Source organism: Pecten maximus, chromosome 10 (assembly GCF_902652985.1).
Source record: "Pecten maximus chromosome 10, xPecMax1.1, whole genome shotgun sequence".
NCBI classification, from domain to species: Eukaryota; Metazoa; Mollusca; class Bivalvia; order Pectinida; family Pectinidae; genus Pecten; species Pecten maximus.
This window is the reverse complement of record NC_047024.1, coordinates 32,459,151-32,747,508: the sequence shown is the minus strand read 5'-3', so window position 1 is coordinate 32,747,508 and position 288,358 is coordinate 32,459,151. Positions and strand designations below refer to the sequence as shown.

Sequence of the window (288,358 nt, the reverse complement as noted above, 5' to 3'; positions counted from 1 at the left end):
CGATCAAAAAAAGTTCATATTTCGTCTCAGTGCATCATACTCTTTCGTTTGGGATGAATACAGTTTTCAGATTGAGAAATTTATTTTCGATATTTTCTTTACCCCTTGGCGAGTTGATGACCTTGACATATTCTCTGATAAGATGGCATGGAGAAAAGTTAGCTCTGTCCCTGATCTACATAATACACTGAACGGGAACGAAATAGAACGATCTGTTACGAAGTTATGACCGTTAAAAAACGTCCAAAATATTTCTATTTATAGATCTGTGACCTTGACCGTTGAACGTATGAACATAAAATTGCACCATGATCGACAACTTGATATTGTCTATCATGTACTAAAATATGAACGTTCTATCTGCATTCGTTTTTGAGAGATTTTGTTCACAAAAAAAGTGTTAAGAATAATAATAATAATAATAATAACTAGATTTGATCAAGATCAAAACACGGGATTTCCAACAAGAAAATGATCGCTGACATGTTCTCATTCTGACGAACGCTTTTGTACGTTTTACCTACGATTTCTCTTCGTTTTCTATTCGATTTCTCTTCACTTCCCTTCTTTAACCGATCAGTTGACCTTCTAACGTTGGAAACATCTTTAAAATAACCTTTTTCTTTCACATACGATAAAAATAAACCGGTTTAAAAGAATTTGAATTTTTAGATTTTGTATCATTTGACCTCCGTGAATCGTGTATCTCGTACCTTGTATCGTGTTAACTGTACCTGTATCTCGTACCTTGTATCGTGTTTACTGTACCTGTATCTCGTACCTTGTATCATGTTAACTGTACCTGTATCTCGTACCTTGTATCGTGTGTACTGTACCTGTATCACGCACCTTGTATCGTGTTAACTGTACCCTGTATCTCACACCTTGTATCGTGTTTGCTGTACCTGTATCTCGTACCTTGTATCGTGTTACCTGTACTTGTATATCATACCTTGTATCGTGTTTACTAAACCGTGAATCGTGTATCTCGAACCTTGTATCGTGTTAACTGTACCCTGTATCTCGTACCTTCTATCGTGTTTACTATACCGTGAATCGTGTATCTCGTACCTTGCATCGGGTTTACTAAACCGTGAATCGTGTATCTCGTACCTTGTATCGTGTTTACTGTACTGTGAATCGTTTATCTCGTACCTCAGTGTATCGTGTTTACTGTACTGTGAATCCCGTTCCATGTATCGTGTATCCCGTACTGTATCGTGTATCCTGTAACATTTATCGTCTATCCCGTCCAACAAGAAAATGATCGCTGACATGTTCTCGTTCTGACTAACGCTTTTGTACGTTTTACCTACGTTTCTCTTCGTTTTCTATTCGTTTTCTCTTCGCTTCCCTTCTTTAACCGATCAGTTGACCTTCAAACGTTGCAAACATCTTTAAAATAACGTTTTCTTTCACATACTATGAAAATATTTTGAAAATTTGAAATTTTCGATTTTTGATAATTTGACCTTTGTGGGGCCAGCGAAAGTCCCCCAAAAAACACAAAACCCCCCCCCCACCCCCCCCCCCCCCCCCCCCCCCCCCCCCCACCCAAAAAAAACCCCCACCCCCCCCCCCCCCCCCCCCCCCCCCCCCCCCCCCCAAAAAAAAACCCCCCCCCCCCCCAAAAAAACCCCCCCCCCCCCCCCCCCAAAAACCCCCCCCCCCCCCCCCCCCCCCCCCCAAAAACCCCCCCCCCCCCCCCCCCCCCCCCCGCCCCCCCCCCCCCCCCCCCCCCCCCCCCCCCCCCCCCCCCCCCCCCCCCCCCCCCCCCCCCCCCCCCCCCCCCCCCCCCCCCCCCCCCCCCCCCCCCCCCCCCTTCCCCCCCCTCCCCCCCCCCCCCCCCCCCCCCCCCCCCCCCCCCTTTATTTTTCCCAAAAAAAAACCAACCGATCAAAAAAGTTTTCCAAATTTTTTTTTTTTTTTTTTCCCCCCTTCCCCCCGGTGCCCCCCTCCCCCCCCTAAAAAAAAATCCCCCCCTTTCCCCCCCCCCCCCCCTTTTTTTTTTTTTTTTTTTTGAAAATTTTTAAAACGTTTCCTCGATTGCAGAATTTGGGGTTTCGGGAAATTTAAATTTTCTTTAAAACCCCCTTTTGGCCGAGGGGCAAAGGCCCCTTTTTTTAAAAATTTTTTCTTCTTTTTTTTTAAAATTTTTTTAAGAAGAATTTTTGGGGAATTTTTTGGAAAAAAAAAAAGTTAGGCCTCCTGTTTTCCCGATTTTTGCAAAAAAAAAAAACCCAAAAAAAGAACGGGAACCGAAAAAAAGAAGATTTTTTCTATTTTTTTAAAAAGTTATGGGGGCGGGTTTTTTTAAAAAACTTCCAAAATTTCCTATTTTTGATAAAAAATTTTTTGGGGACCCTTTTTAAAAACCGGTTTTTTGGAAAAGGGGTTTTTTAAAACATAAAAATTGCCCCAGAAATCGGGGCAAAAAATTTTTGGTTTTTGTTCCTAAAATTTTTTTAAATTTTTTACCTTAAGAAAATATGAACGTTCTATCTGCATTCGTATTTGAGAGATTTTGTTCACAAAAAAAGTGTTAAGAATAATAAAAATAACTAGATTTGATCAAGATCAAAACACGGGATTTCCAACAAGAAAATGATCGCTGACATGTTCTCATTCTGACGAACGCTTTTGTACGTTTTACCTACGATTTCTCTTCGTTTTCTCTTCGTTTTCTATTCGATTTCTCTTCGCTTCCCTTCTTTAACCGATCAGTTGACCTTCTAACGTTGGAAACATCTTTAAAATAACCCTTTTCTTTCACATACGATGTAAATAAACCGGTTTAAAAGAATTTGAATTTTTAGATTTTGTATCATTTGACCTCCGTGAATCGTGTATCTCGTACCTTGTATCGTGTTAACTGTACCTGTATCTCGTACCTTGTATCATGTTAACTGTACCTGTATCTCGTACCTTGTATCGTGTTAACTGTACCTGTATCTCGTACCCTGTATCGTGTTAACTGTACCTGTATCTCGTACCTTGTATCGTGTTACCTGTACTTGTATATCATACCTTGTATCGTGTTTACTAAACCGTGAATCGTGTATCTCGTACCTTCTATCGTGTTAACTGTACCCTGTATCTCGTACCTTGTATCGTGTTTACTAAACCGTGAATCGTGTATATCGTACCTTGTATCGTGTTAACTGTACCCTGTATCTCGTACCTTGTATCGTGTTTACTCTACCGTGAATCGTGTATCTCGTACCTTCTATCGTGTTAACTGTACCCTGTTTCTCGTACCTTGCATCGGGTTTACTAAACCGTGAATCGTGTATCTCGTACCTTGTATCGTGTTTACTGTACTATGAATCTTTTATCTCGTATCTTGTATCGTGTTTACTGTACTGTGAATCCCGTTCCATGTATCGTGTATCCCGTACTGTATCATGTATCCTGTAACATTTATCGTCTATCCCGTCCAACAAGAAAATGATCGCTGACATGTTCTCGTTCTGACGAACGCTTTTGTACGTTTTACCTACGATTTCTCTTCGTTTTCTCTTCGTTTCCCTTCTTTAACCGATCAGTTGACCTTCTAACGTTGCAAACATCTTTAAAATAACGTTTTCTTTCACATACGATGAAAATATTTTGAAAATTTGAAATTTGAAATTTTTGATCATTTGAACTTATTGTCTTAACCGTCCAACAAATGATCGCTGATATGTTCTCGTTCTGACGAACGCCTTTGTACGTTTTACCTACGATTTCTCTTCGTTTTCTATTCGTTTTCTCTTCGCTTCCCTTCTTTAACCGATCAGTTGACCTTCTAACGTTGCAAACATCTTTAAAATAACGTTTTCTTTCACATACGATGAAAATTTTTTGAAAATTTGAAATTTTCGATTTTTGATCATTTGACCTTTGTGACCTTGAGCCAAGGTCAACATCAATGAAAAGCAATTAAGTTTATAGCCCTTTGACCAAGCTATCACTGTACCAAAAATCAAATCTGTATGTGTAAAGATATATGAGTAAAAGGAAATTTAGTGCATTTTTGGGACAAATTTGAATTTTGGCGGGAAAACCTACATTTTTCTAAGTGCCATTTCTACGTCATTTTTTATCGCACGACCATAAAACTTGCACCGTTTGTCATGATCAATCATGCACTTTCCGATTCATATAAAAACATTAGTAATTTTGAATTTAAAATTTTTGACCTTGATTTGACCTCATTCTTAGACCTTGACCTTGAGATATTTTTTGATAACATATATAAGAAAAAGGTTAGTGCCGACCATGATCTACAAGATGCACTGATTGTTCAGGGAATAAAACGAACAGAAAAAGAGCCTGACTCAAAAGATCTTTTTTGAATTTTAGTTTTTTTGATAATTTGACCTTGAATGAAGGTCAAGGTCAATGAAAAATAGTAATTTTTGTAGCTACTCTTACATGCTATTGTTGTGCCAAATATCAAATCTGTATGTGTATAAATGAAGGTGCTGAAAAAATTTTAGTAATTTTTTGCCGATTTTTGAATTTTGGCGGGAAAAACTTCGAAATTTTCAAAGTGCCATATCGCCGTCATTTTTCATCCGACGATAAAAAAAAGTTCATAATTCGTCTCAGTGCATCATACTCTTTCGTTTGGGATGAAAACCGTTTTCAAATTGAGAATTTTTTTTCGATATTTTCTTTACCCCTTGACGAGGTCATGACCTTGACATATTCTCTGATAAGATGGCATGGAGAAAAGTTAGCTCTGTCCCTGATCTAAATAACACACTGAACGGGAACGAAATAGAACGATCCGTTACGAAGTTATGATCGTTCAAAAAATTGCACCAAGAACGACAACTTGATATTGTCTATCATGTACTAAGATATGAACGTTCTATCTGCATTCGTTTTTGAGAGATTTTGGTCACAAAAAAAGTGTTAAGAATAATAATAATAATAATAATAAGAAAAAACATAACAATAACAATAGTGATTTCCATCCGAAATGGAAATCCCTAATAATAATAATAATAATAATAATAACTAGATTTGATCAAGATCAAAACACGGGATTTCCAACAAGAAAATGATCGCTGAGATGTTCTCATTCTGACGAACGCTTTTGTACGTTTTACCTACGATTTCTCTTCGCGGGAAAACCAACATTTTTCAAAGTGCCATTTCTACGCGAGTTTTTATCGTACGACCATGAAACTTGCACAGTTCGTCTTCATTTATCATGTTCTTTGCAATGCATTCAAAAAATAAACTCATTTTGAATTTTAAAATTTTGACCTTCATTTGACCTCGTTCTAGGAACTTGACCTTGACATATTTTCTGATAACATGTTATAGAGAAAAGTTAGCCCCGACACTAAACTACAAGATGCAGTGATTGTTCTGGGAAAAAAACCAACGGACAAAAAACATGATTCAAATAAATTATTTTAGATATAATTTTTTTCAGGTTATTTGACCTTGAACGAAGGTCAAGGTCAATGAAAAATAGTAATTTTTGTAACCACTCTTACGCTCTATAGTTGTGCCAAATATCATGTCTGTATGTGTATAAATGAAGGCGCTGAAAAAAATTAAGGCGTTTTTGCTCGGTTTTTGAATTTTGGCGGGGGAAAATTTTTAAATTTTCAAAATGCCATATCTCCGTCATTTTTTATCCGATTATCAAAACATTTCCACATTCCGACTCAGTGCATCAAACTGTTTCGTTTTGAATGGAAAAGGTTCTTCGATTGAGAATTTTTTTTTCGATATTTTCTTTACCCCTTGGCGAGGTCATGACCTTGACATATTCTCTGATAAGATGGCATGGAGAAAAGTTAGCTCTGTCCCTGATCTACATAGCACACTGAACGGGAACGAAATAGAACGATTCGTTACGAAGTTATGATCGTTCAAAAAACGTCCAAAATTTTTCTATTTATAGATCTGTGACCTTGACCGTTGAACGTATGAACATAAAATTGCACCAAGAACGACAACTTGATATTGTCTATCATGTACTAAGATATGAACGTTCTATCTGCATTCGTTTTTGAGAGATTTTGGTCACAAAAAAAGTGTTAAGAATAATAATAATAATAATAATAATAATAAGAAAAAACATAACAATAACAATAGTGATTTCCATCCGAAATGGAAATCCCTAATAATAATAAGAAAAAACATAACAATAACAATATGGATTTCCATCCGAAATGGAAATCCCTAACTTAATTTGATCAAGATCAAAACACGGGATTTCCAACAAGAAAATGATCGCTGACATGTTCTCATTCTGACGAACGCTTTTGTACGTTTTACCTACGATTTCTCTTCGTTTTCTCTTCGCTTCCCTTCTTTAAACAATATTAAAATAACGTTGTCTTTCACATACGATGAAAATACACCGTTTTAAAAGAATTTGAATTTTTCGATTTTGTATCATTTGACCTCCGTGAATCGTACATCTCGTACCTTGTATCGTGTTTACTGTACTGTGAACCGTGTATCCCGTACCTTGTATCGTGTTTACTGTACTGTGAACCGTGTATCCCGTACCTTGTATCGTGTTTACTGTACTGTGAACCGTGTATCCCGTACCTCGTATCGTGTTTACTGTACTGTGAATCCCGTTCCATGTATCGTGTATCCCGTACTGTATCATGTATCCTATAACATTTATTGTCTTAACCGTCCAACAAATGATCACTGATATGTTCTCGTTCTGACGAACGCCTTTGTACGTTTTACCTACGATTTCTCTTCGTTTTCTATTCGTTTTCTCTTCGCTTCCCTTCTTTAACCGATCAGTTGACCTTCTAACGTTGCAAACATCTTTAAAATAACGTTTTCTTTCACATACGATGAAAATATTTTGAAAATTTGAAATTTTCGATTTTTGATCATTTGACCTTTGTGACCTTGAGCCAAGGTCAACATCAATGAAAAGCAATTAAGTTTATAGCCCTTTGACCAAGCTATCACTGTACCAAAAATCAAATCTGTATGTGTAAAGATATATGAGTAAAAGGAAATTTAGTGCATTTTGGGACAAATTTGAATTTTGGCGGGAAAACCAACATTTTTCTAAGTGCCATTTCTACGTCATTTTTTATCGCACGACCATAAAACTTGCACCGTTTGTCATGATTAATCATGCACTTTCCGATTCATATAAAAAAATTAGTAATTTTGAATTTAAATTTTTGACCTTGATTTGACCTCATGCTTAGACCTTGACCTTGAGATATTTTTTGATAACATATATAAGAAAAAAGTTAGTGCCGACCATGATCTACAAGATGCACTGATTGTTCAGGGAATAAAACGAACAGAAAAAGAGCCTGACTCAAAAGATCTTTTTTGAATTTTAGTTTTTTTGATAATTTGACCTTGAATGAAGGTCAAGGTCAATGAAAAATAGTAATTTTTGTAGCTACTCTTACATGCTATTGTTGTGCCAAATATCAAATCTGTATGTGTATAAATGAAGGAGCTGAAAAATGTTTAGTCATTTTTTGCCGATTTTTGAATTTTGGCGGGAAAAACTTCGAAATTTTCAAAGTGCCATATCTCCGTCATTTTTCATCCGACGATCAAAAAAAGTTCATAATTCGTCTCAGTGCATCATACTCTTTCGTTTGGGATGAAAACCGTTTTCAAATTGAGAATTTTTTTTTCGATATTTTCTTTACCCCTTGACGAGGTCATGACCTTGACATATTCTCTGATAAGATGGCATGGAGAAAAGTTAGCTCTGTCCCTGATCTACATAACACACTGAACGGGAACGAAATAGAACGATCCGTTACGAAGTTATGATCGTTCAAAAAACGTCCAAAAATTTTCTATTTATAGATCTGTGACCTTGACCGTTGAACGTATGACCATAAAATTGCACCAAGAACGACAACTTGATATTGTCTATCATGTACTAAGATATGAACGTTCTATCTGCATTCGTTTTTGAGAGATTTTGGTCACAAAAAAAGTGTTAAGAATAATAATAATAATAATAATAATAATAATAAGAAAAAACATAACAATAACAATAGTGATTTCCATCCGAAATGGAAATCCCTAATAATAATAAGAAAAAACATAACAATAACAATAGTGATTTCCATCCGAAATGGAAATCCCTAATAATAATAATAACTAGATTTGATCAAGATCAAAACACGGGATTTCCAACAAGAAAATGATCGCTGACATGTTCTCATTCTGACGAACGCTTTTGTACGTTTTACCTACGATTTCTCTTCGTTTTCTCTTCGTTTTCTATTCGATTTCTCTTCGCTTCCCTTCTTTAACCGATCAGTTGACCTTCTAACGTTGGAAACATCTTTAAAATAACCCTTTTCTTTCACATACGATGAAAATAAACCGGTTTAAAAGAATTTGAATTTTTAGATTTTGTATCATTTGACCTCCGTGAATCGTGTATCTCGTACCTTGTATCGTGTTAACTGTACCTGTATCTCGTACCTTGTATCATGTTAACTGTACCTGTATCTCGTACCTTGTATCGTGTTAACTGTACCTGTATCTCGTACCCTGTATCGTGTTAACTGTACCTGTATCTCGTACCTTGTATCGTGTTACCTGTACTTGTATATCATACCTTGTATCGTGTTTACTAAACCGTGAATCGTGTATATCGTACCTTGTATCGTGTTAACTGTACCCTGTATCTCGTACCTTGTATCGTGTTTACTCTACCGTGAATCGTGTATCTCGTACCTTCTATCGTGTTAACTGTACCCTGTTTCTCGTACCTTGCATCGGGTTTACTAAACCGTGAATCGTGTATCTCGTAGTGTTTACTGTACTATGAATCTTTTATCTCGTATCTTGTATCGTGTTTACTGTACTGTGAATCCCGTTCCATGTATCGTATATCCCGTACTGTATCATGTATCCTGTAACATTTATCGTCTATCCCGTCCAACAAGAAAATGATCGCTGACATGTTCTCGTTCTGACGAACGCTTTTGTACGTTTTACCTACGATTTCTCTTCGTTTTCTCTTCGTTTCCCTTCTTTAACCGACCAGTTGACCTTCTAACGTTGCAAACATCTTTAAAATAACGTTTTCTTTCACATACGATGAAAATATTTTGAAAATTTGAAATTTGAAATTTTTGATCATTTGACCTTTGTGACCTTGTGCGAAGGTCAACATCAATGAAAAGCAATTAAGTTTGTAGCCCTTCGTCCAAGCTATCACTGTACAAAAAATCAAATATGTATGTGTAACGATAAAGGAGTAAAAGGAAATTTAGTGCATTTTTGGGACAAATTTGAATTTTGGCGGGAAAACCAACATTTTTCAAAGTGCCATTTCCACGCGAGTTTTTATCGTACGACCATGAAACTTGCACAGTTCGTCTTCATTTATCATGTTCTTTGCAATGCATTCAAAAAATAAACTCATTTTGAATTTTAAAATTTTGACCTTCATTTGACCTCGTTCTAGGAACTTGACCTTGACATATTTTCTGATAACATGTTATAGAGAAAAGTTAGCCCCGACACTAAACTACAAGATGCAGTGATTGTTCTGGGAAAAAAACCAACGGACAAAAAACATGATTCAAATAAATTATTTTAGATATAATTTTTTTCAGGTTATTTGACCTTGAACGAAGGTCAAGGTCAATGAAAAATAGTAATTTTTGTAACCACTCTTACGCTCTATAGTTGTGCCAAATATCATGTCTGTATGTGTATAAATGAAGGCGCTGAAAAAAATTAAGGCGTTTTTGCTCGGTTTTTGAATTTTGGCGGGAAAATTTTTAAATTTTCAAAATGCCATATCTCCGTCATTTTTTATCCGATTATCAAAACATTTCCACATTCCGACTCAGTGCATCAAACTGTTTCGTTTTGAATGGAAAAGGTTCTTCGATTGAGAATTTTTTTTTCGATATTTTCTTTACCCCTTGGCGAGGTCATGACCTTGACATATTCTCTGATAAGATGGCATGGAGAAAAGTTAGATCTGTCCCTGATCTACATAACACACTGAACGGGAACGAAATAGAACGATCCGTTACGAAGTTATGATCGTTCAAAAAACGTCCAAAAATGTTCTATTTATAGATCTGTGACCTTGACCGTTGAACGTATGAACATAAAATTGCACCAAGAATCGACAACTTGATATTGTCTATCATGTACTAAGATATGAACGTTCTATCTGCATTCGTTTTTGAGAGATTTTGGTCACAAAAAAAGTGTTAAGAATAATAATAATAATAATAATAACTAGATTTGATCAAGATCAAAACACGGGATTTCCAACAAGAAAATGATCGCTGACATGTTCTCATTCTGACGAACGCTTTTGTACGTTTTACCTACGATTTCTCTTCGTTTTCTCTTCGTTTTTTATTCGATTTCTCTTCGCTTCCCTTCTTTAACCGATCAGTTGACCTTCTAACGTTGGAAACATCTTTAAAATAACCTTTTGCTTTCACATACGATAAAAAATAACCCGGTTTAAAAGAATTTGAATGTTTAGATTTTGTATCATTTGACCTCCGTGAATCGTGTATCTCGTACCTTGTATCGTGTTAATTGTACCTGTATCTCGTACCTTGTATCGTGTTTACTGTACCTGTATCTCGTACCTTGTATCATGTTAACTGTACCTGTATCTCGTACCTTGTATCGTGTTTACTGTACCTGTATCTCGCACCTTGTATCGTGTTAACTGTACCCTGTATCTCACACCTTGTATCGTGTTTGCTGTACCTGTATCTCGTACCTTGTATCGTGTTACCTGTACTTGTATACCATACCTTGTATCGTGTTTACTATACCGTGAATCGTGTATCTCGTACCTTGTATCGTGTTAACTGTATCCTGTATCTCGTACCTTGCATCGGGTTTACTAAACCGTGAATCGTGTATCTCGTACCTTGTATCGTGTTTACTGTACTGTGAATTGTGTATTTCGTAACTTGTATCGTGTTTACAGTACTGTGAATTGTGTATCTCGTACCGTGTATTGTGTAAACCGTACTGTGTATCATGTACACCGTACTATGTATCTCCTACCAAGTACCGTGTATCTCGTACCGTGTATTGTGTATACCGTACTTTGTATTGTGTATATCGTACTGTGTACCTCGTACCAAGTATCGTGTATGTCGTACCGTGTTTCGTGTGTACTGTACCATATATTGTGTATCCCACACCATGTATCGTATGTCGTGTACCCAGTAAAAATACCGTGAATCCTGTACGGTGTATCGTGCATACCTTACCGTGTATCGTGTATACCATACTGTTATCTTCGGATATTTTGTGTTTTTTTGTTCTTTTTTTTTTGTTTTTTTTTTCATTTTTGATAATTTGACCTTTAAATGTTGCATACATCTTCAGAAGAGCATTTTCTTCTATAGATGATCAAAATACACAGTTTTTAAAAGAATGTGACATTTTCGATTTTTGGTCATTTGACCTTTGTGACCTTAAGTTTGTACCCCTTCGTCCAAGCTATCACTGTACCAAAAATCAAATCTGTATGTGTAACGATATAGGAGTAAAACGAAATTTAGTGCATTTTTAGGACAAATTTGAATTTTGGCGGGAAAACCAACATTTTTCTAAGTGCCATTTCTACGTCATTTTTTATCGTACGACCATAAAACGTGCACCGTTTGTCATGATTAATCATGCGCTTTCCGATTCATATAAAAAAATCATTAATTTTGAATTTTAAATTTTTGACCTTGATTTGACCTCATGCTTAGACCTTGACCTTGAGATATTTTTTGATAACATGTATAAGAAAAAACTTTGTGCCGACCATGATCTACACTGATTGTTCAGGGAATAAAACGAACAGGAAAAGAGCCTGACTCAAAAGATTTTTTTTTTAATTTTAGTTTTTTTGATAATTTGACCTTGAATGAAGGTCAAGGTCAATGAAAAATAGTAATTTTTGTAGCTACTCTTACATGCTATTGTTGTGCCAAATATCAAATCTGTATGTGTATAAATGAAGGAGCTGAAAAATTTTAGTCATTTTTTGCCGATTTTTGAATTTTGGCGGGAAAAACTTCGAAATTTTCAAAGTGCCATATCTCCGTCATTTTTTATCCGATTATTAAAAGATTTGCACACTACGTCTCAGTGGTTTATGCTCTTTCAGGCGAGATGGAAAAAAATTTTAGTTTCAGAATTTTTTTTCCCAAATTTTGTTTACCCCATAGCGAGGTCGTGACATTGACATATTCTCTGATAACATGGCATGGGTAAAAGTTAGCCCCGACCATGATCTACATAACACACTGAACGGGAACAAAAATTAAACGATCCGTTACGAAGTTATGATCGTTCAAAAAACGTCCAAATTTTTTCTATTTATAGATCTGTGACCTTGACCGTTGAACGTATGAACATAAAATTGTACCAAGATCGACAACTTGATATTGTCTATCATGTACTAAGATATGAACGTTCTATCTGCATTCGTTTTTGAGAGTTTCGGTCACAAAAAAAGTGTTAAGAATAATAATAATAATAATAATAATAATAAGAAAAAACATAACAATAACAATAGTGATTTCCATCCGAAATGGAAATCCCTAATAACTAGATTTGATCAAGATCAAAACACGGGATTTCCAACAAGAAAATGATCGCAGACATGTTCTCGTTCTGACGAACGCTTTTGTACGTTTTACCTACGATTTCTCTTCGTTTTCTCTTCGCTTTCCTTCTTTAACCAATCTTTAAAATAACGTTTTCTTTCACATACGATGGAAATAAACCGTTTTAAAAGAATTTGAATTTTTCGATTTTGTATCATTTGACCTCCGTGAATCGTGTATCTCGTACCTTGTATCGTGTTTACTGTACCTGTATCTCGTACCTTGTATCGTGTTTACTAAACCGTGAATCGTGAATCGTGTATCTCGTACCTTGTATCGTGTTAACTGTACCCTGTATCTCGTACCTTGCATCGGGTTTACTAAACCGTGAATCGTGTATCTCGTACCTTGTATCGTGTTTGCTGTACTGTGAATCGTTTATCTCGTACCTTGTATCGTGTTTACTGTACTGTGAATCCCGTTCCATGTACCGTGTATCCCGTACTGTATCATGTATCCTGTAACATTTATCGTCTATCCCGTCCAAGAAGAAAATGATCGCTGACATGTTTTAGTTCTGACGAACGATTTTGTACGTTTTACCTCCGATTTCTCTTCGTTTTCTCTTCGTTTTCTATTCGTTTTCTCTTCGCTTCCCTTCTTTAACCGATCAGTTGACCTCCTAACGTTGCAAGCATCTTTAAAATAACGTTTTCTTTCACATACGATGAAAATATTTTGAAAATTTGAAATTTTCGATTTTAGATCATTTGATCTTTGTGACCTTGAGCGAAGGTCAACATCAATTAAAAGCAATAAAGTTTGTAGCCCTTTGTCCAAGCTATCACTGTACCAAAAAATCAAATCTGTATGTGTAAAGATATTTTTTTTAAAGATTTTTTTTCAAAGAGCCATTTCTACGTCATTTTTTATCGCACGACCATAAAACTTGCACCGTTTGTCATGATTAATCATGCGCTTTCCGATTCATATAAAAAAAATTAGTAATTTTGAATTTTAAATTTTTGACCTTGATTTGACCTCATGCTTAGACCTTGACCTTGAGATATTTTTTGATAACATGTATAAGAAAAAAGTTAGTGCCGACCATGATCTACAAGATGCACTGATTGTTCAGGGAATAAAACGAACATAAAAAGAGCCTGGCTCAAAAGATTTTTTTTTAATTTTAGTTTTTTTGATAATTTGACCTTGAATGAAGGTCAAGGTCAATGAAAAATAGTAATTTTTGTAGCTACTCTTACATGCTATTGTTGTGCCAAATATCAAATCTGTATGTGTATAAATGAAGGAGCTGAAAAAATTTTAGTCATTTTTTGCCGATTTTTGAATTTTGGCGGGAAAAACTTCGAAATTTTCAAAGTGCCATATCTCCGTCATTTTTCATCCGACGATCAAAAAAAGTTCATATTTCGTCTCAGTGCATCATACTCTTTCGTTTGGGATGAAAACAGTTTTCAGATTGAGAATTTTTTTTTCGATATTTTCTTACCCCTTGGCGAGGTCATGACCTTGACATATTCTCTGATAAGATGGCATGGAGAAAAGTTAGCTCTGTCCCTGATCTACATAACACACTGAACGGGAACGAAATAGAACGATCCGTTACGAAGTTATGATCGTTCAAAAAACGTCCAAAATTTTTCTATTTATAGATCTGTGACCTTGACCGTTGAACGTATGAACATAAAATTGCACCAAGATCGACAACTTGATATTGTCTATCATGTACTAAGATATGAACGTTCTATCTGCATTCGTTTTTGAGAGATTTTGGTCACAAAAAAAGTGTTAAGAATAATAATAATAATAATAATAATAATAAGAAAAAACATAACAATAACAATAGTGATTTCCATCCGAAATGGAAATCCCTAATAACTAGATTTGATCAAGATCAAAACACGGGATTTCCAACAAGAAAATGATCGCAGACATGTTCTCGTTCTGACGAACGCTTTTGTACGTTTTACCTACGATTTCTCTTCGTTTTCTCTTCGCTTTCCTTCTTTAACCAATCTTTAAAATAACGTTTTCTTTCACATACGATGGAAATAAACCGTTTTAAAAGAATTTGAATTTTTCGATTTTGTATCATTTGACCTCCGTGAATCGTGTATCTCGTACCTTGTATCGTGTTTACTGTACCTGTATCTCGTACCTTGTATCGTGTTTACTAAACCGTGAATCGTGAATCGTGTATCTCGTACCTTGTATCGTGTTAACTGTACCCTGTATCTCGTACCTTGCATCGGGTTTACTAAACCGTGAATCGTGTATCTCGTACCTTGTATCGTGTTTGCTGTACTGTGAATCGTTTATCTCGTACCTTGTATCGTGTTTACTGTACTGTGAATCCCGTTCCATGTACCGTGTATCCCGTACTGTATCATGTATCCTGTAACATTTATCGTCTATCCCGTCCAAGAAGAAAATGATCGCTGACATGTTTTAGTTCTGACGAACGATTTTGTACGTTTTACCTACGATTTCTCTTCGTTTTCTCTTCGTTTTCTATTCGTTTTCTCTTCGCTTCCCTTCTTTAACCGATCAGTTGACCTCCTAACGTTGCAAGCATCTTTAAAATAACGTTTTCTTTCACATACGATGAAAATATTTTGAAAATTTGAAATTTTCGATTTTAGATCATTTGATCTTTGTGACCTTGAGCGAAGGTCAACATCAATTAAAAGCAATAAAGTTTGTAGCCCTTTGTCCAAGCTATCACTGTACCAAAAAATCAAATCTGTATGTGTAAAGATATTTTTTTTAAAGATTTTTTTTCAAAGAGCCATTTCTACGTCATTTTTTATCGCACGACCATAAAACTTGCACCGTTTGTCATGATTAATCATGCGCTTTCCGATTCATATAAAAAAATTAGTAATTTTGAATTTTAAATTTTTGACCTTGATTTGACCTCATGCTTAGACCTTGACCTTGAGATATTTTTTGATAACATGTATAAGAAAAAAGTTAGTGCCGACCATGATCTACAAGATGCACTGATTGTTCAGGGAATAAAACGAACATAAAAAGAGCCTGGCTCAAAAGATTTTTTTTTAATTTTAGTTTTTTTGATAATTTGACCTTGAATGAAGGTCAAGGTCAATGAAAAATAGTAATTTTTGTAGCTACTCTTACATGCTATTGTTGTGCCAAATATCAAATCTGTATGTGTATAAATGAAGGAGCTGAAAAATGTTTAGTCATTTTTTGCCGATTTTTGAATTTTGGCGGGAAAAACTTCGAAATTTTCAAAGTGCCATATCTCCGTCATTTTTCATCCGACGATAAAAAAAAGTTCATAATTCGTCTCAGTGCATCATACTCTTTCGTTTGGGATGAAAACCGTTTTCAAATTGAGAATTTTTTTTTCGATATTTTCTTTACCCCTTGACGAGGTCATGACCTTGACATATTCTCTGATAAGATGGCATGGAGAAAAGTTAGCTCTGTCCCTGATCTAAATAACACACTGAACGGGAACGAAATAGAACGATCCGTTACGAAGTTATGATCGTTCAAAAAACGTCCAAAAATTTTCTATTTATAGATCTGTGACCTTGACCGTTGAACGTATGACCATAAAATTGCACCAAGAATCGACAACTTGATATTGTCTATCATGTACTAAGATATGAACGTTCTATCTGCATTCGTTTTTGAGAGATTTTGGTCACAAAAAAAGTGTTAAGAATAATAATAATAATAATAATAAAAAGAAAAAACATAACAATAACAATAGTGATTTCCATCCGAAATGGAAATCCCTAATAATAATAAGAAAAAGAAAAAACATAACAATAACAATAGTGATTTCCATCCGAAATGGAAATCCCTAATAATAATAATAACTAGATTTGATCAAGATCAAAACACGGGATTTCCAACAAGAAAATGATCGCTGATATGTTCTCATTCTGACGAACGCTTTTGTACGTTTTACCTACGATTTCTCTTCGTTTTCTCTTCGTTTTCTATTCGATTTCTCTTCGCTTCCATTCTTTAACCGATCAGTTGACCTTCTAACGTTGGAAACATCTTTAAAATAGCCTTTTTCTTTCACATACGATGAAAATAAACCGGTTTAAAAGAATTTGAATTTTTAGATTTTGTATCATTTGACCTCCGTGAATCGTGTATCTCGTACCTTGTATCGTGTTAACTGTACCTGTATCTCGTACCTTGTATCATGTTAACTGTACCTGTATCTCGTACCTTGTATCGTGTTTACTGTACCTGTATCTCGTACCTTGTATCGTGTTAACTGTACCCTGTATCTCGTACCTTGTATCGTGTTACCTGTACTTGTATAGCATAGCTTGTATCGTGTTTACTAAACCGTGAATCGTGTATCTCGAACCTTGTATCGTGTTAACTGTACCCTGTATCTCGTACCTTCTATCGTGTTTACTATACCGTGAATCGTGTATCTCGTACCTTGTATCGTGTTAACTGTACCCTGTATCTCGTACCTTGCATCGGGTTTACTAAACCGTGAATCGTGTATCTCGTACCTTGTATCGTGTTTACTGTACTGTGAATCGATTATCTCGTACCTTGTATCGTATTTACTGTACTGTGAATCCCGTTCCATGTATCGTGTATCCCGTACTGTATCGTGTATCCTGTAACATTTATCGTCTATCCCGTCCAACAAGAAAATGATCGCTGACATGTTCTCGTTCTGACGAACGCTTTTGTACGTTTTACCTACGATTCTCTTCGTTTTCTATTCGTTTTCTCTTCGCTTCCCTTCTTTAACCGATCAGTTGACCTTCAAACGTTGCAAACATCTTTAAAATAACGTTTTCTTTCACATACGAGGAAAATATTTTGAAAATTTGAAATTTTCGATTTTTGATCATTTGACCTTTGTGACCTTGAGCGAAGGTCAACATCAATGAAAAGCAATTAAGTTTGTAGCCCTTTGTCCAAGCTATCACTGTACCAAAAATCAAATCTGTATGTGTAAAGATATAGGAGTAAAAGGAAATTTAGTGCATTTTGGGGACAAATTTGAATTTTGGCGGGAAAACCAACATTTTTCAAAGTGCCATTTCTACGTCATTTTTTATCGCACGACCATAAAACTTGCACCGTTTGTCATGATTAATCATGCGCTTTCCGATTCATATAAAAAAATTAGTTATTTTGAATTTTAAATTTTTGACCTTGATTTGACCTCATGCTTAGACCTTGACCTTGAGATATTTTTTGATAACATGTATAAGAAAAAAGTTAGTGCCGACCATGATCTACAAGATGCACTGATTGTTCAAGGAATACAACGAACAGAAAAAGAGCCTGACTCAAAAGAATTTTTTTAAATTTTAGTTTTTTTGATAATTTGACCTTGAATGAAGGTCAAGGTCAATGAAAAATAGTATTTTTTGTAGCTACTCTTACATGCTATTGTTGTGCCAAATATCAAATCTGTATGTGTATAAATGAAGGAGCTGAAAAATTTTAGTCATTTTTTGCCGATTTTTGAATTTTGGCGGGAAAAACTTCGAAATTTTCAAAGTGCCATATCTCCGTCATTTTTCATCCGACGATCAAAAAAAGTTCATATTTCGTCTCAGTGCATCATACTCTTTCGTTTGGGATGAAAACAGTTTTCAGATTGAGAATTTTTTTTTCGATATTTTCTTTACCCCTTGGCGAGGTCATGACCTTGACATATTCTCTGATAAGATGGCATGGAGAAAAGTTAGCTCTGTCCCTGATCTACATAACACACTGAACGGGAACGAAATAGAACGATCCGTTACGAAGTTATGATCGTTCAAAAAACGTCCAAAAATGTTCTATTTATAGATCTGTGACCTTGACCGTTAAACGTATGAACATAAAATTGCACCAAGAACGACAACTTGATATTGTCTATCATGTACTAAGATATGAACGTTCTATCTGCATTCGTTTTTGAGAGATTTTGGTCACAAAAAAAGTGTTAAGAATAATAATAATAACTAGATTTGATCAAGATCAAAACACGGGATTTCCAACAATTAAGAAAATGATCGCTGACATGTTCTCATTCTGACGAACGCTTTTGTACGTTTTACCTACGATTTCTCTTCGTTTTCTCTTCGTTTTTTATTCGATTTCTCTTCGCTTCCCTTCTTTAACCGATCAGTTGACCTTCTAACGTTGGAAACATCTTTAAAATAACCTTTTGCTTTCACATACGATAAAAAATAACCCGGTTTAAAAGAATTTGAATGTTTAGATTTTGTATCATTTGACCTCCGTGAATCGTGTATCTCGTACCTTGTATCGTGTTAATTGTACCTGTATCTCGTACCTTGTATCGTGTTTACTGTACCTGTATCTCGTACCTTGTATCATGTTAACTGTACCTGTATCTCGTACCTTGTATCGTGTTTACTGTACCTGTATCTCGCACCTTGTATCGTGTTAACTGTACCCTGTATCTCACACCTTGTATCGTGTTTGCTGTACCTGTATCTCGTACCTTGTATCGTGTTACCTGTACTTGTATACCATACCTTGTATCGTGTTTACTATACCGTGAATCGTGTATCTCGTACCTTGTATCGTGTTAACTGTATCCTGTATCTCGTACCTTGCATCGGGTTTACTAAACCGTGAATCGTGTATCTCGTACCTTGTATCGTGTTTACTGTACTGTGAATTGTGTATTTCGTAACTTGTATCGTGTTTACAGTACTGTGAATTGTGTATCTCGTACCGTGTATTGTGTAAACCGTACTGTGTATCATGTACACCGTACTATGTATCTCCTACCAAGTACCGTGTATCTCGTACCGTGTATTGTGTATACCGTACTTTGTATTGTGTATATCGTACTGTGTACCTCGTACCAAGTATCGTGTATGTCGTACCGTGTTTCGTGTGTACTGTACCATATATTGTGTATCCCACACCATGTATCGTATGTCGTGTACCCAGTAAAAATACCGTGAATCCTGTACGGTGTATCGTGCATACCTTACCGTGTATCGTGTATACCATACTGTTATCTTCGGATATTTTGTGTTTTTTTTGTTCTTTTTTTTTTGTTTTTTTTTTTCATTTTTGATAATTTGACCTTTAAATGTTGCATACATCTTCAGAAGAGCATTTTCTTCTATAGATGATCAAAATACACAGTTTTTAAAAGAATGTGACATTTTCGATTTTTGGTCATTTGACCTTTGTGACCTTAAGTTTGTACCCCTTCGTCCAAGCTATCACTGTACCAAAAATCAAATCTGTATGTGTAACGATATAGGAGTAAAACGAAATTTAGTGCATTTTTAGGACAAATTTGAATTTTGGCGGGAAAACCAACATTTTTCTAAGTGCCATTTCTACGTCATTTTTTATCGTACGACCATAAAACGTGCACCGTTTGTCATGATTAATCATGCGCTTTCCGATTCATATAAAAAAATCATTAATTTTGAATTTTAAATTTTTGACCTTGATTTGACCTCATGCTTAGACCTTGACCTTGAGATATTTTTTGATAACATGTATAAGAAAAAACTTTGTGCCGACCATGATCTACACTGATTGTTCAGGGAATAAAACGAACAGGAAAAGAGCCTGACTCAAAAGATTTTTTTTTTAATTTTAGTTTTTTTGATAATTTGACCTTGAATGAAGGTCAAGGTCAATGAAAAATAGTAATTTTTGTAGCTACTCTTACATGCTATTGTTGTGCCAAATATCAAATCTGTATGTGTATAAATGAAGGAGCTGAAAAAATTTTAGTCATTTTTTGCCGATTTTTGAATTTTGGCGGGAAAAACTTCGAAATTTTATGCTTAGACCTTGACCTTGAGATATTTTTTGATAACATGTATACGAAAAAAGTTAGTGCCGACCATGATCTACAAGATGCACTGATTGTTCAAGGAATAAAACGAACAGAAAAAGAGCCTGACTCAAAAGATTTTTTTTAGATTTTAGTTTTTTTTGATAATTTGACCTTGAATGAAGGTCAAGGTCAATGAAAAATAGTATTTTTTGTAGCTACTTTTACATGCTATTGTTGTGCCAAATATCAAATCTGTATGTGTATAAATGAAGGAGCTGAAAAAAATTTAGTCATTTTTTGCCGATTTTTGAATTTTGGCGGGAAAAACTTCGAAATTTTCAAAGTGCCATATCTCCGTCATTTTTCATCCGACGATCAAAAAAAGTTCATATTTCGTCTCAGTGCATCATACTCTTTCGTTTGGGATGAAAACAGTTCTTTTTTTTCGATATTTTCTTTACCCCTTGGCGAGGTCATGACCTTGACATATTCTCTGATAAGATGGCATGGAGAAAAGTTAGATCTGTCCCTGATCTACATAACACACTGAACGGGAACGAAATAGAACGATCCGTTACGAAGTTAGGATCGTTCAAAAAACGTCCAAAAATGTTCTATTTATAGATCTGTGACCTTGACCGTTGAACGTATGAACATAAAATTGCACCAAGAACGACAACTTGATATTGTCTATCATGTACTAAGATATGAACGTTCTATCTGCATTCGTTTTTGAGAGATTTTGGTCACAAAAAAAGTGTTAAGAATAATAATAATAATAATAATAACTAGAAATTGTTTCGGAACAATTTGACGGGCTTTTCACTATTTAGCATAAATGACCTAAAGGCTTGGTATTTCCAAACATAAAAAACTATTTTAGAACACTTGATAGGTCATTCACATTCTAGTTTTGATTAATCTGGCATCTGAGATATTACATTTCAACAAAGGAGTGGACAAGAGGAGGTAACTCGTACAGCCTTGTACGAGTTATCTCCCCTCGTCCAACTAACGTTATATCTAAGATGCCGTTATATATCTGATGCCAAATTAATTCAAAATGGCGTTCCGCGTTAATGGTAAACGTTACCGAAACACCAAAAAACATGAAAATCATCAGAATAACATTTTGAATCATACTTAAATTTCTTTTTTTGGAAAAAGATTAAAAAATAAAGATTTTCTAAAAATAGACTATTTGACCCCATAACTAACGCTTTTATTTGACCTCTGACCCTAAAACTTGTATGAGTAAAAGCTAGAGCCAGCCTTTAACTACAAATAACATAATTACCTGACCCCTGCAAAATGAATACTTTTTTAATTATGGGCATTTTAAGCTTTTTAATACATGACGTCATGGCGGCCATCTTGGATTTCAAATCAACTTAAAAAATAACATAACTTGGCCAGGACAATCCAAGGATTATTTCAGCTAAGATTGAGCTGAATACCACAGGTGGAACTTGAGAAGAAGTTTAAAATGTAAAACTATTTTTAATATAGAATATATAGTGGAAATTCAAAATGGCGTATACCGGAAACCGTATGTGTCACAGAAAAACTGAAAGGGTCAAATTTATCAGAATGACATTCTACATCATACTAAGAACTTTTTTTGGAAAAAGATTGAAAAATGAAGATTTTCTAAAAATGGACTAATTTAACCCCATAGCGAACTCTTTTATTTGACCTCTGACCTTAAAACTTTTGGTGAGTAAAAGTTAGCGCTAGTCATAATCTACAAATAACATTATTACATGACCTTTGTAAAATGAATACTTTTAGAGTTATGGCCATTTTAAACTTTTCAATACATGACGTCATGGCGGCCATCTTGAATTTCAAACCAACTTAAAAAATAACATAACTTGGCCAGGACAATCCAAGGATTATTTCAGCTAAGATTGAGCTGAATACCACAGGTGGAACTTGAGAAGAAGTTTGAAATGTACACACTTTTCTATTGAAATATATAGGGGGAAATTCAAAATGGCGTACAACAGAAACCGTATGTGTCACAGAAAAACTGAAAACGTCAAATTCATTAGAATGACAATCTGTATCATATTTCGAAAGAATTTTTGAAAAAGAAGGAAAAATGAAGATTTTCTAAAAATAGACTAACTTGACCCTCAGGCGAGCTTTTTCATTTGACCTCTGACCTCAAAACAATGCATTATTAAAAGTTGGCCCCTGATTAGTCCTACAATAATATATCTTTGAAATTATTTTAACTGTTACCGTTTTGGAGCTATGGCCACTTAAGCAAAATGAGATATGACGTCATGGCGGCCATCTTGGTTTCTTGACCTACTTGAAGATGTTGCTGTCACCCCTTCAACTCATGCCATATACAATAGGCATAACTGACTTGGCATACCTTTTACCATTTTCCCACAATTTGTGTGACAAAATAAAATGCAGAAGAAGAATAATAATAATAATAATAATAATAATAAACAGAACAGAAACAATAGGTCTTTTCACCACTTTTGGTGAAAAGCCCTAATAAGAAGAAGAAAAAACATAACAATAACAATAGTGATTTCCATCCGAAATGGAAATCCCTAATAATAATAATAAGAAGAAGAAAAAACATAACAATAACAATAGTGATTTCCATCCGAAATGGAAATCCCTAATAATAAGAAAAAACATAACAATAACAATAGTGATTTCCATCCGAAATGGAAATCCCTAATAATAAAAAAAAAACATAACAATAACAATATGGATTTCCATCCGAAATGGAAATCCCTAAATATTACTGGAATGAAAAGATCTTAAATTTTTACCACTGGAACATGGAAGTTAAAGAAATGGTAAAAACAGCTCATATTCATTAATGTGTCTACATTTAAATGTCTAAATCTCAAATTGTGAAGTACATAAAATCGAATTATAATTTTTTTTTAATTATAATACAATTAATATATAATTTGATCATTGCTGGATATATAGATGAAACATATCAATTCTAATTCGTCCAAGTAGCTACACCTGTAATAATTTTTAAAGAATTTAAAAGTTATCCGGATCAATATCAATATCAGTAGGACGATTTAAACAGGCTATTACATGGTGTCTTCAATCGACAAATATATTGCATTCGTTTGATTAATATGTAGACATTTCGTGAGAGATACCAAACTATTCGCCTCTTTCATAATGGATATATTATATCGTTTAATTGTTTATAGTCCGACACAAATAGGTGGCGAAGTGTTAAGTAAATCGTTGAACTTTCTGTTCTGTACAACTTCCCTTCTCCACTAATTGACTTGCATGCTATTTGCTAATGGATTCAATTAGAGATATGACATGTTATTGCTCTAAGTTCTAATTATATAAACACTCACAAGCTTCCCGAAGTGTAAATGGCAGAGATCAACAATTTGCACTTTGCAATGTATTCACTTATAAAATCTAGAGGTCATCTGATATAATTCTAGAAAAATAATTCGACTACATTTATTTAATTTGTAACAAAAAAGGTCTGAATAGATCCCCAATGACACAATAAAGTACAGCTGTTGCAGGTTGTCTTGTATGTATAACTTATCATTATTACTTGTTGTTAGCTCGTCTCTTGGAAGAAGATTGAGAGCTTATGTTGTCACTCCGGCGTTGGCGTTGGTTTTTCAAATGTTAAGTTTTGGTGCAAATGTTGGAAGGCATAGTAATTTATTTTAATATGATCCCTGTGGGGGTTAAACTATCCCCTGCCGGAGTTAAACTAAAAGATTTTTTTGGGAAATTTTAGACTTAGAAAATGTTTGCGTTAAGTTTTTAGTGCAAGTGTTGAAAAATATAAATACAACACTTTATAATTGTACTAGGGTGCTGATATTTGGCAATAGAGTCCCTATGGAGTAAAACTTAAAAACAATTGAGTTTTTATTTTTAAATCTGTGCTTTTTTTTTGTTTATTGTTTTTTTTTTTGTTTTTTTTTTTAATCTTTGGACTTTGTGTAAAGTTTATGTTGTGAGGGTTGAAAAGCATAATACATGGTATTAGGTTCCCTGTGGGGGTTAAAATATCCCTTGCCAGAGTTAAACTGAAAGATTTTTTTGGGGGGAAACAGATTTTTTAAATTTTTGTGCAAATGTTGAAGGCGATTAACACATCACTTTATGATTGTACTAGAGTGCTGATATTTGGTAAAGAGTCCCTATAGAGTTTCACTATCCCTTCTTGGAGTGATGCTCACTTAGACAATTTATACCGGTCCATATTTTTCAAGGGAGACAACTCTCATAAGGATAATATTTCACCAAAAATTTGAAGAAATATGTCCAAAAGCATTCAATCTACAACAGCATAGCTTGTCTCCCGAATGTTTGTCAATAAATGATTGGTATGGTATAAATCGGTATGGTTTTGAAAATTGCATGAATTCACAAAACACAATCTGATCAAGTAAACAATATATATATATATATATCAATAAAATATATCTTAATTATTTATTGACAAACATTTGCGAGACGAGCTTTGCTGTTCTCCAACAGCTCTTGTTGACTGATATTTTTACACCAGGCGAATTGAGGTATGACGTTGTTAACAAAAGTTCAGAATTCAACTTTATAGAAAGATAAGTTAAGATGTCCTTAGACAGAAGAAATACATGTAGCACTTTATTTCTTAAAGTGAACGATAGGAATGATTCGTTACCGACACTGGTGATTTTCTTGAAGGACTCGCACAACTAAATAATTTACTAGTCTATATCGTATTACTAGTGACCATCCCTTCATTCGCTCTTTGAAGTTCAAATGATGTGAAATTTATATCAAACTAAAGTTTGAAGGTTTTTTTTCAATCGGATAAATGTTGTTATTATAAAGGTTTAATGTCATATAAGAGCTCACGGGCACTCGAAAGACAGTAACCCTACCATATACAGTGCACTGGGGAACCCCCACCTGGGGAATCCCCGCCTTTTCCTATGTACGTCGCAGTTCTATTTTCATTAGGAGTGTATATTTTTGATTTTCCATTTCTCACGACCCAACTCTTGATTCTCGTATATATAAAGTACCCATTTCATATGTTATTTTCTCAGGAAATTAACTACAAACCTATGAAACGCATTTCCCCCAGCGACTTGGTTTATGTGAAACACCAGCTGATTGGCTAATTTACTTGTATGAGTCCTAAAAGACTAGGTCAAGTTAGATTTCCACTTTTGCCGGGCGTTAAGCGATCTTTTTTCGGCTTAGCCTTTTAATTTTTCTTTTGACCTCGGAGATGACGCGACAGGTGGCGTTACTGGTAAAGATGAAGTATGTTATTGTTCAATGTAGCGGTAAATGCAAAATGCAGATATGTAGTTAAAAACGAAACAAAGATTAGATTGAATGCAAGCTGAATAAGTAAATCATCTTTTTAAATGACACATTAATAAAATCATATTCCTGATTCAAATGTTCAAACTGATATTATTTTGTTATTTGTGCCAAAACGCTTTAGTTCGTTAATTTTTTCACCATCAGTTTTACATTATAAACAGCGGCATTAAATCTATGCCGTTTATCTTTTCTAAATATATTTCTTGGTTTAAATTGCTGTTTCCATGATATTACTCCAACAAATAGTATCTGATTATCACAAAACTGAGTAACAGAGTTATCGTTCCTTGATAATTGTTATTTGCCGTTAATAACTCTCACAAACATTTTTCGAAAGTCATAAAGCATAGAGGCAGTATTTAATGTGTTAAGGGCTCAGACCAATTTATGTTATGGTTTAATGGTTGCATATGAGAAAAGAAGTTTTGCAATGGTGTAATACGTCGAATTCGCTAGTTTTATTGATAGTATACTCATTATTTTACACATTTAACTAAGTATCTACTCACTATTTACACATTTAACTCAGTATCTACTCTGTATTTACACATCTAACTTAGTATCTACTCACTATCACTATTTACACATTTAACTCAGTATCTACTCACTATCACTTTTACACATTTAACTCAGTATCTACTCACAATTTACACATTTAACTCAGTATCTACTCACTATCACTATTTACACATTTAACTCAGTATCTACTCACAATTTACACATTTAACTCAGTATCTACTCACTATCACTATTTACACATTTAACTCAGTATCTACTCACTATTTACACATTTAACTAAGTATCTACTCACTATTTACACATTTAACTCAGTATCTACTCACTATTTACACATTTAACTCAGTATATACACACTATTTACACATTTAACTAAGTATCTACTCATTATTTTACACATTTAACTCAGTATCTACTCACTATTTACACATTTAACTCAGTATCTACTCACTATTTACATATTTAACTTAGTATTTACTCATTATTTTACACATTCAATTCAGTAACTACTCACCATTTACACATTTAACTCAGTATTTACACATTTAACTTGGTATCTTCTCACTATTTACACAATTTTACTCAGTATTTACTCATTAATTACACATTTAACTTAGTTCATACTCATTATTTTCACATTCAGCTCAGTTTATACTCATTATTTACACATTTAACTCAGTATCTACTCATTATTTACACATTTAACTTAGTATCTACTCTGTATTTACACATCTAACTTAGTATCTACTCACTATTTACACATTAAACTCAGTATATAATCACCATTTACACATTTAACTTAGTATCTCCTCACAATTTTATATTTAACTCAGTATTTACTCACTATTTACACATTAAACTCAGTATATACTCACTATTTACACATTTAACTCAATATCCACTCACTATTTACACATTTAACTTAGTATCTACTCACTATTTACACATTTAACTCAGGATTTACTCACTATTTACACATTAAACTCCGTATCTACTCACTATTTACACATTTAACTCAATATCCACTCACTATTTACACATTTAACTTAGTATCTACTCACTATTTACACATTTAACTCAGGATTTACTCACTATTTACACATTAAACTCAGTATATGCTCATTATTTTACACATTTAACTCAGTATATACTCATTGTTTACACATTTAACCCAATATCTACACATTAACTTGGTATCTTCTCACTATTGCAACATATTTAACTCAGTATCTACTCACTATTTACACATTTAACTCAGTATCTACTCACTATTTACATATTTAACTCAGTATCTACTCACTATTTACACTTTAAACTCAGTATATACTCACTATTTACACATTTAACTTAGTATCTACTCACTATTTACACATTTAACTCAGTATCTACTCACTATTTACACATTTAACCTAGTATTTACTCATTATTTTACACATTAAACTCCGTATCTACTCACTATTTATACATTAAACTCAGTATATACTCACTATTTACATATTTAACTCAGTATATACTCACTATTTACATATTTAACTCAGTATATACTCACTATTTACACTTTAAACTCAGTATATACTCCCTATTTACACATTTAACTCAGTATCTACTCACTATTTACACATTTAACTTAGTATCTACTCACTATTTACACATTTAACTCAGTATCTACTCACTATTTACACATTTAACTTAGTATTTACTCATTATTTTACACATTAAACTCCGTATCTACTCACTATTTACACATTAAACTCAGTATATACTCATTGTTTACACATTTAACTCAGTATATACTCACTATTTACATATTTAACTCAGTATTTACTCACTATTTACACATTAAACTCAGTATGTACTCATTGTTTACACATTTAACCCAGTATCTACACATTTAACTCAGTATATACTCATTATTTATACATTAAACTCAGTATCTACTAACTATTCACACATTTTACTTAGTATCTACTCACTATTTTTACATTTAACTCAGTATTTACTCATTATTTAAGCATTTAACTCAGTATCTTCTCATTATTTTAACATTTAACTTAGTATCTGCTCACTATTTTTACATTTAACTCAATATTAACTCATTATTTAAACATTTAACTCAGTATTTACACACTATTTACACATTAAACTCAGTTTATACTCACTATTTATACATTTTACTCAGTATCTAAACTCACCTATTATACATTTAACTCAGTATCTACTCATTATTTACACATTTAACTTAGTATCTACTCACTTTTTTTACACTTAACTCATCATTTACTCATTATTTAAACATTTAACTCAGTATCTACTGATTATTTAAACATTTAACTCAGTATCTACTCTTTATTTTAACATTGAACTTAGTATCTTCTCACTATTTACACATTTAACTTAGTATCCACTCACTATTTACACATTTATACTCACTTTCTTCACATTTAACTCAGTATCTACTCACTATTTTTACACTTAACTCAGCATTTACTCATTATTTAAACATTTAACTCAGCATTTACTCATTATTTAAACATTTAACTCAGTATCTACTCATTATTTTAACATTTAACTTAGTATCTACTCACTATTTACACATTTATACTCATTTTCTTCACATTTAACTCAGTATCTACTCACTATTTTTACACTTAACTCAGCATTTACTCATTATTTTAACATTTAACTTAGTATCTACTCACTATTTACATATTTAACTCAGTATCTACTCACTACACATATTTTACTCAGTATCTACTGATTATTTACACATTTAACTCAGTATGTACTCACTATTTACACATTTAACTCAGTATCTACTCACTATTTACAAATTTAACTCAGTATCTACTCACTATTTTACACATTTAATTCAATAGCTAATCGCAATATTGATGCATATTTTCATTGTTTTTCACTTTTGTTTCTAGATTATAGATTTGTTTTACATTTTGCCGATTATATTATAAAAATATCTTCTTCTTTTTTAAATTGTTTACTTTTTTGATGCTTTTTTCTTCACATTTTTATTCATATTTTTTTAAAATTTCATATGTAAGTTAACTTTTTTCTACTTTATTTTGACATTTTATTTTTGTCACATATATTCATTTTACTAATTGTTTTTTTTTTTTTTTTTTGCAGTTCTTTTAGCATTTTCATTACAAGTAATACGTATCTATGTAATACTGTATCTTAAATGCCACTATCTTTGCCCCGTTCTCATTGTAAATTAGAAAAAGTTATATTGCTAGGTCAACATGCTGCTGTGCTTGGTTCCGTTTTTCTTTCTTTCAAGTGCAACAGGCAACACTGATTACTAAAACTTAACAGATTAGGGATCACCACGTATGATAAAACTCTAGTCTTTTGAAGATATTATATGTTTGTCTAGACACATTGCAGTTCAATGCATGAACTCATCTTCAATAAAAAAACAAAACAAAAGTGTCATTAATTGTATGTGATATTGTTTAAAATGCTGCTGATAAAGACCTCCTCCATCTTAACGGAACTGTTTCCGTAACAAGGTCTTCTTTGATGAACAGTATATCTAGATCAACAAGTTGTAGGACTACATGAGCTCATTATCGCTAGTAACCTGAATTTCCACTTGGATGGTGATCGAGAGATAAGCTGGTCCTATGGACTGAGACCACAATTAAGTACTTCCGGGTTCAGGCCCCACGAATGAAGTCCCCTCAAAAATGTATGTATTTCAGGAAAACCAATGAAATGCCTCTTTGAACTTGATTTCTGTTGATGAATTTAATGTGGATTTATAGCAGAGAAGTCAATCTAGGTTTTGTGATGTAAAATAATAATATTGATTATTTATTATGTGCTCCAGGACCCTGTGTGATGAGTCCTGATTTGACCTCTACCCCTGACCCGGATGTATATAATCCACGTTGGTGACACATTTTGACAGCTATCTCCAGAAAATGCCGAACATGCTGGGTTGAAACTTTTATATTTTGCTTCTCAGATGTTGGTCTTGGCCAGGTGAGATGGAAAGTTGCATATGAGATGTTGGGGATTTATTATGAATTTTAATGTTACAATGAAACATATAGCGAAGCTAATTGTGGTCTCGGTTCACTATGGGGTATTTCTCCCTCCCGGAATGCCTCATTCAAGATGGCTGCCTTAATGGGAACTGTTTCCGTAACAAGGTCTTCTTTGATGAACAGTCTTTATATCTAGATCAACAAGTTGAAGGACGACAGGAGCTCATTATCGCTATTAACCTGAATTTCCACTTGGATGGTGATCGAGAGATAAGCTGGCACTATGGGGTATTTCTCCCTCCCAGAATGCCTCATTCAAGATGGCTGCCTTAAAACCCAATAGATATCAACATTTCTCTCCCCTGTATCTTAGTTTCAAAAACAGAGGTGACATACCTTTCTTTTAATTGAAATTTGTTGAGATTTAATCTTTTCAGGTTGAAAATTGACGAAATTTTACACATGATGAAGATTGAAGAAAAGTATGTTGAATAGCTAGCAGGGTTAGATTTCATGACGTTATTGGCTTTCGGTATGCTAGTACAGTATGTAAATGGCTAGCCGGGTTGGATTTCATGACGTTATTGACTTTCGGTATGCTAGTATACAGTAAAACACGTTTAGTACGAACACGCTTATAGCGATTTTATGGATATTGCGAACTGATTCTGATTCCCCAGCTATTCTCCCTCTTACTTCTATGTAATTTTGAAATTATATTGCGAATTTCACATAGCGAAATATTGTCTATAACGAACCAATTTAGCGGTCCCGTCGGCTGTAGTATGTAAAAAAAAAAAAAAAAAAAAACTACCCGTTTTATCAGTATCATAACACCTATGATGGCATCACAAAACTACCATGTTATCAGTATCATAACACCGTTCACAAAACTACCCTGTTATCAGTGTCATAACACCCATCACAAAACTATCCTTTTATGATAAAACATTTTCTACCACAATACCCTGTGTTATTCAACTCTCAGACCATCAGTTAATCATTACAGCCGTTGATTAACAATCTGTTTATACCACACGTGGTATAAACTCTGTACGCACTTTGATTGGCTAACACGGTGAACTTTGACCCAAGCTGCAATTGTTATTGACGTCATCAATAATCTAATGACGTCACATCACCGGGTCCCGGACGTCACCGGTACACTTTATTTGCTTACGCGAAATTATACTTGGCCACGTTTCCCTTTGATTCAAGCCGATATTATTGTGGTAGAAACAGGTCACACGACTCGAAATTGTTGGATATGGAATTTATTTCACACTCGTAAGTTATTTTTTAAAAGTTGCAAAAAACACTCGCTAAAGCTCGTGTCTTTTGTAACTTTTAAAAAATAACTTACTCGTGTGAAATAAATTCCATATCCAACAACCACTCGTTGTGTAACCTCTATTTATCCCATAACTGCGCTTGTTTCACAACTGATATGGCACGTGATGAAATTCGTAGCAGTGTTATTGTTTTTGTTTACACACCGCAGTGTGTAACCACTACCTAAGCCTCCGATTGGTCATTTGTGACCTACAACAAATCTGATTGGCTAACCTCTGGCCTTTGACCAAGGACTATTTTTATTACTCTCCTTTTTTGTCGTCTGTCTTCAAAAGATTAGCATGGACGCGTTATGTGGATTTGTCGGTGCTCAACATTAGCATAGCTGGGTGAAAGGGGTGTCCTCATGGAAATGTCGATTAATCTGGGGTTTTAGTCGTACGAAATATTATTGGAAGATGGTAAAATAGACGACGCACGGAAGCAAGATATTGCATCGCTTATAGGCCTAACGTTAGCGAACCAAACTGACCCCCCCCCCCCCCCCCCCCCCCCCCTTCCAGATTGCAGTGCACCCCGATACCCCGATAGCCATGAATGAATTATCAAAACAATAAACAAATTTAATACAAAATGGTTAATTTAATTTGCTGTCTCTAATCGTAGTCATTTGAATGGAATGGTCGTAGCATCTATGCTAACAGTTAACGTTAACTGTTAGGCAGCTTCCCTTTTAGTTGGGCAGCATTCGGCACGGTATTGTACCAGCAGAAAAAAAAATCAACGAATAAACACTTTCTTATCATTCCACTTACCTTTATTACGAATATATTTATCCCAAACACAAAAATGTAAAAAATCATCTTGGAACATTTGTCTCATGTCAGTAAACTGACGAGATTTCGTGTAAACACACTGACATTGACAAACGCAAATTACACTAAAACACGGAACGACGGAATGACGGAACGAACAGAAAAGGGGACACATATAACTCTCCTAAACAAAATGTTGTATCATAAGAAAGAAGTATTTCAGCTCTCTTCCATGACATAGTTTCAGTCAATATGTCCAGCCCGGCCTTCATTTCATAAACAACAATTAAATCAGGGAAAGTCTGGATATGCCAAATGAACTCATTGTCTTCAAAAGCCATTCCATGCAGGTTCATTATTGAGTCCTTAGACAATCTGTTTTCCCCCGTCACTGCTGCCTTTATATTCTGTACTTGACGTACATTCCTGAGTATATATGCAGCTTGACATCCAGCATCATCAGCAACCATTTGTTTGTAAATTTTGTGAGAAGCCTGTTCCGAAACATTTTCAATTCCTGATGAAATTTTTTGCTTCGTCCGGAAAAACAGTTTTGATTGTTTTAAACTGTTTCCGTGTGTAGTCCTTATAGGTACAATGTAACTTCTCATCGCCGATATAATGAATAACGGCGATATTTTCAGTGTTTTCAAAAGGGAAATAAACTTCTTTTCGAAATTCTTTGATAGACTTGTGGTCCTCTCCTATGAAAGGCCGTTCATGTAAAAAACGAGATACATTTAACGCGTTAAGCTTTAACGCGTAAAACACATTTAACGCGTTAAACATAACATTTAACGCGTTAAAACTAGTTTTAACGCGTTAAGCTTTAACGCGTTAAGTCTTAACGCGTAAAGCTTTAACGCGTTAAAGCTTAACGCGTTAAATGTAAACATTTAACGCGTTAAATGTAGTTCTCATTTAACGCGTTAAAGACAGTTTTATCACGTTCATAATCATTTTTACGCGTTAAATCTTAACGCGTTAAACTTTATCAGATTAACCAATCAGTTGCACCCTTGCATCAGCATTCGGATGAAAGTTCTTCAGGGAAACAGTTTAATGACAGAATATTACAGTACGCGTTGACAGAATATCAACACGTCAAAAAGAATGTTGATATCTCTGAAAACCGATTTAAACAGAGACCGTATCAAAATAATCAATTTGTGCAATGGATCAACAATTTCTTTTTCCTCTTTCACTGTGCTTCATTCTTTTGGTCACTTGTGTATTCATGAAGGTCTGTAAGATACATTGTTGTACATTACTGTAACTGGTACATTCTGATGACGTCACATTGTTTACTGACGTTCCGAGTTGTGTATGCACTCACCGACACGAAGGTGGCATTTTGTTCTGGGATATGGTAGTTTTGTCATCTTTGAACATTGATGAGATAATACAGAACATCTCACAATATACCATGTTATAAATGCAGTTTACAGAAAACGAGATGTAGAGACTGTATTTATCACTCCAACATCCATCAGCCTACTACAAGTATTTGTCGATAGTTCGTCTATCTGGTCGGCTGCCATGGCAACATTGATGACAGTAAATATTCCTACAACTGGCAAATATAAACACACGATTAGAATTTAAATATAAAAGTAAACAGTAGTAAATTATTTAAAAGATAACAACAATAATTACGATAGCAATAGCTGACGGTAGAGTCAATTCTCTCCAGAAAACTGGCTCTGGCAGCCATACTGTTAGTCCTTTAAAATACATAGTAGATACAGGGAATTCGATTGGTCTGTTATTTTAGTCATTTTAACGCGTTAAAACAAAAGCTACGACTTTTAACGCGTTAAACGAATGAAGCTGTTTATCACGTTAAATGCTAGCTAAGTAACAAATTTAACGCGTTAAAATTCCATGAAAACATTTAACGCGTTAAGCTTTAACGCGTTAAAGCTTAACGCGTTAAAACTAGTTTTAACGCGTTAAATGTTATGTTTAACGCGTTAAATGTGTTTAACGCGTTAAAGCTTAACGCGTTAAATGTATCTCGTTTTTGACATGAACGGCCTTTCATACTCTCCTTTCGCATAAAAGTAGATTCGGGGTAACAGTTTTGAACTCGCGTTATTCCATCGATGTCCATCAGCTTTCCAAACTTCCTTTTATAATTTTCACCACCTTTGGGACGAAAGGGGATTGACGATGTTTTGGTACCATTTTGAAATAGTGCTAATACTTCATTTGGCAATAATGTTGTTTGCTTTTCCTTTATATCTCCTGTATTATCAACCATTACTTGCGCCATCGTTGATAAAGTATGCAAACAATTGCTTTTTATTATGACGTCACAATCAAACTTCAACTGTTCCGTAACTTTGACTACGATGTTAGTTCCGTATTTTATTACTTCAGAGTTAGTTCCGTATTTTATTACTTCAGAGAACTAGTTAGTTCCGTATTTTATTACTTCAGAGTACTAGTTAGTTCCGTATTTTAGTATGTTCCGTCGTTCCGTCGTTCCGTGTTTTAGTAGTAACCTTGACAAACGAACACTCCAGCTCGGTTTCCGAAATATTTGTTGAAATGCACGATGTCTTGAATGAATAAATCTCAGAATGAACATTAAACATCACAATAACTAGTAACCAGTACCTACGAAATCCAGGAAAGGACCGATAATTGAATCTGACAATGATTAGTCTAATATTCAGCGGTGATGTGCGACTTCGCGATGGCGGTGTCGTCTTCGAATATTTTGAGCCGAGTTATTTAAACAAGTTACCTATTAGTAAATTATACAGACACAATGACTTTCAAACTAATATTTCGTTTGTAAAATAATACCATTTACAAATAAAGTACAGAAGATATGAGTCGTGCATCTAAAATAGATGATAAGCTTTCGTTCATAACGACCTATATTTTGTCCCGTAGTGATTTGGTTCACGGAATTAAGTTGCTACGTTGGGAGAATTTGAACATGACTGGCTTACATTTGTAATTAAAGAAGTAATGGGATAAACAAGTTCCCCTACTCGTGATGATTGTTTATCATTTTTATCCAACTCTCGTTAGTTAATTTTCAAATTTTGAAAAGACACTCGCTAAAACTCGTGTCTTTTCAAAATTAGAAAATTAACTAACGAGAGTTGGATAAAAATGATAAACAATCCCCACTCGTTGTGGGGAACCTCTATATCATTTGAAATGTTCACTCTGTGACAAATACGTCAACAACAAAAAATCACCGACAAATTTTAAATTAGTGTTGAATTTTATAAACTCATTTATGTCCGATTTGACCAATAATACTAGACTAATGGAATGAACAAAATGAAAAAAAAAAGAGAATAAAGTGGTACCGTGAGTTAAATGATTTCATCCCACTGGACCTACAGCTTATTCTACATGGCAGTCATGAATTATCCAAAGCAGACAACGAAAAAATATTTCTGCACACTCAGCAATATATTCACGATACAAATAGATTTTGATTTTACATTTGTACTTTCTCTACCACCTACCTCTCTCTATCACTACATTCGTGCAAGTCTCCCCATTTTTTTTTTTTTTTTTTCAACATATCTCTCTTCAGTACTTAATATATTTGATATATTTACATATATATATGTAAATTGTTTAACTCCTTTAACTCTATCAAAGTCTGCGTTTTTTATCTTTCTCGACTCATATGGCACTTGGGAAACGGAAATATCAGAAGGAAAGGAAAGACCAAAGCGAAAGAAAACCGTGGCAGGGGACATGATGAACATTGATAAGCCGAAAGTTACGAGTAGTGGATTGTGTACTTGTGCCATCTGGGTCGAGAAAAATCATTCACGCAGTCTTAAAAAAGATGTTTTAATTACTAGTGGAAATGTCTAAATTATTTCATAAAAGAATTAAAATGAAGGAGATTGTCACATTCTTTTCACATACTTGCACCTTCTTACATCCCATCCTTACCCTTCCCTTATCCACACTTACACACTAAATAATTATTTTATTGTTAATGTCATCTTGTATATTTTGTATGTGTTATATAATATTGTATGGAAAGGGCTTGATATAAGTTGGAAAACTTGTGCCCAATCCTATTGTATATATTTGATACAATAAAATATGTTTAAACTAAACAAAATTGTGATATAATGTACATTAAAAATTGTACATATGCCAAGTTTCCTGAATAGGTCGTGGAGTTTCGGACGCTCCGATATAGCATTAGGCCCGTGGTCGGTTGTCTTTAGGCTACAATAACTACGCAGTTTAAAACCAACCAATTCAAATATGGAATTACTTTTGTTCAGTATCAGTGGACAAATTAGCCGGAAGCCTTCACAAAGATTTTAGCATGGTTGATTAATATTTGAAATGAAACGCGTTAACAGCATATGCGATCTGCGAGAATATTTAAATTTATTTCACAATAATTTCTTTTTACATAAATTCCACTCACAGCATTTGAAATCATATAAATCTTCAGATCTATATACATTTAAGAAAATGCATTCTTAAATGTATTTTGAGCGACAAATTTCAAAACGATAAAAGATGTCTTTTTTTATTTGTACATATATACTTATTCACAGCTGAAAGATGATAATGACGATAGGCGTTTGATTTTTCTGGTGAAGTTCTGTGTACAACATATTTCTTTACGCCATGTATGTATTCTATATGTAGCATACAGAAACCTGTTAAAGTTGATTAATGTATTGTATTGACAATGTCTTTTTTGTACTTAGCATAACTTAGCCTAGACAGAATTTTCCATACGAAAGCCTTATATACAATACACAAAGCTCAACACAAATGATAAAGAATTTTGAAAATAAAATTCATATGTGACATGTAATTAATATTTCAGTATAGAATTATCACATACGAAAGCTCATGTATGGTGATAATTCATTAGATATAAAGCCAAGTTCGTTTTTTTGTAAACATGCTCCAAACTTTATTATTGATAGCGAAAAAAATATATATGTAAGTGCACAATTTAATATACATACATTAAATATATGTATATTAAATTGTACACTTACATATATATAATTTAATTATGTCATCTACCTGTCCCTGACAGTGTCTCATTCTCTCTCTTTCTCTCTTCCCTAACCCTCCCATTTTCTTTTCGTTTTCTGATCTGTTTAAACTACTATAATAGAATGATTTTATGCTGTTTATCATTATGTCAATGTTAACTTTGCATATGTATAATTGTATTACGGAGAGGACATTGAAAAATTATGACAACTCGCATCAAATTCTTTTGTGTATTGTTTGCAATAAAATTGATTTAACTTCAACTTGATATTTCGGTAGTGTATAAATATCGCGTTACGCGGAGGAATCTCACGAACCAAATAGGGTATATTGGTAGTATGCGCTTTAACTTTTTCTGTATCTAATTTTAAATATGTTTTTCACCCTGTAGGCTTACGGAACCCCCTACTCAAACATTTTAAAACCCACTATGCTACATTAAATGACGTATTCACAATGCGTGTTAAACTCCGTTCAGGACATACGATAATGACCATCAGTTTTACTTATAATATGCCAGTATCTCTATACCTACTTACGTGTATTGTGGATCTGTCCAGCTCTTAATACCACGTGGTATATCATGAACTCTACAGGACCTCCAGCTAATTGTCAACAGGATCACAGTTCCCATTAGGGTATGTAATTAAAGTCAATTAATTGCATAAATGTTATCTAATCACAAACACGTCCGAAATATACGCAGTTCAAAGTCTGGGTTTATTTCACTAGAAATGGTTATACACATTTAAATATCAAACAATTATATGAAAAAGGCCTTAGGGCCATGTATGGAGATTTTGCAAAATGAAGAAATCATAATCTGTCCATCGATTGTAAAATGGATATTTTTGATAAAGCAATCAAATCGATTATATTATATGGCTGTGAGGTTTGGGGGGGTTTGTGACACCAAACTCTTAGAACGTCTACATATGAAATTCTGAAAACATATCCTCAAATTAAAACATCCAAACCAAACTTTATGATATATGGAGAATCGGGAAGGTTTCCATTAATTATAAATATAAAATTTAGTATAATTGGATTTTGGGCCAAAATGATAGATTAAACTTATAATTAATTGAGTAACAACCTTTTCCAAATATCAAGAAAGTATGATACACAATTGTCAAACTATATGAAAAATGTTTTTGACGAATGTAATTTATTTCATGTTTTTTGAAAACCATGAATTTACTAGTATACGTTGCTTAAAAGTACTGTTTTTCATACCCTAAAAACATGTTCATTTGTAATTAGAAAAATGATGTTTTCAATTCTCCAAAAGGGACCAAATACTGAATTTATAAGCATGACTTAGTTCTAGAAAAATATGTACTTGACCTCCCTCCAAAGCTAGCTAATTCCTATTGTAAATTTCCAACTTGTAACATTTAATTACCAATCGAATACGGTAGATGGAATAACATCCTAAGAGAAAATAAGATCTGTAGTCTGTGTAACCTGAATGAAATAGGAGACATGTTCCATTATTTATCTATTTGTAGCGATCAACAAATATCATTACATCATAACATAAAAATATATATCTAGATACTATAATGAAAGACCCAGTACATTTAAGTTTAATACCCTTTTTGATTTTGTAGTAGATGATGAATCACTTGTGAAATTAATTGAGCAAATAAGTGTACGACTCAACAATATTTAATATTTAAGCACTGATGTCATTTTTTTTAGTTTTAATCGGAGTATGAAACAAATTTTGTTTGCAAACTGTATGAATCCGCTACGCGGATTCTTACAGAAGTTTGCAGCAAAATTTGTTTCATACCCCGATGAAATAAAAAAAAAAATGACATCAGCGCTTATAACTAATTTTTGAAAATGATTTTCTAATTTAAAACATGTTTTATGTACAATTTTACTGGTTTTAAATGGGATTATTTTTCTCAAATCAAAACGCAACGTCAATTGTCGTATTGTGACGTCACATTTTTCGCGTCATTCTGGGAATTTCTTTCATAGAAGAATGAAAAGAATTTTTCGACCAATCACATTTGAGTATTTACCATGAAAACAAAGAAAAATTAATTATATGTGTATGAGAATAAAATTTTGTCATTGTCTATGTCATTGTCTTTGGATATACCTAAAGCATGACATTATACATATGATTGCATATTATACATTGTATTGTAACATTGTATTGTTTATACGCGTTATCAATTTCATGTATTATGGAGTTTTGAGGTCACGACCTCTATCATAATACATTGTAGTATCAAATATACATAAAACAAAGACTAAAAATGTAGATTTATTTATTCATTTTGTTAACTGATTAAAATTTTAAATATTATCAGTTTTATAAGTAATCAGTAAGTGATACTGTAAATGTAATTTTTTCCGATGTTATTGACATTGAGCGAACTATAAGTGACCATGATGCCGTTTTCGCAATTATAAATATTCCTGTTAAAATCAAACATTATTTTAAAAGAAAAGTGTGGCTGTATGATAAAACTGATATTAATAAGTTAAAAGGAATGATAAACAGTATTCCCTGGATTGACACTTTTACCAATCTTTCAAATGTTAATGAAATGTGTAATTTCTTTACTGAAAAATTCCATGATGCTATTGATAAATGTATACCATCCAAAGAAATACTAGTACGCGACAGTGATAAACCGTGGATGAATGGAATGGTTAGACGTAATATAAGGAAAAGAGACAGACTTAAAAAAATAATGTTTAATAATAATTCAGAGTCCAATAAGAATAAATACAAACATATGAGGAATAAAGTAAATAATATGATAAAGAGGGCTAAAGAAATATTTTATGAAAACATTAACACAGTTATAGACAATAGTAATAACAACCCAAAAGTGTATTGGAAACTTCTGGGAAACCTTATCAGAGGTAAAAAAAACACAGATATATCTCCCCTACTTGATAGTACTACAAATGAAATTATATATGACAACAATAGGAAATGTGAACTGTTGAATAATTATTTTAGCTCTGTGTGTACCCAGTCAGAAAATGTCATAGATAAAGAATTACCCTTTTTTGAAAAGAGGACAGATTCTATTTTATCAGAAATACATATAGTTTCCAGTGAAGTTGAAGACATTATAAAAATTTTAGATGTTAAAAAAGCGTCAGGTCCTGACGGTATTAGCCACAGAATGCTACAATTACTTTCAAGTGAAATTTCTATACCACTTTCTTTTATATTCAATTATTCTTTGTCATCTTGTATATTTCCTGAGAGCTGGAAAATTGCTCATGTCATGCCTATATTTAAGGCCAATGATGCAAGCATTGTCTCCAATTACAGACCTATCTCGCTGCTAAGTTGTATAGGTAAACTTTTTGAGCGTGTAGTATATAAGCATATCTACAATTTTTTAATCGAAAACGACCTTATTTATAAGTATCAGTCTGGATTCCTACCAAATCACTCCACAACACATCAACTTATTGAAATATATCATTCAGTCATTTCTTCCTTAGAAAATTATGAACATTCTATCTTAATTTTTTGTGATTTTTCTAAGGCATTTGACCGCGTGTGGCACAAAGGCCTCTTACATAAACTCGACAATTATGGTATCTCTGGACCTCTTCTTCGTTGGGTGGCTAGTTATCTTTCAAAAAGAAAACAAGCTGTATTTATCAATGATTCACTTTCCTCTCTTAAGCCTATAAATGCTGGTGTCCCCCAAGGGTCAGTTCTTGGTCCACTTTTCTTTCTACTATACATAAATGATATTTCCTGTAATCTTTCATCTCTATCTAGGCTTTTCGCTGACGATACTTCTCTATCCTACGCGTCATATGACCTCAACCTTATTGAGACGGAGGCTAAACGGGACTTATTAAAACTTGAAATTTGGTCCAATGAATGGCTTATGTCCTTTAATCCTAATAAAACCGAGGCCCTCGTAATATCAACTAGACAACTTCCTTTTGTTCCGTCCTTTACATTCGACAATACCCCGATTAAAATAACAAACCACCATAAACACCTAGGAGTCATTCTTTCTGATGATTGTAAGTGGAACGTACATGTAGAATCTATAGTAAATAAAGTAACTAAATATATAGCCACCCTCCGTAAATTAAAACTTATCTTAAACAGGAACACATTAGAAAAAATGTACCTTACATATATACGACCATTACTTGAATATGCATGTGAAGTATGGGACAACTGCGGTACAACAAACTCATTGTTATTAGAAAAGATAAATCTAGAGGCCGCAAGAATAGTCACAGGGCTGCCCATATTCACAAAAAAAGAGTTCTTATATCTGGAAACCGGTTGGTTACCCCTTTCGAGGAGAAGAGATGCTCGGAAACTTTCCTTATTCTATTCTATAGTAAATAATCTGGCACCTACTTTTCTTATCGACCTACTACCAATGTATATTGGCAACATAGCTCCTTATAATTTACGAAATGCAGATTTATTTAGGGAACAACACTTTCGTCTACAACTATCAAATAACTCCTTCTTTCCTTCTACTTCAAAACTTTGGAATGATTTACATAACACTATCAGAAACTCGCCTACCTTAAGTTCCTTCAAATCTAATCTAAATAAATCTATGACAGTAAACAATATATATGACAAGCATTTTATCAGTTATGGTCCTCGAAAACTAAATATTCTACACAACAGAATAAGAAATCGAGCAAGTGCACTAAGCTATGATCTTTTTAGAGCCAATCTCGTTGATTCACCTGCTTGTCAATGTGGACATCCCTGTGAAGATTCCTATCATTTTTTCTTTAACTGTCCCCTGTATAACAACTTAAGAGGAACTCTTATTGCTGATTTAGCCTGGTACGGTCCTGTTAATGTAAATATACTTTGCAATGGTGACACGAATATCTCCTCAACTGACAATATAAAAATCGCCAAAGTTGTGCAAAACTTCTTGAGTAGGTCGGGAAGATTCGACTAATCATCACTTCCTACCCCCCCCCCCCCCCCCCCCCTTCTTTTCATACTATTTTCCTATAATAAAAAAACTTAATCCAAAACGCTCCATTTATCCATATAATATATAAATGTTTTTTCTTCTTATCGATTAAGTATATTTGAATTCATTCCAAACATTTATATGTCGTGATCTTTCCCGATGCAGTCATTTAACTTTATATGTACCTATCTCCTCCTCCTTCTCTCTCTCTCTCTCTCTCTCTCTCTCTCTCTCTCTCTCTCTCTCTCTCTCTCATTATATTTTCGTTTCTTTATCGAATTTCGGAATATTTGTATATGCCATCATGTGACTATGTTATTGTTTATTATTTTGTTATTATTATGGGAGAAGTCGTTTATAAGTTGGAAAAACTTGCTGACTAATCCCTTTGTCATTATTATATGCCAATAAAATATGTTTAAACTAATCAGTTTTATGAAAATATAAGACCTGAGAGTTACCGATATGTAGAAAAAAGTTCAACACTTATAATGATGTGTTTGAGGGAATATTTATATAACCATCACTTAAAGCATCCTGTCAATCATTTAAACAAATGAATGTAAAATGTACGAGCTGGAAATGAGATTTTTGAGTAAAATCATTTTCAAATTTTTGATATATAACCATATGATTTACCAATGTCCGATATTGCAATCGAATCGACAAGTCAATTCGCATATACTTATTTAGCACCTGCTTACGTCTGTGCTAGTATATGGGCCCACTCGTTTCGATTCCGAACTGGTCTATTACGAATTCTCCATTTTATTTTTTGTTTCAACTTTGAGAATCTCTTAACTTGTTGGTACTCCATAGATGATACCTGAGGAGCATTTTCACTTTCCACGATATTCATGCCTTTGTAATTCTTGCATTTGAATTTTAAAACGCACATTCTGCGATTTTTTGTTTTCTTTTTGTTTTAGCGTTTAATGGGATATTTTGGTGGAGAGCTTTTCTGTAGCTGGTGATATGCTTTGTGTCTGATACCCTATCAATTGTTTAATATCATGTATCAGGGGTGACTACATGATCTCCTATTTTGTTCTTATATTGGTTTGCCTTTTGTCTTGTTCCTGTTTATGTCACGTTTACTTACACTCCGTTTTGTCTATTGTGTATATTTGTACATGTTTATAGAGCCATGAATGTCATTCTGTTATCGCTTGTTACCCTGAAGATCTATAGTGAACTTCTGTCAAGAATGCTTCAACAGGAGTAGCTTTGGTGTAATTTATGGTGAGACTTGATAATGATATTAAAAGAAATGTATCAAGGTAAAGGGGATGGTTAACTTCTATCTATCTATATTTACATCGAGTCCATCACTAAAGTGATGATTATTCGATGGCATGGACAGGCTACAAATAGAGTTAAGAAATTAGCAACGTTAAAAAATTTGAAAAAAAAAAAAAAAAAAAAAAAATCAAATGTATATATACTTTAAAATATTAATCTGTTGGAAAAACTGTTGGTAGCTACATGGATTGGGAATTAGTGGAGGTCCTGAGCAGCTTCCGCTTGAAGGTGTCTAAGGATTCAGCAGTAACAGTGTCTGGCGGTAGAGAGTTCCAGATGGGTATAGTGTTTGGAAAGAAACTGTATTTGTAGTAGTCTGTAGATGGTGAGAATTGCTGATATTGAAAGGGGTGCATGGAAGAGCGTGTAGATTTGGCTAGGGGTTTCATGTATGGTGTTGCATCTATTGCCACTAGTTGGTTATGTATTTTATAGAGCATAGATAGTCTGATATTGTTTCTGCGTTTTTCCAGTGTGTCCAGATAAAGATGTTCTAACATCGAAGACACACTGGATGTATTGTGGTGTCGGTCTGTGATGTATCGAGCAGATCTTCTTTGGACTCGTTCTAAAATGTTTATATTCTTGTTGGTATGTGGTGACCATACTGACGCACAATATTCAAGGTTAGATCGTACAAAGGCCTTATATGCAGTACATTTTGTTTTTTCATTATTTATTTTTAAATTGCGGCGGAGAAACCCTAGCATTCTGTTAGACTTTGATGTTATGTTGTCAATATGTCTGTCCCATGTCATGTTTTGGGTTAATGATACCCCCAGATATTTAGCATGTTTTACATTTTCCAGGGTGTGGCCTTTCAGCATGTATGAAGATATAATTGGAGACCGGGATCTAGTGATAGATAGTGAAACACACTTATCCGGATGAAATTCCATACCCCATGTTTTTTCCCAGATTGATAATTTATGAAGGTCTCTCTGTAGAGCACTGGAGTCTTCAGAGTTGTGAATTTCACGATACAGTATACAGTCATCTGCAAATAACCTGGTTTTAGACGAAACAGATGCTGGCAGGTCATTTATAAAAATTAAAAAGAGTAGGGGACCCAGGACTGATCCTTGGGGTACTCCACTTATAACTGGCAATTGTTCCGATACCTCACCATCCAAGACAACCTGCTGAGATCTGTTACTGAGGAACTATTGATATAAACAGAAATGTATAAGGGTGTAAGGGATGGTGAGACTTGATAACAAACATGGCGTATGTAACAAGTGTTGATATTAACCGAAGTATTTCTGGCGTACGAGAATGTGAGGCCTGATAATAAACATGCTTTTGCAATATGTGTTGATATATGTCAACGTTGATTAACAAAGCCGGCTGAGCATTAAAAATCGGTATTTGATGGCAATCCAAACAAATAATTTATCTTTATCAATAGGTGTTGAAGTTTTATATGAATTTTGTGTTTAAATGATCCAGAATTTATGAAGGAGTTGTTATACAAGAGGCCCATGGGCCTTAAAGGTCACCGGAGATTTGAAATATTTCAGTAAATTTAATTGACCCTTTTTGGCCCCGCCCATCAGCCTATAGGGGTATGTCAGGGCCAACATGTGTATACCATTAGGCTGTCATCCCATGCTGTAAATATTAACAAAGTTAGAATGAATTCTAATAGAAATCAAACAAATCATGGTCAAAAAGGTAATTTCCCTATATAAACATTAGTAAAGTTTACCCACTCCCCAGGGGTAAAATTGTGACACGGGGTCATGAAATTCATAATTCTAGTATAGCACCTTAAGACCCTTCCATCTACATTGTATGAAGAGCATTTTATTCTACCTTATTTGAGTCTTGAGAAGAAGATTTTTGAAATTTCAGTCAATTTGAGCCTTTTTAGCCCCGCCCCTGAGGCCCCTGGGGGTAGGGACTATACAATTCACAATGTTGGTTGGCCTTTAGCCATAGAAGCTTCCTGCCAAATTTAATTGATTTTGGTTTCGGGGTTTTGGAGAAGAAGTCGAGAATATAAATTGTTCAGGGACGCACGACTCACGACGGACGACGACGGACAAAAGGCGATTAAAATAGGTCACTTGAGACCTTGTCTCAGGTGATCTAAAAAGCATAGTGAATTACATCTCACAGCATCTAGCAACCCTGTAGATAAAAGGCTGTAGTGTTTTGTATCTATCAATATTACCGCAAATATTATCGTATTTATATGTACAATATCAAATTTCAGTATTCCTTAGGTCTGTATTTATTTGTTGAACATGTTAATAGATAACATGCTCGTCAAACGATATGTAATGCCATTTCCATGATTTGATCCCTATAGACATTTGACAAAGTACACTCGATTTGCTCGATTTGTCGAGACGCGAAAGCCGTACACCTCTTTGGCACAAACTTGGATATGCAAGTTATATTTGTTTAAACTTTATAACGAAATACTGGCTAAGAGACAAGGCTTTAAACACTCAGGTTTAATACCTGCTCTGCTTTCTATTGTTGGAAATACCTGCTTTATAATTCTTCAACGCCTTTGGCAATATAGATATACTTCGAAAGGATTGTTCATAGCAAGTTGTGTCATTGATAACACGTGTAGATCTCCACGCATGCGCAATCTAATTGCAATCTGAACTCTTGACTACGGACAGTATATAAACCCTCGTCTCGGTTCCTGGGTTAGATGTCCTATACAAGTACGCGAATATGGGCCTCAATACGTATTTGCTGCTTCTCCTTGGGACAGTTTCTCTCCTGGATGCCGCATGTCCGCTTGTTCCACCAATTACAAACTTTGACCCAGACAGGGTAAGTTATGTGTGTACAGACTAGACTGGTATTGTGTGCAGTGTAAGTGTCACAATTATATTAAGGCCTGACAAGTTGTGGCAGAGGTGCATGACCATTCATATGAACGCATCGTGTTTGAGTTTCTGAATTATATATCAAAATGATACTTCAATATTGTCTTCAGAAACCCACATTATCCCACCATCTTTTTGACTCTCTATCTGTATTACAGAGTCTTAACAACAGAAATCTGGGCAACATCCCATTTTACTTATCTTACTTAATGTTGCTGGGTACCCGGTTAAACTCAGCAGATCACACTGCATGTAAAACTTCATCTTCCCGATTTAAAACTATTTGCAGCTATTTCTTTATATTATAATGGCAAAATGAATAGAGTCAATATATTATAGACAGCAGATTACGCTCGATTATAGCAAATATCGATGGACTGCACCAGACGAGGTCATCCTCATTTGGATGTTAGCCGTTAAAACCAATTTGCTCTAAAACCTCCTAGAAATAGTTTATATTACATCATCGTCTAAAACTCCTTTTCGAAACTGTTATTCGTAGTTTATATAAGGGAATAATGGTTAATTTTAAAAACGAATAAATTTCTACAAATTTGCACGGAATATATCAATATCTTTGTTTGGACATTAAGTTTCTCAAAATAATCAATTCGCTGTAGATGTTAACAGTTTACTTTGTGGTGGGATATAACAGGGAATAATTTCAAGTCATACAAAGACTCCAAGATGAAATATAATCATGCTGTTATACTCACAAATATCTATAGCACACGGTAGGAGGATTTGTGTGACCAGATTTTACTTATGTACGTAAAAACATTTATTTTGTTTTGACCTTGACATGCAGATGGCGACTGTGGATAATATCACAAAGAGAGACATTGTAATCAGTAAATTGCTCATATTATGTATATGTATGATCCACATGAGCTTTCTTCGTTCTCATAAATCTTGCATTTTAAGTATGTTCTACCGAAATTTACTGATATTTTAACAAATAAAATGTCCAATTCAAGACCCATGGATAGCCACGATACATATTAACGATTGGTCAAGTTACTTCTGTTTAATTGCAACAGAATATTGATTTCATTCTGGTTAATGATCACTCGATTTACTATTTACATGATGAACCTTAAAGCGATGCTTTAACAATCACAAAGCTTGCAGTAAGATGTTAACGGTAGTAAGTTATGTATTACTCGCCTATAAATAAAGACCATGACTTACTATGTTTATGATGCGTACCTACAGTTTGGAGGCCTCTGGTACCAGGTGGAATGGTTAAACACAGGACCAGCGTCGGCCTTTCAGGCACAAACTAGATCATGTATGACGGTCGACTACACTCATACCGGAAACGGAAGCTTCACGGCAGTTGTAAATTGGAACACCGAGTACGTATATGTATATATGAGTGAGCAGAGAAAATGTTTATTGTACAATTGTTCTGAAAGTACAAAGTATGGGAGTATTGGAGGAGCTTATTAGTATGGGTGTGGCTCCGTGTATAAGTAGGCATACGTTACGGTGTATGGGAGGAGCTTATTGATATTGGGTGTGGCTCCGTTTAAGTAGGCACATGTTACGATGTATGGGAGGAGCTTATTGGTATAGAGGTGTGGCTCTGTTTATAAGTAGGTACATGTTACGTTGTATGGAAGGAGCTTTTTTGTATGGGGTTTGGCTCTGTTTATAAAGAAGAAACATGTTACGGTGTATGGGGGGGGGGGGGGGGGGGGGGGGGGGGGGGGAGCTTTTTTTGTATGGGGTGTGGTTCCGTTTATAAGGAGGCATATGTTACGGTGTATATGGGAGGATCTGATTGATATTGGGTTATGGTCCACGATAAGTTGTTTTGTCGAGTAATATTTTTATATGGATTTCTATATCGCTTTTTTGAAAATAATAATCTTGCAAAATATTTTTTATGATATGTAATTTATGATAATACTCGAAAAGGTAAAATTGGTGTCAATTTCGTTTGTAAATTAGCGACATTTCACTACAAGCCATATCCGTTCGCCCAAATTATGTCATAAACGTAACATTCGTGGATATAGAACAGGTCAATTTATTCCCAGAATATTTTTTTCTATTGTGGTAGAAAGAGGCCGCACCAACTCGTGGTTGTTGTATATGGTATTTCTTTCACTCAAGTCTGTTATTTTTCTAAAATCACTTTTGAAGAAAATAACAAACTCGGCAGAATTCAATACAAAATGTATATTTTATCATTTCGGGCCCAATAATAGGCTGTTATGCCATATTGAAACGAAGGGAAGTAAGTATGATTGACCAGAATGTACATCTCAAGACTCTTCCATACTAACGTAAACCTGTATTTGACAATGCAGATTATTTATGACGATATCATCCAAATTAATTGATCACTACATATGAAATAAAGCATACCCTTAATGTATTGAGATAATGTAGATAGAACAACCTCTGTTATTGACATATTTTAATATATTATTGCAGGATTGGACCATTACTTATCCCATTTTCATCAAACCAATACCTTACACCTGCTGATCCGAATTTCCCAAACTACTTCTTCACAGGAGTTAACGGTAAGTTTCTTTATAAGCGATTTTCAAAAAAAAAGTTGCAAATATGGAGACATCTTTCAAAAATGTTGTCAACGACGACGTTCGTTACTTATGTATGTTCGTAGGTTAGATTGTGTGAAGAGGCTAATCAATACAATAAGTAATGTAAATGTAAACTTATCTATTTTACAACAATCTTGACACAAGCCATACCACAAATATTGTGAAGATTCCCGTGTGCCTCGGTGTTCGCCATAGTTAAGAATACGTTGCTCTAAGATATCAAGACACACATGCGTCGAAACCCTTCTTAAAAACTCAATTATGAAGGTTCACCTTCATTTGGAAAATCATATACCCAATGGAAAAATATCATTATCAAGAGATTCGCAAAATAACATAGTTTCTAAAGCTATGGTATATCTAATAACATGTATAGATTAAAGACATATGTCAAGAAATATGTTTAAATAGTATGTAAAGAACGGCACCATTGATATCGTTACAGGGTTGATGAGTAGGGAACCAAACGTGTTCATCTTGGACACAGACTATACTAGACACGCAATCCTTTACACGTGTACAGATTTAGTATTTGGAATACAAGGTAAGTATCCTACAACAAGGATTTTATCATTCAATTGGTGTAATAGCTGAAACTCTCCAACTAATTCTTTCCTCCTCCTTTCGTATACCATATGATTTTGTATGTTCAACACATTCCATAACAGTTCAATATATATATAGATATAGCTACCGTGCTTGCACAACCACCTCTATTGGTCCTGAGGACATTCGGAATTTCTCGGGTTTGATTTATTGATTTTGCATAACCAATCGGAACCCTCGTCATTTTTTTCGGAAACTAGAACGTAGTGTTGCGTATTTCTACGACAGTACTCGATCAGTTCAGAGTGTAACCGATGAAGCCAGAGTAACTTCAAGTACGAACTATGATTTTATATGGTTGAAGTCATCTGTTTAAGATAAATCTATAAAACAACGACTGCTTTATCATGGAGTATTCCGAACTATTTTCTGTGCTAGGGGCGGTAACTGGTACATACTCGCGTTGAATCACGATATACACCGCCATGCCTTGCTGTAGCGACATACATATTTATTGATGTACTCAACATATTTTGCAGCAACACTGGAGTTATCACAATTAAGTCAATATTGACTGCGTGAGTAGAGTTACCAATGGAAGGCCGTTCATGTCAAAAACGAGATGATTTTAACGCGTTAGTATTTAACGCTTTAAAACTAGTTTTAACGCGTTGAATGTTAATTTAGCATTGAACGCGTTAAATGTTGACTTAGCATTATAACGCGTTAAATGCGAGTTTATCACGTTCATAATTAGCCTTAATTACTTTATCAGATTAACTATATTGCTCCCCAGCATTCGCGTCAAAATTCTCTATGAAATAGGGAATATGGAGGCTTCGAAGAGCGAGGTTCGGACAATCACTTCCCTTGTGTGTCAGTGGACAAGCATAATGTATTCGACAATGGTCGTTGACTCAACGTAGGACTACAATGTGTAAATCGCGATTTCGGCGTTTGACTTGTTTTGCTCTGCATATTCCAAAGAGTTTAATGACAGAATACTACAGCAGAATCTACACAATTACAGAATATCAACACGTCAAAGGGAACGTTGATATTTCGGAAATCGATTTATACAGAGACCGTACCAATATTCAATTTCAACAATGAACCACAGACGTTTACTTGTTTCAATGTACCTCATTTTGTTGCTGAATTGTGTATTCATATATTAACATTCAGTATGTTTGAAAAAAATAGCAAAAATTGTATTCATTTTCCATAACATTAGCGTCCTCACAGTGAGTAGTAATGTCTGGGACCGCGTTACCACTGGTAGTACAGTACTCTCCGCCATGGCAGTGAGTAGTAATGTCTGGGACCGCGTTACCACTGGTAGTACAGTACTCTCCGCCATGACAGTGAGTTGTAATGTCTGGGACCGCGTTACCACTGGTAGTACAGTACTCTCCGCCATGACAGTGAGTAGTAATGTCTGGGACCGCGTTACCACTGGTAGTACAGTACTCTCCGCCATGACAGTGAGTAGTAATGTCTGGGACCGCGTTACCACTGGTAGTACAGTACTCTCCGCCATGACAGTGAGTAGTAATGTCTGGGACCGCGTTACCACTGGTAGTACAGTACTCTCCGCCATGGCAGTGAGTAGTAATGTCTGGGACCGCGTTACCACTGGTAGTACAGTACTCTCCGCCATGGCAGTGAGTAGTAATGTCTGGGACCGCGTTACCACTGGTAGTACAGTACTCTCCGCCATGACAGTGAGTAGTAATGTCTGGGACCGCGTTACCACTGGTAGTACAGTACTCTCCGCCATGGCAGTGAGTAGTAATGTCTTGGACCGCGTTACCACTGGTAGTACAGTACTCTCCGCCATGGCAGTGAGTTGTAATGTTTGGGACCGCGTTACCACTGGTAGTACAGTACTCTCCGCCATGACAGTGAGTAGTAATGTCTGGGACCGCGTTACCACTGGTAGTACAGTACTCTCCGCCATGACAGTGAGTTGTAATGTCTGGGACCGCGTTACCACTGGTAGTACAGTACTCTCCGCCATGACAGTGAGTAGTAATGTCTGGGACCGCGTTACCACTGGTAGTACAGTACTCTCCGCCATGACAGTGAGTTGTAATGTCTGGGACCGCGTTACCACTGGTAGTACAGTACTCTCCGCCATGACAGTGAGTAGTAATGTCTGGGACCGCGTTACCACTGGTAGTACAGTACTCTCCGCCATGACAGTGAGTAGTAATGTCTGGGACCGCGTTACCACTGGTAGTACAGTACTCTCCGCCATGACAGTGAGTAGAAATGTCTGGGACCGCGTTACCACTGGTAGTACAGTACTCTCCGCCATGACAGTGAGTAGTAATGTCTGGGACCGCGTTACCACTGGTAGTACAGTACTCTCCGCCATGACAGTGAGTAGTAATGTCTGGGACCGCGTTACCACTGGTAGTACAGTACTCTCCGCCATGACAGTGAGTAGTAATGTCTGGGACCGCGTTACCACTGGTAGTACAGTACTCTCCGCCATGACAGTGAGTAGAAATGTCTGGGACCGCGTTACCACTGGTAGTACAGTACTCTCCGCCATGACAGTGAGTAGTAATGTCTGGGACCGCGTTACCACTGGTAGTACAGTACTCTCCGCCATGGCAGTGAGTTGTAATGTTTGGGACCGCGTTACCACTGGTAGTACAGTACTCTCCGCCATGACAGTGAGTTGTAATGTCTGGGACCGCGTTACCACTGGTAGTACAGTACTCTCCGCCATGACAGTGAGTAGTAATGTCTGGGACCGCGTTACCACTGGTAGTACAGTACTCTCCGCCATGACAGTGAGTTGTAATGTCTGGGACCGCGTTTTCACTGGTAGTACAGTACTCTCCGCCATGACAGTGAGTAGTAATGTCTGGGACCGCGTTACCACTGGTAGTACAGTACTCTCCGCCATGACAGTGAGTTGTAATGTCTGGGACCGCGTTACCACTGGTAGTACAGTACTCTCCGCCATGACAGTGAGTAGTAATGTCTGGGACCGCGTTACCACTGGTAGTACAGTACTCTCCGCCATGACAGTGAGTTGTAATGTCTGGGACCGCGTTACCACTGGTAGTACAGTACTCTCCGCCATGACAGTGAGTAGTAATGTCTGGGACCGCGTTACCACTGGTAGTACAGTACTCTCCGCCATGACAGTGAGTTGTAATGTCTGGGACCGCGTTACCACTGGTAGTACAGTACTCTCCGCCATGACAGTGAGTAGTAATGTCTGGGACCGCGTTACCACTGGAAGTACAGTACTCTCCGCCATGACAGTGAGTTGTAATGTCTGGGACCGCGTTACCACTGGTAGTACAGTACTCTCCGCCATGACAGTGAGTAGTAATGTCTGGGACCGCGTTACCACTGGTAGTACAGTACTCTCCGCCATGACAGTGAGTAGTAATGTCTGGGACCGCGTTACCACTGGTAGTACAGTACTCTCCGCCATGACAGTGAGTAGTAATGTCTGGGACCGCGTTACCACTGGTAGTACAGTACTCTCCGCCATGACAGTGAGTAGTAATGTCTGGGACCGCGTTACCACTGGTAGTACAGTACTCTCCGCCATGACAGTGAGTAGAAATGTCTGGGACCGCGTTACCACTGGTAGTACAGTACTCTCCGCCATGACAGTGAGTAGTAATGTCTGGGACCGCGTTACCACTGGTAGTACAGTACTCTCCGCCATGACAGTGAGTAGTAATGTCTGGGACCGCGTTACCACTGGTAGTACAGTACTCTCCGCCATGGCAGTGAGTAGTAATGTCTGGGACCGCGTTACCACTGGTAGTACAGTACTCTCCGCCATGACAGTGAGTAGTAATGTCTGGGACCGCGTTACCACTGGTAGTACAGTACTCTCCGCCATGGCAGTGAGTAGTAATGTCTGGGACCGCGTTACCACTGGTAGTACAGTACTCTCCGCCATGGCAGTGAGTAGTAATGTCTGGGACCGCGTTACCACTGGTAGTACAGTACTCTCCGCCATGACAGTGAGTAGTAATGTCTGGGACCGCGTTACCACTGGTAGTACAGTACTCTCCGCCATGCCAGTGAGTAGAAATGTCTGGGACCGCGTTACCACTGGTAGTACAGTACTCTCCGCCATGACAGTGAGTAGTAATGTCTGGGACCGCGTTACCACTGGTAGTACAGTACTCTCCGCCATGACAGTGAGTAGTAATGTCTGGGACCGCGTTACCACTGGTAGTACAGTACTCTCCGCCATGACAGTGAGTAGTAATGTCTGGGACCGCGTAGTCCGCCGTCAGATTAGTTCTTCTGCTCTTATCCTTTTAAATAAAGACGATCTATGTAAACTTTGCATAAATCCAATGATGTTACGGACTCCTAAGTGTTCGAAACGTAAAAACCACTCTAAATTTCTCACAGAATAAGTGTTGTAGATGGAACTACATCTTATATGTGTGACAGTATCTAGGTTGTAAATGCAAACTATTTCAATGATGTCATCGACACACTCGTTAACAACCTTCTTCAATGGAATCCGATGACCAGTATATGTTAAAACGCCAGAGAGAGACGCATTGGATAGGAAGATGACTTTGTGTTCAGCTTAGCTCAGCGTGTTATAGATGAGCCAGTCCATACCTGAAAGGCCAAGTCACTATTTGTCAAACTAGATGCAACTTCGGATAATTATGACTTTTCAGTGTTAGACCTGGAATATCTTCGTACAATATCCAGTGGTCAATACCAAACATCACTGGCAGCTGGCTACATCAGTGAGCTCCTCGATCGGAAACGATGGTAACTACGAGATTTAGATATACTCTCTCTCCAGGTCCATCCATCCATCCATCCATCCATCCATCGAACATGCATGCTAACAGTATTGACCTGTTATATATGTAGTGTTATATCATAGTATATATATATATAGTGTATATTATTCACGGATAATTTTCCTTTTCCAGGGAACAAAATCTTATGATGTCATCGTCACTATTTTCTTTTTTTAATTTTAAATCAGAATATGGGTGGATAATACACAGAAGGAAAATTGGTTTCACCGACCGCAGAAGAACCAAAATCTTGGGAGAATTGAGTTCCAAACTTGGGATAACGTTCGTTGACCCGGGACAGTTCAACTTTGTTGGCCAGAAATGCAGTGGACTTGGTAATTTTAGCACTCCCACACCTTAATTCGGTGAAAACCAACTCATGCACATTATGAGATGCATTATGAAAATAAATGAAATGCATAACAATCTCGGCCTTTGTATGTTTTATCTATATTTTGTTTGGCTATGATTTAGAGGTTTTACTTCTAAATCAGTGACTGTAGCACATTCGGCCTAAGAATAACTTATTTTTACAATGTATTCCTTCTTTCAAACTCCAAATTATGTTGAATCTCATAGTTATCCTATTCCTATGAAAAAAAAGATATTTCCTTCATTTTCATTGGCCAATTTCCTGTTTTCCTAACAAGGATCTATCATTGAGTAGACCTGTTCGTACTAAAAATAGCTCAGCTGGGAAATCCCTATGCTTTGCGGACCTGTTCGTGCCATTTATAGCACGGACAGGTCGGCAATATTTGCCTCCAGTTATGCAATGTGTCATTTTCGATAACAGCCAATCAGAATGCTGTAAGGAAACGATTGTTTGGCATCACTTTGTTCACAATATAGCAGACGAGATACCCCAACAACGTTTTGCTACAATAAACGAAGAGGAATTACAAGATATTTTGAAGAAAAAAGACGTGTGAACACCCGGAAAAATACTTCAGGTGCAGCAAAACTTATCCTGCCTTTTTCAAGTGCAAAAGGTCAGTCTGAATGCCGACTTTGAAAACTTTAGTCAGCATGATTTGAACAAGAGCCTTCGGATCTTTTATTCATTTGTTTTATCTGGCCATATTGCCTTATGTGTTCGGTGTAAACGAGGCTATACGTACCTGGTCAAAAGTTTGTTCACTTCAGCCTGCGGCACCGATTAACAAACTCTTGACCAGGTCTGTGTAGTCTCGTGTACACCTCCACAGACGTCATAATTGAGTTACATACCAGTTGTCACTAACATCTTGAAACATGGCTGAGAAAAGTGCGGACAACTGAATGGACGGACTGACAACCGAACGGAATGGGATCGATTCAACTGAAACTTTGATAGGAATGTTACGGAAAACTACAAACTGTTCCAGAACATATGTCTAGATTATACCGGTAGTACAGCATATGCTTACAACTATTAAAAGCTATGTAATGAGTATTTTCAATATTTTAACTCATTTTATACGTTTTTACGGAAGCCGAATAGGACCAATTAAAAAAATTAACTCAGTTGAAAAACAAATAAAAAAAATCTCCAACTAAGTTTTTTTTTTTTTCATTGGTCCTATTCGGTTTACGTACGTTTTGCAATGATGGCCGACTTTTTAAGTTCGTGTCTTCAGACCACGTGATTCCCCAACGTGAGTAAGGAATATTTTAATTTTAGTTGGCTTGTTCAATTTCTTAGCCGGAAGTGTGGTATATTTTATTTTCTTGACCACAAACTTTGAGATCGCTTCCTAGCCAAATTATTCTATATTACAAGATCCGAAGGAATCGTTTCCATCTTCAATGAGTTTCAACACATGATCCAGAGGAATCGTTTCCGTCTGCAAGATGTTATGCAGTTTCATCACAAGATCTAGAGGAATACAAGTAGAATTTTAACAATGTATTGTAAAGACAAATAGTTTCATCACAAGATCTATAGGAATACAAGTATATGGTACAAAGTTAGAATTTCAACAATGTATTGTAAAGACGAATAGTTTCATCACAAGATCTAGAGGAATACAAGTATATGGTACAAAGTTAGAATTTCAACAATGTATTGTAAAGACGAGAGTCTGCACGTTCGGCATGTGTTTTATTCTCACTAGAGAAAGGCACGATTCTCGAAGTCTGATAGCACTTTTTTGTTAAATTGAATTAAAATTCTTTCCACAGTACAGAGATAAATCTACATGCAAGTCCCGAGTCCCGTAAAACCGGTTTAAACTTAGAAACAATAGATATTAAAGGTTCGTTTATACTCATCGCTCGAAGGTGGTTCGTGATTACTCATCAATTAAGAAAACTGACGAATTTACAGCGAAAACAATATTTTCCAATGGAAAAGTTCGATGTAAGGTCGACTCCACACCATCGGTTTCTGTAAATGTATGTATTATAGTGAAAGGTTTTGTTGAGGCATAGAAAAATGGAAAAATAACATCTACATGTATTCCTGAAATACACACACCTACCGTTCCCAGTGAATTGCTCCGATTTGAAAATTTGGTCAGAATGTTACGAAAAACTATAGACTGTTCCAGCACAAATGTGGTATGGATATGTCTAGATTATAGAATAGCATATGCTTCAAACTTTAAAAAGACTCTGTAACGAGTATTTTCAATGTCTTACCTCATTTCATGCTTTCCGCACTGGTGGTCGCCATTTTGAGTTCGTGATACTAACCATCTTTAGACCACGTGATCCTTTTCTTACATGGTACCCTGTAAAAGCCCGTCTGTGAAACTGAGGCAAGGAGATGGATGGATATCAAATGATGCTTTACACATGCACAAAGTTCTGGTATTGCATGATTTCACGCACTAGTGACGGTAAGAGATAAGATATATGTGTTGATAGCATTTTTTATTTAAGCATTGAACGGCTTTCAGTTGGCATTCATAGTCAATATTGATTGACTATGAATGCCAACTGAAAGCCGTTCAATGCTTATATTTACCATCTGCGATTTTTTTATTTGTCGTGCGATTTTTTTTTTTTTTTTTCAAATTCAAATTTCAGTTGGCAGTTCATAAGCTGGTGAACTATAGTGGCAGTGCCATACAATGGTAAATATTTTAAGATGGAAGTTATAGTAAGAAATCAAACAAGAACATAAGACTTCATCAGTTCAAATTGTCAATTCATATTCTAAAAGATTTTAATGCTTTAAGGACTGGCAGCAAACGAAAGAATATTCCTGTTGCATCTCATTTTAAGGGGCGACTAGTTATAAGGTCTTGAGCTTGGTCGAGGAGGTTTTCCTTCGTCTTCTGTTTAGGGGACACAGTATAGGAGCCAAAATCAGATTTCCTGCTGCATGAAGATCATAAAAGACGATTAAATGTTCTTTTTTGTCTTCATTTTAAGGGACATTGACTTGGGATCGTAAGCTCATCGTTTCCTTCCTAGTTACTCTGTCTTTCTGGGTTTTTTTTCTATAGGTGTCTCCTTGAAACCCGTCCTCATATGACCTCGACTGTCGCGATGGCGTTTTATGGCGATTCTTCACATGCATATGACATATCAGTATTGATCGATACACACTCTACAAAAGAGATCAAGCAATATTGGGCTACTGAGTGGGGATATACAGCTAAATTCAGCTCATATTCCAGTAATTGTAGGGGGATTGCAATTCTTTTTAAAAATACATTTGAATTTGAAATTACTAATGAAATCATAGATCAGAATGGTAACTTGGTGATACTTGAAATTAAACTTTTCAATCGTAAAATAACATTACTTGCACTATATGGTCCAAACGAGGACAGTCCTGTCTTTTTTGAAAACTTAGAGAGAAAGCTAGAAACTTTAGACAATACCCCTATTATAACCTGTGGAGATTGGAATGTGGCCCTGCATTATGAAATTGATACTATTAATTATCAGTAGAAAAACAATCCTCGAAGTCAAGCAAAAGTTCATGAAATTATGTCTTCCTTGGATATTTTAGATATATGGAGGGAAAGAAATCCGGATATTAAAAGATATACTTGGAGAGGCCCTGATAAAAAGCAGGCTAGGCTAGACTACTTTCTAGTATCCGCAGATTGAATCCCGTTTATTATAAACACCGACATAGGAATAAGCTATAGCTCGGATCACTCTCCAGTATCTATATCGCTTAGATTCCTTGATCACAAACGAGGTTGAGGGACATGGAAATTTAATAACTCTCTATTGTATGATAAGGTATATATTACACAAGTTAAGGAATGCATCACTGACACTCTAAATAAGTATAGAAATAATGATAATACCATAACAGAAGGATATTTAATAGATAATCAGTTACTTTGGGAAACAGTGAAGTTAATGATAAGGGGCCTTACCATAAAGTATTGTTCCCATAAGAAAAGAAACCTGGAGAGCAAAGAACAAGAATTAGAGTTAGAATCAAAAGACTTGTATTCCGGTGCGAGCGGAAATACAAATTAAGGAGCGATAACTAGAGTAGAGGGAGAACTTAAGAAAATTAGGGAGGAGAAAATTAAGGGTTAAATAATTAGAGCGAAAGCTAGATGGAAAGTAGAAGGAGAGAAAACTTCTAGATATTTTTGTAACTTAGAAAAGAGACACTTCACAGAAAAGCTTATTCCAAAACTAATAATATAAGGAATTACGGAAATTTTAGAAATAGATGAAATCATAGAAGAACAGGCCATTTGTTTTACCAAAATATACTAAAGTATAGAGACTGAAGTAGAAGATACACATATTCAAAGATTTTTTGATGAAGAAAATCCATATAACTATCAATTAACTACAGAGGAATCTGACAAAATGGAAGGTATACTCTCCAGATCGGAATGCTTAAATGCTTTGAAGAATATGAAAAACTGTAAATCTCCTGGGCTTGATGGATTCACAGAAGAATTTTACAAATTGTTTTGGAATGACCTTCACCAACCACTTATTTGTTACTTTAATGAATCGTTTAGAAAGGGTCAATTATCAATCTCTCAACGCCAAGGTATCATTCATTGTATACCAAAAAAAGGTAAATCAAAATTGTTCTTAAAAAATTGGCGACCCATATCTCTTTTAAATGTTGACTGTAAAATTGCCTCCGCTTGTATTGCCAATAGAATAAAACCATACCTAAGTCAACTTATCAGTGATTCACAAAAAGGATTTGTCAGGGGTAGGTACATAGGAGAGTGCACCAGATTTATTTCAGACATTATTGAGAAAACAAAAGAAAGCAACATTCCAGGGCTCCTTATGTTGTTAGACCTTGAAAAAGCCTTTGACTCTCTGGAATGGAAATTTATTCAAAATGCGTTAGAATTTCAGTGTTTCGGGTCTATGTTAAGACAATGGATAAAAACTTTTTATAATAATTGTACAAGTTACATTACCAATAATGGTCATATTTCCAAATTTATTGATATTGAAAGTGGAGGAAGGCAGGGGGGCCCTTTGTCTCCGTATATTTTTATTCTATCGGTCGAACTATTAAAGTGTACCCTGAACGAAAAACGAAAGGGCTTAATATAAGTTTGATAACTTGTGCCCAATTCCCATGTATATATTAAGATACAATAAAATATGTTTAAATCAAACGAAAAACGATAATCAAATATGTTGTTCTTTGTAACCACCAAAGAATAATGTCGCAAACCGCATCAAAATCGGTTGGCCGAGTGCCGAGATATCGCAAATCGAAGTACGCGATTTGCACCTGTCGGTCGACTGCTAATCAGCGTATCGGTCAGTCACTCTTCAGTCTATGACGTCATAGGTTGAACGGAGTTACTGTTATGGTGGCCAGTAGCATAGAGGGGGTCTTCCTCGAACACCAACTCTGGTTAGGGTTGGGTGTTGACATAGGGGTTAAGGTGTGTTGATAGGGAGTTATAGTCTGTTACAGAAATGTTCTCAGTGTAAGAACACAGGTAAATCCGAACACAGGTAAATCAACTCACCTGATTCAAGATTGCATTCATTCAAGACACACAAAGTGTGTAACAAGAGCCAATATGACAAACCAATGTATAAGAGTGCATATACTAACATGGCTATGAACAATGTTATCTCACTATACATATAATAACTACAATACAACATATGAAATAGTATACTTATCTATTATCTACTTGAAATACAAAGTTTTTCTACAATTATCAGGAAATGACTCACTCTAGATAATAATAACTTGTTACATATTTCAAACATACGTTCCATTTTAGTTAAACTTGGATTTATATAGTAATAATTTGGAATGTATTTGTGTCTAAACTCTGTCACTAAAATGTTATCGCATTGAAATAAATAGTGGTATTCATCACCAATAGTGTATGACATAATAAGCAATCACGATTATTACGTGGTATACCAATCCAATTACCAGTTTCAACAGGTAACTTTAAATTTGACATTCTAAATTTGCTGATGATAATGCGTTCTTGGGAATTAAGCTTAATTAGATAAGACTCAATGCTAAACTGTTTTTTAAAGATAGAGTAAAATTATCCACGAGACGATGATTGGATAGTTACATGAAAAAATCAGATGTCTCACTTCCGTTTCGAACACATTATTTAGTGTTATCATATAAATTATTGATAACTTTGAAAATTTTACCCGTGAGGGAAGAGGTCTGCATTTTTCTCCATAATCCGATACGCCACACCGTATCAAACGCTTTTTTAAAATCAATAAATGAACAGTATAGTTTTTTTTTATTTTAAGAGAAATAGAGATAAGAACATGTAGTATGAAAATAGTTTCAGTGGTTGTGTATCCTTTTCTAAAACAAGATTGTGCTCGAGATATACGACTATATTTGTCTAACCATACTTAGTTTTATTTTATTTATTTTTTTTTAGTTTAGATGTATTTATTTATATATATTTTAATCTAATATTGTCATTATATTTATATATTGTAATCTGATATTGTTACTATTAACAATAAAATATATAGTTAGGGATAGTGCTTTGAAAATTAGATTTTTTATTTATATATTATATAATATTGTCATTTCATTTTTATTACAAGTAAAATCATCTATATGATAGTGCTTTGTATTAGAAAACTATATCTGATTTATTTACCTGAGTTGACCCTATTTTTTTTACCTGAGTTGGTATTCCATATTGAAACAGACTATAACTAAACTTCAAAGAACTTCCTACAATAACACCTCCCTTTGTCTTCACCAGAGTTGGTGTTCGGGGAATGAGCCGCATAGAGGACAGTGTGAACATTAGCAGCACAAACATGTGTGAATACGATCTGGACATGAGATTTGAGGTTGTCGAATTTGGCGAATATTGCCGACAAGAAGTCGGAATCCAACAATATTGGGTTAAAAAAAAAATATATAGTGAAATTGACTCTGAAAATGGCCGCTTGGTTAACACAGACTGGTGTAATAATCGGTCAATCACCGATAAATGTATATTAGTTATGTGTTTACCATTTCTTACTCATTACCAGAGAAAGGAACACAGCATCAACATCTTTAAATAAAACAATGTGCCATGTACAAATCAAAATGAGATGAAAATGAAAGGCCTATTGTCAGTATGTAACAAACAAGTTCTAAACGGTTGTCCATTTTTCTTAAAAAATATCTCTTTTATTATGAAGCTTTAACAAACCGTATGTGTATAAATGATTGTATTATTTTGCTGTAATATATGTATCTATCATAAAGTGTTGACTTGGACAATGAAAGATTTATACAACATGTATATCATATGTGTCCTCTCTATCATATTAATAAGTTGTTACTGGTAATTAAGGAAACATATACATCATGTGTATTGCAATATAAGTTTCTGCAGCATTTCACTGCTATTTGTAACTATAAAAGTGTAACCTCTATATATATTATATCTGTCCATCCTGTCATGTCAAAGAATTTCGTTATAAATGTACCTCATGTAACACATTGTCATGTGTCTGAGTGTAAATTAAATCTGAGAATTACGAATTCTCAAGTTTGAATGGGTTAGTATACCGCTAAACAATTACCAGGTGTGAAATTACGGTCCACAAGCTCGTCACACCTGTCACTGCACCACAGGTGTCTATGATTTCTGGTGGTCTAATCGGCACACGCCGATAATTGCTTGTGAGTTCACGCGTTTGGTTTCTGTGCACTTCAAAAAAGTTCCGAAGACAAGCTTTTACAGGTTGTACATAAATTGAGCTTGAATTTTAGTAAGAATTGCGTTTATACTATAGGGAATACATTTTCAAGTTGTTGAAATCAAACACATTATTTTTGGAATTCAGAGAGTTTCGTTTTCCTTACAAACGAAAAAAATCGTATCTCTTAGGTTTGTCTATAGAATAATTAACCTAAGTTACCTCATTCATATACATACCCATGATGTTGAAAATTTACTCTATGAATCTTGTCTGGGAATTCCTGATCTTTTATGGACACGTTTTATCAGAGACCTATATACTAGTATATAGGTCTCTGGTTTTATCAATTGCGGACAAAAACCCAAAAATCACAAATAACGGTATCATTGCTGTTTTGGCTAATACAAAATTTTAAATGATTAGCATTTATTTCACATCTTGTATGAATTGCATTTTAAACTTGTATTACTAGAAGTATTATAACCGAAATCAATACTGGTACATTTGTATGTAACAAACCGGTCATGCCCTCATAATAAAGGCTATATGATGTAAGTCGTTATAAATGGCCCGTTATTCAAATGTCATACATTTTGATGCGGTTTTCGGCATTCGTGTTTTTTGACTAAATCGAATAATATATTGAACTAAATAATTTCGTTCAGGGTACACAGGCCCTTATTCAGGAGTGGAATAATATCCCTCAAAGGATCATAAACATCTTTATGGGGTCGATGTTATGGAGAGTAAGAGCAGTGACTGATGCCAGGGATGTGCCCACACGCTACTGATGTGACCAGGAAACGGTGTAGGGTATTTTTCGGCATAGCCGTATAATATTCTTTTGGCCCCGGATATGACGCGACAGGTGGCGTTACTGGTCAAGACGAAGTCTGTGATTTGTCAATGTAGCGGTAAATGCAAAATGAGATATGGAGTTAAAAACGAAACAACGTTAAGATTGAATGCAAGCTGAATAAGTGCATGTATCTTTTCAAATGACACATTAATAAAAGCATATTCCTGATTCAAATGCAGTCTTATTATGAAATGATTCAAACCGATATAATTTTGTTATCTGTGCTGATAGGCATTAGTTCGTTGATTTATTTCACCAGCAGTATTACATTATAACCACCAGCATTAAAACTATGCCGTTTATCTTTTTCGGCATAGCTGTCTAATTTTGTTTTGGCCCCGGATATGACGCGACAGGTGGCGTTTCTGTCAAGATGAAGTACGTGATTGGTCAATGTAGCGGTCAATGCAAAATGCAGATATACAGTTTAAAACGAAACAAAGTTAAATGGACCTCACGGTAAACCAATATTTATTTTGTATTTCTATCATATTATTGGGTATATCTTTTAAAAAATAACCTTCTGAACAATAGCCATTCGAATTTGATGATGTATGTACATAAAAACATCAATTATTAAAAGGTTATCAGTCTGAATATGCAAATTTTGTGACATATATACGATAAACGCATGCGCACAACAAACTAAAACACATGGAAACAAAAATGGCTTCCATTGTGAATCGACTGCGGTTGGAAACGATAACAGCTTCCGCAATGAAGAGAATAATAGGGAAATGGGTCAAATACAATCCTAGAATTAAACTTGGGAAGCAGTACAATAGATTGTAACAGTTCAAACATGAAAACAACAGTAATACGGACGCCGCTCGTATTCTGCTTGATTGTTTGATAGTAGGTCATGACAATCTCGGTATTATTTACACAAACTCTGTAATATTAACACAAACTCTGTAATAGTTCCACAAGCTCGGTAATATTTGCACAGTCTGTACCTGTCACTATACTATATGAACAGTGTTTACACTTATTAACACATAAATATGTGTGCCGTAATATATACAGAACGTGTTATTTAACATTTAAACCACTGTATAATATCGTTATCCAACTAACCCAGAAGGAATATAGATATCGCCTTGTAAACTATCGTCTGTTTGTGTTGCCACGATTTCAAAACAGTCACGTAATGATCTAAAAATAATTTCCGCGCTAAATTTAGAGGGGGATTCCCAACTAAATCGAGTGGTCAAGCTGGACATAGGGATTGACTGTGAACATTGGGACAGCACAGAAACATAACTGGAAAGGAACAAAACGCGTACATTCAGTGAAAATTGCAACGTTTATCGTGATGTCCCTTTTAAATTGAATGCAAGCTGAATAAGTGGATGCATCTATTCAAATGACACATTTGCAGTCCTATTATCACCAAAAATGATTCAAACTGACATAATTTTGTTATCCGTGCTGAAACTGCGTATTTATTAATTAAAATGTAGTTCATTAACTTATTTCACCGGTAGTTTTACATTATAACCACCAGCATTAAAACTATGCCGTTTATCTTTTTTAAAGATATTTCTTGTTTAAAGATATTTCTTGTTTAAAGATATTTCTTGTTTAACGGTATTTGCTCAAACACCGTCTGTGATAGAACAGCAATTAAAAATCATGAAAATGTATTCAGTAATGATGAAAAGCGTGCAAATTTCTTTTCTTCCGCTAGTGTATATATATCATATTTGGTTCAGTCTTGACCAATTTGCTTGATTCACTTATAAACCTTAAAAAAGTCCTGATATTGTATCATGAAAGTTAATAGTTTAAGACAATCCATTAAAACTGTATCATAATCAGAGATAGCACGATTCAATGAGAAGTCAGTTGTGACGGGTCCTTGATAGGCATTTTAAGCGAAATGATGAATTCCATTTACCTCCCTTCTACTGCAAAAATCCCATAATGAAAACAACATACTAAGAAGATTGACAATGCATAGTACACATATTGTATTCTAAGTTAAATTTAAAAAAAAAAAAAGGTAAAATATCTGAAGGATCAAAGACTGCTTTTTTCACAAAATATGCATCAAATAGCATTCATGGTACTAATTTTCGCAAAACAAATTATATTAAAGCGCCCTAAAAATGACCGCAAGCTGCGTACCAAATATGGAGGCGGGTAACATGTACGATGGAATTTCTGCGGGATGAAATTAATTATTTAATTTAAAATTTTGAAACGAGAGAAAACTGCTGGAGTGTCGTAACAGTGGGGAATATCTAACTTTTGGAATTGTGTAGAATAATCATTCAGGCGAGGGGTTTCGGCCCCCAGAAGCTGTCCAAGAAATTTTGAAAATCCTGCATTAAGAGAAAGTTATCTATGGTATAATTTATATCTTGAGTATGTTTTTTTTATTATTACAAAATGTATTATTCTTATTATTATTATTCTTTTTTTTTAATCTGATTTTTTTCTTTCTCATGATAAACTGTTTCGGATGTACATAACAAAGGAAACAAGGCGGGGGTCTGGGGCCGCTCAGATCCCCAGAAGCTCTTGACAGAGTAGTGTAATATCATCAAATTCTGGGAGTTTCTCGACCATATTTTGCACGTTTTTCTTTTTAGTTTTTTGTTTTATTTTCAGGATATTAATTTTCATGTTTATCTGTTCTAGAGTCAAGAAAATAAGACGGGGTCTGGAGGTCATGCTTAATTTTGTTCTGAATGATATTTTCAGGATTAACTATTTAATGTGTACTAAAAAGCAGGTCAGAGATCTGGGGAATACCACAGAAGCTCTTGATAAAATGGTGTGTTATCATCATATTTTGGAAGTTTAAGGATAACATTTTCCTACTTTAAGTTTCGCGATTTTCTTAATGAAATTACAGGATTAACTGTTAGAGGGCGTGTGGCATTACAGAAAGTAAAGCGGGGATCTCGGAGCAGACCAAGACCATGCAATTGGTTTTAAAATGGAGCTAATAAAACGATAATATCTCTTGTAATTATCTTTAAAAGTGTTTATGTCCACAAAAACTTCCAAAAAGTGCAGAGTTTTCAGATTACATAGAACACGTCAGATCGTTTTCTCTCTCAATGGGTTGTCGTGCATTTCTTTGTTTGTAGATTACAAATGCTAAGGTAGCAGGGTATTGTTTTGATCGTGAGTTGTCTAGGTGTCTCACTGAGGGTATACAATGTACATGTGACAATGGAAACGACTGAAAACTGTAAGGGAGGCTGAGAAAAGAAAGATGTTTGACAGAAGAAATGAGTGATATATTACCCCCATATGAAAAACAGAAACAATTCTTCATGTTTTTGTTATTTTACATAAACATAAAGAATTGGTATCATTCCTAGGAGATACACTTCTACACACTGCCTGTTGAAATCGACAAAATAAAGCCATTGTCTTTAAAATGAAGCCTATTCCATACTCCCTCTATATTTACATGTACATATATGGTAAAAGAATCAAAACTGTATAATTCTGATATGGGGCGTAACCGTACATTGTATTTCCACTCAATATATGATTTGCAGTGATATCTGGTGATGGAATTCTTTGTTTTAATTCTTATGGATCCCCCAGATTCGCCTATGTATACAGCAGCCGAATTTTTAAAAATGTTTTTTTCAACCGATCATCAAAACTATTTGTTGGAGATGAAGTTCCAATGAAACATCCAGTGAAGTAAAGTATGTAGTTAGTGGGAATCAGCTGTAGTAAATGATATCACTGTGACTTAAAAGGGATATAGGCAAGATGATATCACTATAACGAATTAGAGATGTCATCAATATGATATCATTAAAATGAATTAGGGGTATCGTCAATATAACATTATAATGAATTAGAGATATCGTCATTATGATATCATTATAATGAATTAGAGATATCATCAATATGATATCATTATAATGAATTAGAGATATCATCAATATTATATCATTATAATGAATTAGAGATATCATCAATATGATATCATTATAATGAATTAGAGATGTCATCAATATTATAGCATTATAATGAATTAGGGATATCATCAATATTATAGCATTATAATGAATTAGGGATGTCATCAATATGATATCATTATAATGAATTAGGGATGTCATCAATATTATATCATTATAATGAATTAGGGATGTCATCAATATGATATCATTATAATGAATTAGAGATGTCATCAATATTATATCATTATAATGAATTAGTGATATCGTCATTATGATATCATTATTATGAATTAGGGATATCATCAATATGATAGCATTATAATGAATTAGGGATATCATCAATATTATATCACAATAAATCACTATAATTGAGTTTGGGATTACAGTATACCCTCTTTAATACATTGGTCGTATGCTCAAAATTACTGTAATTAATTACGAATATTCTAAAATCAATACAAAGAGTTTGTCATACCCGGAAATCATTATCATGAATGGTGATACCTCTTAATCATTATAATGAATTGGTGAAACCCTTTAATTCATTATAAAGAGTTGGTCATACCCCTTAATCACCATAATGAATTGGTGATACCCCTTAATCATCATTATCATGAATTTGATATCGATTTACTTTAAAAGGTTGAGTTGGTAGAATACTCAATCAATTTTCACTGCATGCTAAATTGAAAACGTCGCATATTTTCGAAACAAAATAGGAACCATAATTTGAAGAAGAGGAAAAACATTGCACTTATTTGATGTTTACCTTCAATAAAAAACCAACATCATATTGATTAAAGTATTGGATGTTTTAGCAAATAGTGCTATGGTCCTAAACCAGAATGACTTGTCAGAACAGTAGTACAGGTCTGGTGTTCATTATTTCTACTTTCCGCGAATAGATCTGTCTTCCTGTAAATTCGTCAATGTAGGATGATATACACTTATTCTAATTAATATAACGTTTTTCATTAATTGCGCAACAAAATGGCTACCTACGTTTGATTTTCCCTTCCATATTTTGACTTAAAACATTTCAATACGTACTTTTGCGATAATTTTGTGAGAATAATTATCTTGTAGTATGAAATCATAAAAAAACAACTTCCACACAAACGGGAACCTGTTGGAGCGAGTAAATCTGATAGATAACAAAATTGGAGCACCTATATTGACCGGGCATATTTACTAAACCAAAAATATGTCTGGTCTGGTAACAATCGTCAAGCATGTCAATAAAGAGTACCACAGAACGGAACAATACACGCCCGTCGAAGGTTATATACATATATACTTGTGTTACTACAGTGTATTGAAATTAGATTGCCATCACCTTATCAGTTGTTATATGTGGCTGGCTTTAATCTTCACCTTGACTTTCAATGTTTAATTTTCTAACAGTTTGAGGTAATCAGGACTTACTAAAGTAGTCGGGGGCCGCGGTGGCCGAGTGGTTAAGGTGTCCCGACACTTTATCACTAGCCCTCCACCTCTGGGTTGCGGGTTCGAAACCTAGGTGGGACAGTTATCAGGTACTGAACGTAGGCCGGTGGTTTTTCTCCGGGTACTCCGGCTTTCCTCCACCTCCAAACCTGGCACGTCCTTAAATGACCCTGGCTGTTAATAGGACGTTAAACAAAAACAAACAAACCAAACTAAAGTAGTCTCCAACTCAAAAAACACAACTTGATATCATTATAAACCCTGTCAATTCCAAAGATTTTTTTTGGTAAAAGTAGGATCTCGGACATAAATCAAATACCAATTTAAACAAATGACAAAAACTTTGCAAGAAATAGTCGAATCGAAATTAAATCCTACCAAGTTATAAATGAAAGAGATCGGTCAATAAATGTAGGAGATCTCTGGACAATTAAACAAAATTCTACACCCGACGGACGGACAAAGACATATATACCATAATACTCCCTTCAAATTTTGGGCGTGTAAAAACTAAAATATTTAATACGCCAAACAAGTAACTCATAAACAACATGACGAAACTAAGTAGGCGATAGAGCTTTCTGTTCGACTTTATAATTTATAATGATGAATGAAGAAGGTGAAATCCACAATATTTTGTCAGATATATTAGATGTTTCTTCTTTTTCTTAAAACGAAAAATAAAACACAAATAAATATTAACTTATTAGAGGGGCTTGAGTAAACATACATTTAAAGGCAGCATGGTTTATGCAGTTGTGAATCATGAGAAAAATGACTGTGTAACTATCTGGTTATAGAGATACACAGCCGACATTACACAAGTCTTCAATCTGCCTGCCGGACGGTGCCGATCTACTCTGAGAGTTTGACAAACTGATACTTAAATATTACATAAAGGGTTCTTTAGTAATATGTCAGAGTTGATACGGCCAAGTACCTCTGTAGCATAATCTTGTGGGACAATATACATATAAATTTGAAGAATAGCTTTAGATGATTTAAATATATTTAATTATATCACTGTACATACAAGAACATTGGGCACAAGTTATCCAATTTATACTAAACCTTTTCCCTTTATAATTTTCATTACAACGTATATTTTTACACGATGTCATCTGTCATATTACATAGTTTCTTAGATACCGTAGGCTATTGTCGAGGGTATTCTAGCGTATATATCCAAAAGTGATTACTTTGGAAAGTCAAAACTTAAACTAAAAATATATCGAAGACCAGTTTATTCAAAGGTGGTTTGCTGATCATGAAAAAAAAGCAGAGGAGGGCAAATGTGTTATTAAAATCTAACTTAAATTTCAAAAGATATCGCCCCTCAAACTTGCCACTGTATTTGACTTAGTGATCAAAAATACATTATATTCTATATACCAGAGACGTGTATATCACATATGTATAGTATATGAGTTTAATTATCTATTTCTATAACGAGGATTTTATACAGCCCGCGTATGTAACTTTATAGTTGTTTTCCTCGTTAATGAAAAAGTATACATATGAATGAAGATTAAAAAATACCTTAGTTACATATTATATGCTAAGATATTGCTTCATCTACTAAAAAAGAACGTTTTAACATGTCAGTTATACGTGTGTTAGAAAGGGTATGCTTTTATATAGAGTTTTGTTTTTGTTTTTAATGTATTACTATACAGTAAAGATTCAACGTCAATGTTTTCTAGTACACTTTAAAACACTTTTAATTGAATAAAATTAAAAAGTCAACTATTGATTTAAAAAAAACAGTCTGTTTGAATCCGTAAATGGTTGAAGTATTTAAATGCTGATTTTTACGTAGATAAATACACAAGGGAGTGGCTTGAACACGTCTCTAGTTTTATTGTGGCAACACCGTTAAACTTGGCACACCCACGCAGTTACCGGCCTTGTTACTGTCGTCAGATGGCGCTGCAAGTCTTCCGTCTTAAATTTAGCACACGCCCAAATTCAACCTCCGACGCTGTGTGTGTGTATTGCAGTTTGACATTTTGCCGCCTGGTGTTCACTGTAAGTATGCTGTTTGTAAACAAAACCTCTGTTCAGAGTGTTGAAGAGTAAGCTGCCCCTTACGATCATGAATTGCATGCGCATTAAATGGACATTTGATCCGGAGTTTACTATGCTGTAAGGCAAATTTTGAAGTTGATGCCATAGGCCTAATTCATTCATTCGCTGTAAACTGTGCGTGTCGCTATGTCATGGTCAGCTGTTATCGTCTGAGGTGACAGTGAAATGAATTATGTAAACGTTTATAATTTATCCACGTTTATCATAATTTTAAAACATTACCATGATATGCAATGGTAATGTACACATAAATAGTTTTATATTTACTTCAGTACAGGACAAACTCTAACATGAATAGGGTTTCAAAAGGACTTGAGAATCATTTGATTTAGGAATCGTATCCATGTCTTCATTGGAGGAGAGAGCAAAACGATTTAACCTTTTACCATTCTCAATTTACTTGTCACACATACTAGCTCTATGCGTTTCTAAATAATACTTTAAATAAATTAATTTTTAATCTGACATGTTTAAGACATTAAATGAAAATGACAGCTTGGTTGCTAATAAGATTGACCAAATAGATTACTGATATAGTGAATTTTATCGTATACATGATTTCATTTGAATTGCGTGTTGAAATGTAATGAATTTAGGATACAACAGTGTTTCCAATTATAGGTCAGATTTAGTTCAAATTTATAAATATCTGCTGGCGTTAAAGATGTCTAAAGTAATGCAATTAAGATATGATTAAATTAGATAATTAGATAATTTAGTTTGGAGTTAAATTTACTCCATTTAGATGTATATATAGCTAGCATTATCAGTTTACTGCACGGGGTTTGATTCATTAATTTGAATTTTTTTCCATGCCTTCCTACATTTGAAATAATTGATTCTATGGTTAAAATATTTGCATTGATTTAGTGTGTATACTTCAGAAGAGGGTAGAGGCCAATATGAGACCTAGAAATAGTATTTAGTGTACACACCCAACAATGGAGAAGTGATCTGACTGAGGAATAGCTAATCTGACCACATACTGGGGCCTTACAATCACCAGGTCATGTAAAACCACTAGAAAAACGGGTATATTGTGTCAATTAAAGCTTCAATTCATTGTTCAAGAATTTACGAACTCAACTGTCGAGTTATAATAACTCTCATTCAGTCGCAGATATGATAGTAATGGTGTAAGTTTTATCTTTGTTTGACAAAGTTTCAAGCTACACAATATTATGTATTCTGAATTTCTGACATTTATGTTTGACTAATGATCGCATGGATTGAATTTCAGACTCAAGGATATATCATGTGTCAGTTATGTTTGGGATTCCACCCATTATAGTCTCAATAATAATGATAAAAAAATTTTTTTAAGTATCATAAAATCTATCATTACACTATATACAAACCTTAGTAACATGATATTGATAGAAGATAGGGGATCTAGAACCAACACCGACAGTAATGTTCTTGATAGATATGTGTTCAATAGAGATCCTTATTGAGGTGAAAACGATATAAAGGCATCTCAACATCCAAGAACAGTTATAAATCATCTTAATTGTGGTCTAGTTAGATGTCCTCATTATGTAAGAACTGCTATGTGAGCCTTACTGAATGTATGGCAATAAGTAAATAATGCTTTGTTGGTTATTTATGTACAGCTAGCTAACGAGGTTTCACATGTCTACTATACAGAATTTTTAACAACTTTACTCACAAAAATAAGTGTCCGCTGTCCGCATTAGGAAGGTGTCCGCTATACATGTACATGATATTTATATAGTGATTTTCATCTGGGATTCCTGGAACTGTCCCTTATGGACAGGTGTCCGCTATATAAGGGTGTCTGCTATTACAGGTTTCGACTGTATATAGTCCTTACAAAAGGCATGCCTCTGTCAATAATAGAAGTATGATGCTTATAGCTACATTATTCAGTTGGTTCCATTTGTAATCAGATTAGTGTTGTTATAAGGGATCATGGTTTGTGGGTTGGGAGCATATAATCAGCAAACTTGTAGGTCAGTCTGGACATCAGTAGCCTATTGGGGAGTAATAAATACTGGCAACATGTTTCAGATTACCAGTTCTACTTGGACCCGATCTGAAATTAATGTTTCAAAAATAAATAAATACACAGAGCAACACACTCCAGGCTGTACACAACCAAAAATAATATTTTGTGATAAGATAGTGTGGAGAATCAGATGATGCTGGGATTAGAAGTTTATCAGTGACCAGGGGACCCCTGGAGGGTGTAAATGTACTCGGCTATGGGTTGGTATAGATACTTACATGAGTATATATATATATATATATATTAAGGAATTACAGCTGTATACCAGCCTTGAATTTATATATCAGGTCAGTTTTGTACACCTAAATGTAAGATATAAATGCTATTTAACACCAACACCATGCACATGTATATATATATATCTCCCTTATCCAATAAGCTGAGTTAAACTTGTGAGATCTATAAAAATAACCAATCTTAGTGTGCTGAGGGCATGCATGCAGATACAGCCTCCCTCCTCCACACACACACACACACATCCCTATTAATTCTAGGATGCCCCTAAATTCCAGAATCCTATACTATAGCCAGATCAAAACTGTTGGATCATTATATTTTATCATATTTCATGCAAATTTTTTAATGATAACTTTTTAAATTTGTGTATAATACAGTTTTAGAATTAACTTGACATTGTGTATCATACAATTTTAGAATTAATTTGTGTAAATAATTCAGTTTTAGAATTTTGCATATATTGTATTCATTTGATGCATAATTATGACCATGCACTAGCAGATCCAGGGGGGGGGGGGGGGGGGGGAGTGTCCTTTTTCGGAGGAGGAATTTTTTTTTGTAGCCTTAGAAATGGAAAAAACTGGCTCGCGCCTATGGCGCTTGTATTATCACTAAATTACTGGCCCCCTCTTTTCGAAAATCCTGAATCCGCATCTGATCCTGGATGATTGCAAATTTGCTATATTCATTTTCTGGCGGGGGACTTTGTCCCCTTTAAACCCCCTACCAGTGCGCTGCCCTGGACCTGCTGGGGGCCTTGGCGGCCCTCAGACCCCTCGCTCGCCAAAAAAAAGATTTGGCTTGCATCTACGGCGCTTGCATTATCACTAAATAACTGCCCCTGCCCCCACCCCCCACCTTTCGAAAATCCAGGATCCACGCCTGATGACTGTATTAATATTGGGATCAGACCTGTACAGGCCAAAGAAAAAAATAATATTTGTTCCTCCCAATGCAGAGGAACATCACTATTGCTTAATTGTGTAAATAAGCTATGGTTTTTAATGACATCCTCATAGCTATAGTGTAGCTAATATGGAGGTAATGATTGATCTTTGGTTTTCAAAAGCAAAAGATCTTTATCATCGTATTTGGCTTGTGTTAATAATGCAGTTATCATAATTAAGGGCTATGAAGTTCATTATTTGAATGATCGGGGCTCCAGTAAACCCTATAATTGCAGGTATATTTTTGACTCCCAAAACTCAGTTTTGATTCTTGGGATTGAAGGAACATGTACATGTCTATTTGACAAAAAAGTTTTGACCCTTCAGATTTCTGATAAATAGTTGTTGGGCTTCTGAAATTGCTGAAATTAAGGGTAACTTAATGATGCCCTTGTGACGTTGATCCAGTTTGAAGGCAACAGATCTAGAGACAAAAATGTGTATCTTATGTCAATAATTTAGCCTGTAAAGAAATTATTTATTTTTGTATTAATGAATTAAGGATTCTCTTCATGAATTCTGTATATTTAAAGATAATAGCAGTACTGATCATTTTCTCTGATGTAGATCTTACTGTGGATTAATGTTGAACACATAGAGTGAAGTTATATGTTTCAAAAGTGTGAGTATTACATAGAGACATATAATATTGGCCTGGAGTTCATTATATAAGATAAGTGTTGATTTTCTCAACATGTTTTATGTTGGTTGAACATTAAAGTCAAGACTACATACCATTTTTTAACCATGTGCAAATTGACTTGAGCAAACAACTGTACATGTAGACTATATATATGTAATATCAATACCAAAATGCAATGCAACTTTGTCAGCCTTGAAGTCTAACATAATGAAAACCATGAATACAGGTCAAAGACAAAGTTTTTTTGATGGGAAATATTAAGTACTTTAGAAAATTTGTATTGAGTTATACTATTATGGCTCACAGCTGATAACATAGGGAGTTTCTCTTTCATCCTGAGCCTGGGTGTTATACATGTAGAAACATCACCGAAGCATCAGCTAGCTAAGCATTTTGGTACATTTAGCTAGCTATCTCAACCACAGCAATATTTTTACATTATGAGTAAAAATTAATACAAATATTAAATTATGTTCCTACACTGGTTCTCCAATTCCTATGTGACGCGTACACAATTATATATACAATTAGTTATTGAAGTTATGTTTTATTTGATAGGGAAACATGAATTTATACTTCATTTGTTACTAATTGTAATGTTGGTAAATACCTAATTTTATAGGGTATACGTATATATACGTATAACATGAATTATAACTCATTTGATGCATGATGGTGACATGAAGTTATAGTATTTCATTTGATTAAGTAACATGAAGTTTTACTCATTTGATATATATGGTAACATGAAGTTGTACTTCATTTGATATGATGATGTTACTTCTTATTTAATACTTACAGGGTTAGGAAATAACATAAGACAAAATCTGATTTTGAGAATTAAAACAATCTCTTAACTACTTTGGTGATATCAAGGTGAGAACTGGGAACTCACACTGGTAATGCTACTAATGCATGTTTTGTTTCCGGTAATCCTGAACCAATCATTGCAGCCATTCCTGTTTGGCAAGGAAACTCGCTGATAGAGTCGGAATAACAGAAAAGAAATCCAGGGAAAATCAATATTTTCCTTATATCATGTTCGTTTATGGCGGCTATTGTTGGCTGCTATTGGTTTAATTTCATTTGTTTGCTACATTATCTGGTCTGTTAGAATTGATGTATAACAGCTATATACCCAATAAGGTTACTGATACCTGTCTAAATATAACTCTCACAAGGATCTGTTTAAGTCATTACTCTCGGGGTCTACCAAGGTAAAGGAAAGGCTTGCTAGTTGTTGGGGTATAGTGTTCATGTATATATATCTAATGATTCTGATAAATAAAAGCCTTGTAGAGGCTAACTGAAAACTGGTTTGGTTCATAAGGGTCAAAACAGGTACATCATAGACTAGGCATGTCCCTTCAAACCTTTATATATATAGTCTAAACTCAATAGGGTGTACACTGAGTACAGTGGTATATAGTAAATATAAACCATCTACTATTAATAATCTAATGTTCTACTGTTAACTCTGTTATATCATATTTATTGGTGTTTTTGTTTGGTGATTTGTTTAATTCGATTTTAATAAGCAGTTCATGAGCATCCAAGGAGTAATACTCTCCAGAATTTCAGTGACAAATTTAAGTCACAATATGTTTAAACACATCATGAGACAAATATCATACTACCAATACACATATCACTATAGACAAATTAGTCACAATACACTACATATCACGAGACAAATTAGTCACAATACAATACATATCACTATAGACAAATTAGTCACAATACCATACACATCACTAAAGACAAATTAGTCACAATACAATACATATCACGAGACAAATTAGTCACAATACACTACATATCACGAGACAAATTAGTCACAATACAATACATATCACTATAGACAAATTAGTCACAATACAATACATATCACTATAGACAAATTAGTCACAATACACTACATATCACGAGACAAATTAGTCACAATACAATACATATCACTATAGACAAATTAGTCACAATACACTACATATCACGAGACAAATTAGTCACAATACAATACATATCACTATAGACAAATTAGTCACAATACACTACATATCACTATAGACAAATTAGTCACAATACAATACATATCACTATAGACAAATTAGTCACAATACAATACATATCACTATAGACAAATTAGTCACAATACACTACATATCACTATAGACAAATTAGTCACAATACAATACATATCACTATAGACAAATTAGTCACAATACAATACATATCACTATAGACAAATTAGTCACAATGCAATACACATCACTAAAGACAAATTAGTCACAATACACTACATATCACTATAGACAAATTAGTCACAATACAATACATATCACGAGACAAATTAGTCACAATACAATACATATCACTATAGACAAATTAGTCACAATACAATACATATCACTATAGACAATTTAGTCACAATACAATACATATCACTATAGACAATTTAGTCACAATACAATACATATCACGAGACAAATTAGTCACAATACAATACATATCACTATAGACAAATTAGTCACAATACAATACATATCACGAGACAAATTAGTCACATTACACTACATATCACGAGACAAATTAGTCACATTACAATACATATCACGAGACAAATTAGTCACAATACAATACATATCACTAGACAAATTAGTCACAATACAATACATATCACGAGACAAATTAGTCACAATACAATACATATCACTATAGACAAATTAGTCACAATACAATACATATCACTAGACAAATTAGTCACAATACAATACATATCACGAGACAAATTAGTCACAATACAATACATATCACGAGACAAATTAGTCACAATACAATACATATCACGAGACAAATTAGTCACAATACAATACATATCACGAGACAAATTAGTCACATTACATTATACATATCACTAGACAAATTAAGTCATGTTAAACATATATCCCGAGACAAAGGTTATTATACATTTTCATATCTTAAAGATAAATTAATCTCTTAATATAATTTTAAGTTTGAACATAGTGTTTGCTACTGAATGGTTTACAGGCTTCATGACCCTTACACTCCGAAATTGGTGATCACGAGTAAACATGTATTGATGTGGAGAACATCAGTTCCTGCATCACAATTAGGTTTTGTGGAAAATGTTTAAATTAGTTGATGTCAAAGAGACAAAGAAACATTATATAAGTATACATATAAAATGATACAGGATGAGTCAGGTCTGTGTAAAATATCAAGCCATACCGTGAACATCACTGTTTGTGAATCTATTCTCGTCAAGTATCTATTGGTTATGTGTAACTGTTCTCACCCAGCTGGATTGCTTGTACAAATGCACACGGTACATGCTCAATACAAACAGCAGAACCTCTACTGTTTATTTTGATATGTACTGACAAATTTTTTATCCAACTAGGTTTCCTGTTTGTCAAACTGTTCGAACATGTGCCCAGGTTTTCTGTTGTGTTTTTTTTTCTTCACATGAATCAAGGGAGATAATCAATATGTTTACTTAATTCTTAGATATCGTGAAACCAATGACAATTATGTAATGCATCAATACTGTTCTCTTTGATGCGATTGATGCATCAATACATTTGTGAGTTGTCTCTAAAAGCTATGGTACTGTATTTCAAAGAGAGATATGGCACCACATGCACTATGTACAGATATTTTTGGGGTACTTTCTTATGAGAAGTACCACTTTGAGCATTATCTCACAGAATTTTGTCTAATATTCAATGTTTCTGTTAATATCTGGATATGATACACATCAATATTGATTTATCAGTGTATCTGAAGAGATCACAGGAATATTTTTTTCTGTACAGATATTTTCTGAGAAATCTCAGATGTGAAGCTTTGATATTTTTGAACTCCGTATTCCAACTGAAGCAAGACCTAGCTGTGTCTGATGAGAAACTTTAATTTGGTGTTGATGAGTCCAACTCACAGAAGTAAAACCTGTATTTGTCAATAAAGCTGACTGTGGTGTGTGGGCTCTAGACTGTTGATTTCAGGCAGTAGGGAAAAGTGTGCAGGTGACCCAGATTTTCACAGAGGCATTGTATGCATGTCTCCACTGTAGTACATGTACAGTACCAAATGGCTCACATATGCTACAGCTTCAGCAGAATTGATAGACAGTCCCTCTTCCTTTATAATTTTTTTTAAATTTTTGCATTTTAATGTAAGATGAAATGTATTAATTATAACAGAGCTTATAAAACAACTGCATTGATGCTATATAGTGATTCAGTTTTTTGATTTCCAAATTGTGCTCACTTTGTGGGAAATATTTCCCGCTGTAGAAATCCATACTGGAACTATTTTATTGTTTTTCTTGGCAGTTGTTACATTGACACTGACATAAAATCTATAGAGGAAAATGTTAGTTGTCAGACCTGTATAAAAATAAACAAGGAAAATTGATAGATTAATTGGAACCCTAGCATGCTTGGTGCAGAAGTTCGTGGTTTTTGACTGTGATTTTAAAAATAGAAATGTTGTAGACACAATCTGACATTCTTTGAGAAGCTGACAGAAATGGTCCACTGTTCATGGCCATGGGCTACCAGTGTGTTGATGAGATACATACATCTCAATATCATGGATTTTGAAATCCCTTGTTGGTCCTTTATTGAATTCAGTTTAAATATATTTACCTTCGCTGTCTATGAACATGTCTTAATAGCTTATATTAAGGTGTGTCTATAATCTCTGTCATATTTCTTAATATGAATCATCAGCACATACTGTATTTGACCTAATAAGGGCGCAGGTAATTGACAGTGGGGGCGCCCTTATAAAGATTGGTTATTCTGAAGTTTTATGAAACAGACTATACCTTATAGCAGAATACCCAAGGCTGTGGAAACGGTAAAATATGCAGTCATAAAAATATTCCAGATGAAGATATCTATTCATTATCATATAATAAGCTTAAACATCACTTAAATATTCCTGTAAACTTGTAAACCAACCAGCTCATCTTTAAATCAGAGAACGTGTGTACATTTTCCACCATTTATGTTCAAATGGAACTCTTTTGTGTTCTATTTATAGACACAGGTGATTTCCCAGATCATATCAAACACCGTTTTCTTTGACCTAATAATTGATTTACAATGTTTTTTACTAGCTTTCTGTTCTGAACAAAAGTTATTTATCAACAAGAATGAAGTCTTTTACTTTATCTTCAAATAAAGATCATGTAAGTTATTATTTGTATGTGTGTTTAGTTTCGGGTGCTCTTTAATTTGCACTGACATGTCTTCTGTAGGAATAGACAAAATGTGGTGAAAACTTGTGTTCCAGTTACTTAATTTTCTGAAGAAACTTGAACACATAAAGTAGCAAAACATTTCACATGAATTATTACTTTTGAACACCATTTTGACACTCAGTCAAAGATTAATTTCCTTGAAAAAAGGTAGGGGCGCCCTTATTAGGGCAGGCGCCCAAATACTGTATATGATGGTTTAAACAATCAATTCTATATATACAATAACAGTGCATGCCAAACTTTCTGACCTTACATACATGGGATACATGTTCCTATTGCTTTATAATTACCAAACACATACCGGGAGGACCAAAAGAGAATGTGTCTGATCAGAAAAAAAAAACATCAATAAAAATGAAATCCGTTGCTTCAAATTTTCTTCTTCCCTTCCATATTTTCTTCTTCCCGTCCATATTTTCTTCTTCCCGTCCATATTTTCCTCTTCCCGTCCATATTTTCTTCTTCCCTTCCACTAGCAAAATCTGATAATTAGTGACAGTCGGGTCCGGTGAATAAGTAATCTTTCACATACGTCATATACACTGATCATGATATAATGATAATGAAAGAAATTGCTAAAAGCATATCTGGATGAAACTATATCTTATTGAGCTATTTTTTTCAAGGGATATATAAATTACAATAACATATTAATACCATGTCTGATCATGATCAGCTGTATAGGCAAGTCTGTATGTTGTAATTATCAAATATTTTGTCTATAATTATGAAGTATATCTCATTTATAGTTATGAATCAAAAACTGATAATTGAAGCATGGCATTTTACTAGATTTTCCGTTTTAGTGCTCACTGCTCAGATGAGGGGGCCATGAAGCTCAGTCAGTTAAGAGTGTCAGTCACCTGAATGACACAGGTGATCGGTTCAGCGCTCATCACTTACTTTACAAGTTTGTGTTTCTCGGTTTGTGTTTCTTGCGAAGCTGAGAAACGGGCCTGTGTCTGTGCTGTTGTGTGTGGTTGTGTACTTGGCAAGACACTTTACCGTAATTGCTCTGGATGGCATGCAACAGACTTCCCATATGTTGTTCAGTGAGGTAGCTACCAACTACTACCTGGAGACATCACCTCAAAATGACCATGACTGTTCATAGGGTGATAAACCCAACAAAAAAACAACATACAAACAAACAAATAAACAGCTAAATGGCATGTAAATGATGGGAGATTGACATATCAGACTGATTACTAAAAACCAAACCTCTATTGTAAGGTTCAGAGGCACATAATGTGGAGGAACAATGAAATTTTAACAATACAGTGCAGCCCAGCAGGTTTAGGTATGTTACATATAGCATTAAACTTCCAATTGATTTCAATACAACTCTATAGTGATGTACATTACAACCAAAAAATGTTCACCTTGCCAGTTAACATGATCACCTTGTTATGAATTGTTCTACAGTTCGGTTCATATGTATACAGATTACAGCCTGCTGTGCATGCTGTACAGGCAAGAAACATGGACATTTTTTATAGTTAATTTCCAAAGTTATAATGTCTTATGAATGTATCTAGTTCTAGAAGATTTATAGATTAAATAAACCAGGAATGACAAAATCACCTATATATAGCTATGCTAGCTAAAGTTCAATAAGCTTGACAACCAAGTTCGATTGTGTAATTTTTAGTCCTTCAAGTCCTAAGGACGTATAAGTGGTTTTATGATATTTTACCAGGATCCCGGAAGTGTTCATTGTTTTGACTATGTTATATTGTATGGTCTCTTGTGTCAATGATAAAGCTGGTTGGGGCATTACTCTATGTATGAATCATACTGTTGATACCATTCTGAGTTACATTTATATAACAGTCTGACAAGGTATGTATAGTTTCCATTCTGAGTTACATTTGTCTACTGAGTACTAACTCAGTCTGACAAGGTATGTATAGTTTCCATTCTGAGTTACATTAGTCTACAGTACTATAACAGTTTGACAAGGTATGTATAGTTTCCATTCTGAGTTACATTAGTCTACAGTACTAACTCAGTCTGACAAGGTATGTATAGTTTCCATTCTGAGTTACATTTGTCTACAGTACTAACTCAGTCTGACAAGGTATGTATAGTTTCCATTCTGAGTTACATTAGTCTACAGTACTATAACAGTTTGACAAGGTATGTATAGTTTCCATTCTGAGTTACATTAGTCTACAGTACTAACTCAGTCTGACAAGGTATGTATAGTTTCCATTCTGAGTTACATTAGTCTACAGTACTAACTCAGTCTGACAAGGTATGTATAGTTTCCATTCTGAGTTACATTAGTCTACAGTACTATAACAGTCTGACAAGGTATGTATAGTTTCCATTCTGAGTTACATTAGTCTACAGTACTAACTCAGTCTGACAAGGTATGTATAGTTTCCATTCTGAGTTACATTAGTCTACAGTACTATAACTGTTTGACAAGGTATGTATAATTTCCATTCTGTGTTACATTAGTCTACAGTACTATAACAGTTTGACAAGGTATGTATAATTTCCATTCTGTGTTACATTAGTCTACAGTACTAACTCAGTCTGACAAGGTATGTATAGTTTCCATTCTGAGTTACATTTATATAACAGTCTGACAAGGTATGTATAGTTTCCATTCTGAGTTACATTTGTCTACAGTACTAACTCAGTCTCAGCCATGGCCAATAATCACAATATTAGTGTTCTGGTTAGTTAATTAGTGTATAAAAGGTTTTATATACCTAGGTACAGTATATAGTATAGTACCACCGAGAATTTATCTGGCTTGATGAGGTTAATGCTGAAGTTGAAGTCCAATCTGCAGGCAGTCTAGTTTCAGCTGAGTGGATAACTTGGTTTTGGCCCAGTCTTTGCTTGTATAGATGCTGTTGTCCAGGAAGTACTACCAGCAGGTCTCTGGCCGACTTGTTGGAGGCATACTCCTATTAAATACAGACGTTTCGAATCATTCTATAGACTCTCTGGACCCAATTGAACAGTGATACTAGTGCTGTGGTGCTTTGTCATTAAAAATATGTTCTTCTTTTCATACAAAGATTCAAAGTGAAAAAGGGAAGTATTATTGAATTTTTCAGTGATGTTTTTTTCTTTTCTTAATTTAATAAAATTATTTATGTGTAAAAGTTCACAGCCTGATGAAGCTAAGAATGCTATGCTGTTGCATAGAGTACTACCCTGGAGACCTAACCCAGAGCTGTCAGAGGCAGGGAGATAACAAACCTTCTGTAATATAGGCTAACACTCTGTAATGTCATTCTCATCATGAGGTGCTTCGAAAGGGCACCAGGCCTATAGATTGATACACAATTGTAAAATGGTGTTCTGAGGACGGGTGACTGTCATTGTTATTGAACAATAGAGAACTCTGGATTAATGAAGGCTGTACTGGTGTGGATCAGATTCTATACAGCTGGTTATACATCAAGATGACCAGGATTCAATTATAACTAAGTACATTATTTCATTGTTTCTTGTTTTGCTATCAATTGCTGCAGATCTATGGCCAGTGTCAAATGATAGCATGTTAAATGAGCTAGGAAATATTATTATACCTCGGACTTGTATCACAGCTTCTGATTAGTGAAAACCATGTCACGTGATTAAAAACATTCGTTATGTCACCCTCTCGTGAGCCCTCCAAAATCGTTATGTCACCCTCTCGTGAGCCCCAACTCGGAACTCTCTTCCGTAACGTCTTCAAAAGTAGTCGAATCAGAGAAGTTCCGAGTATTCTGCTTGACAACAACAATGGCTGCCGGCGGACGCTATCGTCTGCCAACAGAGGAGGAATTGGCGAAATTATTGCAAGAAAAGGATTCTAAAAACACCAAAAGGGTCATCAATGTGGTCGTGGATTCCTTTAGACATTTCCTATCTGCAACAGGTAGGCCTAGACCAAAGGATTGTGAAAACTTCGACGTCCATACATTGAAAGTTCAACTGGGAGAATTTTATGCCGGGTCCAGAAAGACGATGGGGTACCTCTTAAAAACTTTTCTTAAAAACTGTTGATAGTAATAAATAAACTTATTGATACCAAAATTAATTCACTTATGTTTTTTTCGGTATAATAAAACAATTACTGCCCTTGTTCCGAGTTGACATGAATATTTGCCCACCCTTGAGGTGTCATGTCACCCTCGGGCTACGCCCTCGGGTGACATGACACCTCTCGGGTGGTCAAATATTCATGTCAACCCGGAACAAGGGCAATAATTGTATAATGTCATTTTCTAGAGCTGTGAAATCATATTATTGATGTCCTTATGTTCTCTGTTGTATTTTGCCTAATTAGGTTGGTGTGCCCTTTTTCATTTCGTCATAGTATACCGATATTAAATCTCATCATCTCTATGATTGTTATGACATTTCCAGCATTGGCTCATGAAAAATGAGATTGCATGATCATGAGTTAGACTAGACCTATAATATATACCATTATATCTAAATCAACCTGTCCTTCAGTCTAATAGTGGGGGTCCTATACACCATTATATCTAAATCAACCTGTCCTTCAGACTGATAGTGGGGGTCCTATATACCATTATATCTAAATCAACCTGTCCTTCAGACTGATAGTGGGGGTCCTATATACCATTATATCTAAATCAACCTGTCCTTCAGTCTGATAGTGGGGGTCCTATATATGATCTAAATCAACCTGTCCTTCAGACTGATAGTGGGGGTCCTATATGATCTAAATCAACCTGTCCTTCAGACTGATAGTGGGGGTCCTATATGATCTAAATCAACCTGTCCTTCAGACTGATAGTGGGGGTCCTATACAATCTAAATCAACCTGTCCTTCAGTCTGATAGTGGGGGTCCTATATATGATCTAAATCAACCTGTCCTTCAGTCTGATAGTGGGGGTCCTATATGATCTAAATCAACCTGTCCTTCATTCTGATAGTGGGGGTCCTATATGATCTAAATCAACCTGTCCTTCAGTCTGATAGTGGGGGTCCTATATGATCTAAATCAACCTGTCCTTCAGACTGATAGTGGGGGTCCTATATGATCTAAATCAACCTGTCCTTCAGTCTGATAGTGGGGGTCCTATATGATCTAAATCAACCTGTCCTTCAGTCTGATAGTGGGGGTCCTATATGATCTAAATCAACCTGTCCTTCAGTCTGATAGTGGGGGTCCTATATATGATCTAAATCAACCTGTCCTTCAGTCTGATAGTGGGGGTCCTATATGATCTAAATCAACCTGTCCTTCAGTCTGATAGTGGGGGTCCTATATGATCTATATCAACCTGTCCTTCAGTCTGATAGTGGGGGTCCTATATGATCTAAATCAACCTGTCCTTCAGTCTGATAGTGGGGGTCCTATATGATCTATATCAACCTGTCCTTCAGACTGATAGTGGAGGTCCTATATGATCTAAATCAACCTGTCCTTCAGACTGATAGTGGAGGTCCTATATGATCTAAATCAACCTGTCCTTCAGACTGATAGTGGAGGTCCTATATGATCTAAATCAACCTGTCCTTCAGACTGATAGTGGAGGTCCTATATGATCTAAATCAACCTGTCCTTCAGTCTGATAGTGGGGGTCCTATATATGATCTAAATCAACCTGTCCTTCAGTCTGATAGTGGGGGTCCTATATGATCTAAATCAACCTGTCCTTCAGTCTGATAGTGGGGGTCCTATATATGATCTAAATCAACCTGTCCTTCAGTCTGATAGTGGGGGTCCTATATATGATCTAAATCAACCTGTCCTTCAGTCTGATAGTGGGGGTCCTATATATGATCTATATCAACCTGTCCTTCAGTCTGATAGTGGGGGTCCTATATATGATCTATATCAACCTGTCCTTCAGTCTGATAGTGGATCCCGCGTAGGTCCTAGACAGGTGCAATGAATTTATATAAAGCTAATAGATCTAGATATCTATATATGGAAATTCTTATGATACACTTGATTATCACCTGGTTTAATTAAGTGTTAATGTTAATTAATTCTACACTCTTTCCATTTATATCTGTTCTTCAAATATTTTTTCTCAACTTATTTTGAGTTTATTGGTCTATATATATAGATATGAATTTATTTGTGTAAGCTAGTTGATAACACAGAAAAATGATTGGAAAATTTCATTGATGTAAACCAAGTTTAAGATTCACATATTGATATCGCTTCAAAATAACAGATATTACTAAAAAGTAAAAGCTATAAATAACATTTGAATATTGACATCAGGCCAAATTTGGCTTAATTAGTTATAAACTAAAAAATCATTGTCACACCATGAAGTATTAAGTAAAATCACCAGCAGTACATGTTTATAAGAAGTTAACACATATACCTGGAGCCTGTGGTACTAATATACAAAGTTAACACATATAGGAGCCTGTGGTACTAATATACAAAGTTAACACATATAGGAGCCTGTGGTACTAATATACAAAGTTAACACATATAGGAGTCTGTGGTACTAATATACAAAGTTAACACATATAGGAGTCTGTGGTACTAATATACAAAGTTAACACATATACCTGGAGCCTGTGGTACTAATATACAAAGTTAACACATATAGGAGCCTGTGGTACTAATATACGAAGTTAACACATATAGGAGTCTGTGGTACTAATATACGAAGTTAACACATATAGGAGTCTGTGGTACTAATATACGAAGTTGGTAGTTAATATAGGAGTCTGTGGTACTAATATACGAAGTTAACACATATAGGAGCCTGTAGTACTAATATACAAAGTTAACACATATAGGAGTCTGTGGTACTAATATACGAAGTTAACACATATAGGAGTCTGTGGTACTAATATACGAAGTTGGTAGTTAATATAGGAGTCTGTGGTACTAATATACGAAGTTGGTAGTTAATATAGGAGTCTGTGGTACTAATATACAAAGTTAACACATATAGGAGTCTGTGGTACTAATATACGAAGTTGGTAGTTAATATAGGAGCCTGTGGTACTAATATACGAATTTAACACATATAGGAGCCTGTAGTACTAATATACAAAGTTAACACATATAGGAGCCTGTGGTACTAATATACAAAGTTAACACATATAGGAGTCTGTGGTACTAATATACAAAGTTAACACATATAGGAGCCTGTAGTACTAATATACAAAGTTAACACATATAGGAGCCTGTGGTACTAATATACAAAGTTAACACATATAGGAGTCTGTGGTACTAATATACAAAGTTAACACATATAGGAGCCTGTGGTACTAATATACAAAGTTAACACATATAGGAGTCTGTGGTACTAATATACAAAGTTAACACATATAGGAGTCTGTGGTACTAATATACAAAGTTAACACATATAGGAGTCTGTGGTACTAATATACAAAGTTAACACATATAGGAGCCTGTGGTACTAATATACAAAGTTAACACATATAGGAGCCTGTGGTACTAATATACGAAGTTAACACATATAGGAGTCTGCGGTACAAATGATATTATCAAAGTAGCAGCTAAAATATCTTGTAAATGGTTGTTGAATCATTTTTAGCTCACCTGCCCGAAGGGCAAGTGAGCTTATGCCGTGGCGCGGCGTCCGTCGTCCGTCCGGCCGTCTGGCCGTCCGGCCGTCCGTCCGGCGTCAACTTTTCCATTCAAGCAACTTCTTCTCAATAACCAAAAGGCCCAGAGACCTAATATTGGGCCTGTAGCATGCTGGGGTGAAGGGCTACCAAGTTTGTTCAAATGAATAACGTTGACCTTCATTCAAGGTCACAGGGGTCAAAAAGGCTAAAATCTTTAAACGACTTCTTCTCAATAACCAAGAGTCCCAGGGAGTTGATATTAGGTCTGTAGCATGCTGGGGTGAAGGGCTACCAAGTTTGTTCAAATGAATGACCTTGACTTTCATTCAAGGTCACAGGGGTCAAATATGCTAAAATAAAATTAAACGACTTCTTCTAAATAGCCAAAAGACCCAGGGACTTGATATTGGGTCTGTAGCATGCTGGGGTGAAGGGCTACCAAGTTTGTTCAAATGAATGACCTTGACCTTCATTCAAGGTCACAGGAGTCAAAAAGGCTAAAATCTTTAAACGACTTCTTCTCAATAACCAACAGATCCAGAGACCTAATATTTGGCCTGCAGCATGCTAGAGTGAAGGGCTCCCAAGTTTGTTCAAATGAATGACCTTGACCTTCATTCAAGGTCACAGGAGTCAAAAAGGCTAAAATCTTTAAACGACTTCTTCTCAATAACCAAGAGGCCCAGGGAGTTGATATTTGGTCTGTAGTATGCTGGGGTGAAGGGCTACCAAGTTTGTTCAAATGAATGACCTTGATCTTCATTCAAGGTCACAGGAGTCAAAAAGGCTAAAATCTTTAAATGACTTCTTCTCAATAACCAACAGATCCAGAGACCTAATATTTGGCCTGCAGCATGCTAGGGTGAAGGGCTCCCAAGTTTGTTCAAATGAATGACCTTGACCTTCATTCAAGGTCACAGGAGTCAAAAAGGCTAAAATCTTTAAATGACTTCTTCTCAATAACCAAGAGGCCCAGGGAGTTGATATTGGGTCTGTAGCATGCTGGGGTAAAGGGCTACCAAGTTTGTTCAAATGAATGACCTTGACCTTCATTCAAGGTCACAGGAGTCAAAAAGGCTAAAATCTTTAAACAACTTCTTCTCAATAACCAAGAGTCCCAGAGACCTAATATTTGGCCTGTAGCATGCTGGGGTGAAGGGCTCCCAAGTTTGTTCAAATGAATGACCTTGATCTTCATTCAAGGTCACAGGAGTCAAAAAGGCTGAAATCTTTAAACGACTTCTTCTCAATAACCAAGAGGCCCAGGGAGTTGATATTGGGTCTGTAGCATGCTGGGGTAAAGGGCTACCAAGTTTGTTCAAATGAATGACCTTGATCTTTATTCAAGGTCACAGGAGTCAAAAAGGCTAAAATCTTTAAACGACTTCTTCTCAATAACCAACAGTTCCAGGGAGTTGATATTGGGTCTGTAGCATGCTGGGGTGAAGGGCTACCTAGTTTGTTCAAATGAATGACCTTGACCTTCATTCAATGTCACAGGAGTCAAAAAGGCTAAAATCTTTAAACGACTTCTTCTCAATAACCAAGAGTCCCAGGGAGTTGATATTAGGTCTGTAGCATGCTTGGGTAAAGGGCTACCAAGTTTGTTGAAATGAATGACCCTGACTCGCATTCAAGGTCACGTCGATCAAGTATGCTCAAATCTTTAAATGACTTTTAGTGAAAAGCCAAAGTGCAGAGAGACATTATTATATTGGTCCTGTAGCATGCTTTCAAATAACTGAAGGATCCATATATGAAAAGATCACTGCATTGCAGGTGAGCGATTTGGGCCCATTGGGCCCTTGTTTGTTTGTTCTTTCACTAGTAATTATAATCATATAACTGTATATGGAATGGGAGTACAGACTTTAAATGGATATGAATACAAATTGAGGCTGCAAATATCTTGTTTTGTTATATTAATTTTGTAATGTGTAACACAAACTGTTTAAAATCTAGGAAACACAGAAATATAATATCTATGGTTATCATCAATATCATTATAACCATTTACAATGTGTTCTATGTTATATTTATACCTCCAGAGAATATATCGTTCTCTATGACATGGTTTACTTCTAATAAGTTTTCCTGCGTCAGGTTTCATAATTAAATTGATTGATTTCAATTCAACAAACCCAAGGGTCCCATCACAGAGTTGATAACAATGATATCAAATTATAATAAAATATCACAGATAAATACATACATATTAAAAACAATGCTAAGAAAATAGGAATATGTGGCATAATAATATAAAAACATTTGCTTTTAGGGCGAGTAAAGTATTCATTTAACTATAATCAAATTCACATCATTTCTGTTATAAGTTCTTACTGCACACTAAATAGTGCATTTTTGGACATTTTTAAGCCTTCTAGGTGGATAAATAAATTGTAAAATCATAGAACATTTTCTCTCAAAGCTAAAACATGTCTTTTTTTCTAAAAATGGACATGCATGCCATCAGCCCACGAATAGATGTATATACATTTTTTCTAAAAAATGTACAGTCAATCACCGTATATATATAATGTTAAAATGGAAGCAGATTTCCAGATATTGTTGTCTGCTTTCCAACTTAGAAGACAGATTAAAATGTCAAAGGTCGATCACCAGGTGTGTGGTTTTATATGCTTATTATCCAATACTTTAACATACAAGTTTATAATCTTCCTCAGTTTGATAAATCATCAGATCGAGACTTAAAGACATATATGTGACAGTGAGCCAGATATTGATTCAGTCCCCTGCTTGGAACAAAGTTGGGAAAACTAGTTTTGCTTTGTTTCCTTCATCATATTATCTTTTCTGGGCTACCGTACATTGAGTACTAGTAATGGAAATTCATAATTTTTATAAAACATTGTTTTGATAATTATTTTTGAAAATCAAGCGTATATTTGTTAAGGAAATACTATGAAATGAATCATTTTGCTTGTTCTGTTGTGTGTTAAATTTTATGAGTTGATATTGGACTTGAGTCAATAAAAAAGGATGATTGATTTATTAGAATTTATTTTATGTGATCTTATTATATACTAATTACTTTACAAATTTTAACATTATAAACACTTAATTATGAAAGAGCTTTCTAAAATTGTATAGAAGGAAAATTTGTTTGTCAGAAGATTAAATTGTTTGAAGGATTTAATTTTATATAGAGCATATAGGGATAAAATTATATGTTGAAGGAAAAATTAAAAAAAATTAATATAGTCCCCTTTAATGGCCATATATAATGTATAGCAGTAATCAAAATGAGAGAAATGTATAAAAATGATGTTTATAAATTTTCTTCTTTATAACAAAATCTTCCTGTGTAATATTATAACATTTACATAATCCTTATGTAACAGTTATTGTTAACATTCAATTAGCTTTAGTGTTGATCATGATATGTTACATATATAACAAAGTAAAAAGTTCTATCGAGCTCAGTAGGTAATCACATTCAAAGGGTAAGAACAATAACAAGATCATTTTAATTTTTTTGCTAAGTGCCATCATTTATACTGTTTTGATGGATAATCAGGTTAACAGAGATCAAGAATTATATAAATTAAATTCCTGAGATTTTGAATATATAACAGAGGTGCATGCATATGAATTCTGCTTCAATTATATATACATTTTGCTTTACTGATCTACAGAATGATAGCCAAGAAACATTGCAGGACATTATGCTTTATAAGTTTATGAGGATGTGTTTGTGTTGAGCCATGAGGATGTGAACTGGGTGGAAATTAGTGCATCAAGCATTTTAAGATGTACTTGTACATATAAGGATCACTTGAACAAACTTATAAGTGGTGACCTAGGTCTCTTATGTTTGGTTCCTTATAGATAAATTCAATACATGGCCGAACCCTCAATCCCAATCACTAACTTTGACTTACAATGTGTGATGCATATCTAGCGTAAAGTAACAATTGTGTATAAGGTGCATATGATATACACCTGCCATGCCCAGAACTTTTTTTGTTGTTGTGAATAGCTGACATACGATGCGCATATTCCAAGCATTGATATTCCCGACTCGCCCAACTTACGCCAACCCGTGCATGCAAGGGGCACTCTCAACAAATGCCAAGCATAAGGGTTATACTTTGTGTACGGTTACAGCCCTTTGTGGATGGCAAAGCCTGTGCCAGATAATACTATGTGATGACTACAGATTGCCTCCAGGACTTTACTATGTTGTAATATGAACATCTACACATTGCCACACAGTTCTTGATAATGTTATCTAACAGTTGTACATGTCCACCTGGCATAAATGACAGAGAAATGAAATTTGATTAATTTAGGTATGAATTAAAGATGTGTCACTGGAAACATATTGCAAGTGTTTGACATAATTCATGTTTTATTCAAGATGGAATAAATTTGTATACATATATACATATTATGGTGTTCAGGTGTAATTGCTGTTAACATTGTAATCCTATGTCGGTGTGGACACAAGCTTAAGCCTGTGGTATGTATCATTGATGAAAATTCATTTACAGTAAATGTTTTTTCACATGAGCACTGATCTTAAACTAATATATACATGTACACAAAAAATCTTAAGAAACACCAACAGCCCGTTGTAGGATCAATTCAACTGAGGTTTTCCTTCATTTACACACAGGCCACATATATCTAGAGGTTTACCTAGTGATCTATGGCATGGTCTCTGTAAGCATTTTGCATATAGGCCACAGATCTAGAGGTTTACCTAGTGATCTATGGCATGGTCTCTGTAAGCATTTTGCATATAGGCCACAGATCTAGAGGTTTACCTAGTGATCTATGACATGGTCTCTGTAAGCATTTACACACAGGCCACAGATCTAGAAGTTTACCCAGTGATCTATGACATGGTCTCTGTAAGCATTTTGCATATAGGCCACAGATCTAGAGGTTTACCTAGTGATCTATGGCATGGTCTCTGTAAGCATTTTGCATATAGGCCACAGATCTAGAGGTTTACCTAGTGATCTATGGCATGGTCTCTGTAAGCATTTACACACAGGCCACATATCTAGAGGTTTACCTAGTGATCTATGGCATGGTCTCTGTAAGCATTTACACACAGGCCACAGATCTAGAAGTTTACCCAGTGATCTATGACATGGGCTCTGTAAGCATTTACATATAGGCCACAGATCTAGAGGTTTACCTAGTGATCTATGGCATGGTCTCTGTAAGCATTTAGATATAGGCCACATATCTAAAGGTTTACCCAGTGATCTATGGCATGGTCTAGATCTCTGTACATGTAAGCATTTACACACATGCACAGGCCACATATCTAAAGGTTTACCCAGTGATCTATGGCACAGGGTGTCAGTAGATTTTAGAGTAGCTGGCACAATAGAAATAGTAGGTGGCACCATGTGTGCCAAAGGCACGCAGCCAACAGCGAGGCTGAAGGCGTCGCGGGGGGAGAGTATGAGAGGGGGCATGGCCCCCTATGATAAGGGGGGTATGGGGGGGTCTCCCCCAGGAAAATTTTAATCAAAGAGGCCAGATATGGGTTTTCCCACTATATAACAGTAGTTTTTGGAAATAATTTAGCAATAAAAAAATGCACTTTTTACTTTTTTGCATGTACATTTTTTATATATATATTTATTGTAAAACTTCTGAGTGTACGAACTGGTGTTTTTGTTTTATTTAGAAGTTTTTGTGAAGAATTAATGATATCTGTACAGTCATGTCTTGTGTCATTTTTAATAGAAAGGTCACAGTTCCAAAACATGTAACTGAAACTGAACATCTTAAAAAACGCAAATTAAAGAAAAATGATATATAAAACACGAAATACATTATTAAAGGCTGTGATTTTACTTCTTTATTGTGTGCGTAATAATTTTAATTCATTACGCCGATTCTGTGTCAGTAAGTTATGTAGTGTGACCCAACTACATGACAATCACGTCAGACGTTGGTAATCATCTCTCTTCAGAGGATCGCACTCCATAGTTAATCATACGGTTATATTGTACCGTTGTGCGACGACGAACAGTTCAAATGCATCTAAATAACATACCCTTTTGTTTTTTCCTTGAAGAGACTTCAAAAAAGTCGTTTATTCGTTTCATGATGAACCGGAAGCATGTGCTTGTAACTCATGGTCAGTCAGACGTTTTTATCGCTGCGCGAAAAAAGCATCACACACAATACCTAGATTAACATTGATCGGTGTCGTGAAGAAGCTTGTTGTTTTCTTCCTACGGTGTTTTGACAGCATGGACTAGTGAACGATGAGTAATCATTGAACATTATATAAATAAGGTTGTGTTTTATTTGTTTCCCAAACTCCCCAAAGTCAGAATACGTTTCACAACATTTTAATATGTAAGTAGACATCTGAAAGTAGCCGGCGCCGGGAGCAAAGTAGCCGGTGAAAGGCGCCGGTCGCCGGCTTATTTTGAACACCGTGATGGCATGGTCTCTGTAAGCATTTACATATAGGCCACATATCTAGAGGTTTACCCAGTGATCTATATGGCATGGTCTCTGTAAGCATTTACACACAGGCCACAGATCTAAAGGTTTACCTAGTGATCTATGGCATGGTCTCTGTAAGCATTTACACACAGGCCACAGATCTAGAGGTTTACCTAGTGATCTATGGCATGGTCTCTGTAAGCATTTACACACAGGCCACATATCTAGAGGTTTACCTAGTGATCTATGGCATGGTCTCTGTAAGCATTTACATATAGGCCCCAGATCTAGAGGTTTACCCAGTGATCTATGGCATGGTCTCTGTAAGCATTTACACATAGGCCACAGATCTAGAGGTTTACCTAGTGATCTATGGCATGGTCTCTAAGCATTTATATATAGGCCACAGATCTAGAGGTTTACCTAGTGATCTATGGCATGGTCTCTGTAAGCATTTACATATAGGCCACAGATCTAGAGGTTTACCCAGTGATCTATGGCATGGTCTCTGTAAGCATTTACACACAGGCCACAGATCTAGAGGTTTACCTAGTGATTTATGGCATGGTCTCTAAGCATTTAGATATAGGCCACAGATCTAGAGGTTTACCTAGTGATCTATGGCATGGTCTCTGTAAGCATTTACATATAGGCCACATATCTAGAGGTTTACCTAGTGATCTATGGCATGGTCTCTGTAAGCATTTACACACAGGCCACAGATCTAGAGGTTTACCCAGTGATCTATGGCATGGTCTCTGTAAGCATTTACACACAGGCCACAGATCTAGAGGTTTACCTAGTGATCTATGGCATGGTCTCTGTAAGCATTTACACACAGGCCACAGATCTAGAGGTTTACCCAGTGATCTATATATGGCATGGTTAAATTGATTTCATATCCATCTCAACTTCAGACTTAAATTTCTTTAGTTTTCTAGACAACTTTACATTTGAATTTCATTGGATTTCATTTGATTTTAGACATTTTAACATTGGTGAGTTTAAACAGCTGTTTTTAAATTACACAGAATTCCGTCATATCACCTTTTGTTTAAATGCTGTATAAGTTTTATTTGTCCCACAAAAACTTTTGTGTAGAAATACTTTTCCAGGTTACTTAAATTGTTTTAATTAAAAAAAAAAAAAAATGTTATGTGAATTATATTTATCAATGTCAAGTTATTTTAAACAGCGCACTTGCATCATTGCCTACTGAGTTGAGCTGGTGCATGTTTTGAGATTTTCCAACACCTACATTGGTTAATGTTTATATTACTAGTGATGAAAATGGGCATCCGCAGAAGGTCCTGTGCCTGTGGGAAAAATGAATTTGGAAAGAATACAGAATTTTACATGAAATAATAATAATGATAAGGAAACTGACTGTAAAAGGGATTTTTAAAGGCTATATTGAAGATATACTTAGATTTAGAAGTGAAGCAATGAATTAAACTGGTTAGACTGGTGATGTAATTAATTAGCCTACCCATGTCAAATTGCACTGATAATGAAAGTGTTAGCAGGATGCTATTTCCCTTCAATAAATAATACATTGAGTCATATCATAATACACAAGTCAGCTTACACCATTTAATACAGGGTAGATTAGTTAATGGTACATCATGATCATATCAGGATTGTTTAAGCATGGTTGGGAATGTGTCATTTGAGATAGATGATTTTGTGTAAAAACTAAGTGTCATTTTCATTGCAATTATATTGATCATGATATTGACAATTTTAATGTTGTGTGCTTCAGGCTGGTTTTAAATCATTTATCCTATATATATATATATAGACTGTTTTATGTATCTTGGTGTAAAATTTCTGTGATAAGGATTGTCAGGTGTTTAGAACAGATATTGAATTATATGTATAGTGTACCTAAAGTGTTTACAATGATAAAAAAAACTTAAGTAAGGAGGATCCAATTGAGTCAGACGAGAGGTTTTTGTTCCAGTTTAATTGCTTAGCAGAGATACATACTGTACATATGGATATCGATGACTTCAGGCACTGTTGCTTTTGTCTTAAAATGCCAGCGTTGCTGATCACTACCTGTATAAAATACCTTGTTGTGAAGGTTACCTGTGTGCTGTATATATAAATGTAGGTAAAGTTTAATATGATTACTCACTATTGATTACACTGTCTGTACAGTTACCTTGTTATGTAGGATTTGTTATGGAATTAATTTGCCTTCACAGTTCAATGGTGCTTGTAGCTGCATTGATAATTGAGTTATTTTCCCTTTTAAAATAATGTACTGTTGGTAGACAAAGTTTGTAGTGCAGGATGGATATGTGCTTACAATTCCACAGAGCTGTGAGCCATAGAACTCCATGTGCTAATGCTGAAATTGATTTTTAGCTCAATACTGTAGCACTATAACACTAGTGGTTTGGTTCAAAATTGACAGCATTTCAAGAGATGCCTTAATTTATAACCATTTGTAGAACTAATTAACACAATTAAACAGATGATAATTAAAACTGTTGTTGTCTTATATTTTTGCAGATTGAGCTCGCCACTAGATAGATAGTTGACCTGGTTTTCTGTTGGATTTACTGTGTCTAGAATCTCCTTGAATCCTCAACATGAGTTGCTGTGCCGGAATAGCCAGGGCGCTGCTCATCATCTTCAACATTGTCTTCTGGGTAAACACACTGATCAATTCTCTGGCACAGATATGTGCTTAAGGATGTATGCTACTGTAAATCTCTTTTCCAAAAGAGTTTGACATCAAACCTATAAATGCCATTCATCAATGGTAATTCTATCAGCTTAGATTATTAATTGATGACATTGTTAAGAAGACCATTAAACTGCAGGCATGGAATGATTATGTTAAAAACTATACTGATCGAAAGCTATAATTTTGATAACTCTACCATATAAGATAGCCTACTTTAAGTGATTTAGGCAATTAAAACTGTGCATACAAGATATTACATTTTCTATGATGGATGCTCCAGTTCATCATGAGCTAAATAATAATTATAAATGTATATTATTATACCATCTGTACACCACCTAAGATGTTAACTATATGTTTTATCTAGTCAATTTTAAGACCTCTTAAATTATCTAGTCAGCTAAAAGTCATATTTATCTCGTCAACTGCAAGGCATCTTTATCTGGTCAACTATAAGTCATCTTTATCTGGTCAACTATAAGTCATCTTTATATAGTCAACAATAATACATTTTTATCTAGTCAACTATAAGACATCTTTATCTATATCATCAGCTATAAGACATCTTTATCTAGTCAACTATGAGACATCTTTATCTAGTCAGTTATAAGACATCTTTATCTAGTCAACTATAAGACATCTTTATCTAGTCAACTATGAGACATCTTTATCTAGTCAACTATAAGACATCTTTATCTAGTCAACTATAAGACATCTTTATCTAGTCAACTATAAGACATCTTTATCTAGTCAACTATGAGACATCTTTATCTAGTCAACTATAAGACATCTTTATCTAGTCAACTATAAGACATCTTTATCTAGCCAGCTATAAGACATCTTTATCTAGTCAGCTATAAGACATCTTTATCTAGTCAACTATAAGACATCTTTATCTAGTCAACTATAAGACATCTTTATCTAGCCAGCTATAAGACATCTTTATCTAGTCAGCTTTATAAGACATCTTTATCTAGTCAACTATAAGACATCTTTATCTAGTCAGCTATAAGACATCTTTATCTAGTCAGTTATAAGACATCTTTATCTAGTCAACTATGAGACATCTTTATCAAGTCAGCTATTTTAATCTAGTCAGCTATTAGACATCTTTATAGTCAGGCCTAAGACGTCTTTATCCCTATCGTGTCCCACTACAGGGTAGGGAGTGAATGCCTTAGTACCTCGTAACCCACCACTTTACTAATGATTCCAGGCTGAAACAGTTGTTGGGAACACACCACAGCTATATATCCTCCATCTTTACACCCAAAAACCTATTTTTGAAATATTGGTGTGTTGGGGCTTAATAATTCATCTGTGTGATGGTGTTCACAGTGCAAAGGATTCCACAGATTTTCAGTATTGACGCAAGGTCTTGAAAGGTTCTGGTAAATTGTTTTTAGAAACTGACTTGAATGATAAGAGAGACCTGCAGGCTTCAAGAAATGTTATTACTTCATTTCAGAGTAATACAAAATTATATAAAACCAATTTAAGATCAGGGGAAAATCCTTTAACAAAGCCATTTTTATATGCACTGAAGTTTTATAATACATATAGCTTTGTATAATTTGTATTGTAATCAAATGGATATACTTTGTATCTGCCCAGTGTATGTTTGTCCACAGTGATGAGTTGGCTGTTTTGTCAGTGATAAGTTGTCCGACCAGTTTAAGGACAAGCTCTGTCCATATATCATGTCTATACATGGACACAGAAAACATCAATAACTACTTGTGTTTCTCAATACAATGGTCTGGTTCTGTCTGCAGGTATATATATACTGTAGCTATATATAGGTTGTCTTCAAGCCTTTTAAAAAAATGCCATGGACTATTTTTTTTAATAAATGGCTTTGAATTCCTTTTCTGTCTCAGATATATATATCTCATTAAATTAAAACACTTTAATATATTTAAATTTTTGTCTGCGGGAGACTAATTTATAGAAAGGTTTTCCTTTTCTTGAAGCTGTTGATTTAGGAAGAAAATTAATTGCTATGTTAATGTGCAGCTTTATTAATTATAAATGCAGCATGACTGAATTTCAGCCAGAATTTCGTGTTAAGGATTTGTGTTTTGTTTACCATTTAAAATGTTCTGTTTTGATATAACAATAAACATCATAAAAAAACCGAAGAGAAAATGTATGTGTTAGATTTAGTGTCAATGTTTCCTGGTGGGCTAAGTTGCACCTGGCATATACAGGAATGTGGTGTATTAGTTCCTGCTTGGTATATATACATTTACAGTAGCCGATCGCTAGATGATCAGGTATCTCACACCTCCTAGTTCAAGTAAGGCCTTTGGTAGAATGCCATTTGTACCTGACACCCTTCATTACTTTTTCCAGAGAAGGTGCAAAGGGCATTCAGAGGAGCTGTATGTCTACAGGGTTGGTTAGGGAAGTTAAGGCGGTCTCTTAAATGTCTCTCAATCTGTCAATGACAAATGCCAGAAACATTGGTACAAAGGTCATCCTGAGCCACAGGAAATCCAGGGGCAATATTGATACATTTATTCTGTTGGTTAAAGGTTATTTTGGAAACAGAAAACACAAATACAGCAATAGTAGTCCCAACATCACATGTTTTCTCTCTCCACTGTTGCTGACAGGTCCGTGTTGTTATTAGAGGCAGGGAATGTATGTAAACATAGATGTTACTGTATATATATATATACTCGCGATCGTATTGTATAAACAAATACCATCATCTCCGGATCCATTGCTTCTGTTTCCCCATATATTGTTGTCGTTTCTCGACTGTTTATTTTCCTATACTTTTCATTTCTGTGCTTATTTCCCTATACTTTTTTTGTTGTTTCTCTATTGTTTCCTTAGACTTTTGTCATTTGTAGCTGATTTCTCCTATCTCTGCTATCACCATTCATATTTCTTATAACATTCTACAGTACAAATTATCAAAAAAAAAATTAGGTATTTAAATTAATTCTAGCTGATGACAAAGTCACTCTTAGGGCATGATGATGATGAGTTCACCTAGGAGAGGCTGTGTGCCATGTATCAACAAGTAGGTCTGACCTTTATTTTGATCTTTGACCCATGAGAGACTGTAATTTGCTAGCTGTATGGCCAGCAATATGAAAGTTTGTTTTTGTTATTGTAAATAATCACTTGACTGAATTCTGTTAACTCGGGATCCCTCTAGTTTGAAACTTAGGAATCTAGAATTGCATGCATGGACATACCTTAACAGACAAATATTTGATAGAGCTCAATTTTATTATTAATTTTAATTTTCTAGAGACGGATTGCTATTTGTCTTTTTCTGTTTATAGTTTTTTCTGAAGGACCTGTCTGGTTTGAAGTTGGAGTGTATGGCCAACTATAAAAAGTAGTATAGTTACATATCAATGAACCTATGATATAAATGGGGGGGGGGGGTTATAGACCAAACGTCCCAGTAGGTGGCGAATTGTAGTAATCCAGACTGATCTGCTTAGGTTTCACCTAAAATCCAGGTAATAAGTGCATAACAATGGTGAGCCCAATACGGAGATTCATTCAATGGTCCGATTTATTGGAGAGCGCTGTTGACATGTTTCGGCTATACCCTATACCCGAAACATGTCAACAACGCTCTCCAATAAATTGCACCATTGATTGAATCTCTGTGTGGGGATCACTGTTTTTATGCACTTATGATATAAATTGTACATATAATTATTTGTACTTTCTACTAGTAATTAGTACAATTTATATTGTTACACCATTGCAGGGAAATTGGTCGGGGACTTTGTACAGTACTATTAATATGTACTTTAAGAATGACACGTACACTCAAGGAAAGTAACTCATGCTCTATCCACTTCCTCTCTATTTCACAAACATCTTACACTTAATTTCTTGCAGATGATAAATACTTCTCTGCTACCATTGGTTGTCTATACCTATATAGATACCGAATTATTTTACTGCAAGCTTAAACCCATGTTAGGAGTAAATACTGTATTTGACTTAATAAGCGCGCCTGCCTAATAAGGGCGCCCCTACCTTTTTTCAAGGAAATAAATCTTTGACTGAGTGTCAAAATGGTGTTCAAAAGTAGTAATTCATGTGAAAAGTATCTTCAGCAAATTAAGCAACTGGAACACAAGTTTTCGCCAGATTTTGTCTATTCCTACAGATGACAGACAGACATGTCAGTGCAAAGAACACCCAAAACTAAACATACATACAAATTATAACTTACCATCTTTATTTGAAGATAAAGTAAAAGACTTCATTCTTGTTGATAAATAACTTTTGTTCAGAACAGAAAGCTAGTTAAAGACATTGTAAATCAATTATTAGGTCAAAGAAAACGATGTCTGATGTGATCTGGGAAATCACCTGTATCTATAAATAGAACACAAAAGAGTTCCATTTGAACATAAATGGTGGAACACACGTTCTCTGGTTTAAAGATCAGCTGGCATGGTTTACAAGTTTACAGGAATATTTAAGTGATGTTTAAGCTTAAAATATGATAATGAATAGATATCTTCATCTGGAATATTTTTATGACTGAATATTTTACCGTTTCCACAGCCTTGGGTATTCTGCTATAAGATATAGTCTGTTTCATAAAACTTCAGAATAACTACATGTAATCTTAATAAGGGCGCCCCCACTGTCAATTTCCCCGCGCCCTGCGCCATTATTAGGTCAAATACAGTATGTCACCAGATGTCTCCCAATCTGGAAGTCAACCCACATCTTATAGTTACCAAAAAATAGGCATACATATATAGATTCTGTCAAAACAAGATCTCTTTAATAACTGATGGGGCTGGTTGAACTTGTACCCACATATTTTATTAATCACTTGATATTTTCAGTAGTGGCATGTAACGATAATTTTTGCTTTGAATTGTACACATGTACATAGATATTAGTTATAATAATAGTTTTATATACCACTTTATCACAGCAGCATAGCCGTCTAAAAGTGGTTCACAAAAATAGTAAATTGAAGTAGATGGAGTATTGCTGCAGGTTTCCCACTAAAAATAAAGACAAAAATGAAATGCCACATCCAATGTGAGAATTTGGCAAGTAAAATGTATTCAATGTGTGGTTTTGATGGAATTCTGAAAAATGTAACATAAATGATATATTGTATTAATCTGTTAATGAGAAAGTTAATTAAGTGGTACATGTATAACAAAACTCTGAGTTATGTCTAACAAGTTTTAATTACAACCATAATAGTACGGTTGATCCTTACTAATTTACATATTAGGTAGATATAGGCATTTCACTAAATTAGAAAATTACCAACAGAATCTGCAAGCACCAGCCCGTTGTATTTGTTGGGTTACCTCCTGGACCTATCAGCAGGCCCGTTATATTTGTAGGATTATCTGGACCGACCAGCAGGCCCGTTATATTTGTAGGATTACCTGGACCTACCAGCAGACTCGTTATATTTGTAGGATTACCTGGACCTACCAGCAGACTCGTTATATTTGTAGGATTACCTGGACCTACCAGCAGGCTCGTTATATTTGTTGGGTTATCTGGACCGACCAGCAGGCCCGTTATATTTGTAGGATTACCTGGACCTACCAGCAAACTCGTTATATTTGTAGGATTACCTGGACCTACCAGCAGACTCGTTATATTTGTAGGATTACCTGGACCGACCAGTAGGCCCGTTTATCATTATCCCCTCGCACGTTGAGTCTTTAATCAATTACTTAATTAGATGACTGTGTATTCAAATTTTCTATAAAATGAATAAATTTTCAGTGGCTGTCAAATTATTTTTGTTTAAGTTTAATTGAAAATAGAATTTAAATTTAATTGAAAATAAAATTTGCCCAACATATCTAGGATTTTTTATGAATTAAATGTGTTACAACTGACATCCTTATTATGCAAGTATTACACAAAATTTGTTTGATCTAAATTACAAGAAAATATCAAACTTTTGGATCAATATTGAAAAAGTACAATAGATTTTTGGTTCAGTTGATGTTTATATATATTAATCAATCATTTTGATTGTCATCCCATCACTTAAAGTGCTTCAGTTTCTGACTTCAATCATATACACACTGTATCACATGCATGATCATATGATCATTACAACATCAAAATATATACATGTACATACTTTTATAGTTTGCTGTTATATACAGGCCCCTGAGACCTTTAAGTTGCTGTACTAGAGATGTACATGTGAGAGTTATGCAGTCAACAACAGTTGTTGTAGAGGAATCGTGTAAATATCTATTTCTGTACAGGATGACTGGTAATTATATATAATGGGTTTCAACCAGTATATGTATATCTACTTTCTAAATTTATCGGTGATAAATACATGTTTCATAACAAGCCCTCCACTTGAGGGTCTGCGGGAATATCAACATATATTACATACCCTGGGGCCAGAAAAGGGTACAGACAGAATGTATCTGTGATAATGTCAACTTTATCATATCTAAATTATCTCAAATTACAACTCTCTTAATTTGGCCTAGGTTTAAGGTGATCTTTTCTCATCAAATCATTGTATCAAATGATCAGTGTATCCAGCGATCAGTGTATCAAATGATCATTGTATTAAATGATCATTGTATTAAATGATCATTGTATTAATGATCAGTGTATCAAATGATCAGTGTATCAAACGATCAGTGTATCAAACTATCAGTGTATCAAACGATCATTGTATCAAACGATCAGTGTATCAAACGATCAGTGAATCAAATGATCAGTGTATCAAATGATCAGTGTATCAAATGATCATTGTATCAAGCGATCAGTGTATCAAATGATCAGTGTATTAAATGATAAGTGTATCAAATGATCATGCAGTGTATCAAATGATCAGTGTATCAAACGATCAGTGTATCAAATGATCAGTGTATCAAACGATCAGTGTATCAAATGATCAGTGTATTAAATGATCAGTGTATCAAACGATCAGTGTATCAAATGATCAGTGTATCAAACGATCAGTGTATCAAACTATCAGTGTATCAATGCAAACGGTCAGTGTATTAAGTTTGGGATATATTCTGTATAACATCAGTTAGTGTTTGAAGGTTTGGGGTGTATTCTGTATAATATCAATAGATGTTTGAAGGTTTGGGATGTTTTCTATATAATATCAGTAAGTGTTTGAAGGTTTGGGATGTTTTCTATATAATATCAGTAAGTGTTTGAAGGTTTGGGGTGTATTCTGTATAACATCAGTAAGTGTTTGAAGGTTTGGGGTGTATATTCTGTAACATCAGTAAGTGTTTGAAGGTTTGGTATGTATATTCTGTAACATCAATAAGTGTTTGAAGGTTTGGGGTGTATTCTGTATAACATCAGTAAGTGTTTGAAGGTTTGGGGTGTATTCTGTATAACATCAGTAAGTGTTTGAAGGTTTGGGGTGTATTCTGTATAACATCAGTAAGTGTTTGAAGGTTTGGGGTGTATTCTGTATAACATCAGTAAGTGTTTGAAGGTTTGGTATGTATATTCTGTAACATCAGTAAGTGTTTGAAGGTTTGGTATGTATATTCTGTAACATCAGTAAGTGTTTGGGGTGTATTCTGTATAACATCAGTAAGTGTTTGGGGTGTATTCTGTATAACATCAGTAAGTGTTTGAAGGTTTGGGGTGTATTCTGACTATAACATCAGTAAGTGTTTGGGGTGTATTCTGTGTAACATAAGTAAGTGTTTGAAGGTTTGGTATGTATATTCTGTAACATCAGTAAGTGTTTGAAGGTTTGGTATGTATATTCTGTAACATCAGTAAGTGTTTGAAGGTTTGGTATGTATATTCTGTAACATCAGTAAGTGTTTGAAGGTTTGGGGTGTATTCTGTATAACATCAGTAAGTGTTTGAAGGTTTGGGTGTATTCTGTATAACATCAATAAGTGTTTGAAGGTTTGGGGTGTATTCTGACTATAACATCAGTAAGTGTTTGGGGTGTATTCTGTGTAACATCAGTAAGTGTTTGAAGGTTTGGTAAGTATATTCTGTAACATCAGTAAGTGTTTGAAGGTTTGGGGTGTATTCTGTATAACATCAGTAAGTGTTTGAAGGTTTGGTATGTATATTCTGTATACCATCAGTAAGTGTTTGAAACTGTACCCCTTTAGTCATGGTCAATTGGTATCTGTACTGGAGCAGGATGCCATGCCACTCGGCTATAAATGGGTTGTAGTGTTATAACACATTGTAAACTGTATGACTCTCAAACCTCTCAGTGTGTCTTGGTTTATATATAGCTGATAGATATTTCTGTATAAAAAGGTAATATGAAACAGGAAATTAAGTTATGATTTGACATGTTGAATGTTGAATATATCCAATGAAATGTAGAAATCATTGCACTCTCTCACATCCAAACTATGATGTTGCAACATAGCTCTGATTGAAACTTCAAACAAATATATGGCAGTGAGTGTTAACTGGCCACTTCCATGTTAAGTTGAATGTAAGTTCCAATTTAACATTGATTGACATGCTCTTTCAGGGACAACATCCGAGGCAGAGAAGAACAATTTCATGATTGCACTATATATGGTCATTTGGGCTCTGACTCATGACCAGTAAATATAAACATGTAATATATGATTGTATATAGATGTATAGCACAAAGAATAGAATATAATCTATTCAAAATCCATTGTGATATGCTATAGTTTCAAATTTAAATCCAAAATACATGTAGTAATAGTTTACCTACATTGATTTTGTAAATGGAGGGAAAAAAATCATATTTTTTGGTATAGATGAAATCTAATTTGAATATTATTGAAAATTAGTTAGAACCACTGTTAATTGAAACATAATCAACAAAACACCCATAGATTGGAAAGTTGTTTCCTTTTGAGCGTTGTGTTTTAAATTTGGAGCCTGGAATTATAGGGTTGTGGGAGCTAGGTTGATGGACCAGCACACCTTAGACCACATGTGTGTGATTTATTATAGCCTGGTGTCTATTTCTGAAGTAGTCACTTTCAGATGAATTGAACAAACTGCAGAAATAAACATCTCGATCATCAATCCACTGGAGACTGTTATTGTTTTGATATATATTGTGACCTAAAGTCAGAATGTAACCAATTTTTGAACTTTAATAATTCATATATAGCAGCTGTTTATGTTAGAATAATTGTCCTGGGAATACCAAATATATGCTGTAGTTTTCTGTGGCTGCCAGCTATAGTTAGACATGGTTGATTGTCAGGGTTTTCAGTAGTAGAAGTACAAGGACATGGTTGATTGTCAGGGTTTTCAGTAGTAGCAGTAAGAGGACATGGTTGATTGTCAGGGTTTTCAGTAGTAGAAGTACGAGGACATGGTTGATTGAAGCTCTGGGAACCTGCTGCTCCACTGATAGGACTAAAGTCACTGGGTTTACAGTGCTGATACGTGTATCACCCGATGACAACATGTAATATTCATGTGTTTGTGAGCTTCTGTAGATCTGTAGACTACACATTGACACTAATACACCAGGCATTATGTTATATGGCACATTCAACTATAGATATAGTAACCTTTAATCTGTACCGGTATTTGTCAACATTCATCAGCTGAATAAATAGATTCTGTATTTATGTTAACAGTCAGCTATATTTAATTGTTTTCTGTATTCTTCATCAAATTCCCAATGAAATCTGCACGCAGCATTATAGGAATTGGGAAGACTGGTTTACTCGTTGTCAGTATAATATGACCGGGTGGAGTGTCCTGCTGGGTTGTCTTCCACATTATGCTTCAATAAGGTAACACTATAAAGTCAATATCATCAGTTGAATGCTATTGCAGACTCCCGAAACACACATATGCTATACACACATGCATCTTCCACTTATTTACGTGACAGCATCCTTAAATGGCCGTAGCTGATAGGACATAAAACAATACTAAACCGAACCAAATCAATGAAATGCAGACATCTTGATATTTTTGAGAGCCTCAGATGAAGTCAAGATTATGCTCATTCACATAAACTTCAACTGTATATGGATAAATCATTTGTCTACTTAGTATATATAAAGTCGTTTGAGCTGCATTGGGTAAAATTTCAATCAGGTTCCAAGCCTTCCAAGATAAGGGTATTGAATTTTTAAGGAGAATATACACGTATATGCAGTCAATATATTTCTCAGGGTACCAGCTCAGGTATTCATTAAAAGTTAGTTAATTATTGATCTTGCAGATCATTGCAACAATGTTATTGTGTTTTCGATGTTCATTGATATCACTGTATAATCAGCATGCTTTGTAGGTCAGACAACAGACTCAGGTACACTGATCTAAAACATGGTGTTGGTGTGTTGTACACTGAGTATCGTTATATCAGATAGGACTGTGATGACAACACGCCTGTGTAATGGTGCCACGTAAACCCTGTTTTAAGTGTAAAATAATTGCTGCAGTGTCTTCAGCTCTCCCAGGAAAAGTGTTAGTCTCCACGCCTAGACTGCAGGTCGAGATCTGTGGTATGCAAAACACATATTTTGGCAACCACTTCATTAAGTGATTTGCATATATTTTTTATACAATGGTTATGTACATATGAGATATCTATAAATCATTATACAATGCGGTGACTATATAATTAAAATTATTTTGTTTACAACAGAAAGGTTTTTAGCAGTATGGCGAGATCCAAACTCTCAATCCCTTTTAAATATCCAATCAGTGATACAGCAGTCAGGAGTATTTCCCCATTAGTAATGGAGAATGTGAAGATACGGAGCTGTACAATGTAATGAGTTGAGCTGCTAGCTTGTAGTGTCCTCTATATGTAGGTCCCATACATATAGATCTGTTCAGATAGATACACAGGAGACATTTGAGTTACAAATATATATTGAGGCCTTTGTATTCCACTTCTTACAGTCCCTGAATATCAATGTTTGATTTAAATACATGTATCAAGGTTCATGTCTACTCACAGGTTAAATATTTTAAGTATATACCATGTGATAGCTGGTTCACATGAAAATTAAAATTGAGGTCAAAGTCATTTCCTAAAGGTCAAGGTTAAATATAGCTAGTGAAGGTCCCAGGAAATGGTCCCAGGAAATGTACATTTACTGGGTTTTGATTAATGCTATTGCATGATAACATTACATTGTGTTTTCCATAAGGTTATATGTATGTTTAAAGCCGTTGCAGTTTGACAGGTCTTGCGATATGAACTGATTTAGTATTCATATATACACAGCATTCATATTGGCATTGCCTGCCAGAACTGCCATACACTATATAATATATACAATAAAATTGTAACTGGTAGGCCTCCCCTTCTCCTCCCGATAGATCCCCTTAGGGTGTAAAAAACTACAAAATTTAGGTGAAGCAATAAAATGTATAAACATTGGTGAAGTAATGGCAGTAGTATTTGAGTGGGAATCAAAATCAATAAGAGACTAAGTGATTGTGTGTGTGTAATGGTTGTGAGTGCCAGACAGATGATCATGAAAAAGGGTTTTTGTAAAGGTCAGGGGGGCTTTGCATCGTTTCTTATACAATTCTTCCATCAGCTGTATTGAATAATACATTTATGTTGTCAAAATGCAAAGAAAACCAAACAATTGAGGGAAATTATAATTTTACACAAAGCATCCAATTTGGCTAAGAAAAGATGAGTTCCCAGCTGTGGAAGACATTTTTAGAGTTTGATCTTAAAATTCCTTTAAACAAAGTTCCAAGGTATCAATTTATACATGTATTCTTATAAAAAAAATCTTAGAAGAATAAGTAAAATATAAGCGAGCAGGAAGTTATGTCACTTTATTTTAGACTTCAGAGGAGTTAATACATACTATCTCTTGATCATTTAATGACTCTGATGTTCAAATTATGAGATCTAAAACTTCAATACATAAATACCTGCTTGTTGGACACAGATCAATATTCATTATATATATTACAGTATTGGAAGTACGTACATATATCAGAATCTGATCTGTCCCTGGGTACATATCTGTTCCTATGTACATATGTCAGAGTCTGTCCCCACAGCTGCAGTCTGTCCACAGTCTGTCCCCACAGTCTGTCCCCAGAATCTGTACCCAGAGTGATCTGTCCCTGGGTATGGATATATATATATATATAGACCATGGGTCAATGTAACCATGAAAGATCCCCATTCCACATGTACACCTCATAGATATTCATGTACATATACAATGACTGACAATTATGAAATGAGCAAAATCATATTGATCAGGATTGCATCCAGGTAATTATAAACTCCAAATAAATGTACCAAACTGCCATAGCAGTGTCCCTACATCATACTGGGTAGTTATGAACTCTGAACCTCCCAAAGTGACATGATTAAGTGTCCTTATCGACTGGGTAATTATTAGCTCCATTAATCCTTACATCATACTGGGTAATTATAAGCTCCAATCCTTATTACATCATACTGGGTAATTATAAGCTCCAGTAATCCTTACATCATACTGGGTAATTATAAGCTCCAATCCTTACATCATACTGGGTAATTATAAGCTCCAATCCTTACACCATACTGGGTAATTATAAGCTCCAGTCCTTACACCATACTGGGTAATTATAAGCTCCAGTCCTTACACCATACTGGGTAATTATAAGCTCCAGTCCTTACATCATACTGGGTAATTATAAGCTCCAGTCCTTACACCATACTGGGTAATTATAAGCTCCAATCCTTACACCATACTGGGTAATTATAAGCTCCAGTCCTTACACGTACATGCACCATACTGGGTAATTATAAGCTCCAGTCCTTACACCATACTGGGTAATTATAAGCTCCAGTCCTTACATCATACTGGGTAATTATAAGCTCCAATCCTTATTACATCATACTGGGTAATTATAAGCTCCAATCCTTACATCATACTGGGTAATTATAAGCTCCAATCCTTATTACACCATACTGGGTAATTATAAGCTCCAATCCTTCCCCTGCGAAACGATTATGAATAATTCATGAACATTCATGAATTATTCATGAACTTAGTTCATGAATATTCTTGATTTGTTCATGAACATTTTCATGAAATTCATGAACTTAAAACTTCATGAATATTTTTTTGAAATTATGTTCATGAACATTCATGAATTATATCAAAAAGTTTTGGATTCATGAAATCATCATAGTTCATGAATGTTCATGAACATTTCCATACATGATAATTCATGAATCCTTCATGAACTTAAAAATATGATGAATACTCATGAATGAAATACTCATGAATATTCATGAACTTAAAACTATGATGAATGTTCATGAATGAAATATTTCATGAACATTCATTAATCCTGAAATCAAGATTTTCATTCATAAAATCATCATGTTTCATGAATATTCATGAACTATTCTATTCATGATAATTCATGATTAATTCATGAGTTATGAACTTATTTAGAAAATGAATTTGCATGCATTTTACCACTTAATTTCATCAAAGTTTGTCATGAACTGTATCACTATGCATGTTTGACAATATCCTTGTAGTCCTTCCATTAAAAATTGCATTCAAATGGATCCATCACTTGTTTCAAAATTCATAACTGCTTGAAATGAGTATATTTACACAATCATTTGGATGGAAAATCCTTTTAATATTCTTCAGATAAGAGTGATTTATTTTCATTATTGCATTAATTCTCATTGCACATATGATGTGTGTTTGAACAATTTAGTTAAATGGGCAATGCAATTTAAGAAATGCCAAAGCTATTTGAATATTATGTGCACTATGTAAATTTAGGTCACATGCATGGTGATTGATTTTATGTTAATTCTTACCTATAAACAGGTTGACATATTTCCAGAGTTGAATATTTCATTTCCTGGTAGTGTTGTATTGATCATGAAACAGGTATGAAAGATAAGTACTTGCCTTCATTTGTAAAATAACATGTTATTCATCTCTGTGAGAAAAGCCTCATGGCTGCCATGTATTGGAACTCTCCTGCTAGAAGTTTTTGGGCGGGAAAAATTTGGCGGGAAAATTTGGCCGGAAATTTGAAGTTTTCTTATTGTTTCCTTATTCTTCTTTAAGCCAACATCAAAATTGTAATATAGACATGGAATTAAATTTAAAACTTTTTAGATATTAAGTTTGTTATTCAATTTAAAATGTAAGGTATTTTTTTATTCAAGAAAATGTTCAATTTTAAGGTCAAATTCTCATTCATTAAAGTTCTTCAAAATTCATTACTATTTTATTCATTTTGATGAATTTTAATGAATATCATCAATGCATGAAAATTCATGAATAGTTCATAATCACATAATATTCTCATTCATTAAAGTTCTTCAAAATTCATTATCAACTGTTCTTACTATTTCATTCATTTTGATGAATTTTAATGAATATCATCTATGCATGAAAGTTCATGAATAGTTCATAATCACATATGATGAACTATCATGAATCTTAATGAATTTGTAAAATTATTCATAAAAGTTCATGAAGAGTTCATGAGAGGTATCTGATGAATATTCATGAACAGTATTCTTGAAAGTTCATGAATGATTCATGAACATTCATGAACTCATGAATATCATCTCGCAGGGGTTATTTACACCATACTGGGTAATTATAAGCTCCAATCATTATACATCATACTGCCCAATTATATGCTTCAATCCTTACATCATACTGGGTAATTATAAGCTCCAGTCAATACTGTAAATCACTTATATTTCGCGTGGGATTTATTTTCGCGTTAATTCGCGAGGAGAGTCAAACGCGAATTCCAATCCCTCGCGAATATTTGTATAAGAATGACAAGAATACTAATTTAAGTGGCGTCCATTTTGAATCTATCGTAATCTTTAGTTGGTGAGCAAACATCACCGTTAAAGTAATGATAGAATGATAGATTATATACTTATATCAGAGTGTGTTTTTATATCACAAAACACCAAAATTTCACACACAAAAAACCCCACTGAACACTGATATTGTGGTTGAACTCGGACTTAATTAACTTCTAGACGACATTTTACATATAGTTAATTTAAGTACAATATGTACTAGGATCACGGATGGTCACCCGGAATACGTCGTACGTTATTACCCACGCTGTTGTAAGTTATGTAAGGTTACATGTATACATAGCACTTCACATCGCTTGATTCTCGAAAAGATATTTACCATAACAAAGTTGAAATCAAACAAATTATTTATTTAATTCAAACATTCAGAGCAAATAATCGCTTAGAGTATAAATCATTAGCAATAGACTGTCCCGAGAACTGTTCATCGGTATCACTATATACACACGTACGTTAATTATACAATGTATGTTAACTCACAACCTATTGTAGTCCCGTCATCTTCCAGGCATTCTTAATGACACCGCCTTTGTAAGCCATTTAGAATGTATACAGGTACGGTAAATACAATTCAGTATGTCCAGACACCGATATCACATGATTGAATCACATGACTTTTCTTGTACCATCACATGACGCTCATAGACAAAATGGCTACCAACACGGAAAAATCGCTGATCTGTTAACATCATTTGCGAATTTAAAGTCAATATGAGATCAGTGATTTACAGTATACATCATACTGGGTAATTATAACCTCAAATCCTTACATCATACTGGGTAATTATAAGCTCCAATCCTTACATCATACTGGGTAATTATAAGCTCCAGTCCTTACACCATACTGGGTAATTATAAGCTCCAATCCTTACACCATACTGGGTAATTATAAGCTCCAATCCTAACACCATACTGGGTAATTATAAGCTCCAGTCCTTACATCATACTGGGTAATTATAAGCTCCAGTCCTTACATCATACTGGGTAATTATAAGCTCCAGTCCTTACATCATACTGGGTAATTATAAGCTCCAATCCTTACATCATACTGGGTAATTATAAGCTCCAGTCCTTACACCATACTGGGTAATTATAAGCTCCAATCCTTACATCATACTGGGTAATCATATAAGCTCCAATCCTTACAATCATACTGGGTAATTACAAGCTCCAATCCTTACATCATACTGGGTAATTATAAGCTCAAATCCTTACACCATACTGGGTAATTATAAGCTCCATTAATCCTTACATCATACTGGGTAATTATAAGCTCCAGTCCTTACATCATACTGGGTAATTATAAACTCAAATCCAGTAACGTCATACTGGGTAATTATAAGCTCCAATCCTTACATCATACTGGGTAATTATAAGCTCAAATCCTTACACCATACTGGGTAATTATAAGCTCCATTAATCCTTACACCATACTGGGTAATTATAAGCTCCAGTCCTTACATCATACTTGGTAATTATAAGCTCCAATCCTTACAATCATACTGGGTAATTATAAGCTCAAATCCTTACACCATACTGGGTAATTATATGCTTCAATCCTTACAATCATACTGGGTAATTACAAGCTCCAATCCTTACATCATACTGGGTAATTATAACCTCAAATCCTTACATCATACTGGGTAATTATAAGCTCCAATCCTTACATCATACTGGGTAATTATAAGCTCCAGTCCTTACATCAAACTGGGTAATTATAAGCTCCAGTCCTTACATCATACTGGGTAATTATAAGCTCCAGTCAATATACATCATACTGGGTAATTATAAGCTCCAATCCTTACATCATGCTGGGTAATTATAAGCTCCAATCCTTACATCATACTGGGTAATTATAAGCTCCAATCCTTACATCTTACTGGGTAATTATAAGCTCCAGTCCTTACACCATACTGGGTAATTATAAGCTCCAATCCTTACATCGTACTGGGTAATTATAAGCTCCATTAATCCTTACATCATACTGGGTAATTATAAGCTCCAGTCCTTACATCATACTGAGTAATTATAAGCTCCATTAATCCTTACATCATACTGGGTAATTATAAGCTCCATTAATCCTTACATCATACTGGGTAATTATAAGCTCCAGTCCTTACATCATACTGGGTAATTATAAGCTCCAATCCTTACATCATACTGGGTAATTATAAGCTCCAATCCTTACATCATACTGGGTAATTATAAGCTCCATTAATCCTTACATCATACTGGGTAATTATAAGCTCCATTAATCCTTACATCATACTGGGTAATTATAAGCTCCAGTCCTTACATCATACTGGGTAATTATAAGCTCCAATCCTTACATCTTACTGGGTAATTATAAGCTCAAATCCTTACGCCATACTGGGTAATTATAAGCTCCATTAATCCTTACACCATACTGGGTAATTATAAGCTCCATGCAGTCCTTACATCATACTGGGTAATTATAAGCTCCAGTCCTTTCATCATACTGGGTAATTATAAGCTCCAATCCTTACATCTTACTGGGTAATTATAAGCTCCATTCCTTACATCATACTGGGTAATTATAAGCTCCAATCCTTACACCATACTGGGTAATTATAAGCTCCAATCCTTACATCTTACTGGGTAATTATAAGCTCCATTCCTTACATCATACTAGTACTGGGTAATTATAAGCTCCAATCCTTACATCATACTGGGTAATTTACCAACTAATTATATTATTAGCTCCAATCATTACATCACGTATTATATATACTGTTTAGGACATAAGAATAGAAACTACTGCGATCTTCATAGTCATATTGAGTGTATAGAGCTCTGACATTATATAATTAATATGCATATATGTATATATATACATGAATTCTAGAAGTTCATGATCATCTACTTAAAAGACACCTATATCTATAGCTGTATATATATATGACAAGATCATGTGTTGGAGATGAGTGTATGTTAGTTTCATATGCCTAACAAAATAAATTCAAATCAAATATCCACTGTCTTCATTGAATAAAAATTATACTATCTTGTCTGTTACAGTTGTCTGGTGGGGCGATCCTTGGTGTCGGAATCTGGTTTCTTGTGGACAAAAACATCAGCAGTTACTTCACAGTGGTTGATATTGACACCAGCGACTCGTACTTCAAGTATGCGGCGTATATCCTCATCGCGTTTGGAGCCTTTGTATTCCTTGTGGGATTCTGTGGATGTTGTGGTGCTATCCGTGGCAGCAAGTGTCTCCTTGGCTTTGTAAGTATATCATGTTTGAGACAGTTCAGTTGATAAAAGTTCACAACATTCAACCAAGGTCTGTATAAACATGGACAACATTCTACACTGAGTGGTCAGTCACGTTTACAGGTCTGTATAAACATAGACAACATTCTACACTGAGTGGTCAGTCACGTTTACAGGTCTGTATAAACATGGACAACATTCTACACTGAGTGGTCAGTCACGTTTACAGGTCTGTATAAACATAGACAACATTCTACACTGAGTGGTCAGTCACGTTTACAGGTCTGTATAAACATAGACAACATTCTACACTGAGTGGTCAGTCACGTTTACAGGTCTGTATAAACATGGACAACATTCTACACTGAGTGGTCAGTCACGTTTACAGGTCTGTATAAACATGGACAACATTCTACACTGAGTGGTCAGTCACGTTTACAGGTCTGTATAAACATGGACAACATTCTACACTGAGTGGTCAGTCACGTTTACAGGTCTGTATAAACATGGACAACATTCTACACTGAGTGGTCAGTCACGTTTACAGGTCTGTATAAACATGGACAACATTCTACACTGAGTGGTCAGTCACGTTTACAGGTCTGTATAAACATGGACAACATTCTACACTGAGTGGTCAGTCACGTTTACAGGTCTGTATAAACATAGACAACATTCTACACTGAGTGGTCAGTCACGTTTACAGGTCTGTATAAACATAGACAACATTCTACACTGAGTGGTCAGTCACGTTTACAGGTCTGTATAAACATGGACAACATTCTACACTGAGTGGTCAGTCACGTTTACAGGTCTGTATAAACATAGACAACATTCTACACTGAGTGGTCAGTCACGTTTACAGGTCTGTATAAACATGGACAACATTCTACACTGAGTGGTCAGTCACGTTTACAGGTCTGTATAAACATGGACAACATTCTACACTGAGTGGTCAGTCACGTTTACAGGTCTGTATAAACATGGACAACATTCTACACTGAGTGGTCAGTCACGTTTACAGGTCTGTATAAACATGGACAACATTCTACACTGAGTGGTCAGTCACGTTTACAGGTCTGTATAAACATGACATCATTCTACACTGAGTGGTCAGTCACGTTTACAGGTCTGTATAAACATGGACAACATTCTACACTGAGTGGTCAGTCACGTTTACAGGTCTGTATAAACATGGACAACATTCTACACTGAGTGGTCAGTCACGTTTACAGGTCTGTATAAACATGGACAACATTCTACACTGAGTGGTCAGTCACGTTTACAGGTCTGTATAAACATGGACAACATTCTACACTGAGTGGTCAGTCACGTTTACAGGTCTGTATAAACATGGACAACATTCTACACTGAGTGGTCAGTCACGTTTACAGGTCTGTATAAACATGGACAACATTCTACACTGAGTGGTCAGTCACGTTTACAGGTCTGTATAAACATGGACAACATTCTACACTGAGTGGTCAGTCACGTTTACAGGTCTGTATAAACATGGACAACATTCTACACTGAGTGGTCAGTCACGTTTACAGGTCTGTATAAACATGGACAACATTCTACACTGAGTGGTCAGTCACGTTTACAGGTCTGTATAAACATGGACAACATTCTACACTGAGTGGTCAGTCACGTTTACAGGTCTGTATAAACATGGACAACATTTCTACACTGAGTGGTCAGTCACGTTTACAGGTCTGTATAAACATGGACAACATTCTACACTGAGTGGTCAGTCACGTTTACAGGTCTGTATAAACATGGACAACATTCTACACTGAGTGGTCAGTCACGTTTACAGGTCTGTATAAACATAGACAACATTCTACACTGATCAGTGGTCAGTCACGTTTTCAGCCAAAATGGTGTTGAAGCACAAGTGTGTCAGTAGTCAAATACAATACTGTTTCTTAATTTCATATTTCTCTGTAAATTCTGTTTCCTAACAGCCATTGTGACATTGATGGTCAACAGTCATGATGTGTCATTGACTGAACTATAACTTCACAATTGAGATTAGTAATAGTTGTGTTTGTTTTATCAACGGAATGTCTCTAAGTTTTAAACATTGCTGATGTAAAGTGTCAGAACATTTAGTGAAGTGATCCATAAATCGCTTAAACAGGAACAGCTGAAGGAAATTGATTTTCTTATAATAGGAAATTTAAAAGAAAAAATCTTGAGGAAAATGGAAGGATTGCATTTGAAAGGGTTGTATTGATCACATTCCATGTTCTAAGTGTGGCTTCTGTTTTGATAGGGTATCCCAACATTTCATGAAGAGATACTATTCTCAATTCCCAAGCAACAAGATATTATTTTTTTCAGAAAAATGAGTTCATTTATCTTCAAATGTAACTTCACAACAGATAATTACATAAAGTATAAAATGGAGTTTCGTATCTATATATCTCTGCATAGAGAGGCTGTAACATTGTCAGTCTAATAGAACACCTTATCATTATCTGTAAAATTGAATTCAGTTTTTATTAGATTAACACACTGGTAATGTCTGTGGTTGTTTTAGTTAAAGGTTAGCTCACAACACAGATCTGCTGCTAGATAAACATTAAAAGGTAGAAAAATGGAAGTGTTTTAGTAGTTTTGTAATACAAGTTAATACAGCAGTATACCGAGTACTATTTGATAAAGGGAGATAATCTTGTTTAATGTCATTGTGTACTGTTGTTGTTTCAGTATGTCTTCTTCCTCATCATCATCATCGGTGGGGAGGTTGCAGCTGCTGCTCTCATGATCCTCTACAGAATTGAGGTAATATAGTATACAGTACCGACAACCTGAACATATGTAATGATTTATATATTATTGGGTGAACACATACCAATCCATGCATACATGATTGTCTATGGACGATGATGGTGTAGGAGATAGTGATAGGAATCCGTTTCACTTTCAGAATTGATAATCGAAATCTTGAAATCAATCGATTATTGAGTATAATCAGTTTTCTAAATTAAGCACAGAATTGATATTGCCCTTTTGTAGAAAATTATCTGTACATCTCCAGTATATTTATTATGCTTCTTATAATATTAATTATAGCCTTTGTTATCAACATTTTTAATACTGAACACAAACAAAGCATTTGATAGTTGTTAACACATGTATATTCAAATCTCCTTAATCACTTGTAAACGACCAATAAAAAGATTGGTTAAATATAAGATCAACTGCTTCTTGGTGTGGTAAAATTACAAAAATATGTGAAGCTGAAGATTTGTAAACAGTTCCGGAAATTTCTGATTAATTGTTTCCACAAAGTCTTTGTGATCAATTTTTTTCTCTCCCTGATTACCAGATATTTTCTATTTTGCCCACCACTAGTTATAGAAGGAGAGGCTTAGTACAGGGCATCCTGCATCTCAATTGCACCTAAAAAGAACATTGTGCTGGATATGTTTACAGGTAGTTAGTATGCACTATCAGGTAAATTCCCTCCGATACTTAGTATGCACTATCAGGTAAATTCCCTCCGATACTTAGTATGCACTATCAGGTAAATTACCTCCAATACTTAGTATGCACTATCAGGTAAATTACCTCCGATAGTTAACATACCAATGTGGACCATGACAGTACGGAAGCTGTTGAGGGTATAACATACCAATGTGGACCATGACAGTACGGAAGCTGTTGAGGGTATAACATACCAATGTGGACCATGACAGTACGGAAGCTGTTGAGGGTATAACATACCAATGTGGACCATGACAGTGCGGAAGCTGTTGAGGGTATTCTCTCTTAACATACACAGTGCTATACACCCATTTGAACATATGTCAGTTATTCTACAAGCATTACAACACATTTTGTATGTTGCAGGTCGAGAAAAAAATTGACACAATCTTGGAGAAATCACTGAAAGAGAAGTACTCCAACAGTTCCACCTTGCGTGATGCCTGGGGCTTCATCCAGATCAAGGTAAAGTATATATTCTCATTGTACACATTACTGTGTCTGGCTCATTGTTGGCCGAGTGGTTAAGGTGTCCCGACACTTTATCACTAGCCCTCCACCTCTGGGTTGCGAGTTCGAAACCTATGTGGGGCAGTTGCCAGGTACTGACTGCAGGCCGGTGGTTTTTCTCCAGGTACTCCGGCTTTCCTCCACCTCCAAAACCTGGCACGACCTTAAATGACCCTGGCTGTTAACAGGACGTTAAACAAAAACAAACCAAACCAAACTGACTAAAACATTGGGTAGAGTGTCCATGCAGTACTATATGCTGTTCTAACCAAGAGGAGCCTATTTGTTAGGATGAATTCTAATTCACAGTCACTTCCCTTTTAACTGCCAGTATATTAAGGATCAGTATGAAAATGAGCAAAGCCTGGATGGGGCTCATTCAATGAAGATTTTTATGCCCCCGCCATGAAATGGGGGAGGGGGGCATATATTGTTACCCATGAATGTCATGTCATGTCCCGTCTCTCGTCCTGATGCAATATAACTAGCTAATCTCAGGAACTGCTGATGCCATCCTCACCAAACTGAGGTGAATTTCGGGGTGTAAAGTGGCAGCTGGGTCATTTTTGTCTATATTTTCTAGTTTGTTCTGAATGTTATGTGTTTTGGGAAATGGTCTATTATAACAGAAAAGTGAGATGGTGAATGGAATTCTTGTTGGGTATATCAATACCTTTTCTAGTAACAATAAAACAGATGTATTTTTCTGTTAAATACATGTAGAGACTTGTAAGACAGGAATAGGTACATGTCGATATACAAACGAATTATCTTAATGTAAGTACTTTTTCTCCCCCTGACCGGTCTCCTGTTCCATATAATTAAGTGGCTTTTCACACCATATTATTTATTTTCTAAATTCTTTTCATTTACCTTAAAGACAGAAAAGTATTAGTTCACATCCAAAATGAAACAAAAACAAGAAGATGATGTTACATTTACTGAGAAGGACCATTGATGAGGTTTAATTAAATGGTAATTAATGGTCAGAGAAATAATGATACATCGTCATTTCAGTTTGACTGCTGTGGTTACAGTGGACCTGATGATTACATGGACAATGCCTACCTGGTGAAAAATAGCCTGGTAAGTTGATACTGATGGAGGTGTTATATTTTGCCCGGGTTGGAATGTTTTTCATTGGCTACACCATGCAGTGTGAAGTCCATTATGACATCATGATATGGACAATGACGCCACTTCAGGTATTGAAAATGGTGTGACAAAATGGCTGCCTCTCTTGATGTTGTCCACCACATTTTGACTTAAACCTGTCAATTGTGAGTTTTCTGAGTTAAGTTGATACCAATTAGTACCATAATTTTTTTAAAGATTTATTGAATGTCATAACCAAGATGTATTTTTTGCTTGCCATGCCAAGATGAAAATTTCTAAGACTCATAAAATCTCATGTATGAAAATTCTAAGATCCTGTTTATATGTTTAATTTTGTGTAGGTTAATTTTGACAATTTTCTTCCTTTATATTAATGAATTTCTGGAAAAAATCACTTAATTTTGCTACAGTAATCATTTTTTTCATAAAACTAAATTTAATATGCTGAAGTGTTGCACCATCATCTGACATGAAAGTCACCCTTACCTCTTTTTTCCACTTATCAATTTTGCTTTTTTCATGATTGTTCCAATTTTTAGCTCACCTGGACCGAAGGTCCGGTGAGCTTATGTCATGGCGCAGCGTCCGTCGTCCGTCGTCCGTCCGTCCGTCGTCCGTCACATTTGCTTCAAATCGCTACTAGTCAAAAAGTTCTAATTGGATTTTGACCAAATTTGGCCAGAAACATCCTTGGCAGAAGGGGAACAGATTTTGCATAAATTGTGACTCTGACCCCCAAGGGGCCAAAGGGGCGGGGCCCAATAGGGGAAATAGAGGTAATTCCTTTAAATCGCTACTTGTCATAAAGTTATGAATGGATTTGAACCCAATTTGGTCAGAAACATCCTTGGGGGAAGGGGAACAGATTTTGCATAAATGGTGACTCTGACCCCAAAGGGGCCAAAGGGGCGGGGCCCAATAGGGGAAATAGTGGTAATTCCTTTAAATCGCTACTTGTCATCAAGTTATGAATGGATTTGAACCCAATTTGGTCAGAAACATCCTTGGGAGAAGGGGAACAGATTTTGCATAAATGGTAGCTCTGACCCCGGAGGGGCCAAAGGGGCGGGGCCCAATAGGGGAAATAGAGGTAATTCCTTTAAATCGCTACTAGTTATTAAGTTATGAATGGATTTGAACCCAATTTGGTCAGAAACATCCTTGGGGGAAGGGGAGCAGATTTTACATAAATGGTGACTCTGACCCCAAAGGGGCGGGGCCCAATAGGGGAAATAGAGGTAATTCCTTTAAATCGCTACTAGTCATAAAGTGATGAATGCATGTTCTAAAAACAATTCTTGAGGTCTTTCAGACCTTAGAGAGTCTGGACTTCATTAATCTTTAAAGCAGTTCGGATTCCCACACTATAACCATATATAGCATTGTTTGAGATTTACAAATAAAACAAATTGAATATGAACAATATTTTGACATTTGGTCTAATCCAACCAGGTGAGCGATACAGGCCCCATGGGCCTCTTGTTATGATAGATAGAATAAATGGCTATTTTGCAAACATTTTCTCGTTATTTCTAACATCTGATCCCATTTTCTGCTGACTCTTTAGAACATCCCTCGATCGTGCTGCGTACTGACTAACAAGGCCACCGCCATGGAAGAAGTGAAATCAGCCAGTCCAAAGAATGCTTCCGAGTGTAACAGCAAGACTGTTGACTTCTACTATAATAAGGTATGGGGAGAGGTGGGCGTTACCTGACTTCTACTATGATAAGGTATGGGGAGAGGTGGGCGATACCTGACTTCTACTATGATAAGGTATGGGCAGATGACTTCTACTATGATAAGGTATGGGGAGATGACTTCTACTATGATAAGGTATAGGGAGAGGTGGGCGTTACCTGACTTCTACTATGATAAGGTATGGGGAGAGGTGGGCGTTACCTGACTTCTACTATGATAAGGTATGGGGAGAGGTGGGCGATACCCGACTTCTACTATGATAAGGTATGGGGAGAGGTGGGCGTTACCTGACTTCTACTATGATAAGGTATGGGGAGAGGTGGGCGATACCTGACTTCTACTATGATAAGGTATGGGGAGAGGTGGGCGTTACCTGACTTCTACTATGATAAGGTATGGGGAGAGGTGGGCGTTACCTGACTTCTACTATGATAAGGTATGGGGAGAGGTGGGCGATACCTGACTTCTACTATGATAAGGTATGGGGAGAGGTGGGCGATACCTGACTTCTACTATGATAAGGTATGGGGAGAGGTGGGCGATACCTGACTTCTACTATGATAAGGTATGGGGAGAGGTGGGCGATACCTGACTTCTACTATGATAAGGTATGGGGAGAGGTGGGCGATACCTGACTTCTACTATGATAAGGTATGGGGAGAGGTAGGCGATACCTGACTTCTACTATGATAAGGTATGGGGAGATGACTTCTACTATGATAAGGTATGGGGAGATGACTTCTACTATGATAAGGTATGGGGAGAGGTGGGCGTTACCTGACTTCTACTATGATAAGGTATGGGGAGAGGTGGGCGTTACCTGACTTCTACTATGATAAGGTATGGGGAGAGGTGGGCGATACCTGACTTCTACTATGATAAGGTATGGGGAGATGACTTCTACTATGATAAGGTATGGGGAGATGACTTCTACTATGATAAGGTATGGGGAGAGGTGGGCGTTACCTGACTTCTACTATGATAAGGTATGGGGAGAGGTGGGCGTTACCTGACTTCTACTATGATAAGGTATGGGGAGAGGTGGGCGATACCTGACTTCTACTATGATAAGGTATGGGGAGAGGTGGGCGTTACCTGACTTCTACTATGATAAGGTATGGGGAGAGGTGGGCGTTACCTGACTTCTACTATGATAAGGTATGGGGAGAGGTGGGCGTTACCTGACTTCTACTATGATAAGGTATGGGGAGAGGTGGGCGTTACCTGACTTCTACTATGATAAGGTATGGGGAGAGGTGGGCGTTACCTGACTTCTACTATGATAAGGTATGGGGAGAGGTGGGCGTTACCTGACTTCTACTATGATAAGGTATGGGGAGAGGTGGGCGTTACCTGACTTCTACTATGATAAGGTATGGGGAGAGGTGGGCGATACCTGACTTCTACTATGATAAGGTATGGGGAGAGGTGGGCGATACCTGACTTCTACTATGATAAGGTATGGGGAGAGGTGGGCGTTACCTGACTTCTACTATGATAAGGTATGGGGAGAGGTGGGCGATACCTGACTTCTACTATGATAAGGTATGGGGAGAGGTGGGCGTTACCTGACTTCTACTATGATAAGGTATGGGGAGAGGTGGGCGATACCTGACTTCTACTATGATAAGGTATGGGGAGAGGTGGGCGATACCTGACTTCTACTATGATGAGGTATGGGGAGAGGTGGGCGATACCTGACTTCTACTATGATAAGGTATGGGGAGATGACTTCTACTATGATAAGGTATGGGGAGATGACTTCTACTATGATAAGGTATGGGGAGAGGTGGGCGTTACCTGACTTCTACTATGATAAGGTATGGGGAGAGGTGGGCGTTACCTGACTTCTACTATGATAAGGTATGGGGAGAGGTGGGCGATACCTGACTTCTACTATGATAAGGTATGGGGAGAGGTGGGCGATACCTGACTTCTACTATGATAAGGTATGGGGAGATGACTTCTACTATGATAAGGTATGGGGAGATGACTTCTACTATGATAAGGTATGGGGAGAGGTGGGCGTTACCTGACTTCTACTATGATAAGGTATGGGGAGAGGTGGGCGATACCTGACTTCTACTATGATAAGGTATGGGGAGAGGTGGGCGTTACCTGACTTCTACTATGATAAGGTATGGGGAGAGGTGGGCGTTACCTGACTTCTACTATGATAAGGTATGGGGAGAGGTGGGCGATACCTGACTTCTACTATGATAAGGTATGGGGAGAGGTGGGCGATACCTGACTTCTACTATGATAAGGTATGGGGAGAGGTGGGCGTTACCTGACTTCTACTATGATAAGGTATGGGGAGAGGTGGGCGATACCTGACTTCTACTATGATAAGGTATGGGGAGAGGTGGGCGTTACCTGACTTCTACTATGATAAGGTATGGGGAGAGGTGGGCGATACCTGACTTCTACTATGATGAGGTATGGGGAGAGGTGGGCGATACCTGACTTCTACTATGATGAGGTATGGGGAGAGGTGGGCGATACCTGACTTCTACTATGATAAGGTATGGGGAGATGACTTCTACTATGATAAGGTATGGGGAGATGACTTCTACTATGATAAGGTATGGGGAGAGGTGGGCGTTACCTGACTTCTACTATGATAAGGTATGGGGAGAGGTGGGCGTTACCTGACTTCTACTATGATAAGGTATGGGGAGAGGTGGGCGATACCTGACTTCTACTATGATAAGGTATGGGGAGAGGTGGGCGATACCTGACTTCTACTATGATAAGGTATGGGGAGATGACTTCTACTATGATAAGGTATGGGGAGATGACTTCTACTATGATAAGGTATGGGGAGAGGTGGGCGTTACCTGACTTCTACTATGATAAGGTATGGGGAGAGGTGGGCGATACCTGACTTCTACTATGATAAGGTATGGGGAGAGGTGGGCGATACCTGACTTCTACTATGATAAGGTATGGGGAGAGGTGGGCGATACCTGACTTCTACTATGATAAGGTATGGGGAGAGGTGGGCGATACCTGACTTCTACTATGATAAGGTATGGGGAGAGGTGGGCGTTACCTGACTTCTACTATGATAAGGTATGGGGAGAGGTGGGCGTTACCTGACTTCTACTATGATAAGGTATGGGGAGAGGTGGGCGATACCTGACTTCTACTATGATAAGGTATGGGGAGAGGTGGGCGTTACCTGACTTCTACTATGATAAGGTATGGGGAGAGGTGGGCGTTACCTGACTTCTACTATGATAAGGTATGGGGAGAGGTGGGCGTTACCTGACTTCTACTATGATAAGGTATGGGGAGAGGTGGGCGTTACCTGACTTCTACTATGATAAGGTATGGGGAGAGGTGGGCGTTACCTGACTTCTACTATGATAAGGTATGGGGAGAGGTGGGCGATACCTGACTTCTACTATGATAAGGTATGGGGAGAGGTGGGCGATACCTGACTTCTACTATGATAAGGTATGGGGAGAGGTGGGCGTTACCTGACTTCTACTATGATAAGGTATGGGGAGAGGTGGGCGATACCTGACTTCTACTATGATAAGGTATGGGGAGAGGTGGGCGTTACCTGACTTCTACTATGATAAGGTATGGGGAGAGGTGGGCGATACCTGACTTCTACTATGATAAGGTATGGGGAGAGGTGGGCGATACCTGACTTCTACTATGATGAGGTATGGGGAGAGGTGGGCGATACCTGACTTCTACTATGATAAGGTATGGGGAGATGACTTCTACTATGATAAGGTATGGGGAGATGACTTCTACTATGATAAGGTATGGGGAGAGGTGGGCGTTACCTGACTTCTACTATGATAAGGTATGGGGAGAGGTGGGCGTTACCTGACTTCTACTATGATAAGGTATGGGGAGAGGTGGGCGATACCTGACTTCTACTATGATAAGGTATGGGGAGAGGTGGGCGATACCTGACTTCTACTATGATAAGGTATGGGGAGATGACTTCTACTATGATAAGGTATGGGGAGATGACTTCTACTATGATAAGGTATGGGGAGAGGTGGGCGTTACCTGACTTCTACTATGATAAGGTATGGGGAGAGGTGGGCGATACCTGACTTCTACTATGATAAGGTATGGGGAGAGGTGGGCGTTACCTGACTTCTACTATGATAAGGTATGGGGAGAGGTGGGCGATACCTGACTTCTACTATGATAAGGTATGGGGAGAGGTGGGCGATACCTGACTTCTACTATGATAAGGTATGGGGAGAGGTGGGCGTTACCTGACTTCTACTATGATAAGGTATGGGGAGAGGTGGGCGATACCTGACTTCTACTATGATAAGGTATGGGGAGAGGTGGGCGTTACCTGACTTCTACTATGATAAGGTATGGGGAGAGGTGGGCGATACCTGACTTCTACTATGATAAGGTATGGGGAGAGGTGGGCGATACCTGACTTCTACTATGATGAGGTATGGGGAGAGGTGGGCGATACCTGACTTCTACTATGATAAGGTATGGGGAGATGACTTCTACTATGATAAGGTATGGCGAGATGACTTCTATTATGATAAGGTATGGGGAGAGGTGGGCGTTACCTGACTTCTACTATGATAAGGTATGGGGAGAGGTGGGCGTTACCTGACTTCTACTATGATAAGGTATGGGGAGAGGTGGGCGATACCTGACTTCTACTATGATAAGGTATGGGGAGAGGTGGGCGATACCTGACTTCTACTATGATAAGGTATGGGGAGATGACTTCTACTATGATAAGGTATGGGGAGATGACTTCTACTATGATAAGGTATGGGGAGAGGTGGGCGTTACCTGACTTCTACTATGATAAGGTATGGGGAGATGACTTCTACTATGATAAGGTATGGGGAGAGGTGGGCGATACCTGACTTCTACTATGATAAGGTATGGGGAGAGGTGGGCGATACCTGACTTCTACTATGATAAGGTATGGGGAGAGGTGGGCGATACCTGACTTCTACTATGATAAGGTATGGGGAGAGGTGGGCGTTACCTGACTTCTACTATGATAAGGTATGGGGAGAGGTGGGCGTTACCTGACTTCTACTATGATAAGGTATGGGGAGAGGTGGGCGATACCTGACTTCTACTATGATAAGGTATGGGGAGAGGTGGGCGTTACCCATCTGGAGGAGGAACACTTGTATTATCAGGAAAAAAGCTCCACTTTCTGTTTGACCACTTATAGGCCCATTTCATATTCTGTGTTAGTTTGTTTTAATATGATTGGGGGTTTGCTTTCAGTGCTTTATTGTCCACAATGATATATACATGTATGTGTGTATTGTCCATTATGATATATACATGTATGTGTGTATTGTCCACAACGATATATACATGTATGTGTGTATTGTCCACAATGATATATACATGTATGTGTGTATTGTCCATTATGATATATACATGTATGTGTGTATTGTCCACAACGATATATATACATGTATGTGTGTATTGTCCACAATGATATATACATGTATGTGTGTATTGTCCACAACGATATATATACATGTATGTGTGTATTGTCCACAATGATATATATACATGTATGTGTGTATTGTCCACAATGATATATACATGTATGTGTGTATTGTCCACAATGATATATACATGTATGTGTGTATTGTCCACAACGATATATATACATGTATGTGTGTATTGTCCACAATGATATATACATGTATGTGTGTATTGTCCACAATGATATATACATGTATGTGTGTATTGTCCACAATGATATATACAGTACGCGTCAGGTGGTATGGTCCCCAATCACCGCCACAGTGGCGAGGTCTAATCCCTTCCACTCACTCGGTCGGTTGCATGTCGGTTGAAACACCGGTTGACACCGGCTCAAAACCCGAGTGGTCACCTGTTTACTGACACCGCGCGACACGGTGTGGAAGAGTGTTGGGGATTAGTGGAACAAAGGTCCTGATTCATGATTGACAGGTACACTGCCTGATACCGTGATGTGTTTGTTGGAACATACGTTGTCGTACAGTACAGGTACTCTGTAGCTGGACTTACATTTTGTACTTACAGTATCCAGAAACGTGATATATCTGATATACACGTCTCTGCAGTATCCCAGCCCGGTGTTGAGAAAACGTAGATATTTTTTTTATGTAATGAAATCACGATCTATACTAGCGATACTACAGATGTATTGTTTTGTAAATGTACGGTACATATACACTCCAAATTATGTACGTTTTTAGTTTTTAAATCCTAGCTAGATGGGTACCACAAATGTTTACCGGGAAATCGAGAAAACAAAACACTGTAACATTTAACGATATTTTGCCGCCTTGGTGTTTGTGTTATTTATAGCAATATTGTGATTGGAGCGCGAGCGAGTAAATCCCGCTCGGCTTTCGATTGACTTTGAAGTAAGTCTTGAATGATTAATATAATAATAACTTAACTAAAAAAAAAAAAAAAAAAGCATCTGACACTTCTGTCTGTTTATGTCCCCATTGAACACTATACACCTGGCCTATCGTAACACTACCATCACAAAGAATCCTGGATCTCGTAACAACTAAACTAGTATCATGAAATCTGATACGTATATATCCTGATATACACAAGTCTCTGATGAAATGCAACTAAACAGTTTGAACATCCTTTCGTAATATTCCGAGGTGGCATATTGAACAGAAAATATGTTATCGGTACTAGTGTATCGAGTGTGCTGACTTCACGTACATGTACTCTTATAATATGTATAAGAGCCACGATATAATTATTACAATTTGACAGTTTGAGTATGAGTAGAGTTTCAAAGTAATTTTTTTCCGAATGTTAAATAAACAAAGAGTTGTCATGGTATCATTATGAAAACTTGATGAAGCCATATATGCTCATGACCGCATTTTTACTACCGGACGCTAATTATATAATTAGTATATTAACCCATGAATTCAGACACGACCGCGGCTCTATCACACACCTCGGTTACTTCAATGTACAGGCAGATACAATGTACATATATTGTATATTTACATAGATTCATATTAATTTCTGGTAAACTAAAAAAAAATATTTGGACGCATTACCAGAAACGCGTATTAGGGATAAATAAAATCGCTATTTACCCGTACAACTGGTGCATGGCTACTTTTATTCGTGACCAGTCAAGCATATCCCTTATCGAGAAGGCCTTGTCCCCTATCACACACGCGAGCACAGGTAAATCGGTCTTTGCTCATGAGGGTATCACTTCGGGGCAAATAGAGAGCTACTTATCTCTGTTATATATGTTTCTGGTATTACAAATTGTAGCACCTTTTCATTAAAATTTTTGAATTGTTCACAAGTTAAGGGAAATGTGTGCAATTAAAAAAAATTAAGAACACAAACGATACATTTTTGTTAGCGCGGCATGCATCAATAACTAGTTAAATATCATCAGCGATCAAATGTTTTAAAACATAATTATGGTTACACAATTCAAATCAATACCATTTGCTCATCCTTGAATCGATATACAAATTCTTTATTACATTTACATGTACATGTGTATAAAGGATTAGAGTTTGTACTGCAAGACGAGGTTCGGGCGTGTTGTGTGGCGTGATGCGATGGAGACGGGTACGAAAACTCTATGAGTTAGTGCTTGTTTTGAAAACACAAGAAATATTTTGTCTAAATTGATAATCATCCCACGTACTGATGCCTTACCAGGTATACTTGTGATAATTGACGTCCGTGAGAGTAATAGCAGCTAGGACACGAGTTCGTTGCCAATTAATAAAAATTACGTATGACTTCATGATCATTCAGCCAATCTACGGCTATACTGTATTTTACGTTTTCTCAAAATCCGAAGGAGCATGTAAATGAATTGTTACATGGTAAAACAATCAGTACAGGTAAAGGTGAAAGGTCGCAAAACTCTGACCACGACCACGTCTCCAGCTGTGAGTCTTCACACCTTTTCCTACGATCTTAATCCCCTACACTCGCCAGGCCCCGGCCGGTGGTGGCCGGTGGAAACACCCGAGTTGAAACACGGGGCATACTTAATCCCCTACACTCGAGTGACACTCGCAACCCTGAGGGTGAAAGAGAACCATAACACCTGACGCGTACTGTACATGTATGTGTGTATTGTCCACAACGATATATATACATGTATGTGTGTATTGTCCACAATGATATATACATGTATGTGTGTATTGTCCACAATGATATATACATGTATGTGTGTATTGTCCACAACGATATATATACATGTATGTGTGTATTGTCCACAATGATATATACATGTATGTGTGATTGTCCACAATTATATATACATGTATGTGTGTATTGTCCACAATGATATATACATGTATGTGTGTATTGTCCACAATGATATATTTACCATTGTATGGCATTGCCACTATATAACCCTACCAATTCAGTTGCGAGTTCACCAGCTTATGAACTGCCAACTGAAAATTAAAAAAAAAAATCGCACAACAATATTGACTATGAATGCCAACTGAAAGCCGTTCAATGCTTAAATATACATGTATGTGTGAATATGCTGCGTTGTACACTCTTTATATGCAACTTTGATCCGAGTTAAACAAATCTTAACTCGGTACTCTGTTGAAATACAGCTCTAAAAGTTCTCCAAATGTGTTTTAAAGACCACGCTTTTTAAGTCATCTGACCCGCCGTTGTCAGCTGTCCGCCGTGCGCCGTCCGCCGTCCGTAAACTTTTTACATTTCAAACTTCTTCTCATGATAAAGTTCCACCAGTGGGATTGAGCTTAAACTTGCCAGAAATGATCCTGAGATGGTCCTGACCAAGTGTTGTTTTTTCCGGGTCGATCCGAAATCCAAGATGGACGCCATAGCCGCCATCTTGAAAGCACATTTTAAACTTCTTCTCAAGTTCTACCAGTGGGATTGAGCTGAAACTTTCCAGAAATGATCCTGAGATGGTCCTGATCAAGTGTTGTTATTTCTTGGGTTGATTAAAAATCCAAGATGACCACCATAGCCGCCATCTTGAAAAACATATTTTAAACTTCTTCTCAAGTTCCACCAGTGCTGTTGAGCTGAAACTTGCCTGAAATGATCTGAGATGATCCCGACCAAGTGTTGTTATTTTTTGGGCTGATCTGAAAATCCAAGATGGCCACCATAGGCAGCCATCTTGAAAAAAACACATTTTAAACTTCTTCTCCAATTCCTCTGGTGCAATTGAGCTGGAAATTGGTGAGGATGTTAGGGAAGGAGAGCCAACAAAGTGTTATTATTTTTCGACCTCGTAAAAACTTTGACATGGCAGCCACGGCAGCCATTTTGTAACATGATTGCACAATCATAGTTTTCCCTGAACAACACCAGGCTATTTCAAACTTCTTCTCAAGTTTCAACAGTGGGATTCAGCACTAACTTACCTGAAAAGACCCTGAGATGATTCTGACCAAGTGTTGTTATTTTTTGGATGTGTCTGAAATCCAAGATGGTCGCCATGGCCGCCATCTTGAAAAACACATTTTTAACTTCTCCAGTTCCACTGGTGCCATTGAGCTGGAAATTGATGAGGATGTTAAGGATTCATTTGTCAACATTTCACTTTAAAGTTTTGCATTTAGATCCCTTGCTGAAAAAATATTGGAAGTCCCACTTCAATCAAACTGGTATATATCGGTAGTTAGATGATATAGCGGACATCTCATGATTAGCACACCCTTCATTTATCATCATTCATTATGAAATTACATATAATTCTTGCATGTGTAAAAGTTCAAGGAGTAGTAGTGTGCAGCCAGCCGGGATCGAACCCGCGACCCTCGGCTTACTGGTCCGCCGCTCTACCGACTGAGCTAAAGGGAAATTCCTCCTAGCCCGAAGCTAGAAGGCGACCATACAACTATGTACAGTATTTACAATTCAAACCCGGCCTGCTACACATGTTTATGAATGTTATTAATATAAACTTATAAAATGATATTTGTATACCAATTAAATATTACTTTGTTTTTACAGGGCTGTAAGAAGACTCTCCTCGACATGGCTCTCCAGTACACTAACATCCTGATCGGTGTGGGCATCGGTGTTGCCTGTCTAGAGGTATAGCAGTCAATTCAACTTTGTTGTTTTGATGTAGTGTCATGACTTACTGTTAGAAATTAGCTTGCTCTCATTGAAATATTTCTCCTCTGGCCAATTCCGCTGTTTAGCTCACCTGTCTGAAAGACCAAGATGAGCTTAAGCCATCCCCTGACGTCCGACCATCGGTCAACAATGGACTTCTTCTTCATAACCACTGATTGGAATTAAACAGGATTGGGGCCAAAAGGGGGTCAATTTTAGCTAAATTGATATAAACAACTTCTTCTCTGAAATGGATATCATTCATATTTGACTGGTAGCATCCCTAGGGGGTTAGGATTCAAAAAGCTCTAAATAGTCAAGCTGAACCCAAGGGGGCTGAGGGGCAGGGCCAAAAAGGAGCAATTTTGCTATATTTAATGAGTTGCATACCAGGTTAAAATAACTGATACCAATCACTTTTATTGTATGTTATACTACTATGTGCCACAGGACCACCAAAATTATAGAGCTCAGAAATCTATAACTACAGAGCAGGTTGGATGTATTAGGTAATGTTACTACAGACCAGGGCTAGCTGTTTAACACAATTAACAGATGAAGATGGAGTTTATAGAATTTTTTTCTTTTTCGCTGAATTTTAACTATAATTTTCTTTTTTTTCCCCAGATCTTTGGGATTGTGTTTGCCATCTGCGTGTGTCGACGTGTAGACAAGGACGATTCCTATCACTAAGGATGATATAGACAAGATGATGCCCACCAGTGGTTACCATGACAACACAGTCACTGTCGCCTTGACATTTTGCACTCTTGGTCATTTCAAACCTCATTTAAATTTGGTCATTTCTCATATAGAAAAAATAAGGATTTCATAAAAAATAGCTTTTCCATATTTTGCCATTAACTATTTTAATTACATCATCAGAACATGGAATAGCTGGATTATTTGTGTCTAGAATGTTTTCACATTTTTCATTACATTAATGATCCTGGTTATTTTCCATCACCCATATTTGGTATTTGGCAATTTAAAAAAAAAAAGAGCTGAAGGGAACTTTCACATGTTTCCTGTAAAGAATCATGAGTTTGTAACAAATTTCATATGTCGTGTTGTTTCTGTGGATTTAAAAAAATCAGTTCTGATGTTTTGTCTGCTGAAAATACATCTCTGTCAAAGTGACGAAAGGTTGTGCGATTGAATTAAGTGACTGTTTTGTCTGAAATGTGATCTTCAGAATTTAAAGGATTTACGGAATTGTTGGCTTTCAGCTGAATAACTATTCCTATATTGTTGTTTTTTTTTCCAAGAAAATTATTGATATTGTCAAATTTATTACATATATATTTAACATTGGTGGTAGTTGATTATACTTTCCACCCTGGTATGGGCCACTGCCAGGCCTAATTGAAGAAAATCAATCAAGTGTACAGTATCCAGGGCTCTTCTGATGATGCAATATTTGCCAGCTATCAGTTGAATATTAATTCCAGTCTATTAAGTGATGGCAAGATCATTAAGAAAACCAAAGAAAGGTCTAAAATGTTGAAATGGATAGCACCCTGAGAAATTTGAATCTCAAGTATATGTAAAGTATTTTTTAAACAACATGTTTCAAATAGATCTGAGTGTCTTGGGAAGTGTAACCAACTTTGTTAGTGACATTTGTCTCGTTGAAGGAGACCAAATTTTTGTCTTTATATAGTTACAAATAATATTACAATGTTCTATATATTTCTAGTGGTTTGTATTGTTGTCCAAGGTCATCAAGTTCCTTTGTGCGTGTATGTGCCTATTGTGGTTTTGAATGTGTGACTAGAAGTTATAACATGTATATATGAGTTTTAAATATTAAATACGTTTGTATTGGTCCTGCTGTATATGAAATAGTAACTCATATTATTCTAAAAATCTTAAAGGAAAACTGGTTGACCTAAGATCTAAAAAATGTACTTTTATTTTTACATAAATGTACAGATTTTTTCATTCATACGATCATGTCACAGTAACTAAGAGAGCGAGTGTGGGAAATAAACCAATCGTTCGTATTTATATATAAAACTCCCAACTTCCTAAGCCATACCTCTGGTAAAAAAATGTAAAAGAACAATTCGAAAACATCATCTCTTTTCTCTATTTTAAATGTGTATTGTTTGTGTAAACCTGTACCAGTATTTTACCTGTGATTAGCCAGCTTTAAAAGGTGCCACCTCCATGTAAACAATTTTACATAAAGGTTAATGGGTGAATATATCTTATTTGATATGGAATCTATTACACAAGTTCAATAATTTGGTATGTCATAAGCCTTTAGGCGAGTTATATAAAAAAAAAATTATTGAGTTCAATATATTCCATATTACACCGCCACAAGTTTAAGATTCAGTTTATCACATAACTTGTATTTATAAAAATATAAATAAAATCTTTCAAATTTATTTCTATATGAGACAAACACATTTTGACAAGTAAGAGTTTCTCTGTAGAGACAATCATGCGATGTCACTAATACATTGTGTCTTCATAAGTAATGGTCATGTCAGAATAGTGTTATTACACGCGTCTTACAATATTTATGACATGTGATAAAATTAACATACACACTTTCTAATGTTTTGGAATTCCCATGAGGTAGACTGCACTTTTAATAGAAAAAGCGCATTGATTAAACTATTCTATTTTTATCAAGAATCTCTCTGTAAAATAGGGATAATAGGCGTGAATTCATGCACAGCTGAAACTAAATCTTTAGGAGCATGTCTTTTAGTAATGGCCTACTACAGTTGCTTGTTTTTGGAACATCCTTGGGCCAATTCCTGGTTCATTTTACCTGATGACCGATCCGGAAGGACTGTCGAGGCTAATCACAGGTCTATACTAAAATACATGTCAGGTTGATGGAGTACACATTCATCTCATTACATTGCCATATTGCTATAAACTTCATTTGAAATCTTTCCAACACATTTCTGCCATATATGGGTGTATTGTAATGTACATAGCAAGCTTCATATTGGAACATAAAGCTGTGATTTACAGCGTCAAATGTAGAATATTTTATGTAATAATAGATATGAATTTTTTTATTATTACAAAATGTATTTTATAATTTTTGGTCTCGTAGCACAGTTGTTTTTTGTTAAAATTGATATTTTTGTATGGTAACGTTATGTCTTTGTCTCGTTGATATCATTGTTCTATGATAACAGTGTTGACTTTAAAGTTTGCCCCGTTTAACCCCCGTTATATTTACTCTAAAAGGTGTGTACAATATTTATATATTACTGTTAGAAAATCTGATGCATAATATAATGAAACAAGTAGTTTTGCTCATAACATTATTAAGTATTATTAAATGTTATTTATGATTGTTTATAGATCTTAATATATAGTATATCTAACCTGAACCACAACAGTAACTGTAGTACTGATTTGTTCATACGGTATCTCTGTCATGTCACCAGCAAATATTTACTGACAGTTATAATTACTCCCCAGAGACATAAAAAAAGTCGCAAAGTTGCAAGTGTCTGCAGGGGATAATAATGTAAACTTTGCAAAAATATAAATAAATAAAAATTACCATCATAAAAAAAAAACTCAAGTTTTGAGACATTTAACAAGTCAGATAGCGGATTTTTTTAGATCCTTTTTTAGATATTTAACACCTCAAAAAAATACTGTGAAGTTTAAAGAAATTTAATTTTAAACCTGAATGAATAACAATTTCAATTGATAACCACTCAAGTGATAACTGGGTTTCTGGAGATATTTCTATGAACTTTGAAAAACGTGTTTTATTTTAAATCGGATCAAGCCTGTAAAGTACTGTGGCATTGAGACCAGTGACACTACAACTACCAGGGATACGTGGATGTTCTTTAAATCTTTTTTATTTTGTTGTAGCAGCATCTTTGACTGATGGAGATAGCTTCATTGACAGATGGAGATAGTGTATTTTAGAAATGCATGACTTTCAGGTTAAGCCTGCTAATTAAGCAGTAAATTAAGTGACACAGTTTTATATAAATACTGCTCGTTAAAATGTTTACAAGGTTTAATTTTTTAACAAAACAAAATGAAAACAAATGAGTTTACTTAAATTTGATAGAAATGAAAATGATTCTATTGAAGTTGTATATGTTGAGCTGATTATATAGGGCGGACATGCAAATTTGAAAATGTATGGAAGTCTGTAGCTACCTCAAATGCTGAATTCTTGTCCAAACTTCTCCAAAATTGTAATCACCTTGTTGGTAGACGCTGGTTTCAAGAAATTTTGGGAATTTTTCTATTTCTAAATGTATTTCAACATATTATGCAAAAATATAAATGGTGTTCTGGCTTACTGAAGTATATATGTTGATAATTTGAAATTAAAGTTCATATAACAGATGTTTAAATGTAATAACAAGCAGCAAATTAAAGAAATGTACTCCGGATAATATCCCTGTTAAAAACTGAAATTATATTATTTTGTGGAAGAATAAAAATGTGGTTAGTTACTAATACATAAAAAATTTGTATTATCTTGCCATTCCTTACAGAAATTAACTTATTCAAGTTCACACTAAACCTTTTCTACGATGTGGACGGTTGTGTAGATACTTATTATAGAGCCTGTACATTATGCTAGATACAAGCGTATAGTGTAAAACCGCTTTGTGTGTAACAGTGGTTGTCATTGTCTGTGGTGTAACCTGATCCCATTGTTTAGGACCTTTCTGTCTTGGTTGTCAGGGTACTTTGTACACTTCACTAGCACTGTCCAAACCTACAGGCATCAGACATTTTATTTTGGTATGCACAGTTGTCAAACTAGACAGGTTTTACAATGTTGACAAGTTGTGAAATAGTATAAAGGTAAAAGTTCAGCAAATACAGGCTTCCAGAATATAAAGGGTTAATTTAGATGGGTTTAACTACACCATATCTATTTGCTTAAGTTAGCATTTAGCAATTTTATGAATATACATTACACATCAACACAATCAATAGTAAATTGATATCGGGCATGGAATTTCTATAAATAGAATAATAAAACAGAATCACATTAACATATATGTCTGTTCGTCTACTACATTGTATGTCTAATTTGAATTATATCGATACTTTTTTTGTATATAGTGTAAGTGACACCAAACTAGGTTACCAGCTGAATTAGGGAATAATTCTGATTTATTACTGTCATAACTATGACATAACACCAATACCAAGAAGCACTTCTGACTAAGTAATAAATATCCAAATAGTGCTAAAATTAAACGAGATATAAATTACATGTATATCTACAGTAGGGCAACAGAGGAAAGTATTTAATTACAGACTATCAAATAATTGTCAGGTGTGGCCTTCTAAGGATCACTTTCAAATTGATATTAATGAATTATTTCCCACCGTTGTTTTGATTTTTTGTTTTGTTTTGATTATGGTGTATAGTGTAAACCTATAAAAGGTCATGCATGAATGAACACCACTGAACGGGCTGAATTGTTTTTCTAATTAAAACCAAAGTCATAGATAGTTAATGTTTTCAAAACCAAATATTATGTTATAAAACTTTAAACTGTCTAGTGTTAGTACCACAGTAGTATTTTACTAGTACAGGGCCGGTTTTGCTTTGACCGGTTGCACTTGTTAGACCAGAGTTGTTCGTTTATGAAATAAAGACAGACCTGGTGATCCAAAGGAGGTAATTTGACCAAAGTCTATGTACCATTTAATATTTTGGATACATGTTTAATTCACCTAGGATGAAACAACACATGTGCAACTAGTATTTTTTTCTAATGTAATAAAATGCTTCAGTACACGGTTCTTTCTTTCATTAAATATGTTAAAGATCATACAGTTCAATACAATGTACTCTTTTTTTTTTTTTTTTTTTTTTACATAATTATACTTCTTAATTGTTTATTCTCGGTTGTATTCAAGGGATAAGTATTTCATGCATAATCCAATAATTTGCACCATTGTGTTGTAGATCATCAGTTGGGTGGCGACTCCTTGTCTCAGTTATTGTGTAATAGGCAATTCACCGAACCATACGGCTCAAAAAAATTAAATATTCCTACATTTATTTTTATGTTATTGTGTGTTTTTGTTATTTTTTTTTTTGCTATATATTAACAAATACTTGTCTCAGTCTGCATTAAGATAGAAAAAACACAAACTGCACTTGAAACATAATAGTTAAAAAGGAAGGAATAAAAACGGTGCCTTTGACCCACTGATCTAGTCGACAGTTTCATAGTATTTTATATGTGACATTGTATAGCTTTAGTTATCAAACTCTGCTGTGTCCTGTTTTAATAGCTGAATGACTTCAAATTTGAGCGAAAATTGTATTTTATTCAAATTCAATGTTAAACAGGATAACTGTCAGATATAAAATTGAGAAAAATGAATTCTACAAAATTTTTAATGAAAGCAAATGCATTAATGAATGGGAGGAATGTCATCATAGTTTGGTTTCTGTATAAAATTTGGTTTTATTGAAATAAGACCAACATAAAATATCTTTAATTATTCTTTGGTCAAGTAAAATCAAGAAATCAAGAAAATCAAGAATTTTAAAATCTAAGCTGTTGAAGAGGGATGCAGACGAGTAGAGAATCAGCATTTCTCTTAAAGTGTGGTGAAAGATTTTAAGCATCATTATATAAATATCCCCTTATATTTTGTCTGCATGATAGTTATAAGATGAAAATTAATTGCAATTGCATGTAAAATAGTAGCTTTTAGACGGATGTATGTGTTATTCTCAATTTGTTGAAAGCTGTATTTGTCATCATCAGATAGTATAAAAACATTTGCTGCTGCTGGTGGCATTTAACTTCAATCCATATTCACAATTTTAAAAAAAACAAATATGAAAAATAAATGAAAACAAGATCTGATGAAACTTTGGAATAGAAAGTGAATTAAAAAAAAAACCCTCTTACACAGTTAGTCCTATGGAATATATAATCTGACTACATGGGTTTAATATATATACGTACATGTATGTATGTGTGATCAAAACACTATTCCTTGTCCGTACATTTGGTTGTATTCTGCACCAGTGGTCGAGCATGTCTCCTATCGACTGTTTGGGTTTGCAACCTGTATACTAACTGTAGGTGTTCATATACATCATTCCAGGTATTTTTACATGTATTCTTTTGAGAATTCAGGAATAAAACCTTTTTTTTTAGAATATTAATCTGTTGTTACTGGTTTTATGTCTTTTCCTCTCTACTGGATTGTGGAGATACAGTACGTACCAGTTATGTAAAATATTTGGTCTTTGACAACGAAAGTATCTTGCAGCCAGAAAAAAAATTATTAATAAAATACATGAAAACACCCATCAAAGTTTTACTTGACTGGTTTCTTGGAACTTAGTAAGGCATTATATTCATGATATGCAAGCAGGGATGTCCTAAAGTCAATTTTGATTTGACAATTTTTGAAAAAGTTATTGCCCTTTATTTGAGTACTCTTATAATCTTCTTGATTTGTGATGCGATTAGTTCAACATTCTCAAGTTTATTTTGTTTGTGGATGGTACAACCTCCGTCAAACTCAATTTTACGTTAAGGGTATGGCATCCTCAAGTTAAATTTTGTGACGTGATGGGTGTTACATCCTCGTGTTTAATTTTGTGATGTGGAGGGTCTGACGCCCACAAGTTTAATTTTGTGATGTGGAAGGAATGACATCCGCAAGTAAAATTTCATGATTTTCGGATGTGAAGGATGCGACATCCTCATATTCAATTTTGTAATGTGGAGGGCATATGACATCTGCATGTTTAATTTTGTAAAGTGGTGGACATGACCCTCAAAATTTTGTGATTTGGAGGGTTTGACATATTCTAAAGTGAAGTTGAAGCATATTATAACATAAATTCATTTGCTTTGTAATTAAGCAACATCAACTCATCAGTTCAACAGTATTAATTATTTATTGTATGGTCTACTATTACAAGCTGCCATTGAAATGTCCAGATTCTCTTTCTTCTAGATATAATTTAACATCTACTATCAATAGGAGATTCAAAGTAGGGGACAGTCATCTGATAAAAATGGATTATCTATACAGCACTACATAATTTGGTGATCCAATTACTCAACAAATTGGAAGCAATTTTTCAATATTGTCCGAGGTCCTCTTCCAAGCAAACCAGGAACATTTCCTGGTGAAAAGAGATTTTTATGCTTTTTGGAGATTAGACATCCTTACTGCATCATCGACGACATTGCTGTAAAATTGTTGGTTTGAATACCACTTTAATCATAGCACATTGTAGTTTAATTTGTCAGTTTTTTTATTACCTGACAGACTAATGTACACCTGTCTTAGACCACATATATACTTATAGTATGATAACCTCATGTTATGATCCACCACTCCTCAAATAAGAAAGCTATCCTACAAACATTACAACACTAGAGAGTCATAGCTGTCAAGCCTACCTGGACATCAGTCTCTGGAAGGCAAAACTTTCCAATCAACAAGGTTTGTTCCAAGATCATTCTTTCTTTACTGACCATGTATTATCGGCCACCACTTGAATTCACAACACTGGAAGATCAACATTCGCTGTCGCAACAACCTTTACAATGTACAACTTCCAATGGTAGAGGCCTGATTTCAAAGGTGAAGAATATTTTCATCGAATCAATGTTTTTCATAAAGCAATATTACCATGTCAGTATGAAAATTTAAGCTTAGCCTTGTAGATTCAAAGGCCTGAACTTTGTTTTCCAGAATCTGGTGTCATTTGCCACCATTGTAAGGAGATAATACTGCTCAGCAGTCGGTGAAATCTAAATGTTCTGAAGTCGTCTGTGGTCCACCTTCTCCAACTGTACAAGTCTGCATTGGGTTAAGGTGATAGGAAGTTTATAGACAACAAGGTGATAGGAAGTTTATAGACAACAAGGTGATAATAAGTTTATAGACAACAAGTTTATAGACAACGATGTGATGGGAAGTTTATAGACAACAATGTGATAGGAAGTTTATAGACAACAAGGTGATAAGAAGTTTATAGACAACAATGTGATAGGAAGTTTATAGACAACGATGTGATGGGAAGTTTATAGACAACGATGTGATAGGAAGTTTATAGACAACGATGTGATGGGAAGTTTATAGACAACGATGTGATAGGAAGTTTATAGACAACGATGTGATAGGAAGTTTATAGACAACGATGTGATAGGAAGTTTATAGACAACAAGGTGATTGGAAGTTTATAGACAACAAGGTGATTGGAAGTTTATAGACAACGATGTGATTGGAAGTTTATAGACAACAATGTGATAGGAAGTTTATAGACAACGATGTGATAGGAAGTTTATAGACCATTGATGTGATTTGAAGTTTATAGAAAACATTGTGATAGGAAGTTTATAGACAACGATGTGATAGGAAGTTTATAGAAAACATTGTGATAGGAAGTTTATAGACAACGATGTGATAAGAAGTTTATAGACAACAATGTGATAGGAAGTTTATAGACAACAAGGTGATAAGAAGTTTATAGACAACAATGTGATAGGAAGTTTATAGACAACGATGTGATAGGAAGTTTATAGACCATTGATGTGATTGGAAGTTTATAGAAAACATTGTGATAGGAAGTTTATAGACAACGATGTGATGGGAAGTTTATAGACAACGATGTGATAGGAAGTTTATAGACAACGGTGTGATTGGAAGTTTATAGACAACGGTGTGATGGGAAGTTTATAGACAACAAGGTGATAAGAAGTTTATAGAAAACATTGTGATAGGAAGTTTATAGACAACGATGTGATGGGAAGTTTATAGACAACAAGGTGATTGGAAGTTTATAGACAACGATGTGATGGGAAGTTTATAGACAACAAGGTGATAGGAAGTTTATAGAAAACAATGAATGTATTATAAGAGAAAATTTAACCTATCAATAACAACATTTTCTTTCAAACTTATTACTGACATACTGCATGTGACAGCCTATTACAATATCACAGTATCTATATACAAAGTACTGGTAAAACACCATGTATGGCATAAAATGGGACTGGAGGGTACCTGGACTAGACAGTGATCAATGTAATTTTTTTTACTGACAGATCAGTTCAAGAGAGAAAATTTGCTGTGGTTTCAATAACAATTAAACCTTTGTAAGTCGGGGGAGGGGGGATAGACCAGGAATATTTGGTTTTATAGAAGAGGTTTACAAAGGATACGGTTTGAGTTGTTCGGAGAAACTTTTCATGTCCTCGGCAATGCCCTCTCCGCCAGACTGCTGGGTGACCACAGACAACTCCACCAGACTGGACGTAGAAAATGGCTCCAAATTCTCTGTGTTACTAGGCACGTTCATCTGAGGCACACCACATATCACAATGTATTAGGGAATGGCTCTTTGATATCTTAATTCTTTTTTCTTTTACTTTACAGTAAATTATGGTAAAGATGTACAGTAAATGTTAACCCTTCAATCATTTACCAGTTGGTATGTATCAAGTCCTACTCTTGTATTTGTACGTTTACAATATACATAGTCGAAACCCAAGTCAGTTGAACGATTCATTTAACTGTTCAAAATGACACAAGTATAATCCGTATCAACTTTGCTAGCCGAGGGTGTTCAATACGATACTCTTCTTTTCGTGCCCTTGGCTAATAAAGTTGACGCTGTATAACATGAAAAGTTCATTTGTACTTCCTTTTGTAGTTTGGACATGTCAAATTATTTAGTGGGTACAAACTTTTGTTGTTAGCCATGCAACATTAACATAACGATAATACAACAAAAGTATCTGTTGTATTTATATTCATGGTTCTATAGAAACAACAAAAGTTTACACACAACAAACAATTCATGTTATAACATAATACCATGTAGTTTACAAACTGAACATTTTGCTATCTTTGGTTCCTTGAAATCAGTCACAATATAACTTGTGATGATCAATATTTGCAGTTTGAAGTTGACCTACCTTATAAATCTTTGACACCGTTACCTTCATCCTTCCTTTATGGAAATAAAACCCTTTTATAACAAATTCATGATCCATCCTGTGAGGGGAAAAAGGACAAACCAATTTAATGTTCTTGGTTTTTTTTGTTAACATTATTGTGAAGTTGGATGTAATTGAGCCATTTCCAGGAATCAATGATACAGGGGTAGGTTGTTATTATACACTGCTAATTTGTGTATAATGTACCAGCAATGATACATCAGTATTGTGATAAACATTTACCAATAATAGCACACACTATTGTCCTGATCAAAATATCAGTATAAGTAGGTGTATATAGGGGAAAAAAATAGTATCTAACATGTGGTGATTTTGTGAGTTTATTCTCAAGTTAATGTGAGATCTCAATTCTGCAATTTGTTAAGATCTTTCAGCAAATTCCCATATAAGACCTCAACATGTACCGTTAATTACCTTTTGAAGTTTTGAGTTAATTACAATGTCTCCAAATTAATGGTTATTTATGGCATCACATGACAACAGACTGCAATACTATTGAAATGAAAACAATACATGAATGCAAGAAATATTTAGCAATTACAACTTAAGAACAAATAATAAATGGCATTTCCTTTCAATGTATAGATGTTACTAGTGGTATTTCTTACCTAAATCCCAGCTCATTAAGAAACTGTACAATGTTGTCCGAGGTACTACAATCAATGACATGTCTCACCATGGTCGATCGGTTCTTGTCACCCATCTCAGCCATACCTGCATACCTCACCTGCCTTAATTAAAATAAGTAAGTACCATTCAAACTGTTATGGCTTTGATGGCAAATTTGTGATTCATATTGTATTTGTCTAAAATTGAATATCTTGAAAAAAATCTTATTAATGCAAACAGTGCAAAACTAAACCAACTTCCTCTTTGAGAATTTGTTATCAACATCGTATATGAAATTGTACTTTTTAACGGCATGAAAAGCTGATGAAAGACACTGGCATCATGTCAAATATTTGTAGTTACACATTCTTAATTGAAAATTGAAATAGAATTTGTTTGTACTCTTAAGTCACTTTCTTGATTACTTTGCTATTAAAATTACAAAGTTGTCTTTAAATTTCTAAGTCATGCAATAACTTACCATGAGTCTTGTTCGACTAGTGAATGTCTGACTCTCAAATTAAGGGGCTGAGTGATTGTTGTGTTTTCTATCAAAATAACAAAAATACATTAAAAAATATAACTTTATTTTTCAATTTGTTTATTCAATACATAAACAAATCTATGATAGGCTACTCTGTGATCAGATACGACAAGTTTTTTTAAGTATTTTAAAGGACGCAAACAATAATAAATATCTGGAAGGAGATTAAGCATGAGCGGACCACTTAAGATTACAGACAATGTGTTATTTATCATTATATACTGCAGCTGTCAATCCTTTTTATTCTGGAGGAAGTTCCCTGTTTTCATTGTATTTCAAAATGATCCTTAAAATACGTTTATTAATATTACCCATAATGATAAGAAAGAGCACTTCAGCTAAAACTTGATTAAAGTACAAAATAAAAAGAAACGTGTGTGAAATTTATCAAAATATCAATGTTCTTAGCACAAAATGTGAAGTAGCATTGAAAACCTACTTATTGAGAAAAACATTTCATGATCTGTGAATGTTTCAAAAGGACTGTCCGAGTTATCACATAGACCCCTAAGTCGATGGAGAAGAACATCGTGTGCATTCTCCATGATGCTTCCCTGTAAGAGGAATTCGTTGGTTGGTGCAAACTTGGACACTTTGGATATCATCTGGTCCATGACGATATACTGTAGAATTCAACTGTTCGAGTCGTGGTTGAAGTCTTTGTTCAGTTTCGTTTTCACACGAAAATCATTGTTGAAAATTGAAAACCTTACTGAATTTACCGATAAAATCAATATGATGTGTCAGAGGTTACATCCAGTCATGACAAAATAATGAGTGAAAGCTTTCCTGGTCAAATTGCAAGAACAAAAGCTATACCGGTCTGCAAATCATGGGCGCGGCCATATTTGATTTGTTCCGGATGTAAGGGGTGATAACTCTAGTAATAAATTAAAAGTGAAAGTACTTTTACTGTATTTCAAGGTACATTGTATTGTCAGTTTAAAGTTTTATATTTTCCCGTTCCATTACACTAAAAGTTATTTCAACTAGCTAAATGAAAGGCTTAACATGTCTAATAATGAAGCATTAATCAGCCTGCATCCAATACTTTGCTATTAAACGCTTTAACGGTTCTGTGCATGTGAAAAGGTCAACATTTTCTGATGACTAACCTTTTAAATGTTATGCCTCATTTTAAAAGAGAGAATACAGAGATACAAAAACTGAAAAGAAAATCATATGTTGGTGTGCTTGTTTATTTGTTATTTTTTTCGTGAAAATATTTTAAAATGCTCAAGTTACACTAAAATGTAAAAATAAAATGCAACTTTGTATTGAACATGATTATGTTTTACAGCAAACAAAAATAATTTCGAACTTTGAGAACTTTAAATGAAATATAAGCTCGTGGTGAAAGCAAACGCTCTAATAACAGCTGTAAAATGTCCCCGATTGATGACGTACCGAAACTAAAATCGGTTCAGCACTTTCACGTTTGGATTTTGCTTTATTGTTTACTTGAGTGGTCCCATTGCATGTCATTATTAATATTTTATATTACATTTACCTACGAATCTTTGACCATTTCGCCATATTTTGACATGAATATTTATTGCAATTTTTGAGTTAGTTACCGAATAATGTAAAAATACACCTCAGTTAACTTTATTGTGCCTTATAAAAGAAAACAGTTTAATGTCGAGTCATTTGTCAACTCAAATTCGGTTAATAATTTAATGTACAAAGTTATTATTGTGATATAAGAGGAAGCTTTCTCTTTTCGAAAATGGTTTACTGTTGTGATAAACGCGGTAAGCAGTCTATACATGTATCTTTATTTGTAGGTAACTCGATCAAACCTGCAAGTCAAGTGTGAAGTGTGGAGAGTAAGAGTTATCTTTCTTTGTAAAAGCTGCATTATAAATCGGCCATGGCACCTCAACTTTTCTTTGTAAGATCAGAGACATATAGTATATAGGTATAGCTAGGAGTGAGGCGACTTGTTCGACCATTATGAGTATAACATCGTGACCGGGTAGGGTGTCCTGCTGGGTGTCTTCGACAGAATCTTCATTGAGAAAGCGCTATAGGCCTTTAAGTCGACATTAGTTCCTTCCTATCATAAGCAGACAAATGAATATAAAACGCAGAATCCAAAGACACACATTCAAAACACGAATCATGCATCTCGCACATAAGGGAGGTCGTTGTTAGGGTATTTAATAAAACAAAACCAAATCTTGAAGTGTATATCGTATAATATTTAAGATGTATAATAAAGTATATTGTGTATATGATTAAGTACCATATTTGTGTTTAGGGGGAAATATAAAAGTTAGATTTTCGGAGATCCGACAATGTGGGATGGGAAAGTTTATTTGTGTTTAGAGGGATGTATACAAGTGTATACAAAATGTGTATGTTTGGAGGGGTTATATAAAAGTTAGATTTTCGGATATATCTGACAATGAAACGTGGGAACGTTTATTTGTGTTTGGAGGGGTATATAGAAGTGAGATTTTCTGAGAGCTGACAATGCGGGATGGTAATGTAATAAGATGATAAATACATTGATTAGAACATTTAACAGATGTAGACTACAGACAGAAACAAATGGAATAGTTTTATGGTATACGATTGATTGTCTATTTCCTTGAGTAACATGACGTCAGACGTGTTTGATGAGAGGCGAGATGCCTGATAGCTCTGATGCCAATACCCTAGTTATCATTTGACCTTGATTTGAACGGTGTTTGTCGTCGATGAACATAAAGACGTTTGACCTTCCGGAATACCCTGCCTTATTCCCTTGTACTTCTCAAGGTTCACTATGCAATTATGTATTTTTGTTCTTATTTTCCCTCACTTAATCAAGTTTGAGTTAGGATTACGGTTTCGTTAAATATTCTCTGTTGTTTTTGTACCGTTTTAATATTTATATATGCTGGTTGTTGTTGAACGGGACTTTCTTGGTGATAAATTGATGTTGATTAATGAAATATATGCTCCAGGCTTGTGCAACACAATTCATTTCATATTTTAATCACAATCTTGGTATCCAATTACAAACATATATACCGGGGTACATACAGATTAGCTGGTTACTTTGGTCCAATCCAGATTGTTTGTCACTCCAGACTTTCGTAGCTGTATCTGATCATTGTGAATGGCCACTCGTGGATTCCGTAGTTTAACGTATTTCCCTGCTGTAATTATATGATCTCTGTGTGTTTCCGTAGTCTTATGTATGTTGTGTATTGGGATTTGTCACACGACGTGGGCGCCAATAGTCGGTTATACACGGCACGCCTTAACAGAACATTACATAATAGTTTTAATAGATTCCAATCGGAATGCAAATATATCGATCAAACCATTTTTTTAAATACGTTTTATCACTTTGTCTTGGTCGCTAACATTGTGGTTACTAGCACAGGGACTTGGCACAATTTTCCACCATACCGTCTGTATACATGTATATATGGTAATGGTTGTGGATTGCTGATTTGTGCCATGTCCCTGTTGTTACACAGATATCCGATGTATCATAAAAGTCTCGTTAACCTATTAATCCAGATAACCAAAGCAGTATGCTGGTAGATTTTGACTATCTTGTATTGTCTCATAGGCGCCCAAACTCTATACAGTTCGGCAACAAGACAAACTCGACGCGACAACGCAACATACCGATTGCGGGACAACACGAGTTTGGTCGCTTGTCCGTGTGGATTTTGTCAAATTGTCGCATTGCAATATGGTCAAATTCAGTCACCATTCCATACATATTAGTCATTTACTAAATATGTTTATAATTTTGCCCCGTCTTGGATCTCTCCGTGCATTATCTGTAATCAATAATCTACTCCCACCCGTCACGAACCTCTCCGTGTATATAATGTGATATAGTTGATAAATAGTCTACAATCTTATATATCTACATCGTCTACATGAATGTTTAGATATGGAAGTACGCGGTCTCAAGGCCAAAGACTGGTAATTGTTTTTTTACAAATTGTATTATGTAATATAGGTTTGACATAAGAATGTCAATCTCTCAGGCTCCATGCACACCATTCACCACGTAGTTATATTTTATAAGACTGTTTATACCGGTAACTTTACGTATGTATTGTATTATGAAACACTTGCAGGAAATATGTAAATTTTGATTTACTTCGGATTTATCTCTACAAATAAAGTAGCTTCAAATAACAAGCAAATCTACACCGGATCGAAGTGAATAAGGTAGGATTTCCAGCAATGTTTATTTTCCACAGGGGTCGACATAAAACTGTTTCCCCCCTTAGAGACCACTCACCGATACATCAAAGGTGGTTCCCGTGGCTAGATATATTTAACCCAAACTAGTCGATGATGCTCTTGCCTCATTAACGTATCACGTATTCAAAATATATTATCTTGCTTAACAAATGTATCCATGTATTATATCACATGTCATGTACAATTTTGTATGTATGTCGTTCTCTACACTTCATATGTTTATGAGAATAAAGTCTTGTCATTGTCATTGTAACTAAATTACTTAACACAAAACAGATTTTTATTTTTTATTTTAACGAAACAGGAAAGTTAAAACAATAAACTAAATACCAAAAACTACTTTGTGAAAAAAGTAAATCTTTTCTGAACACATGGCATCTTGATTGTCTTCGATATTCAGTCCAATCAAAATAATTTAGCGAATAGAGAGCTTCAACACTTACCCTAATCCTGCTCAAAAATCAAAACTTTACCATTTGTGATAAGTAGTGTTGATATTTGGCCTTTAGCTTGTGTTACCCCAGTGACTTGTTGAACGCTAATGAACATAACAGACCACCCTGTTACACTCCAAACCTTACGGTACACACGTGTCTTTCCTAATATAATACAATCGGAAGCACGCATACGGATAATGCCGACATGTGTAGGCCACGTCATTCAATGGCCATCACTTTTGATTATACATGTAATTAAATCCGATATATTACATGACAGATAATGACTTAACAATACAACAATATATACCCCATAAACCACAATCTCATTGTTCTTTTGACAGTACTTTTTACATTTTCTTCAAGTGAATAGCTTCTTTGTCAACGACTTGAAATGGTATATTAATGCACTATATCCTAGTTATAAAAGCAGACTTTAAACGCCTAATACAGCATCATTTTGACACTGAGATGGATGTATAGATGGGAGTTGTGAATTTGTCTTTAGGAGAAACATTTATAGCATGACATCTAGAAACAAAAGACTTCCTCAGAACAATCGGTTACATGATATTTTAAAAGCAGATGACAATAACTTTTGCAATGGGTGGGAAGTGTTTCAAGAATTATCAGAAACGAAAGCCGCAAGCTGAAGATTAAAACGTTGGTGTTGATGATGGTATGTGGTGGATATCCAATTAATATCCATAGAGGATCTATTTTATGGCCGGTCTTCCCATGTATGAAGAGTTTCATTAAAAACACGGTCATTTTGCCCAATTGCGCAAAACACAAACTCATTTTTCATCACAAACTGCCGTGTCCATGGTCCTCACGCATTTGTTAACATCTTCTCAAAGGGAAAGTTCTTAACCTTCAAGTTGAAATTCACACCAGAGAAAGAGAAATGTTGACTTCCTAGCTACATTCAAGTTCAAAGAAAATGGTCAATGAATTTTTCGAAGATATCACATACTATCAAAGCAAGAGTATTCGTGTATTCAAAGGTTACTGGAATGTAAAATTAGAGGTTACTATAATGTGAAATCAGAGATTACACGAATGTGAAATCAGATGTTACAGGAATGTGAAATCAGATATTACAGGAATGTGAAATCAGAGATTACAGGAATGTGAAATCAGAGATTACAGGAATGTGAAATCAGAGGTTACTATAATGTGAAATCAGAGGTTACTATAATGTGAAATCAGATGTTACTGGAATGTAAAATTAGAGGTTACTATAATGTGAAATCACAGATTACAGGAATGGTGAAGTAAGAGTTTACTGGAATGGTGAAGTAAGAGATTACTGGGATGGCGAAGTAAGAGGTTACAGGGATGGTGAAGTCAGAGGTTACTGGGATGGTGAAGTCAGAGGTTACTGGGATGGTGAAGTAAGAAATTACTTGGATGGTGAAGTAAGAAATTACTGGAATGGTGAAGTAAGAGATTACTGGAATGGTGAAGTAAGAGTTTACTGGAATGGTGAAGTCAGAGATTACTGGGATGGTGAAGTAAGATATTACTGGGATGGTGAAGTAAGAGATTACTGGAATGGTGAAGTAAGAGATTACTGGAATGGTGAAGTAAGAGATTACTGGAATGGTGAAGTCAGAGATTACTGGAATGGTGAAGTAAGAGATTACTGGGATGGTGAAGTAAGAGATTAATGGGATGGTGAAGTAAGAGATTACTGGGATGGTGAAGTCAGAGATTACTGGGATGGTGAAGTCAGAGATTACTGGGATGGTGAAGTAAGATATTACTGGGATGGTGAAGTAAGAGATTACTGGAATGGTGAAGTAAGAGATTACTGGAATGGTGAAGTCAGAGATTACTGGAATGGTGAAGTAAGAGATTACTGGGATGGTGAAGTAAGAGATTAATGGGATGGTGAAGTAAGAGATTACTGGGATGGTGAAGTCAGAGATTACTGGGATGGTGAAGGCAGTGGTTACTGGAATGGTGAAGTCATAGGTTACCTGAATGTGAAGTAAGATATTACTGGGATGGTGAAGTAAGAGATTACTGGGATGGTGAAGTAAGAGTTTACTGGAATGGCGAAGTAAGAGATTACTGGGATGGTGAAGTAAGAGTTTACTGGGATGGTGAAGTAAGAGTTTACTGGAATGGTGAAGTCAGAGATTACTGGGATGATGAAGTAAGAGATTACTGGGATGGTGAAGTAAGAGTTTGCTGGAATGGTGAAGTAAGAGTTTACTGGAATGGTGAAGTCAGAGATTACTGGGATGATGAAGTAAGAGTTTACTGGAATGGTGAAGTCAGAGATTACTGGGATGATGAAGTAAGAGATTACTGGGATGATGAAGTAAGAGATTACTGGAATGGTGAAGTAAGAGTTTACTGGAATGGTGAAGTCAGAGATTACTGGGATGGTGAAGTAAGAGTTTACTGGAATGGTGAAGTCAGAGATTACTGGGATGGTGAAGTGAGATTTTACTGGAATGGTGAAGTAAGAGTTTACTGGAATGGTGAAGTAAGAGTTTACTGGAATGGTGAAGTAAGAGATTACTGGATGATGAAGTAAGAGATTACTGGGATGGTGAAGTAAGAGATTACTGGGATGGTGAAGTCAGAGATTACTGGGATGGTGAAGGCAGTGGTTACTGGAATGGTGAAGTCATAGGTTACCTGAATGTGAAGTAAGATATTACTGGGATGGTGAAGTAAGAGATTTCTGGTATTGTGAAGTTAGAGTTTACTGGGATGGTAAAGTCAGAGATTACTGGGATGGTGAAGTAAGAGTTTACTGGAATGGTGAAGTCAGAGATTACAGGAATGGTGAAGTATGAGTTTACTGGGATGGTAAAGTCAGAGTTTACTGGGATGGTGAAGTAAGGGATTTCTGGTATTGTGAAGTCATAGGTTACTGGGATGGTGAAGTTAGAGTTTACTGGGATGGTAAAGTAAGATATTACTGGGATGGTGAAGTCAGAGATTACTGGAATGGTAAAGTAAGATATTACTGGGATGGTGAAGTAAGAGATTACTGGGATGGTGAAGTCAGAGATTACTGGAATGGTGAAGTCAGAGATTACTGGGATGGTGAAGTAAGAGTTTACTGGAATGGTGAAGTAAGAGTTTACTGGAATGGTGAAGTAAGAGATTACTGGGATGGTGAAGGCAGTGGTTACTGGGATGGTGAAGTAAGAGTTTACTGGAATGGTGAAGTCATAGGTTACCTGAATGTGAAGTAAGATATTACTGGGATGGTGAAGTAAGAGTTTACTGGAATGGTGAAGTAAGAGATTACTGGAATGGTGAAGTAAGAGATTACTGGAATGGTGAAGTAAGAGATTACTGGAATGGTGAAGTAAGAGATTACTGGAATGGTGAAGTAAGAGATTACTGGGATGGTGAAGTCAGAGATTACTGGGATGGTGAAGTAAGAGATTACTGGGATGGTGAAGTCAGAGATTACTGGGATGGTGAAGGCAGTGGTTACTGGAATGGTGAAGTCATAGGTTACCTGAATGTGAAGTAAGATATTACTGGGATGGTGAAGTAAGATATTTCTGGTATTGTGAAGTTAGAGTTCACTGGGATGGTAAAGTAAGAGTTTACTGGGAGTGTGAAGTAAGAGTTTACTGGAATGGTGAAGTCAGAGATTACTGGGATGGTGAAGTAAGAGATTACTGGGATGGTGAAGTCATAGGTTACCTGAATGTGAAGTAAGATATTACTGGGATGGTGAAGTAAGAGTTTACTGGAATGGTGAAGTCATAGGTTACCTGAATGTGAAGTAAGATATTACTGGGATGGTGAAGTAAGAGTTTACTGGAATGGTGAAGTAAGAGATTACTGGAATGGTGAAGTAAGAGATTACTGGGATGGTGAAGTAAGAGATTACTGGGATGGTGAAGTCAGAGATTACTGGGATGGTGAAGTAAGAGATTACTGGGATGGTGAAGTCAGAGATTACTGGGATGGTGAAGGCAGTGGTTACTGGAATGGTGAAGTCATAGGTTACCTGAATGTGAAGTAAGATATTACTGGGATGGTGAAGTAAGAGATTTCTGGTATTGTGAAGTTAGAGTTCACTGGGATGGTAAAGTAAGAGATTACTGGAATGGTGAAGTAAGAGATTACTGGAATGGTGAAGTAAGAGATTACTGGTATTGTGAAGTCATAGGTTACTGGGATGGTGAAGTACGAGTTTACTGAGATTGTAAAGTCAGAGTTTACTGGGATGGTGAATAAGATATTACTTGGATGGTGAAGACAAAGGTTACTGGGATGGTGAAGTAAGAGATTACTGGAATGGTGAAGTAAGAGATTACTGGGATGGTGAAGTAAGAGATTACTGGGATGGTGAAGTAAGAGATTACTGGGATGGTGAAGTGAGAGATTACTGGAATGGCGAAGTCCAGTGGTTACTAGATTGTTAAAGCCCGATACTTCAGTAATGGACGGACAGATATTACATGTAGTGGAATAAGGTAATAATCTTCATTACTTCAACGGTGACGCTACCGTGTGCCTTTAATGGTGTGAACACATTACACTGACTACATTAGATATTGAAAATATTTTATTTTTCGTAATAAAACTGATAATACAAGATTAACAATCGGTACACACTCATCCTGTTTATAAATTCTTTCTGAATATCTTCTCCTTTGACCTTTTCAGGTTAATTAGAACCTTAGAAACTATGATTCTTTAATCCGTATAATTCGTTTTCCGACACTAAATACATGTTAATGTCTTGTACTGATTTGGACATTCGTTATTCTGTATATTCTGGTTTTTTTTTCGGATTAACAAATACATGTAACAACTATAATCTAAACTTAGAAACAAAATGGAAGTATTGGAGGACACATCTGAAATATTCATCTCTAGGAATCAGACCTTGGTGGGATAGCCCGCACAAGTTAGGATTCCATCAGATGTTTTTTTAATTGCACAAAGTTATCTTGTCTAAATTGACCACTCGAATAGGAATTTTGATGCTCGCTTGTCCAAACTGACCACTGGTACAGGGATTTTGATGTTTGCATGTCTGAATTGACCACTGGTACAGGGATTTTGATGTTTGCATGTCTAAATTTACCTCTAGAGTAGGAATTTTGACACTCACTTGCCCAAATTGACCACTGATATAAAAATGCTGTAAATTGTTTTAAAAGGCATTAGAAAGATTTGTTAAAAGTCACAGAACAGCCAGAAATGTTTTAACTTTTGCGGATTATCCCTTTATAGTGTAAGAAGATGTCACATTCATGTACATAGTGATCGATAGCTAAACCTGGCAAAACCGAATACCGTTTACAGAGGTCTCCAGTTAAGTTAGGTTCGGTTTACACAGGTTACACTTTATCGAACATACTGGGTAAGAGTGTGAGAAAATATAACTTTCTAACAAGGAGGAAATTTCTTATTAGTGATTGGGTTTAATAGCATTTTAAACTCCACATTGTCATCATGACGTTTATAAACAAAAGCAAATATATACATAAGTACATGTATATATAATGATATAATATTTTCCAATATCAACAAAAAAAAACAAATGTTACTTATTTGAAACCAAAATACTGTCATCGGCTATATTGTCGCTTCAATTTCATTTTTACTCGATACATATTTACAAATCTTTTCAAACTAAAGGGATCGCCCTGTATGAGATTCCATTTCTGCTTGTTATGTTATGGGTATTCGAAAGAAATTTGAAAAAGGACACATACATAGACTAAGTTTATTGGATTTGAGCGATTTTCGGAGAGGTCAATGATGATTTATCGTAACCTAACATTATAACTACCCATCATCTATGTACATATATGACCGTCTTATTTGAATATACAGGTATAATGTATTATCTAAATACCATGGGCATAATTCTTTATCCAGTAAACTGGAACCAAAGGGGAAAATTCGGCATTCTGACAGTTATGCGAGGGACACCGGATATTGGTACTATGTACAGCGGGATACCAGTATCAAGACCAATGATCGAATGTATGCTTTTTCCCCCCCCTTTTTTTTGCTAATGCATTTCTATGTACAGTACTAGTATACAGGGTGTCCAATAACTCTTCATCAAAGTGCGATGAATTACCGTAAACTTATATATTTTAGCGGTGATCTTATTTGAGTGTTTTTTTTTTTTTGTATTGAAAGCCTTCCGCTGAATTATAATTGCAGTAATTGTTGTGTTTTTTTTTTTTAGATTTTATTCAATGGCAACTGATGCAATACCTCAATCCAACATTGTGCTGATATTTTTCAATTCGGTCATGCGCTAAAATTTGACTACGCCAATATTCATGTATTGTTTCTTAATTGCTATCTCCGATTTTTGAAATGTACAATACACAGTACGTGTGTTTGTACGGGCCTCGCAGCAGCCAATGTCATCACCGTGTACATAATTCAAAAGAGCCGTTGTCAAGGAGACAAAAGAAGACAACAAAGCATAGAAGACAGGAAAGAAATGACGTATGTATTGATCTATGATTTGATTAGATGATGTGAACTCCCTTTTCTTGCCAATTGCTTCAAGCCATTAATTTGTGTGAAAGGTTTGACTAATAGCCAACAGTAGACCCATCAGTTTATATAGAGTAGATAAACAAATGAGATATTTGAATAACGCCAACGGCTCTCCTTGGAAATTAAGATTAACACGTTAACATACACCTCACAGAAATGATACAATTTCGTGTTTCCATCCAATCCAAACCTGATTTTATCATAGCACATTACCATATATTAAATTCAGATTTCGAAGGAACGAGGATAAAAGAATTGCTACTTGTGACAATTAATTATCACTTTCTTCTTCAAAAATCAATTCGGGGAAAGAGACTGACAATGTATGAGAAAAAAATCCGACATTATAGTCAAATAATTCTTGGGCGTGCTAGGTCGTTACCGAGTTCCTTGGTTTTCTACTTTGATCTATGTATACGTTTAATTACTATGGATTTACCTCACTCCGAGGACGCGTTAAACTCGCACGTGTAATTCCTTATACAGGTCAGTCACAGGGTACACTTGTTCTCCACTCACAGTTTGGTAGTATTTTATATACACATTTATTTCACCGAGAAAAAAACATTATTGTATGAAAAGATACACATTATCAAATGACAAGCAATTACAGATGTTCCCCCTGAAACATAAAACGGTTTTATATTATTTAAATGATCCGAAAAATAAACTACCTGCCACCCACTGCACCTCTTTATGCCCTGTGCTATATTACACACGTGCATCATTGTGATTGGCAGAGCCAATGGTGACGTCATGTTAAGAACAACGACTTATAAAATCTTCTCCTACCTTGAGGTGTGACAGAGAAATCTCCGACCCGAAGGTTGGTATATATCTATATATGGTATATATACATTTGTACTTGGTCGCTATCCTGAGGTTCTACCGTAGGTAAGACAAATATATCACTTCGAAGGTTTAATATTTTTACGCCACGTCATCAAGGTAGGGGATGAATCATATAGTTTTATTTACGCATGGTCCAGTTGCTCAAACATTAAATAATTATTGTAATATATTTACATTTACGGCGTGTATTATCTAATTGACCTTATCAACGGTAAACTTGAGTCTGGCGCATAGGAATATATTTGTGAAAGTCAGGCCGGAACCAATCCGGAACTACTCGTTAGTGTATTAAAAAAACGAGGAGTTCCGCATGGTCGGGGCCCTGCTTCTGTACACGCACGCTTTATTGTATTTTCCCCCATTTTGAGAATATATTTTTGATAAGCAATGGTGCAAATCAGAACAAGATGTGAGGTGAAGTTGTTATGTTAAAAATAGCTCTTGGAAATGGAATACACAGGTGAAGTTTACTTCCTGTTGTTGAAAACTTTTCCCGCCAAATTGGAATCCAGGCTGTTCCCTCAATGCGTTTAGCGTCAAGTGAATGGCGATTACTGATTTTTTTAATGTAGCTGAAATAATGATAAAATAACTCGTCCAAATATAAATAAAAGATATAAATTTCTTGTTTTTTTTCTGTCTTTCTTTTTTTCCCACAATATTGAAATGGCTTGATTGAATTGTCGACGTGACGCCATTATATTATTGCTGTGACGTCATTGCATTGTTGCTAGCAAGTGTTACCCTGGGGATCGACAGAGAAATCACACCCTAGGCAGTGACAGAAAACTATTGAGCATTCAAAACGGTAGACAAATCTTTGAATGAGGGGAGTTACCGCTTTCAACAGCTTCAAGATTAGAACGTCGCTGATGAAAGCATTTAAGCAAAAACCATTCACGTTTTTTTGGTATACACGGTTTCTCGAAGTTTAATATTCAGATATACATAGCAATTATGGATATCCATATCGAATTAAAATGAAGATAACGTTGAAACATTTTTTATGCGTGTAATAGAGTCCCTTGGTCAATGCAAAAAAAGTAAATAAAACTTATGTTTACCCGAACATTGCCATTCTATAAAACATCTCTAGAAAAAAAAATCCGGATAAGTGAACCACAAATCATCACTTAAATGCCCCCAGATTAACACCAAATCCATACAGACACATGTGCTTAAACATGTAGCTCGAACTGTCCTATTTTAGAATTGATTGTCGACTTTGGATCGACTACTAAATGAACAGCGCCCAACTTGATCATTCTCGCAGAACATTTTCCCCGTTTATATCGTTTATATCCATCGCTCACGTCAATGCCGCGAGATCGCTCCCGCAGCGACATCGAGGGGTGATTTAAATCCCCTCCGCTTGACCGCCGCTCGTCGCCCCCGCAGAGTTTGATTACCAAATCACCCCTCCCAGTACTGTACTTATGATTCACTTCCGGATTAATGAAAAACCTTTAGATTTGCTACTACTTTTATCCGATTGCTGCCGTTCTAAACCCAAATCTAAGACATATACATGTACATGTAATGATATTATTCATATAAAAACAAGCTTCAACATTGTGAAAAAATACTGAGGACTTGATATGTTTAAAACTATACAGCTGAGTCGGTGTCTCTAAATTATGGCATATATAGGCCAGTACAGGAAGTCGTTATAACAGAAACAGGAAATACCAGTAATGTTGCCGTTATTTACATTTTGAAAATATCAAAAACAAGTTTTGACCAATCGTAAAAAATACTGCATTTACTTTGATACAGTTTGACATAGATTATGCGGCCTGATTAAATCGGTTTGACCGCATAATTGGATACAAACAATACTGCATTAACTTCGATACTGTATGACGTAAATTTTGTAGACTGTTTGAACTAGTCTGACCGCATAATTGGAATTTTGCAAACCGGCCTAATACGTATTATATTGTTATATACAGTATAAACACCTATATTGTTGTGAATGTATTATACATGTAACTATTGGATGTCTCTTCAACAGTTGATCTCACTCGAAATTAAGTGTTTATATTTGAGAACCGAAATACAAATGAAAAAAATGTATAAGATAGTTTGGATAAAAACGAGATATTCCTTAGATACACCTGCCTGTTAACCAGTGTAAGGAACGACAATTCTGGATTATTTATTAGATATTGTCGCTGGCGTTTTGAGCCGACCTTATTAATTAAACCTTGCTAACGCTCATAATGTATAGATGACCCAACAGATACTAGTCACTATGTAAGCTTCAATGAACTGGATGTGAATGGATGTGAATAGATGTGAATAGATGTGTATAGATGTGTAGAACTCTTGCTCGAGCTTTACTTGTCACTCTTTCTTTCAACTCACAGAATCACACTATTATTTATGGAACGTATCTGATATGTAGTTAGCTATTCTTAATCGAATTTCATTATGTGTACAAAATTATCATAAAAATAACAAAAATACATCTGTATTTTGAAAATAGAGATCGTTTACGTCCATAACCGTGTCTGATATATCAATATGGTTTTGATTGTGAGAAACACCACTAAACACAAATAACCGGGGATGATCCCATTGCTCCCTGACGTGTGGTGAGAATTTCTCGAAGTACTTTCCAGAGCAGGGTCTGTAGTTTTCCGTAATGTAGCTTCCATGGGAGTTGTCGCCCTTGTCGTTGTAGAGGTCGTGGTAGTAAAAACAGGTATTGCTTCCAGTGGATGACGTATAACACACCGGAACGACGTCACGTGAGTCAGTAAAGAGGATACCGATTGGTTAATTATGTCGTAGTATATATTAGCAGCACCCATTGAACACCTCAAGAAAGTTGCTGTGAAGATGCATTGTACGTACTCGTTTGTTACGCTGGAAAACAACCAAAACATATCATTATTTACATTATTTGTAAAAAAAAAACCACGATTTGTTGTGAGCATTTTTTGTGATCTTTGAGGCCGTGTCACAGTTATCCTATACCTAACCCTATTTACCCTTTACCTGACTACAGATACCCTATACCTAACCACACTTACCCTATACCTAACAATAGTTACCCTACACCTAACCACAGTTACCCTATACCTAACCACAGTTACCCTATACCTATACACAGTAACCCTATACCTATATCCATAGTTACCCCATCCCTAACAACAGTAACCCTTTACATAGCCACAGTTACCCGATACCAACCACATTTCCCTTTACCTAACCACAGTTACCCTTTACCTAACAACAGTTACTGTATACCTAACAACAGTTACTGTATACCTAACCACAGTTACCCTATACCTAACAACAGTTACCCCATACCTTACCACAGTTACCCCATACCTAACAACAGTTATCCCATACCTAACAACAGTTACCCTATACCTAACAACAGTTACTCCATACCTAACAACAGTTACCCTATACCTTACCACAGTAACCCTATACCTAACAACAGTTACCCGATACCTAACAATAGTTACTGTATACCTAATCACAGTTACCCTATACCTAACCACAGTTACCCTATACCTAACCACAGTTACCCTATACCTAACAACAGTTACCCGATACCTAACAATAGTTACTGTATACCTAACCACAGTTACCCTATACCTTACCACAGTAACCCTATACCTAACAACAGTTACCCGATACCTAACAATAGTTACTGTATACCTAACCACAGTTACCCCATACCTTACCACAGTAACCCTATACCTAACAACAGTTACCCGATACCTAACAATAGTTACTGTATACCTAACCACAGTTACTGTATACCTCACCACAGTTACTGTATACCTAACCACAGTTACCCTATACCTAACCATAGTTACCCTTTACCTAACCACAGTAACCCCATACCTAACCACAGTTACCCTATACCTAACCACAGTTATCCCATACCTAACAACAGTTATCCCATACCTAACCACAGTTACCCTATACCTTACCACAGTTACCACATACCTAACCACAGTTACCCTATACCTAACCACAGTAACCCTATACCTAACCATAGTTACCCTTTACCTAACCACAGTAACCCCATACCTAACCACAGTTACCCTATACCTTACAACAGTTACCACATACCTAACAACAGTTACCACATACCTTACCACAGTTACCCTATACCTAACCACAGTTACCCGATACCTAACCACATTTGCCTATACCTAACCAGTTACCCTATAACTAACAACAGTTACTCCATACCTAACAACAGTTACCCTATACCTTACCACAGTAACCCTATACTTAACCACAGTTACCCCATACCTAACCATAGTTACCCTATACCTAACCACATTTACCCTATACCTAACCACAGTTACCCCATACCTAACCACAGTTACCCTTTACCTAACCACATTTACCCCATACCTAACCATAGTTACCCTATACCTAACCACAGTTACCCTATAACTTACCACAGTAACCCTATACCTAACCATAGTTACTGTATACCTAACAAAAGTTACCCCATACCTAACCACAGTTACCCTATACCTAACCACACTTACCCTATACCTAACCACAGTTACCCTATACCTAACAAAAGTCACCCCATACCTAACCACAGTTACCCTACACCTAACCACAGTTACCCCATACCTAACCACAGTTACCCCATACCTAACCACAGTAACCCTATACCTAACCACAGTTACCCTATACCTAACCACACTTACCCTATACCTAACCACAGTTACCCTATACCTAACAAAAGTCACCCCATACCTAACCACAGTTACCCTACACCTAACCACAGTTACCCCATACCTAACCACAGTTACCCCATACCTAACCACAGTAACCCTATACCTTACCACATTTACCCTATACCTAACCACAGTAACCCCATACCTAACAAAAGTTACCCTATACCTAACCACAGTTACTGTATACCTAACAAAAGTTACCCTATACCTAACCACAGTTACTGTATACCTAACAAAAGTTACCCTACACCTAACCACAGTTACTGTATACCTAACCACAGTTACCCTATACCTATAACCACAGTTACCATATACCTAACAAAAGTTACCCTATACCTAACCACAGTTACCCTATACCTAACCACAGTAACCCCATACCTAACAAAAGTTACCCTATACCTAACCACAGTTACTGTATACCTAACAAAAGTTACCCTATACCTAACCACAGTTACTGTATACCTAACAAAAGTTACCCTACACCTAACCACAGTTACTGTATACCTAACCACAGTTACCCTATACCTATAACCACAGTTACCATATACCTAACAAAAGTTACCCTATACCTAACCACAGTTACCCTATACCTAACCACAGTTACCCTACACCTAACAAAAGTTACCCTATACCTAACCACAGTTACTGTATACCTAACAAAAGTTACCCTATACCTAACCACAGTTACTGTATACCTAACAAAAGTTACCCTATACCTATAACCACAGTTACCCTATACCTAACCACAGTTACCCCATACCTAACCACAGTTACTGTATACCTAACCACAGTTATCCCATACCTAACCACAGTTATACCATACCTAACCACAGTTACCCTATACCTAACCACAGTTACTGTATACCTAACCACAGTTATCCTATACCTAACCACAGTTACCCTATACCTAACCACAGTTATCCCATACCTAACCACAGTTACTGTATACCTAACCACAGTTACCCTATACCTAACAACAGTTACCCCATACCTAACCACAGTTACCCCATACCTAACCACAGTTACCCCATACCTAACAACAGTTACCCCATACCTAACCACAGTTACCCCATACCTAACAACAGTTACCCTATACCTTACCACAGTTACCCTTTACCTAACCACAGTTACCCTATACCTTACCACAGTTACCCTTTACCTAACCACAGTTACCCCATACCTAACCACAGTAACCCCATACCTAACCACAGTTACCCTATACCTAACCACAGTTATCCTATACCTAACCACAGTTACCCTATACCTAACCACAGTTACCCTATACCTAACCACAGTTATCCCATACCTAACCACAGTTACTGTATACCTAACCACAGTTACCCTTTACCTAACCACAGTTACCCCATACCTAACCACAGTTACCCCATACCTAACCACAGTTACCCTATACCTAACCACAGTTATCCCATACCTAACCACAGTTACCCCATACCTAACCACAGTTACCCTATACCTAACCACAGTAACCCCATACCTAACCACAGTTACTGTATACCTAACCACAGTTACCCTATACCTAACCACAGTTACCCTTTACCTAACCACAGTTACCCTATACCTAACCACAGTTACTGTATACCTAACCACAGTTACCCCATACCTAACCACAGTTACTGTATACCTAACAAAAGTTACCCTATACCTAACCACAGTTACTGTATACCTAACAAAAGTTACCCTATACCTAACCACAGTTACTGTATGCCTAACAAAAGTTACCCTATACCTAACCACAGTTACTGTATACCTAACAAAAGTTACCCTATACCTAACCACAGTTACTGTATACCTAACAAAAGTTACCCTATACCTAACCACAGTTACTGTATACATAACAAAAGTTACCCTATACCTAACCACAGTTACTGTATACCTAACCAAAGTTACCCTATACCTAACCACAGTTACCCTTTACCTAACCACAGTTACCCTACACCTAACAATAGTTACCCTATAAATAACCACAGTTACCCTTTTCCTAACCACAGTTACCCTATACCTATAACCACAGTTACCATATACCTAACCACAGTTACCCTTTTCCTAACCACAGTTACCCTATACCTATAACCACAGTTACCATATACCTAACAACAGTTACCCTATACCTAACCACAGTTATACCATACCTTACCACAGTTACCTTATATCTAACGACAATCACCTTATTCCTAACCACAGTTACTGTATACCTAACCAGAGTTACTGTATACCTAACCACAGTTACTGTATACCTAACCACAGTTACTTTATACCTAACCACAGTTACTGTATACCTAACCACAGTTACTGTATACCTAACCACACTTACCTTAAACCTAACCACACTCACCTTATACCTAACCATAGTTACTGTATACCTAACCATAGTTACTTTATACCTAACCACAGTTACTTTATACCTAGCCGCAGTTACTGTATACCTAACCAGAGTTACTGTATACCTAACCACAGTTACTGTATACCTCACCACAGTTACTGTATACCTAACCACAGTTACTGTATACCTAACCACAGTTACTGTATACCTAACCACAGTTACTGTATACCTAACCACAGTTACTGTATACCTAACCACAGTTACTGTATACCTAACAACAGTTATATTATACCTAACCACAGTTACTGTATACCTAACCACAGTTACTGTATACCTAACCACAGTTACTGTATACCTAACATTGACACAGAAACTCCTGTGGAATACACATGCATTCTCTCTGGTACATTGTAAGTGATGCTGTCGTGGTACAGTGTTTAATTTCTGGCTAGGCTTTTATTCTTTTATTCGAGATCCAGTCTGGAATAGTTTGACATGAGTGTTTCTATGTTTGGTTCCCTATGGTAGTATCTATAATGAAAACACGGCTTATTCCACTAGAGTATTATTTTATTTTACAGGATTTTGTTTCTGATCTGTGACTGTTGGGGAACAATTGTCAAACAAATTTTGATCGTAGATAAAACAGCAAATATACTTTTTTCTTATTCTTGATTCCTTATTAAGCATACTATCGCACTTCCCCGCCATAGTCAGAGCATATACAGTCACGGTAAGGATATGTAGGTCACGGTAAGGAGATGTAGGTCATGGTAAGGAGATATAGGTCACGGTAAGGAGATGTAGGTCACGGTAAGGAGATGTAGGTCATGGTAAAGAGAGGCAGGCCACGGTAAGGTGATGTAGGTCATCGTCAGGAGATGAAGATCACCGTTAGGATAAATAGGCTAAAGTCAAGATGTGAAGGTGATGGTAAGGGGATGTTGGTACGGAAATATGTGTCACGTTAAAGGAATGTAGGTCGCGGTAAGGATATGTAGGTCATGGTAAGGAGATGTACGACGCGGTAAGGAGATGTAGGTCACGGTAAGGAAATGTAAGTTACGGTAAGGAAATGTAGGCCGCATGAAGAAGATCTACTCCGCGGTAAGGAGATATAGGTCGAGAAAGGTGATGTAGGTTGCGGTAAGGTTTGGTTTGGTTTATTTTGTTTAACGTCCTATTAACAGCTAAGGTCATTTAAGGATGGCCTCCCGTGCGTGCGACATGCATGCGTGTGGCGAGTGCGCATGTGTGTTTTGGGAGGCTGCGGTATGTTCGTGTTAAGTCTCCTTGTGATAGGCCGAAACTTTTGCCGATTTATAGTGCTACCTCACTGAAGCATACTGTCAAAGACACCCAGCAGCACATCCCACACGGTCACACAGAACCCAAAGCCTTTCTCACAGCGGCGAACGCTCAACTAAAGGCCAAAAGTGAGGCATTGTCAAGAGAGACATTAGGAAGAAGAAAGTTGTTAAGAAAGAAGAGAAAAGATTAGATCCCAAATTTAGTCGCCTCTTACGATCATGCAATGGGGACAGCAGGTGCAATTCTTACGCCCTACCTGCAGGGCAGTTGCGGTAAGGAGGTGCAGGTCGAGGTAAGGAGGTGTAGGTCACGGTAAGGATATGTAGGTCACGGTAAGGAGATGTAGGTCACGGTAAGGATATGTAGGTCATGGTAAGGAGATGTAGGTCACGGTAAGGAGATGTAGGTGGAGGTAAGGAGATGAAGGTCGAGGAAAGGAGATGTAGGTCACGATGAGATGATGTCGGTCACGGTGAGATGATGTCGGTCACGGTAAGGAGATGTAGGTCGCGGTAAGGATATGTAGGTCATGGTAAGGAGATGTAGGTCATGGTAAGGAGATGTAGGTCACGGTAAGGAGATATAGGTCATGGTAAGGAGATGTAGGTCACGGTAAGGAGATGTAGGTCGCGGTAAGGATATGTAGGTCATGGTAAGGAGATGTAGGTCAAGGAAAGGAGATGTAGGTCACGGTAAGGAGATATAGGTCATGGTAAGGAGATGTAGGTCATGGTAAGGAGATGTAGGTCAAGGAAAGGAGATGTAGGTCACGGTAAGGAGATATAGGTCATGGTAAGGAGATGTAGGTCGAGGAAAGGAGATGTAGGTCACGGTAAGGCGATGTAGGTGATGGTAAGGAGATGTAAGTCGCAGTAAGGAGATGTAGGTCACGGTAAGGCGATGTAGGTGATGGTAAGGAGATGTAAGTCGCAGTAAGGAGATGTAGGTCACGGTGAGATGATGTCGGTCATGATAAGGAGATGTAGGTCACGGTGAGATGATGTAGGTCACGGTAAGGAGATGTAGGTCACGGTGAGATGATGTCGGTCACGGTAAGGAGATTAAGGTCACGGCAAGGAAATGTAAGTCGAGGTAAGGAGATGTGGGTCCGGCTAAGTAGATATAGGTCGAGTTAAGAATATGTGCGAACAAATGTTTATACTCTCATAAAGTTTCTGGACGACTACATTCTACAGACAAATTCTAGTCTGTTCTCTTTTCTGTTCATCCTAATCTGTACTCGGTGGGATTTCCTAACACACCTAGAGGTTAGATAATAATATATATACCTACTGACATTACTTACACGTTATATCACAATACTTGTATAATAACAGTTATTGATGTTGATCTTGGATGATTTTTATACCTTTTTCTGTACATTACATATAATTGGAGGGGAGATGGATAGGAACATCAGCCGGAATGCGATGTTTTAACACGCAACACTAGGCAGAGAAGTTAGCCACGCATAAACAATACCTAAAGGGGCCGGGCAGATAGCCATGTGTTATATCTGTTTGTTTTATATTTATTTAGTTACCAAATAAGTCAATTATCCGGCGCCGAGAAAAAGTTTATTTGTAAATTTTATAACTTTGTATGGTTAAGGGGGTTTAAATTCGAGAGAATTTCACGTTTAATAAAACTTTAAATCGCTCTGGAGAGGAAGTTGGCGAAATATTGGCCTTTTATGAATGGTCTGGTATTGGACTCGGAAATATAGAAATCAAATTATCTGCGAGTAAAACTCGTCATATTATGGATTCGATTTCAGTATTCTGTAACAGGACTGACTTCGCTATGGGATAGTATGTGTTTCGTTATCGTACATAAGTATTTAGTAAAGCTATAGGCTTAATCAATAAAAAAAAAAAATACTCATACGTTTGTATCGGCATTTAATTAGGACATGCCCCTAATGGAATGAAATTTCATAACACAAGCTGCATTTTGAAAATCCAAATATTAATATCTTTTTTAACATATTTGAGAGAAGCAATATTGTGTATATATGGGCCTTTAGAGGCTCTTTAAGAGAGAAATAAGTGAAATCATTCGGTTATATGAAGAGCAGATTTGAGATGAGGAAAATACATGACACCAGGCGGGACACACATACTTGCACATATATCCGTGATACTGTATGTCAGTGGGTTTCCTCAGCTCCAGTTTGGTCTGTCTCTCCTTCTGACACCATTCAAAGTTCGTCTCCAGACGGCGGTAACAGGACCGATGGGCTACGTACTCTAAAACAGATTGGGTTAATCAAATTCAGATCGTCTTTTCTGCTCTTCTTAACCTTACTCAGAGTGAGTTGTAATCATAGCACCAGTTGGGGCGACTGATTTCGATCATCTCGCTATGTCACGCTGGTGAGGACGCTAAAGTGATTAATCAGCGCGACAATGAACGCGACAACGGACGCGACAACACACCGCGACAACGGACGCGACAACACACCGCGACAACGGACGCGACAACACACCGCGACAACGAACGCGACAGCACAACGCAACAAACGTTTTTTCGCCCGCGCGATAGACCAATCGCGTCGCATTGTTCCTAATTGTAATGCGTTGTCGCATTGTCCCATTGTCGTTTTCGCGCCCACGCGACGCGGGATGACCGAATGCAGCCTCCACAAACCTCTGTGTATTGTCAGAGCCCCTACATTATTATACAACGACTTGACATGTCTATAAGGACTCACCGTTCCAGAGAAATCTAAAGCATCATACATATTTATACAGATTACAAATTACATCCGACGCCGTGTGAAATTCTTCATTAAAATGCAATTCTAGCTACATGTGATTGGTGCATGTAAGACTTATATCAAATGACAATATATTCCTCGTTGCAAATCTGATTTAAAATTGTATTAGATTAAATCGATCATTTTGTATTACAAAGATAGACGGAAATTTTTATCAGAGTAAAATATGAAAACAGAACAGTACAAGGAACACAAGTTTAATTTGATAATATATACATTCAACCAATATCTATATTTTACACGACACAAATGATTTGCATTGAATCGATTACAGAGAGAACTGCAAGAGCTCAAGAGCCGAGTTTAAAAACCATAGCCATCACTGAAATATAATCAGGGTAATAAAATCCAGTCTAATATTCATGATTTTTATTGAAAAGATAACTGTTTCAAGCTTGAATTTAACTTTTAGAATATACATGAAAACAACAACATTGCTAAAAACCAAGATAAACTGTAGCTATAAAAGACAAACCAAGGGGAGTAACTGTACCGTATGGCTAGCATCTGATATATACATGTTAAAATGTTCTCTCAGGTAATTGGTAATATTTACGAAATGAAAATAATATCTAGCTGGCTCTCCACAAACATTGCCGATTCATTTACAAATAGTTTCATAATACATGAGATAGTATTAATTATTGGTACTTATCTCGTTGTAAACCCAAGTTTTTGTTTAGATAACTTCCATCTGTTAGTTCGATATGTACACCCGAGTATGCCATTCGCCAAATTTTATCTTTCAATGCTCGTGAAAGCGCTAGCCTTGTCCAAGTGGAACTTTACAGTATATTATCTCCTTAACTTGTCAATGTTACGCATTGAAATTCTTCTTCTTCCTTTCGTTAGCTAAGTCAAAGGCTAGGGATTGTTCTGTTCTCAGACACGTGACCATCGACAGATCCCTATTTATAGGATTATTGTTGGCCTACTTTATTGTCATATGTAACAAAGGACTAAAGGACATCAGCTCCAAAAGAAATGGTCAAATAAAACCAAGAAGACAGAAAGAGCCAGACTTTTGTCTGAACTAAATTGACGTGGTGAAGAGAGAAGTGTCAGATTTTTGTCTGAACTATACTGACGTGGTGGAGAGGGAAGTGTCAGATTTTTGTCTGAACTATACTGACGTGGTGAAGAGGGAAGTGTCAGATTTTTGTCTGAACTATACTGAAGTGGTGAAGAGGGAAGTGTCAGACTTTTGTCTGAACTATACTGACGTGGTGGAGAGGGAAGTGTCTGAATTTTGTCTGAACTATACTGACGTGGTGAAGAGGGAAGCACATGACCAAACGTTTTACAACATTTAGTGCGATTTATTTGTGCGTTTATCTTATGGCAAGGGAAGTTTCACTAATTATCCCGCCTGACTCTCTATATCTCCAACCGACAAAGTATTGATATAACATAATTTACTTGTCGTATTGGGTGCAAGTAGCTTAAAGTCATTACACCTAGCATGTGTACGTAATATCATTTTCGTACTTTTTTTTGTGTTGAAAGCATTGCACGAAATCACTATTGTGCTACTGACAATCTCAGCATCCTTTACATTGTTTTCAATAGCAAATTAGGTTGAGTTGATTCAATATTGGTTATAATTTGATAATTGGATAAATAAAAACTAAGGTCGCACTGCGATGCAAAAACTCTTCACATCTATATACTGATTGAAGTTAATTTGACACTATTTTCAAATTAAAACCGGTTCATTTATTAGATTGCTTTACCAGTACCGGAGCTGTGAGTTGTAAGTTGACCTGGTCTGTGTATCCATATGATCCAAGTCCGTTCATTTTTCATTTTAACATTTTCAATTTGAAAGTCGTTGTGTCCCGACATTTTTCATTAAACGAATATGTAGCATATTACCCTAAATTGCAGTAGAGTATGCTGCAGAAATCGACAACTTATTGACAGGTAAATGACATATAACCAATTTGTTTCCAAACGTTTGGACCCGAGTCTGCAATACAGCACACTGCAGACATAATACAAACGAATTGAACTTCTTAATCCGTCGTAAATGTTGGGAGGATTGATCGATATATGGTAAATATTGCAGTGTTTGTCTGGTTATAAAGGCTAATATTCACGTATCGTTTCTCAAAGGACTCGGGCATTCATGCAGAGCGTCATTTATACCAGACTAATATAGATGAACCGGCCGCTTGGACAGCTGTTTCTGTCCGACGGAGTTCTCGATTGTTAAGTTGTTCTCTACTGTAGCAGTTTTTGAGACGCTTATCATAGCATTTTTAACGTCAAGATGCCTTTGGTTGATAATAGTAAGCGTCATATTTTCATCAAAGAATTGGAAAGTTACGTTTCATATTAAAAAGTTATTGTGGTAAAAATTTTTGATTGAAGTTGAACTGGGTATTGGGTGCTAAGTCTACGGTAACGGATGGTACCTAGTATCTGATACAGAGGTACAGGTGTACATAATCAACTCGGTTTTTTCGCAAGGTGGCGCATACAGCCTTTGTTTTCACGACATATTAGAAGAAGAAGAAGAAGAAGAAGAAGAAGAAGAAGAAGAAGAAGAAGAGAAGAAGAAGAAGAAGAAGAAGAAGAAGAAGAAGAAGAAGAAGAAGAAGAAGAAGAATGCTGCAGTGAAGAATGCAGTGTTGGAAATGTCGTTAGAAAGAAATGTGAAAGAATGAGATGACCATGACAATGGAATGAAGAGGAAAGAGGCAATAAGAAATCGGAAGGTGGGAAGTGAAGGCAGAATAGAAGATGGCAAATGGATTAGTTCAAGTCAAACCTGGTGGAAACGGAAGGGGAGAGTTAACGATGGGGGAGAGTCGACTCTATTCTAGGATTTGACGTTTAAGAATGGATGTGGTTTTGAGTACTTCTGAAGGCGCGGATGGTATTGCCACTTACCTTTTGAATATTTACAGAGCGGTTTGAAGGCACTTTCCAGTTCGTAGAGTTGAAATACTGTATTGTTGTTGCAATGATGAAGATATGGTTCTGAACAGCTCATGTAGTTCTGGAACAGACTAAGTAACACGCCAAACTAGATTGATAGTACTCGCAACATATAGAGATCGTTAAAATAAATGTAATGAAACTATTTCCACATCAATTGTAATACCAGATTACTGTAACTCTGATAAAATCTGCCAAATCAAATTACCCATGTAAAAATGTACCTAGATAGCAGATTAAGGACTAATGATAAACATGTAAAGCCGCCAAAATATATTGTTTGACGGAAAGGTCTGGTACAGATGAGAACACAGAGGAAAACTATTGCCAATATATACATGCACGCAATGTAGCTGGGGAACTGGCTATGTTTACAGAATGACTCGTGGATTGTGACTTTGTGGAACCAAAGAACATTGCAGACGACCACGAGAAGTTACTCAACAGTGAGGAATACTTGAGACATAACGTAATGCGTACCCACATATCTCCGTCAGCGTGGTTTCGTTGTAATCGGGAAGGAAGCCCCCTAGTGGCTGGAGTAGGCCCTCGTAGTGACGTAGGTGAAGAAGGGACCAGGAACAGGCCACAGCATGCGCCTCCGAACACTGGGACATAACGTGCTTCCACAAGGTTACTGCCAACGAGACGTAAATGTCAAAAAACAGCCAATGGTTACTGTCAGTAATGTCAATATAGGAAATAAATTTCGTTACTTTCATTGATAAAAGTAATTATATTGTACCAATGCCTTGTGGGCTTGTGAGAAGTTGTGGAGTAAGCAGTATATGGGAGTGTTTTACGATTAGTATCAGTGTTGGGATAGAAAGTGACATTTCAATAGCTTGCGACTTGTTGTCATGTAATGGTTCTCGTCAAATTAGTCATTGTTACACTGCAATGTGTATAGCGAGGTATTTAGTTCTCCTGGTAGTCGTCAAAGTCAGTCGTATGTTTACATCGGTCCCACGATATGTGACAGTCTATGTATAAACGTCTATATGACCTAAAACGAATTTTATGTTATGCAATATTGAATAAAGTATATACAATGTGAATTACATTATTATAAACATGGGACACATGCTTAGTTCTCTGTAATACACGGACTGATGTGTAAAACAGAGGTACGAATGACTCTTGAGAGAGACTAAATTTTCGTACAGTATGTAGCGTTATATCTTAAAATCTATTTTATCGTATAGTTACCCAAAGTGTAGGTTTATTGATATCTCTCCCAAGAGGTCATATTAACATTTATTTCTCTCTGACAAATTAAAATTCTGAAAAAAGACTACATTTGTAGTTTAAGTTGAATCAGGTTTACTGTGTTTGGTATGATAAACTCAGGGTACATTTTTCAATGTTTATTAACAAAATTTACAAAAAAAGTTCGATGTTATTGAAGTTCATAGTCGTAACATTATGATAACGATTTCAAAATAACAAAACTGTACAAAATAAGTTATAATTACAGAAAGAACCCTGTTCAGGACTGGTTCAACTCATTCAATAAACGGCAAGATCCGGGCGAGACTTGTCCGAGGTCTAACAACTGCCAAGCAGACACGGATAAATATTCAAATGATATCATCCTGGTTATTGGTTGTATACAATGGCGGTGGTAAGCTAGTATCACGAGAAATGATTTATGCAAATAACATTTATTCCTTCATTGGTGCGAAACTGCATAAAGGAAATCCGATTACGGGAACACCAAATTTAATAACCTGCTCCTAGAATGACCTCTCGGTCTGAAGGAGGCGAAGAGGAGGGTAATTACGATAATTTCGTGATGAAGTGAGATAAATAATATTTTGGCTGAAAGAAAGGGTACTTTATTTTCGGACGGTGAGCGTTTCCGAATCCATTTTGTCTAGAGTTCAGTTGTATTAGTCTGGACTAAAACATGTCAGACTGGTACATGTCAGACATATACAAATGTATATATCTTGGCAACTTTTCGTAACATTTTTTATGTTTAATAAAGACTGATACTTTTAATAACATGAAGAATGTAAAGAACAAAAAGACGTTATTAAATTTTGGTATTTTGTTTTTATATATTCATATTTTTGGAGACATGTTGGTCTAGTGTTAGACGCAGGGCTAGGTGACCGAAGATTCGCTAGTTTGAGTCCCGGCACGGACGTTGTACATTTGTTGTATCCTTGAACAATAAACTTTAATCTATTGTGTTCCTGTCGACTCAGCTGTAAATGAGTACGTTGTATGACAGTGTCGTATACGTTTACACTAATATGTCCGCTCCGGCCGTATGCTGTCCAGGGAGTTTACGAAGACATTGCCTAGTTGCTTAAGACCCTATAACTACGGATACTGATTTGCGAACTGTTTTAAGACGGTTATATTGTTTCGATATAGCGATATGTAAAACTACAAATCATTGGTTATTATCAGATGACTAGCTTCTTTAGTCAGCTAAATCATACAATTCCATTCCTTAAAATCACTTCAAAAACAAACATGTGAATATCAATTTTAGATATGAATTGAGTAATAAATAGAGTATATACATGTATATTGAATAACAAATACAAAGCATGACATATAGATACTTTTGAACCCCGAGATATGCATGTATGCATCGTAATGATAAAGCACGAAAATCAGACTTAAATTCAAATGACATCTTCTATCAGATTTTGAATGGGTTTTATTTACCTGTACATGCAGAACATAGGCTATAAATGTCATTTTTATATACAAATTTGTCCCAGCCTTCAGATATGCTGAAAATTCACAAAATCATACGTTCCAATAATTGCGTGTGTATCCTATTGTCATGTCAATGTTTGACTTGTACAGGTGATTCCTGTTTAATACTTCCTATACGAGGGAACACCTTGCAGCCAAGAGGCCGACTCAACATTTCAAAATGTTTCTTGCCAAAAAGAAGTTTTCACTCCCAAGAGAAACGACAAAACAATTTGATGAAAGATGGTTAGTTATGTTGGCATGCTTTGTTTATTTGTTTATTTATTCATTTGTTTATCTATTTACTTATCTATATTTTACATAACTATTAAAATACCATGCAAATCAATATGTTACTGTAAGGTTTTCGGCGAAACTTTATACATAACTCACCTCAACTTTAAAGGTATAATACAAAGTAAGAATATTAATCAACCAAATAAAAGTCTCAATCACTATCGCCAAGACTCGGAATCAAATCTACCCCGTATACGGTATACAAAACAGTGTATCAAACCATCATAAAATCACAAGTGTATTGATGGGAAAATGTCTTTCGACGTACCATAAAGAAATATAGTAACATAAACTATTATGTAAAAGCTAATCAAAGACTACAACTGAAATATATTGTACCCGGTCAGATATTGTGAAAAGAACACACGTTAACACAAAACAGGTCAAATCATCCTCAGAAAAGCTTTTCTATTATATTAGAAACAAGTCACAAACTCGTGGTTGTTGTATATGGTATTTCTTTCAATCTCGTAAGTTATTTTTACAAAACTACACAAAACACTCGTTGAAGCTTTTGTTTTTGTAACTTTTGAAAAATTACGAAATCGAGTGAAAGAAATACCACATACAACAAACCCGCGTCGTATGACCTCTATATATCCATTATACTGTCATGCGTACATGTATATGTAATTATGTATCTACAGAAAATGTTATCTGGTTGCTCAAATTCCTAATGGTGAAACGTCAGTTTTACAACAATATCCGTACAGTAGGAGGCGGTACCGACGCCATGTTCCATACGGGTAATTGTGGAGTTGGGAGTTGATGTAACCTTTAAAATGTCCCAGACACAATTGATCAAATTCAATTTCTAAATTAAGAAGTCTAAAATAACCTTTCCAATAGCTTTAATTGTTTCCTACCATTCGAGTACAAAGTAATTACACATTCGAGCTCTTGATGCGCATCAGTTAATCTAGGATTGTCACGTTCAAGGCATCTGACACCACTCGAGTTTATGACCAGTTTGGTTTAAACTGTATTTTATTTGTTCATGGAACATAAAACAGTACAAAAAGAGAGAATGATGGAGAATTCGAAAAGAAGTACTTACGTACTTATATTAATCCGTCTTCACTTTTTGTGACAGGCATGACAAACAGAAAAGATGTCCTGGTGAGCCACAGGCATACATCTTATATGTATATGGGAAGGAGAAGGGTTGGAAGGTTAGGAGAGGGTGTTGGGATTAGGAAGGTTAGACACGGGTGGGAGTGGTTTAATAAATTGGAAGAATACAGTACATTACAGTCTGGAATCCCCGTAAAGTAGTGACAACTGTAAAAATGGATTGTAAGACATAGATTCTTTTTATTTTATCTATTTATTTTATGATGTAACATCATACAGAATCAAAGCGTTTACTTTTAACAATGAATGCTTGAACAGCCTTAAAGATACTGGCGGTTTCTGCCTCGGTGCGCCGTGAATCACTGTAAAGATGTCATAAGACAAATTGTTGATAGGATTAATATATCGACGACGTAGCATGGTATACGTATTGCACTCTGGTAAATAGTGCTTTACGTTTTCAATTTACCCGCAAGTACAGAAAGATTTTTTTTGCGAAATAGTGATCTCTAAGAAAGAATTTTAAACGAAGTCTGGCATGAGGAATTTGACCCATTGGTTTTCCAGTGCATGGGAACATTCAATTTTCCAGAGCTGAGATTAAATTTCAGAAATTAAATGGAAGAATTCACTTTTATATTAGGAGGCAACTTATTCCATATGTTAATAGTAAGAGGAAAGAAAGAACTATTACAAAATGTAGGTTAGCAATTAATACAGATTAGCATATATCATGATCATGCAATTCATTGATTCGATTATGTAGCATATTTGTTAAATAGCTAGGGGTCAGTCCATGAATGATTTTATGTAGCTGAATAATTTTGTTTACTTCTTCTTTCCTGCAATGACTCCAGCCCGTTTCATGGCAAAGTGAATTATGATTAGCTCGTTTAGTGACATCACATATAATTCGAATAACTTCAAGTTGCATACACTCTAACTTTTTTACATGTTCTACAGCGAGTTTGTCCCATACGACATCGACGTATTCCAACAAGGGACGAATAAAAGACACTTCATCTGTTGCAGACTTCGTCTGTCGACTCTAAATTTCAATTTTCTAACAGTAATCAAGTGATATCAATGATAATGATACTATTGTCAATATGCTGTTCCCAATCAGCGTTGTTAGAGATAGTTACACATCTATGTTGATGAGAAGTAACTTCAGAAAAAGGGATGTTATTTAAAAGGAGAACCGGATGAGGAGGTTTGTTTACTATTTTCCTTTACTACGAGACTCTCCGTTTCATTAGGGTTTAAATCTTCCAATCATTTAGAGGACTCTCCTTGTACCACCAACAGATCGTGTATCTACAATAAGATATAAAGTAGTGTCATCAGCAAACAAATTTATTGTCAACTTTCAACAATACCATTAATATAAATTAAGAAAAGAAGAGGCACAAGAATGGATCCTTGAGGAACGCCTACATTTGTAGCCAAGTGGAAGAATTTGTATTTAAGACTTATTGAAAACACTAATAGGCTCACATAAATTGCCACTGAAGAAAGTTTACCACGATGCCACAAACGGTCGAATTCCTTGCTCACATCACAAACAACTTACTCTTACTTCTTTACCATTATAAATGGTTTTGCCTATGTCAGGATATTTACCTAGCAAACTGATTTACAGTAGAAGCACCTGCTTCAAAATTAGACTGGAGATTTGCAATGATAATATCAGTATCAAAAAATATTATAAACATATTTATAAACACATTTTTTCCATCAAATTTCCAGTTATACTTAATAATGATAAAGGGCCGTAAATCTTGATAATACTACGATCGGATTTTTTGTGTGAATAGAAGTAACATTCGTCTTTTTTTTTTAATCTGGAAAAGTTTTAGTAGACAAAGATTTGTTAGATAAGATTGACAAAGAACAATAAAGGCGTTGACTCATGAGATCTGGACCTTGTTTAAGCAAGTGATCGTATCCTTGATATCGTTTTCAGATATAATCAGATAACTTAAAGTGTTGTTAAAGGTAGATGGTAGAGGACTTGAGCAGGAATTCCTGAGTCGTTCACTACAGACTGCGAAAAATATCAATCGAAGGCCTCAGCCTTGCTGGCATCGTTAAGATACTGACGCCCTTCATGGTTAAGACTCGGAATAGATGATTTGGTAGAAATAATGACCTAAAGAGATCGGGATATTTTCCACTAATCCCTTGGTAAACTTTAATAGAAAGCTTGTTGTAAAATCGTGACTTTGCTTGACGTTCCAAGCGACGATCGTATTTGACTTTTTAGCCTTCCTATGTAATCGTCTACTTTCACGAATGAGTTTTCGAACAGTATCACACGTCCGAGGAGGACCAATTTGTTTATAGTTATATATCTATAGGGAGTACTTTCCCCGGCAATAGTGAATATAACGTCATTATAAGCATCAACCCATTCATCTAAATTCATTTTTTGTTTGTTTGTGTTTTAAAGTTGACACCGAACAGACGTTTCTTAATTTATTGCGAAATTTATCACAATCACCACGATCGAAGAGCCAAGTATGGCGTTTGAAAGGAGAGGGTTGTGCTTTAGGAAAATACAAGAAACAATAAGTAGGGCAGTGTTATCTGAGAGGTTGGTCTGAGACATTTTCACCTACTATAACCTCTTTCATACCGATTACATAATTAGCTACGACTAGATCTATTAATGATAATCTAATAGGTGTACTGGTATGGTGAGTGGGTTCTGAGACCATCTATACAAGGTTATAAGTTGTTTTGATATAGACCAAGTAGCGCGTATGGGCAGTTCGTTTAGAGTTGTCGACATTTTGTGTATTTGTCACCAAGGCTAAGATATTTGACTCTTTGTTTGACAAAGGGAACACGTTCTCGAAAGCTTGCAAATGGATATTCAATTTACAACCAAATTCACTTGATGTCAAAGTGCCATACATTTTAGATATGATATCAGTGGTTGGCATGGAAGCGATTGCATATTCGTCAGATTTAGATTTAGTTTGGAATTTTAGGATGTTAATGCTGTATTTGACTGCCCATCAGTTGCCCTCTTTTGCATTATTTCAGCAACAGACTCCAGGGAACTAATACGGAACCCAATGCCAGTATGCGGGAGCTTCTGACAATGCTGATATCCTATTGTTTCATGTATTTGAAGCATTCTTATGAATGTTGTACCACATGATATTGAATTTTATGTAACTATGCAGTAGACAACACCCTCTCCTTTTCTTGGGATGACCACATTATCCTTACATTTGTACAAGAGATGCAGATCTTTGTACTGGGAGTCATGCAATCCTGGTAATTCTATTGACAGCTGTTGATGAGTTAACCTTCATATACGTATCAAACATAAGCTTCTAAACAACTCTTTATAGGTAAAAAAAATGGCTGTAACCTAACTAAGAAGCACTTTTCAATATTATTTCAAATTTTAACTATTGCCCTTTACCCTACCACTTCTGAAGCTCGAAAAATTCTAGAAACTTAGCAAACAAGACAAAGTTATATAAAAAAAATATCAGCTGTATACAAGTTACAAATATGTACTTCAGAACATTTGTTGCGCCCTTTTCAGACCTCTAAGGGGTATGACTGAATATTTAACATTTAAACTGGTCTATGTCTATATTGGATTACAAACCTTGCTCGTTAAAGAAAAACTAAAATTATTTGTCCTTTCAAACCTTTCAAACGTGACATTGCAACAAATTCACGTCAGGTCAAGCCAAAGATAGGGAATGGCGAGAATTCGGTTCGATTCGACCAGGGTACGGTATGGCCAGCTTAATCAGAGAAGAAAAGCTGTATAGTTTCCTGTGTGTTGCTGTTTTACATCTGAAGCTGATATTATGTCTGATTGTAGCTTTACACTACATCATGTTTTATTTACGTTTCTTGCTTTAAGTGTGTATTGTTTGGGCATTATGATTCCATTTACTTTCTGTGCAGTTTGTATAAATCTTTATTTGTCATTTCTTACATAGTAATTCTGAGTTTCATTTTTGTTGTTTTAGATTATGTATGAATTTGTGATTCTTTTACCATTTGTGATACAGTACGTAACCTTATGATTATATGTTATTATATTCGTAGGAATACAGAGCTAATGTTATGCATGGTGAAACCACGACGCTAAAATCATTGCATAGTGTACACACATTAGCTATGGTTACAACATCGTTTCAAAATGATGAAATAGATGATCTTCAACCAAAATGTAGTCATTCCGAATTCATCAGTCTAACTTCAATGATTCATAAACCTGGTTCCTTGTTGCAATACGTAGCTTGCTATATTTTGTCCTGAGATTGAACAAAGCTATTTTTATAACATTAAAATGACACCAACAAAATTTGATTTGTGTAGAGATTCGTTTTCTGGCGGACCTCTCTAACCTAGCCTCTCCGTCTGACCCCAATGTACCAAGGTTGCTGGAACGTTTCCGTTATACATGTACCGTCTGACAAAATTATAATTCACATCATTATCTATCTTTGTAGGTTCCAAGAACAAAAAGGTTTTATAAGAATGTAATATTGGTGATTCAGTCACCAAACCTGGTTACGCCAGTGGGCGACCATGATTGTATCAAAGCCATTTTCGCTATTTGAGACACAGCACAGACTTACCACGTACCTTACCCGATCCAATGGTTCTCTGAGAGTGTAGTAATATTTTCATTTAGGAGTATCTAGGGAAGCTTATTGCTGCCACGTGAGTTTTTTTCTATCTCGAACACTTCAAATAAGCATATCATAATTTCGAGCTACTATCTCGAACTTTCGAGTTATTATTCCAAATACCGAATGATTATCTCGAAATTTCGGCATAGTATCTTGAAATTTCGAGTAAGTACTGTACCACGAACGTTTTAAGTATTATATCGGAACTTTGAGTTACTTTATGAAGATTTCAAGTGATTATCGCGAAATATTTTGAGATAGTATCTCCAAATTCGAGATACTAAATCGAAATTTTGATATAGATAAAAAAAACTGACAAGGCAGCAATACGCCTCTGTAAGTATGGTTTGTATTCCGTTTCACTTCAAATCACATATAATCATGCCAACAATACTCCTATCTATTTAAAATGGAACAAGTTATTCAAATGGCTAAAATTGGGTTCAGTGCTGCACTGTTAAAGACCAATCTTCAAAAATTCATTTTCTGGTTATTTGCCAGAACACACGAGAATTTCCCGCCATGTCTAGGACTTGACCAGCCATCAATAACTTCCGATAATTAGGTGTCGGAGCAAATCGTCTTTTATATTTATAGATAACTATAAACCAATAACTCTGTGAAATCATCTTGATAGGAGGCGCTGCTCATCCAAGCGATTCTATTTAATAATACATAACCAGAATAATTCTCGCTCACTAGTAAAGAGTAGAAGCGTACGACGGATAATTCAGGTTATTAGTATATCAAAATATATAAATTTCCTTTTTATTCAATAATTACGTCATATGCTTGATTTAAGAAAAGACATTTACTCTTCCGGAATATCTGCGCTCATATTCATAAAACCGTATAAATGCGTAAATCCCTTTTTTGATCAATCTGGTATTTTTTCTATTATTTGAAGGGATTTTAAATAAAGACCTCAAGTAAGATATAAATTCTGATGTTCGTTTTTTTTTAAACATCTATTCTTTTTTGTTTCGGTTATGTTACCTGGTCGCCATTTTGTAATAATTTGATAAAGCTGAGATAAGTCTGAGATACAAAGTCATTATTTCAACAGAACCAAAAGTACCAAACATTCAGTTCACTTACAGGATCTAATTTTCCAAGAGTTTGCTAATTTCAGCATATTTTTCCAGGCGATGCCCTTGCACTAGACTGGAGAGTATCAAGAACGACACTTATCGGAAAATTGACTAATCAATTCTGCGACGCGCTTCGTAACACGGTTTCCTCCGCACATGGTGTCATGCTTGTCAAGGAAAACGGGTAAGAAAATAGATATCTCGAATGCCTGGCATTCACCAGTGTTGTCACAAGATTGACAGAATAAGGAAAAATTTTCTCGACACACCCGCACCTTTATTAAGCTAATATGTCATTCCTGAATTCATAGGACATATAAAAACACCAAGACGGAGGCTTCCTTTGTAAGGTATAACATGTTTGCAGTGTTATCAGATGTCTTCATAAGTGGTACCTGTTGATATTGTGTTGTGTATAGCAGATAAAAAAGTATCTGCATACAATAAACGTGTTGACATCTTGTAGGTTGTAGCAGTTATCTGCATACAATATACCTGATGATATCTTGTAGGTTTAAGCAGATATCGACATACAATATGCATGTAAGAATATGTAGGATATAGCAGATACATGTACACTGTATCTACATATAATATACCTGTTAATCCTCCCGAACCTTTTCCTTCAACGGGAATAACTAAAGCTTTCAGTACAGAGCTGATTTTAAAAGACGTTTCTGCAAGATACAATGGCTTTTTTACTTACATTTTTGGCTTCTGCTCATGAGACTAATTGCCTTTAATTAGGTATCGTACGGTTTTTGTCATACAGATCTTTGGTGTTGTTCATTAAGACTAAACGACATTCGTACCTCACACGATGGATTGTGTCACTGTATGAAATGTCAGTACTCATTCCGGACAGGAAGAAGTTAACCTAATGACACTCGACAAAGGAGGCTTACTTCAGAAGTAAGAGTTGGCTTGGTTACTATAGAGGACGCTTACTTCAGAAGTAGCATAGGACTTTAACAACTACAGAGGACGCTTACTTCAGATGTAACATTGGACTTTAACAACTACAGAGGACGCTTACTTCAGAAGTAACATTGGACATTAACAACTACAGAGGACGCTTACTTCAGAAGTAACATTGGACTTTAACAACTACAGAGGACGCTTACTTCAGAAGTAACATTGGACTTTAACAACTACAGAGGAGGCTTACTTCAGAAGTAACATTGGACTTTAACAACTACAGAGGAGGCTTACTTCAGAAGTAACATTGGACTTTAACAACTACAGAGGACGCTTACTTCAGAAGTAACATTGGACTTTAACAACTACAGAGGACGCTTACTTCAGAAGTAACATTGGACTTTAACAACTACAGAGGACGCTTACTTCAGAAGTAACATTGGACTTTAACAACTACAGAGGACGCTTACTTCAGAAGTAACATTGGACTTTAACAACTACAGAGGACGCTTACTTCAGAAGTAACATTGGACTTTAACAACTACAGAGGACGCTTACTTCAGAAGTAACATTGGACTTTAACAACTACAGAGGACGCTTACTTCAGAAGTAGCATTGGACTTTAACAACTACAGAGGACGCTTACTTCAGAAGTAACATTGGACTTTAACAACTACAGAGGACGCTTACTTCAGAAGTAACATTGGACTTTAACAACTACAGAGGAGGCTTACTTCAGAAGTAACATTGGACATTAACAACTACAGAGGACGCTTACTTCAGAAGTAACATTGGACTTTAACAACTACAGAGGACGCTTACTTCAGAAGTAACATTGGACTTTAACAACTACAGAGGACGCTTACTTCAGAAGTAGCATTGGACATTAACAACTACAGAGGACGCTTACTTCAGAAGTAGCATTGGGCATTAACAACTACAGAGGACGCTTACTTCAGAAGTAGCATTGGACTTTAACAACTACAGAGGACGCTTACTTCAGAAGTAACATTGGACTTTAACAACTACAGAGGACGCTTTGTCCAAAAGCAAGAGTGGACTTCGACAACTACAGAGGACGCTTACTTCAGATGTAACATTGGACTTTAACAACTACAGAGGACGCTTACTTCAGAAGTAACATTGGACTTTAACAACTACAGAGGAGGCTTACTTCAGAAGTAACATTGGACTTTAACAACTACAGAGGACGCTTACTTCAGATGTAACATTGGACTTTAACAACTACAGAGGAGGCTTACTTCAGAAGTAACATTGGACTTAACAACTACAAAGGACGCTTACTTCAGAAGTAACATTGGACTTTAACAACTACAGAGGACGCTTACTTCAGAAGTAACATTGGACTTTAACAACTACAGAGGAGGCTTACTTCAGAAGTAACATTGGACTTTAACAACTACAGAGGACGCTTACTTCAGAAGTAACATTGGACTTTAACAACTACAGAGGACGCTTACTTCAGAAGTAACATTGGACTTTAACAACTACAGAGGACGCTTACTTCAGAAGTAACATTGGACTTTAACAACTACAGAGGACGCTTACTTCAGAAGTAACATTGGACTTTAACAACTACAGAGGAGGCTTACTTCAGAAGTAACATTGGACTTTAACAACTACAAAGGACGCTTACTTCAGAAGTAACATTGGACATTAACAACTACAGAGGAGGCTTACTTCAGAAGTAACATTGGACTTTAACAACTACAGAGGACGCTTACTTCAGAAGTAACATTGGACTTTAACAACTACAGAGGAGGCTTACTTCAGAAGTAACATTGGACTTTAACAACTACAGAGGACGCTTACTTCAGAAGTAACATTGGACTTTAACAACTATAGAGGACGCTTACTTCAGAAGTAACATTGGACTTTAACAACTACAGAGGACGCTTACTTCAGAAGTAGCATTGGACTTTAACAACTACAGAGGACGCTTACTTCAGAAGTAACATTGGACTTTAACAACTACAGAGGACGCTTACTTCAGAAGTAACATTGGACTTTAACAACTACAGAGGACGCTTACTTCAGAAGTAACATTGGACTTTAACAACTACAGAGGACGCTTACTTCAGAAGTAACATTGGACTTTAACAACTACAAAGGACGCTTACTTCAGAAGTAACATTGGACTTTAACAACTACAGAGGAGGCTTACTTCAGAAGTAACATTGGACTTTAACAACTACAGAGGACGCTTACTTCAGAAGTAACATTGGACTTTAACAACTACAAAGGAGGCTTACTTCAGAAGTAACATTGGACATTAACAACTACAGAGGAGGCTTACTTCAGAAGTAACATTGGACTTTAACAACTACAGAGGACGCTTACTTCAGAAGTAACATTGGACTTTAACAACTACAGAGGAGGCTTACTTCAGAAGTAGCATTGGACATTAACAACTACAGAGGAGGCTTACTTCAGAAGTAGCATTGGACTTTAACAACTACAGAGGACGCTTACTTCAGATGTAACATTGGACTTTAACAACTACAGAGGACGCTTACTTCAGAAGTAACATTGGACATTAACAACTACAGAGGACGCTTACTTCAGAAGTAACATTGGACTTTAACAACTACAAAGGAGGCTTACTTCAGAAGTAACATTGGACTTTAACAACTACAGAGGAGGCTTACTTCAGAAGTAACATTGGACTTTAACAACTACAGAGGACGCTTACTTCAGAAGTAACATTGGACTTTAACAACTACAAAGGAGGCTTACTTCAGAAGTAACATTGGACTTTAACAACTACAGAGGACGCTTACTTCAGAAGTAACATTGGACTTTAACAACTACAGAGGACGCTTACTTCAGAAGTAACATTGGACTTTAACAACTACAGAGGACGCTTACTTCAGAAGTAACATTGGACTTTAACAACTACAGAGGAGGCTTACTTCAGAAGTAGCATTGGACATTAACAACTACAGAGGAGGCTTACTTCAGAAGTAACATTGGACTTTAACAACTACAGAGGACGCTTACTTCAGAAGTAACATTGGACTTTAACAACTACAAGAGGAGGCTTACTTCAGAAGTAACATTGGACATTAACAACTACAGAGGAGGCTTACTTCAGAAGTAACATTGGACTTTAACAACTACAGAGGACGCTTACTTCAGAAGTAACATTGGACTTTAACAACTACAGAGGAGGCTTACTTCAGAAGTAACATTGGACATTAACAACTACAGAGGAGGCTTACTTCAGAAGTAACATTGGACTTTAACAACTACAGAGGACGCTTACTTCAGAAGTAACATTGGACATTAACAACTACAGAGGACGCTTACTTCAGAAGTAACATTGGACTTTAACAACTACAGAGGAGGCTTACTTCAGAAGTAACATTGGACATTAACAACTACAGAGGAGGCTTACTTCAGAAGTAACATTGGACATTAACAACTACAGAGGAGGCTTACTTCAGAAGTAACATTGGACTTTAACAACTACAGAGGACGCTTACTTCAGAAGTAACATTGGACATTAACAACTACAGAGGACGCTTACTTCAGAAGTAACATTGGACTTTAACAACTACAGAGGACGCTTACTTCAGAAGTAACATTGGACTTTAACAACTACAGAGGAGGCTTACTTCAGAAGTAACATTGGACTTAACAACTACAGAGGAGGCTTACTTCAGAAGTAACATTGGACTTTAACAACTACAGAGGACGCTTACTTCAGAAGTAACATTGGACTTTAACAACTACAGAGGACGCTTACTTCAGAAGTAACATTGGACTTTAACAACTACAGAGGACGCTTACTTCAGAAGTAACATTGGACTTTAACAACTACAGAGGACGCTTACTTCAGAAGTAACATTGGACTTTAACAACTACAGAGGACGCTTACTTCAGAAGTAACATTGGACATTAACAACTACAGAGGACGCTTACTTCAGAAGTAACATTGGACTTTAACAACTACAGAGGACGCTTACTTCAGAAGTAACATTGGACTTTAACAACTACAGAGGACGCTTACTTCAGAAGTAACATTGGACATTAACAACTACAGAGGAGGCTTACTTCAGAAGTAACATTGGACTTTAACAACTACAGAGGACGCTTACTTCAGAAGTAACATTGGACTTTAACAACTACAGAGGAGGCTTACTTCAGAAGTAACATTGGACTTTAACAACTACAGAGGACGGCTTACTTCAGAAGTAACATTGGACTTTAACAACTACAGAGGAGGCTTACTTCAGAAGTAACATTGGACTTTAACAACTACAGAGGACGCTTACTTCAGAAGTAACATTGGACTTTAACAACTACAGAGGACGCTTACTTCAGAAGTAACATTGGACATTAACAACTACAGAGGAGGCTTACTTCAGAAGTAACATTGGACTTTAACAACTACAGAGGAGGCTTACTTCAGAAGTAACATTGGACTTTAACAACTACAGAGGACGCTTACTTCAGAAGTAACATTGGACATTAACAACTACAGAGGACGCTTACTTCAGAAGTAACATTGGACTTTAACAACTACAGAGGAGGCTTACTTCAGAAGTAACATTGGACTTAACAACTACAGAGGAGGCTTACTTCAGAAGTAACATTGGACTTTAACAACTACAGAGGACGCTTACTTCAGAAGTAACATTGGACTTTAACAACTACAGAGGAGGCTTACTTCAGAAGTAACATTGGACTTTAACAACTACAGAGGAGGCTTACTTCAGAAGTAACATTGGACTTTAACAACTACAGAGGAGGCTTACTTCAGAAGTAACATTGGACTTTAACAACTACAGAGGAGGCTTACTTCAGAAGTAACATTGGACTTTAACAACTACAGAGGAGGCTTACTTCAGAAGTAACATTGGACATTAACAACTACAGAGGACGCTTACTTCAGAAGTAACATTGGACTTTAACAACTACAGAGGAGGCTTACTTCAGAAGTAACATTGGACTTTAACAACTACAGAGGACGCTTACTTCAGAAGTAACATTGGACTTTAACAACTACAGAGGACGCTTACTTCAGAAGTAACATTGGACTTTAACAACTACAGAGGAGGCTTACTTCAGAAGTAACATTGGACTTTAACAACTACAGAGGAGCGCTTACTTCAGAAGTAACATTGGACTTTAACAACTACAGAGGACGCTTACTTCAGAAGTAACATTGGACTTTAACAACTACAGAGGACGCTTACTTCAGAAGTAACATTGGACTTTAACAACTACAGAGGAGGCTTACTTCAGAAGTAACATTGGACTTTAACAACTACAGAGGACGCTTACTTCAGAAGTAACATTGGACTTTAACAACTACAGAGGACGCTTACTTCAGAAGTAACATTGGACTTTAACAACTACAGAGGACGCTTACTTCAGAAGTAACATTGGACTTAACAACTACAGAGGACGCTTACTTCAGAAGTAACATTGGACTTTAACAACTACAGAGGACGCTTACTTCAGAAGTAACATTGGACATTAACAACTACAGAGGAGGCTTACTTCAGAAGTAACATTGGACATTAACAACTACAGAGGACGCTTACTTCAGAAGTAACATTGGACATTAACAACTACAGAGGACGCTTACTTCAGAAGTAACATTGGACTTTAACAACTACAGAGGAGGCTTACTTCAGAAGTAACATTGGACTTTAACAACTACAGAGGACGCTTACTTCAGAAGTAACATTGGACTTTAACAACTACAGAGGACGCTTACTTCAGAAGTAACATTGGACTTTAACAACTACAGAGGAGGCTTACTTCAGAAGTAACATTGGACTTTAACAACTACAGAGGACGCTTACTTCAGAAGTAACATTGGACTTAACAACTACAGAGGACGCTTACTTCAGAAGTAACATTGGACTTTAACAACTACAGAGGACGCTTACTTCAGAAGTAACATTGGACTTTAACAACTACAGAGGAGGCTTACTTCAGAAGTAACATTGGACTTTAACAACTACAGAGGACGCTTACTTCAGAAGTAACATTGGACATTAACAACTACAGAGGAGGCTTACTTCAGAAGTAACATTGGACTTTAACAACTACAGAGGACGCTTACTTCAGAAGTAACATTGGACTTTAACAACTACAGAGGAGGCTTACTTCAGAAGTAACATTGGACTTTAACAACTACAGAGGACGGCTTACTTCAGAAGTAACATTGGACTTTAACAACTACAGAGGAGGCTTACTTCAGAAGTAACATTGGACTTTAACAACTACAGAGGAGGCTTACTTCAGAAGTAACATTGGACTTAACAACTACAGAGGAGGCTTACTTCAGAAGTAACATTGGACTTAACAACTACAGAGGACGCTTACTTCAGAAGTAACATTGGACTTTAACAACTACAGAGGAGGCTTACTTCAGAAGTAACATTGGACTTTAACAACTACAGAGGAGGCTTACTTCAGAAGTAACATTGGACTTTAACAACTACAGAGGAGGCTTACTTCAGAAGTAACATTGGACTTTAACAACTACAGAGGAGGCTTACTTCAGAAGTAACATTGGACTTTAACAACTACAGAGGAGGCTTACTTCAGAAGTAACATTGGACTTTAACAACTACAGAGGAGGCTTACTTCAGAAGTAACATTGGACTTTAACAACTACAGAGGAGGCTTACTTCAGAAGTAACATTGGACTTTAACAACTACAGAGGAGGCTTACTTCAGAAGTAACATTGGACTTTAACAACTACAGAGGACGCTTACTTCAGAAGTAACATTGGACATTAACAACTACAGAGGACGCTTACTTCAGAAGTAACATTGGACTTTAACAACTACAGAGGACGCTTACTTCAGAAGTAACATTGGACTTTAACAACTACAGAGGAGGCTTACTTCAGAAGTAACATTGGACTTTAACAACTACAGAGGACGCTTACTTCAGAAGTAACATTGGACTTTAACAACTACAGAGGAGGCTTACTTCAGAAGTAACATTGGACATTAACAACTACAGAGGACGCTTACTTCAGAAGTAACATTGGACTTTAACAACTACAGAGGAGGCTTACTTCAGAAGTAACATTGGACTTTAACAACTACAGAGGAGGCTTACTTCAGAAGTAACATTGGACATTAACAACTACAGAGGAGGCTTACTTCAGAAGTAACATTGGACATTAACAACTACAGAGGAGGCTTACTTCAGAAGTAACATTGGACATTTAACAACTACAGAGGAGGCTTACTTCAGAAGTAACATTGGACTTTAACAACTACAGAGGAGGCTTACTTCAGAAGTAACATTGGACTTTAACAACTACAGAGGAGGCTTACTTCAGAAGTAACATTGGACTTTAACAACTACAGAGGAAGCTTACTTCAGAAGTAACATTGGACTTTAACAACTACAGAGGAGGCTTACTTCAGAAGTAACATTGGACATTAACAACTACAGAGGAGGCTTACTTCAGAAGTAACATTGGACTTTAACAACTACAGAGGAGGCTTACTTCAGAAGTAACATTGGACTTTAACAACTACAGAGGAGGCTTACTTCAGAAGTAACATTGGACTTTAACAACTACAGAGGAGGCTTACTTCAGAAGTAACATTGGACATTAACAACTACAGAGGACGCTTACTTCAGAAGTAACATTGGACATTAACAACTACAGAGGAGGCTTACTTCAGAAGTAACATTGGACATTAACAACTACAGAGGAGGCTTACTTCAGAAGTAACATTGGACTTTAACAACTACAGAGGACGCTTACTTCAGAAGTAACATAGGACTTTAACAACTACAGAGGAGGCTTACTTCAGAAGTAACATAGGACTTTAACAACTACAGAGGAGGCTTACTTCAGAAGTAACATTGGACATTAACAACTACAGAGGACGCTTACTTCAGAAGTAACATTGGACTTTAACAACTACAGAGGAGGCTTACTTCAGAAGTAACATTGGACATTAACAACTACAGAGGAGGCTTACTTCAGAAGTAACATTGGACATTAACAACTACAAAGGAGGCTTACTTCAGAAGTAACATTGGACTTTAACAACTACAGAGGAGGCTTACTTCAGAAGTAACATTGGACATTAACAACTACAGAGGAGGCTTACTTCAGAAGTAACATTGGACTTTAACAACTACAGAGGAGGCTTACTTCAGAAGTAACATAGGACTTTAACAACTACAGAGGAGGCTTACTTCAGAAGTAACATTGGACTTTAACAACTACAGAGGACGCTTACTTCAGAAGTAACATTGGACATTAACAACTACAGAGGAGGTTTACTATAGAGTAACATTGGACTTTAACAACTACAGAGGAAGCTTACTTCAGAAGTAACATTGGACTTTAACAACTACAGAGGAGGCTTACTTCAGAAGTAACATTGGACATTAACAACTACAGAGGACGCTTACTTCAGAAGTAACATTGGACATTAACAACTACAGAGGAGGTTTACTATAGAGTAACATTGGACTTTAACAACTACAGAGGAAGCTTACTTCAGAAGTAACATTGGACATTAACAACTACAGAGGAGGCTTACTTCAGAAGTAGCATTGGACATTAACAACTACAGAGGAAGCTTACTTCAGAAGTAACATTGGACTTTAACAACTACAGAGGAGGCTTACTTCAGAAGTAACATTGGACATTAACAACTACAGAGGACGCTTACTTCAGAAGTAACATTGGACATTAACAACTACAGAGTAGGCTTACTTCAGAAGTAACATTGGACTTTAACAACTACAGAGGAGGCTTACTTCAGAAGTAACATTGGACTTTAACAACTACAGAGGACGCTTACTTCAGAAGTAACATTGGACTTTAACAACTACAGAGGAAGCTTACTTCAGAAGTAACATAGGACTTTAACAACTACAGAGGAGGCTTACTTCAGAAGTAACATTGGACTTTAACAACTACAGAGGACGCTTACTTCAGAAGTAACATTGGACTTTAACAACTACAGAGGAGGCGTACTTCAGAAGTAACATTGGACTTTAACAACTACAGAGGACGCTTACTTCAGAAGTAACATTGGACTTTAACAACTACAGAGGACGCTTACTTCAGAAGTAGCATTGGACATTAACAACTATAGAGGAGGCTTACTTCAGAAGTAACATTGGACATTAACAACTACAAAGGAGGCTTACTTCAGAAGTAACATCGGACATTAACAACTACAGAGGACGCTTACTTCAGAAGTAACATTGGACTTTAACAACTACAGAGGAGGCTTACTTCAGAAGTAACATTGGACTTTAACAACTACAGAGGAGGCTTACTTCAGAAGTAACATTGGACATTAACAACTACAAAGGAGGCTTACTTCAGAAGTAACATTGGACTTTAACAACTACAGAGGAGGCTTACTTCAGAAGTAACATTGGACATTAACAACTACAGAGGAGGCTTACTTCAGAAGTAACATTGGACTTTAACAACTACAGAGGAGGCTTACTTCAGAAGTAACATTGGACATTAACAACTACAGAGGAGGCTTACTTCAGAAGTAACATTGGACATTAACAACTACAGAGGACGCTTACTTCAGAAGTAACATAGGACTTTAACAACTACAGAGGAGGCTTATTTCAGAAGTAACATTGGACTTTAACAACTACAGAGGACGCTTACTTCAGAAGTAACATTGGACATTAACAACTACAGAGGAGGTTTACTATAGAGTAACATTGGACTTTAACAACTACAGAGGAAGCTTACTTCAGAAGTAACATTGGACTTTAACAACTACAGAGGAGGCTTACTTCAGAAGTAACATTGGACATTAACAACTACAGAGGACGCTTACTTCAGAAGTAACATTGGACATTAACAACTACAGAGGAGGTTTACTATAGAGTAACATTGGACTTTAACAACTACAGAGGAAGCTTACTTCAGAAGTAACATTGGACATTAACAACTACAGAGGAGGCTTACTTCAGAAGTAGCATTGGACATTAACAACTACAGAGGAAGCTTACTTCAGAAGTAACATTGGACTTTAACAACTACAGAGGAGGCTTACTTCAGAAGTAGCATTGGACATTAACAACTACAGAGGAAGCTTACTTCAGAAGTAACATTGGACTTAAACAACTACAGAGGACGCTTACTTCAGAAGTAACATTGGACTTTAACAACTACAGAGGACGCTTACTTCAGAAGTAACATTGGACATTAACAACTACAGAGGAGGCTTACTTCAGAAGTAACATTGGACTTTAACAACTACAGAGGACGCTTACTTCAGAAGTAACATTGGACATTAACAACTACAGAGGAGGCTTACTTCAGAAGTAACATTGGACTTTAACAACTACAAAGGAGGCTTACTTCAGAAGTAACATTGGACTTTAACAACTACAGAGGAGGCTTACTTCAGAAGTAACATTGGACTTTAACAACTACAGAGGACGCTTTGTCCAAAAGCAAGAGTGGACTTCGACAACTACAGAGGACGCTTACTTCAGATGTAATAGTGAACTTTGACAACTACAGAGTAGGCTTACTTCAGATGTAATAGTGAACTTTGACAACTACAGAGTAGGCTTACTTCAGATGTAAGAGTTGGCTTGGTTACTACAGAGAAGGCTTAGTCCAGAAGCAAGAGTGTATTCTGGTAATTACAGGGGAGGCTGATTTAAGAAGTAAAGGTGAACTTCGACAACTACAGCGGATGCGTACTTCAGAAGTAGGAGTGGACTTTGGTAGCTATAGACGGCACATACTTAAGACTATGGCAGATAAGGGAGAAGCTTATTTAAGTAGTAAGGGTGGACCTCGTCATCTGCACAGGAGGTTTAGTTCAGGACCAAAGTTAAATTTGTCTTGATATATATATCTTAGGCCTAATACTACACACCACATACAACTGCATGTATTATACACGTAGAAACGGCTGCTGATAGATTATTTTGACTTGTTGATAACAAAATTATCTATAATTTGATAAAAAAAAAAGTTAAATTAAAATCACTTTTTATATCTTCCAACTAATTTAAGCATTCTTATACAGCTGCTGTGCGTTTGTGGGCGCAATTACGTAAAATTGTAGGACTGTCACTCTGTATCGAAATTATACAATTTAAGATATCTTTTTGTTTTTTTATTTTTGTAAACAGATTAAAAGAACAAATTTAAATTAGAATACTGAGGCATTTTCTCCATTTCATCGACCTTGGTTATGTAATTTCTTTGAAAAACTACAACGGATCTCGTTTTAATTCAATAGGTTTTGTAAATGTCGATTAAATTATATAATTAAGGCACTATACTTTAATACTTCCTGCTTTTAATTATCATCGCAGTCCTGCTAATATGCATTGATTTCTGCTGGTACATTGTTATCAAGTTTGTAGTTGACAGAAATAAAGAAACATGCTGCTGTTATGTTTTAGCATTGTAAGACGAAAGACTCTTGCTAGCTTTAACCTTGATAATGTAATCACGAAATCCGTTTGTTTCTCACAAACATAAACTACTTCTTCTACGTAAGCATGTCTATACGGATCAATGTGAAAGCAAGCAAGAAAGATGGACATAAAGGCAGAAAGAACATCGTTGCAAGAAAATCCGGATATAATGCTTTTAAAACACATGGCATGACAAAAATTGATAAAGGGTGTAGTTATAACATGAATTTGTAAGAAATGATAGATATTTTGATGAAATATACACAAAAATGACTTTGCATGTCTGTCTAAATTGAAACAGAACACAAACCAATATATTTTAACTCACGGTAGATACATATGTTGAGATTGATCAGGTTTACATGTAATGAAATTATGAAAAATCCCTTTAGACATACTACCATTTAATATATGCGTGTCCAGAAGAAAACGCCTTGTTCAGTGTATACTGTAGCATGTACACTAAATGTATATACTGTTTATACCAGTGTTTACCTATACGAGTTTCCATAGCATTGATGTTTTTGTTTTATGTCAGTTTTAGACGGATTTCTGTTTAATGTTTCGTTGGTTATTAAGGTGTTTAGAGCTTCTGATTACAAATTGTTTTAGTTATAGAGGTTACCGGATAATTTGAGGTTCGGGAGTGTTTCTATATATGGTTAGATGGTTGCTATCGTAAAACGTCCTATAAATGCAATAGGGTCATTTAAGGACAGTGGCTGTGTGAACAAGGCGAACTTACGGCCCTATCAGTTACAGTGCTGTATCATTTAAATGTCATATAACAGACATATTGATATGACATCATTTCCGGTTCACGATACGATACTTTAGTCGTTTCATATAATTATGCATTTAGGACAACATGTATTATTCTTATGGCTGCAGGGACCTCATCATAGAGAAAAGAGTAAATATAGCAATTCTTTAGGCAGCTCTTTAATGTTAATTTTCAGATACTCCGATTTAGTTCTAATCATGCAAATGAAAACATATGCATATATATGTAAGTAGTAAACAATTATGATAAAAATTTGTCCCGCAGATGTTCCCATATATCGCCATATCACATATCTTTGAATTTGAGGTCGAATGCCTAGTTAGCATTAAATATTTCTTGTGCGTTTTAAAACAACTACGATACTTATTGTTTAATCCTTTTTCATATATTTTACCTTTACTTAACACAACGTAATTTTACCGATTTACAGAAAAGGGCACGTGATTGAAAATATCACGTGTCATCATCTTAAAAACATACCCATAACAACTTTGTATAAAGGATTGCCTATTCAGCTTCAACATAAATATACACACTTCAAACGCACGACTCTTTGCGTTAACGTCTGTTCGAGCCTAGACATTATACAGCTGATGAGAAATGACCATGCAATACTGTGTAGTTCGAACTCATCCTTCACACGTTGGCAGACCTTACGACATCCGTTCTCATCAAGTTCGATAAAATGTAAAGAATAAAAAAAACGAAATACGACCTCGTAAACGTCCTCCTGACATCAAAGAACAAACGTTTAGCGATTACATGTCGAATAAAAACAGAGGTCGAGGCCCAGACCGATGCTGTGCTTCGGTACCGGCCATTGTGGGGTATACCTCCGAGATTGCTAACAAAGACTACAGAACGCTATCGACAAATTTCATCAAACTTGGTACTGTACTTTCTGCTGAAATGTGTTCTGTACGTATCTAAATGTAATGGGTTACCATCACAAAGATCACGAGATCTATTTGTTTATTTTGGCTCCACAGAATATTCTAAATTAAATACAATTACCATGCTTATAAAAATAAAGGTTTTTGTCCATCGAAACAAATTTCAGACATTTTATTTAGATATTTACTTATGCTGTCTTAAACAAAGCCTCAAATATCGAAGGAACAAGCTGTTGTTTTTATTTCATGAAGGCATACTTCATCATGCAATCAAACAGTCTCCGCCGTGGTTTGGCGCCTACGTAAAGTGAACACAACTATAACAAAAAAGCAGCACAGCAAACCATATGAGATCATTGTAGGCGATATAAATCTCCAAGAAAACATGATAGGGGGTCCCGGTTCGCCATATATCCCGTACCTATTCCCAGACGAGTTCAGCCTTTGTCTTACACAGGCTCTAATTAGTATTGATGGGGTCCGACGACATCCGATCATATTTGTAGGCCCGCTAATTGTTCCGGAATTTGTCGACCAATAACTTTTCAGTGGTATTGGGTTAGTTTAGACATTTAAAGGAATGTATGGTTAGTTTTTAGTCACTGGAAGTCTCATGAGTTTTGAAGTTTAATAAGCCCAGTGTTGATAGAATTAAAGTGTATGTTTGACTTCAATGATAAGTGAAATAGTTGTGTTTATTTTATACGTATATAGCTTTCTACAATTAAAAGTTCTCGAATGATTTGGAAGTGATAAGTACACACTATGACATATGTTTTGATGTTATCTGACTCCGTAACAAGACTGTCTTGTTATAAAGGATTATGTCCATGTATTGATAACAGGAAGACCATTGATAAAATATGTTGATACACTTATATATCAGCCGATGAATTGCCACTAAACCCACATACACATATGTGTTATTGTTCTAATTAATATACATGTAACAATTAAACAATAAAAAGTGATGTAACAACTTCTGCAGTCATTCTGGAGCCTTCCAAAGAGGAACTGATGAATACATTAGCACGCTATATTATTCTTATTTATTCGAAGAATCCAGTCTCTTTCACATTCAGTTTGTAAAATCGTGCGATCAATGTTAAGCTGCTTGGAAAAGAGTCGCGAAATAAGGCATTATCAAAAAAATCATAGAAGATAGTGTACATGTGTAATTATCTGGTCTAAATCTAACGTAAACTTAATACCAATGACAGGGATATGTATAATTTAAATCTGCGACAGTATGGTAACCACAATTTAAATTACACTGGTGTGCAGCCGTATGTTTTGAATTAGAGCCCAAATGTTCATTTTTTGACATGAATACTGGCTAGTGAATCGGTTTGCAGCCAGAGTTTATGCTTTACTTATGTTTCGTAATGTTGAATATGAAAAATTATGACGAAGCTTCAACTGTATCCCTGGGTTGTCACTGTACTTTCTAACAAACATGGTTGACGTGGACAAAGTATCGCAGCATTACGTCATAATTGAAAGATATGGATTAACTGAGGATTTTTTTTTTAACTGAATTGTTCGGGAATGTCAAAGCCAAATAAGGGAAAGCCAAATTCGGCTTAATGGGGAAAAAAATGAAAAGGTGCTAAGGATTTAATTTTAAACGAAAAGACAAAATGTCACATGCATATTAGCCAAGATACTTAGTCTGAGTTATATATCAAACAAAGCCTTTCTCAACATCCCATATTTGCCGCTAAATTTTCAAAGGTTATTTGATAATATTTGCCGCTATTGATCTACGTGACTAATGTATTGTTTTCTCGTCTATACCCAATGATTTAAAACAATTAAACTGAAAATGGTATTTTAACTTCGAAGTTTCTAATGAAGCATTATAAACTCATTAAGAAGCTAACCAGACTTGGAACTGGAGAAAGCAGCCATATACACCTGTCTATCGGACGATTGACTGATTTCTTAGATATCATTACTACTAATTTTCTGAGGACGCTTTGACCAATGACCAAAGTCCGGATATCGGAGACAAATTCCGCCATAGAAAAAATTCCATTATCCGTAATTGTCCTGGGGCATTGCCAATTCTAATTTGCATTCGTTCATTCCCCCGAACCTGTGTATATTTTGGTCGATTGGGATTTGATGATATTCGGACGAATAAGAAGGCGATATTTGAGTAATAAAGTCAAGCTCGTGCGCTCGTGCTCCCTTTCATGTCATTGAAGAAACACCGCTAGTTCCGATTTAATTACCAATGTCCTGGCAATGACAAAGTGTTTGTGTGTTTATCGATGCGAGGGTAATATTAATAGGTAATATGATAAAAACAATCAAATTGTCGTTCTCACGTGGGTCTGATACTAATGAAAGCAATCACAGTGAGATTAGGTATGGTATCGCTGACTTCAGAAGCACGTGCATTCAATGACGTATTTTAAGGTAATGCTTGGGGCAAGCGTGCCACCTTAAAGAACTCTACATTCCCAACATTTTCAATCGTCACAGGATAATTTTCAAATGTTCAAATCAATCAATCAATCAATCAATCAATCAATCAATCAATCAATCAATCAATCAATCGATCAACGTGTTACATGAACTGAATACGCTATGGTTTGACAATGAATGACCTGATTCAAAGCTAAGGACAGTACAGATTTCCCATAGGAAAGAAATGTTGATGACTTCTCTTTGCTCCAATATTGCCTCCCTTCTGGGAAATTTTAAGTAACGTGTTTAACACTAAGGGCGGATCTCGACCGCCATCAATGCTAATCTGTGTGATCATATCCTTATTTAGCTCGCTTTATAAAATCGGATGAATTAACGGTGAGTACAGAAAGCTATATCGTAAATATTTCTATAGATGTTATGACATTTGAGAGAAGTTTTATCATTTCCAGATGTTAAATTGTTTTTGGTCATGCATGTTTTCATCAAAGAATCAAAACGGCCTCAATGAGACTTATTTCCCATGTGTCCAGATAATGTATTTTTAGAATGAAACCTCTCCATGATATAACCGATTTTAGCCTTTAACGTCTAGTGTAATCTAAAAAACATGGAAATCGTTAAAATATAAACATACAAACACACGTATGTATCGCGGATTGTCTGAACTGGCCATATAGATCTGTCTATTATAACTTAATCATCTCAGCATTGATCAGGGAAGACAACTCGGGCTGATATGACGCGGTAGTAATACATAAAATGGCGATAAATGCCACACTTATTTGACCTCGTGCTGCGGAGAAGGCGTCCGGAATAAAAGTATTACCTTATAATGGAATTCACCGTTGGCAGTGAAATAGTCGCATTGCCAGGGAAAGACCGGATACCGATCGTACCGAGGGAATTCTGGGTAAAGTACTCGCAACTGCTTACACAACAATATAACCATTAATATATTTAAGTGTATATAAAGCCATGCCTCTCCCCACGAGACATTTCCCAAAACATCAAAATATCAGTCTGATCAGATTATTCGGAAATGTGATATCTATCGGTCTGATCAGATTATTTAGAAATGTGATATTTTTCCAGGAGATTTCACCAAAATTATATACCTGGCTTCTGTTAATTCGTGGTCAGACCAGAGCTGCTTTTTTCTTTCCTTTTTTTTCTGTTTTGCGTCCGCCTGCTTGTACGTTTTCGGGAAATTTCACGCAAAACAAACACAAACTGATTTCCATAGTTAAGTAGCAAAATATCAGTAAATTTCACGAAATCAAATTCTATCCACATCACCAGTCGGTCAGAACACCTATTAAAACAACCATATTCAACAGCTTAAAGTTGATTTTTGCAAAGCTGAAAAATTATGTTTTAATTAAGTTTTCCTCCAAATTACATACATATATAAAATGTAGTACATAATACAAAAAAATATCCCTAACAAATATCTTGTGTTTTTACATTTGTGATGTTCACCTTGCTTGCTGGTCGTATTTTGAAATCTAAAATGACGCAAAACAGGGAAAAACACAACTGCGTTCTTTTTTTCATTACTAGCAAATCGATGAAAAATTAAAAACAGAATGATTGATTCTGCCATTAATAGTCTTATAAAGAATAGTCGTTTCAGTATATCTGACCGCGTAAAACATTTAACAGACATTAAAAGTGAAACGTAGAAAGCGATCGTCATGTTTTTACAAATTTTACCTCTTGACATTGCACATTGTATAGTTCTTATAAATATCTTGTTTACAACGTTTTATCAATGATATAATGAATCTGACGTTGAGCAAGCATCGACAATGTTTCATTTTTTCCCGGTGTTCAATGTAAAAAGATATATCAGTGGTCAAGCTCGTTTTGTGTAAGATGCATTGTACAGGCAACTGTTGTGCCAGGGAGTACTTGCTTAAAACGTCAGAAAAAAACCTGTTCTGTGTCAGTCTATGTTAATGTAAACTTTGAAAACGGGAGCTACAACGGTTTCCGGGAAATCACGGACGGAAACCCACGAGACTGCGACATGAGTTTCCGGAACCGGAACTCCTAAAATATGATGTAGTTGGAGTCATGGAGTTTCGAGTGAGTGTACATCTAAACTGTAATTGCCCGATACATTTTTTTAAGATTAAATGAGTCCAATTTAGACCAAAGGCACAGTCTTGATATGTACACGAGATTAGCAATACTTCACCTGTTCGAACTAACGTCCAATTTGCTCGCGGCCAGTTAATGTGATTTGTACGTAAACACCAGTTAGAAAGTCACACACAGCGCTAACAACTGATTCAATGTTTAATGAGCTTCGACGAATTATATTGATCTTAAGGACACCGCAGGAAACAGTTCAATCTGCCGTGTGAAAACCAGCCACTTCAGAAACCAATGCTGATGATACTGACCTTTGTCGACCTTTGCGAAATTTGCGAGATGCTACCCTCTAACCACGGCAGTAATTGTCTGATCTCCTTGGCATCGGAAACTAGCCAGGGGCAATACTGTCCGTGTTTCAGCTTAAATATTGTAGTATTCTAAGTTCATGTATTCCTTTTGTTTTGTATAATTATCAGTTTATTGAGTGTTTCATACTTAGCTATGTCAAAGATTATATACATATTTATGGTATCGATGGTTAATCGGCTTTTAATCATCTGTATGGAACACATGATTTGTTGTTTCAACTGAATGCCTGGTATTTGTTTGACATCCTGTTTTAAGTATAATGTCTGCAGACGTATCATAACACTACAATATATGTTATTCACACGGAAATTATCGTAATGACAGAGGATTTCGATGTGTTAATCTTTGTGATGGTATGTAACATACATCTGTATATCAACATGTCTTTGCTTGATCTAGACAATACCGAACAAATCGATTACGAGGCCTATAGATTATAGGCATGCTGCTGCCTTTAGGGCTCTAAATTCTGTAATCAATGAAAGTGGAATTACTAAACATCATGCCAACGTAACTATTATTAAGCAATAGGCATTACACAAACTCGTCTGTAGATAACAAAATTAACATTTAAAGACAAATATAAACTTAAAAAGTCTCGGGTAACTCTCATTAAGATCGGACATATTACTTCATTACCTTTTTGATGTATATATGTTTGTGACGTAATTTATACATTCCAGTGGTGTTTGCTGTATAAACTACCGGGTGGGGTGTGCTGCTGGGTGTCTTCGGCAGTACGCTTCAGTGAGGTAGCACTATAAATCGGCAAAAGTTCCGGCCTATCACAAGGAGAGTTAACACGAACCTGCCGCAGCCTCCCAAAACACACATAAACACTCACAACACGCATGCATGTCGCACGCACGGGAGACCGTCATTAAATGACCTTAGCTGTTAATAGGACGTTAAACAAAATAAACCAAACCAAAACAATCTGTATAAACTGCACATCCCTTGGACTTCTGTAACACATTCCCTTGACGTATTTCACACAAACCCGTGACGTATGTCACATATTCCCCTGACGTTTATCACATATTCCTTTGACGTTTGACACACATAATTCGTAACATGTATTAATCACCTGTCTATTGTGAATAGAAGAATTAGTTCGTTATGTGTTCAGTTAAGTAAATGTCACTGGATCTACTGATGATCGATCTAGTCCATATTTATCATATTAGGGAAATATTTATCTTGTCGAGGTAGCCGATTTGAAGTAAAGTACAGTAATAAATCAAATATATGATTTATTAGTAGTGTTATATCATATAGTTATACATGTTGGTAATCGTCTATTCGACACTACATAGAAATTGTGGTGATATTTCGGTTGGTATTTCCGACATCAATCATAAGAATGTAAAGTACTTTTACGGGTTTCTTGTTTGTACTTATATTCGAACACATAAATTATTTATGTCTTTATCAGAAAGACAATTTGTGTTTTTAGTTGTCAGTTATTTATTCATAATACTACAAATTAACAAAAACAGAGATCTCCGAGAAATATCAATGCGTTGCACTTTTGGTCCCTTTATTTAAGGAACGGAACATTCAAAATACATACACATTAATAAGTACCAGTAGTGTAATGGGTTTTCCTGAACATGACCAAAACATAACCCCTGTTTATAGAAATATTTATATCTGTTATATATATGTTCACGTACATCGCTAAATCAAATTGGCATTTATATCATGACTAGCCACCGTAACTAATCGAGGTGTCCCGAACGGTCGTCTTAGCCGTTTATATATGTTATATTACATGTGCATGCCGTTAGCGATGGTGAAGAAGTTCCGAATGACATTGTCTGCAGAGTTTCCAGGGAGGATCTATGAAGTGATTGAAGATTCTCGAAAGTCTCTCTCCATCATTAAACAAAGAGGTACTCGTATAGCTTAATCGTTGAGTCTCGACCCTTCCCTGCTCTGTATCTAGAGAGTATCCAAGGCCGAGCTTCCAAAGTAATATCAAGAGGGGAAGGAGGTGAGGAGGCTCATTAATTTTCCAGCAGCCTCGATCTAAGATCTCCGGATGTCTACGTCCAGTCCGGACCTGGCAATGAATCAATTTAAGAATCGGATCAATCATGGCACCGTCTTCTTGTGGGGCGAGAACGATAAACACAATTTTGTACGCTTCAATACTTTTAATAGAAATTGGTCGAGGCTCAGTACTTTAAAATACATTCTGCATGGATGTTGTCATATAAAATGATTGTATTTCTCGTAAGACGTGTCCGAGGCCATGACGTATAGCGACATCCATATATGTTACATTGGTTTATTTGATAATGTAAGGCATATTGGTGCCCGCGTTTTGTTGTGTCGAGGTGAAGTTAATCCGGTGACTATTATTGGTTTCATTGAGTGAAACTGCTGTCGAGGCAGCTGTACATACTAAAGTCAAAATAAAACATGAAAAGGAGTATTTTTTTTTAAATGAAGGACAAAGACAGGAACTAATGAGACTTCGAAAATCAAAAAGGTCGACCAGATTTGAGGAGATACTCAAATAAATAAAACGACAGCAATAGGAAATGGGGAGAAAACAAAAGAGAGATAATTTTTATCGATCAAGGTATACACTTTCACGATAGGGAACGTTTGCCTCAGGTGACACAAAAGCAGAAAGAAAGACATTCGCATGAATTCAGGAGACATCAAGAGGAAAGACAGCAACGGAACTTCGGAGACAAACCATACAAACGGGAAGGACCAAAGGAAAGGCAACAACATGAACCGGGATGACATCGCAACAAAAGGGGAGACAACAACAGGAACTGGGGTAACATCGCAACAAAAGGGGAGGCAACAACAGGAACTGGGGTGACATCGCAACAAAAGGGGAGACAACAACAGGAACTGGGGTGACATCGCAACAAAAGGGGAGACAACAACAGAAACTGGAGTGACATCCAAACAAAAGGGGAGACAACAAAAGGAACTGGGGTGACATCGCAACAAAAGGGGAGACAACAACAGGAACTGGGGTGACATCGCAACAAAAGGGGAGACAACAACAGGAACTGGGGTGACATCGCAACAAAAGGGGAGACAACAACAGGAACTGGGGTAACATCGCAACAAAAGGGGAGACAACAACAGAAACTGGAGTGACATCGCAACAAAAGGGGAGACAACAACAGAAACTGGGGTGACATCGCAACAAAAGGGGAGACAACAACAGGAACTGGGGTGACATCGCAACAAAAGGGGAGACAACAACAGGAACTGGGGTAACATCGCAACAAAAGGGGAGACAATAACAGAAACCGGGATGACATCGCAATAAAAGGGGAGACAACAACAGGAACTGGGGTGACATCGCAACAAAAGGGGAGACAACAACAGGAACTGGGGTAACATCGCAACAAAAGGGGAGACAACAACAGGAACTGGGGTAACATCGCAACAAAAGGGGAGACAACAAAAGGAACTGGGGTAACATCGCAACAAAAGGGGAGACAACAACAGGAACTGGGGTAACATCGCAACAAAAGGGGAGACAACAACAGGAACTGGGGTAACATCGCAACAAAAGGGGAGACAACAACAGGAACTGGGGTAACATCGCAACAAAAGGGGAGACAATAACAGAAACTGGAGTGACATCCAAACAAAAGGGGAGACAACAAAAGGAACTGGGGTGACATCCAAACAAAAGGGGAGACAACAAAAGGAACTGGGGTAACATCGCAAAACAAATGGAGAAACAACATCAGAAACTGGAGAGGCATCCAAAACAAAAGGTGAGACAACAACATGAACTCAGGAGATAGCAGGGCGAATGGAGAAACAACATCAGGAACCGAGGAAACAGCAAAACAAAAGGACAAACAACAACAGAAACTCAGGCGACACCAAAACAAAAGGAGAGACGACAATGGGAATGGCTAGACATAATCAATCGTGAGAATAAACGCCTTTGGATTTGTGTTCAAAATAAAGATAGATGAGAGTAGTATACTTGAGAAGTCATCGCTGTCTTATAAACTCCATAAATACTTTACATTGATAAATTGTAGTACTAAGCAGTCAACAAGATAGTTCGTCCGTCCGAGGACATTTGTAATAGTTTCTCGCTTATTTCCGTGTTTACAAACACTGACAATGAATGTCTCAAAAACTCACTCTGGCGTTTTTGAAGGATTCGAACATGAATAAACAGATTGTTAACAAATTTATGTACATGAATACAAAATCTGACGTTTGTATATAGATTTTATTCCATAGCTTAGACAAAGAAATGTCTGGACTACTGATACTGTGACGTTATCTGAGTCAAATCCGACATCGATCGCGCTGTCCTTCATCACCTAGAATCATGACACAGTGAGGAATGTTTATCCTGATAGAGAGTTCTTCAGACTTTAGGTTTGCACCTGTGACAGGGAAATATTCGATTTATTTGGCAAAGCAAAAGGCTTAATAAAGTACTATATGGTTGTAATCACTTTTTCTTCTATCTAATGTTAAGATTATACAAATAAATACATATTCATAAAAATAAAAATGGATTCATTAGAAAAGAAAAATAAACATTGTCATAAATGTAAAACATTGTCATTAACGTATATATCGTCATAAAAAATCGCTTTAAAAATAAAAATAAACGTCGTCATAAAAATAAATACGCATTCATGAAGATACATGTGGGTGCAAACAAAATGAACGAACTATTATTCGTTCGAAAGAAACGCAAGTGGACGGTACATTTTTTATCTGTTATGTTTGAGGTAGTGCATCAATATTTTCTATTTTCTTTTCACTTGACAATATTTACCTGCTGGTTTACAACATATTGTCTCGGTATGCTACAGAATACTGTCAATTATATGAAGGGCTATTGTCAGAAACAACTGGTGCTAAACTTAGTGCCGGACATATTGCTGATATACCGACGTCCGTGAACTCGTTCTACATTTAGTTAACGACAAGTCACCCGCCAGGACAAGTTGTTAATGACCAACAGGCAGGTGCCTCCATCAAGGAGTACATAATACCAAAGGGCAAACTAGGAAGGTCAAGTTCATGTTCAAAATGTCTCGGGGAAGTCACAAGTACGGGACACATTTGTTAGTCTGCGAACTGAACAGTTCATTTATAGGAATGGTAAGTCCAGCTGTGGTTGATAGATTTGTTCGAATGGTTGTCCCTCGGCTTCTCAGTCTCACAGCGCCCCCTAGCGGCGTTCTACCGTAAACAACAGACGCCGTGCACGTGGAGCTACAAAATGGCCGCTAAATGTTTGATGATCTGTGTGGGTCTAATTAGACCATGGCTGTTATCCAGCGAGATCTGATGAGTTATGATGTCATTAGCGACTGTAGAAGAAGACTACATAAAACCAAGCCTAACCATGATCGGTGACCAAGACGCTATTATGACATTTAACTTTACGGGGGAATTCCAGGCCTCCTCTGCGTCTATCAGCCATTTATTTTATCGCCGATGTTTACTCTGCGATGGGTGAAGTCGGTTGAGTCAATAGTATGTACTTGTTCACGAGATCTAGTGTGATTAATATTTCTGGAGTTTATCCCTGTTTTGGGGATGCAGACTCAGGTCTCTTGTATTATTTTACTGTTGTCTGCCTGGAATGTTGATTAATATACAGAAAAAAAGTGGAGGTCCCTTCTCTACTTGGTTTCGTATCAATGTTCTATGATAACGGATGCGTTTGTTGCCTCGTTTATCGACATGCACTTTTAATCAACAGAAAAATCAAAGAGTTCCATACGTCACCAATTGCTCTGAAGAAAACATATGATGGCGAAGCTGCTACCGGAAGTGCGAGATTTCCTATACGTGCATACTTATGAAAATGGCAAAAATTTCATTGTGTCGAAAGTTTGTTAGCTCAAAATATATAAATGGCTAAAACGTTAGGTAACAGATACACATTATCGTCATCAATTCATTTTTTAATTAAAACAGATTTTATGTTCATCGTCTATTCCCAACATCCATTATTACCATTATCAATTCAGTTATTCCTGGGTTCTAAAATATTTCAGTATAAAGATTCATGATACATGTAATATTCATTTCAAAACGATTACTTTCATTTCATTATTTTTCTCAAAATCATCAAATGATTTCAAATGTTTGCATTGACGAAGGTTAGAGAGATGTTCCCTAAAGACACATTTCTTGGGATTCTCATAAATATATCAACAGGATCTGCTCATGACCTCACTTTGATGTTTGATCGTTTTTGACAAATGAGGACATTTTGGTATCTGCGGTGCGTAACGATAGCTCTTTTTCTACAGAAGCTTGTCAGAAACGTTACCGCTTACAACATTGTACTGAAACGCACGCGGAGAATGTGCATGTATCGGAGCTATATTGAGACAATAGAGCGCCCCATGTGATCGGTAAACACAATTTGGTGATAATTTATTGTATTAATTTGTCAAAACATAACAACAAATGTTAGTTCCATGTTCCTATTAATATCTTTTAAAATATTTAAATCTTTGGAATGGAATAATTTTCTATAAATCACCATAAAAATGTCTGAATATTTGTGGGAATTAAACGCTCCCACAGGAGCAAACGAACATGCATGCAGTTCTGTGTATGTGATTGGCAAGTTTCAATTCCTTAATTGCTTTTTAAATCATAATATTTTACTTAAAACAAAAAGGTAGATAATAATAAAGATTAATAAGATAAAATAAATAAGTAAATAAAAAACGACGGCCATACTTGTTCATCCATGATTTGACTTCTGATTGTGTGTTGTATTTGTTTTTTGTTGTTGTTTTATTGGTTTTGGTTTGTTAATTCTTTTTTCTTTTGATTTTTCATTTTTGTTGTTGTTTGTTTGTTTTGTTGTGTTTTTGTTTTTTGCGAACAGTATTTTTGTACGTTACTATATAGTTATCTTGCTCTTACGCCTCGAGGCAGTAAAGGTGTTCAAACGAATTTGGTCTCAAATGTCATATGGCACATTCCACAAGTACCACGCTTTTCTGATTCTTTTTAATCAAATTTACACATCCGATCGAGCAGAAGTGCCGTGGCGTCCTTAATGATGTTTTTGAGTATGTCGAGTTCAGTCAGTAACGTGTGACTAGACAGTGCACGAAGACATTAGCTATCAGTATACTTCTGAGATAAAAATACAAACCTCCTCGATTAACATGTACATGGAATATGCTTAAGTTTATATATAATTGACGAAATGTACATTGCTGATGGAGGATATTTTCGCTTTAACGTTTTGTTAAAAAAGAAAGTCGTCCATGATTAAAATGTATGATGAACACACCTCCAGAATGTAGTATGATCGTCGTTCCTGCATTGATTTGAAATATCGTATTTCCTCATGAGAGAACGGGATCGCCCTTTTTGATTAATTACTCTCATTAGTGTGTTTTGTGGGTGGTGTAGGCACAGAAGATACTGACCCTTTCAGAACACCTGGTGTAAGCCTCCCATTACTCATTCCGGATAAATCGAACGGCGATTTGTATATTAGTTTCGTTTATATGTGTTTATTGTGTGAATTAAAGACTCGCCAACGAATGTTTAAGCTTCGACAGCAGAAATACATATTATTGATTAAAGTACTTACATTTTATAATGAACATTCGTGTTACACAAATTAATAACATCATCGATAGCCAGGTAACACTTTATCGACTAGTACCAAGCCTCTGTCCATAAATATAGCAATCTGCTCCTTCTCAATAAATGAAAAAAAGAAAAGATAAAAAAAAAAAAAAACAAGAAAAAGAAGAAGAAAAAAAAAAATCTCAAACAGTATATCTACATTATTAAATAAACTACAGTTTATCAAATGTAATTTCTTGCAATGTTAAGAAATCAATTTCTTTCAACAGAAATATTCCCTAACTGAGAGTTTCCGGTATTTTGTTTAGTGCTACGCTTCCCCCGGAAGTGACTAGACAAAAACGACACATTGGTGTATACCTTTGTCTTCAACGTTTAACCATCAGTTGTAGATAAGATTTGGAATGACCACTTTCCACAGACGCAAGAGTCAGTCTTACTGATATGGCCTTTGGAATCAACAGGACATAGAACAGTTTTTATAACTGTACGATAATTATAATGTAAAAGGTTTTACAAATATTACTACGTAGACATTTAAAATCATAGGGTCGATGAAATTCAAGTCAAACATACACGTCAAGTTTTCAAGGAAACAGCTCTGAAAGTGAACAAATGAATTGAAAAAGAGCTTAAATTGCTTTGGTCGTAATTATAAGGAGATGTTGACGATTGTTTTCGCCAACTCATTATTTTAAACTCAAAATAGCATTTCTCACATAATATCCAAAGTAAACGAAAGCTTCATACGTTTTTTCATTACATTTAAGCATTGGTGTCAATTTCTTTTAGTTTCATCGGGGTATGAAACAAAATTTATTTGCAAACTGTATGAATCCGCGTAGCGGATTCTTACAGAAGTTTGCAAACACAATTTGTTTCATACCCCTATGAAACCAAAAATAATTGACATCAACGCTTATAATTAATTTTTGAAAATAATTTTCTAATTTAAAACATGTTTTATGTACAATTGTACTGGTTTTACATGGGATTCTTTTTCTCAAATCAATAGCAACGTCAATTGTCGTATTATGACGTCACATTTTTCGCGCCATTCTCGGAATTTTTTGGTATGAAATAAAAATCTCAATTAATCAGAATGCCGCATTCTGCGTTCAAACAATGGAAAAATAATTATTATACATTAAATACATAGTTATATCAACTGGAACGGGAGCAGTTTCGTGAGGAAATATCGTAGAACCGTTACCTTTATATGAGTACAAGGAAAGGTAGGATCACAATGAGTCATTGTCGATTTAAACCTCTACCTGTTAATTAACTCTTGTTTCACATGAGTAAAACATCGATAATAAGTCTGTTTATTTAAAACTCCCTAATGGCATTGTCATGGCGGCCTACCGTCTCTATACAGCACTACAGAGTAGCCATGTCGTTATACATATGACACGTGATCTATACCTATTACCGCCCCTAGACATGCACCCAAATACACGAAATCCGGATCTTGGCTACATGAGAACTCTTTAGTGACAAATGGCAGGAACAATATACCACTTCCGGCTTGTGAAGGCTGACAGGTAAAATTACTTATGATAACATCTCTCAAACATTACCATACTTTTAGAGCTGAGAGATATGGATAACGAACTATCGAGAACACACATTTTATGCGGAAGGATATTCATTCAGACACAAGCATAGGAACTACATTTTGTCCGTTTTTGAAAGTATCGTGAAAAATCACTCAAGCATTTATGCCACGTGATAAATCTGACGTCATAAGCACGAAACGTTCACCAAAAGTGATGTACAATGTATATGACCCATTCTCCAAGTCTTCAGTTGGCGGTGTAAGATTGTATCATTGCGCAATGTTACATAGAATTAAAGCGTGTGTTCTGCGGCATTTTACACACTGCCTTGCTCTGGTTTACACCAGCGCCAAATGTGTTTCTCTCCAGAGGAAACAGCCCCATATACTACCGTATGTGTCTGTATGTATATTTGACAGATTATTTCCTGTCAATATCTTGACGTAAAAGGGTCACAAAAGTTATTTTATAGTGGATTTATCTCAAGCGCGGGTTTTCTTCATGTTACGCAATATAAAGTCTTACCTCCATTCCTTCAGATATATCATTTTGTTGAAAGGTTTCTGAGAAAATCAACCAAATGGAGGAAAAAGATAAAGATCCCGATAATATCCTAGTGGTACAGGGGTGACCATGGAACTATATCTACTACCTTACTTAGCCATCTAGATCATTTAGATTATTTCTATTGTATCTATCAATTAAAATAGTTGAACCATTTAAGGTATTCATATAATTAACTTTAAACTCTGAAGATTAACGTGTATGATAAATATGAATAAGTATATTCAATATATATCGACATATTAAATACTATTACACATACGTTTTTCTCCATCTGTATCAATTTTTTTCTTGTGGTGTTACATGTGTATATAATTAATAAAGAAATGATAAAATTATATCTAATGGTCCTTTCCTTTCTATAACTGCTGGAAATAGCTTCAGTCAAACATTTTGTTTTACGGTGGCAAATTCTACTCCAAAACTAAAACTCTAGGTTTGTGGTTTTCTAAGATTTTGGGCCTCTGTGTCCCTATTGTCCTGTATTCCCTATTGTCCCTAATTTCTCTATTGTCTTGTCTCTATTGTCCCTATTGTCCCTGTAGTCCCTATTTTCTCCTTTGTCTCTTTTGTCTCTATTGTCCCTGTAGTCCCTATTGTCTATATTGTCCCTTTTGTCCCTATTGTCTCTATTGTGCCTGTAGTCCCTATTGTCCCTATTGTCTCTTTTGTCCCTATTGTCCCTGTAGTCCCTATTGTCCCTATTGTCTCTATTGTGCCTGTAGTCCCTATTGTCCCTATTGTCTCTTTTGTCCCTATTGTCCCTGTAGTCCCTATTGTCTCTATTGTCCCTATTGTCCCTGTAGTCCCTATTGTCTCTTTTGTCCCTATTGTCCCTGTAGTCCCTATTGTCTCTATTGTCCCTATTGTCTCTATTGTCCCTATTGTCTCTTTTGTTTGTCCCTATTGTCCCTGTAGTCCCTATTGTATCTATTGTCCCTATTGTCTCTTTTGTTTGTCCCTATTGTCCCTGTATTCCCTATTGTCTTTATTGTCCTTGCTGTCTCTATTGTCCCTATTGTCTCTATTGTCCCTATTGTCTCTATTGTCCCTATTGTCCCTGTAGTCTCTATTGTCCCTATTGTCTCTATTTTCCCTATTGTCTCTATTGTCCCTATTGTCTCTATTGTCCCTATTGTCTCTATTGTCCCTATTGTTTTGTTTCAGTGATCGTAAGTATAACGCGCTATATAGAATGTCTGTATCCCATCACGTTCATACCACCGTAAACGCAATAGAAACACCATTCAATTCATATATTTACATCAAGCTAATCGTGGAAATGCTGTACGAACAAAATAAAAATCGAGATGTGTTGCGACGTTAGTAACTACGACAGCCGTGTTTGCTTAGATAATAAAGTTCAAGTGAATCTACGTAAAGACACCAGTATTGTAAACAAATTTAAAAGAAACAACTCAATATTTTTGTTTAATACATTTTACGATTTCAATTAATTGATATAATCAAAATCCACAATTTCCGTTTCGGATTAACTTTGGTTGTCAAGCACAGCGGGTATTTACACAGATTTAGTAGTAACTTGGTCGAACGTTCGATACGAACTTTACACTTCAGCCATTTCTTGTTAGCTTACCTGGTGGAGAAGTTAAATATTCACTCATTTTCGCAATCTTCAGTTAAGGTTTTGACAAAATACTCACTTGGCATTGCCTTTTTGTATAGAAATCATCGGGAAACAGAGAAAACGCTAAAATTGCGTTGATCAGTCCTTTGAAAATGGCGCCGTCTAGTTGCTTTCCGGAAACGTCACAAAGAGACGACGTCATGAACATGTTACCTATTTCCGCGCTTATTAATCCGCTGAGCCTTTTTTCACTGCTTTACGCTAATTTTAACGCAGTAAGAGTTTACTGAGCTTAGGAAGGGAGAGATGTAAATATGTTGTTTTTTCCAGTGATTGTAAGTATAACAAATCAACGATTCCCTCCTGTAAAATCTGAATAGTTTCTGTTTAATGTTCCCATTTATAGAAATGGCCACTAAACAGTATCCACTGAGTTCCAGCAGTATTGATAAATGTAAGACATGTTCCGGAAACTCTCGGTGTGGGTCGCAGCTTTTGTAGATACACAGTATGTACAATAAGATGCCGGCTATTTATTCTCACCAAACAGTATTGGTATTTTAGTTACCCGTCAACAAATCCCTGTGCAATTACTGAATACCGTAGAGTTTGGGTAACCAGCTAGGGTCAGTCTTATTGATATTCCTTAACTCAGGGAAATCACTTAATTTGAAATTGTGCACAGGAAATCATTATAGAATTTCAGGAAGGTTTTTTTTCTCCTTAAATACAATAATGAGTATCTTTAAAAAACTTGATTGTAATAAATACCCCTAGGTTAAGGAACGTTGATGAAACCGCGGTCAGGGTGACCAATTGGTGCAGGTGGTCTGTTAGTCGACAGTACTGTACACTGTAGCAGTTTTAACCAAATCTATAAAGTTTATATCAAAAGGCTATGTTTTGTGTTGATTATGATTGTACATGTATAAGTAAATGTAATTCCAAAATGTGTTTCATTCCCACAAGCTCGAAATTATGAAAATCTCCGAATAACAGAAGACTACACAGGAGGTAACGCAACTTCCTTGCGAAACAAAAGAGCATACAAGCTGTAACAGATCATAATAAAAGCTCATCCTTGTTTGTTTACGTAAATAAAATATATATATCTTTTCTTACATGTTTAGAACTGTAATCATTAATTCTTGTATAGTGTACATCGAACCCATGTATAGCCTTTAAACCGTTTGCCACTTTGACTTAGACTTTCGAAAGAAATGAAACATTGGCATATTGCTATTGTTTTCTATAATTCCCTCACCGCACGTCAATGGAACGGAAAATAATCTCAATACATTATACATTCATGTAACAACGAACAATGCTTTTTTTTTAAAAAAAAATCAAAACTTATTAAATGTTACTTTTGATAGTTTTAGGTCTAGGCATTGTCAATTTCAGCATACTGTGATATATGCACATTTATGACATAAAAACGTATGGACATCTAAACTTATATTGACAGACATGTCTGAAGTCCCTTTGAAGTGAGGACAATCAGTCAGTAGATATATTTATCAGTCTCCTGCGTCTACAGATATGAAGCAATGTCCTATCAAGTAAAATACCAAAATGGTAGATAGACATATATCAATTCCTTCGACTTCTGACGTCATCAACTGGTCGCGAGAGCGTCCCCAGTCACATGTATTTCACCGGACGTGGTGGAGGAAGTCCATCAGATGTAATTTCCGTTTTAACAAGTAGCAGACGTCACCTTTCGTCCAAATAAGGCTGCGCACGTCCAGGCTGGCGATAGAGGAGGAAAACAAGGGAAATGATACGTTATAGATTAATTTGACACAAAGCATTAACAGAAAGTAACAGAGACGGGGACCGCTTCGTCGACAAATTGCAAGTGACAGCTGAAAGAAACAGATGATCAATATTGCCTGCCAATCTCGATAGGGAATTTATTTAACCGAAAAATCAATCCACCGTCCAAGCTAATCTAATTTTACAAATCCTGGCGAATTATTAAGAAGTTTGCACAAAGAATATACACAGCTTATGAAGTAAGAAACGTCCGTCCGTTGTTTATATGTGAAATGGAGCCTAAAACGAGAGGATGCCGCTGTCGAATACTAATACAGAAAATCGCAACCGGGTGAGAATATTCCGAACTGTTCAACTCCTTTGCCACCTCCCACGAGTCTGAAAGGGAAGACTCGTCATGTGAAGGGAGCGCAGACCAAATACATTGTTCCAAATTATCATTTCTCTAGAGAGAAACAGTATTTATTTTTAAAATAGTCTTTCGCAGTCCAGCCCCTCCTACAAAACCTGTAAAATGAACACCTTCGCCTATGGGTGAAAGACAAACGAAACTAAAAATGGATATCCTGAAGTGATAGCCTCATACATGTTTCAAAATGTAGACACAGCGTCCAAGTGGGTAATGACCGATTTAGCGTTCAAGGACCAACGCCAGTTACAAGGTCTACTTCTGGTTTCTTTTGTTTACAGATTTATGAACGAAATGTTGGGTACTTGCACATTTTATTCTGACACTATTATACCTTCCATCGGCAGTTCAGAGAATAAAACACTGTCAAAATGAATCTGATGTATTTTATCATAATGGAAAAGTAGGAGGAAATGCTGATAACATTATTTGCAAAATATTAACAAATTATCTAAAATGTAAACTTGATCTATTTTTCAACTATTGCGAAACAAGTTGTACCAGCTTATGCTTGTCACTTAGTCGATCGGGGAATCGAACCCCGGCCACCTAGGTAAATGGTAAGTGTGTTACCATTGTGACAGCGGACAACCTTGATCATTTTACTTCATTATTGCATATTCTTATATTTACCTTTATAAACATGACTTTGACGAGCAATATCGAAGGAATGACACAGAAAAGATTTAATTAATATCTTTGAAAAAAAAAAATCAAAAATCTATAATTTGTGTTTTTCTCAGATACGTTTTCGATCATTTAGATGTACTTCTCAATAACGCAACAATGGATATATACCAAAGATCGGGGTCAGCTACAGTACCACCGGATCTAGGTATTTAATATTGCTGTGTATGTTAGAAGACAAGTAATCGTTTATCAGGCCCAACAGCGACTGTGTACTGTTAAAGTAGTAACGTCTGCGTCTCGGCTACATGTACGGGACTTTATCATAGTCACAATTCACTTGTGAAATTAGGACAATAAGACAGACCAAAAGGTCAGTTAGTAATGGCCTAATCTGTCTTTCTTCTCGTTAATAAGCGACATTTATTGCGTATATAGGGGGTTTAAAAGTCATTCTCTCGAGAACACAAGTGGATAAATAGTACTTTCAATATTGTCGAATTATTTGAAAAAAATGATAATAATAATATATATATATATATAGCAACAAAAGAAGATATAACCAACAGTGTTCGACTGATGCTAAATCTACTTGAGCTTATTGCATTCTGATCACTTCCGGTTTATCAACGCGACGGCGCATGACAGAATTGATGAGAACATCTGTGACATTCATGGCCTGCTCTGTACGCAGAGAACTAATAATGTTTCCGCTGGGAAATTGTTGTACCAGTAAATTCTATCAATGTAAATGGAAATCACGGCAAATCCGGACACGAAATAAAAAATAGGAAGCAACGATAAAAATATTATTATAATACATATGTAGTAAGATCCATATAATCTTGGCGTGTATAGACCTATAATAAGAAAACAAGTCCCTGGACCAGGAAAGCGGAATTATATTGATAAAGACATGTATCAGTGTTATAAAACAAATGTTTACAACGTCCAGTACATCCCGTTATTTCTGATAATGTTGTGATTTATGAGGGCTTTGTCTGCCCCTCGGCGGGACTAGTTTATGACGGGTGTTCCGATATCAGGTGTTAGGATACAGGGCAATATATCTACTGGGACAGCCATTGTCATTAACAAAAGGACATATACCGTTCATAATTCAAACTGAGGATCATAATTATATCTGTGATAGATACTTCTCAGCATTTTACCCCTTAATTAAGGGTTAAGCACAGGCCTCTTCCTATATTGTAGCGTTCGTTTGGGTCCACTTTGATTTACATTGTACCTATATGACATTCCTTTCTAAATCCCATATTTTCGGCTTCTATCATCACTGACGAGTCGTTAGGAGTAAACGGATGTTGGTGCAGTTCTATTTTCATAACTTTTCATATACTCTATACATTTCTTTAAATCATTTTAAGGATGTTGTTTATTGATGTGTTTTATTTTACAATCCTATGGATATGTAACAATCATTGGCATTCTATACTTTAGAAATACCTAACACTTAATGTTGGAATAATCCGAGTACCACAATCAGTAATACTTAACTACATGTTATTTCTCATAGGAGTAAAATGAACGAATACATTTTTACCAATAGAATGTGTCAACAAAACAATAGCATATGCTACCACAAGCTCCTTTATGTATAAGAAGACTCCTTCGACTAAAGCGTATCCGGAAGAGACAGCCTGATGAACAACTACAGGGATGAAGATGTAGACTGGTTCAGTGTAGGGTGGGTCTCACTGTGGACACAGTACTAGCTGCATAATCCTTATATAATATCGCTCCTGCACTACAGTAGAACATGAATATTATATGAACCTGATAGCTATGTGTTGTACATTTAAAAGTGCTACTGCTACCGCTATACATCATAAAAGCAAAATGATAATATTTATAAGTTTTCAGTTTCCTCTGTACTTCCGTTTGTCGATATACAAGCACCTCGTAGATAATATATGCTGATAATATTCAGCGACAAATAACATTTCTTATATATTAATATGTATTTGTATGTTATCGTACATTGTTATTTTTGTAAATGATAAGTGGTCATGAAAATGTAATTAACTGTATCTTGAGTCTGGACTAGTGAGCTACGAATCTGAGGCCTTGATAATGTATGTATGTATGTTGTGTCTCTATTATAACTACATGTATGTATGTTGTGTCTCTATTATATAACTACATGTATGTATATTGTGCCTCTATTATATAACTACATGTATGTATATTGTGCCTCTATTATATAACTACATGTATGTATGTTGTGTCTTGATTATATAACTACATGTATGTATGTTGTGTCTTGATTATATAACTACATGTATGTATGTTGTGTCTATATTATATAACTACATGTATGTATGTTGTGTCTTGATTATATAACTACATGTATGTATGTTGTGTCTATATTATATAACTACATGTATGTATATTGTGCCTCTATTATATAACTACATGTATGTATGTTGTGTCTATATTATATAACTACATGTATGTATATTGTGCCTCTATTATATAACTACATGTATGTATGTTGTGTCTATATTATATAACTACATGTATGTATATTGTGCCTCTATTATATAACTACATGTATGTATGTTGTGTCTATATTATATAACTACATGTATGTATGTTGTGTCTCTATTATATAACTACTTACATGTATGTATGTTGTGTCTATATTATATAACTACATGTATGTATATTGTGTCTATATTATATAACTACATGTATGTATGTTGTGTCTATATTATATAACTACTTACATGTATGTATGTTGTGTCTATATTATATAACTACATGTATGTATATTGTGTCTATATTATATAACTACATGTATGTATGTTGTGTCTATATTATATAACTACATGTATGTATATTGTGCCTCTATTATATAACTACATGTATGTATGTTGTGTCTATATTATATAACTACATCTATGTACATGTTGTGTCTATATTATATAACTACATCTATGTACATGTTGTGTCTATATTATATAACTACATGTATGTATGTTGTGTCTATATTATATAACTACATGTATGTATATTGTGCCTCTATTATATAACTACATGTATGTATGTTGTGTCTATATTATATAACTACATGTATGTATGTTGTGTCTATATTATATAACTACATGTATGTATATTGTGCCTCTATTATATAACTACATGTATGTATGTTGTGTCTTGATTATATAACTATGTATCTTGTGCCTCTATTACGTAACTATGTATATGGTATATGTATTATGTAGCCATACATCTTGTGTCTTGATTATTTAGCTATGTATGTTGTTTCTTAATTATGTCAGTATATATTTTAATTATGTAACTTTGTTTCTTAAGTCTATATTATGACGGCCATGGATGTGTCTATCTGGAGTCTTAACCTTTCTACCGATTGTATTAGACTAAATGTTTTGCTGACTTTAGGAAGCCAGCCTTCTTTAGGTTATATCGTGTAACTAGATATGGGATTTCACGCTAATTCAATAGGGAATCGATATCAATATACTAACATTACATTCTCCATATTTATTCCACCATAATAAAATTATTAACCACGTCATCAAGAACGGAGACTCGTTTGAAGTGTTAGAATTGCGATATTAAAAACAAACCGCCAGGGCGATATAAAACTATATTACCAAAAAATGTTTTGAGTAAGTTTGAATAAAACGTATCAAATTCATCAGTCACAGACATGAAACTTTTAACAAGTTTATTCTCCAATACCCATGAGTTGATTCCTCGCCGGCCAATGTATTTGAGGTATCTTGGTCCATTATCTCACATTAGACCTGAGATAACATGTCTTATCAAATTAGGGCATTACAGACACGCGAAAAGAACGTGCAACATGCAATATGATTATGGTACAGACCGGCATAATGCTACCAACACGTGTAATCTTTGTGGGTCATCGCAAATAGTTGGCTCGGTTTGAACTTTTTTTCTATCTTGACAAAATCTCGAGAACATCAGTCTCATGGCCAAAGTGTCTCCAAACATATACAAGCTATTAAATAAAGGAGGTCGCTAATTCACCATCTCATACACCTATCATAGAATTGTTGGTCACTCTTTTTTGTTTGTTGTTGTTTCATTTTGTTTTTGTTTTTTTGTTTTTTAAACAAAAGTTGATTATTTTTCCGAGAAATAACATGCGTGATGATACTTACCAATATTAACGAGAAACAGGGATTTTTTTTATAACGTGATTGTTTAAAATAGATAAGGGTGCTTGCTTCTGGTCAATAACATACCACGGACACTCTTAGTCGTCATGGCAACCTATTCTCTTACACGTGGAGATCCACTAGATATATTGGCTCTATCTAAAAGCAATATTATTTTGATTAAATTCTTGTGAAATATACAGAAAATGATGTTCTTTCTAACGATGTGATAATTGTATATGGAATGATATTGTAGAACAATATGGCTTGGAAGCATTGGCTGCAAAGTTCATTGGCAAAGGTTTGAATGATTGCAGGCAGAGGTCTTGATACTGGTAGGCAATGGTTGGAGGCTTCATAGCAGAGGTTGAAAGCCTTGCAGCCGATAGTAGGAGAACTCATAGCCATTCATCGGGGGTTCGCAGCCTCAAATAAAGGAGTTGAAGGCATTGATACAGTGTCTATAAAATTAAGACTACGATACAGTTGATTGGAAATAGATATTTGTATAGGTAGGAAAGAACATCGCGAAATGAGCAAAAAAAAAATTACATTAATAAAAGGCCTGACTTCAACGTTTAGCCATATTTACAACCCGATATTTATTTTACCTTACTGGACAAATCATGGGATCATTGTACAATCCGTATCATATCAGATTGGGTGGGCGTGTGGCACAGTGGAAACACACTTGCCTTTCACCTGGACGGTCGGGGTTCGATCACGTGGGTTTCCCGTGGTAATCCGATTTCCTCCCAACGTAAAGCCCACATGCGCGCTTACATCCGGGCCAAAAGTGTGATTGATATAAGTTGATATAACTTGTTTCGCAATTGTTGCAAAACAAATCAGGTTTACATCGACATGAGATTCTGTCTACGTCGGATGTAAAGAAGAGCGGATACAAATCTTGTTTCTAAATATTCTGTGTTTTGATCTATCTTCGAATCATAAACATATTTTAATATGATTCGTATATACGAAATTATTCATATGATTGGATTTGTACTGATGTCTGATGTGTATGCACCGGTTGACTTCCGCGCTGTACCAGAGTTAGAACAGTATAAAACGGATCGATCTGATACCAAACATTGTCATGTCATGACAGTTATTAAACACGATGCATGAGTTCCTAAAATTTTAAAGTGTCAAAACAAAATGAAGGATATTGAAAATTTCCTTTGAGTGCGCATGCGTGTGTTCTGTGATGATGAACGCAAGTAAGATGTCACACATTACTATATTCGTCATTCATTGTACGAAAGAGAGTCACAGTCAACATTTCTGAATCGATATGATATTCCATTTAAGGAATCGAATTCCAGCGATTTAAAGAAACACGCCATTTTAAGGATCCGTGTTTGTTAACAAACTCTGATTATTCCTTTTTTTGGCTTTCTCACTACGGCACAGTGAAACCATGTATGTTCCGTCGTGCAATCACAAACGAGGCTCTCCCCAGGGAGACTAGCTAATATTAAAAACTTGTTTAATCTGTTACCATAGCTAAATTGAATTCACACATTTTTGAAGAAAAGCACTGTAAACATACGCACAGATAGAAAGGCCAATGTCCCCGCGGTAAAACACGGGGCTGCTGACGAATTCAATTCTACGGCATTACAAACCAAAAAGAGGAGAACCAATTACTCTATACGGGACTTAACGTCGGTATGGTCAAACGTATTGTACGCCTTGATCCGAGAGCTTGGATCTCACAGAGGTGGCAAATCTCGCGATCTAACGTGAGACTGAGTAGACCCGGGGTGACGACAACATTTACTAGTGACTGAACAATATTTAAATGGGAAAGTATTGTGTCTATATTAGGGTATGTACGGAGCCATACATAATAGTATGTTACGGCACCGTTTAGACGCCCCGAAGGAACTGAAAACTAAACATACCGGGGAAAAAATCAGCGTAATTCAATTATAGATGAAATACTCGAAATAAATGTTATCAAATTTCAGTACAGAGATAAGCTTGTTAAAATATCCCTTTTCAAAATAATTCACAGACATGAAAATGCATACACGGAAACAAACAATCAGGGAATGGTTTTGAAAGGGAGTCTTGATTCCGTCTCTCCACGCAGTCTTCCTGTCTGTTTCCATCGAAGTCGACATACATTATGTATAGATTCTGTTTAAGGTTATATGTGATTGAGTACACAGTCCGGGCACGTGTGTCGCAAGATCAGAATAAGACATTTTATCTATATGTCATTGCGGGAAACATTCTAAATAATAGAGTATCAGATATAGCGTACATACAGTTAAGATATGAACATGATGTTCAACTTTGTTCAGTAATCACGAATACTAATTTAGCTATTGTTCTTAATGCGAATTATATTCGTATTTTTGCGGATAACATGTGAGGAACAGTTATCAAGAAAATTCATTTATAATTGACCAATCTTTTTTTGTAAAAGGCATACTCCATTCCTCTTAAATGACCAGAGGTTAGCAGCAGATTTAGTGGACAGACAAGATTCAGAGACAGTGGCAGAATTGCGTTTTGGTTTTTACGAAAATATTTTACTTATCAAAGAAGCTAGTTCGTCATTTGGCACCTTGACTAAGTTAAATAGATTCCCATGCCTTTATATTTTGCACCTAACATTAAGTAAAATGAAACTTGTTTATAGTTAGTTTCCGGAATGTTTAATATTTCGTCGGAATATTTACCGATTAAGCAGGACCTGTTCACCTTTGAAATATAAAACTTATCATTAAGTGATCTGTTGTCGAGTTCTTGATAAAGTTTCTCCCTTCCCATCGCCGTGTAAACAACAATTTTCTTTCAAAATAAACAAACTTTTTAGTGCAAAGTGTTTATAAATATTACAGATCAATGATGTAGATCATTGTACATGTACAGTATTTATCAACATCTTACGTAATGTCATATCGTTATAAGATAGCAGAGCCGATTCTGCCTCCACACATTTCTAATCTAGATGATACGTAATCATAATATGGCAGAATCTATATGGTATCCGGGAAAAATGACGTACAATTATTACGAACCTAGAACCAAATCCTAATGTTGACCATTTAAATCAACATTAATCTAAATGATACTTCTAGTCAAAACGGATCCCCGTCCTACTTCCAGTTAACACAGATCTTTTGGTTTGTTTTTGTTTAACGTCCTATTAACAGCCAGGGTCATTTAAGGACGTGCCAGGTTTTGGAGGTGGAGGAAAGCCGGAGTACCCGGAGAAAAACCACCGGCCTACGGTCAGTACCTGGCAACAGCCCCACGTAGGTTTCGAACTCGCAATCCAGAGGTGGAGGGCAAGTGATAAAGTTTCGGGACACCTTACCCACTCGGCCACCGCGGCAGATCTCCATAGCACTTCTGGTTAACAAGACAACATCACGGAATTTCGGTTATCACGATCACATTGAAAACAGTACCGTTGACGATTGGAATCACATCCTGACATTTGTCATGACCGTGAGAGAAACTAAACGTGTTCCTATGTCAAACAGCCATAAATCGAGCCTGGGCGCACGATCCAATATGTATTTGAGATATTCTATAATAGATAGAGCATGTGTAAAGACATGTGCACCGTAACAATAGTACATGGTGTGAAAACACGTGCGGACGTGTCTTTATCAAGAGCCATTTCTCTGAGCATAACACTACATCAATTACGTTAACAGCAATGTGTGTTCAGTTAAAGTTGGTATCAGAAGACATGTAACGCATGTCAGCACGTCATAACTACGCCAAAACACGTGCTTCTGGGGTGTTTAAAGGGCACATGACCTAAGGTACACATAGACACAATCAACGACATGCAACGTATATAGATTCATCTCGAACATGAGAAACCAAGAATTATCATAAAAAGAAGGTACTGTGGACTAGTTGGTGGTGTTTACCCTAACCTGAACATCTACCTCCAACAGGAGGCGCGTGGTTATTGGTGATATGATACTTTGGCGTCGGACATCTTTTTGGGGTTGCTCAGAATCAATATTCAATACACAACTCATTTTTAATATGTAATTCACTGGTGTATCCCTCATACGTTACAATCATTCTTGTGCTTGTCGGCAATTTGTAAATTACTCTGATATCCTGGCCTTTCTTCGGGGTGTTTATGAGAAATGGGTGTCGACTACTTATAATTACCTTCGTACCTTAGCCTTGCTTTTAGATGACTATCAGAATCTAGTGGTTGCTGACTATTTCTAAGACACATGGATCTTGAATAGCTGTTACTGAGATAGAAACCAGTTTAGTTTCATTAACCAAATCTGACATAAGCGCTTGCTGATAATTTAATTAGACACTCGATATAATGCAGGGGCGGTATACCACAACACAATTCGTAGGACGGACATCCTAACTCTGGCACGGTACGGGTATATACTTAATGAGACACAGGGATTGTTCGCACGGGCCTCAGGTATTCAAGATGTCAAGCTAATCCAGATTTCCCGATATGCGGAACAGGCAATTTAATGTATGCTTGATCCTACAGAAAGTCCTGAGGATATGGGGTGTACAGTTTTGAAGACGGCGATTTTATAAATGTTAATTAGCATATTGTACGGCGGTCACTTTGTTATTCTCCAGTGATAAAGCAATATTAGGAAAGAACAGACCATCACATTAATCAAAATACAATATTGATTCGAGAAGTTAAAATATATCCGACATTTTATGACGGAACCAAAAATACGAATAAATCTGACAGAAAACCCCTTTATGCACACTGTACGTATTTACATCACGTGTGTGTTCAAATCATCTACTGGTCAATGCCCCCTGTGTGACAAACATTATCATATGGTGTATTATATCTATCAGAAAAGAAGACATATTCTCCCAGTGTGCACAAAAAGAAAACCATCGTAGACAAAAACTAAGATATCTAAGATAATTGAAAAAGACGGGTCGGACCTAGATCGACAGATATATGGCTAGCGCACTATCTATATGTCCTATCAACCTATGTAGATACAATATATACCATATTTGACAGTAGGAACAATAGAGATTGTCTGTGTCGTAACTGACAAGGTGCCACCAACTGTATAGAGATGTCGTGCGAGAAACCATCAGGTACCTAGCGAAGCGGAGATAGCTATATAGCGTACCCTTCACAGATAACATGTCAGAGATACCGCGGAAGGTGTTACCAGGAATCTATTTTATTGTTTTTGCTTCCTTTCCAAGACGGTTTTATTATTTCTCCCACGATCAGATAATGTTGAAATTTTGCAGTACATGTAAGTATTAAGCGTTTCTTGTTTGAGTGTGCAACATTCTTTATGAAAGTATGCTCTTGCAACTGACACATGAAACTTTCGTTGAAAAAAATGTAAATTTACGAGTAGTGAGTCACATACATTTACCGGTAGTGAGTCACATACATTTACCGGTATTGAGTCACATACATTTACCGGTAGTGAGTCACATACATTTACCGGTATTGAGTCACATACATTTACCGGTAGTGAGTCACATACTTTTACCAGTAGTGAGTCACATACATTTACCGGTAGTGAGTCCCAGACATTTACCGGTAGTGAGTCACATACATTTACCAGTAGTGAGTCACATACATTTACCGGTATTGAGTCACATACATTTACCGGTAGTGAGTCACATACATTTACCGGTAGTGAGTCACATACATTTACCAGTAGTGAGTCACATACATTTACCGGTAGTGAGTCACATACATTTACCGGTATTGAGTCACATACTTTTACCAGTAGTGAGTCACATACATTTACCGGTATTGAGTCACATACATTTACCGGTATTGAGTCACATACATTTACCGGTATTGAGTCACATACATTTACCGGTATTGAGTCACATACATTTACCGGTAGTGGGTCACATACATTTACCGGTAGTGAGTCACATACATTTACCGGTAGTGAGTCACATTCATTTATCGGTAGTGAGTCACATTCATTTACTGTTAGTGAGTCACATACTTTTACCAGTAGTGAGTCACATACATTTACCGGTAGTGAGTCACATACATTTACCGGTAGTGAGTCACATACATTTACCGGTAGTGAGTCACATACATTTACCGGTAGTGAGTCACATACATTTACCGGTAAAGAGTCACATACAAGATGTACATTTACCGGTAGTGAGTCACATATAAATGCACTAGACAGAAATAATTTACTGGAAAAAAATGTCTGACATAGTTAACTAAATAGTATCCGCAATATGAACTGTAATGCAGTCTGTTATACCGGTATCATCACAAACAATTAATGTATATTTTCAAAAGGCTTTTAGGCAAATCTCAATCTGTTTGTTTGTTTTATCAATTTCTAATCAATTGTATAACACAAAGCAGTTTTACTTTTATTCCCATTAACTTCTGTTTAACCCCTAATACTTTGATCTTTAGCCTTTACCTCGCCATTTTTTGAATACTAAATATAGAATAGATGAATCCCCCGTAGGATAAGTTATAAAGTTTTATGGAGATATCGTTTCTCTGGAATTCAGCCCGATATGGATTTTAAAATGATGGAGTATTTGAATATAAATCTAGTAAGATATAGATTATTACTGCTATTCTCAAACGTTGCCAAAAGTCTCGGTTATCACTAAAGCTTCTTCTTACAGATCTTGAATGCAAACTATTGATGCCGGGAATTGTCTTAGTAAAACTTTAAAAGTCAAAAAGACACCGCTATACGTTATGTACATACGTTTATCTCTTCAAATACTAAAACGGCCAATACTGTGAAAAATCATCCATATTCCCTTGGATAGGCTATCCATCTTTGTGATATTGTTTTCTAGGTAATTCGCTGTCAGGAAATGATTTAGAACTTTCTCAAACATTAAGATATATGTTCATTTTACAGACAATTCTATATATACCAGACGTATGTATCAACCCTAAGTTACTGTGTGTAAAATCACATATGTTTTAGTGTGATTTAGTATTATATATTACATCATTTACAACATAAATACAGCGCCATTATAAACTAATCTCGAACACCCTGGGGAGATTTTGTTCAGTGAGTGATACGGAATATGCCGAAAGGGAGAACAGTATGAAAGGTAAGAAAGACACGACCTCAACTAATGTAAACAGTAGAAGAGTTGGTCACTTCCCTCATAATCTAATCCATATAAAATTTCAGCGTCTTCTGCCTCATTGAAAACATCCAGATTAGCTTATCTGCTACCCTTAATGTAAATCGCAGGGACCATTATTACTCATACTCTATAGAATAATTAGCACAGGAGTAGTATACTACTTGTTCCTTGCTCTTGTACAAAAGTAGGTTTTGGTCACAAACACACTTACAGCATAGAAGATTTTGAGACATGTCGTTAATACCTGGAGTATGAAAGACTATTCGTTTGCGGCCACGGGTGTGCTGCACATAGTAAAAATGAACATGTTCAAAGTATTCAATCTTTTCAAACTGCTGATGATTTCTTATTTAAGAGCAGTTTTGGACAAATATTTTTTTCGTAAGATTCATATAACACAAGTAATGTAAGTGTAAAAAAAATAAAAGAATTAATTATCAGCACAAAAGTATAACAATATACTATTTTCACGTTACATTCAGTTTCTAACACTGTAAAAGTAAACGTTTGGTGTGTATAAACTTTCGTTGTTTCCGTGGTTTCTATAGAGCCACAAACAAAAAATCAACAAATATTGTTATTGCTTGTATATAATTGTAACATTATTGTTGTGTGTATATAATTGTTAAATAATTATTATGTGTATAATTGTTATATATTTGTGGTGTGTATATAATTGTTATATTATTGTGGTGCGTATATATACGGCGTAACTTTGTACTCATGAAATATTGTGAAAGCTACACACCACGAATGAAAATACGCACACATCGTCATGATAAATCAAAACGTTAAAACTTTTACATGAAACCCCTCTGAAAAGTACCCGAGGGAATATAGGCAGGTGGCCCGGAAGAGTAAGTGTCATATGCTTCATGGTGGATACACAGACAGAGAAAGAAAGCAAAGGATGATAAATTGTCATTGTAATAGTAATGAATTTGGTGTAATATTGGGCTCTTCATCGTACCACGGTAAACGAAACATTTTTATTAGCGCTCACTTGTCCCATCTTATAAATTGGTTATACTTTCCCCCTGTAAAATGTGTATTATAATATCAAAATTACATATGTTCAATAATTGCTAAACAACCGACAGTTTGATGAGCAATTGAAACAGACAAATATTGGGTAAATAAAAAATGGGATGGATATATTCATTTAAACAGGTGTTTATCTTACACAAAACAAATTGTTGTTCAATGAAATGATCCGTAAGTATGAGCATACCGTTTTGAATATGTAACTCCACAGTTATCGCACATTTTCGTCATTGTTCACGACCCAAGGAATATTTAATTTGATGACCCACATTTGACCTAGATTTGTATCGCGGGCGGGTGTTGTCGATGAAGCAGAAGACGCTTACTCTTTCGGAACACCTGTTCTTATTCTCCATGTACTTTCTCCGTGCGGATCTATACTTATTGCTTATATTTTTACCTCATTTTATTGTTGTTTTAGTCTGAATTATGGTTCCGTTATTATCTTGTTATTGTCGGTATAACTACAAATTATCTGCTGCTGCTGAATAACAATGAGTTCATAAATGTATCTTTATATCATGCAACGAGTGTCGTTTAAAGTATTTCTTATGCAATGCGCAAATAATAAATAACAGTATCATTGATACAATATAATTCCATCTTGCAACAAGCATTTGTATATGCTTCAAAATTTATGGTATCACCAATTACGTAGAAAAAGACGTCGTCTGTAACGTCATTTTTATTGGCCGATACAACGCCGTAAAAATATTAGAAAGAAAGAAGTTAATCAATAACAGTATAGTTTAACAGGAGTGTGTACAGAAGATCAAACTATTAGGATTAACTTGAATATGCTTTTTATATCATGACTCCATAATAAAAAAAAATCAAGTTAACCCTTAAGTAAAATATGATCCCAGAATGAGTTCGGAGAGTATCGTTCATATCGTTCATATCGTTCATCCATTCTGATGTTGTATACAGGAGTAAAATTGAACAATCTATTATCTTTCTCATGCAATTTGATGTGTTAAAGGACTATAAATCATAATCATGTCTGATTTTGCACTCGTGGGTTTGTTTGGAAAGGATTCAAACATTCAGTCTGTAGAATGTGAAACAATGATAACATGAATAAAATCACTATTTGTATTCTAGCAGAAGTCGGCTAGGGTATCGAATTTCAATATGTACCGGTGCTACTAAAGAAGAAACCTATATTGGAAATTATGAAATAAATAATCGCGCAATCTATATACAAAGTACTATCGAGTTCTCATTCACATTCGGCGAGCGCAACTAGCGTAACGAATATCTGGATAAGTGTGTCTAGTTGTAAACTACTGCTAAAGGTTACTAGTGATGAATAAAACATGTGGATGTGAGGGAGGTGTATACCCCGGTGTATTTTCTACCCTAGCCTGGTAACGCGGACTGACATAACATATTAGTGGGTTAGTAACAGAATATCATCTTAAAATCTTCTCCCTCAGTAGGTCAATCACACACAGACCGATGCCTTGATAACACCACATACTATACTTCATGTTAGGTTCGTTTACGTAGAAAACAAATGCATATTTTCGAAACACGACTAAGACGAGAGAAAAATCCAATAGGTAGGTTTATTGTTAGGATATCAAAACACATTTCACCACGAGTTTTCTTTCAAAATGATACAACAAGCATTTGTAGTAAAATCAGGATATTGAAAGTATAACTTGTATTCATAATCGATTTTACTAAGACATGTATTAACAAAAGAACTAAAGGGAAACTATATGAGGACACTAGACATCATATAATGGAAAGGTACATGTACGACTATTTTGCTTCATCAACGACATTCACAACATAACTGTAGGCTATATCCAAATAATATTATGTTCTCAAATTGAAAACAATGGCAGTGATAATGAAACCGAAAATATATTGATAAGCAAATTCTGCGTATTCACATCTCTTGTGGATATGAAATATGTTACAACAAGCGGGTGACCATGCATCTTTTGATCAACAGTTTGAATATATTTTATATGTAGATAAACCATATTTTGGTGTTTTTTTCTCTAGTGAATTTCAACTATTCACTTAAAGGTTCACATAAATTACTTTTGAAAAAGACATTACTTCAGTTCAGTTTCTGTTATCGAGACATATTCCAAAACATAAGGGCAAGACAAATGATTTTTAATTGTTATTGTACAAAAATATATTTTTAAACACGATTCTATTCAGGATTTAAGTCTCAATAAAGCTTATTCATAAACCATAAAAAGGCATCGCGATAACAGGTTATTGCAAATACGTAAGTTAATGTTAGAAATAAAAGCGATTTTCTGTAAGGGCCTATATACCAACTTCAAGTTAATCAAATCAATGTTACATCACGAAACAGCAAGAAGCCTTTGAGATCACTAATGATATAAGTCTATGTCAATGAACAGCAAAACATTTTACATACAACCTAGGTAACAGTAACAACTACTAGTGGATAAACGTCGATTTTGCGAAGAAAAATGTACATTCTCTTCAAAAGGGGTGCACTCTACATCAATTTTCGAGAATTAAAAAAAAGACAAATTATTTTTGATGTCAAATAACCAAATATGTTACAGATTGTACGGTATCCGTGTGCTTTCACGAAAATTTTAATATTATACTGCACACTCAAAATCAAATAGAATTTTAAAAAGGTCTAAATGATTGTAAATGCTTTTGTTTGTTTGCTTTGTTTTTGCTTAACGTCCTATAAGGTCATTTAAGGACGTGCCAGGTTTTGAAGGTGGAGGAAAGCCGGAGTACCCGGAGAAAAACTACCGGCCTACGGTAAATGCAATTAAATATTTTGTCTACCCGAGACTGTTAATGTTGAACCCCTTTGTAATTAAAGTATAATTTATCCTTGCTTTATTAACTATCATGTTTAATTAATGTAATGAGTTTGAGTGAAGCGAGTCAGTAGCCCATTCACCTGCAAACTCTTAACAGTGGTTACACTTAAGACAAGTTATGCGAGTCTACTAAAAATAATTTTTTAATTCCCCTACTTCGATGTCGTGTGTGTTATTTACTGTATAAATCACCAATATACATCAATTCCACATGTGATAATCCATCTCTTTAAGAGTCTCACCTACAAACAGGGAATTCCCCATAAACATTTTTATGGGAAAAGACACGCATGTTTAAATGTCTCGCCAATTTTCCAGAGGATTTTCCTATTATTATATTTATAGGAAAAGGCACAAGTGTCTAATATCTTAACTATACAAGTATAAGACAAACAGTAATTTCAAATTGTATCGAAGTATTAATTAACATTTCGATGTTCTATAGAACGTCAATCAAATTCAGTGTTGTCCTGTATCATATCCATGTCTTCGCTATATATAATAGGTTATACATGGTAACACAATCTCAAACGTTTGTAAAATCCATGTTTGAGAACAGATTTATTCGTTATTACATATTAATGATAAATGTCAACCTGTATTAATTAGTTGTCGACAAACAAGATATCAAATACATGTAATTTACTGAGTTTATGTCACAACAGACAATTACATACATATCACGAAGTCTATATTCCAATTAATTATATCATATACATAAATATAGAAATAGTATATACTATGAACTGCAGTTGATCTGTCAGCAGTAAAATCTACATATCGTTAGTTGTGATTGTTAGTGTGAGGATGTTTGTGTTGCTTTGATAAGACACTATAAAGAACAAGTATCTACAAGTAAATGAGTAACATTCATCCCATCCTTTGTAAACAAATCAAAAGCTCAGGTACAAATGATGTACATGCAATAAGTAATTGCATGACGAGTCTACCTATGATATGACGACAAGTTAAAAGACACTCGTGCACTAATTGATCGTTAGAAATATCTTACCTGTAAAGAGGAATGCTATGGAGTCTAGTGCGATTCGTCCCATGCCTGTCGTACGGGATCTCATGACTAAGGTGTAACACCACACAAGTCTGGGACCCTACAGTGACGCCTGGTGATAGCGCGGGAGAGCCTATTCCTTGGGAATACTTTCTGTGTGGTAGTCCTAGCGCCGGACCACCTGCTAGCGGTCCTACAGTCCTTTTCCTCACAATGGTACCCTAGCCAGGTCGTTCACTACACCCCTGCTTTACTCCGGCGACCATCGTTCCCAACACTGGTACAATTCAAAATCTATATCCGCCAAATTCGATTTGATTGTAGTGTCGGACTGCTTGGAGTTGCTCAGTGCTGTTATTTTTGTGTTCGTCTCTCCGTATTGTGTTAAGTACTATGAAACATGCACAGCACTTAAAGAACATGATATGTACTGTACATACATCATACATAGCAACACAATGGCATAATAAGATCACGTTTGGCTGCCGAACTTTTAAAACGGTTCAATATTTATACTTCCCATTACAGATTAATGGTAAAGACAATATACTGAAACACGATATGACAAATTTGGTTATGAACTAGTACTCTGTACTCTCCAATATAAAATGTTTACAGAATGTGTATTTACATTCTACCAGGATGCTAACAAAAGGAAACAATAAGTCAATATGACGTTATAGGAGAACACACACGATCGACAGGGAACTATCCCACCATATTTGATTATCACACGGGAAGAGACTGTTGAGTCTGTCGACACTGTAAATATACAGTTCACTTGTAGACATGTGCATCGTTAACTAGCTTGGCAGTTGATCAAACAGAAAGTGACACACATGTACACACAGATACAATCATTTTCCTTCAAAAAGTTTTACCGGACTGGAAGGCGTCTCGTGAAATCATTAACCTACACATAGAAGTAGCGTTTATACCCCATGCCTGAAAACTTCCTATCCGGTCGGAAGCTCTGTCGGTTAGTACCACTTATAACGATATGATGGAGGGCAGCCTTATTATGCAGTATAAACACTATTGGTTTTGGATCAGCTGATACCATCAGACCCAAGGTAGAAATAAAACTCAATCAATGAGTGTTCGCCCCAGTACAACGGCATGTGGAATGTTTATATGTGGGCTTGCCGTGAAGAAAACGATAAGGCGGTAAAATTTACGCCAATGTATGAACTGACATCAAAATTCATGGCTTCTCTAGCACTCCTCATAATTAAAAGAGGCAAAACCGTTATTAAATTAATCTGGATCTTGAACGATATTAAATTAAAAAAAATTAGATTTGCTTTTTGTTTCGTCCGGATGAAAAGTATCATTGATTGCAGAATTAGGTAATTAAGTTAGAAAAAATGGATCGGGTTAGTGTTAATCTGTAATACAACTCCAGAGTAAACATTAACCCCGAGGACTATATAATCTGATAGTTATCAACACAATCGATACTAACTGCTTATAGTAAAAGTGTGTAACTATGACGAGTATTCAGCAAACACAAACACCGCTATCAGATGATAATATACTGTATACTGATAAACGATTTTATGTGTGTGGTTTCTCTGATGTCATATATTAGTATTGAAGAACCCATCAAACAAGACCTGTTTTGTTACCCCTATACATGCGATACAAGGAAGTAATTGTAAGTACGGATCCGTTCGGTTTTCGTCTCTGCTTTCAAATAATAGGACGTTCCAGAGCCAGAAATGTATCAACTTTCATATTTTAATATACAAGTTTGTGTTTTCATTACTTTTCTCGACCCACCTGATCTTTGTTTTTATCAGTAATAATTATCAAAGACTGAAAGAAATTAAAAAAAGAACAATAAATAGAAATCTGACTCCATGTATTCCTAATTATCAACAGATGTTAGATATCTGTACTTTACCACACTTATAAAAAAAAACCTTAAAAATCGGAGGGGGGAGGGGGGGGGGGGGATATGGAGATACATTCAAACCTTAGCAACTATATATCTAATGTAACTGTATCTATATATCACAGCCGATTTCTGCCTAGCGCAGCCAATGTGAGACGCCCCTGGGTATCTTACACTACTGTCATCACTGGATGACAATCCGAATATGTGATTAAACTGAATATTAGCTGGAACTCAGCATGTATACAAAATCAACACAGAGATGTCACATCTGACTAGCAAAGCTAAATGATAGTTCGTTAAGGCTGAATAACAGTATTTTTTTCTTTTAGTTGACGAGATTGGGTATTTGATGTCATATGCTGGGTGTTGTTGATATAAATAGACTCCATGGAAGTGACCTAGAAAAAGGTGATAATCAGGTTAGCTAACTATGATTGTGACAATAAATAATAAATATAATTCACACAGCTTAATCAGATTAATTTCACATTTTCTGCATTGTCTGTCAGCTCGTTTAATTGTTTATTATTAGACCCCGTATCACACACGTGTTTTCATAACATCACAAAATCTTTCTGACAAACCCAAAACCTAGAAGTAATCCCATGAGAGAGTGCAATTAGTGTTTTTCGACGATACCAGCCTTTTCTCCGATATTGGATTCCATAGCGGTATCTAAGTGGTGTCCTCAGCCAGTCAACACAGCCGATAATTTAATGGTTGAAGGAGCAATCCTAATTACCGGTAAAACGAGCTCCACAGAATATTTTTTGAAATGTTTTTTTTCTTATTTTCAGTCTGGGAACATGTCTCTAAACTTAAAAAAGAACAAATTAAAGTTATCAATCAATCAACGACAAAATGACAGTAGTTAAAATATAAGGCATTCCAATATTCAAGGTTATTGACACTATTGGAATCAGGCAAAATGTAACACAAAAGCATGATAACTAAATATGTAAATACGTAATAAAATTGCTGCATTATTTTCCTTTTGTTTTATTAGTGATTAAATAAAAAAAGTATACACTCAATTAAATGTCATTGTAATTTTTTTCAATAAAGAGGATACAAGTTGTGATTTAAACACGAAATCAATTTTATAGGTAAAAACCGGAGAATAAAATGACTGCATCGCCGGCTTTACATTCTGGTTATAACTTAATACAACATGGTAAACGTGTAATGTCTTTTGCGTATACTGTTATATCCTGTAACTGCGTAACTGACTGAATTTGTTGTAAACCGGAATAGTAGCAGAACATAGATAGTAGTAACCTAGTAAATAAAGCAGATACTGCCAATAAAAAACTAAATTCAAAATGATTCTGTTGTATCTGGTATGTAGTGGCAAGTGTACATTATGTCGGGAAGCAAGTGTGACGTCACGACTCAGCATATTATTCCCACGTGTAACTGAACTTTGAATCTTTCATGCGTGAATGGTAAACCTTGTCAAAATCCTCACTTTCGGTTACTTTAAACCAGTTCTTCCAATCTCCAATTTTGCCTGAAAATAAAAAGTTCAATTATTAAATAATTGTTACCATCATGTATTAAATCAAATTTATCAGGAATTAAAAACAAAATGTCCAGTTTTTAGAGAAACTAATCTCACTTTAAATAAATGTACCATACATTGTTTTGATTTCTCTAATTGGTACTATAAAAATGATAATAACCTACCGATTTTCACATTTTCGCGTAATATTCAAGGAAAATAAAACTGTTTGATGTGCCATCATTGCATATTTCATTGTTATATATTAAATGTAATGTGCAATGATTGCACATCAAACAGTTTCATTGTTATATATTACAATGCCTCACTTTTGGTCTTCAGTTGAGCGTTCGCCCATGTGAGGAAGGCTTTGGGTTCTGTCCCTGGCCGAGACATACCAGAGTCTCTAAAAATGGTAGTTGCTACTCCTGCTTAGCGCTCAGCATTTTGGGAGTGGGGCGACTAGTTGTCCCGTTGCCAGTATAATGTGACCGGATGGGGTGTCCTGCTGGGTGTCTTCGGCAGTATGCTTCAGTGAGGTAGCACTATAAATCGGCAAAAGTTCCGGCCTATCACAAGGAGACTTAACACGTACATACCGCAGCCTCCCAAAACACACATACGCACTCACCACACGCATGCATATCGCAAACACGGGAGGCCGTCCTTAAATGACCTTAGCTGTTAATAGGACGTTAAACAAATAAAACCAAACCAAACCAAAGTTATATATTAATCAAAACGGGCGATGTTTTTTGTATGGCAATATAGAAGATTCTATGCAATCAATCTGCGAATGAATTTTCGTTCGAAATTACAATAGTTATCTTAAATAGAAATTGTCGATTACCTTTTCGGTACATTGCTGCTTGGGTTCGGTCATTTTTAACCCCAGCTAATGCAATCTTATTGTTTTTCATATTATCGAAGCCACAACACGTGTGGACCTTGTGCAGGAAGTCCTCGCTATGCTTTAATTCTAGGAAATCTGCAATCTGTCGAATACTCGTAAAACCATCCTGTCATCACAAAGAAACACTGTTTAAAACATGTATAGTATACGATATTGGAACAGTAATGTGTATTTAAACATTTTTATTCGGGACATACGATTTGCGTATCAGTTCGGAATACCTACTTCATGATTCCTGTACTAATTGATTCCTATTTATGTAATAATTGTTTGATTTATGTCTCCAGCTTTTATAACACAACAAGAAGGCCACAAAGAAATGCTTTCTTCATCGTGATAGGGTTTCCCTAATATTTACCTTTTTAATGCAATATTTTTGTTGGTGTCTCCAGTTTTTTTCTCGGGCATGTCATCTGGTAGACTAATTTAACACTAACAGAAATACTACCGCTGTATATCAATATAATGAAGGTTGTGTTGACTGCAGTTGAACGAACAATAAAGTCTATAAGTAAACTGTCATTAATTGATTGTAGGTTTGTTTTTGTCGTGTTACAATGATTTAAAGATGAGAAAGTGTATCAAAACCGGTAGTGATAGCCGACGCTGTATCGACTGTGGAACGGAAGTAGTGTGTATATTTAAGAGCGGTATGCAGTTGGTAATCTGATTGGTCGACAGCTCTGTAAACAATACTAACTATAAATTTCGACCAATCAATAATCTTCTTCCGTTCTACAGTCGATGAATCGTCTGATCCTCGAGTGTTACACCTGGTTATATGGTAGCAGTAGGGGCTATTGTTTTTCTATAAATACTTACCAGAAGCAGATGTATGTGCTTCCACACTTCCGAAAGCTCTACCATTGGGAAAAAGATGAAAATATTTACAAAACAAGTAACGCAACAGATAAAACTTACCCTTTGTAAGTCCTCATAATATAGCTGCAATACGGGCGTGTCTTTGTATGTGCTGGAGAGGGCCTCTTCCCAGGCGGTGGTGTAATCAAACCAGTTGTGGAACAATGTCGCTGTAATCATAGAGACTTGGTAGATAGCATTGTATTTAAGAAGCACAACAATTGAAAGATATACAAATAGAGGTTACACAACGATTGGTTATTAGATATGGAATTTATCTCACTCGAGTTATTTTTTTAAAGTTACAAAAGACATGAGCTTAAGCGAATGGCTTTTGCAACTTTTAAGAAATAACTAACGAGTGCGAAATAAATTCCATATCCAAAAATGATGAGTCATGTGACCTGTTTCAACCATAATAGTATCGGCTTGAATCAAAGGAAAACGTGGCCAAGCCTTATATCCCGTATATAATAAGGTCTGCAGGTGACGGCCGGGATCCGGTGAAGTGACGTCATTCGATTATTCGATATAACATATATATATATATCCAACAGTCGGCGCATTCATTCAATGGCCTGAGAGTGGAATAACACAGCGTATCGTGGTAGAAACATGTATATATAATGCATGAAAAGTTAATAACAAAATTCCGGGTTGCTTAATTCAAAACAATTGACTTTAACCTTCTCGAAAATTCCATGATGTATCAAGTTTATTTGATCATTTTTATTATTTTTGTATTTTCTGTTCCTTTCGGATGAATCTACTATAGAATAAATAGCTATTGTGACGTTCATTTTCATTAGGTCAGTAATTCGCACACTTTATATCCTCCGGCCCTAAAACTATTACCCGACTCGCTACATTTTTATATACTTTCGACGGCTTACACTGTTTGCCAATTGTCAGTATAATGTGACCGGGTGGGGTGTCCTGCTGGGTGCATTCGGCAGTATGCCTCAGTGAGGTAGCACTATAAATCGGCAAAGTTTCGTCCTATCACAAGGAGACTCAACACAAACATACCGCATCCTCCCAAAACACACATACGCAACCACCACACGCATCCATATTGCACACACGGGAGGCCGTCCTTAAATAACTTTAGCTGTTGATAGGACGTTAAACAAATAAAACCAAACCAACCAAACCAGTGATATTGTTGCGAATTCGAAAACGCTAATTTTCTTCCATTGTATGTTTCTCAGGGAACGCCTCGGCTTGTTCATTACAATAATTTATCTAACCTTTTCATATAAGACAATATTTTTCTTTGATAAGCAACTGTAATTCAATGGACCTTTTGCAATCTTGTTGCAGATTTGATCAACACTTTATCGAGATCCCAGATGTAATTAAGAAACACAGGTGATGGTTTGTCTTCATTTGATCTGATCTGTATCAGTTTACGGTTTACGGAACTCCTTCAGAAAAGAACAAACGTAATATTGAACCACGACAGACCCGAGGACTGATCAAAATGACATTTTAATCAATTTTTATCAACATTGATATGATTTTCTTCTAAAATAAAATAAGAAGAAGTGTTATGTCAAAATTGGCTGAAGGATTTAAGCAGTAACAGGGGTTCTTTATTTAGGATAGCGACAGCATAATATTGGAGGGTGAGTGGAAAATCCATTTAATATTATCATTTTAACAGATGAATAGGTACCACTTATAGATAGTAGATTGGCTAATATTTCATTGAATCATTAACGGGGAAATGGACAAAATATGGTGAAAGGGTCTTTTGATAACCTTGTTTTATTTAAGAAATAATTAACGATGATTCGTGTATTATTGCAGGATATACAACGAGGACGAGGATATTTTGCAATTAAATTAATAACGAAGGCCACAGGCCTGAGTTATTAATTAAAATTGCAAAATATCCGAGTCCGAGTTGTATATCCTGCAACAATACACGAGTCAAAGTTGATTATTTCTATTCTACCATGTACTGTTTAGTTCTGAGATCGACCTCTTTCTAATAGAAAAACAGCAAAGAAACCCCGGGAAAACCTTGTAATTTATTTCTTGAGTATTGCATTATTTGTTGATGAAATATACAGGCAATACAGTACTACGATCAAGAGCATCTATCATATGGCATTGATTTTGAAAATTTAAAAAAAAGGATAAAAAAAAAAAGAAAAAAAAGTGGGGGCCTCCGTAGGATTCGAACTCGCGTCGTGATAAAAATATATTAAAAGACTAACCCATTAGCCCACTCGGCTATAGTAACCTTTTATGATACGGGTGAATGTTAGATATTTAAAATTGTAACAGCCGTGACTCACGAGCGTGTATTATTGGCACGAGCGTGGGTTATTGGAAAATAATACATGGTTTTTAACCAATCAAAACTGGCGTTACATAGCAAACATGGTAGAATATTGTATAATATTAGAATGAAGAACATTATTTAAACGTTATGCATATGTATTTCTGTAATGAATATAACAAAATAGACGAGACTGTATTTCGTCAGAATTTCATGGAATATTCGTCCGTGAAAACCACGGTAGCGAAATGAAGGATACGGTCCGGAAATTGGTTTATATAGTACTGAAATGTGTCTTTCAAAGAGCTTTATACGAAGTGAGGTTTTACACAAAACTATCTTCAACTAATTGAGATATTAGCAAAATAAATCGATAAAGTAATACGCGAAAATGAATGCAGGGACTCACAAACTTAACAGTGTGTCTACAAAAATACATGTATACGACTGGTCTGTCGGTTCAGCTAATCATTTAAGGATGGATGTCGAGGAGACAACAACAGACAGGAACATTAAGCACAGGTGCCATGGAGACACCTACAACCAGGCTCTATCGCGGACCAGAACAAAAATTGCGTAGTCACTTTATACATACCATGTTGGTAACGTTAGATCATTTACTCACTAAGCAGAAAAAAACTGGCATTTCTTATTTCTTTTTAATATTAGTAGCAAAACATCAGTATATTTATATATTAATTAAAACGGGAGATGCTTTTTGTATATAGAAGTTTCGATGCAATCAATCCGCGAATCTGTTTTCGTTCGAAATTACAAAAGTTATCTTAAATAGAAATTTTCGATTACCATTTCGGTACATTGCTGCTTGGGTTCGGTCATTTTTAACATTTTATACATCAATAGAAATCAAATTATAATCTCTTAAGTGCGGTTCAGAATACAAGGATCCTGTATAATACTACGAATACGCAGACATAATTATGATCTACGATATGATTACCTTATCAAAAACAGGGAAGCGAAGACGCTGTTATCATTATCGTTTGAGCTAAACATTTATTTGTTCGACAGGAATCAGCGAGATGTCTTTCTGAGAACTATGTCTTCTAGCTTGCTATTTCTGCACGGTTCCTTGTGGGAGAATTCAAACGTGTAACAGAAACACAATTAATAAACACCCTTATCAAAGGGCATCACGTCGTTAAAATGATTTGATACTATAAAAATAAAAGTATATGGAATTGTGTTATTCTTCTACAATAGTAATTGCTATAAACTTTACCTTAATATGACACTTAAAGTAAAACAAAACAAAAAACAAAACAAAAAACCAAAGTTCTTAAAACTAAAACATTTGAAAATGTAATTTCGACATGAACTACGAAAATCAATCGCCTCCAATATGAGCATGCACAGACAAGCTGCTATCTTACAAATTAATTGGTCAATAAAAACCAAAATGAACGAAGAAAAGGAGGACACGACAAGACAGTGAACGTCATAAAAAGACGTAGATTAAGGAGAGCGAAGGAGATCGCTTCGGTTGAGTCGAACGAGGAATTATCCTTGCCTCTGCTTTACACTAGATAGCCTGACAGGTTTTTAATGAATCTACCGTGCTGACATTACATTCTACAAGTATATTGTGTATTGGTCCTATCTTGGTACTATATCTGTAGTCATTCCCTTCATTTACATGCATGTCACAAGTTTTCCTCACATGACACTTGTGTCTGTGGCTTGTGGTGCTCATATACGACGATTTGGTATATGCTTTTGTGTTATACCTTCACTGCTTTTTGTATTTTTATTGTTAAGAGCGGAGGAGTGAGAGGAACCATGATCAATTGATTGGGTAGTCATGTTCCAAGCAGATGCATGCCCTGTTAACAGTTTAAATGTAGATATTCACCTGAAGAATGTAGAATTATATATATTGTATATATACGGGCAAACATCATAACATCGATGATAAATTCCATCATTCATAACCCTATCGGTCTCAATCAAAGTTATGCCATCCGTGTGTAATCTTAGATATTAGCGCCTTTGTAACCAAGTTGCGAGTTAGATACGTTAGACTAAAATGATACAACTGTTTTGCACTGCTAGGGCTCGTCCTTGATACTAAGGACCAGAAGTGCTGATCATAGAAGACGACTAAAAATCTCGATACAGATTTCATAATTTTAACATAGCTTTACAAACCCTTATTTTTGAAGACTTCGAGGTAGGCAGAGAAGCTACATGTATAATTATGGAGCTTCTTGAGATGGTGGTAGGCCTGACACGGAAATATCCTTGGGGTTCCTCTGTATAAATATGATTTTATTTCGACTGTTGTGGAGGCATGTCGGCAGCTGTCGAGGCAGTAGGTGAGAGTTGAGAACCCTTGAGGAGCTGATGGAATCAATTTGTTCAGGTGTTCGAAACTCCAACATACAACTTTCTTTGGAGTCTGGGTTAAAGTTGGTTGTTCCCGATATTAACATATTACACATCTCCCATACCCAATGTGTACCTGGTAAGATGTAATATACAATTGTATGATGTCTTATTGGGAATGAAACCCATCATTACAAGCACAAACACGCACGCACGCTCAAATACATGTAGATTTATATCGTTGTTTATGCTGCTGTTAACCTGTAAGGCCTATACAATACTGAATATTCAATCGGCTTTTCAGATAAAGTTCTTTGTGTTATTTGCTTTCAAATCTGACAAAACATTAGAAGAAAATTATAGTTCTAAGCCAATTGAAATAATAAAACAGAGTAAAACAAACTTAACACGTCATGTGTTACAGAAGAGAATTTCCCTCGTGATAGTTATTCAAATTTATAATTTTAACTTGAGTGAGAATTATTGCTTTTGCTTATCATCCTCATTATATTTCGAATAGCGGGGTCGTAAAAATTCCGCCCATAGTAATTCAAAAAAAAAAACCTTCATTCTTTCCTTTTTTATAACTTTGAAACTTTGTGCGGATTTTTTACGATCCCCCCCCCCCCCCCCTTAATTCGAAATGCAATGGGGGGGATAAACAATGATTTCACGCAATATACTAAGATAAATTTTAATTATGATTCACTAAATGTTATGTACAATTGTAACTGTTAAAATTTATTCTATTGTCACATTATATGTCATATTGGTTGTCATTTTCATTGTTTATATGGTTAATGATCTGTTTTAACTTTTATTTGGAGGAAACCTGCAAATGCTAATAAAGTGTAGCATGTACCTATCATTTAATAAACTAGTCTGTCACTTCTCAAATTCATATGAATGACACGGACTTTATTTGGCATACCTGCTTTCATGAAAGCGCATATGAAGACATCGTCCTTCCTACAAGGTAACGTCCACGCATTTGTTATTGAAGGTATCAGATTGGGTGTCTTTTCCTCCAGTAGAAAGTCCATGCTGAAATGCGTGTCGTCTATAGATATCATGGACACTGAGGTTCCGTCAGAAAAATGAAGCTCATATACATCTTTGTCGTCATAACTCACTATTGAAAATGATACAAAAAGGAAAACCTATAATACACATTCCAAATCAACATATATAAACTATTGGCGAAACAGATTTCATAAAAATATAAATAATTATTATCATTGTTGAAAAAGAACAGTTTTACAGCTCATGTCTAATGGTAAATGAAATATCAACAAGCCGAGATATTTACAGTTTCTTACTGCAATTTGGTTTGTTTGGTTTGTTTTGTTTAACGTCCTATTAACAGCCAGGGTCATTTAAGGACGTGCCAGGTTCTTACTGCAAACATCAAACAATATTTGCAATGAAATTGCATAAACAACAATTTTTACTCCGAGTTAGGCTAGATATTAACATCCGAACAAGATTTATAACACCGTGCAACCTATTTACAACAATAGAATATAGTTAACTATTGATATCCAGAAGTCAATGTTAACAAGACTTTCCAATAAAACGAATTTATTGGATTGAACTTTGTATACGTAGATATTATCCGAGGTAGTATTATGTTTGTACCTAAATAAAACAATTCTGACATTTTCGATATTACTAAATATGGTTTTAAACTACCTAAAAAAAGTCAACTAATATTGCTGGGATGTACTAGAAATACATTTGCACGTTTTCTATAACATTTTAAATACATGTAATTAATGCAATGTGTTTATTGAACCATAACGTTTAAGTTTGTATTTATCCCATTAGGAAATCAGTTTTAGAAAACGACTGATTTCAAACTTAACAACAACCGAATACTTAAAACCACATCTCGATAAATCAAGTCCAATGTATGAACACAATTTAGATTTCAACGTCGACTCTGTAACACAAGAAAACATCCCTAGGTGTTCCGGAATGTCTATATACTGCAGCTAACGGGAACATATTATTAAACAAATTCATTTACCATTAACACGGTTATAATGAGTATCAGCTGATGTGTTTCAGAAGGATAGACGTCTCCTGTTAATTAGGCGGCAGGGTCTTGGAAATGTAATATGTAATGTCAATCAAACCTACCATGTTTACTTACCGTCTTGGTCACCGTTAACAGGGAGACTTTCCATATCTACCAATGCCTGTACCGTCGTATGATGTAATTGATTTCTTATCTGTAACAAATCATGAACAATAATTGATAGTTTTGATGTATTAGTTAACATACTGAGTCAGTCTTGTTTCAAATAACTCTAAATACGATTTTAGAAAATAGTTGCATTACGTTTCTGTTCAAACACTTCATTTTAGTTAAGGGGCATCTAAACAGCAAATCCAGTCAAAACATTGATATTTTACAGGCCTATAAATCCCTATTATGATGCAATGTCACAGACGTAACATGATGAACTTTTAGTATGTATCATGGCAAACCGTGGGACTTGCTGTTGACATGTAATTTGTTAAGCTGTTTGTAAATTTCAACAAAACGTAAGAAAAATGCATGTTTCAGGGGGACATAATTAACTCATTTGTATCCCATATATTACACAAACTTGCCATGTCGTTTTGCTCACAAGTGTCTAAAGCACAAAATAGGAGCATTGGTTTGACCAGCTTTGACGTTTTTATATGTATATACGCTGTTTTTATTTTGACCTTGAATTGCAAATGGCGGTCGTGAATGATATCTCACAAATACGGCTTATAAGGAGGTATTTAAAACATCAAAAATGATCTTATTAGACAATATAAAGTATTCTTGAAGTGGCAAGAAGACTACTTTTATGAAAAAATGTTCAACCGTTGTGTTTGGGGTAAAACATGCCTATTTCTGAAAAAGGCTGCAAACTCACCAGTTTAACAAATTAACTTTAAAATGTTCTTCTTACTATGATGAGATGTCTTAAATGTATGATATAGGAGTATTGTTATTAACTGAAATGCCCCCTTTAAGCCATATTTGTGTACAATTATTCACAGCCGCCATTTGCATTCCAAGGTCAAAACAAAATAAGTGTTTATACGTACATACAGTAAAATCCGGTCAAACAAATGCTCCTACCCTGTGCTATAGACACTTCTGAACATAACAGCTTGGCTATTTTTCAGGTTTGGTCATTTGCGTGACTTAGAATTATTCCATGCTACATCTTACCACAAAGTTACTCTATAGAAGAAACTGGTAGCATCTATAACAAATTATTGGTGATTGTAAGAAGCTACATGTCCAAACAAACATTTTGGTATATTACATGACATTTTTTGTGCAAATCTTTAGGTATTTATTCGTGTTTGAAATTCGACATTATTCTGCTATATAGATGACCCTTAATGAATATCATGTTTTGGTTTTTAGCTATAAATATAGAATTATTATATGACTTTTGACGAGTGTGATGTGTTATTATTTTAATGTATCTATATTTTATCGTTTTGATTTATAGTTATTACCTTAGATCAGCATCAGAACCAGCATTGTACAAAAAAGGATAGTAATAGTATCATTCAGAAGATGTCATGCATTATTTATGCTTTTTCTTTTTACTTTAATGCGTTTATCCTGAGACGTATTTGTTTATTATTAACCCCACAGGGATAAAACAGTGTATAGTATGTAGGTGTAAGCTCTTGTATATCTGTATATCCTATCAACAAAAAATTGAAGAATGCGTATAATACCTAATCATTTTCAAAGAGATCAGTTCGACAATGTTGGAGATCTCCGGACAATTTAGCATACACCGGACGGACGACGCCATACCATAACACTCTCGTCAAATTTTTGGCGTATAAAATTATATGTGGAAACAAACTGATACATAGACAAATGTACATATAATTGTCTTAACTGCATGACGTTCACAAAATGTTTGGACTTTTAAAAAAAATCTGCAAAAAAATAGAGGTATAACATATTCAACCATCCTACAAAATAGTGTTTCCTTATCCAATACGATGCGAATTCTTCATTGGAAAACATTAAGAATGTACATGTATATAGCTGTCTTTTAAAGTAAGTGAAAAGTAAAAAAGGAATCATGAAAATGTAACTTTTTAAACTTAAGTTATTGATTTCATATCAGCTAATACTATCAAGTAAACACGACTATGATATATGTATTGTCGTTTGTGAATAGTAACGAGCAGAAGGAAGGTAGAAATGTTACCAATCGTCGTCTAATACGTCATCTATAGTTGTCAAAAACGTCATCTATAGTTGTCAAATACGTCATCTACTGCCAAACACGTCATCTATAAGTGTCAAGTACGTCATCTTTAGCTGTCAAATAATCATCTTTAAAAGTCAAATACGTCACCTATTGAAGTATAATAAGTAAATTGTAGTCGTTCAATAAGTTACCTGTAACAGTACAATATGTTTACAAGAATTTTAGAGCCGCCCAATAAAACACATGTTATCATTCAATGAGTTTTAGACAGTGAGGTACCGTCCAATAAATGATCCGTTGTCGTCCAATAAGCTACTTGTAGTCATCAACTAATATAAACACGCTTGTTTTGTGTGAAGGGAACCTAAAATACATATTGCTTATTCCCTTCATCTGATGTTAAAAGCGAATCAAAACATATATAGTGATATCCCTTATCATCTGATGTTAATAGCTAATCAAAACATATATAGAGAAATTCCCTATCATTTGATGTAAGTAACGAATCAAAACATACATAGTGATACTCTTTATCATCTAATGTAAATAACGAATCAAAACATACAGAGATATATCCCCTGTCATTTGATTTTAATAGCGATTCAAAACATATATAGTGATATTCCCTATCCGCTATCATCTGATGTTAATATCGAATCAAAAGAGAAATTCCCTATCATTTGATGTAAGTAACGAATCAAACATATTTAGAGATATTCTCTGTCATATGATGTTAATAGCGAATCAAAACATATAGAGACATTCCCTATTATATGACGTTAATAGCGAATCAAAACATGTCAATAGCGAATCAAAACATACATAGAGATATCTCCTATCATCTGATGTTAATAACGAGTCAAAACATATTTAAGCATTGAACTGTTACCAAATGGTAGTATACAGTCGATATGAATACAATTTGGGTGACAGATAAATATAATGTCGCCCGTTAGTATTTATCTGTCACCCAAATTGTATTCATATCGACTGTTTACTACCATTTGGTAACAGTTCAATGCTTATATTTACATTCATAAAGATTTTTTTTATTTACTGTATGTTATGACGCGTTTAAATTTGCCGCTTACACTACCACTGACGTCATCAAGTTCAAATACCGGAACAGCCGAAATTTACAGAAGGAATAATATAGTCCCTCGTGTCGTTATTAATACCAAACACATAAAATGGTTTTGCACAAATTTGGCTTTATTTTCTATTTCATATATGTTTGAAGATATCGACAAATTATTCAAAATTGAAGAATTTCTTATTGTTTAAAATCCAAAGCCGTTTTTCGGCGCAATGCTATACGGTTAACATTTAGAAGTAATGCGGCTTTGAACGGGTATTGCACAGGACAGACTCGATTCCTCGGAAACACTAAGTTTCTATCGACTGGATTTACGTTATTTTCAGAAGAATATCAGTTCTTAAATTCTAAATGAAAGTCGTATTGACAGTAGGTGAAAACGATTTCAAGGATATTTCGTTCGAAACAGATCCCAGTCGATGAGTCTAACCGGTCACATCTTAGCAGACGATTTTCAACTTCACAGGGGCTCGATTTTGCAAGGTAGGCCTTTGACATCAGTGAATAACCACAAAACTAAAATCCAATATACATAGACAACCGGAAACCATGTCGACACTCCCGATTTTTTAAAAGATTTTTTTTTTTTTTTTTTACTGGACTTTTAATGTTGTCGTATCTTACATTTCTGAAAATTCGGAAACGAGCCCCTGTGAGTGTGACGACATTGACAATTTGATAATTCCTACATCAAGAACGGCGCTTATAGTTATTTTGAGTTGACTACATTTTGTTTTAATTATAAAATATTACTCTCATAATGAAGTTGCATTATTTTTTTGTCGTGGATTATAAATGCTAGCATTCGAAATCTCCAGGTCGAAAGTAACTGGCGGCCATTGTTTTGACCAGCAACACCTGGGGCTGTATTCCTACTCTGACCGAGTCACTGTAAATTGTAGTATACAGTCTCATGAATACAATTTGGTTTACTAACGACATATAGGCAAATGCAACACAGAATGTAAATATATAGAGATATCCCCTATCATCTGATGTAAAAACGAATTCAAACATATATAGAGATATCCCCTATCATCTGATGTTAATAGCTAATCAAAGCATATATAGAGATATCCCCTATCTTCTGGTGTAAATTGCGAATCAAAGCATATATAGAGATATCCCCTATCATTTGATGTAAATAACGAATCAAAACATTTAGAGATATTCCCTTTTATCTGATATTATTAGCGAATCAAAACATATACTCCTTATTCCCTATCACATGGTTTAAAAAACATAACGAATCGAAACAAGTTTTCTCATCTTTTACCTTCCCTTCACATCAAAATTAAAAAAAAAAAGTTTTTGCTATTTTCTTTGCATTCATTAGTTCACTGAAATGCCCGGGTGAGCCCACTGAAGTGATAGGACCTGTAGTCTTACTGCCTGTCCTGGTTCTCATATTTCAGTGTCGTGATAAAACATCTTACTTTGGAAGGGACGAGGTAAAACCAACAGGTTAAACAAAAATGATACAATCATATTATAATATTTATACCAAAAACAATGAATTATTATATTAAATACAGTCATATTTAAACAGTGTCTGGTATGGTTGTGATAGTAGAGTCCTTGAACATGACCAACTTACGTACATTGATTATACTGACCTTACACACACGCTGCTGGTTTGTCCGCCTTTCAAGTATCTCGAGTAACAGAGTACGTATACATTATGTACATATAATCAGGGGTCAACACCAGGTAGTCAATTACTAACCTGGAAGTAGTTATCGTGATGTATACATATATGTTACAGTACACATTTTACACATGTATGTATATGTGGAGAAACGTTAAAATAGAGGACTCGTATACGGTAAGAAAATTAGCATATCTTAGGGGGATAGTTACGGGCTATGCGGTACCTGCTACTGGTAAGTAAAGAATAACAAAACATTTGCAGACAAACATGAGTAGCCGAAGGTTATGTCTAAATAGGACACCGGTACAAGGTCATCTGAATGCCATACAAATACAACGTCTAAAGATGTTAAGCCCTTGTGGGATCGTATGAAATCCGATCTCACTGGAATGCCATGACCTGAGATATGGTTCACTGGATATAGAGTTGTCTGGTGTAACCCAACCTTATCATCGGATTAGCCAACATTGCAAAATTCTGGTTGAATATGCATATTAAAATTTAACAGACGTTTTGTGTCATTTAAGACTGCATTCATTAATACAATCCGGCAATCGTTGATTACATGGTCAACAAGCAAATCCGTGGAATTCCTAAGTTTAAAGACTTTCGGAAAATATTAGAGCTATTTTAACGGCAAATAACAATCGTTAATCAAGGGGCCATAACTCTGCTAAATAAAATCGGGCAAAAGTGGCAAACATTTACCTTGCTGTGAAGTTTGAAAAAGAGGGAATTACTGTTCCAGTGTTTACACTGAAACAGCAGAAAACAACGTTTTAGTTAATTAAGGGGCCAAAACTCCGTCAAATAAAGTCGAGCGAAAATGACAATCGAACTTAGCCAAGTCCTTTAGAGTCGATATCATAGTAAAAATTCGGATGAAGGAAACAGTCTTTTAGATTTGCTTTAAATAGTGCACTAAACATGAATATCTAACTCACGAATGGTATGCATTTTTTTTTAAATCATAAATATATAAATATATTCGTTTTTGTCTTAGTGATTTGGTTTTTCATTGTTTAACGTCCTATCAACTGCTAAGGTAATTTAAGGACGGCCTTCCGGTCGTTCGACATGCATGCGTGTGGTGAGTGCGTATGCGTGTTTTGGGAGGCTGCGGTATGTTCGTGTTACGTCTTCTTGTGACAGTCCAGAATTTTGCCGATGTATAGTGCTACCTCATTGAAGCATATTGCCGAAGACACCCAGCAAGGCACTCCACCCGGTCACATTGTATAAACTGGTCACGGGCAAACAAGTCGTCCCACTCACAAATTGTTCTGGTAAAATCTTGGCCAGTGGACAGAACCCAAAGCCAAAACTTTGCCAAGAGAGAAACAAGGAAGAAGATAAGATCCAAAATGTAATCACCTCTTACGACCATGCAATGGGGCAGTAGGTACAATTCTTACGCCCTACCTACAGGGAATGGATACATGGGGACTAATTTTACAGTCTGGCCGTCCGCTTGTCCTCCAGACATGTCAATCGCACATTAACCGAAAGTAAATTAAAAACAAACAGTTGTACACAATCTACCAAATGATGGAGATGCACATATAGATAGATTTCTACCCTATTGCTTTTAAAGTCAGGTCACTATTTTACCTAAGTCAGTCATTATCTGCATATTTTTTATTAGCACACCACTTTTAATATTTGTTATAGAACAATACAAGTTTGCAAAAATTCATTATATCATATGTTCGCTTTTTTACTACAAGTGTGTAACCGTCTATTACTGCATCAGACAATAGATAAATATTACCTGTGTCTTCTTCCTAACTCAAACACAGCCTTGTTCACAATAGATACATATCATATTTCTCCAATTTTATCTCCAACATACTCTTGCGCACAATGGATAGATATTATGTGTTTTCTCCAGTCTTAACTTCAACACATACTTACTCAATCTAACTTGTGCTACAAAATATATAATTAATTGTAAACGGCAATGATTAAAAATACAATCTAGGTATATGAACAATAGGGAAAATGAAATAACATTTATCATTAAGAATTGTGCAAGCTGTCACTGCTTGTTACCTTGTAGTAAGTAAATATTGAGGTAAGCGGCTGGTGTTGTGGAGTTCTGTAGTGACCCTGATTTGAAGATGTGCCGGGTTTATCAGCTCGACATGCTCGATAAACGATATCTAATCAGACTCATCGTTAATATACATACCTGTATAGGTGGATTTGTGGGACTTTCTAAGTTCTCTGTAACCTGTTCCGTTAAGGTATGTAGTCAGCCTTGTATATCGCATACCATATACAAAGAAATATCAGGACCGTGTCATATTTGTAGTAAGTATGTGTATTGTTCTACAGGTGGCTACATATCCCGGTATCCTTGACAATCACGGGAGTTATCCCCCCTAGTCCTGTTATAATGAGTTTTTGTGGTAAGGATATTATTATTATGATAAAATGGATACTGGTTAATACATTGTTACATAAAATATGTATTTTAAATGATATTGTCTTGTTTGTTTATTTATTTATTTTTGTTTGAGTTCTTCCTTTTCACAATTCAATACAAGCCATGATTAATTCTGTAATTGTTTTGGCATGTTCGTTTCCATACGCCCGTCAAATTTATGGTATGGCGTTGTCCGTCTGTACATCCGTACTTGCTCAACATCCTTGTAATTTTCCTTCGGATTGTGTAATTCGGATTGAGAACACACTGCACCACACAAGCCGACATTAGCCGTTCGGCCGGACTTCTGTAGTAAACATTTGTTTGTTCGGCAATCTCCTACATTATTCGACCGTGCTGTTTCAAACTTGATATATATTATTATCCTGATGTGAAGCTGCGTCTCATGTTTCTGTAAAAGTTATTCCCCGTTGTCTATTTCAGTAGTCATTGTTTTGTCCGGATATCTCTTACGTTTTAACTTCGTACGCTTTATAATCATGATGTGTTGATGGGTTTTCATAAAAAGCAAAGTTTTTACCCTTGTTTTTTTTCCCCGAAAATTAGTTGTTTTTATAATCATTATGTGAAATTTTCTTGAAGAAAAAACAAAAACAAAAAACCTTTGTACAAAGTAGACATTAACATGATTGTTGTAATAGACTTGTTGTTTAGTGTTCAGTTTACCTGATAACTGCTTAACTACGATTTAATAATTTAGGAATAGTATACATTAAACATTATTTGTTATTTTTGTATCAAGCTATTCCTTTTAGACCTTATAGTCTTAATGAATGACAATAACAATAACGAAAAAAAAATACTCGGCAAAACAATTTGATTTGAATTGACATTGGATTCTGAATTTGTCTTTGTATGATTCGTGAGAGGCAACTGAAGTAGGGGTCTAAACTTTTACAGGAACTTTCTCTCTAAGCCACTTTCTATTTCTTAATGTCCCTCTAGAAACACTGCCTTACGTTTGGACTTTGGTTGAGTGTGTGTCCCTTTGTAGAACCCTACGAGGAAGGTGTTGAGTACTGTCATACTAAATTCACCAAAAAAATTATAGTTGCTACTTCGCTACATTTAGAGAGTTGACGACTGATTTGCCTGTTATCAGTGTATTGTTACTGGATGTTGTGAACGTACTCCTGGTGATCTGTGATAATACACTTCTAATTTAAAGCCGGCGTCAGTTCCGGGTTAACAAGCAGGTTTCCACGATCATACCGCAGCCACTCAAACTACACATTCAGCGGCACAAAGTGGAGGCCATTCTTAAATTACCTTAGGTTTTGATGGATCGTTAAAATCATATTAAGCTCTAACCATACTATCTAAACCTGGTCTGGTGTTTTGTAGATTTTATTTATTTATAACACGATTCCGAAAATCGTCCCTAACTAAAAAGCCGAGTGAGTGTATTTTAGAGACTTCATATATTTAGGTAAGGAGCAGTATATGTCTATATATGCGAGCAATGGTAACCCTTATTTTGGGGCTGTACAATATGTAAGTGATTGCATTAGGACAACCAAGTACGACCGAGAACCCAAAGTGACATCAACGCTCACAAGCACAGATTACATATGACACATGACAACGGGCGAGCTAGTCGTTCCACTACTAAAGAAGTGAGCTCAACGCTAAGCAGGAGTAGCAATTACCTTTTTTACCAGTGGACAGGACACAAAACTTTCCTCACAGGGACAATTACTCAGCTTAAGGCCAAATTGAGGAAGTTTCAATGAAGACATTAGGAAGAAGTTGTAAAAAAGACGTGAAAAGATCCTAATTTAGTCGCCTCTGATGATCGTGCAATTCCTACGCCCTACCAGCAGGTTAGGATATAGTGATGTATACACTGAATTAAATTGTTTTAATTAAGTCTGTGTGTATGATTATATCATACAATTATGTATACGTATATTAGATCATTTTTGTTACATTTATCATTTAACAGATATAACTACGGTTAGGTACCTCTAGAGAATGCAAAATATGTTCAATTTTTAACTAGAACTGTCGCCAGGATGGCTGACTAATACCCCCGCAATCTGCATGAGTCAATGGTGAATTGGAACTCTTAATTACAGGCTAAGATAACCCAGTAATATAGTGACCAGTTGCCATAGCAACCATAATTTTGAAAAAAAAGAAAGTGGCATGCACATCTACACATGGTTCTCTGTATTTGTGTGAAGTTTCATTGAAAACGGCCATTCGGTTTAGGAGGAGTTGTCCGGACAAACTTAAAGTTCTGGTTCTTATAGGAAAGCCTGTTTATAGTGACCAGTTGCCATAGCAACCATAATTTTGAGGAAAAGAAAATGAGATGCACATCTGCATAATAATGGTCCTCTATATTTGTGTGAAGTTTTATTGAAACTGGCCCTTCGGTTTAGGAGGAGTTGTCCGGACAAACTTACAGTTATGGTTCTTATCGGAAAACCTGTTTATAGTGACCAGCTGCCATAGCAACCATAATTTTGAGAAAAAGAAAGTGGCATGCACATCTACACATGGTCCTCTATATTTGTGTGAAGTTTCATTGAAATCGGCCCATCGGTTTAGGAGGAGTTGTCAGGACAAAATGTGTCTACAGACAGACGGACGGACGGACGGACGGACGGACGGACGGACGGACGGACGGACAACCTGATTCCAGTATACCCCCCTAACTTCGTTGCGGGGGTATAATTATGTATAGCCGTTATATAGTACGAATATATTTTACTTATCTCAGGATTAAACATGTTGGTCAAGAGGCTCTTTCATTTTGTCTATTTTACCGTTAATGGTTTCATGAAATATTTGCCAATCTACTATATATAAATGGTACTTATCCATGTGTTAAAATGATAATAGTGAATTGATTTTCCACTTATTCTCCAAAAAGATGACGTGTGTGTCCTCGATAAAGATATTCCGTCGATGCCTAGTTCCCTCGGCCAGTTTTGTAATAGTACTTCTGCTGATTGTATTAAAGAAAATGCCATCATTGTTGATGAAAATTGATAAAACTGTCATTTTGACAAGACCTCGGGTCTGCTATGGATAAGAATTACGTTTGGTTTTGTTTTGAAGAGTTCAAGTAAACCGTAAACTGATACAGATCAGACGAAATCAAGACAAACTTTACATCGCCTCCATTTTTAAATTAAATCTACAAGATCTTATCACTTGAAATGTCGTACTACTTAAAATAACTATAATTACTTACATGGTAGCTTAACAACAGATATTTTTTTCGATGAAAAGGAACGGGAAATGGAAGGTCTTCCAGTAAGATTATTCTTTTATACTTTAAGAACCTGTGAATTAATTGAAACATGGTTTTGAACAAGCTAATATCTTCGTCGCATATAGATCACTGGTATCGATCGATTACAAACGCGACACAATGACAGTGTTTTTGAATGCCAATTGTAGATTCACTTATATATAAGGGCATTGTAGTTAGCAGACCACGTATGACTTAGCTAACAGTTTTGTGTGTGCGACATCGTCAGAAAAAAAAGTTGAATAAAAATATTGTGATCAGCACCGATGTGTCCTCATCAAATACACCGGACGAAAAACAACGCTTCGTGAATTGGTGACAAGAACACTGTATGAGTTAACAAAAGTACATACAATTATGTAGAATCAGGAAATAACATCAGCAGCTAAGGAAATTATGGGCAAATTACAGATCGTCTGAAAACGAACGTCACGATAGTTTGGACGTTAGTGATATCAGAGGGGATGCTATAAAAACTTCTTTGAAATATGTCTATGTTGGGGTAACATAACATGACCAGTCTCGACACAGCTGCCATGGGGTTTTCTATATGTTAAATGTCAATCGACATGTCAAGGCGACTGTCTAAAATGGTTAAGCAGTATTATCTTAAAAACAATATTTTCCATCATGTATGCATTATATCTTTGTTTTCTTTCTTATGTTTCTTAAGTAATTGCTATCTAGCAAATCGCTGTTATTACAGCGACATTGGATTTGTTCCATAACTGATTACACCACCGCCTGTGAAGAGGCCCTACCCGCACCTAAAAATATTCTGCCATATTGCATTTATGAAAATCTCTGATACTGAACGAGCTCGTTGCAAAACACATTTTATCTTAATTTGTTTGTTTGTTTTTGTTTAACGTCCTATTAACAGCCAGGGTCATTTTAAGGACGTGCCAGGTTTTGGAGGCGGAGATAAGCCGGAGTATCCAGAGAAAAACCACCGGCCTACAGTCAATACCTGGCAACTGCTCCACGTAGGTTTCGAACTCGCAACCCAGAGGTGGAGGGCTAGTGATAAAGTGTCAGGGACACCTTAAATACTCGGCCACCGCGGCCCCTTTCATCTTAACATTCAGATCTAAGTTGTAGAGATGACCTAGTCTGTAGTCCGTATAATGTGACCGGGTGGCGTGTGATACTGCCGTTTTCAGGCTTTGCCTATCAAAATTTTGAAATATCAAAATTTAAAGTAATCCCTCTCAAGTGCCATTCTTATCGATTTTATGGAGAAATAACGTATAGCACTTTTGAAATGATATATTAAAACAAACGTTCAAAAGAGGTATGGCGCATATTTGCCTGTTTCGACCTAACAGTGACCGTTTTCGAAATTAAAGAGAAAAAAATTAACTAAGGTTTTGAATACAAACCTGAAATCTATAACATATCAATATTTTCATGTGCGATGTTTTTACAATGTTTTACTTTATTCTATGTACCAAGAGCAACTAAAATTCCTGTTTTTAAAATGTGTTCGTCCTCTGCGCTGGTATCGAAAAATTGAAAAAAAACGCAGTTATTTTTATTTGACATTAACTACGCTGACTTTAACTGATAACATAAACTTCACATTTCAAAAGGTCTGCATAGCTTATATGGTAGAACCTCAGCTTAACAACCCGAAGGTTCGGAGTTTGAATCACGAAGATTTATCTTTTCATAATTTGTTATGTCTCTTAATGCCATTTACTATCTCTTTGTGGTGTTTCAAAGATATTACCATCATTAAGAGCATATTAAGTGAAAAGTATTCAGTATAAAGATAAGAATGTGGCGGTAGAAATGTTTTTCACTTGGATAAAAATAACCTCCGAATCGTTCATAGTAAAATGCACACAAACTACCGTATCGACAATTCAAGAGACATACCACCAATGGACCATGGCGATCTAATTTGGTACTGTGGGAATCACAGGGATCACGTGATATTTTACCTTTATTTTTTAGCTTAGGCTATCGCTGTACACGGCCATTCTTCTTTGGTAAGCCTTACAGCTTGTGAGAATCGGTGGTGACTCAGATTCCACCAAAAGAGGATAGTTTTGTCAAATATAATCCACATAGATTAAACATGAATCCGCTTGGTGTATAAATACTCCTTATTGTAAACGACAGGGAATACCGACCTTATAACGAAACTATCATTCTAAGTCAACAAAAACAAGTATTTACTATGCTATTTAAAGTAAGATAGGGACTTTACAAATATATTAATATGTGATATTGAATTTCAAAATGAAAGTACCATTACAAAAGCTATACAATCTATATATATTTTGTTGATATATGTATTGATAATTCAGTGAAGGTATCCAGGATATTCTGTACGATACATGTAAGTGTTATGTGGTGTAAGCTTTAAAGTCCTGATGAATGGAATCATTAACATGGTATTATCAGGACGGGTTGGCTTCGGTCACTTTCAGTTTCATATGATGCGTTGCGTTGGATACAAGTTTACAGAAAACAAATAAACGAGCATAAACATGTAAACAAAACTATATTTAAAGCTGAAATCTACGATGTCTACGAATTATACATAAATTCTATCATGTTTTGTGTTCTTTATAAATGTAAAGAACTCTTAACACAAAACACAGTATCAACTAAAATAGTTCATGTAAAAAAGCAATATATAACTATATATATATATATATATATATAAGATAAAATCATAACAATCATGAGACACCATTAAAATAGGTGTATTTAAGGAATAACTTTAATATTTGTTTATGTTATGGAGAAATAATATTTAAAAAAAACACAGTGTACTCTAAATAAACCGCGAAGCTTTTTTTAAACATGTCTTAACAATGAATTTGGTATTCAGAGTTATTTGAGAAAACCATTAGGGAAAGTGTCGACTGTCAGCGCATGATTTAAATGTAGAAAAAGGTCGTTATCAAAATATCCAGCGACACTTAAGAATTTGTACTGTATGTTATTTAAATGATGTCGAGGATGAATTTCATTTCATTCTAAAATGCCCATGTTATTATGATATTCGTAAGAAATATTTGAAAAGTTACTTTTTAAAAAAAAAACAAGTATGTTTAAATTGATACAATTATTTAACGGACAAAATACCAAAGGATTGGCCAAATATATCAAAGCGGCAAATGTCAAAAGAATTTCTTTAACATAGTTATGCTCAACGAGTATATTGTCTCTGGCACGAATTATCTTTTTTTGATGTTGTCAATGTTATGTTAATTTGTACATTGTGTATGTGTAGCTACTTAAATACGACACAGAAATGATCTTATTCGATATTATTCCAGGGGTGTATTTGAGTAACTTAGATTCATGTACATATGTTTCTCAATTCCCAGGACCTATGTGATTGAGGCGAAGTTGTAGCGTACGAAATATAAATTAGCTATTTGCAAACAGAATCACAACATAATAAATATTGACGATATTGATGGACACAGAACACTTTACATTTTGTGAGGGGTACCCTCGGATTGACCTGATGACGAGGGTATAAAATGTACATGGATTAAATTCAGACGATATAGATGTTCCTTATCTTTCAATAGCACCATTATTACATTCTATGGCATCGTTTTTATTTCCCGTTGTAATATCTAAATGCGTTTCTTTTTTCTTTCGGTATCATAATTACATAAGTAATATACGGTGTATATAAGTCAGCCTTTTTCATGATCTTATTCACCTCCAAAATTATGATATTAAAATCTAGCTTTCTCAAAGTGAATTTAATTTTAGAGATCTGAACTTACGTTACTTTATACATAGCGATGCTAATAATAACGATTAATCTATTCCTAAATCCTAAAGGCAATAAGAAAAAAAAAACAATCAGTAAAAGCACAGAGAGGGAGATCACTAATTCAATTATATATAATATTTCTTGCATTAAATTTGGGATGTTTGGGTATCTTTGAAGAAAGGTACAAAGCCACAAAAAATATCAGTATACTTAATTATCTATTTCGGCAATGGGCACTGCCTTCTTTGTTCGGTTCATTTTTCTTATTTATCAATTTATGACTACATTTAGACATCAACTCATTAAAAGTCGCTTCCTTGACCATCCTAGAACCATTTTCTGAAAGTGATATAAGCTAATTATAAGTCATTAATGGAATTGTAACATACAATAATCATGGCCATTTGTTAATATAAAGTAAGCTTTTTGTGTAAACAATTCTTTCTGAATCTGTATGACAATTACATGTAGTCATACCATGTATGCACATCAATACATATCTTGATCATGAGTAAATATTAATTTCAATTTTCCGATAAGAAGTCGTTAATCAGATCCTAAACTATTCTTCTGCCATATTCATCTCGGAATGTGTCATCACTTATTACGGTACATATCCATATATACCATTATAACATTTAATGCTGTACATATTCACTACGTAACGCTTTATTACTCTAGATATTGTGTCATAAGTTAGATATAGAGCTATTTAATTTTTAATTACCGTCTCTCTCTCTCTTGTTGACTGTAAAACTACATACCCCTAGTGGCCTCCAAGACAATTAAGCACATACTTTGTATATTTACGGTTTCGAAATTATATTGGCATACAATTCGTTGGCTACGTATATGTATGTATAAATGTTTGCGTTTTAATCAAGCTGTAAAACGTCGTTTAAAAACCGACATATCGATGTGATCAAGGAACATGCGAGATTATATCATAATTATCTGCTGAACGGTTTTAATAACCTAGTGAATTCGTACTCCTTATTAGTACACATCACAATTCCCGAGCCTTACAGACAAAAGACCTGCACAAAAAGAAACAAGGTACGCTTTCTACATTGATTCCAGTTTTAACTATCAATATAAACGTATTTAAAAGCTTATGTGGCTTTAATATTCTTAACAAAAAATTGTCGTGTAGAGGAAGCTATGTGATTAATGGGAGAGCACTCGCGATGATTTTCAGATACCACGCATTCAACATACTAAACGATTATGATAATTCCACGAAAAATAGCGGTGGAATTCAAACAAAAGACTCTGTGTGTTTTCATGTCAATTTTTACATAGTAATTTTTATCTGAAAATTAAATGCATGTAAGTTGTATTTCCAGGTATTTTAAGCCTAGTCATATTTCAAAGTTATTTCATACCAAGTAGTATTTCCGTTTCATTTTAGACCTTGTAGTATGTCTATGATATTTTAGACCTTGTAGTATGTCTATGATATTTTAGACCTTGTAGTATGTCTATGATATTTTAGACCTTGTAGTATGTCTATGATATTTTACACCTAGTAGTATTTCATTGTATTTTAGACCTGGTAGTATTTCCATTATATTTCATACTTAGTAGTATTTTCATTGGATTTTAGACCTCGTACTATTTCCAAGATATTTCAGACCTAGCAGTACTGAACATGGTATACCTAGTAGTATCTCAATACTTTAGACCTAGTTATGTTTCTATTGGTTTCGCTTTGTATTATTTCTATAATCTTGTTTTGTTACATTATTTACCTGAAGGTCCTTTAAAACGTTCGTCTGTGTCTGCATACCGAATACTTACCGAGTATCTAAGTAATCTGTATTAGTTATGTAAATGGAATACGTCTAGTAATCTGTATTAGTTATGTAAATGGAATACGTCTAGCAATCTGTATTAATTATATTGATGGAATACGTCTAATAATCTGTATTAATGATATAGATGGAATACGTCTAGTAATCTGTATTAATGATATAGATGGAATACGTCTAGTAATCTGTATTAATGATATAAATGGAATACGTCTACCAATCTGTATTAATTATATAGATGGAATGCGTCTAGTAATCTGTATTAATTATATAGATGGAATACGTCTAATAATCTGTATTAGCTAAATATATTGAATACGTCTAGTCTTCTGTCTTAATAATATAGATGAAATGCAGTAAGTAATCTGTATTAGTTTGGAATACGTCTAGTAATCTGTATTAGTTATATTAATGGATTGCACCTAGTATTATGTATTAGTAATATAGATGGAATACGTCTCGTAATCTTTAAGTAATACCGATGGAATACATTTCGTAATCTAGATTAGTTATATAGATAGAATATGTCTAGTAAACTGTATCTATTATATAGATGGAATACGTCTAGTAATCTGTATTATGCTTTTATGAGTTTTGTTGTGTTTTGTTGAGCTGTGTTTGCCGTTCCCTCAACGGTTAATGTCATACGTAGACGCAGTAAACGAATATAGCACCATTGCACTGAACTCCCACGGTAGAATGACACTCTCTGATAACATCATACTGACAACCACGACATTATTATTCTGAATGAAACACTGGTAAAATATTACACATGCATTGATACGTTTCATTACCACAATCACAATATATCACGTCAAGTTCCAGTAAACTTAATCCAATTTCGTGTCGATCACAATCGTTTTGTAAAACGGAACGCCATCTTGTTGGCAGGTTTAAACGTTATGCTGGCCTCAAGTCGGAGTGGCTCACCAACATACTCTAACCGGTAACGCTGCAAAATCTGTGGAAACAAGTTAGTGATTTCAGTTTCTTTAGTGTACATTATAGTATTACTTCATTTCAGAACAATAAACTAACGCACTTTGGTTATAATTTAATGATGGATCCTACAGCTTTATGTTAAGCTGAGCATATTTCTGTCTTAAAACTTAGATAAAAGGCAAATTAACATCTATCTTGTTTGTACAGTTTGTAATATATTACATTTATTAAACTTATTGAAGGTCTCATTTTGGGCAAGGACAGCTTTACAATTACACAATTACAATAATTGAACTTGAAAGTTTCATTTTAAAGAAAGGTGAAATATTGTTCATATCAATACTGTAACGTGTTAAGTTGCTTTTTCACTTTTTCCTGGACAGTTATTAATCGTAATTCATTTGCCCTAGTTTGACGCGACATCGGGTCAAATATGAAAACGCTATATTATCGTTCAATAATGTTAAAAACGATATGTAATGCCCCTTCAATAGATCAAGTTTTGCTATAGAATTTTAGGTTAAAGAATAACCCCTAGGTATAGAGAATTTGGGCATGATTATTTGTATAATTCTATTGAGTTTAGGTGTAAAATTTTAGTATCTTATTATTCTGTTGTAATACCAATAGCAGCTTTCTTTTAACACGAATTTTATACAAAAATGTATATAGTTGTATGTACCTTTATAACTGCAATTTGTGTCTCTTGCTCAGCAAAACGCATGCCGATGCAACCACGTGGGCCAAATCCGAACGGAGTCATCGCAAAGGGATGGTTTTTCTTCGGCGATGTATTGCTCCGTATCCATCTTTCGGGTTTAAATACGTCGGGTTCAGGGAATTCCTTGGCATCCTGACCAATAAAAGTCGAATGCATTGCGACAGTTGTCTGTAAAAAAAAATATATACATATACTCCAGTTGATTTCATGATTGCTAAAAAAACATGGTATCGAACCTAACTTATACTATAACATCAACAAATAGTTACGGAATACAATGTCAAGTCCATAACTCTTTATACAACTGTAGTTGGTAAGTGGAATGAAGCACACGTTAATTATACAGTTTCTACTTACCCCTGCTGGGATGTGGTACCCCGACAAGACCGTGTCTACATTAGTCTGGCGCAGATGTGCAGGAGCCACAGGGAGCAATCTAATGTAAAATACAAGTCATGATTACATGTTTTATTGTGTTCGGTTGAATCCACTGAAGTCTATTCTCAGTCGATGGTATCTTCTAACGCCCGTCACAGTATAGCCCGAGTTTCCTCTGGCCTTGACACCATATTTGGTGAAGGGCCATAGTGCACTATAATATGAAAAAATGTGAAATTTTGACCATCGTAAAGCGAGAGCTTGGTTTGTTTTTGTTTAACGTCCTATTAACAGCCAGGGTCATTTAAGGACGTGCCAGGTTTTGGAGGTGGAGGAGAGCCGGAGCACCCGGAGAAAAACCACCGGCCTACGGTCAGTACCTGGCAACTGCCCCACGTAGGTTTCGAACTCGCAACCCAGAGGTGGAGGGCTAGTGATAAAGTGTCGGGACACCTTAACCACTCGGCCACCGCGGCCCACAAAGCGAGGGTCTATACGGACAGAATATAACGCCGATATGGGACAGAATAGATGTTTTTTGGTAAAAAAAAATACCTCATTTATTCATAAGAGCGAAGCTCTTTACCGTTAACGTGCACGTATGTACAATATTCTAGTCCAACTTCGCATAACGTCCTACGGGATGCTACAGCCAGAAAAAATTCTGCCGGAAACAGTAACAGTAAGGAACCCTAGTGTAGATGTCTGCAGAAACTGTTAACATAAAAAGTCTAACGTTACGTAAATCCAGTTGGTGTGTTCATAATGCTGACTTATTATTTTTGTAAAAAAAATATCTGTTATAGCGTGCGAATAAAATGTAGCTCGAGTTATGGTTTCGAGGACGGAACTGGGAACATTAGGTATATTTCCGATGATTGCCGAACATTAACCGAGATGTTGCGATTGCATTTGATTGTGGACGGAAAGTACCGACAGTTCCCGGTTGCAGAATCGGTATGTCGAAAATTACCGATAGTTAACGACTGTCAAAGGTCATGTCATGAAAGTTTATATTTCAGGGGTCGTCTGCTTCAACTATCAACAAAGCCGCACGTCAACACAGCCAAGATTCAAGACACACAATTGGTAAATTGGTTGATCTGGTTATTCCTCCCCCAACAAATTAGTTTTTATTTTGTACTTAAAATCTAATTTTGAATTTGAGACATGTTAGAAATCTTAGATCTTAGATCAAAAAAGATATGATTGAAACTGTTTTATCACACTGCCAGTGCAACATTAATTATTATTGGAACTGCAATTTTTTCTCTCATTTAAATAATGTTTAAAAAAAATAATAAAGATATGCTATTATTTTTCCTAAAGTAAAATAATTTACAGTAAAGTTCACATTTTTCTGCAAAATACTGGTAGGTCTAGATAGACACAATGTAGAATACTATCGGTAATATAAATTATAAGCTTAGGCCTACTGTAGAGAATCTACTGTATATGTAGTGCCTACTCTAAACTGGTATATGCTTTAAAAGCTACTGGAAAAGAATTGGACTTATTCAATTTATTGCAACATAGATAAAAAAAAGTTAAGGCTGTTCTATATATTCTTTAAATACACATCAGGTTGACAGTTTTTAAGGAAAAATATTTAATTCTAACCTTTTATTTACAAATATTCTTTAAGAGTACAAAAATAGACAGATCTATTCATTATTTTGGTGTAATTTCTAGATATTTTTCTTTGAATTGACATTTTCAGTTGCATATAAATCCACAACTACAATGGCATATAGTATCCCACCAAGAATTACAATTCAAAATCAGACTTACAATGTGTATGATGTACCTGGTGATGGTAATTGTTTCTTCCACTGTTTAAGTTTATCATTACATTTTATCATTACATGGTGATTTTTCTCAAAGACTGAGAAAGCACATCTGTACAGAAATGTATAAAATCTGGATTTTCTGGGAAGATTTAAAAAATCAAAATTGGTTCACAACACATCAATTTTAAATTCCACATACAGGACGCATATGCTATTCAATAATGGTTGGGCTACACTTTCTGAAGTGAAAGCAGCAGCAATTTATTTGGACATTCAAATAAAAGTATGGTTGAAAGGAATCAATGGAAATAATGGCATGTATTCAATATGTCATGTTTTGATCCTTCGATTACAAGTGGCCATATACCTACAGTGGAACTGCTGTTAGAAAACTCTCATTTTAAGTATATACAGAGACATATATACTGTAGAGAGATTGGCTACTCTCTATTTGCCCCTTTGTCTACATGGTGGCCCCTGACCTTCCCACAATCCTTTGCGGTCGCTCGGTTCAGTCTTCACTTGACGCCATATTTGAGAAAACTTGAAAACCAGACACATAATTATCGATAATTTCTGTTTGAAATCATCACCCAGATCCAATGATGTGCTTTAATTTCATTAATATCAAAGTGCAGATGTGTCATCAATATGAAATATATCACAATTTGCTGTCACAGTGTTTGTATTTTGAGTATGAAAGTCAAGCACACCGCAGGGAAGATCGGCGGGAATGTCCAATTTTCGAAAAGTCCCTATGGGGTTTTCGAAAATACGGATATATGACAACAATGTGCATGATAAACAAGACCATAACCCATAAGTATGATAGTTTTTGGATAATGTAGTATTTTTTGTAGTGCCTTACATAAAACGATGTGCTTTTTGTGTGCGTTTAGAATTGACGATATTTTGGTCTGACGTAATGGCGGCTTAATTACAAAACTAGGACATGTCGAATAGGACCCAATGGATTTTCGAAAACAATGATTAATGACAACAATGTGCATGATCAACAAGACTATATTCCATAAGTATGATAGGTTTTTGATAATGTAGTATTTTTTGTAGTGCCTTACATAAAACGATGTGCTTTTTGTGTGCGTTTAGAATTGACGATATTTTGGTCTGACGTAATGGCGGCTTAATTACAAAACTAGGACATGTCGAATAGGACCCAATGGGATTTTCGAAACAATTGATTAATGGTAGTGGCCTAAATAAAACGATGTGCTTTTTGTGTGCGTTTAAAATTGATGATGTTTTGGTCTGACGTAATTGCGGATTTACCAGAACATGTCGAATAAGTTCCGGTACATCGATACACATGCGCAAAGCCCTCTGGTAGTGATCACACATACAATGCAATACCAAGGGAGACAACAATTCCAAATGGTCAACCCCAAACAGAAAATACAAAAAAAATCAAATGTTGGGTTTTGAAAGACAGCACAAATTAAGCAATGGAGATAATCAATTCCTGCCAATTCAAAAAATCCTTTGCATGTTGATATTGACCATACATACTACATACAACCCATGAAATCAACTAATTCAAGCATTTCACAAGTTTCTGAGAAAATAGCATCTTCAGAAAAGTCTTTCTGGTTACCAGTTATTATTACTTTCTCGTAATTAAACGGCGAAACGTTTATCACTATATTTTTATGTTGTACATTGGCATACAGCTAGCTTCGCTCTTTTCAGGCATTGCCTGTTTCATATTATATGTAAAGTAGGTGTTATGCCATGCAAGATTTTATTGTATTTCCACCAAAATCTGAGCAACACCACATGGTGTCGTATAGTTTTCACATAGTAGTACACTCAGGCCCTACACCAAACATGGTGTCAGGGCCAGAGGAAACTCGAGCTTGTTACAGTGTTGCATAGAAACAGGCCGAGATGTGTCTTCACAGGAAGTATATATCAATTTACTGAGTTACAGAAAAAAAATGAAAAATCATTAACCATAAATCAATAGCAAACAAGGCGCAGCCCTAGAAATTCTGACTTTTGCTCTGAAGCGCTTTTAAACGCAAAAACAAACAAACAAACCATTCAGAACGCTGCTTGGGAGGGAAAGGACTTTTGGATGCCTGTAAGAAGTTTTGTATCTTATATCGTATTTGATCAGTTACGAAGATTGTTTTTACGAGATATATATGCGAAGGAAAAGGGACTGACATTGACAGTGTAGTTGAATACCTGTGAGTTTCCTTGGCAACCGCTTTTAGATATGGCATATTCCGGATATGTTTTTCGGTGATCGGGCTTTCGTTGGTGGGTAGGTGTGTCCGGATCTCGTCGTATAGCTTGTTCTGGATATGAGGATGTTGTCCTAATAGATATAGCAGGAATGATAGGTGGTGGCTCGTCTGAAAACAAGTGTTAATCCTCATCATATTATACCACAGCTACACATATTGTAGTGTATGTAAGGCTTTAAAAATATATATACAGTAATAGAAATTTCGAACGTGAAAACGACATAATTATGGTTCCTGGTCGATTTCATTAGCGGTAAATGTAATTAAAATGGTGAATGTATTTGATTTGGTTAATCTAATTGATTGAATTGGTAAATGTAATTGAATTGGTGAATGCAATTAAATTGGCCAATGTAATTGGTTTGGTTAATCTAACTGGATTTGTGAATGTAATTTTATTGGTTTATGAAATTGAATTGGTGAATGTATTTGATTTGGTTAATCTAATTTAATTGGTGAATGTAATTGAATTGCTTGCGACATGCATGCATGTGGTGAGTGCGTATGTGTGTTTTGGGAGGCTGCGGTATGTTCGTGTTAAGTCTCCTTGTGATAGGCCGGAATTTTTGCCGATTTATAGTGCTACCTCACTGAAGCATACTGCCGAAGACACCCAGCAGCAAACCCCACCCAGTCACATTATATTGACAACGGGCGAACCAGTAGTCGTCCCACTCCTAATATGCTGAGCGCTAAGCAGGAGAAGTAACTACCATTTTTAAAGACTCTGGTATGCCTCGACTAGGGGACAGAACACAAAGCCTTCCTCACAGCTCAACTAAAGGCCAAATGTGAGGCATTGTCAAGGGAGACATTAGGAAGAAGAACATTATTCAGAAAGAAGAGAAAAGATAAGATCCCAAATTTAGTCGCATCTTACGATCATGCAATGGGGGCAGCAGGTACAATTCTTACGCCCTACCTGCAGGGCGGAGGACGAAGAAACCTCTTATCTACAAACGATTAACATTCAATTGAAAACAGCTGTTTGTTTTATACCATTAGCTAACAATTATGTAAATGTATGCATTAGTGGTTTGTTTTTGTATTGTGTTATGTCCTATTAACAAATATGGATTTGTCATGAGATACACTGTCATGCAACATGACATGTCACCTGATCACCTGACAAAGGACTACTCAGTCCTCACCACCAGCTTTGAAACCGACCGGAGATCAAAATGTTTCCTCAAGGTTTGGGTTTATGGCTTTAGGTTTATTTTGTTTAACGTCCTAACAACATCCAGGCTCATTTATGTATGTTTCGTATTCGCAACCCAGAGGAGGAGGGCTAGTGATAAAGTGTCGAGACACCTTAACCGCTCGTCCACCCTGGCTCCTCAAGGAACAGAATGTTTTTCATAATGCTATTAAATATACAAAAAAAATGAGGCAGTATCAAAGAGGACATAAGAGAGTTAAAAGCTGTTAAGAAATGAGAGAGAAAAGTGTCGCCTCTTACGAAATATGCAATTGGGCAATAAGTACAATTTTTACATTCTACAACATCTAGGGCTGTCGACTATATAGTCGTTAACACACTCTTTAGACAATGTAAGCAATTGTAAGAAAATGGTCTCACCGTGTCAACTCCAGCAAATATGAATTCGCTAATAACAGTGAGAACATCTTCATTGCTCAGAGAGGATTTTGACATGAGATAAGGTACAAGATCTCCATGCTCCCCGTCTACACTGTCGCCGGCCTCTAGTCTCTGTTGGGCCGCTTCCAAGGCGATATTAGAATATTTAATGGCGATTCTGAAACGATATTATCAAATCAAAGCAACTTAACCGTAAATCAGAACAAAAACCTAATTGGGTAGCTTCAAGGAAAATGTTAGAAATAAATTCAGAATAGAAAAAATGAATAGTTTCAAATACATTCGGACTTGGAATGGTCGTAGGAAGTACTAGTCGTAATACGACTATCAGGTATTTTGTTTCTAGAAGAAGACGTGTTCGTAGATATTTTGGTTTGGGAAGGATAGTGATATATAAAAATAGGAGAGGACCTCTCGTTAAAAATGAAATACTCTGTGAAAATCTTTACGTTTACTACAACAAATATTTTTTTCGGACATTAACTGTCAATTCAACTATTTACTGTCTGTCACTCAGTTGTTACCATGATCTGATGCTGCTTCATTTCACACAGGTTTATTTTGTCGCAATCATTAATAATTTGTAATTAGATGTGATTTTGGTCAAATTTCGATAAGATCTGGTTATCGTGTATATTTTGCGTTTCACTCCATTTCCATCACAGTAGAATCGAGGTCATATATATTCAATATTTTACTCCTATATAATTTATTTTCTCTATTTTCTCTTATCTTTATTCTGTGTACATTGGTTTTGGCGATGACCCATTATGATGTAACAAAATGATCTTACTTACTCTTTAATTATAGTCTGTGATTTGATAAATTTATTGAATGTAGGTGTGTTGAAGAGCTTGAAAAGCGGAAATTGTCGAACTTCCAAATGAGAAACCAGCATGACGTCCTGAACCGCTTTAATAAATCTAGATGCCTCAAGTGCATTGTCGCCATCGAGGAATGCACCAAGCCTCTTGTTGAAGCAGACGACACCAATACCTGTGCAAACACAATGAAAATGGTTCAATTTGTATTATTATGTGATATACTTTTTCCAGGGACTGGCAAATTCTGCCCACAGTAAAACGCGATATACGATATGCTTAGTATTGTCTTACATGCAGTGTTTCTTCACGCGTGATTTTTGGTTTTATATGAAATAATTCATCGTTAACAGATGGTATACACTACAAACGACCATTGTCTTGTTATTTATAAATGTAGGTTATCACAGATATTATCGAGATTTTGATAAAAAAAATATACAAAGACATGAAAAACAAGTTGGGCCTGTAAGACCACACTAAATGTAAAAAAGAAATTTACATATATTTTTCCTTCCCAGTTTTATATCCCTGCTTGACGAAGCAATAGCAATACATTTTAAAATAAAACTCTTGTCTAAACCAAATACTCCTGGTACTCATGTATGTCAAACACGTATAGTAAGTGTCAAAGATATTGGTTGGAAAATGTAGATCTTAAGACAAAAATCAAATACTGAAATACTTAGTTGAACCAAATTGCCGTTCAGGGACACACAACTACGTGTCATGATAATAAGCTATCTAAGTTTCAAAGAGGTTAAAAATCTTATCTCCGGACAAACGAAAGTTAGCAACCTACGGACAGACGGACGGATGGATGACGAAATACTCTCATATTCCCATCAAATTGTTAGGGTCGTATAAAATGGAAACAATTGAATTTATTATGTTTTGGTTAGATTGTTAAGCAATGAAACAGTACTATACTAAAATCCTCATAAACAATTGCTTTCAAAATGCATTCGCAATCATATAGAGTATGTGTACGTACATTCTGCAGCATATTTTGTTAAATGAGGTCGGAGGTCTTCTATGATGCCGTCTGTCTCCTTGGATGATGCTATCCGACACATCAAATCATTAGCGACCAGACAATGTTCCGGTATATAAGCCGCCACAGTCTTCGGTAGGAGCATCTTCTTCTGGACATTGACTCGTAGGTGATGCCACCGTTCCATTTGTCTGAAAAGAAGACGAGGATACACAAGTATCAGCGATGGTCTGTGTTAGTGACACACTGATGTCCTAAATGATTAAGGAACCACATTAGCTTAGTCGATTGGAGCACCAGCCACGTAACCTCAGGTGAAGATCTGAGGTGCTTGGTTCGACGCTTCCTACCCATGTCGGTTTGTGTTTGTCGGGAACCTGTATCAGAGTGTATATTTCACATTATAGCAATTGTTTACATTCTTATTTAGAGTATTATGGAGACAAAAATTAACATTTTTTTTAATTTCACCTTGAGCTGACCGTCAGTTATCATAGCAGTCTTAAAAATTGGTATTTGCGAAGGAAATGACTGGTTCGCCTGTTGTCACTAGTATATTGTGACCGGGAGGGGTGTCCTGCTTGATATCCTTGGCAGAATGTGTCCATGTAATAATATTTAACAGGTGAAAATGTCAGGTTTCTTAGATTTTTTACTGCGGAATTCATCCCATTTCAAAATGGCTACCCTCCTCTTGTGAAAAATTTGAGCTAGATGTCCCAACTTATATGTTAAAATTTTATATGAGAACCTAAATTTTTGTTATCAATCATAAATACCAAATCGAATTCAAGAATTTCAATGGTATACTCAAAATTATTAACACTGAGGTCTATAGAAAAAACAATTGGTTGCTTGGTACCTAAAGTCGGCATCATTTCCACACTATCATAATGAGACAAATGCATATATAAATGTACGAACATACCGCAGCTACCTCAAAACATACGCACTCACCTGCAGTGTTCTTGTTTACTGAAAGATATATATTTTTTACCTTCACGTTTGTTTTACAGAAAGTTTTGCGAAAGTTAACCACCAAGTAAGAGATTTGTCTCAGGGAGCATATTTATTTCACCAAAATATGAAAAGTTACATTTTTTTCATGAACGAAATCGTATTATCTTTCTTGCAGTGATAGATTATGGTAAATATCAGACTAAAGACGAATTACAACAAAACCTTACCATGAAAATAAAACAACACGTTATTGTGTCGTTTTTAGCACACTGTATATTTCATCAAATTGCTATGTCTTTTTTCTGGTGTCACAGACCGACATTCCTCTGTCTACATATTACATCTTCTATCAGTCCTCACAAGTAGCCCTTAGAAGATGTACTCAAACCTAGGTCTGACTTTTGAAATACGATATCGCATAAGTTGTGTCCGTACTCACTTACATACTTACCAACCCGAAGATAAACATCATTACAATTATGTTATTGTAACTCTTTCACAAAAACATGTTAGATAAGCTCTATGAATTCTTTTCTTTTAAATTAACCAGACATACAAAATAGTGTAGATAGGCGTGTGGCTACCCCGTATAGACTTTTTCCATTTGTGTCTTGACACAGACGACCTGGTTACCTGTGCACGTGCGTTGCCATTCAGACTAAACGTTCGTAGGCTAGTCTGTTGCAAATTTCTGATCAACACCAGTCATTTATTGATATCAACTAGTTGGCATAGATATAATAAGTATATACTCTTTTAGAATTATGTTATTATATTTGATCATTTATGCTGGCGTAATATGGGGAGTACAAGTGTCATGGTCAATCTTAAATGTTAAATCATACAAAACGAATGACATTACTATATAAGACGAGTTCGATAGCGTACAATTCAGCATTGCTATGAAGAAATCAATAGTATAAATGAATGGCTTAGCTATATAAGGCGGGTTCGAAGAGTTAAAGGTATGATTTTATTATATAGGGCGAGTTCGATAGAGTAAAACTGGTACAACATGTCTATATACAGGTCGTGTTCAGTAGAATAAAACTTACGACGTCAGCAAACCTTGGCTGTTCGACTGGAACTTCTTGTTGAAATGCCCCAAGGTCATAAATGCTTCCCGAACAGGATACTTTCCTTCGTTACGATAAACAGTTTCCACGTCTGCCGCGTCAAATGTGTGAACCATTGTTTTTCCCCCAAGGAGAGTTTCTTTGTACAAATTTCCGAATTCTTTCCGCAAAATTTTGGATACTTCATTATGTTCTTTTTTATGAAATCTGCCTGTGAACAAATGCGAAAAACACTTTCAAAACATAGTGCCATTTCCGTAATAGCAAGGTCATGTTTTCCATCAAAGAATCAATATTGTTACAGTTAGTGATATATTGTTAATCTACAAACACGTTCACTGTATAAACAATGGGTTTACATACAGAATAATGAATACTTTAGTATGCCACTAACTCGTTGCGGTTGCCACACAAACAGTAATAACACAGCCTTGTATTTAAACACTTGACCTCGTTACTGTCATCTCTAATGGCTAGTTTAAGGTTATACTTCCAAATAAGCTTTATTTACTGAGATGCATATTCCTCTTACAGTGTTGCTAATTAACTTGGCTTGACTAAGGTAGATTAAAGGTTTTGGTTTCATTGATTTTTGTGAATTACCACTACATACCCCTTAAAACATTGTAATGATTAACGGCTCCGGCTGACTTAATTAGTGTAAAAATGTTTGGAAATGAAGGATATTAAAAAAGGATTCAATTCATTAATAAATAGAAACAATAGAAGAAGAATATAAAATTTCGAAAATAAATAAATCTAACAACGGTATAGTTCGTTGATAACGAAATCATTTTGTGATATTTGTTTCATGGTATTTCAAAACCATTTAACGGCTTGCATTCTATAAAATACATAAGACAGTAGTCACAGTTCCTCTCGTTCGCTAATGTGAAGTTTTTACAAGGAGGGAAATCTTATTCCCATTTCAATATCTAAAACGTATTTGACATAAATCGGGTGACGATGATTCACCTCCTGGTAGGTAGTAAGGTAATGTTCCAATAAATGGGTAACATTTCGGCCCAGGGACTTCATTGAAAGGACGGACAGTAGAATCAATTCTTGACATTTCTGTCGCAGGAATATCTTCCGAAGAAATGCTGGATATCATGGTAGACTTGTTACGATGGTATAGCTTGGGTTTCCTGCACAATCTATCCTTCAATGACATCAGTAAACGGCCACGTCTGCCAGACATTGTGCCACAGTCTTATCTGAAAGTGCAAATAACAGAGATGACAAGCAATAAATATCAAACCGAATCATACATATTGAAGGAGGTACTCAAGGATGTTCTTTTTAAGTCCTACTATTCTCTGACTTTATACTATCGTGTTTAAGCTATAATTTCCCCAGTGTATGACTATATAGGGCCATGTACCCAAGGACTGGTCTCATTTGGCTTATTCATATACGAGGTAGCACTCTAAAGTAAACAGGACAAGCGGCTTTTCCAAAATTGACAAAATTGGTTAGGGTTAGGGTGAAAGATTCTGCCCTTACCATAGCTGCCATTCCCGATTGTGGCTTTAAATTGATTGAGCATCCGCCTCATTCACCTGATCTCCCTCCATCGGACTTTCATTTATTTCCAAAACTGAAAACAGCTATTTCAGGCACCCTATCCCTAACCCTTACACTAACCTTAACAGACAAGAAAAGTAGTTCTATAAAAGTGGCAAAAGTGTATAGATACTGAAGGAGATTATGTTGCAAAATAATACAATATGTCCGTAAAATTTAAATCCTTCAACATGAGGCTTACTATTTATCAATCAGCTCTCGTAAGTCTTAATTGTATACTAAAATTAAAACGAAAGAGTCAACGCTAAGCGTGACATTTAGAATACTTTTTAGTCGATGTGTTATAGGATATTTATGAAAACATTATCATTTGAATGTTATCTTGAACAGCTAGACGATCGAAACCGGATCATACCCTGTGAACTAATCATGAATTTGTAATTGAAACAGGAATGAGGAATAATGTTTCACGAGAGGATACAATTTGCACATATTATAATTCTGCAAAGGAGAGACGAGTTGCACTATTTTTTTCAGAACGTACTAAATCAACTAGTAAAAGAAAGTATTGGTTAGGAGATTACATGTGTACGATTACAAATGTAATTGAATTAAGTTCTTAATGACAACTAATGATACTGACATACTTAAACAATTGTGTTATTCATCTTATTTATATTTTCCACTGTTTGTCATCATTAATGTGTCTGTTTTAACTATAAAACACCATTATCGTATATACAATATATATATATATATATATAGCACAAATGACGAAGCAGTAAATGACTCCGAGTCTCGAGCTAACAATCTTCGACAACTAACTGCCTAGCCAGAAATGTTGTATATGAAGAGTGTCAGAAGTTGTTTATCATTAAAAGATAACTCCAAATAAGGTCAAATGGTGTTTGCCATTAAAAGATAACTCCAAATAAGGTAAGATGTTTATCATATGTGTGGCATACGGTATGTGGTCAACTGTGTCAGCGGGTCATCATAATGCTAATAAACTGGTTATTTCCCTCCCTATGATATAAATTGAATTACATTTTAATGATACAATGTAATGTATTGATAACACTACTGCATGCAAACATTTATTGCATTTGTGTCAGTGAAATATAGAAATTTATCAAACTAATAAACTTAAATTTTACTGCAACGATGAACATTGAAAGTATAAGACTTTGCAGTGAAAATATTAGTTCGGCAGTGAAAATATCAGTTTTTTGTTCTGTGACCAATCAGAGCGAACCTTTGTATTCACCTCATTGAAACTTGCCGATTTTTCCAATCGAAATGAAAATAGACACATGTTTTTTTTTTAGCTGTATTTCTGAAATATTCAGACTAATTTTTGGCAAAATACTCACTCAACGTTAGCTTTTCATGCACATATTCTCCGATGACAGCAGAAAAGGCTTAATTTGCGTTGATTAGTCCTTTCAAGATTGCGCCGTTAATTCGACGCAGAGTAACGTCACAATGAGAGGACGTCATCAATTATATTACTGATTCCTGCACTTTTTATACTATTAATTTTTCGATGATCTAATTTGGGTTTCAGCATAAAATGCAATTAAAAGAAAATTGAATGGTTTCACGTTTACTATATTATATATTTTACTCATATGACAGAATATTTCGATACTTTTCACTCGTGCTTGTACTCGTGAAAATATCGATATTCTGTCATACTCATGAAATATATGAACGTGAAACCATTCAATATCCTCTATATATTTTATACAGACAAGTGGGTACAGTCACTGCATAATACGATGCGCATTTTGTAAGTTTTGTCATAAAGGTAAATTTTGAAAATCTCTAGGGTCGGGTGATTGTCGGCCCGATGCCCTGACATGATCACAGTGACAAATCGTTTAGGTAAATACATGTAATTAGGTGCCGTAGATCACATGTTCGAGATCCGGTAAGGGCACGAGTAAAAAAAGTGTTCCTTCGTCATTTTTGTTACTATGTTATATATAATGTTGATTCTCTAAGTTTGTAAAGATAATTTTATAAACTGTTACACTGTTGAAATGATGTTTTCTGTATGAGCATGATCATATGCTGATTGTGTTACTGACATTTCTCCTTTACTCTTAAGATATAAAAAAAAATGAATAAATAAAAACAAAAAATTCAAGCATTGTTGTTCAAATTCACAATGCTATCAATTCGCACTTTTCTTATTTTGAACTAAATCATCTTGATAAATGTTTGTCTACTTATAATGTAGAGGTACATAATTACATAATATACTGATTCATTGTTCCTACCACAATACCCTGTGTTATTCCACTCTCAAACCATTGTATGCGACTGTTGGACATGGCTAGTATCTTACAATACAAGGTTTATTTTTGGCGAGGGTTAGAAAAGACGAGACGGCGAGCCATCCCGTCTTTCAGTTCCGAGCCAAATATAAACCTTATATTGTAAGATTCTAGAAACGAGTAAAATGTCCATTCATTTATACCTGTTGTGTGTATTTACTACCACGAAACTATCAATGCGCCATTGAAAAATAGTTCCACGCTTCAGTTTCAGTTAAACTTGTATCGAAATATCACACAAATATTAATTATTCCTGACAGACCCAATTAATTTACAATATGTTTAAAACAACAATCCACAAAACGATTTAGCATTCGCAGACATCAGACACAAACGTCAAAGTTGAGAGTCAAGTTGGAAGTAGTCCCGTCGGATGTGGAACAAATTCACGTGAATCGTATTGACGTATAAAGCATACGTTTATCCGTCAGTAGTTATCGGTCAGTGTGTGTGACAGTTGTTGGATAAATATATGTTATATTCCAGTAGTGGAATATAACCTTCCGGTCTTTTGATTGGTCAGGAATTCAAACTTTGACCCGAGCTGTAATTGTTATTATCGTCATCAATAATCGAATGACCTCACATCACCGAGTCCCACCACAGGCGCTTGCATATAGAAAATATCACTTTCGATTTTTTTTTGATATGACAGCGGTATGTGTAATCTGTTAACCTGAAGGTTGGCAACTACGCCACGAGCGAAACGGCACCCCATCTCACTTCAACCGGCTAAAAAACACATTTATTCAAACTGACACGGCGCACACTATATGCGACCGTCATCAGAAAACATTCATCTTTAACCTACCGTGCCACTCAATATGAATTGTTACATCCAAAACACAATAATCCGTGAAAACATCGCCGAATTCCTCGCTCAGAACGCCATTTCTCAAACGGCTCCCTGAGCCTGTCCAGATTCTTCATTTACATACGGGGTTCAAGGGTCATGCGATTATATGATCGTCAGTCGTCAGGTGTACTTTTGGGGGTCATCTCCGCATGCATTTTGTCCGCAAAATGCTTCGGCTCGCTGAAGAGTTTCGTCTAAGTTACGATTATTTGAAGAGTTTCGTCGATGAACGATGATTTATAAATTATTTGTTATTTTGAACGTTTGATTACCATGCACCGTATATGACAGTACACAGCAGGCGCGGATCCAGGAATTGGAAAGGGGGGGGTCAGTAATTTAGTGGTAATGTGGTAATGGGAGCGCCATAGGCGGGAGCCGAATTTTTTTGATAAGTGGAAGGGGGGGGGGGGGGGGCATATATTGATTCACACAGAACGTCACTCTCCTATCGTTTTCTAAATAATGAAATAATTGTCACAAAGGTAGAACAAAATGCTTATTTATTGATTAACTTTTGTCAGTTTACTGAAATCTGGACGAACAAAAAGAAAAGTGAATCACGAATAAGACTGTCATCAGGTTACTGGAACTATACATGTGTACCAACATTACTTACTTCAGACCTGTTCATTTATTTCTGCACATTTTACAAATATCATGTCGTCGTCAAATACGAAAATCATACTTCAGACCTACCAAACGATTTGTACGTTGTGATCTATGATCCATCATCAATTTATTTTCATTTCCCACAATGTTAGATTTAATGTTTGCTAGAAGTTCTTCGAGTTCAATCCAAATTTTATGAGTTCATCTATCACTGTATGATTATAGAAATATTGAGTTCCTTCAGTCATTTTGTTTTAAACCCCTTTTTATTCAAATTTTCGAAACAGTATTACTTTCTTACGTTATTTCGGTTTTAATACACTCGATATCATCAGTTTGCCCCTTAGTTTTAGTGTCTACAATCAGGGGGAGGAGGGGGGAGGAGTGTCCGCCGGTCCTCCCTCTGAAAAATAGCAGGTTAATGCAAAATCCTGCATTCTGGTGTATTTCACGATAGATTCATACCTGGTGTGTTTTATAAAAACAAGTATATGAGAGATGTTTTTAATGATTTGATATTGTTATTTCGCTGATTGATACGGGAATTCGTTTTTTAAGATACCCTTACTTTGACAATTTAAGGGGGGGGGGGGGGGGGGGGGGGGAAGGGGCTTTAAATCCACCAGTGACAATGTCAAAGAGTTTAACGCATTGTAAATGTAAAATGTATTCTTTGTAATATTCAATTATCCATTTATTCCACTTTACATCGCTCGCATATATAAAATTTAAGTTATTGATGAATTACCTTATTAATTGAGTGTGTGTAAGCATCAAACGCTACACTAATAATAATCAAACTGGCTGAAGTGCTTACAGAATTATGAAACTGAATTAAAATGAGAAAGAAAAGAGAATACTTGAGGGGGAAGTAGTGGTTATTTTGTGTCAACGCCAGACTTTTATAGTATTTTAGGGCTAACGCCATAATACCCAGAACAACCTCTTATTCTTATCGATATTGTGTGTGGTATACATTTTTAACTAGTCATGTAGGGGTCAATTTTTTTAAGAATTGAAGATTGGCATAGCCCTAAATAGATGGCAAGTACAATAAAAAATCAAAATATCAAACAACTATCAGCTATTACCCCATCCAAATTTTAACTTCGAAAAATTTAATTTCAACTGATACTGCTTGTTCATGGTATACGTATAATGTCCCGGCCCTGTCTTGAACAAGTTATTGAGCACCGTTATATGCAATCTTTTTGATTGAAAACGAAGTTCAGCAACTACCGAAATGATGCAGTTGAAAAAAAGGAAAGGACGATCTCATCACTGCATGGCATTAAAACATGCTATCTTATTAGTAAGTGATATCGCAAACGACGTCCTGTGCATGCACCTGTAAAATAAAGTATGCCGAGATGACCCCAAAAAGTGCACCTGGTGACAGTCGATTATATAATCGCATGACCCTTGAACCCCGTATGTAAATGAAGAATCTGGACAGGCTCAGGGAGCCGTTTGAGAAATGGCGTTCTGAGCGAGGAATTCGGCGATGTTTTCACGGATTATTGTGTTTTGGATGTAACAATTCATATTGAGTGGCACGGTAGGTTAAAGATGAATGTTTTCTGATGACGGTCGCATATAGTGTGCGCCGTGTCAGTTTGAATAAATGTGTTTTTTTAGCCGGTTGAAGCCCGTCACTTGTACACCTTATTTGCATACGCGAAATAAGACTTGGCCACGTTTCCCTTTGATATGAGCCGATATTATTGTAGTAGAAACAGGTTACACGACTCGTGATTTGTGGATATGGAATTTACGTAACATTCGTAAGTTATTTTTTTAAAGTTACAAAAGACACTCGCTAAAGCTCGGGTCTTTTGTAACTTAAAAAAAATAACTTACTCGAGTGAAATAACTTAAATATCCAACAGCCACTCGTTGTGTAACATCTATATATATCTATCATGCATTTTATTTTAGACTATTCTGAACGACCATGGACAATTAGAAGTAAAACATCCTTATTATGAACAATCACCACATTATTTGATAGAACACAATACTACCACACATTAACCAATAACCTTAACACGATATCCGGTTAGATGATGACAGTAACATATTAAGTGGGGTGTGAATAATGGGATTCAGCAGGTGCATTTTATGTTTTGTAATGGTTTATGTAGTAATCATTAAAACGTCGTTAAATCCGGAGAAAATTCCTATGGGAAGGCAACACATTATCGGTCCCATTTTCGTAAATGCAGTTATCGGAGGATAATTTGTATATTGCTACACACAAACGTCTTAGGTGAGATTCAAATGTTCATTTCTTATTTCACAGGTTTGTTCAGATATAAAACATATCTCTTTTTTTTTAAATTATGTAGCATTGCATATAATTTATTTTAAATGGAAATATGCTATTTTTAAACGCTCGTGTGAACAATTTTTCATAATCTAATTCAGGCTATCGTGATTTAGGGTCATTTAATCAGGCATCGCCGTGAATACCTTGTGCAGAAAGTGGTTTTTTTTTCATCATATGACTATAATTGACAATAAATAATTAATCATCAGATAGCATTACCTATCCGGGCCTTTGTACACGCTAACTGTTAAATACACATGATCGGTATTAGCTGTAGTACCAGAGTACACCGTATATGATGCGTGTATGTTTACTGTGTGAAAGTTCGGTAGAATGCAGATGAATAATAATCTCGGCTAACAAATAGAAGAATGGCGTATAATTAAACTCGGACCTAGACCGTCATTCTAAATGTCTGTCAATTCGCAATCGAATGTCGGTGTTACATTAACAAACACCTCATATTTAGATGTATTGTGGCACAGTGCGAGTCGCTGTTACTGAATAATATCAATATCACCTGAAACCGTCAGCACATTTTACGCTTCATAAACCTGAATATATCTAAGTAAGGTAAAAATACCACTGATTTATATAAATGGTATCCTTTGAGCAGCTGACAGGTTATGGGTAGACCAAGGACACCACTTTGACACAGAATACAAAATTAGAAAACATATGTTGAGTTTCTGTGTAACATGGAACATTAATAAATTGAAAGTATACAAGGCTGTTCCTTACATCAACTGACACACTCATTGAATAATGTAAATTAATGATATACATTACGATAGCACAGATATATATACATACTAAATGGAAAATTGTCGACAGAAGACGGCGTGGCATTTTTGCACTAACGTTTTTCCTTGTAACAATGCATGAAGATAATTCATATGTAAATATTCCAGTTCATTCAACCCTTAACCTTGTACATCCCTAATGAATTACGTCAGTTTAACTGACTATATTAACACCATTAACATGATGATTAGGACGTCTCATATTAATGCAGACACGAAGACATTTGACCGTGTTTATTATATCAATAAGGATGAGAAGTAAATACAATATTTGAATAGTATTGACTATCAGGTGACAGGAATATATTTAAAAGTAAGCTATGCTAACACAGTATAATTATCAGATTATTCCTCCCTAGGAGAGTGTAATAGTAAATGGACAGCAACTCCCTATTAACTATAGAACTCTGATTCAAAAGGTCAGTGTCATTTCTACCTCCTCGGAGAAAGGTTTTTGTACAGAATGCGCTAATATCTGGACCAGGTTTACTGATCGAATGACGCTGATTATGGGTAGTTTATATAAACCATGGTCTTGTTTTCAGGTACAAGTGTACTTAGGATAACAGTAGAAAGTGTAGATCTACACGATAGATGAAAAGAATTCAAATCCATAAATTGGTACGAAACGTGACATAAGTAGAACGGAAATTGGAATCAAATTCCCATATAAATAGACCAAAACAGACAGTTAAAAATTGCTAACAAAATTTTCAGCAACTAATTTTTATTATTATAATCAAGCTGATATATAAAAGAAGGAACAAGTTATGATAATCGTATAAATGACAACCATGTTAAAAACACCTTCAAAATAGATATATATAAAGGAATTATTTTTTAACTTTAGGTTGCATTTTAATTATGTTATAAGTTTACCGTAAACTGTTATTTAGCGAACTTTATGTGTTTTGTTTTGTTTCCAGTAAATTTGTATGAAACTTCAATTTTGCATGCAATGTCAATATTTTTTTTATATAGCAGATATTTTGGTTTGAAAATTCATGTACATGTATTCTGTTTTTGTGTCAATTTAAACAGGCGATGAATACAAGATAACAGGTTATTGATTCAAATAGCATAGCCATGAATCTATTCGTTGAAGATAAGACATATGTAGCATACTGTACTTGTTGATAAAGTAACATTATATACCCTATGCATATTGTAACATAAGATTGTATCATAAAGAAAACTTTTTATGATAAATTTAACCGTAAGAAAATTTCTTTAACACATCCTCATACGATAACTTCTTATAAACATTGAAACAAAAGGACAGTTTTCTTTATTACTTCTAACAATATATGATCTTATCTTCCTTGCAACGAGCATTTTCGTTTCCTTTTGAAATTATGTTATCATCCCATAATGTCAAAAATTACGTCATTTCTGAATGGCTGATTTAGCAGCGTAATGATTTCTGAGAAGAAAGTCCATCAATAAACAATTTTCACACGGATTGTGTACAGAAGATTGAATCATGAGGATTAACTTTCACGGTCTATCTAAAGTACACTCCGTTTTTTGTATCATTGTCCAATAACATATATTCAAGCTGACATTGTAGCATGTGCATTATTATTATATATACCTCCAAAATGAAACACAGTCAGGGATTTGTTGAGAGACGTCATATGCCTTGCAGAGTTAACTTCCAGTCTCCCCATTTGAGCATCAAGTCTCCCCGATGCGGAGCATTTCGCAGGTTTCAGACAGAGTTATTTTTCGTGATGCGGAACTCTCCGAGGTATTCCGCAAACAAACATCAACAAAAATGGCAGATCAGCAAGAAAACAGATGGTAATTCCATCTTGTTGAACCCGATCATATCACATTGTAGGTTGATGCTGTATGTAGACATTATAATAATTCGGAAGTATCTTATCACAAAAAAAACATATATACACTAATTGCTGAATCCATTTCAGTTTGCCAAAAGTGATAAAATTCTCAGACAAAAAAGTTATTTCTTATTTTTGTTCATATTGTCATTAAAGGGACATTGTGATAAACACATTCTTATTGCTTGTACATGTATATACACTTCCAGTTACGTCTCTATGCTATCCCAATACATGTCTTTCAAATGTCCAGCTTGACTACACGATTTAGTCGAGATGTCCCTATCATATATAGTGCTGATAATATCACGTTTTGAAAGCGAGGCAGTCGTTTTGTAGACACGAACACATGATGCATGCGGATACACAGCACGTAAATACGTATTTTTCGACATCGGATTTGGCTATAGTTGATGCAGGTGTTATTTGATAGCTCAAAGTCAATTTAGAACTATGAAAAAGTGACATCTATTCCCAGCTTTGTACCAAATTATCTATGTAAACAACATGTAGAGCTAACCATACGTTAACGTTTGCCGCCTCTGTCAATACACACTTGCCGGCAATGTGCCGCAGAATAGGTGCATCGTCCAGATAGTCGACGCTTGTATAAACAGGTCCAATCTGCTATACATGTTGTTTCCCAAGGCTGTTGATCAACGGCGAGATATTTCCGTTTTATAATCATTAATTCATATATTCATGTACATATTTCAGCGAAATATAATTGTCATTGTTGAAGGTGATAAACTTGATATATATATGGAATAATAATAAAAGGGGAAAAAAACAGCGCGAAAAATATTTTACCTTGATGTCGTTTTAAATGAATTTACAGCTAGTTAAGGCTTTGCTGATATTGTATTTCGGAATAATAAGCCATGCATTGCCCTAGTTGTAGGGAGAAACGACAATTGGTTTACCCACGACAAGTCATATTTTCCTCGGGCTTCGTCTCCGGTAAATAAATCGCCATATCTCCCTACAGCCACATCAATAAATATAAAGTATTTTTCAGCATTCATTTCTAATTTTCTCATTCATGCATATAAAAGTAACAAAATGTTCCTTTTAGAAATCATAAAAGATATCATGCATTTATGGCTCTTGTTGGCATGATAATATTAAGCTTTATTTATCAGAATGTTTCATATTTCTCAAGGGAATATGAACGTTTATATTACCCAGCAACCAGGGCCATAATTTGTTTATTTTTATACCCCATGTTTATAACAGTGCTTGTGATTAGACGAAACACATCACATGGCCGTGAAATGAAGCATCACGTATCCCTGAGCCGCAAAACATTCAAAAATATTAACAATATATACGTCAATGGTTTCTAAGAGTTTCTGAAAGAAACTGACAATAACACCTGGATTTGGAATCTTATCAATTAAGCGACTGGGATCACAGGAGTTTGTAATAAAAATGATATCTTATTTATTTTTGAGTATCACAATATTCGGTATAATAAACAATTTAAGGCCCTGAATGCAGGCTAATATGAAAGTTAATTTACCCTCAGCTCTCATATTTCCAGAGGGCTTACCTTCGGGTAAACTAACATTTCTATTACCATGTATCCAGGGTCATATAATGCATATTATACCGACAAATGATAACACTCAAAAAGAAATCAAGATATAGAATCTAAGAAAAAAACAATTTTAAATTACAAATCCCTGTGATTCAACTCGCTCGATAGATACGATTTCAAGTCCTAGAAACTATTACCATTTCCTTTAGGAGCTCGTTGAAACAATTGAGCGGTACATTTGTTGTAGATATATATACGTATTCTAAGTATGCTTATCACGTGATGCGTTGTAACTAATCATTTACACTGTTACAAACATATGGTATTATATCAGTGTTCGAGAAAAATATTTTAAGGAAATAGAAATCCAAATTCAAATATATTTTCCATTTTATGTTCATCATCAAATTAAAGACAGTGACATGGAAGGTTCAAGGCAAAAAATCTGAAGACGTCATTATACAGCTGTTTTGCTACCTGAATAATCAACAATATTCACATATAGACTAGTTGATTAGGCTGAGGAACGCGTAAAAATTCTTCAGTAAACTGTTAATTCCGGCTTTGGTGCATTTTTGAACTCCAAAGTTGACTTTTCTTTAGCCTCGCAGTACATGGTAAGAATTCTTACAGTCCTCGCCAGTCAACAGTCAAAAATATTGACCGGTCAGCAGTCGAAAATACTTCATTTACATTTACATAGAGAGTCAGGTAACAATAACTAGTATTAGACTACAATGCATATTTACACTGTTTAGTATTTGTTTACAAAAACAAAGATGTAATGCAAATTTTAAGGCTGTTTTTTGTGGTCTCGTGTATAAGGTGTTCAGCCTAAAATACAACATGACAGACATTTGTTTATTGAGTAATTATTTATTTATAAAATTTGCTAAAATGGTAAAAAGGCAGGTTTTATTAACTTAAAAAGAGTTATTATTGTTTTAAACTACTGACTCGGCACCATGTCAGTTTATTAACTTGTAAATGATGCTGGTTAACCGATACGTACCTAAATATCAGTTCAGGATTATAAATATGTTATTACCGCAGGGTTTGAATCTTTTACTGAAGTTCCCTCCTTTCCAACACTCATCTTTGAACTTGGGTTTGACTTACTAGATATTTTTTTTTATAAAAATCTATATACACTGCCAAAAATGATCCTAGTAGTCATAACATTTATAATGTTCAAAGAACCACATAACAAAAAATATCTGAGAAAACAATCCCTCATGATGAGATTCTGAAATATTTTTTTTTCTTTTGTGATATGAAATCTAATTGTCATTGTGATTGTGACTCAACCCGGATTTGACCTTTATAGGTAAGAGGGATGTAGTCGATTAACAAGAGGAAGCTTGCTTTTCCAGATCTTAATTTCCTTGTATTTTTTCATAAGTCACCATGCAAATCTGTATTCTTGTTTAAACTGTCCTCTCGATTCTGAGTTTGAATTAATTATTTCGTTACGAAGTCGATATTTTTATTGTGTTTTAACCTATAAGAGGTCATGCAACTTTGTGTATTTTTTCAAATGATTAGAAGAAAGACATTCGTGTCAATTACATAACGCCTAGAAATCGAACTTTATTGCAAAAAGGCAATATCTAAGTTTGAACCAAATTTCCATGGCGAGTGTCGTCGGTGAAACAGGTGACGCGTACCGTTCTCGAACACTTGATTTAATTGTCTCCTTGCACTTTTTCAATGGTTCCGTTGTTAATTTTAGCTCGTATTTTGTCGATATCCAGTAAGAAGTTCGGTTTCCTATGCCCGTCTGTATTCTCTGTTGTTATTTTTTAAACCAGAAATAGGACCATACCTTAAAAGGTTTTAGTGTGAGAGTAGACCTAGGTACCAGATTACATTGACATAGGGCGATATATAATGTTGGCGAACGCAAACGGACAATTGTGAAGATATCGTCTAATTAGGAAGCCGAAGCATTTTTGGTGAGATTTCGCCTTCATCGCATGTTTGATATCACAGTATCTAGATCTCGACAAATTAGAAACAAGCAAGTGTTCTTCATCTTACATAAATTTGAAATCTTTAGTTGTAGTATTGGTGATACGGCCATGATTAATATACATTTAAAATTGTCGAGTGCTCATATTTCTTCAATTCGAAACCATTGTACTCCTTCTGTCATACAAGAAGCAGAATTCGGATTAATGTTCCAAGTTCCTTAAAACCTATATGCCGAATTTGATCGGAATCATGCCATCTCTAAATTATTATCAACCAGGAGATAATGAACGATGGCCACCTACTCCACAAACAATTGAGGTATTTATCGCAGCACCATAATACGCATTAATAACTCATTTGATTGACATTACACAATGAATACATTTCGAACATTTTGTTGACAATATTGACTTCATGTGTACATCAGCGGGTTGTAACGCTTACACATATCTTTCACTAATTTGTATTACGTTCCACAAACTACAGTAAAATTGCTTTTGATATCTACCCTACAAATTACAGGTACTTACTTATTAAGAGTCACACATGTTGTTCCGAGAAACCCAACGGGGAAAATGCGACAGAAAAAGAAGAAAAGGAAGAGGGTGTACAAAAACAAAAGGACACGTGTGATTTCACCTTTGAATAGGAACCTATAAGATATATGAATCATGATAAGACCATTACCTAGCTGTTTTATATTTCTAGGATACTAAGTGATATGTGGAAATTCGGAAGTGAGTTGATGAAAATCGCTACGAATTTTTGTATTTTGAACGTATACCACGCCCAGGGAAGAAACTGATTAAACGACATATTTAACGAAATACAAACTATAATTACAATGCTTAATAATAATCTTTAAATAGTAACGACAAACAAACTTTGTAATAAAATATACATTGATTGATAAAAGACTGTTTAGACCATTTCTGTGTATTATTGCGGGATCAAACGAAATAATGATGAGTGTAGAATATAATCGCATCAAAGTAATCGTATAAATTAATATCTGTATACATTAAGACGTAATTTTATGAATACCTTGAGACAAAACCTTCATGTTGAAACATTTTAAGTACTTATTCATAATATCCATAATAGTATTGATATAAATTATTTGTCCTTAGTATTTTTGTAAGCGTAAGTTAATTTTCGTATTGATTATAACATAAGATAATGTATTTGAAATTGCTCTCAACACTGCCTCAAAAATTACCTGAAGTATTCAACATAAAGTATCTGTATGTGTTATGTAAACCATGTAATAGTATGTATCGATAAAATCGTTCATAAAACATAGTGTAATTCCCAAATAATTTTCCGTGTACATATAACAGCAATACATTCTTGTAGTGCATACATAAACATCGGGATACAATTTCACTTAATAAATAAACTTACCTGACTAGAAGTGAGGAAGTCACACCCTGCGTGAAACCCACAGATCGAGTGTCGGAGGCGTTGTAGTATGTAGCCTAATGTACATATACTGTAATACATCGGTCGATAGCGGCCTCCCATTATCCTAATAAGGTCACTATACCTACTCTATCAACGTGAGGAGGTATGTACGCAAGTAGCCAGACACATCAGTTAAAAGGTTAAAACAATGGTTAGATATTCAAAACCAAATGCAGAAAAATACCTATATTATCACCTGTAGGCCTCACGATTACATTACTTTTAAATGCCATCATATCAAAGGTGTATTATTCTAAAGTGTAACCCAATCGCCATCCATATATGTTTAATTAATTAATGAGTTTGAGATATACTGCACTTTTGAACTTTAAATTAATTTACAAAGAGATTTGATGAATATTAAAAGCTAGAATTTGTCAATGCATGTCTAAGAAAAACAATTTTCATCCCAGAAGTGGTGTTTAAAATTAATAATACTTACAGAAATACAGAAATCCTAACAGGTAATCTATTCGTTTGGTTTAGAATCGTTTAACATCCTATCGACAGCAGATGCGAACGTGATGAAGGCGTCACAAACCAATGGGCTTGTCAAATGGATTATATAGGGTTACTTTATAACGATATACATGTACGTCTGAACTTCATCGAGTGACTACACCTACTCAGAGACATGTTTGCTTGTCTTTCGCTTCTTTTCGAGATTCCTAGAAAAGTGTTAATTGACATTTCATTGTTTATTACTGATATACTACATGTATATCTTTAGTGTCTACCAATGATCAATAACTTTTATAATTTATTACTACGTGGTCATCACTATTTTAAAAATGTTCTGTCGTTATTTTAGTAATGTAAGCTTGCACTATGAGATACATATTTTATGAATTGTAAAACGTTGATATAACACTATAGATCTACTAGATAATATTATACAAAATAAGAGACAATATCATTACATACATAACTGATGGGACAAACGATAAAAAGACCTTTATTTTTCTCTCTTATTTTCAAATAGAGACTACATACTACTTTGTACACTAGAAAGTAAACTGTATCATATATATGATATATATGCAAGATACATGTTTATACTGTGAAATATTTTTGATTATGTAATTTACTTTGTAGTAGAGAATATAGTTAGCATTATATACTGTACTATGTAATACATAATATACTGTTTAATATACACTACGTACTAGATTATGTAATATGTATTTACTATTTACTATTTAATTGACAATGCTATACTGGTTATATTCGTAAAGGCCCACCAACACAAACAGTCATAAGGATCAACAAAAGGTGGGTTTAAACGGCCTAAAATAGAAACATTGACAAACCAAAGTTACACTGGTTGACAAAACATTAAAAAAAAATAAATTCTGTGTATTGCATACAAGGTTCAAAATAACAAAAGAAACATAGCATAATCATAAAGTGCATACAGTGGAGTACCCCAGGGGAACAATATGTTTTGTTTGCAGACAGTATACAATACTATTGAATAATACACTAGAAAATATACGATATGTACGGTATGCTACGTGGCTTATATATACTCTATATTTATATTTATATGTTATGTGGTATTTAAACGTACTGTACATTAACATATGTTATGTGGTATTTAAACGTACTGTACATTAACATATGCTATGTGTTATCTAAACGCACTGTACATTTGCATATATGCTATGTACTGTTCAAATGTACTGTATATTTACATATGCGATGTACTATCTAAGCGTGCTGTATATTTACATATGATATTTTCTATTTAAATGTTTTGTACAGTTACATATGCTATGTTCTGTTTGAATGTTCTGTGTATTTATGTGTCATAAGTTCGCTTTAAAAATACTGTATTATGATGATCACGTAATAGAGCCAATTGGGAGATTACCGCAGAAATACTTTACTTTCTGTTCTACAAATAGCATTATACCTCTCTTTTATTAACTATTGCATGAGTAAAGGATACTGTAAATGCATTAATATTGCCGGACAAAAACGACAATTTGTAATTATAATCATGCATAGTTATTGTTGTACACTGTAGCTGTGAATTTCATAGAGACAGTCAGTTAAGTGGGCGTGTTAATTAACATTATAATTAGTACATGACGTGCTGAAGTAGATGAGGAATGTTTTCCAAGATACACCAATCAATAGATTCTATAATGTGGATGTTTTATAAATCTGTTACATAGTAACTTATTTGTCTACATAATGATTGTTTATCTTTCTGTCTTTTTCTCTCTAATAAAGCATATATTATACAGCATAGCATACTGAAAAAAATATTATATATACAACATAATGTAACATGCTGAAAAAATATAATAAATAACATAATATAATATACTGAAACAAAAATATATAAAATAAAATGTAACATGCTGAAAAATATAATAAATAACATAATATTACATACTGAAAATATAATAAATAACATAATAAAAAATACTGAAAAAATTAATAAATAGCATAATGTTATATACTGAAAATTATATAAGAAAAACAGATAAAAATCAGGCAGAAGAGATGAAAGTAATATATACGATACCGGTTATATGAACATACCCTTCTCCGTAAGACTTCTAACCTCAGAGTAATGATAATAAGTTATCAGGGTACACATAGACATGTGGAACATTTATGATCTTGTCATATTTACCCGCAAGCTGTGATATATAACTGTGATATAATTGTGAGTCTCGAGAGAGCTGATTACTCAAATAGACCTCATTGGCGATTTGTTGAAATGGGTGCACGCAAACTTAGCCATAGTAGACCCGACCTCATGTACTGTCTGCAGTGTTATTGGATAGTACGTTAAATATGTTAGCGTAAAATATTTTGATTTTATTTTATCAAGTTTAAAGTACGTCGTTATCAAAACAATAAAGTTTGTCTGTGTGGTTTTTACGTCACAGCAAAGTATTTAAATGAACATTTACGCACTTCATACGTACTTACATACATATATTATCATATCCGCTACTTACACATGCACTATCCCAAGTACACCTGCACCCATATAATGTACATACTATACTTACATAGGATATCTGTGGTTTTTATCGCGGTATAGTCTATCGCCATACACAGACGGTAAGATTCTCTCTGTATTACAATGCATAATCCAACATGCAAATCCTTTCAAAATTTAAATGAAAAAGGATAATTAGATAAAAATATAAAATGTACAAATATTGATAATAACCTATGAGAGACAAATTTCGTTTTAAGAACATATGAATTAAGAAATAAAAATATGATGACATTAAGGTCAAAAATCGTACCTATCACATTGTATCAAAATGTTCCTAAAGCTAAAATAACACCTTTCTATTGTAGTTTATAAAAATGTCACAAAAACATTTACTGCAAAAGGATGGTAATTATGAATTAAAAGTAAAGAAACAAAAACTGACGGAGAATGATATGGCGCGCTTTTTAAAAATGATAAAGATTAAAAGAGCTAATTGAACATAATTACTATTTTTTGCTTAGTGTGTTGGAGACATAATGTATTGAATATACACATCGAGCATCTATTCAAGGTTTGATTTTTTATATGGCTGCTGTGACATATGGTGACCGCAGATATTTAAAATCTGAAGTATTGTAGTGGTGAACTAATTTTCTTGGTGTTCTATTAAGTTACATATATCTCTTGAAGCATAACCCACACATACCAATTCACTGCCAATCAGTAAACAACATCACGATATACGACTGAAACCTTAGTCAACTATTTGCACCGAGAAAGTCGTTTATCTCTGGGCTAGTTGTTTGCCTTATTACCAATGCATGTACACTGTTCTCACATTGTAACACCACTGATGCGACAAGGTGTGAAACTTTGAATCATAAAACATCAATGCTTCTCCTCCACTTGAGCCTCCACTAAGGAAACTACGTCTTTAAACAACCTCAGCTGTCAATTATGCATAGACCTGTTAAGAATAAAAATATCTTTTCATGCACCGCTCACTTGTATTACGGAATTCTTGTATGATTTTTCCATAATAAGTACCTTCGGAAACCCAAATAATTACGAAAACAATAAAGTGTACCGACATGATAACGAAACCATTATCTAAACTAAAAATGATTTAACGAGGGCACAATCTAAACAAAACGATATTATCACATGGAGATTCCCGAATGAATCATAAAAATAAGACCAGGTGCTTCGGAAGAGTAAGAGTCGTCTGCTTTATCGACGACCGTCAAACAAATCAAAGGAGAGTAAGGGTGGTGACAAAAAAAACACTAGGCATATTTACAACTATCAAACTGTTCATGTTGTATAAGGAAATACTTCCTAACGAGATCATGTCGACAAAAAAAATCGTGTTATTCACAAACCTCCATCTCTCGAAACC

The 288,358-nt window shown here is 35.6% G+C and overlaps 6 protein-coding genes across 12 annotated transcripts; 2 read left to right on the top strand and 4 right to left on the bottom strand.

Moving 5' to 3' along the window:
- Positions 1–46,234: 46,234 nt before the first annotated feature.
- On the top strand, positions 46,235–54,879 carry LOC117335920 (apolipoprotein D-like). Its single transcript, XM_033896202.1, has 5 exons — positions 46,235–46,455; positions 47,727–47,869; positions 48,957–49,048; positions 49,536–49,634; positions 54,642–54,879. The coding sequence occupies exons 1-5, from the start codon at positions 46,354–46,356 to the stop codon at positions 54,812–54,814; spliced, it is 609 nt and encodes a 202-aa protein (XP_033752093.1). The 5' UTR covers positions 46,235–46,353; the 3' UTR covers positions 54,815–54,879.
- A 15,826-nt stretch (positions 54,880–70,705) lies between these two features.
- On the top strand, positions 70,706–138,864 carry LOC117336469 (CD82 antigen-like). Its single transcript, XM_033897019.1, has 9 exons — positions 70,706–70,821; positions 96,544–96,683; positions 114,576–114,785; positions 117,489–117,563; positions 118,635–118,733; positions 119,796–119,864; positions 121,462–121,584; positions 131,595–131,678; positions 132,330–138,864. The coding sequence occupies exons 2-9, from the start codon at positions 96,624–96,626 to the stop codon at positions 132,393–132,395; spliced, it is 786 nt and encodes a 261-aa protein (XP_033752910.1). The 5' UTR covers positions 70,706–70,821; positions 96,544–96,623; the 3' UTR covers positions 132,396–138,864.
- A 725-nt stretch (positions 138,865–139,589) lies between these two features.
- On the bottom strand, positions 139,590–144,693 carry LOC117336471 (mediator of RNA polymerase II transcription subunit 18-like). Its single transcript, XM_033897020.1, has 6 exons — positions 144,277–144,693; positions 143,775–143,841; positions 143,293–143,415; positions 142,643–142,721; positions 141,887–142,023; positions 139,590–140,522 (listed from the first exon to the last, which is right to left on the bottom strand). Exons 1-6 carry the CDS (start codon positions 144,449–144,451, stop codon positions 140,474–140,476), a joined length of 630 nt encoding a protein of 209 aa, XP_033752911.1. The 5' UTR covers positions 144,452–144,693; the 3' UTR covers positions 139,590–140,473.
- An 8,345-nt stretch (positions 144,694–153,038) lies between these two features.
- Positions 153,039–231,019, bottom strand: LOC117336117. The gene is made up of 5 exons (XM_033896495.1): positions 229,082–231,019; positions 170,451–170,607; positions 169,923–170,041; positions 166,371–166,497; positions 153,039–158,743 (listed from the first exon to the last, which is right to left on the bottom strand). The coding sequence occupies exons 1-5, from the start codon at positions 229,143–229,145 to the stop codon at positions 158,368–158,370; spliced, it is 843 nt and encodes a 280-aa protein (XP_033752386.1). The 5' UTR covers positions 229,146–231,019; the 3' UTR covers positions 153,039–158,367.
- A 988-nt stretch (positions 231,020–232,007) lies between these two features.
- LOC117336118 (sulfotransferase 1C1-like) lies at positions 232,008–245,965 on the bottom strand. 2 transcript variants are annotated; one of them, XM_033896496.1, is made up of 6 exons: positions 245,834–245,941; positions 241,045–241,123; positions 239,821–240,021; positions 234,314–234,423; positions 233,330–233,498; positions 232,008–232,488 (listed from the first exon to the last, which is right to left on the bottom strand). In XM_033896496.1, the coding sequence occupies exons 2-6, from the start codon at positions 241,076–241,078 to the stop codon at positions 232,379–232,381; spliced, it is 624 nt and encodes a 207-aa protein (XP_033752387.1). In that variant the 5' UTR covers positions 241,079–241,123; positions 245,834–245,941; the 3' UTR covers positions 232,008–232,378. The 2 variants fall into 2 exon arrangements, with proteins under 2 accessions (XP_033752387.1, XP_033752388.1); XM_033896497.1 differs by lacking the exons at positions 232,008–232,488; positions 233,330–233,498 and adding an exon at positions 238,713–239,025 and having other exon boundaries at positions 234,313–234,423; positions 245,834–245,965.
- Positions 245,966–254,077: 8,112 nt separating this feature from the next.
- On the bottom strand, positions 254,078–286,761 carry LOC117336041 (probable cytochrome P450 12d1 proximal, mitochondrial). 6 transcript variants are annotated; one of them, XR_004534527.1, is made up of 11 exons: positions 286,548–286,761; positions 269,678–269,919; positions 268,682–268,913; positions 266,667–266,857; positions 265,649–265,847; positions 264,831–265,008; positions 263,187–263,356; positions 259,168–259,246; positions 258,772–258,978; positions 256,831–258,108; positions 254,078–256,746 (listed from the first exon to the last, which is right to left on the bottom strand). XR_004534527.1 is itself a non-coding variant. In XM_033896379.1 (10 exons), the coding sequence occupies exons 2-10, from the start codon at positions 269,901–269,903 to the stop codon at positions 257,998–258,000; spliced, it is 1,593 nt and encodes a 530-aa protein (XP_033752270.1). In that variant the 5' UTR covers positions 269,904–269,919; positions 286,531–286,761; the 3' UTR covers positions 254,078–257,997. The 6 variants fall into 6 exon arrangements, 4 of the variants coding, with proteins under 4 accessions (XP_033752270.1, XP_033752268.1, XP_033752271.1 ...); XR_004534526.1 differs by having other exon boundaries at positions 254,078–256,774; positions 256,859–258,108; XM_033896379.1 differs by having other exon boundaries at positions 254,078–258,108; positions 286,531–286,761.
- Positions 286,762–288,358: the final 1,597 nt, after the last annotated feature.

What these genes read in the sequence shown, in the direction of transcription:
- LOC117335920 (XM_033896202.1), top strand. Translation starts at nt 46,354, where the DNA reads ATGGGCCTCAATACGTATTTGCTGCTTCTCCTTGGGACAGTTTCTCTC. An exon ending in GTTGTAAATTGGAACACCGA is followed by an intron (nt 47,870 to 48,956) that starts GTACGTATATGT and finishes ATATTATTGCAG; the next exon opens with GATTGGACCATTACTTATCC. An exon ending in TTTAGTATTTGGAATACAAG is followed by an intron (nt 49,635 to 54,641) that starts GTAAGTATCCTA and finishes ATTTTAAATCAG; the next exon opens with AATATGGGTGGATAATACAC.
- LOC117336469 (XM_033897019.1), top strand. Translation starts at nt 96,624, where the DNA reads ATGAGTTGCTGTGCCGGAATAGCCAGGGCGCTGCTCATCATCTTCAAC. An exon ending in TGATCCTCTACAGAATTGAG is followed by an intron (nt 117,564 to 118,634) that starts GTAATATAGTAT and finishes TGTATGTTGCAG; the next exon opens with GTCGAGAAAAAAATTGACAC. An exon ending in ACCTGGTGAAAAATAGCCTG is followed by an intron (nt 119,865 to 121,461) that starts GTAAGTTGATAC and finishes CTGACTCTTTAG; the next exon opens with AACATCCCTCGATCGTGCTG.
- LOC117336471 (XM_033897020.1), bottom strand. Translation starts at nt 144,451, where the DNA reads ATGGACCAGATGATATCCAAAGTGTCCAAGTTTGCACCAACCAACGAA. An exon ending in CTAGTCGAACAAGACTCATG is followed by an intron (nt 143,416 to 143,774) that starts GTAAGTTATTGC and finishes ATTTTAATTAAG; the next exon opens with GCAGGTGAGGTATGCAGGTA. An exon ending in CTTAATGAGCTGGGATTTAG is followed by an intron (nt 142,722 to 143,292) that starts GTAAGAAATACC and finishes TTCCCCTCACAG; the next exon opens with GATGGATCATGAATTTGTTA.
- LOC117336117 (XM_033896495.1), bottom strand. Translation starts at nt 229,145, where the DNA reads ATGAGATCCCGTACGACAGGCATGGGACGAATCGCACTAGACTCCATA. An exon ending in CATAGCATTCCTCTTTACAG is followed by an intron (nt 170,608 to 229,081) that starts GTAAGATATTTC and finishes TCTCGTTGGCAG; the next exon opens with TAACCTTGTGGAAGCACGTT. An exon ending in ACGCTGACGGAGATATGTGG is followed by an intron (nt 170,042 to 170,450) that starts GTACGCATTACG and finishes CGTGTTACTTAG; the next exon opens with TCTGTTCCAGAACTACATGA.
- LOC117336118 (XM_033896496.1), bottom strand. Translation starts at nt 241,078, where the DNA reads ATGGAAAGTCTCCCTGTTAACGGTGACCAAGACG. An exon ending in ATGCGCTTTCATGAAAGCAG is followed by an intron (nt 234,424 to 239,820) that starts GTATGCCAAATA and finishes CTATGATTACAG; the next exon opens with CGACATTGTTCCACAACTGG. An exon ending in AGCAGCAATGTACCGAAAAG is followed by an intron (nt 232,489 to 233,329) that starts GTAATCGACAAT and finishes TTTTATTTTCAG; the next exon opens with GCAAAATTGGAGATTGGAAG.
- LOC117336041 (XM_033896379.1), bottom strand. Translation starts at nt 269,903, where the DNA reads ATGTCTGGCAGACGTGGCCGTTTACTGATGTCATTGAAGGATAGATTG. An exon ending in ACCTTACTACCTACCAGGAG is followed by an intron (nt 268,914 to 269,677) that starts GTGAATCATCGT and finishes ATTTGTTCACAG; the next exon opens with GCAGATTTCATAAAAAAGAA. An exon ending in GGTACCACATCCCAGCAGGG is followed by an intron (nt 258,979 to 259,167) that starts GTAAGTAGAAAC and finishes TTTTTTTTACAG; the next exon opens with ACAACTGTCGCAATGCATTC.